At 43.3% G+C, this 288358-nt stretch overlaps 5 protein-coding genes across 5 annotated transcripts in view; 2 read left to right on the forward strand and 3 right to left on the reverse strand.

Annotated features, from left to right (window-relative positions):
* IL18BP (interleukin 18 binding protein) overlaps positions 1–1787 on the reverse strand; it is a 12411-nt gene extending 10624 nt beyond the window's left edge. The window contains exon 1 of the mRNA XM_063445008.1: positions 1647–1787. Within this exon, the coding sequence (XP_063301078.1) occupies positions 1647–1680 (34 nt within the window). The 5' untranslated portion in view covers positions 1681–1787. The remainder of the gene's footprint in view (positions 1–1646) is intronic.
* A 22214-nt stretch (positions 1788–24001) lies between these two features.
* Positions 24002–57442, reverse strand: RNF121 (ring finger protein 121). The gene is made up of 9 exons (XM_063432963.1): positions 57338–57442; positions 48973–49010; positions 41349–41490; positions 39099–39253; positions 37724–37831; positions 35253–35373; positions 32068–32201; positions 28582–28683; positions 24002–27011 (listed from the first exon to the last, which is right to left on the reverse strand). The coding sequence occupies exons 1-9, from the start codon at positions 57437–57439 to the stop codon at positions 26891–26893; spliced, it is 1023 nt and encodes a 340-aa protein (XP_063289033.1). The 5' UTR covers positions 57440–57442; the 3' UTR covers positions 24002–26890.
* A 347-nt stretch (positions 57443–57789) lies between these two features.
* On the forward strand, positions 57790–161515 carry XNDC1N (XRCC1 N-terminal domain containing 1, N-terminal like). The gene is made up of 10 exons (XM_063441605.1): positions 57790–57839; positions 95963–96041; positions 101840–101978; positions 125399–125554; positions 139026–139183; positions 139688–139782; positions 154564–154778; positions 154899–154998; positions 160647–160768; positions 161057–161515. The coding sequence occupies exons 2-10, from the start codon at positions 95997–95999 to the stop codon at positions 161275–161277; spliced, it is 1251 nt and encodes a 416-aa protein (XP_063297675.1). The 5' UTR covers positions 57790–57839; positions 95963–95996; the 3' UTR covers positions 161278–161515.
* Positions 161516–163504: 1989 nt separating this feature from the next.
* Positions 163505–230702, forward strand: LOC134573315 (short transient receptor potential channel 2-like). The gene is made up of 13 exons (XM_063432988.1): positions 163505–163603; positions 195016–195708; positions 203472–203675; positions 204488–204652; positions 205542–205716; positions 206482–206682; positions 210899–211061; positions 212751–212843; positions 216582–216774; positions 223770–223897; positions 226564–226633; positions 227421–227544; positions 229095–230702. Exons 1-13 carry the CDS (start codon positions 163589–163591, stop codon positions 229439–229441), a joined length of 2571 nt encoding a protein of 856 aa, XP_063289058.1. The 5' UTR covers positions 163505–163588; the 3' UTR covers positions 229442–230702.
* Positions 230703–257857: 27155 nt separating this feature from the next.
* LRIF1 (ligand dependent nuclear receptor interacting factor 1) lies at positions 257858–283025 on the reverse strand. Its single transcript, XM_063432976.1, has 5 exons — positions 282872–283025; positions 282155–282820; positions 267911–269306; positions 263642–263893; positions 257858–258686 (listed from the first exon to the last, which is right to left on the reverse strand). The coding sequence occupies exons 2-5, from the start codon at positions 282211–282213 to the stop codon at positions 258237–258239; spliced, it is 2157 nt and encodes a 718-aa protein (XP_063289046.1). The 5' UTR covers positions 282214–282820; positions 282872–283025; the 3' UTR covers positions 257858–258236.
* Between the last annotated feature and the right edge of the window lie 5333 nt (positions 283026–288358).

The following is a 288358-nucleotide window of genomic DNA, read 5'->3' on the forward strand; positions in this document are numbered from 1 at the left end:
CTGTAGCACTCATTTATTAGTAGGGTTTATATACAGACTCCTATAGCAGTTAGTAACATTTAATGAAACGTTCACTAACATATCAAACACTTACAGGGAAGTATGAGGTGCTGGACAAGGTATTTACCCCCAAAATAACATGGTTACAGGATGCTACAGTTTCACTTAACGTGGAATTCATGACTCTGTGCCTTAATTATACTTTGAAATCCACACTGTGATTGTCTCCTAATGTATTGCTTCATCAAATGACAGAATAAAGCAGTTTATATGGCACCCAGCTATGGCATTAAACCGGTAATAATTCACTGTTTAAGAAGTTGAGATACTATCAATTGATAATTGGCTGCTGGAAATCTCAATATAATATTAGGTCACAGTCCTTTATGCAAGTTAGGATATACATCAGATGTGGTGGAATGTAGTTTATGACTGGCTCTTCAGACTCCCACTATGTATAGTACTCAGTCATAGTCATTTACCAAGTACTCAGTCATAGTCCTTTACCTAGTACTTGGTCATAGTCATTTACATACTTATCAGATGTGATAGTATGGTGATTATGACTGGCTGTGCGGACTCCCAGTATGTATAGTACTCAGTCATAGTCCTTATGTAAGTTAGGATACATTTCAGATGGAGGGGTATTACATTGAGATAAAAACCAAAGGAAAAAAAGTTACCTGGGCTCTTGCCACATCCCTATGTATTTTTAAACAAATGAAGGTTTTTAGTTACCTCCAATGGCCATGAGAGGATATGCCCACCTGCCACGTCAAGGCAAACCTCTTAGGTGGGTGCTAACTCTAACCATTTGCCTTGCTTCCTTGAGCTTCTGGCAAAAATATCTCTAATGAGACAGAAAGGGGTATTTTTTATATACATCCCTACATGCTTATTACATTGAGATACATTGTACAGAATATATCCACACACTCCTTACCTGGCTGGGATCCAGGTCCCTATCACAGAGATACCTTGTACAGAATATATCCACACACTCCTTACCTGGCTGGGATCCAGCTCACTAACAGAGATACCTTGTACAGAATATATCCACACACTCCTTACCTGGCTGGGATCCAGCTCACTAACAGAGATACCTTGTACAGAATATATCCACACACTCCTTACCTGGCTGGGATCCAGCTCACTAACAGAGATACCTTGTACAGAATATATCCACACACTCCTTACCTGGCTGGGATCCAGGTCCCTATCACAGAGATACCTTGTACAGAATATATCCACACACTCCTTACCTGGCTGGGATCCAGCTCACTGTCACAGAGATACCTTGTACAGAATATATCCACACACTCCTTACCTGGCTGGGATCCAGGTCCCTATCACAGAGATACCTTGTACAGAATATTTCCACACACTCCTTACCTGGCTGGGATCCAGCTCACTGTCACAGAGATACCTTGTACAGAATATATCCACACACTCCTTACCTGGCTGGGATCCAGCTCACTATCACAGAGATACTTTGTACAGAATATATCCACACACTCCTTACCTGGCTGGGATCCAGGTCCCTATCACAGAGATACCTTGTACAGAATATTTCCACACTCTCCTTACCTGGCTGGGATCCAGCTCACTAACAGAGATACATTGTACAGAATAAATCCAGTTCTTACCTGGCTGGGCTGGGGCCCTGGGGATGAGAGGCATGCTGTTTCCAGTCTGCTTGCTGGAGATGTTGTGACAGAAGACAAGTTTAGTCTTATTTATACTGGCTGTTATAATGCTGCTGGTGACTCAGCAATGATTATAGTGAAATAGCTATCACTTTCATTCTACTAATGGATGGATACTTGGACATGCCCATTCACCCTGAGAATCTGCATATTTACTCTGAGAACCTGCTCATTCACTCTGAGAATCTGCTCCTTTACCCTGAGAATCTGCCCATTCACCCTGAGAATCTGCTCCTTTACCCTGAGAATCTGCCCATTCACCCTGAGAATCTGCCCATTCACCCCAAGAATCTGCTCATTCACTCTGAGAATCTGCTCCTTTACCCTGAGAATCTGCCTATTTACCCTGAGAATCTGCCAATTCACCCTCTGAATCTGTCCAATCGCCCTGAGAATCTGCCCATTCACTCTGAAAATCTGCCCATGTACTTTGAGATTCTGTCCATTCACCCTGAGAATCTGACCATTCACCCTGAGAATCTACCCATTGACTATGAGACCCTGCCCGTTCACTATGCGAATCTGACCATTCACCCTTAGAATCTGCGCACTTACCCTGAGACAGTGCCCATTAGCCAGCTATCAGCAGACAGATACGGTGACGTTGGTGAGTGAACGACGATGCTGAGTGTAGAGGACAATGTGCTTTCTGTTATATCAATGAAAGAGGTTGGATCAGCAAAGTGATGCTATAAAATGCTATTTACTAACGGGAGTAGTTGTTACTTTAGATGCTATAGTCCAGTGAGAGCGGGTGTAAGGTATTTTGTAGGTGAGCTACACCAGTAAAATAAACCCCTTCATTGCTGTAGCAGAGCAATATGTGCAAATTAATCCATCGTGCAAATGAACAAATCAATATCTCTTAGATCCCACCACGTAATTAGAGAGCGCAGATCAATTCTGTCTATTGAAAATACTTAGATTATAAGAAAAATATCAGTCATTTGCCTAACCCTTCCTTTGCCGTATGGGCTGTGGGGTGAAAGGTGATATAAAGATGGTGGGCGTGCCTGTCAGAGCGCTGTGATTGGTGGATTCCAAGCCAAACATTCACTCTGAGGGCCACTAGTGTTGGCTTACATTCAGGGGATAAATTGTTAATGAATGGTTTAACCTCAAAGTTTCTCCTCTAGCGAAGGATCGCTCTGCCACCTCCATACATTGGGGTTGAATAGTTTGTGAACAGATTAACCCCTAATGCTAACCAAGCGCCAGGAAACTCCTGGCACCAGAACAATTTAATTCCCATGAAGTTGTTATGGTGCCCTTTGTGTTCCTTTGACCATGCACCCATAATTCTGTCAGTAAATGAATCATGCGATAATATCGGTCAAATACCATGGCTGTTATCTAATAGTCACACGCCTGCAGGGTTAATGTGATTCACTGCAGAAACTCTAGAATTATAATAAATTATTAACAGTTTAGGGAAAATCTGTTCTTAACTTAGAACGTGACAGCACCTATAGACTGAAATAGTTTGTTACAAATAGAAACGTGATATATCCAACTTCCTTATTACACAGAAAATATCTGACGGAGACACACACGACCATGACCGTTCTCTTCTCTTCCTTAAGGGCATATGTGACGAAGTGCCCTTCGCCACTTTGTCCTGGAGAGGCCTGCTTGCCTGCCTCCTCCCCTGCGACTATGGTCCTGGACTATATTGCACGTTAAAACTATATCTGGGCTTAAAGGAATTTTCATTGTGCTGTCTGTGGCTCTTTAAATGGGCTGTACAGAGACTATGGACACATAAAATATGTTTAAATGCCTTGTTGGGATTCGGTAGTAAAACCGTTCGTATGATTCTGTACGAATCCTTTGTGTACCGAATAGATGGCCGCCATTTCGGGACTTACACTTGTTCGCGGCCATCTTGCGTACGAACAGCTGTGTTTTTGGGGTACATCCAGAACTTGGGTAAAATAATGTACGTTTTAATTATGTTATGTGTTTATCTGAGGGGAGGAGACGTGGGGGTGTTACCATGCATGTGATTGGTCAATTTCATCCTCCCCCTGGGAGTGTCCTGTGTGTACCCTTTCCTAATAAAAAGCAGGCTGGGTGTTCCAGTCCTCAGTTCTTCTTGACCCTTCAAAACGTAGCCTTGTCTCGTTATTGGAGGGAATTGCTGTATCACACTGGGGATTGCTATGCTCTGCATATTCCCCTGAGCTTAATCACTTAGCTCTTTTAAGAGCTTGTTCCGGATACGCTCTCCTGGAGGAGAGGTCTTCCCCACACGGTCCTGGAGGACAGAAGTCGATCCAGGGTGGAAGGAAGACGGCGCGGCTCCAGTTAAGCTACGGCGGTTGTGGAGCCTGCGGTGGTTGTGGTGTCGTCTGCAGTGCTTGGAGTCCTCTGTAAGCGCTAGGAGCATCCATCAACGGAGGGTACTCAGTCGGAGTACACGGAGCTCCGTTACAGCATAATCCGAGCAATGTGTTTACTGTTAATGTATCCCGCTTCTTCTAGCAGCTCAATATACGGGGAGGCACAGAGAACGAGTGAAGTGGGAATTAGAGGGGATTCTAACAGAGTCATTTCCATGAGACAATAACTACATTTCACTTATGGATTCTGATATTTATGTATATTTAAAAGCTTCACAAATTTTTCTTTTTTGATTTACGTGTCCTGCCTCTTTGTCTGATTAAGTATTTCTGCGCACACACGGGTTCGTGCTGGTTCTTTGTAGATTTACAAAGCATTATGGGGCAGCTGGAGTCGACTGGGACCAAAAAGCAGAACACATTAGTCCGTGCCAGGACTGGATAGCCCCCCAATCGGCCCATACTGGCCTGAATCCTGGTATTACTCACCTCACCAGTAAGTGTCCCTGGACACGTCTCATGATGCTCTATATCCACCCACCTCATTCCTTCATAGACTGTGAGTTGGTCTAAACAAACCCTTTCTATCATTGTAAAGCGCTACGGAATATGTTGGCGCTATACACATAATAATTCCAGGTGCAGAAAGTAGCTGTCCTGGACACCTTTTTATAATCTGCGTTTTATAATTCTGGATTGACCGGGATGAACGGGGAATTCCCTTGACTTTGGTGTTTGCCTGGTTTGAGAAATGGCCAGTTCGGAAAGTCTCCTTGAAAGAGCTGCGGAAGAAGTTGGCGCTATATAATACCAATAATAATAATAATAATAATAATAATAACACGGACGTACTGTGGAGGAAAGTGTGTTTACTAACCTTGGCTGCATTGTACAGCCCAATAAAATCTTGAGCAATGTTTACCGGGGGAGGGAAGAATGAGCTGTTACTCTCAGTCCTGTTTTAACCCTTTTCCCTGCAATTTAAATTGCCTTACGGCTGCCTAGGTGTCATGGCGGTAGCTCCCCCGGGGGTAGGGTTATTTTCGTCTCGATATACAGCTGGTTATCTGATCATTTTTCATCCTGTGGCTGTGGTTACAAGTCTGATAATTGCTTTGCAGCTCTGTGTAATTTCTATGTGAATGAGTTCTTTTGTGTGTCACGTATGACCTATGACATGTTTTAAATGGCTCATGCTTATTTACATTACACACACGCAAGTTTTTTTTTTTGTTTCCTTAACTTAATATTTTCCTTTTCTAAAGGATTTAAGACCAGCAAAAATAACATTTTCCGTTTCCCAACTCTAAGCTCTTTCTGTAAATGGAATAAAACACGTAACATGCAGTCATCGTGGAGTGCGGAGGAGTGGACTGATGAATTATCATAGAACTCTTCAGGAGAAGCAGTAATGGCAGTAGTGCAGTAATACGAGTAGTAGCAGTAATAGTCCGGAGAATTAGCAGTAATAGTTGTAATCGTTTTTCATTCAGGCACCTTTGACATGTGCAATTCGTTTGGTTCCGAATGGCAATTTGGACAATTTTCGGGCAATTCGGACAGTCGGATACATTAGAATGTCCAAATAGCTGAATTGCCGAATTGCCGAAGTCCCGAAATTGACGAATTTCCAAATTGTCGAAGGTCCGAAGTTCCGAAGTTACCAAAGTTCCGAAGCACAGTATTGCCTAAGTACTAATATACTTACCCAGTGGAAGAATGAAAAATGTTACACTGTATACAAGTTTAAATAAAAAGTATACAAACATAGCCAGGATTCAGCTGTAAGCATTTGCAACACTTACAACAAACAACCTCCCCCCAGCCCCCACCCCTGAGCGGCGGGTGGGGACCCTAAATTAGAATAAGGGGAGGGACACCTATTGTCCTCCCCCCGGCCCCCACCCCTGAGCGGTGGGTGGGGCCCTAAATTAGAATAAGGGGGGACCTATTGTCCTCCCCCTTTTCCCCCACCCCTGAGCGGTGGGTGGGGGCCCCAACTGTTCTCCTCCCCCCTGGCCTCCATCCCTGATTCCCCTTATTCCTAAATTAGAATAAGGAGGGGGGGACCTATTGTCCTCCCCCTGGCCCCCACCCCTGAGTGGTGGGTGGGGGCCCTAAATAAAAATTTAACCCCCCCAGGTGACTAGGTGTCCCCAAACCCCTAGTCATCCCCTCCCAAAAATAATAACCCCATCCTACCCCCCTCACCCTAGAAATAATGAGAGGGGACCATAAACTAGATACCTGTACCCCCCTTCAGCGACGCCACTGCCTTAAAACCCATATCATTAGAAAGGTTATCGCCTCCCAGAGTAACCTCTACCTCACATACCTGTCTCTTGCTCTCTTCTAAAGGGCAGCTCTATATTCTCTAATCCAGCTCTGTTTCGCTCCCACCTTATTTGATTGATATTTCCTGCCCTAATGTGTTTTATACCCCACCTCCTATAGAATGTTTGAGCAGGGTCCTCTTCAACCTATTGTTTCTGTAAGTTTTCTTGTAATTGTCCTATTTATAGTTAAATCCCCCCTCTAATAATATTGTAAAGCGCCACGGAAGCTGTTGGCGCTATATAAATGGAAATTATAATACTAATAATAATAAATGTTGCATGTTTTTTAATAATGTTCTGGGTGATCACTTAATTATTCCTGCAAAATCTGAATCATGTGTTGTTACTCTTGCTAAAACTGGCGATGTATTGCCCCAACTTTCCCCTCACCATCTCGCCTTCCTGAATAATCATTCATAAGATAAACATTTTATCTGCAGACTTTGCTGGTTTCCATCCATTGATCTCATATGACCAAGTGGTATCTCCGTGAAGCTGGGTTCATGCATGGATTTCTCTCCCGAGAGGTCTGTATCAGGCTTGGCACTGGTCAGGTGTGACCCGGTCATCACTGTTCTAGAAACTGAAATCTGTCAATTTTTCATCATTAAAGAATCCATAGACAGCCCTTTCCTTCCCATCATTATTTGCCGATTTACAGTAAATGAGGCAACAGTCACTCTGTGATTTCATTCTTCCATATACACAGTGGACACACGTTTACATTATAAGCCTAGCGTAGTATGCTATAAACTTTTAAGATTTTTAGAAATGAGTTGAGAGATTCCGGCTGGGAGGGACACACGTACTATTGCATATCTTTCACAATTTGATTAAACATCCAACTGATATTCTAGTAAATGAGAAACATGACATTGTGTGGGCACGCGAGTATCATTCACTTCATCCATTGAGAAATACTACAAACACTGCCAGGCGGGGTATTTCAGATTCTGTCATTCACACTGTGCTATGTGAAGTGCGTTCTCCCATTGAGCAAGAATGTGCAAAAAAAACAACAGAGAACATTTATGCAACCAAGAAAAACAAAGTAATAGGTCACATAAATGTCCCCTTCCTTTAACTCTCGAGTGATGTTTAATAACCTTGTAAACATGCATCAGGTAGGAATGTACTCTAATTTGTTTAGAAAATGCACCGGAGACAGAATGATGTCAAGAACAGAGAATGCTTATGGGAGAAAGGGGTAAGACTAAGTTAAAGGGACATTAAAAGGACCCTTCGGGGACCATAACAACTTCAGTGTCCAATTGGTCTGCTCTGCTATTTCGACCGCAATCTGAGGCTTGAATCAGGAGGCTTTGAACGTCACTGCTTCACTTCTTTTACAATTGGATGTCCTCCCGCTTTCTGAAACTCAATCTCTCTAAAACTGAGCTTCTTATCCCCCCCCCCCTCCTAATGCTGACCCTCCTCATTCACTTTCCCTATAAGTTGATGGTACTTGCATCAGCTCTTCCTTGCAAACTCGCTGTCTTGGTGTTATATTTGATCCTGGCTTCACCTTTGCACCTCATATCCAGAATGTTGCCAAAATCTGTTAATTTCACCTTAAAAACATCGCCCATGTTCTTCCCTTTCTCACGCAAGATGCTACCAAGAAGCTTGTAATCTCTCGCATGGATTACTGAAATTCTCTCCTAATGGGTCTCCCAAGAAGTCATACTGCCCCCCTAGAGTCTGTAATTAATGCTGCTGCCAGGCTGTTCTCTCCTGTCGCTCCTCTCACACCTCACCCCTCTGTCGATCCTTACACTGGCTTCCTGTATCCTACAGGTGTCAATTTAAAATACTAACCATTACCTATAAAGCTCTAACCAACTCTAGTCCCTGTTACATTTATTGACCGAATCGTAGATATGCCCCTCTCTGTCTCTCCGTTCTCGCGGGCGGCTCCCTTCCTTTAAAGCAGCCTGCCTACCGCCATCAGACTCTGCCCTAGTCTTCAATTGTTTAAAAAGTCCCTCAAAACACATCTGTTCAGAAAAGCTTATTGCCTCCCTGAGTAAATTCTATTTCACAAACCTGTCTCTTGCTCTCTGGAACTACCAAGATAGTTCCTTATTCCTTCGACTAAGTAAACATAATTGCCGTGTTTTCCGAGCTGAAGAAAGCAGTGGAGGAAAGGTTACAATGGATTAACCTCATGTGCACTTCCTCTTTCTTGGTTGTCTTTCTTTGCGCTGTTGTCCCTTCCCGCTTGCTTTTCTAGGCTGTATCTTGATATTCTGTGATCCCAATATGGGCACTGTGAGCCATCCAAGAGTAAATGTATGAATAATAATTATCTACATAATCATGTGATCTCCAACAATCTAACGTTGCTGTTGTACGATTCAATTTCAACTACACTCAGCTGCGATTACTATTTGATACAATTTATTATCAGCGCTCATTTGGATCATACCATTAGGAGATACTGCAGGAACTGTTATTATAGCGAGTATTTAGCTGGATTGATGTTTGCACTTACCTCTGGAGTGTTTGGCATTGTGATCGGGTCCATTATTCTGGACATGTTTACACCCTGATTTTATGTATGCTTAATTGCTGTTTGATTAAATTTGTATTAATTTGCTGTGTACATGTTGCACTTTTTTTTTTACTTATTTTATTCAATTTGATATAACAAAGTGTGTGTTTAATAGTGTAAATCTCTTGTCTTCCCAATGCAGCTCAATGAGAAGTCTGGGCAATACCACAATAGCTGGCCAATGGCCCGGAGAGGGGGGAAACTGAAAGAACGGTAAGCTTTTCTCTGAAAGTACTAGCCACATCTCCAAATCAGTTAGTTCATGAAGAAGGAGCTCTGAATTATCATCCATACAAGTACACCAGTCATACGTTCAGTGAGATGGATAGTGTTACAAAACAACGTACCAACAAATTCCACAGGGTACAACGGTTCGTTTGTACCAGGAAGAATCTGCTAAAGTAATACAAAGCGTTGCTGATGGGAACTCACAAGGAGATAAGATCAAGGACTTGAAAATGAAATCTCAATGTATCCTTCCAGGTAAAACGTTTATAAACAATGATCCCTGTATTGAGAAAATATTGGTGTTATGAAGGCTTGCGCTATACTCAGAGCATGCATCACAGTTTCTGCACACCTACCCAGAAGGTCCAACTCCTAAACCTTGCACAGCGGCGTGACCGATGACTTCGACAGACAGCCTCGATGAGTCACTCACGAAGCGATAGTCTTAACGGACCAGCAAAATACACTTCTACTCCTTGTGATAACCCCACCGGGGCTGCCATTGTTAAACTATCCTGTTTGGATCCCTGAGTAACCCTTTAAGGATGGAGGCAATGGTCCAAGTTCTAATAGCAAATCCTAGAATTTAAAATACGTCCATTGAACAATAATTGATCTATTTCATATTAAGTGCATCCACACTTCTTATATATAATTGAACATGGCTTTCATTTCACTTCAAATATTTATATGAAAAATACATCAATATGAAAAAAATCTAAAGAGGTTTGAGAAAACAAGTCCAAGTTCTGAATGACATTTTAACCGTGAATGTCATAATGCAATAAAATACACATTTGTATTCAGCGATGTCTCAGACATATAACAGTACCCCTCTTGTACAGGGTTCATGGTGTTTTATAAAGTTACAGAGTCAAATAAAGAGCTTGCCCATTTCAGTTTTTACACATTGTGTTCAGCAATGTCTCACGAGTACAACAGTACCCCCCCCCCCCCATGTATAGGTTTTATGGGGTTTTGGAAAGTCAAATGGTAAAATATAGGGCTTACATTCTCTAGACTTTCTGCCTGGGTTATCAGGCAGGTTCCCCAATATTTATATAATAAACTAATATAATTATATATAAAATGAGATGAGTGAATACAGTACGAGGTCTTGGTGTTGGTCGTTTGGTAGCTGAGGGGTGCTTGGAAGGATACCCAAAATTGTGATCTAGTGATGTCCCGAACGGTTCGCTGGCGAATAGTTCCTGGCGAACATAGCGTGTTCGCGTTCGCCACGGACGGCGAACATATGCGATGTTCGGTCCGCCCCCTATTCGTCATCATTGAGTAAACTTTGACCCTGTACCTCACAGTCAGCAGACACATTCCAGCCAATCAGCAGCAGACCCTCCCTCCCAGACCCTCCCACCTCCTAGACAGCATACATTTTAGATTAATTCTGAAGCTGCATTCATTTTTTTTGTATTTTTTTTTTTTATTATACATTATCCCCCATAGCCAGTAACCTGTGTTTATTATACATTATTCCCCCATAGCCAGTAACCTGTGTTTATTATACATTAACCCCCCATAGCCAGTAACCTGTGTTTATTATACATTATCCCCCCCATAGCCAGTAACCTGTGCTTATTATACATTATCTCCCCCATAGCCAGTAACCTGTGTTTATTATACATTACCCCCCCCCCACAACCAGTAACCTGTGTTTATTATACATTATCCCCCTCCCACAACCAGTAATCTGTTTATTATACAGTATCCCCCCACAACCAGTAACCTGTGTGTTACAAAACTGTTACAAAAACCTTATTGCACTGTGTACTTTTCAATGCTATGTTCGCCTTTCTGCCTTATGTGCAGTCGTTGGTATGGTTCAGCACGAATCCTTTGTGTAAGCGTATAGGTGGCCGCCATTTCGGGACTTTGCACGTGTTCGCGGCCATCTTACGTGCGAACAGCGGTGTTTACCAGCAATCGTCTGGAACTAAAAACGGAGACGCACCCAGGCGAACACCGCTGAGACCTCCAGGATAGCATAACTTCGTGCTGGACCTACCGAACAGCCCACCGTTCGGTAGGACGATTACTCTCCGCAAGGGGAGTACAGCGACCTCCAGGATAACTATGGATGACCATGGGTTCGTGGAGTTTTCCCGTACGAACGGAGACCGACCGCAAGGCCTAAACGTGTGGAACTATTTTCGGCCAGAAAGTCTGTGCGGTCGGTCAAAACTTTGAAAACCCCTAACTCCTGAACCGTTCATTCGAACAGGTTGGTTTTCGGATATGTTGCTCCCCTGAACAAGACCTGTACAGCGGTGTAGGATTTAAAGGGGTACCCCCTGGTTTCGGGGTACATCCAGAACTTGGTTGAAACTATGTACTGTATAATTGGGTTAACTGTTTATCTGAGGGGAGGAGATGTGTGGGAGGTACCCAATATGTGATTGGTGATTTTATGCCTCCCCCTGGGAGTATCCTGTTGACATGTAACCACAATAAAAAGCAGGCTGGTCAGCCCAGTCCTCAGTTCTTACTTGACCCTCAAATCGCTGCTTTGACTCGTTTTGTGGGTAGAAAAGGTATCCTAGCTATGCTATAGCTAGTGGGATGTTTCCACACTTACAGGACTCGCATGGAATACTATAGAACTCGGCTCTCCCCTCTTCAGCAACTAGGAATCCAGACAACTAAACGGTCCAGCTCTCAGCTAGCCTAAGGGTAACCGTAACATTTGGTGGCAGCGGTGGGATGATTCTGGATATCCTAGGAGAGGCACGGAACGGATGGAGAGCACCTACGCAAAATTGAAACGTACAACCCTGAAGGATTTATTGGAAAGCAGAGGAAGGCACGCCAGCAACCGGCCAAAGAGGGAACTGATCGCAGAATTGACAGAACTGGATCAAAGCTCCACCATGGCGGAAACACCAATCACGGATGATGATGCAAAGGCAAGAATTGTTCGGGGGAGGCTTCCCTTATACGGGCCAAACCCATCTATAGAACTGATACAGCAATTGATGGTGGAGGCAGACGCGGATTTACAAAAGACCCGAGCCTACAACATTGAAATGGCCAACGCACAACGCACTGCTGAAGCCCCACAAGTAATCGTTCCTGTCGAAACTGCTGGGAAGCCTAAAATACCCTTTGCGGCATTCCGATCCTTCCTGGAGAGCGAGACAGGAATTGATGAGTACTTGGCAGACTTCGAAAGGCAATGCGCCCTGCACCAGATCCCCACCAGAGAGTGGCCCACGATCCTGTCTGGGAAGCTATCTGGGCGAGCCCTGGAAGCTTTTCGTACTTTGGGTACTGAGGAAGTGACACAGTATGAACGAGTTAAAGAGACTCTGCTAAAAAGATACGCGGTGACTCCAGACACATATCGCCGGCAGTTTCGGGGCACGAAAAAGAAGCCTAACGATACACATATGGAATGGGCGCACCGAATGCGGAGAGCGGTAAATCACTGGATGAGCGGAAGTAAAGCTGTGACGGGTGAGGAAATTTTACAATTATTCCTCTTAGAACATTTTTACGATGGCATGGAACAAAAAGGGAAGGAGTGGCTGCGAGACAGGCGACCTTCCACTCTAGAAGAAGCGGCCAAATTAGCTGATGAACATTACGATTCACGTCTTCACGAGTCCACAAACTACCGGGCTCCAGCACGGGTCGAGCCCAGAGAGGTTTACCGTGCACCTCCTCGTACGGAGTTCCGGGCCCCAGTACCCGCCGGGCCCCCCAGACACTCAGGGTCATCCAATAACAATTTTGATCGCCCTAGGCCCACTTGCCACCGATGCAAGCAACCAGGACATTTCATGGCCAACTGCCCGCTTGGCACACACCAGACGCCCAGGAATTACAATTACCCCTCTGGGCCCTACCGTCCTGCCCGAGCCCTCTGTGTTAACCAGGAGACCCCTATGGAGGAATATTTGGGGCCGCTTCACGAGGCAGACCCGGTATATGCGGCTTCGGATAACCGACAGCACCATCGGCAGAAGGTATGGCTCGAAGGGCGATCTACCGAGGGGTTGAGAGACACAGGGGCTACCATAACACTGGTACAAAGTCATTTGGTGCCAGAACACAAGAGGTCAGGGCAGACCGTGGCCGTTAGAGTGGCGGGAGGGGATGTGTACAAAGTCCCGACCGCTAAAGTACATCTTGATTGGGGAGCGGGGAAAGGAGCTGTAAACGTGGGTATAATGGACCATTTACCTGCTGAAGTACTACTGGGCAATGATTTGGGCCCCATGACTTCAGCCTATGCACCAGTATATAACAACGAAGCGAACCCAGTGACTACACGGGCACAAGCCCGGACGGACCGAGAACCCTCACCAGTGCGGGAGACCCAGGTAAGACCAACCCCGACTTCTCTTGACCTGTTAGACCCCATACCCTGGGACACCCCAGTCACCTTTGAGACCGAGTCTAGGACTGACCCGACCTTACAAAAATACCGGGAACGAGCAGAGACAGGGGGGAGCGGGGCAGATAACGAAACTTTTCTATGGGAAAAAGGGAAACTATACCGCTTGACAGAAAAAAAAGGACAACGTAGGCGACAGCTGGTAGTACCCCACAAATACCGTCAGGAAATCCTCAAAATAGGACACGACATCCCCTTGGCAGGTCACTTAGCTATAACACGTACGCTACACCGCATTACCCACACATTCTTTTGGCCAGGAGTACACGCTGACGTTAAGAATTACTGTAATACTTGCGATGTATGTCAACGAGTGGGAAGGCGAGGCGATCACCCTAAAGCGCATCTAGTCAATATGCCCATTGTAGAGGAACCCTTTAGCAGGGTTGCTATTGACCTAGTAGGACCACTGGCCACCCCTAGTCCCTCCGGTAAGCGCTACATCCTTACCGTAGTAGACTACGCTACCCGGTACCCCGAGGCAGTCGCCCTGTCCAACATCCAAGCGGATACGGTAGCGAATGCCCTGGTACAAGTATTCTCCCGGGTAGGATTTCCAAAAGAAATTCTATCCGACCGGGGCACCCAATTCACAGCAGAATTGACCCAACAACTCTGGCAGGTGTGCAAAATTAAATCCCTCCTGAGTTCACCCTATCATCCCCAAACGAACGGACTTTGTGAAAGGTTTAACGGAACCCTCAAGCAAATGCTCAAAACGTTCACACAGGAGTACCGAGATTGGGAACGCTTTCTGCCGCATCTCCTATTTGCGTATCGGGAGGTGCCCCAGGAAACGACAGGGTTCTCTCCCTTTGAGTTGCTCTACGGACGAAAGGTACGGGGCCCCCTAAACCTGATCCGAGAACACTGGGAAGGAGAGACGGAAACGGACGGCGTCCCTATTGTGCCATACGTATTGGAACTCAGGGACCGCATGGAGCAGCTAGCCAAATCAGTGCAGGCTAACCTCCAGTCGGCCCAGAAAAGACAGAAAGTATGGTACGATAGGGGGGCCCGAAGGAGAATCTTTACCGTAGGACAAAAGGTGTTAGTACTTAAGCCGGTAAAGACCGACAAGTTACAAGCATCATGGCAGGGCCCATACCAGATCGTAGAAAAAAAGGGGCGACACCACTTATGTTATAGCCAGTTGTCACGACAACAACCTTAGGAGGACGTTCCATGTAAACATGCTCAAGGAATACTTGGAGCGCCCCGAGAACGTGACCGCCGTATGTTGCCCTCCCCAGGAAGACCCCGACAGTCTACCCATTCCCGACTTGCTGGAAAAGAGTCCACCCACAGGGGTAGTGACCCAGGTTCAGATAGGAGACCGACTTAGCCCCACTGAAAGGGAGCAGCTCAATACACTCCTCCAGTCCAAGCACCTCACGTTCTCCCAGAAACCAGGGTACACCACCTTAACTACCCACCAGGTCGATACCCCCGGACAAACACCCTTACGCCAACCCCCGTATCGCATCCCCGAGGCCGTTAGAGCCGGAATGAAGAAGGAGATAGATGAGATGCTCCAACTCAGGGTGATTGAGCCCTCCGATAGTCCCTGGGCCTCCCCGGTTGTCCTGGTACCCAAGAAAGATGGGACAACCCGGTTCTGTGTAGACTATAGGAGACTCAATGAAAAAACAGTAACAGACGCCTACCCTATGCCCAGGGTAGACGAGCTACTTGATCGCATAGCCAGGGGAAATTACCTGACCACTATCGACCTCTGTAAGGGTTACTGGCAGATTCCCCTGGCCCCGGAGGCTATCCCCAAGTCGGCCTTCGTCACCCCCTTCGGCCTATACCAGTTTAAGGTAATGCCGTTTGGGATGAAGAACGCCCCCGCTACATTCCAGCGCTTGGTAGATAGACTCCTGGATGGCTTCCAGGGTTTTGCCTGTGCATACCTGGACGACATAGCGATTCACAGTGAGTCCTGGGAGGACCACTTAGCTCACGTAGGAATGGTTCTGGATCAGATCCGGGCGGCTGGCCTGACTCTGAAACCAGAAAAATGTCACTTTGGGATGGCCGAGGTACAGTACCTGGGTCATCGGGTGGGGTGCGGAAAACAGCGACCAGAGCCGGCCAAGATAGAAGCTGTTGCCAACTGGCCCACCCCCATCACAAAAACCCAGGTTTTAGCCTTTCTGGGCACAGCAGGGTACTATAGACGATTTGTACCCGACTACAGCACACTTGCCAAACCTTTGACTGACTTGACCAAGAAGAACTTACCTCGACAGGTCCTGTGGTCTCCCCACTGTGAAACGGCTTTTCAGGCCCTCAAAAATGCTTTGGTTAATGCTCCTGTTCTGGCGGCCCCAGCCCTTAACAAACGTTTTATCGTCCATACAGACGCTTCCATGTTCGGGCTGGGAGCCGTCCTTAGCCAAGTAGGTGAAGATGGAGGGGAGCACCCAGTGGCCTACATCAGCCGGAAGCTCCTGCCCCGCGAAGTCAGCTATGCAGCGATTGAAAAGGAGTGTTTGGCCTTGGTATGGGCATTAAAGAAATTGACTCCCTATTTATATGGACAAGAGTTCACTCTGGTCACCGACCATAACCCGTTGGTGTGGCTAAACCGGGTCTCTGGAGATAACGGCAGGTTATTACGTTGGAGCTTATCATTACAACCCTTCAATTTCACCATTTCCTACCGACCCGGGAAACAGAATGGCAATGCGGACGGGTTGTCCAGACAAACGGACCTCAGCCCAGCATAACCAGCGGTCTGGACAGCCTTAGTCTGCCCCGAAAAGGGGTCAGACGGTGTCTGCCAGAGTGTTCCACAAAAAGGGAGCACTGTTACAAAACTGTTACAAAAACCTTATTGCACTGTGTACTTTTCAATGCTATGTTCGCCTTTCTGCCTTATGTGCAGTCGTTGGTATGGTTCAGCACGAATCCTTTGTGTAAGCGTATAGGTGGCCGCCATTTCGGGACTTTGCACGTGTTCGCGGCCATCTTACGTGCGAACAGCGGTGTTTACCAGCAATCGTCTGGAACTAAAAACGGAGACGCACCCAGGCGAACACCGCTGAGACCTCCAGGATAGCATAACTTCGTGCTGGACCTACCGAACAGCCCACCGTTCGGTAGGACGATTACTCTCCGCAAGGGGAGTACAGCGACCTCCAGGATAACTATGGATGACCATGGGTTCGTGGAGTTTTCCCGTACGAACGGAGACCGACCGCAAGGCCTAAACGTGTGGAACTATTTTCGGCCAGAAAGTCTGTGCGGTCGGTCAAAACTTTGAAAACCCCTAACTCCTGAACCGTTCATCCGAACAGGTTGGTTTTCGGATATGTTGCTCCCCTGAACAAGACCTGTACAGCGGTGTAGGATTTAAAGGGGTACCCCCTGGTTTCGGGGTACATCCAGAACTTGGTTGAAACTATGTACTGTATAATTGGGTTAACTGTTTATCTGAGGGGAGGAGATGTGTGGGAGGTACCCAATATGTGATTGGTGATTTTATGCCTCCCCCTGGGAGTATCCTGTTGACATGTAACCACAATAAAAAGCAGGCTGGTCAGCCCAGTCCTCAGTTCTTACTTGACCCTCAAATCGCTGCTTTGACTCGTTTTGTGGGTAGAAAAGGTATCCTAGCTATGCTATAGCTAGTGGGATGTTTCCACACTTACAGGACTCGCATGGAATACTATAGAACTCGGCTCTCCCCTCTTCAGCAACTAGGAATCCAGACAACTAAACGGTCCAGCTCTCAGCTAGCCTAAGGGTAACCGTAACACTGTGTTTATTATACATTATCCCCCCATAGCCAGTAACCTGTGTTTATTATACATTATCCTCCCCATAGCCAGTAACCTGTGTTTATTATACATTATCCTCCCCATAGCCAGTAACCTGTGTTTATTATACATTATCTTCCCATAGCCAGTAACCTGTGTTTATTATACATTATCCCTCCATAGCCAGTGACCTGTGTTTATTATACATTATCCCCCCATAGCCAGTAACCTGTGTTTATTATACATTATCCCTCCTATAGCCAGTAACCTGTGTTTATTATACATTATCCTCCCATAGCCAGTAACCTGTGCTTATTATACATTACACCCCCCCATAGCCAGTAACCTGTGTTTATTATACATTATCCCCCCATAGCCAGTAACCTGTGTTTATTATACATTATCCTCCCCATAGCCAGTAACCTGTGTTTATTATACATTATCCCTCCCATAGCCAGTAACCTGTGTTTATTATACATTATCCTCCCATGGCCAGTAACTGTGTTTATTATACATTATCCCCCCCCCCCCCCCCATAGCCAGTAACCTGTGTTTATTATACATTATCCCCCCATAGCCAGTAACCTGTGTTGATTATACATTATCCTCCCATGGCCAGTAACTGTGTTTATTATACATTATCCCCCCCCCCATAGCCAGTAACCTGTGTTTATTATACATTATCCCTCCCATAGCCAGTAACCTGTGTTGATTATACATTATCCCCCCATAGCCAGTAACCTGTGTTTATTATACATTATCCCTCCCGCATTTCCGGACTTTTCGGGACTTTTGTTGCAGCCGCTTGGTAGATAACTCCCTAATTCCCACGGTATTAGGGAGTTATCTACCAAAAGGCTGAAAGACCTAAATTGGTATTTCAGCCAAATTTACTAATACTAAGTAAAAATTACTTAGTATTAGTAAATTGTGCCCCTACTCGCAATACCGCGAGTAGGGGCATGTCTATTAAACAGTGAGCAGCCTGTAGCTGCTCACTGTTAAAAAAAAATAAAACAAAATAAAAAAGGGTCCCCCCTCCCTGAGCGGGTGGGGGCCCTAAAGTAAAAAAAGGGGGGAAAACTTATTGTCCTCCCCACCGGCCCCCACCCCTGAGCGGCGGTGGGGGCCCTAAATAAAAATTGGGGGGGGAGGACCTAATGTCCTCCCCCTGGCCCCCACCCCTGAGCGGTGGGTGGGGGCCCTAAATACAAATGGGGGGGACCTAATGTCCTCCCCCCTGGCCCCCACCCCTGAGCAGCAGGTGTGGGCCCTAAATACAAATGGGGGGACCTATTGTCCTCCCCCTGTCTACCACCCCTGAGCGGTGGGTGGGGGCCCTAAATGAAAATTTAACCCCCCTCCCCCCCAGGTGACTAGGGGTCCCCAAACCCCTAGTCACCCCCTCCCCCCTTATTCTTGTTTAGGGGCCCCATCCACCGCTCAGGGGTGGGGAGGACAATAGGTCCTCCACCCTTTTTTTACTTTAGGGCCCCCACCCGCCGCTCAGGGGTGGGGGCCGGTGGGGAGGACAATATGTCCTACCCCCTTTTTTTTACTTTAGGGCCCCCACCCGCTCAGGGAGGGGGGACCCCTTTTTTTTTTAACAGTGAGCAGCCACAGACGGCTCACTGTTTAATAGACATGCCCCTACTCGCGGTATAGCGAGTAGGGGCATAATTTACTAATACTAAGTAATTTTTACTTAGTATTAGTAAATTTGGCTGAAAGACCAATTTAGGTCTTTCAGCCTTTTAGTAGATAACTCCCTAATTCCCACGGTATTAGGGAGCTATCTACTTATTAATTCCTGTCATTACACTGACTGGCTTAGTAACTTACATTTTATATGAATGTGTGTTACTTGATTGTTGTAAATGTTGCAAATGCTTACAGCTGAATCCTGTCTATGTTTGTATACTTTTTATTTGAAATTGTATACAGTGTAACATTCTTCTTCTTTCACTGGGTAAGTATATTCGTACTTAGGCAATACTGTGCTTCGGAACTTCGGCACTACTACACTTCGGAAATTCGGTAATTTCGGCACTTCGAGACTTCAGCACTTCGGCAATTCAACTATTCGGACACCAGACTCTGCATCAACTATGTAATTTTCCATGGGAGTTTTGCCATGGATCCCCGGAAGTTCGCATATGCGAACGGAAAATTTCATGTTCGCGACATCACTATTGTGATCGAGAGAAGGTGCTGGCTGTTATGTTGTGATGGCCAGGTATGTGTATATGGATAAGGTAAGGTTGCTGTGTTGCTTCCAATCAAGTCAACTTCCTAATTAGCATCATTATTGTTAGTGAGGATCAACCTTTATTTATAATTTTGTTTTGTCTGAGTAGCATTTGACAGATATCCCCCGCCACAGAGAACCACAGGCGTGTGCAGTGGCCACGATTGGATATACTTCGAAGATTGCTGAAGTTTAACCAATTATTGTCAGTACAGGTAACGGGGATTCGTCAGACAGTGAGGGGATGAACAAGGCTTTCCCGTTCCAGTGGAATAAGAAGTGAAGTCCCATGAACGTCCAGCGAGTCAGTGCAATTGCCACTAGTCAACCAGGGAGCAGACTGAGTAGTGGGGAAATAAAGTAGCGACCTCAGGGAAAACTCGGATGGTAAAGTTCAGTGACCCAAGGAGAGACTGGAGATCCAAATGGGAATAGATATTTTTGCCCAGGAAGGACTCCATGTTTCCCTGATACACTGGAACCTGCCTGCAAGACGTGGGGCTTGGGCTGCAATATCGAGTCCAGTTGTATACCCAGAAAAATTAAACTGGAGGATGGGCCTATGGTTTAATCTTAATCTCTGAGATGAAAACAGATCCAAGGTCTTGTGCGTACTTTGAGATATAGTATTCGGTTCCTCTACTGATCATCTAGATAATGTATCACTGTGGCCAGTTACTTCCATACAAGACAACTACCAGTATTGAAAATGTTGCATATTGCACCCTCCCTAAGATCACAATAGGTCTGCCCACTTTGTCTCTAAGACCTTGTGTTTGACTATTATATATATATATAATCCCTGAAATGATTTTTACATTTTTTTTTAACTGATGATCCAGTCATTTAATCACGATCACATGGCCCGGAAGAGCTTGATTTGCTGCAGGGGGACTCAAAAATTGGGATCACCGTGGTAAGTACAAGGCCATGGGGAGTGGTGATCTGCAGGCCATCCCTCAAAATTAACCTCCTATGATACTAGAATGGCATACCTTCCTACTGTGCCTTTTTAGGGAGGACTTGCCCTATTTTAGGGCCAAACCTCTCTATCCCTCTTTTCTATCCCAATCTCCCTCTTTTCTAGGAGCTCCATATTGTTGGTGTGTCTGAGTGTATAACAGAGCTCCCCAGCAATAATACTCCCAGTAATGTGTCTGAGTGTACAACAGAGCTCCACAGCAATAATACTCCCAGTAATGTGTCTGAGGGTATAACAGGGCTCCACAGCAATAATACTCCCAGTAATGTGTCTGAGGGTATAACAGAGCTCCACAGCAATAATGTCTTTTAACTACCAGAAATGTGTTTAGAAATCAGTCTGTGTAAATAAGATACATTGTTCTTCCAAATTACAGTTTAGTTCTATAAATTATTATTAGTAAGTCACCTTAAACTTCCCAGAACAGCCCCACCCCCACCTCTATAATGAAAGCGCCCCTCTCGGTCTATTGGGAATGTTGGGAGGTGCAATTAGGAGATTTCTGCGGATGGAGATTCTCTGAACCAATGCTTGCTGCTATTCTGCAGGTCGCCATCTTTCTTTTCGCACACTTTCTGCCATTTCTTAAAATGTATACAAGGGCTTGATAGGGCGCAGAAGAAAATGCAAGAGCCTGGAACGCAGGGATTAGGCCACATTGCAAGTCCGGGCACTTTTACTGTGAATTTCTCCTCCCCTGAATGTTAACATTGTAAGTCGGCTTGTTTATTCATTCTGTAAATAACGTCTCAGGACATTGCTGGAACAGCTGCCTGGAATGCCCATTATAAGCTTTTAGTTTTTCTTTCATTTCTCGCCCGAATGCCATTTCTTAGAAATCACTGATCGTGTCTGGTTATGTCAGTAGACCTATCCACTTACGCCCTGTCATTAGCAGATAAATGAGAGCTGAGGTGACCTTTCCATTCACATCAACATCAAACTTGGAAATACAAAGCTAAATTCTATTTTGAAACCTGAACGAATGTAAAATGAAGTTTAACCCATTGATCCCCAATGTACTCAGCTTTTGCTCCAGCTCCCACTTGGCGTCCCTCTTTTGGTCAAACCTTGGCTGTGTTCTGGCAGCAGGGTAAGAAATAAGTTAGGATCTGGGGGCATTACAGGGATTCTTTGCAGGTGGGAAGAACAACCTGCGCTGCCATACTTTGTACAGATACTTAGTATAAATGTACTTATTGTATACGAGCAGGGCCACCTTAAATGCTGATTGGACCCTGGTCTCCTCCCTCCCATCTTCCACCTAAACACACACATAAAGAAAACACAAAAACACACAATAGACTTAGCCACACTTATTTTTCACCTAGAGAAAACACACATACAAACACTGACACAAATACAGATACACAGATACACACTGGCACGCATGCACGCACACACACAGATAAACAGACAAACACACCCTGAAATACATGCAAATACATACACAGACACACACACACATAAATACAAACACTGACACAAATACAGATACACACATACACAGGTACAGACATCCAAAGACAGATACACAGATACACACTGGCACACATACACACACACTAACACACATACAGATAAACAGACAAACACACCCTGAAATACATGCAGATACATATACACACACACATAAAGACAAACAGATACACACACTGACACGCATGCAGGAACACAGACACACTTAATGACTAACATTCAGATACACAGAATAACACTCATATAGATGCAAACATTGACACACATAGATACAGAGGGGCACACACTGACACACAAAGATACAAATATAGAAAGATGTTCATACAGAGACACACAGATACACATACAGACTTCCCTAGGGTCCAGTGACTGGCTGTGGCTGTTGGGAGTCAGGGCCTTCTTTAAGATCAGACTGGGGAATTAAGTCCGGAGAAAAGATAGGAAATGGTGTGAGTGATTGTGGGAAATACAAGCCAGGAAATGGTCTGATTATACCGAAAGCACCAATAGGAATGAGGGATAAGGTGGTGCAGCCGACTCAGCGTGGGGGTGAGTGTGGGCACACACAGGGCAAAGGGGTGAGTGTGGGCACACAGAGGGCAAAGGGGTGAGTGTAGGCACACAGAGGGCAAAGGGGTGAGCGTGGGCACACACAGGGCACAGGGGTGAGCGTGGGCACACACAGGGCACAGGGGTGAGTGTGGGCACACACAGGGCACAGGGGTGAGTGTGGGCACACACAGGGCACAGGGGTGAGTGTGGGCACACACAGGGCACAGGGGTGAGTGTGGGCACACACAGGCTAGAAGTAGAATGGAGAAAGTCAATGTTACTCTGGAAAAAGTGGAATTGTGTGAGCTGAGGGTGAATAGTACAGAATCAAAATGGACATGTGAGTTAAACTGGAGAACAGAAATGGCAGGTGAGTGTAAATGGCAGGTGAGTGTAAGTGGGACAAGACTAGTGAGGGAGAGGGAGTCGTGCTACCAGTTTACGGTCCCCCTTCCTTCCTCCCGTGCGGCTGCATTAGCTGGGATAAAGTGACTAGCAGTCACTTCCTCTTAGCGCTGACCTGATCACAGGGGGACGGGTCATGCTGTTAAAGCTCTGCAGTGTTGACTGGGCCCCTGCAGACTTATTGCGATCGGGTGGCCCTAAAAGCATGGGCCACCCGATAGGCCCCCTCAGTGGTAGTTCCACACGGGCCGTACACACCACGGCGGGCTCAAGGGGCAGCTGCTTTGGACCCCCTAGGAATAACTGCCCCTTTTGCAATGCGTTAAAGACACCCTATATACGAGTATTGTGCACACTAACACATTATTTTACATTTTCTCACATAAAATGAAAAAAAAAAATACATAAATACAAACACTGTGCCGACATCTGTAACACCTTTTCCTAAAAGTATGTAAAAACAAAAGAATACATAAAACTGTGTAAATGGACATAATGCTATTTGTAGGTATCCCTGAACAACAATCCTGTAAAGTATACACAAATGGCTGGAAAAGATATGGTTAGGTAGGTTTACAGTTGAATTTTTAGTTGTCCCTGAACAACTATCCTTTTTTCCCTTTTTATGCGTAACACCATCACATTTTTCAGATAAATGTTAGAGATTTGGTAGTGGAATGCCGGGGCAGAGGGGGCTTGGCTGATGATCGAGCAAGCTGGAGGTTGCGGGAGCTCCCAGATATTCACTGGAATGAATCCCACCACATTAGATTTTACAGTTAACATGAGCAGCCAACGTATTGCCTCGGTAATCATTCTGACACGGTTGTGGAATGCGGTTTTCCGGTGTAGTCGGGCGCTGCTTACTGGTGATAGCAATAGCAGCCAAGATCAACAAATATCATAGCTAATAAAATCATAGGGGGACTCCCTACCAAAACTGCAGACACAAGCATCAATCCCCTTATTTAAAAACAGAAACCCCCTCTTTCAGATAAGAGTCTTTATTTCTGAAAATAATACTTTTTGGCGTAATTAGCACTTATTTTTTATGCTACAATGATTTATGCCATAGACCGTGAACTGGGTGTAGTTTAAAATGTGATTTTTTTTATTTTTAAATGTCTTGGAGATGTAGTTAGTAACAGAAACAAAAGTGATTTAACTCCTAAATGTCAGAGAACTGAGCAGTGACAATGCAGGGACAGGCTTTGGTGATTGACCTTTCAATATACATTACATGGCTTACCACTGCTCTGTTACTGGGATTTATCCACTGTTAACCAGTTAATGATACACATTAAACATGACATGACTTAATCGCAGCTTTTACCATCAATCATAGAGGGTCTGGATAAAATGCTGTACGGTACCACAATATCCATATCGACAAAGACAAAAATACTTTATAAAAGCAGCATCGGATGGAAAAATGGGGCTGCGGAGAGGAAGATGGTTATGATAGAGGGAGGTGTAGACGGCACTTTAAGAGATAATTGGTAATAAATAAAAGCTGGTATAAGAGTGACGAGATTTACCTAGAACACAATGTAAGGACTTGTAGGACTGGAGACACCATGAAGTAAGTATTAACACAGGAATGGACACCAGCAGCACATAAAGGATTTATTTACGGACTTTAATTTAGCTAGACCTGCTGCCTTCAGTGGTAAAGGTGGAGAAACACATCAGGGGATTTCTAAACATTTATGGGGAGACTGACAGCATTTCAGGAACCCAAAAATAAAATAAATAATGAAAGACTGCATGCAGCCTGGAGTATTAGTGATCTCGTGGTATCCCACAGGGGAACACGATGAGTACAAACTAAACAGGTTTACAAGGGGGCAAAAACAACTCACTCTTGCTGGACTATTATTCCAAATTATTTGACACATAATGGCAGCCAGACAATTCTTGGAGTCCAACAACAGGTGGTGGGGTTTTAGAAGGTTCACTGTTTTAACATGAACTAGCTGAAATAGCAAAACTATGGAAACACTGCCAAAAAAGACTGAAATAAATCATCTGGGATTATCAAAGGGGTAAATATAAGTTCCCATGAGTTCCCAGCAGATCTGTTCTCTCTGAATGCTTTCTCAAGCGATGGGAGGTGCAGGATTTAATAATCCCATCAGAGATTTGACTTAAAGGAAAACTGTCTTTTATCATAGACAAAATATGACATGCAGTACAGCCTTGCTTTCTTATATTTTTATTGAATACATATACATTGAAGGGACCCTCTGGGTACTATAACAACTTCACTGAAGTGAAATTGTTATGGCGCAAGGAAGTCCCTTGTGTTGGCTTAACTTTAGTGGTTGAACTGTTCATGAGTCCAAAGTCTTCTCACCAGTGCCATTTCACTCCCTCCTCCATGAAAAACCTTGAAAACTAAACCCTTATACTGCCGCTGGCAAAGGGGCGGCTGATGCTCTAAGCCAATTAGTAGCTCCCCAGTCACAAAATGACTTGGGAAATGTACGCAAGTCGGACGCACTACCTCTCGGCTAAGACCACGCACAATACGAAGAGCTGAAATCAAGGCAGAACTTCCAAACTGACATTAAGTATTGACCATCTGCTTGGTTCTTGCTATGGATGACCGCCCCTCAGAACAAGGCTAGAGGAGGAGTTGAACTAAACAAGAGGTCTGTACTTTTATGAATGCATTACAAAATAACACGCACAGGCTGTAATACACGTCATTGTTTATTTAAAAAGTTGACAGTTTTCCTTTAAACTCACAGTTGTCAGGTCTGTGGGCCAGTGCTCGAGCAGGGCAATTCACAGACCAATATGGACTGCCTGTACAGTGATACAGTAACAATGCCCACCATTTCATGAATGAAAAAAAACAAAGTTGACATTTGCTTAATGGTGAACATGCAGGTCTTCTATTATTCCGGGTTGGTGAAATACCAACTTCTCAGTTCATTCAGTGGTTTCTTTACCCTTACCAAACCAGTTTAACACCCACAGGGAGCGGTGTTACAGTTGTTCAAATGCTAACTGTACACAATTCTATAAAAGGGGTGACAAAAACCCCAAACCCTTCCCAAGTGGCCATCCATGTTTACAGACACAATTAGAACCTAGGTATGTCTTGTGTTTTGGTAAAAAGGCATTGACCTCTCAGCTGTGATTCCCATAAAAGTCAAAAAACAAGTTTACAAACACTTTGGTCCCAGACACGGCCAGATGATATTCAGGTGTCCCCGGCAATAAGGCTGCAGGCGCTGTCAGTCTGTGTGTGCAGTTTGCAGACGGGTTCCATATTTCTGGTTTCTGCTGCCACTTGCTCTACCCATAGAACAAAGTGAGCTATTAATTTAATGTGTTCCTTAAGGAGGAGGATGGTGGGGGAAACAAAAAAAATAAATAAAAAAAATTGAATAAGATAGACATTCTCTGCTGACCAGTTCTTAGAGACTTCAGGGAGAGTGAAGGAGCTGATATTCAATCCATTAGCAAATAGCTTAACACTGTCAACATAAACAAACTCCCCACAAATCATCACTCTTCCACAGTTGGGGTCTTTGCAAACTTGGGGTCTAAATGAAAAACCTTCAGTGCAGAACGTACGAAGCATTCCAGCACTCAAAGAGATAAAAAGAAAACACTAAATAAACAATCATCATGGGATCCTGTAGTGCCAATATAGACACATGTTGTTATAAATAAATAATACAACAAGCCCCTCCAGTACAAGGAGATGTGGCTTCTACCTCTCCAGCCCCCGAGACCAAATTCCAATGGTGAAGATCCAGAGAAGAAGATGGAAAAAACAGGAGATGGCCACTGGCCGAGCTGCCTCTTCTTCCGATGTAGAAGCATCTGGACCATTTCAGAATTAGGAAGGGGAAGGAGGAGATTATTCCAGTCCTAGGCAGTAATTGATGCCTTGTACCAGTCCAATGATAACAGGCTGCCAGGCAACAAGGTATCGTAACCAGTCCAAGAGTTGGCCATACATGACGTGAGGTCTCTCCCATCTGTGTGGGACTGGGTTAAAGACGCAAACAGTATGAAAAATAAATCAGGGACTGCAGGGAATTTATCAGGCCCAGGGAGCTTTGCATGTCCTCTCCCTCCCAGCCACTAATTTACTATTCACTACAGTACAGTAATACCTGCAGTTTATTTAAAAATATCTTGCATGCGTCACATCATGACAGAGCTGATCTCATCTACAGCATCAGGAATTCTAGAATACAAAGAGATTATAGGTCACCAGTTCTCAGTTTCCTTATTTAACACTTCCCTTATTCTGTGCCTGATAAAAATGACCTAAGCAGAAAAGTGGGACAAAGTTCTGTAGACATCACTATGGAAACTAACAGAATCTTCCGGTCAATACTATTGGGTTCCTGGCTGATTGCTTTACTTTGAAAAGCGTGCTAAATTGCCCTGTTTGCAAATCGACTGGTATCACTGGAACCTGGATGTATCCATACCGAGATGGGCAGCTTCAGATTATGAAATGAAAATGGCAAAAAAAAAAATTGCCAATTTTTCTCAGAAGTGCTTCTAGTGGCTGTCAGAGTGAGAGCTCCTAAAAGGCACCGCCCATCGCGCCCTAATTAATCATGTTCTTTTTAAACGCAGGGAATTTCATCTATACATAGCGCTAGCCTATTTAAAAATTATTTTTTTCCCCACTTGTCAATCAGTTATTCAGAATAGATTCTATAATGAAGAATTGATTGACAGGAGAGCAGAAGGGACAAACAGCAGACAGTCCTGCTCTCCACACATAGCAAGCACAGCACATGCTATGGTAACTCCACAGCTGGAAACAAAGCCAGTGTGTCGGTGTCATGGAGGACGTTTGTCCTGCTTGGGGAAGATTCCTCAAACAGGACAAATCAGTGAAGATCAGGGCAGGAGCACAGGAGGAGCTCACAAGGTAGGTATTCTAGAAATGTAGCATCTACCTTGGATCACAGCGGAGGAGAGGAGGGTCAGGTAAGAGCCTGACAGGTTCCCTTTAACCTCTGCCATTCCTGCAGAACCTACACTGCAGGGTTACAAAAAAGGGGGGCAACTTTATTGAAAAAACATGGCCTGGGTGCCTATAGCTTCCCTTTGAATAAAAGTGAGATGGGAATCTAGAACTGTACGAGTGGCTTTATATTAATATTTTACACGGTATTCTGTGGCATTTATACAATCACTCAGAGGTGCCGTGTCTGGGGCCTTATCAGCGGCAGATGCTGAATAGCAGAATTATAAAATGCTATTTTGGCTACAATACCAGAGCTCCACCTGCTGTTCACACACTGACGTGCAGCACGTTCAGTAACAGAAGAATGGTTCGATGTGATCAGCGCTTTGCATTAAGTCACAGCATTGACACACTGCACATCTACCCGCTTTTTACAATTTACCAACGATGCCGAATTCCCTACTCAATATGAAACTCTACTTTCTGGGTTATTAACTAAAGCTTGACTTGTTAGGAATTCAAAGATAACTCCACATTTTAGGCTGAAATAGCCAAACTGAAAAAAGCTATTGTGACTTTCACTTCGGTGGCAATTCAAACTTTAGTGAAAAGGATACGGATTACTGAACATCCTCTTCAGGTCGACCTTCTCCTTGCAGTAAGGACACGTCTGTTTCTTTCCCACAATGCACCAGCCCCGGATGCAGAACTCATGGAAGCTTGCAAGGAATCGGGTCAAGGAAAACATATGGAATAATAGTAAAACAAGCAACTATCACATGATTTAGTAACCCGTTCTTGTCATACAATATGCTCACAATCTATGCTCTCAGGGTTTATTCCCTCATTACAAAACACAGCAATGAGGGATTGCCATTTTATTTTTACTAGTTCAACGATTAACTCATTTCAATTTCATCATAACTTGGATGTCTGCATTGACATTATTACCAGTGAAATATGTGGCTTATTGGCACGAGAAGTACTAAAACATAGCTTTCATATTTATATTCATATGTAGTAACATTAAAGCACCACTTCACACATACAAAGCGCTTTAGCTTGCTTAAGTGTTTTATGGGTGTCCTCATTTTTCATTTTACAAAAATTGACCTGGTTAGAAACATAGAATGTGACGGCAGATAAGAACCATTCGGCCCATCTAGTCTGCCCAATTTTCTAAATACTTTCATTAGTCCCTGGCCTTATCTTATAGTTAGGATAGTCTTTTGCCTATCCCACGCATGCTTAAACTCCTTTACTGTGTTAACCTCTACCACTTCAGCTGGAAGGCTATTCCATGCATCCACTACCCTCTCAGTAAAGTAATACTTCCTGATATTATTTGTAAACCTTTGTCCCTCTAATTTAAGACTATGTCCTCTTGTTGTGGTAGTTTTTCTTCTTTTAAATATAGTCTCCTCCTTTACTGTGTTGATTCCCTTTATGAATTTAAATGTTTCTATCATATCCCCCCTGTCTCGTCTTTCCTCCAAGCTATACATGTTAAGATCCTTTAACCTTTCCTGGTAAGATTTATCCTGCAATCCATCAACCAGTTTAGTAGCCCTTCTCTGAACTCTCTCTAAAGTATCAATATCCTTCTGGAGATACGGTCTCCAGTACTGCGTACAATACTCCAAGTGAGGTCTCACCAGTGTTCTGTACAATGGCATGAGCACTTCCCTCTTTCTACTGCTACCTCTCCCTATACAACCAAGCATTCTGCTAGCATGTCCTGCTGCTCTATTACATTGCCTGCCTACCTTTAAGTCATCAGAAATAATCACCGCTAAATCCCTTTCCTCAGATGGGGAGGTTAGGACTCTATCAAATATTCTGTACTCTGCCCTTGGGTTTTTACTTTCAAAGGTGCATTATCTTGCATTTAGCCACATTAAATGTCAGTTGCCACAACTCTGACCATTTTTCTAGTTTACCTAAATCATTTGCCATTTGGCTTAACCCTCCTGAAACATCAACCCCTCCCCCACCCGTCCCGTCCTGGGTTGTGTAGCTCAGTGGAGATAAATTTAAGAGGCAGCAATTGCCCAGAGCACCTGCCTTGCAAAGACTTCTCATTGAGCTGCATTGGGAAGTCTGTAATTGGACAGTCACAGAAAGTCTGGGCGGGGTTAGAAGGGGAGGACTTACAAAGGCAGTAGGGAAGATTTCTGCAGCCTTTTCAATCTGTTTTTAAAAAAAGAATAAATTATTAAATGCATGGATGATTTTCCATGTGGGTATATCTACCAAATAGTGATTTTTTTGTTGTTGTTGCTTTTTTGACAGTTGCCTGTTCCTTTAATGAATGTGAAGGAATTATGTACCCGACACCTGTAGGAAAGGTCACAATGCAACCATTGAGCTGAGAGATGTGAGCAGTGAAGTAATAGAGTTACTGCTATTGGACCAAGCTTTCTGTTGGCATTCAGTGTTGACTAATCATTGCTATTACTGCCTTGGGCGATGGGATGAGGATCAAAAAGTCAAGTTAAAAGTTTAGCCAAGTGCATTACAGGCTGGTTCCTGGCACATTTAAATGGGCCACAGAGCTTAGGGTAATGGTTTAATCATATCCCTGGCCCTGTCTGCATGCTTCCACTGACAGGAAAACAATCCATGTTTGGAAAGAGATCTCTAGAATGAGTAACATTTAAAGGACGGCTATCCCTAATAGAACAGCACTTCTCAAAATGTAGAATACAGAATTATCACATCTGTATCATAAAAGGAACCAGCTATAATGTATGAGAATCTGAGGATAAACCTGGATTTGTTCTTTTATGTATATTGTTCTAGTTGTGAATTAGTGGTGCACGCCAAGAGCCAGGTAAAAAAACAACTGTTCTAGTTCTGGACTCTGACTTTGTTTAATGTCTGAGCCTAGATAAGATCTATCCCTTCCATAGAGATGATACATGTTACATAGATGCTCTAAACACGTTAACTACTATGACCAACTGTAAGGAGGCCTCTGTTAAAGGGACACTATAGTCACCTGAACAACTTTAGCTTAATGAAGCAGTTTTGGTGTATAGATTATGCCCCTGCACAGCCTCACTGCTCAATCCTCTGCCATTTAGGAGTTAAATCCCTTTGTTTATGAACCCTAGTCACACCTCCCTGCATGTGACTTGCACAGCCTTCCATAAACACTTCCTGTAAAGAGAGCCCTATTTAGGCTTCCTTTATTGCAAGTTCTGTTTAACCCCTTAAGGACCAAACTTCTGAAATGAAAGGGAATCATGACATGTCACACATGTCATGTGTCCTTAAGGGGTTAATTAAGATTTTCTTATCCCCTGCTATGTTAATAGCTTGCTGGACCCTGCAAGAGCCTCCTGTATGTGATTAAAGTTCAATTTAGAGATTGAGATACAATTATTTAAGGTAAATTACATCTGTTTGAAAGTGAAACCAATTTTTTTTTCCATGCAGGCTCTGTCAATCATAGCCAGGGGAGGTGTGGCTAGGGTTGCATAAACAGAAACAACATGATTTAAATGACAGTGAATTGAGCAGTGAAATTGCAGGGGAATGATCTATACACTAAAACTGCTTTATTTAGCTAAAGTAATTTAGGTGACTATAGTGTTCCTTTAAGGATCAAACCATGTGACACGTAGGCCCAGGGCCCTCGCACTTTGACTCCGCTTTACAGACACTGCTATAGCGTTCCTCTTTCACATTACCAATATCTATTCGGTCTTAAATTAGAAAGAATGAATTGGCTACGGAGTGTTAGCTGGCACACTCAACCAACAAATTACAAACAAATATGGACAAAATGTATATATGTAATGTGTGAGGGGTACTTGTACTCTAGTTATATCTGTGAAGGGATCCAGGGGGCAATGAAAAGGGACACATGAGTACGGCCATCTAATGCATTATTTTAAAAGATATGTTGTTATGAAGATTTCAGCTTGAACCTCACAGTTTTAGGAATTTAAAGGCCCATTTGCTATCAAGGAGGCAATGGCACAGGGCTGATAAAGTCCTAAAGTTTAATTGCTGCTTCTTGAGAACACCATGGAAAGTTTGGGGGCCAATACCAGCTGTGGCAGCATCCCCCCCAAACTGAGTCACTGTAAGGATACACATGGTCACAGGACAGTCTGTATGTGTTTTCAATGATACCCTCTTCATTGACATCTACGAAGATCTGCTGACCACAGACCGCACACACATTGTCTGAAAGGTGCTTTGTTGGCATCCCCGATGCACTATAGAACTGAGAAGAGAAGACACATGGCCAATTAATAACCTGGCTTTAAAACAATCTATACTGATCTATACATGCGGAAAGAAAGAAATCAAAAGGCGTGTTAAAGGATCACTATGGTGTCAGGAAAACAAAGCGGTTTTCCTGACACTATAGTGCCCTGAGGGTGCCCCCCATTCAAACAGTCCATAGGAAAGCATTTCTCAATGCTTTCCTATGGACGCTCTGCGCGATGGATGCGAAATTCGCATCCAGCGTCGCAGATGCACCTCTAGCGGCTGTCAGGAAGACAGACACTAGAGGTTGGATTAACCCTGCTATGTTTACATCTGAAGGGTTAAAACCTGAGGGACCTGGCACCCAGACAACTTCATTGAGCTGAAGTGGTCTGGGTGACTATAGTGTCCCTTTAAACTTCATCAGTTAGAACTAGACAAAAACAGAGGAATTCACAAATAATTCTCTTTTCTACCCAGTAAATTTTTTTGAAACAAGCCAACCCACCACCTACCTGTGTACTGACACAATCCTGCTCCCTGATACTGACTGAACAAGCCAACTCACCCACTACCTACCTGTGTACTGACACAATCCTGCTCCCTGATACTGACTGAACAAGCCAACTCACCCACTACCTACCTGTGTAGTGACACAATCCTGCTCCCTGATACTGACTGAACAAGCCAACTCACCCACTACCTACCTGTGTAGTGAGGACACAATCCTGCTCCCTGATACTGACTGAACAAGCCAACTCACCCACTACCTACCTGTGTAGTGACACAATCCTGCTCCCTGATACTGACTGAACAAGCCAACTCACCCACTACCTACCTGTGCAGTGAGGACACAATCCTGCTCCCTGATACTGACTGAACAAGCCAACTCACCCACTACCTACCTGTGCAGTGAGGACACAATCCTGCTCCCTGATACTGACTGAACAAGCCAACTCACCCACTACCTACCTGTGTAGTGACACAATCCTGCTCCCTGATACTGACTGAACAAGCCAACTCACCCACTACCTACCTGTGTAGTGAGGACACAATCCTGCTCCCTGATACTGACTGAACAAGCCAACCCACCCACTACCTACCTGTGTAGTGAGGACACAATCCTGCTCCCTGATACTGACTGAACAAGCCAACTCACCCACTACCTACCTGTGTAGTGAGGACACAATCCTGCTCCCTGATACTGACTGAACAAGCCAACCCACCCACTACCTACCTGTGTAGTGAGGACACAATCCTGCTCCCTGATACTGATTGAACAAGCCAACTCACCCACTACCTACCTGTGTAGTGAGGACACAATCCTGCTCCCTGATACTGACTGAACAAGCCAACTCACCCACTACCTACCTGTGTAGTGAGGACACAATCCTGCTCCCTGATACTGACTGAACAAGCCAACTCACCCACTACCTACCTGTGTAGTGAGGACACAATCCTGCTCTCTGATACTGACTGAACAAGCCAACTCACCCACTACCTACCTGTGTAGTGAGGACACAATCCTGCTCCCTGATACTGACTGAACAAGCCAACCCACCCACTACCTACCTGTGTAGTGAGGACACAATCCTGCTCCCTGATACTGACTGAACAAGCCAACTCACCCACTACCTACCTGTGTAGTGAGGACACAATCCTGCTCTCTGATACTGACTGAACAAGCCAACTCACCCACTACCTACCTGTGTAGTGAGGACACAATCCTGCTCCCTGATACTGACTGAACAGGCCAACTCACCCACTACCTACCTGTGTAGTGACACAATCCTGCTCCCTGATACTGACTGAACAAGCCAACTCACCCACTACCTACCTGTGCAGTGACACAATCCTGCTCCCTGATACTGACTGAACAAGCCAACTCACCCACTACCTACCTGTGCAGTGACACAATCCTGCTCCCTGATACTGACTGAACAAGCCAACTCACCCACTACCTACCTGTGCAGTGAGGACACAATCCTGCTCCCTGATACTGACTGAACAAGCCAACTCACCCACTACCTACCTGTGTAGTGACACAATCCTGCTCCCTGATACTGACTGAACAAGCCAACTCACCCACTACCTACCTGTGTAGCGAGGACACAATCCTGCTCCCTGATACTGACTGAACAAGCCAACTCACCCACTACCTACCTGTGTAGTGAGGACACAATCATACTCACATTCCTTGCTACTTGCTGTTGTTACCGACAGCATTTCAGATTGGCTGTACAGAAGCCATTCCTCATTCTGTGGCTTGCACTGTATCTATGTAACAGCTTTCCTAGACAGATCGTTACACTGTGTCACTGAACTCACTATATAGAATCCCTTCCTTGCCTTTACAACATCTGCTGTTATGGTTGTAAAGCTCCGGAAGATCTGTATGGGAAGGAATGTCGCCTTAACTAAAACAGACGCTGCGTGAAGTTAGGGTCTGCAACACTATTCAACCCAGTAGATGCTTCAATAGCCTTTACCGAGTTGATGGAACGTGCAGCTGTCAATTGAGAACTTTGTTTTAAGAGTCACGTGTATATAAAACACTTTGCCATCAACTTACACTAAAAGAGGAAACGGTTTCACGGATTCCAGTAATGAGAAGAGAAGGATGATTTATCTCCCTACCCAATACCCACAGAACCCCTGGATGAACATCTGACTGGCAGCTTTCTTTTGGAGACAATCAATGACGTCAAACATATACGTATATCCCATCACTCTAAGCCAGACACATGACAGGCATTACAGCCAACACAACGTGAGTGTAATGTAAATATAGAAAGAACGCACTGGGATCTGGAGCCTTCAGACTAACAATGCTCATATCTCCTGCCAAAACCAACACACTCCGGCTCCTAACTTCACAAATCGTCTCAGAAAGAGAACCGATACAACCCACCCTCTCTCAGACCTATTCACTAAAGTGTGAATTGCTGGCAAAACAAACTGAATTTACAATATTAGGCTAAAAACTAATTACAGAAACAAAAAGGAAAATAAGAATAAAAAAAATTATCTTTAGTTGGTATTCTTCTTGTTCGTCTGTGCTTACCCCTATGGTCGACGCCATGTAATCTGCGCACATCTCAGCAAAGTCCCTTCCAAGGACACCATAATAAAGACCGTAGAACAGCAGAGAGATCCCAAAATCCATGGCGTCTTCTGGTTTTATTCTGTGATTGGATGAAAGCTAGCGTCAGTGTGAAGCAGACATACATGAGGCGTGTTACACTATATGGACCTTAAAAGTGCGCACCCCAGGCTACACCTGCCCACCCCAGGCTATACCTGCGCACTCCAAAGAGCACACTCCAGACTAAAACAGCTGTACAGTTTATCCATATTATATAGAACCATAAATCACACACGTCTAAAAGGCAGCAGTGGGGACTTGTGGGATATTATGGATATGCGCAGGGTGAGGGGAATTGAAAAACGGTGGGATGGCTCAGAGATATCAGGCACATCATCACTGCAGCTGCTAAATAATCCTTGGGGGACCCTCAGTGTTCTTTCCCCCCCTCCCCCTGTCCCATAGTGTTCTTTCCCCCCCTCCCCCTGTCCCATAGTGTTCTTTCCCCCCTCCCCCTGTCCCATAGTGTTCTTTCCCCCCCTCCCCCTGTCCCATAGTGTGCTTTCCCCCCCTCCCCCTGTCCCATAGTGTGCTTTCCCCCCCTCCCCCTGTCCCATAGTGTGCTTTCCCCCCCTCCCCCTGTCCCATAGTGTGCTTTCCCCCCCTCCCCCATAGTGTGCTTTCCCCCCCTCCCCCTGTCCCATAGTGTTCTTTCCCCCCTCCCCCTGTTCAATAGTGTGCTTTCCCCCCTCCCCCTGTCCCAGAGTGTTCTCCCCCTCCCTCCCCCTATCCCAGAGTGTTCTTTCCCCCCCTCCCCCTGTCCCATAGTGTTCTTTCCCCCCTCCCCCTGTCCCATAGTGTTCTTTCCCCCCCTCCCCCTGTCCCATAGTGTTCTTTCCCCCCCCTCCCCCTGTCCCAGTGTTCTTTCCCCCCCTCCCCCTGTCCCATAGTGTTCTTTCCCCCTCCCCCTGTCCCATAGTGTTCTTTCCCCCCCTCCCCCTGTCCCATAGTGTTCTTTCCCCCCTCCCCCTGTCCCATAGTGTTCTTTCCCCCCCTCCCCCTGTCCCATAGTGTTCTTTCCCCCCCCTCCCCGTGTCCCATAGTGTTCTTTCCCCCCCTCCCCGTGTCCCATAGTGTTCTTTCCCCCCTCCCCGTGTCCCATAGTGTTCTTTCCCCCCTCCCCCTGTCCCATAGTGTTCTTTCCCCCCCTCCCCGTGTCCCATAGTGTTCTTTCCCCCCCTCCCCGTGTCCCATAGTGTTCTTTTCCCCCCCTCCCCCTGTCCCATAGTGTTCTTTCCCCCCTCCCCCTGTCCCATAGTGTTCTTTCCCCCCTCCCCGTGTCCCATAGTGTTCTTTCCCCCCTCCCCGTGTCCCATAGTGTTCTTTCCCCCCTCCCCGTGTCCCATAGTGTTCTTTCCCCCCTCCCCCTGTCCCATAGTGTTCTTTTCCCCCCTCCCCCTGTCCCATAGTGTTCTTTTCCCCCCCTCCCCCTGTCCCATAGTGTTCTTTCCCCCCTCCCCCTGTCCCATAGTGTTCTTTCCCCCCCTCCCCGTCCCATAGTGTTCTTACCCCCCCTCCCCCTGTCCCATAGTGTTCTTTCCCCCCTCCCCCTGTCCCATAGTGTTCTTTCCCCCCTCCCCCTGTCCCATAGTGTTCTTTCCCCCCTCCCCCTGTCCCATAGTGTTCTTTCCCCCCTCCCCCATCCCATAGTATTCTTTCCCCCCCTCCCACTGTCGCATCGTGTTCTCCCCCCTCCCCTGTCCCATGTGTAGTATTCTTGACTTTCCATGTTATCATTACTATCTTTAATTGTGATAAATAATCATCTGAATTGTTAACGCGAGCATGTCTGTTAAACTATAAACAAAGAAAAATTGGCCTCAAGATCAATGTCTGTAAAGGAACAGAGAAAAAGGGGGGTAACCCACAGGGAATTGGTAATAAACAGGAAGATTTCCCCCTTCTTTCCTGTTTATTGTCTGTTAAACTATGCACTACAAAAAATAATTTAATTTTTTTTTTTTTAATTTTGGCAAATTCGATCTGTTTTCGGACGAAACGGGATAGGCCCATTTTTGGCCGAAAATGTAGGTGCATCCCTACACCGCATGCCATTTTTTTTTCTATTGTGCGCTATCCCCTCCCCCCACCAAACAAAACCAGTAAACTATTGAAAAATACGATTTTGATGACTATAGCGGTAACGTTTTGATGTTGTTTACCGAGTGCTTGCATTTACCTTGTTCTCCTTTACACTACTAACTGGGAAATCAAGCAAATCGATTTAAACTGAGGATATCACGTAATTGATACAATCCTCCCCCTCCCCCCAAAAAACGGAACACAAACAAACCAAAATTACACCCTCTCAAAAATGCAGTACTGTCTCTTTAAAGAAATGTGTGAACAGATTATTGAAGAATACTAAGAAGAAATGGAATAAAACTTACCTGAACAATAAATTTAATCCAAACAGCGTGAACATAACCGCCACGTACCCCACGATCCCTGTGGCATAGCTCAATTTATACAGCAAGAGGAACCATTTATACACCAGCCTGCAGAAACACATAGGAACATTAAATACAGTCATTTCACCGCACGGTCTATTTTAAATGAACACTTTATCGGAACCACACAACAGCTTGTTGCAGTGGTTATTCTGCAGGACCCCCGGCTTACTGTATTGCTAACGGGGAAGTTACATTTTCCACATTAGCAAAGTCAATTTCACCCAAAAATAAATGATACCGAAAGCTCACAGTACAAACCATGTGCACCAAAGCCTGGGTAGGCAAAACCCAATTTAGTAGAATGTAGGACCAGGCAACTCAAGATTTATTCTAAAAAAAAATAATAACTTTTTGAAGAAACCCAGAGTGCCTGGACCTACTTTCTACTAATATCTGCTAAATTTGGAGAGTGTTGGCCAACTCATCTGAAACAGGATTTTATGTAACTAGAAAATGGGTTTGATGTATCCAATTTTTCAGGGGCCTTGTGAGAAATGCTATACAGTAAAATACTTTTCCAGCACATGTAACATTATATTGTGATGTAGTCCGGAGCAGTGTGCCGGCGTAGGGCAGGACAGGGTGCCTTCAATATACATTCCCTGCCAGGAGCACAAGGCGTCTGAAAGCAGCACTTTCTATAAGGGGGGGGGGGGGGGGGGGCATGTACAGTCTCCCTCAGACTAAAGGGCAACTCCAGCACAGACCAATTGCCTTAACGGGTATAAAGCTATAACTCACTGGAAGAACCTATGGAAGGTTAAACCGTTCTCTGAGGTCTCTCGCACAGACCTGCATGTCGGTACTGACTGCCTTTCTGATAGTTTATTAGTTAGTGTGTGCTTCTAATACAACTTAAAAGGATGGAGAGTTTCTTATACAACTTAAAAGGATGGAGAGTGATAACATTCCTCATTTCCTTCACGAACTTCTAAAACGTAAAAAGGCCAATACAATCTAAATAGTGAAGGTAAACATTTTTGAGCACAAGTCCCAAACCAGTGCAGCAATTTAGTCTAAGTGGGGTTTACTGTGCCTGCGGTCTCCTGCCCCCTTAAGTCTTGGTTTAAGATACAATGAAATCTTTGTCATGTAGTCAAAATGTCAGCAGTGCCCATTAGCTGGGATCCCAGATGAACTACGATCTCTCGGTTACAGATTTCACACAGGAAGCACACACATTCCACAGACAGCACTATCAAGGCCCGACCAATGAAAGCGGAATTTATAAAATATTGTGAATAAAAGTGTAAAAAGGGACATAAGTGTGATGGAAAATAGAGGGAGGGCCTACCTCTGTACCCCTGCTTACCTGGGAGTGGTCTGCTCCAGAGGTTTGCGGGTGGCTCTATAAGTGATAAAGGCTGTGATGATAGAGAAAAGGGACCAGACAGCAAGAAATCGCCACCAATGCAGCTTCACTGTGAAATATACGGGAACAATCCACATCTGGAACAGGGTCACCATCTGCGGGGATAGAAATATTATAATGGGGTCACCATCTGCAGGAATATAAATAGTATAATGGGGTCACCATCTGCGGGGATAGAAATAGTATAATGGGGTCACCATCTGCAGGAATATAAATAGTATAATGGGGTCACCATCTGCGGGGATAGAAATAGTATAATGGGGTCACCATCTGCAGGAATATAATTAGTATAATGGGGTCACCATCTGCGGGGATAGAAATAGTATAATTGGGTCACCATCTGCAGGAATAGAAATAGTATAATGGGGTCACCATCTGCGGGGATAGAAATAGTATAATGGGGTCACCATCTGCAGGAATATAAATTGTATAATGGGGTCACCATCTGCAGGAATATATATAGTATAATGGGGTCACCATCTGCGGGAAAATAAATAGTATAATGGGGTCACCACCTGTGGGGATATAAATAGTATAATGGGGTCACCATCTGCGGGCATAGAAATAGTACAATGGGGTCACTATCTGCGGGGATATAAATCGTATAATGGGATCACTATCTGCGGGGATAGAAATAGTACAATGGGGTCACCATCAGTGGGGATAGAAATAGTACAATGGGGTCACTATCTGTGAGGATATAAATAGTATAATGGGGTCACTATCTGCAGTGATATAAATAGTAAAATGGGGTCACTATCTGCAAGGATTTAAATCGTATAATGGGGTCACCATCTGCGGGAAAATAAATAGTATAATGGGGTCACCATCTGCGGGTATATAAATAGTATAATGGGGTCACCATCAGCGGGGATAGAAATAGTACAATGGGGTCACTATATGCAGGGATATAAATCGTATAATGGGGTCACCATCTATGGGTATTTAATAGTACAATGGGGTCACTATCTGCGGGGATAGAAATAGTTCAATGGGGTCACTATCTGCGGGGATAGAAATAGTATAATGAGGTCACTATCTGCGGGGATATAAATAGTATAATGGGGTCACCATCTATGGTTATTTAATAGTACAATGGGGTCACTATCTGCGGGGATAGAAATAGTACAATGAGGTCACTATCTGCGGGGATATAAATAGTATAATGGGGTCACTATCTGCGGGGATAGAAATAGTACAATGGGGTCACTATCTGCGGGGATATAAATAGTATAATGGGGTCACTATCTGCAGGGATATAAATAGTATAATGGGGTCACTATCTGCAGTAATATAAATAGTACAATGGGGTCACTATCTGCGGGGATATAAATAGTACAATGGGGTCACTATCTGCGGGGATATAAATAGTACAATGGGGTCACTATCTGCGGGGATATAAATAGTATAATGGGGTCACTATCTGCAGTAATATAAATATTATAATGGGGTCACTATCTGCAGTAATATAAATAGTACAATGGGGTCACTATCTGCGAGGTTATCAATCGTATAATGGGGTCACTATCTGCGGGGATAGAAATAGTTCAATGAGGTCACTATCTGCGGGGATATAAATAGTATAATGGGGTCACTATCTGCGGGGATATAAATAGTATAATGGGGTCACTATCTGCGGGGATAGAAATAGTACAATGGGGTCACTATATGCAGTGATATAAATCGTATAATGGGGTCACTATCTGCAGTAATATAAATAGTACAATGGGGTCACTATCTGCGGGGATATAAATAGTACAATGGGGTCACTATCTGCGAGGATATAAATCGTATAATGGGGTCACTATCTGCAGGGATATAAATATTATAATGGGGTCACTATCTGCGGGGATATAAATCGTACAATGGGGTCACTATCTGCGGGGATATAAATAGTACAATGGGGTCACTATCTGCGAGGATATAAATCGTATAATGGGGTCACTATCTGCAGGGATATAAATATTATAATGGGGTCACTATCTGCGGGGATATAAATCGTACAATGGGGTCACTATCTGCAGGGATATAAATATTATAATGGGGTCACTATCTGCGGGGATATAAATCGTACAATGGGGTCACTATCTGCAGGGATATAATCAAATAATGGGGTCACTATCTGCGGGGATATAAATAGTACAATGGGGTCACTAGCTGTAGAGATATACTCAAATCAGAAACTCTTACATTGTAGGAACGAGAGTGTCTCTGCTTCCACTGTACAAGCAGCAGCTGTGCCACCACCAGCGTGGCAATAAGAATGAGGACCATCTCGGCATGCATGGCCTCGTGACCACGGTGCTTGGCGTGCATCCGCGCATGTTCTATCCTAAAAGACGAAATAGAGGATATAAAATGAGACACACAGAATGAATGGTCTATAAATGATGTGCGGAACAGTGCAGGCCATGCAGTGCTAATTATGTCCCAATTAATCCACTGATTGGAGGGCACTCCTGAAACCTCATTACACACTTTCAGGAAATCATTATCTTTTAGGATAGAAAATAATTTCAGGAATGCTTACTAGACTGACACCAGAGAAACTAACGTAAGTTCCTTGAGTTTGCCAAATCCTGTCTCACAACCTAGAAAGGATGAAATAACAACTCAACATCCTCAGATTGAATGTGGATTTCATCTAGAGGACATTGCTTGACGACAACCTCAATAAATCCAGTAATACAGCATAGTCACTGTAAAGGCAGAATAACAAGTCTCTCTACATGCCATTGTCCGGTATTGGTATTTGGACTAGATAATCGCAATGTCTATGTAGTTCGTTTTCATTGCTGAACCCTATAGTCATATAATCAATACACCCTGCTATAATGGCTATAATGTGAGAAGCACCATAACCAATACAGCCTGCTATAATGTGAGAAGCACCATAACCAATACAGCCCGCTATAATGGCTATAATGTGAGAAGCACCATAACCAATACAGCCTGCTATAATGTGAGAAGCACCATAACCAATACAGCCTGCTATAATGGCTATAATGTGAGAAGCGCCATAACCAATACAGCCTGCTATAATGGTTATAATGTGAGAAGCACCATAACCAATACAGCCTGCTATAATGGCTATAATGTGAGAAGCACCATAACCAATACAGCCTGCTATAATGGCTATAATGTGAGGAGCACCATAACCAATACAGCCTGCTATAATGGCTATAATGTGAGAAGCAGCATAACCGATACAGCCTGCTATAATGTGAGAAGCACCATAACCAATACAGCCTGCTATAATGTTAGAAGCACCATAACCAATACAGCCTGCTATAATGTGAGAAGCACCATAATCAATACAGCCTGCTATAATGGCTATGATGTGAGAAGCACCATAATCAATACAGCCTGCTATAATGTGAGAAGCACCATAACCAATACAGCCTGCTATAATGTTAGAAGCACCATAACCAATACAGCCTGCTATAATGTGAGAAGCACCATAACCAATACAGCCTGCTATAATGGCTATAATGCGAGAAGCACCATAACCAATACAGCCTGCTAAAATGGCTATAATGCGAGAAGCACCATAACCAATACAGCCTGCTATAATGGCTATAATGTGGGAAGCACCATAACCAATACAGCCTGCTAAAATGGCTATAATGTGAGAAGCACCATAACCAATACAGCCTGCTATAATGGTTATAATGTAAGGAGCACCATAACCAATACAGCCTGCTATAATGTGAGAAGCACCATAACAATACAGCCTGCTATAATGGTTATAATGTGAGAAGCACCATAACCAATACAGCCTGCTATAATGGTTATAATGTGAGAAGCACCATAACCAATACAGCCTGCTATAAGGGTTATAATGTGAGAAGCGCCATAACCAATACAGCCTGCTATAATGTGAGAAGCACCATAACCAATACAGCCTGCTATAATGGTTATAATGTGAGAAGCACCATAACCAATACAGCCTGCTATAATGGATATAATGTGAGAAGCACCATAACCAATACAGCCTGCTATAATGGCTATAATGTGAGAAGCGCCATAACCAATACAGCCTGCTATAATGGTTATAATGTGAGAAGCGCCATAACCAATACAGCCTGCTATAATGGCTATAATGTGAGGAGCACCATAACCAATACAGCCTGCTATAATGGCTATAATGGGAGAAGCGCCATAACCAATACAGCCTGCTATAATGGCTATAATGGGAGAAGCGCCATAACCAATACAGCCTGCTATAATGGCTATAATGGGAGAAGCGCCATAACCAATACAGCCTGCTATAATGTGAGAAGCACCATAACCAATACAGCCTGCTATAATGGTTATAATGTGAGAAGCGCCATAACCAATACAGCCTGCTATAATGGCTATAATGTGAGAAGCGCCATAACCAATACAGCCTGCTATAATGGCTATAATGGGAGAAGCGCCATAACCAATACAGCCTGCTATAATGTGAGAAGCACCATAACCAATACAGCCTGCTATAATGGTTATAATGTGATTAGCACCATAACCAATACAGCCTGCTATAATGTGAGAAGCACCATAACCAATACAGCCTGCTATAATGGCTATAATGTGAGAAGCACCATAACCAATACAGCCTGCTATAATGTGAGAAGCACCATAATCAATACAGCCTGCTATAATGGCTATGATGTGAGAAGCACCATAATCAATACAGCCTGCTATAATGTGAGAAGCACCATAACCAATACAGCCTGCTATAATGTTAGAAGCACCATAACCAATACAGCCTGCTATAATGTGAGAAGCACCATAACCAATACAGCCTGCTAAAATGGCTATAATGCGAGAAGCACCATAACCAATACAGCCTGCTATAATGGCTATAATGTGGGAAGCACCATAACCAATACAGCCTGCTAAAATGGCTATAATGTGAGAAGCACCATAACCAATACAGCCTGCTATAATGGTTATAATGTAAGGAGCACCATAACCAATACAGCCTGCTATAATGTGAGAAGCACCATAACCAATACAGCCTGCTATAATGGTTATAATGTGAGAAGCACCATAACCAATACAGCCTGCTATAATGGTTATAATGTGAGAAGCACCATAACCAATACAGCCTGCTATAAGGGTTATAATGTGAGAAGCGCCATAACCAATACAGCCTGCTATAATGTGAGAAGCACCATAACCAATACAGCCTGCTATAATGGTTATAATGTGAGAAGCACCATAACCAATACAGCCTGCTATAATGGATATAATGTGAGAAGCACCATAACCAATACAGCCTGCTATAATGGCTATAATGTGAGAAGCGCCATAACCAATACAGCCTGCTATAATGGTTATAATGTGAGAAGCGCCATAACCAATACAGCCTGCTATAATGGCTATAATGTGAGGAGCACCATAACCAATACAGCCTGCTATAATGGCTATAATGGGAGAAGCGCCATAACCAATACAGCCTGCTATAATGGCTATAATGGGAGAAGCGCCATAACCAATACAGCCTGCTATAATGGCTATAATGGGAGAAGCGCCATAACCAATACAGCCTGCTATAATGTGAGAAGCACCATAACCAATACAGCCTGCTATAATGGTTATAATGTGAGAAGCGCCATAACCAATACAGCCTGCTATAATGGCTATAATGTGAGAAGCGCCATAACCAATACAGCCTGCTATAATGGCTATAATGGGAGAAGCGCCATAACCAATACAGCCTGCTATAATGTGAGAAGCACCATAACCAATACAGCCTGCTATAATGGTTATAATGTGAGAAGCACCATAACCAATACAGCCTGCTATAATGTGAGAAGCACCATAACCAATACAGCCTGCTATAATGGCTATAATGTGAGAAGCACCATAACCAATACAGCCTGCTATAATGTGAGAAGCACCATAACCAATACAGCCTGCTATAATGGTTATAATGTGAGAAGCACCATAACCAATACAGCCTGCTATAATGGCTATAATGTGAGAAGCGCCATAACCAATACAGCCTGCTATAATGGCTATAATGTGAGGAGCACCATAACCAATACAGCCTGCTAAAAGGGTTATAATGTGAGAAGCACCATAACCTATACAGCCTGCTATAATGGTTATAATGTGAGAAGCGCCATAACCAATACAGCCTGCTATAATGGTTATAATGTGAGAAGCGCCATAACCAATACAGCCTGCTATAATGTGAGGAGCACCATAACCAATACAGCCTGCTATAATGTGAGGAGCACCATAACCAATACAGCCTGCTATAATGGCTATAATGTGAGAAGCACCATAACCAATACAGCCTGCTATAATGTGAGAAGCACCATAACCAATACAGCCTGCTATAATGGCTATAATGTGAGAAGCACCATAACCAATACAGCCTGCTATAATGGCTATAATGTGAGGAGCACCATAACCAATACAGCCTGCTAAAAGGGTTATAATGTGAGAAGCACCATAACCTATACAGCCTGCTATAATGGTTATAATGTGAGAAGCGCCATAACCAATACAGCCTGCTATAATGGTTATAATGTGAGAAGCGCCATAACCAATACAGCCTGCTATAATGTGAGGAGCACCATAACCAATACAGCCTGCTATAATGGCTATAATGTGAGGAGCACCATAACCAATACAGCCTGCTATAATGGCTATAATGTGGGAAGCACCATAACCAATACAGCCTGCTAAAATGGTTATAATGTGAGAAGCACCATAACCAATACAGCCTGCTATAATGGTTATAATGTAAGGAGCACCATAACCAATACAGCCTGCTATAATGTGAGAAGCACCATAACCAATACAGCCTGCTATAATGGTTATAATGTGAGAAGCACCATAACCAATACAGCCTGCTATAAGGGTTATAATGTGAGAAGCACCATAACCAATACAGCCTGCTATAATGGATATAATGTGAGAAGCACCATAACCAATACAGCCTGCTATAATGGCTATAATGTGAGAAGCGCCATAACCAATACAGCCTGCTATAATGGCTATAATGGGAGAAGCGCCATAACCAATACAGCCTGCTATAATGGCTATAATGTGAGAAGCGCCATAACCAATACAGCCTGCTATAATGTGAGAAGCACCATAACCAATACAGCCTGCTATAATGTGAGAAGCACCATAACCAATACAGCCTGCTATAATGGTTATAATGTGAGAAGCACCATAACCAATACAGCCTGCTATAAGGGTTATAATGTGAGAAGCACCATAACCAATACAGCCTGCTATAATGGTTATAATGTGAGAAGCACCATAACCAATACAGCCTGCTGTAATGGTTATAATGTGAGAAGCACCATAACCAATACAGCCTGCTATAATGGTTATAATGTGAGAAGCACCATAACCAATACAGTCTGCTATAATGGTTATAATGTGAGAAGCACCATAACCAATACAGCCTGCTGTAATGGTTATAATGTAAGGAACACCATAACCAATACAGCCTGCTATAATGTGAGAAGCACCATAACCAATACAGCCTGCTAAAAGGGTTATAATGTGAGAAGCACCATAACCAATACAGTCTGCTATAATGGTTATAATGTGAGAAGCGCCATAACCAATACAGCCTGCTATAATGGTTATAATGTGAGAAGCGCCATAACCAATACAGCCTGCTATAATGTGAGGAGCACCATAACCAATACAGCCTGCTATAATGGCTATAATGTGAGGAGCACCATAACCAATACAGCCTGCTATGATGGTTATAATGCGAGAAGCACCATAACCAATACAGCCTGCTATAATGGTTATAATGTGAGAAGCACCATAACCAATACAGCCTGCTATAATGGTTATAATGTGAAAAGCACATAACCTATACAGCCTGCTATAATGGTTATAATGTGAGAAGCACCATAACCAATACAGCCTGCTATAATGGTTATAATGTAAGGAGCACCATAACCAATACAGCCTGCTATAATGGATATAATGTGAGAAGTGCCATAACCAAAACAGCCTGCTATAATGTGAGGAGCACCATAACCAATACAGCCTGCTATGATGGTTATAATGCGAGAAGCACCATAACCAATACAGCCTGCTATAATGGTTATAATGTAAGGAGCACCATAACCAATACAGCCTGCTATAAGGGTTATAATGTGAGAAGCACCATAACCAATACAGTCTGCTATAATGGTTATAATGTGAGAAGCACCATAACCAATACAGCCTGCTATAATGTGAGGAGCACCATAACCAATACAGCCTGCTATAATGGTTATAATGTGAGAAGCGCCATAACCAATACAGCCTGCTATGATGGTTATAATGCGAGAAGCACCATAACCAATACAGCCTGCTATAATGGTTATAATGTAAGGAGCACCATAACCAATACAGCCTGCTATAATGTGAGGAGCACCATAACCAATACAGCCTGCTATAATGGCTATAATGTGAGAAGCGCCATAACCAATACAGCCTGCTATAATGGTTATAATGTGAGAAGCACCATCACCAATACAGCCTGCTATAATGGTTATAATGTGAGAAGCGCCATAACCAATACAGCCTGCTATAATGTGAGGAGCACCATAACCAATACAGCCTGCTATAATGTGAGAAGCACCATAACCAATACAGCCTGCTATAATGGCTATAATGTGAGAAGCGCCATAACCAATACAGCCTGCTATAATGGCTATAATGTGAGGAGCACCATAACCAATACAGCCTGCTATGATGGTTATAATGCGAGAAGCACCATAACCAATACAGCCTGCTATAATGGTTATAATGTAAGGAGCACCATAACCAATACAGCCTGCTATAATGGATATAATGTGAGAAGCGCCATAACCAAAACAGCCTGCTATAAGGGTTATAATGTAAGGAGCACCATAACCAATACAGCCTGCTATAATGGCTATAATGTGAGAAGCACCATAACCAATACAGCCTGCTATAATGTGAGAAGCACCATAACCAATACAGCCTGCTATGATGGTTATAATGTGAGAAGCACCATAACCAATACAGCCTGCTATAATGGTTATAATGTAAGGAGCACCATAACCAATACAGCCTGCTATAATGTGAGAAGCACCATAACCAATACAGCCTGCTATAATGTGAGAAGCACCATAACCAATACAGCCTGCTATAATGGTTATAATGTGAGAAGCACCATAACCAATACAGCCTGCTATAATGTGAGAAGCCCCATAACCAATACAGCCTGCTATAATGGCTATAATGTGAGAAGCACCATAACCAATACACCCTGCTATAATGGTTATAATGTGAGGAGCACCATAACCAATACAGCCTGCTATAATGGCTATAATGCGAGAAGCAGCATAACCGATACAGCCTGCTATAATGGCTATAATGCGAGAAGCAGCATAACCGATACAGCCTGCTATAATGTGAGAAGCACCATAACCAATACAGCCTGCTATAATGTGAGAAGCACCATAACCAATACAGCCTGCTATAATGTGAGAAGCACCATAACCAATACAGCCTGCTATAATGGCTATAATGCGAGAAGCAGCATAACCGATACAGCCTGCTATAATGTGAGAAGCACCATAACCTATACAGCCTGCTATAATGGTTATAATGTGAGAAGCACCATGGCTCGCCCTCTTACCTGGGTCCATACCAGGTGCCATGAAAGGCTGCACATTCACACTGGTTATTGTACTTGGAGTAACCTTTTTAAACCTGGTGTGAGAATAAGCAGAGTGAGTGGGCTCTGCCGCTGGCAATAAAAGGTCTATCCAGGCAAACTCTTTATTGAATTAAATAGAAATACCCAGCAAAGTGTAAAGACATCACTCACCGCCATCGTTCTTCAGGCGCAAGGTCTGATATATCCACCTTCAAGAAAGAGAGAGATTATTAGCATTCTGGCTGTGCGCTGTCAGGCTGTGTTCAGAATGTGACATTAAATGATATTAACCCTGTAATCAGTTAGCCCTATGCTTGCAAAAGTTGCAAAGCTGATCACCTAGTGGCAGATTCATTAAAATAAATACATTAACATGTATGAAATAGCTTAATGAATGAAGACAGCATTCCTAGAAGCAAATGCCCTTTGTTAAATGCCCCGCCACGCAAATATTAAATAATGCGACCCTTTACAAAGCACTCGCTTTGTGCCATGTCCTCCGCTCTGCCCGTGACCACCTCCTGTCCGTTGTCCGCACCCGTATGGCCAACTCGCGCTTGCAGGACTTCTCGCGGGCGGCTCCCTTCCTATGGAATAGCCTGCCTACCGCCATCAGACTCTCCCCTAGTCTTGCATCTAGAAGCGCCTTAAAACCCATCTCTTTAGGAAAGCTTATGACCTCCAAGACTAACCCCTACCTCACATACCTGTCTCTTGCCCTCTCCTATAGGGAAGCCCACCTTATTTGACTGCAAATTCCTGTCCTAATGTGTTTTACCCCCCCCCCCTTCTATAGAATGTAAGCTCGATTGAGCAGGGTCCTCTTCAACCTATTGTTCCTGTAAGTTTATTTGTAACTGTCCTATTTATAGTTAAATCCCCTCTCATAATATTGTAAAGCGCTACGGAATCTGTTGGCGCTATATAAATGGCAATAATAATATTTATAGCACACTATTACTTTAATATATACGTTATATCAACTAGCCATCAGCATGGAGATATAAACTACAAATATGGATCCAGACTTCAGGTGAGTATAAGATTTAATTTGTACATTTGCTGTCGAGTTTGCAAGCACAATGTATAGATTAAATGTTAGACTTACCAGAAGCACACCTTGCTATCCACATATTAAGCGACAAGGTCACTTTAAGATGCTGTAGAAAATTCAAACCCAGCGGGATTGAAGGCTGATCACACAGAGTCTCAGTATACTGTGCAATCAGATTAGGGGATGTTGAGAAGGGCTCGAGAGAGAAGAATTGGAAACTCAGTCCTATGGATACATGGACTCAAATAATAAAATGAAAATAAAACAAACATACAAAAGATAAACAACATAATTTGATGCAAAAGGGAACTTTGGAATCCAACAAACGGTCTCATCCGAGCAAGTCATACCTGACCGGCTAATATGAACGCCGAGCGTTAAGAGTCCGACTGCAGTTTACAACTACCCTACCCATAATGCAGCTAAAACCATTTCACTTCCTGTACTAGCACATTATTTAAATACGATTTCTCACATGTAATGATCAATATTAAATAACAAGGTGGGTTTGATGTAGATCACAAGTCAGGAGGACTCGATTGAATCATGATTTTTCATTGGAAAGACTCATTATTGCTGGCTGTTATAATCTATAATACTTGCAACCAGATGAAGATTTCATATTTAGGATAACTCTCCAGATTAATTTAACAGTTACGGTATATCAGAACGGATTTTGTTAAATACAATTAGAAATACATAGATAAGTAATGACAAAATTAGGTGAACTATCAACTAAAATAATCAAATGATTAGCATACACATTGTTGAACTTGGTTAAACAGCAATGTTTCTTTCCTAACTGAAATGGTTAAACAAAATAAAGTTAAAAAGATTGGGTATAAGGAGGGAGACATGTTATCTCTACAGACACAGGTTCAATTAACTTGGATTCATAGAATTTATTTACCAAAATATATAGCCTCATGCTACATAACTAATCCTGGTCTCATGCTGAATAAAAAAAACTATCCTTACACAGACTTTTCTTCCAAAAGCACTTTATTAAAACAAATCTGATTTAAATTAAATTATCCACCCTGTTAAAGAACGCCTTCTGTATTCAGCCTGTCAGAGGGTAAGATGGAGAGAGTTGGCACCAGTCTGTACCAGGACACGTGCTGTGATTTGATAGACTTTACAGATTAAACAGTGAGGTGCCAGGTTTGGGTCCAATCACTGGCCTCACCTCAGCCAAAGGGTCAATGTTTAGCGGAGTTACTGTGATTATGTCATGGCTACAAAGCATAGTACATGGCCATGCGTCATGGTGTAATATTCCTCTAATACATGGATTGGGGCCTTTTCTCTCAGACATTAGTTAGCATGACTTATAACGACATGATTTATAACCCACCAGCACTTTCTGCAGCGCTGTACAACACATAGTTCACAAATACCAGATGATCAACTTAAACCAATAGGAAAAAGAAGTGATCACATCCTGCTCACATCACCTTAAGGAAATGCAGTCAAAGTCACATTACCAAAGTGATCCAGGGACAGGCAGTGCGAGGGCCGGGTGATCCAGGGACAGGCAGTGCGAGGGCCGGGTGATCCAGGGACAGGCAGTGCGAGGGCCGGGTGATCCAGGGACAGGCAGTGCGAGGGCCGGGTGATCCAGGGACAGGCAGTGCGAGGGCCGGGTGATCCAGGGACAGGCAGTGCGAGGGCCGGGTGATCCAGGGACAGGCAGTGCGAGGGCCGGGTGATCCAGGGACAGGCAGTGCGAGGGCCGGGTGATCCAGGGACAGGCAGTGCGAGGGCCGGGTGATCCAGGGACAGGCAGTGCGAGGGCCGGGTGATCCAGGGACAGGCAGTGCGAGGGCCGGGTGATCCAGGGACAGGCAGTGCGAGGGCCGGGTGATCCAGGGACAGGCAGTGCGAGGGCCGGGTGATCCAGGGACAGGCAGTGCGAGGGCCGGGTGATCCAGGGACAGGCAGTGCGAGGGCCGGGTGATCCAGGGACAGGCAGTGCGAGGGCCGGGTGATCCAGGGACAGGCAGTGCGAGGGCCGGGTGATCCAGGGACAGGCAGTGCGAGGGCCGGGTGATGCAGGGACAGGCAGTGCGAGGGCCGGGTGATGCAGGGACAGGCAGTGCGAGGGCCGGGTGATGCAGGGACAGGCAGTGCGAGGGCCGGGTGATGCAGGGACAGGCAGTGCGAGGGCCGGGTGATGCAGGGACAGGCAGTGCGAGGGCCGGGTGATCCAGGGACAGGCAGTGCGAGGGCCGGGTGATCCAGGGACAGGCAGTGCGAGGGCCGGGTGATCCAGGGACAGGCAGTGCGAGGGCCGGGTGATCCAGGGACAGGCAGTGCGAGGGCCGGGTGATCCAGGGACAGGCAGTGCGAGGGCCGGGTGATCCAGGGACAGGCAGTGCGAGGGCCGGGTGATCCAGGGACAGGCAGTGCGAGGGCCGGGTGATCCAGGGACAGGCAGTGCGAGGGCAGGGTGATCAGCCTCACAAGGTGAATGCCAGAGTGTGAGATTTGTGTCCAACAAAGACCCTATCATGAGTCTCCAAAAATATATATGGGGTGAAATAAGAAAAACAGATACTGCACAAGGCGTGCAGCGTGCCGACGTCCCTGACGAGGTTTGCCCTGTTTGGGGATGTGAAGAAGACACCTGGTGGAGTGTATACAAAGCGTAAAACCAACAAAGTGGGACTGAAACAGAGGAAAGGTGAGTAAATCAATATATCTTACAATGAATAGATGTACAACAGAGTGTATTCAATGCATATGGGAGAAAGTTCACTTTTAGACACAATAGCAGCACTTGAACTATAGCCAAGTTGAAGAATGTATGTAATGTGACCTGAATTTACATATCCCACGCTGAACCTCCGCGATTCCTGCTTTAATAAAACCTAATGATTCAAAAGGAGCAATATATGAAAAATGGAAATCAAAGCAAACATGAAACATCCCGATCAGTGTGTGCCATGTTATCCCTTATTGTCTTTCTTTCATCCTCAATATTATAGATTGAAACGCTATAAAACAAACCCTGCACAGTCTCCCATCGTGACTTGTACCCCTGTAGTCACCCCCATTGCCATCCATGGAATGAATGGAATACCCCCATCACAAGAAAGGGAAGAGCCATTAATGGACAGAGGCACAGCCTCAGATCGTGACTTGTACCCCTGTAGTCACCCCCATTGCCACCCATGGGATGAATGGAATACCCCCATCACACTAAAGGGAAGAGACATAAGCTCCCACACTCACCCACAAGAAGAGGAGACATACTTTCCCAGAGGTGATAGTCCCTCCCATCTTCCCCTACACTGCACTGTGACAGTCCATGTGGAGGGGATGGAGTGTGCTGTACGAGGAATATCTCTGGCTATGGCAGTGGGGGATGGGACTGTCAGTAACAATATGGAAGATGGGGCTAGGGGTTCCGTTAATGGTTCCGGTAGGGAAGGCGATAGGTGCTGTCAGAGATCTTGGGGGGAGGGCATGTGATGCTGTCAGATCTTGGGGGGAGGGCATGTGATGCTGTCAGATCTTGGGGGGAGGGCATGTGATGCTGTCAGATCTTGGGGGGAGGGCATGTGATGCTGTCAGATCTTGGGGGGAGGGCATGTGATGCTGTCAGATCTTGGGGGGAGGGCATGTGATGCTGTCAGATCTTGGGGGGAGGGCATGTGATGCTGTCAGATCTTGGGGGAGGGGATGGGTGCTTCAGTGACACACAGTAAGGATGGGGCTGGGTGCTGTAAGTGACACACAGCGGGTGAGAGGTTAGGTGCTGCGAGTAACAAAGTGGGTGAGGGGCTGTCACTGACAGAGTGGGGGAGGGGCTGTCACTGACAGAGTGGGGGAGGGGCTGTCACTGACAGAGTGGGGGAGGGGCTGTCACTGACAGAGTGGGGGAGGGGCTGTCACTGACAGAGTGGGGGAGGGGCTGTCACTGACAGAGTGGGGGAGGGGCTGTCACTGACAGAGTGGGGGAGGGGCTGTCACTGACAGAGTGGGGGAGGGGCTGTCACTGACAGAGTGGGGGAGGGGCTGTCACTGACAGAGTGGGGGAGGGGCTGTCACTGACAGAGTGGGGGGAGGTGCAGTCAGTGACAGAGTGGGGGGGAGGTGCAGTCAGTGACAGAGTGGGGGGGAGGTGCAGTCAGTGACAGAGTGGGGGGGAGGTGCAGTCAGTGACAGAGTGGGGGGGAGGTGCAGTCAGTGACAGAGTGGGGGGAGGTGCAGTCAGTGAGAGTGGGGGGGAGGTGCAGTCAGTGAGAGTGGGGGGGAGGTGCAGTCAGTGAGAGTGGGGGGGAGGTGCAGTCAGTGAGAGTGGGGGGGAGGTGCAGTCAGTGACAGAGTGGGGGGGAGGTGCAGTCAGTGACAGAGTGGGGGGAGGTGCAGTCAGTGACAGAGTGGGGGGAGGTGCAGTCAGTGAAAGAGTGGGGGGGAGGTGCAGTCAGTGAAAGAGTGGGGGGGAGGTGCAGTCAGTGAAAGAGTGGGGGGGAGGTGCAGTCAGTGAAAGAGTGGGGGGGAGGTGCAGTCAGTGAAAGAGTGGGGGGGAGGTGCAGTCAGTGACAGAGTGGGGGAGGTGCAGTCAGTGACAGAGTGGGGGGAGGTGCAGTCAGTGACAGAGTGGGGGGGAGGTGCAGTCAGTGACACAGTGGGGGGGAGGTGCAGTCAGTGACACAGTGGGGGGGAGGTGCAGTCAGTGACACAGTGGGGGGGAGGTGCAGTCAGTGACACAGTGGGGGGGAGGTGCAGTCAGTGACACAGTGGGGGGGAGGTGCAGTCAGTGACACAGTGGAGGGGAGGTGCAGTCAGTGACACAGTGGGGGGGAGGTGCAGTCAGTGACACAGTGGGGGGGAGGTGCAGTCAGTGACACAGTGGGGGGGAGGTGCAGTCAGTGACACAGTGGGGGGGAGGTGCAGTCAGTGACACAGTGGGGGGGAGGTGCAGTCAGTGACACAGTGGGGGGGAGGTGCAGTCAGTGAAACAGTGGGGGGGAGGTGCAGTCAGTGACACAGTGGGGGAGGTGCAGTCAGTGACAGAGTGGGGGGAGGTGCAGTCAGTGACAGAATGGGGGGGAGGTGCAGTCAGTGACAGAATGGGGGGGAGGTGCAGTCAGTGACAGAATGGGGGGGAGGTGCAGTCAGTGACAGAATGGGGGCAGGTGCAGTCAGTGACAGAATGGGGGAGGTGCAGTCAGTGACAGAATGGGGGAGGTGCAGTCAGTGACAGAATGGGGGAGGTGCAGTCAGTGACAGAATGGGGGAGGTGCAGTCAGTGACAGAATGGGGGAGGTGCAGTCAGTGACAGAATGGGGGAGGTGCAGTCAGTGACAGAATGGGGGAGGTGCAGTCAGTGACAGAATGGGGGAGGTGCAGTCAGTGACAGAATGGGGGAGGTGCAGTCAGTGACAGAATGGGGGAGGTGCAGTCAGTGACAGAATGGGGGAGGTGCAGTCAGTGACAGAATGGGGGAGGTGCAGTCAGTGACAGAATGGGGGAGGTGCAGTCAGTGACAGAATGGGGGAGGTGCAGTCAGTGACAGAATGGGGGAGGTGCAGTCAGTGACAGAATGGGGGAGGTGCAGTCAGTGACAGAATGGGGGAGGTGCAGTCAGTGACAGAATGGGGGAGGTGCAGTCAGTGACAGAATGGGGGAGGTGCAGTCAGTGACAGAATGGGGGAGGTGCAGTCAGTGACAGAATGGGGAGGTGCAGTCAGTGACAGAATGGGGGGGGTGCAGTCAGTGACAGAATGGGGGAGGTGCAGTCAGTGACAGAATGGGGGGGTGCAGTCAGTGACAGAATGGGGGGGTGCAGTCAGTGACAGAATGGGGGGGTGCAGTCAGTGACAGAATGTGGGGGGTGCAGTCAGTGACAGAATGGGGGAGGTGCAGGCTGCTGTCAGTAACACACAGAGGGAGAAGTGCAGTCAATGAGAAAGGGGGGGAGAGGCTGGGTGCTGTCTGTGACACACAGTGGAGGAGGTGCAGTCAGTGACAGAGTGAGGGAGGGTGCAGTCAGTGACAGAGTGAGGGAGGGTGCAGTCAGTGACAGAGTGAGGGAGGGTGCAGTCAGTGACAGAGTGAGGGAGGGTGCAGTCAGTGACAGAGTGAGGGAGGGTGCAGTCAGTGACAGAGTGAGGGAGGGTGCAGTCAGTGACAGAGTGAGGGAGGGTGCAGTCAGTGACAGAGTGAGGGAGGGTGCAGTCAGTGACAGAGTGAGGGAGGGTGCAGTCAGTGACAGAGTGAGGGAGGGTGCAGTCAGTGACAGAGTGAGGGAGGGTGCAGTCAGTGACAGAGTGAGGGAGGGTGCAGTCAGTGACAGAGTGATCAGGGGAGTGCCACACAGTGCAACACGTGGAGGGGGAGGGGAGCTAGTGTCAGTGACACACGTGGGGGGGGGGACTGCTGTCAGTGACACCCGGGGGGCTGTCAGTGAGGGGGAGGGAGGGGCTGTCAGTGAGGGGGAGGGAGGGGGAGGGAGGGGCTGTCAGTGAGGGGGAGGGAGGGGCTGTCAGTGAGGGGGGGGGCTGTCAGTGAGGGGGGGGCTGTCAGTGAGGGGGGGGCTGTCAGTGAGGGGGGGGCTGTCAGTGAGGGGGGGCTGTCAGTGAGGGGGGGCTGTCAGTGAGGGGAAGGGAGGGGCTGTCAGTGAGGGGGGGGCTGTCAGTGAGGGGGGGAGGCTGTCAGTGAGGGGGGGGCTGTCAGTGAGGGGGGGGCTGTCAGTGAGGGGGGCTGTCAGTGAGGGGAAGGGAGGGGCTGTCAGTGAGGGGGGAGGGGCTGTCAGTGAGGGGGGAGGGGCTGTCAGTGAGGGGGGGGAGGCTGTCAGTGAGGGGGGAGGGAGGGGCTGTCAGTGAGGGGAAGGGAGGGGCTGTCAGTGAGGGGAAGGGAGGGGCTGTCAGTGAGGGGAAGGGAGGGGCTGTCAGTGAGGGGAAGGGAGGGGCTGTCAGTGAGGGGGGAGGGGCTGTCAGTGAGGGGGAGGGGCTGTCAGTGAGGGGAAGGGAGGGGCTGTCAGTGAGGGGGGAGGGGCTGTCAGTGAGGGGGAGGGGCTGTCAGTGAGGGGGGAGGGGCTGTCAGTGAGGGGGGGAGGCTGTCAGTGAGGGGGGGAGGCTGTCAGTGAGGGGGGGGCTGTCAGTGAGGGGGGGCTGTCAGTGAGGGGAAGGGAGGGGCTGTCAGTGAGGGGGGAGGGGCTGTCAGTGAGGGGGAGGGGCTGTCAGTGAGGGGGAGGGGCTGTCAGTGGGGGGGAGGGGCTGTCAGTGAGGGGGGAGGGGCTGTCAGTGAGGGGGAGGGGCTGTCAGTGAGGGGGGAGGGGCTGTCAGTGAGGGGGAGGGGCTGTCAGTGAGGGGGGAGGGGCTGTCAGTGAGGGGGAGGGTGTCAGTCACACACTGTGGCAGTGTCTGTATGAAGGTCTCTGTGATGCCGGTTAGTTTCCCCCGGATTCCCTGAGTGGGGGAGTTTGCTGTCACTCACACTCGGTGTCTCACTCACTCAGTGTCTCCTTACCTCCTCGGGCTCTCTGGCCCCGGCTGCTCCAACCTCCACCTCCAGCACAGCCGCCGCCATCTTGCGCCACGACAGCGGGTTCCGGGCCAGGTAACCAATCATTAGCCGGCATCCTGGCTCCACCAATCAGGGGGCGTGTTCCGGTATCCTGGCTTCTCCAATCAGCGGGCGCGCTGAGCCGTCCTGGCTCCACCAATCACAGTTAGGACAATGTAGTTTCGGCCATGTTGCTGCTCTCCCCTCAGTCCCAGCCCCGACGGCGGCCATCTTGGTACACCGAGTGTTACATCTCCCGGTATGCGGCTCATATTCAGGATTGGAGGCGATGGTTCAGTTTGTAACAGAGCGATCACCTCAATATAAACCGGAAATCTCGCCATTTCTGTGTAAAATAAACGTTTAATCAAAACTACAATTCCCTGCATGCCTGGCGGCAGCTCCTAGGCCACGCCCACCGTGACATCACGAGAGGGCGGGGTCTGGCTGTAGCGCGGGAACTAAAGTAAGAGACTGTAATAATATATAATAATATAATAATATTGAGTGATAGAGTATGTTTTTATTTCAGACTTGGACCCTTCATACATTTTGTATTAGTTGTGTAAATAACGGGCGTTGGTGCAATGTGATCAGCAATAGATTGCTGCTTGGAATTCTACACTCCCACCCACTACCCCCACCCACTGTCCCCACTACCCCCCTCCCACCCACTGTCCTCCCTCCCACTACCCTCCCAACCACTGTCCCCACTACCCCCCTCCCACCCACTGTCCTCCCTCCCACTACCCTCCCAACCACTGTCCCCACTACCCTCCCACTCAGTGTCCCCCCCACTCAGTGTGTCCCCCCCCACCCAGTGTCCCCCTCTCCCACTACCCTCCCACCCACTGTCCCCACTACCCTCCCTCCCACTGTCCCCACTACCCTCCCTCCCACTCAGTGTGTCCCCCCCACTCAGTGTCCCCCACTACCCTCCCTCCCACTCAGTGTGTCCCCCCCACTCAGTCTCCCACTACCCTCCCACTCACTGTCCCCCCTCCCACTCAGTGTGTTCCCTCCCACCCAGTGTCCCCCTCTCCCACTACCCACCCACTGTCCCCCCTCCCACTACCCTCCCAACCACTGTCCCCACTACCCCCCCTCCCACCCACTGTCCCCCCTCCCACTCAGTGTGTTCCCTCCCACCCAGTGTCCCCCTCTCCCACTACCCTCCCACCCGCTGCCCCCTCCCACTACCCTCCCAACCACTGTCCCCACTACCCCCCCACCCACTGTCCCCCCTCCCACTCAGTGTGTTCCCTCCCACACAGTGTCCCCCGCTCCCACTACCCTCCCACCCACTGTCCCCCCTCCCACTACCCTCCCTCCCACTCAGTGTGTCCCCCCCACCCAGTGTCCCCCTCTCCCACTACCCTCCCACCCACTGTCCCCCCTCCCACTACCCCCCTCCCAACCACTGTCCCCCCTCCCACTACCCCCCTCCCAACCACTGTCCCCCCTCCCACTCAGTGTGTTCCCTCCCACCCAGTGTCCCACTACCCACCCACTGTCCCCCCTCCCACTACCCTCCCTCCCACTCAGTGTGTGTCCCCCACCCACTACCCTCCCTCCCACTCAGTGTCCCCCCCCCACTCAGTGTGTTCCCCCCCACCCAGTGTCCCCACTGTCCCCCCCACCCACTGTCCACCCCTCCCACCCAGTGTCCCCCCCCCCACCCAGTGCCCCCTCCTTCCCACTGTCCATCCCCCTCCCACTCAGTGTCCCCCCCTCCCTCCCACTGTCCACGTCCCCCACTGTCCCTCCCCCACCCAGTGTCCCTCCCTCCCTTGTATAAGATTTATAGCATCCTCCTTATTTTTATAGAGATATTTTGCTAAAAAAAAAAGCTTTTAATTCGCAGATAGTTGAATGTTTCACTGGAGGGGATGTTAAATTCCTTCATAGTTTGGGTGAAAGGTTTAAGATTATTCTCCTCCATAATATCTTTAAATCCCCTCCCCTCATGTGACATCCATGAGTCTATTGTTATATATTCTAACATATCTGAGATGCTCATGAGTGACAGTGTGTCGATTTATTTTATTTCTAAGGCCTTTCTTATTTGTGAATTTCCCTCACTATCTCGTCAGCTCTCTAAGTACCGTATCTGGGATCTGCTGCGTGCCACAGTCCACAATAGTGAGGATACGTTTCCAACGCCAGTTTGAGCTTTTTCCATCTTATACCATGTTTTTACTTTGTATAAGCGTTATGTGAAATAGTCTGCTGGCCTGATAGCATTGAAAACATCTGGGCACCCCAAGCCTCCGTCCTGTCTTGCTCTAGCCAGTACTTTCATTTTTACTCGTTTTTTTCCCTCCTCGCCCCTCAAATATCTGGGTTATGTTAATACCCAGATATTTTAGCCTGTCTTTGTTTCCAGATAGATTTACTTAGTCTAAATCTATATATATCGTTCTACTATTTTGAAACTTAAATTTACAGTGAGAACGTCCTCTCTCACGATCTGTGTACATTGACATTTTCTCAGATTCCTTTATTAGACATTTAGGTTTTTGTTAATAATTGTTGTCTTATTTCAAATTTGTTTTCTTCACAAAACGTGTGTCGTGGATCAAATCAAGTGTTTGATAATTTTGTATATCTGCCCCTGTCCAAATTGTTAAATGAAATGCGTGCACGCTTCCCAAAGTAATTTCACACCGGACACAAGTTTCAGGTTAATGAAAAACTTGAGGAAAGTTTAATCCAGGGGGCCGGTATGCCCCTTATAAAGCCAGAATACATCATATGCATCATTATAGATAACAGAGGAAAACACATCGATAATTGGTTAGGTTTACTAAAGTTAATATTCTGTCCACAACAATGTGTGTTTATATATATATATAACAACATTAAAAGTTACATTTTAAAATATAATTTAACATAGGACAGTGTTCTCTCCCTTTCTATTTATATTTCTCAACTAGGGTTAACCCCTTCACTGCCCTAAGATCTGTTTTACATTAGCTTCCACCTCTTCTAATTTTGTCAAAAATAAATAAATGCTGTTTTATTTGGTGCATATATGTTGACTAATGTGAATAATTTATTGTTGACTTCACACATCAAGATAATATATCGCCCTTCTGGATCTAATTCTTGGAATTGAATAGTTAAGGAAACCTTCCTTGCCAACATGAATGCCACACCCCTTTCTTTATTGCTTTCTAAGTCTGTGCTTATAATTATGGGATATCTTGAAGAGTTTATTGTCTTTTCTTTAGCTTTTATCAAATGGGTTTCTTGAAGGGCACAAATTTGTACCTGATTTTTATTTTTAATCAGATAGTCTAAAATTATTGCATGGTGTATTTATCCCCCGAGCATTTATAGAAATCAACTTAATTTATGATTTCTTATTTTTTTGAGGCTCTCCCTCTCTCTGCAAGTGTTAGCATGAATATATATGAATATATATATATATATATATATATATACACCAAAAAAAAAACCACCTTTCTTTATTTGTATTAACATAGAAATAAGACGGGTTGATTCAGTACAATGGCATCAACCTAAAACAAGTATTGTGTACGGTGGCTAGCTCCCGCCATACCGTATCTCGAGTAACGAATCTCATCACGGTATCTCATTTCTGTGGGAATTGCATGCTGAGGGTAGTCGACCTATGGCGAGAGAGAGAGAGAGAGAATCTTACTGCATAGACACTCAGTGAGAGAGAGAATCTTACCGCATAGACACTCAGTGAGAGAGAGAGAGAGAGAGAGAGAATCTTACCGCATAGACACTCAGTGAGAGAGAGAATCTTACCGCATAGACACTCAGTGAGAGAGAGAGAGAGAGAGAATCTTACTGCATAGACACTCAGTGAGAGAGAGAGAGAGAGAGAGAATCTTACCGCATAGACACTCAGTGAGAGAGAGAGAATCTTACCGCATAGACACTCAGTGAGAGAGAGAGAATCTTACCGCATAGACACTCAGTGAGAGAGAGAGAGAGAATCTTACCGCATAGACACTCAGTGAGAGAGAGAATCTTACCGCATAGACACTCAGTGAGAGAGAGAGAGAATCTTACCGCATAGACACTCAGTGAGAGAGAGAATCTTACCGCATAGACACTCAGTGAGAGAGAGAGAGAGAGAGAGAGAATCTTACTGCATAGACACACAGTGAGAGAGAGAGAATCTTACCGCATAGACACTCAGTGAGAGAGAGAGAGAGAGAGAGAGAATCTTACCGCATAGACACTCAGTGAGAGAGAGAATCTTACCGCATAGACACAGTGAGAGAGAGAATCTTACTGCATAGACACTCAGTGAGAGAGAGAGAATCTTACTGCATAGACACTCCGTGAGAGAGAGAGAGAGAGAGAATCTTACCGCATAGACACTCCGTGAGAGAGAGAGAGAGAGAGAGAATCTTACCGCATAGACACACAGTGAGAGAGAGAGAATCTTACTGCATAGACACTCAGTGAGAGAGAGAGAGAGAGAATCTTACCGCATAGACACTCCGTGAGAGAGAGAGAGAGAGAGAGAATCTTACCGCATAGACACTCAGTGAGAGAGAGAGAATCTTACTGCATAGACACTCAGTGAGAGAGAATCTTACTGCATAGACACTCAGTGAGAGAGAGAGAGAGAGAGAGAATCTTACCGCATAGACACTCAGTGAGAGAGAGAGAGAGAATCTTACCGCATAGACACTCAGTGAGAGAGAGAATCTTACCGCATAGACACTCAGTGAGAGAGAGAGAGAGAATCTTACCGCTAGACACTCAGTGAGAGAGAGAGAGAATCTTACCGCATAGACACTCAGTGAGAGAGAGAGAGAATCTTACCCCATAGACACTCAGAGAGAGAGAGAGAGAGAGAATCTTACCGCATAGACACTCAGAGAGAGAGAGAGAGAGAGAGAGAATCTTACCGCATAGACACACAGTGAGAGAGAGAGAGAGAGAGAGAGAGAGAGAGAGAATCTTACCGCATAGAATGAGAAAAACAAGAGAGAAATCTGTCCTATAGCGCATATACAATTGTTCGGATTATGCAAACTAAACCAGTTAAAATATTAAACTTTATTAAATAGATAATTTAAATAATAAAATCGATAAATCAATATATACAGAAAAAAACTTAAACAGTGAGGTGAGACACACCAAAGTGAAAAAGTGTAAATCCCTAAATGGGTAACATAATGAGGCTATGCTGCCTAGAGGGTGCCTATAGTGGCAGTCCTGTCTACCTGACGAGGTATGTAATTACACTAGCTGCCGATCTAGCAGGGTGAAACTCTGATAGGAGAGCAAAATCAAATAGATTGCTACTGCAGCAAGACAGAGAGCCCAATCCTAATCGGCAACAAAAAGGCAATACTAGATAGCCACGTGTAGGGGTGGCAGCAAACCACTTCAGTACATCCAAATGCCACAAAGAGTTACAGAGTCTCTATAGAGTAAAACGAGCAAACATGTAATAGTGGACAGTGGAGGAACTGAAAAATCAAAGGAAAGTGAGTAATGTCACTCAAGCGATGCTGACTGAAGAGTACCACAGTGACACCGTAATTCAAATAATCGCACTACTTGCCGATAACTGAGAGTACAACTCTGGTAGAAGGCAATACTCGGTAGCTTGCTACTCCTAAACAGCAGAGAGATACCTTTTATCCGGCAACATTGTCGGGCGATACTAAGTAACCACGTGTGTCAGAGGCAGCAAGCGCTACAGTGAGTCCCAGCGCCACAAAGTATTACAGTAACTCTGCGCAGTAAATAGAGCAAGCATGTAATAGTGGGCTTAGGGGGGACTAAAATGTCACAGGGAAATTGATGATGTAGCACAAGCATACAGCTAGAGACAGGTTTCCCCGAAGTGCGTTAGCTTCCGTGCTAGTATAAGCAGTAATATGTCCTGCTTCCCATTCCCTCTCCTATAATGGTTACAATAAACCTCTATCCTGAATCCCGAAATGGTCTGCACCTAGTCACAGATGCCCGTGTATATGTATGTGCCACCCGAGACCAGATATTAGTAGAAAAGGAATGGTGCCTTCATGGGCACCAGGTATAGTAAAGTGGTTAGAGAAGAGGGTCTTTGAACCTTGTATTGGTAATGGGGGGGGGGGGGGGGGAAGATAACCCTGTCATTCATCAAATTCCCATTTGCAATAGAAGCCCTGGTCGGCAGTGACAATACCGTCCTAATCAGGGATACCCGTTCCACTCAGGAATCTTGTCTAGCGACTATAGTCAGTAACAACTACCCGTTGCTGTATGATAGCGCAAGTCATGGTAGTAGTCGGCAAGAAGACAGGAAAATTGACGCCTGAGGGACCGGAATGATAATGATAAATTCGGTAAGTATCTGATCCGAAGCTGGGATCAGATGGGCGTAGAAACAGTCTCTACAGACGAGAATGTCTCGCCCAGGTGTCTAGCCCGAGTCTTACCGCATAGACACTCAGTGAGAGGGAGAGAATCTTACCGCATAGACACTCAGTGAGAGAGACAGAATCTTACCGCATAGACACTCAGTGAGAGAGAGTATTTTTTGAAATTGGTCCGTTTATTTGAAATTACTTTTCTTAAGCTGCACTAATTATGTACACATTATGATTGCCAAAACTGTGAAGAAAAGTGTTGTTGTATTTTGTTTTAACCCCTTAAGTACTCTTACTTCTGAAGCGGTGTTCTAAAGGAGTTCCATAGCTGAAAAGAGACTTGTGTCCATCCAGTTCAGCCTTCCTCACATATGTTTTTGCGGTTGATCCAAAAGAAGGCAAAAAAAACCCAGTCTGAAGCTCTTCCAATTTTGCAACAAACTAGGAAAAAAAAAATCCTTCTTGACCCCAAAATAGCAGTCAGAAGTCTCCTTGGATCAAGCCGCTATTACCCCAGTAATTAGAAATTATATCCCTGTATGTTATGTTTTTGCAAGTATTTATCCAGTTGCAGTTTAAACATCTGTATAGACTCTGATAAAACCACCTCTTCAGGCAGAGAATTCCATATCCTTATTGCTCTTACTGTAAAAAAAAACAACCTTTTCTTTGCCTTAGATGAAATCTCCTTTCTTCCAACCTAAATGTGTGACCTCGTGTCCTATGTATAGCCCTGTTTATGAATAGATTTCCAAATAAAGGTTTGTACTGGCCCCGCATATATATTTGTATAATGTTATCATATCCCCTCTCAGGCGCCGTTTTTCCAAACTAAAGAGATTTCAATTTGTTAACCTTTCTTTATAACTAAAATGCTCCATTCCTTTTATCAATTTTGTAGCTTGTCTCTGCACTTTTTCTAGTGCCATTATATCTTTCTTTAGAACAGGTGCCCAAAATTGCACAGCATATTCAAGGTGTGGTCTTACCAGCTATTTATAAGGAGGCAAAATTATATTTTCATCTCGAGAATGTATGCCCCTATTTATACATGACAAAACCTTACTGGCCTTAGCAACAGCAGATTGACATTGCATATTGCTGCCTAATCTGTTAAGGGTGTAAAGTGCTTGTGCATTCTTAACCCCGAAGTGCATAACTTTGCATTTTTCTACGTTAAATTTCATCTGCCAAGTAGATCACAACCACTGTAACACCCTGATCTATACTTCTACTTACTTCTTCGTAGAATGCAATTAGGTTAGTTTGACATGACCTATGTTTCATAAAACCATGCTGATTATTTCTAATTACAGTTCTTCCCAATGAATTCCTGAATATTATCCCTTAATAGCCGTTCAAATATTTTCCCAGTCGCAATAGTTAAGCTCACAGGTCTATAATTTCCAGGCAAGGATTTTGAACCCTTTTTAAATATAGGAACAACATCTGCCTTCCTCCAATCCTCCGGTACAATACCTGAAACAAAAGAATCTTGAAAAATTTAAATACAGAGGTTCACTTATTTCCCCACTTAAGTACTTAAGTACTCGTGGGTGGATACCGTCAGAGCTTTATTTACATTAATTTTCTTTAATAGCTGTAGCACCTTGTCTCGAGTTATCCAATCACAAGTTATCTGCAAGTTTGTTGCAGCAATCGTTTGCTTATCTCTTGCCATAGGATCCTCATTAATATATACTGAAGAAAAGGTTATTTAAAATTTCTGCCTTTTCCTGATCTTCATTAACAGACCCAACTCTGTTTCCAGTGTACCTACACTTTCAATTTTTGTTTTTTTAGAATTGATGTACTTGGAAAAAAAAAATGTGGGGTTGGTTTTGCATTCTTTGGCTATCAATTTCTCATTTTCTAGTTTAGCCACTTTAATTGCCTTTTTGCAAGCGTTATTGGCTTCCTTATATCTTATATAGGATGCCTCTGATTTGTCCGATTTAAATGCCCTTTTCTTATTTTTAATCTCTTGTTTTACTTCTCCACTAAGCCACATTGGTTTCAATTTGTTTCTTTTATATTTATTACCCAATGGTACATACTGAGAAATGTACCTTTCTAATATTTGTTTGAATAGTTTCCATTTATCCTCAGTGTTTTTATCACTAGGGAGTTTATGCCAGTTGATATGTTGTAGAGCTGCCCTAATCTTATTAAAATTGGCTTTTTTTAAATTATAAGTTTTAGTATACCCCACGTGCTTTTACTTTTTAGAGCTTATTTAGAAAGTTACCATATTGTGATCACTATTTCCCAAATGCTCCCCTACTTGAATGTTGGTTAAAAGATCAACATTGTTTGTGATAACGCGATCCAGACAAGCATCCTTTCTAGTTGGTCCTTGTACCAGTTGTGACATAAAGGTGTCATTTAACACATTCAAAAACCTGATTCCCCTTGCTGAAGTACTAGTCCCCTATCCCAATTTCTGTCCGGGTAATTAGAATCTCCAATAATTAACGTGTTACCTCAATTTGCAGCTTTCCCAATTTGCTCTAACAGCAGTTCTTCCTCATTAATATTTACATTTGGTGGTTTATAACATATCCCAACCAATAACGTATTTCCCTTTGTTTGCCCCAAGCAGATATCTACCCATAAAGCCTCCACATTTTCCTCGTCACACTCCACAAGCTTTGGCTTTAACTTATGGTTGACATACAAACATACCCCACCACCCTTCTTGTTTTTTTTAACCAAACTTCAACGTATGTTAAATGTCTCTGAATAAAGGTGGAAGAGGAAAAACAAAAAGGGGAAAGCTAGTGGTACTGCTATACAAACAGATGTCCACTGGGGGCTGCTGTCCTATATGTAGGATAGAGAGTCTTAAACCCACTAAATATACAGATAAGAGAAATAGTGTAGGGACTGTGCTCTAACTAAACACAAATGGCCTTTCTCTGTGAATAGAAATCTTAACAGTCTGTATCTTAAAACCCCATATAGTGTGCAGAATAGTCTCTGGTAGATCCACCAATATGCACTACAAAATAAACTGGAACAATAGGGAGGGAAGGACAAAGAGTACTGCTGATAGCGTAGTAACGTTAAACATCATGTCATTGGTACAGTTACCAATGACCTCCAGGTATCTCTGCTGTTCCCTGGATTCGGCATTTCGGTGATTGGTGTGTAGTGCAATGTTTGTGTTACTCTGCTTTGCCGGTTCGCTCCAGTCTCAAAAGTCTTTGCTGCATTTCTATTTTTTTTCTTTTCGTTACAAAAACAATAACAATAACAATAGCTTTAACAATAGCTATAGTAGTGTTAAATGATCTCTCCTTTTAAAAGCCAGCACATGCATGATGCAGTGAGGGCCGTGGGGTGGTGCCCTCCACCCTGATGGTCTAATTGTCTTCCTGATCAGGGTTAAATTTAATAAAACAAGTATACAGGGTGAATCATACCCGCATTCTATAGGGTTTCTACAGAAACTTCTTTGATGTGTTGTAAGTAATATGATTAACCTTAACTGAATTATTCAGGATTTTCATTAGTGGCTCTAAATAAAGTTGGAAAACAATTTTTGGTGATTGTCTCTCTAAATAAAGTTGGAAGAGAGCGAAAAAAAGATGTGAAATGGTTTTGGCCGAATTGGAATGAAAAGAGACAAATAGAAATCCAGCAAAGACTTTCGAGACTGCAGTGAACCGGCAAAGCAGAGTAACAAAAACATTGCACTACACACGATCCACCTAAACGCCAAATCCGAGGAACAACAGAGAGACCTGGAAGTTAGTGGTTACTGGAACAATTGTGACAATGTGAGAGTAAATCGTTAACATTTTATGTGAAAGTTTTAATAAAAATATAGTGATTTTTTTTTTAATGCTTTGTTTTTGCTGTGCAGGTGGTTACAGGGTTTCAACAGATGCCACAACAGCGTATTGCAAGATTAACACACGTTAGGCAGTGGCATGAAAATTCACACATTTTTCAACATTTTTATCCCGCTTAGCTAAACGGTTATATCGTCATAGTAAAAGTAAATGAAACAGGTGAAAACAATTAATGTTTAACAGTGCTAGGTTAGCTATGTTAATGTAATTATAATAAAAATAACATGCTTTCGTGTTTCAGAATTATAATATATGTGGAACAGGTTTGTTACAGACTGAGCTATTTTCCTGTTTGGCTGTCCCATGGCGTAGGTGTAAACCTGTTATGTAAAGTTAAGGTAGGCAACGCCAGTGAGATTGCGCAGTGCCAGTCTCTGGTGAACCGCTTACAAATATAGTTGCCTAAAGCAAGAGTAAATAAAATAAATAGCTAGTCACAGGCTAAACATGCTGAGTGTAACTACTAACAGGCAGGTCTAAGCAATGCAAGACAAGACATAGTCAAAGATGCGTGGAGACCAATGTAAGGATCCTGACTGGGATGCATACAACTCAGGTTCGATCCCAGCCAGACCCAAATACACAATATTGTGTAAAACCCAATGATGATCCTGACACAGAGATACAGAGTAAGGACAGTGCCCATCACACAGGGCACAGAGATACAGAGTAAGGACAGTGCCCATCACACAGGGCACAGAGTAAGGACAGTGCCCATCACACAGGGCACAGAGTAAGGACAGTGCCCATCACACAGGGCACAGAGTAAGGACAGTGCCCATCACACAGGGCACATATATACAGAGTAAGGACAGTGCCCATCACACAGGGCACTGAGATACAGAGTTAGGACAGTGCCCGTCACACAGGGGGCACAGAGATACATAGTAAGGGAGATGCCCATCACACAGGACACCAAGATACAGAGTTAGGACAGTACCCATCACACAGGGCACAGAGTAAGGACAGTGCCCATCACACAGAGATACAGAGTAAGGGAAATGCCCATCGCACAGGGCACTATGATACAGTGAAAAAAAAAGACAACTGCCGATCCAACGGCATAGAAATGAAACTGCTTTGTTAATTCGGCAGTCTGATATTAGTTTAGAGAGGCACTGAGGCTAGTGGTGTTGTGCAGAGAGGCACTGAGGCTAGTGGTGTTGTGCAGAGAGGCTTGAAGACTATGGTGAGGCCTAATAGAAAGCAGTTGTTGTTGGGGGATTCCATCATAAGAGGTGTGGAGATGGACAATGGTGGTCTTGTGAGGTGTCTTCCCGGAGCTACTGCTCACAGAGACAGGAGACGTATCTGTAATATTGTTAAGTGAGCAAAGCAGGAAGGGGAATTGGATGTACTTGTCCATTTAGGGACAAATGACTTGGCTTGCAATGAGGTTTCAGAGGTTAAGGAAGTTTTTAGTGTTTTTGCCAATGATATACGGCAGGTTGCTTCCACACTGTCATTCTCTGAAGTTCTGCCTGTGCATAACACTCAGAACGACAGGCGGATGCGTATTAGGGACTTTAACTTGTGGCTTGGTGAATGGTGTCGGGAGCAAGGATTTGGCTTTATTGCTCATGGTAGCTCTGTTTGGAATGGAAATAAACTGTACAAAAAAGATGGTTTGCATCTTTCTCAAAAGGGAACAAATGTTCTCAGTGAGCAGTTCAGAGGTTTTGCTAGGCTGTTTTTAAACTAGGAGGGGGGGGCAAAAGGGTGATAAAACATCAATCCAATTGTCCCCCAAAACAAGGACAGAAGGTGCCTGTAGCAAGTGTGTTAAAAAATGATAAGCTTAGAGTCATGTCTACAAATGCTCGCAGTTTAGGGAATAAGATCCATGAACTTGTGGCAATAATGGCAACTGATAGTGTAGATTTAGTCGCTGTTACTGAGACATGGTATAATGAGAAAAATGACTGGGACATAGCAATACCAGGGTACTCTTTATATAGAAAAGACAGGGAACGCAAGAAAGGGGGAGGGGTGGCCCTGTATGTAAAGGATAGCATAAAATCTAGCCTAATAAAGGTAAGTGAGGCGAACATAGAGTCCGTTTGGGTTACGTTAGAATTTGGTAATCACACAGTAACTCGTGTAGGTGTGATTTATAGGCCCCCAGGACAAATTGAAGAGTTAGATAATCTACTAGTTGAAGAAATAGCTAAAATGACAATGAAGGGGGAAGTTATCATCATGGGTGACTTTAATCTTCCTGATGTGAATTGGAAAACAAAAATAGCTACTTGTGCCAGGAGCACACATATTCTAAACTCCCTACTGGGATTGTCTCTAAAACAAGTCGTTGAGGAGCCAACTCGTAAAGAGGCCATACTAGATTTAGTGTTAACAAATGGAGATTTGGTATCAGATATTACTGTAGGTGAAAGTTTAGGATCCAGTGATCATCAGTCAGTGTGGTTTAATATAAGAACAGTGACTGAGTCACACCACACAAAAACAAAAGTTTTAGACTTTAGAAAAACAGACTTTTCTAAAATTAGAATATGTGTAAAGGAGTCATTATCAGACTGGAGCAATTTATATGGAGTCCAAAAAAAATGGGATTATTTAAAAGCTGCACTACTGAAGGCAACAGAAAATTGCAGTAAAAGCAAAAAATTCAAGAAACCACTGTGGTACTCCGCAGATGTGGCCAAAATAGTAAAAAACAAAAAGTTAGCATTTAGTAATTATAAAAAAACCCAGAGTGAGGAAGACAGAATGACCTATAAGATTAGGCAGAAAGAGGCTAAGCAAGTTATACGAGCTTCCAAATCCCACACAGAAGAGAAAATAGCACAGTCAGTGAAAAAGGGGGACAAAACTTTTTTTAGATACATAAATGAGAAAAGAAAAGTAAAACAAGGATTAGTTAGATTAAAAACAAAAGAATGAAGGTATGTAGAAGAGGATACAGGTCTAGCTGATTGCCTCAATGAATATTTTTGTTCGGTATTTACAGATGAAAATGAAGGAAAGGGACCTCAGTTAAGAAAAAGGATAAATGAGTCATTTATTACACGTGAGTTTACAGAGGAAGAGGTTCTATTTCAACTGTCAAAAGTAAAGACAAATAAGTCAATGGGACCTGATGGAATACACCCAAAGCTATTAAAAGAGCTTAGTGGTGTACTAGCAAAACCATTAACAGATTTATTTAACCAATCATTGATAACAGGAGTAGTCCCAGAAGATTGGAAGTTAGCGAATGTTGTGCCCATTCACAAGAAAGGTAATAGGGAGGAGTCGGGCAACTATAGGCCAGTAAGCCTTACTTCAGTAGTGGGGAAAGTGATGGAAACCATGTTAAAGGATAGGATTGTTGAACATCTAAAAACACATGGATTTCAAGACCAGAGACAACATGGGTTTACTTCAGGGAGATCATGCCAAACTAATCTTATTGATTTTTTTGATTGGGTAACTAAAATTATAGATCAGGGTGGTGCAGTAGACATTGCTTACCTAGATTTCAGTAAGGCTTTTGACACTGTTGCACATAGAAGGCTTATCAATAAACTACAATCTTTGAGTTTGGATTCCAATATTGTTGAATGGGTAAGGCAGTGGCTGAGTGACAGGCAACAGAGGGTTGTAGTCAATGGAGTATATTCGAAGCTTGGGCTTGTCACCAGTGGGGTACCTCAGGGATCTGTACTTGGACCCATTCTCTTTAATATTTTTATTAGTGATATTGCAGAAGGTCTTGATGGTAAGGTGTGTCTTTTTGCGGATGATACTAAGATATGTAACAGGGTTGAAGTTCCAGGAGGGATAAGCCAAATGGAAAATGATTTAGGTAAACTAGAAAAATGGTCAGAGTTGTGGCAACTGACATTTAATGTGGATAAGTGCAAGATAATGCATCTTGGACGTAAAAACCCTCAACATCTGAGGAAAGGGATTTAGGGGTGATTATTTCTGATGACTTAAAGGTAGGCAGACAATGTAATAGAGCAGCAGGAAATGCTAGCAGAATGCTTGGTTGTATAGGGAGAGGTATTAGCAGTAGAAAGAGGGAAGTGCTCATGCCATTGTACAGAACACTGGTGAGACCCCACTTGGAGTACTGTACACAGTACTGGAGACCCTATCTTCAGAAGGATATTGATACCTTAGAGAGAGTTCAAAGAAGGGCTACTAAACTGGTTCATGGATTGCAGGATAAAACTTACCAGGAAAGGTTAAAGGATCTTAACATGTATAGCTTGGAGGAAAGACGAGACAGGGGGGATATGATAGAAACATTTAAATACATAAAGGGAATCAACACAGTAAAGGAGGAGACTATATTTAAAAGAAGAAAAACTACCACAACCAGAGGACATAGTCTTAAATTAGAGGGACAAAGGTTTAAAAATAATATCAGGAAGTATTACTTTACTGAGAGGGTAGTGGATGCATGGAATAGCCTTCCAGCTGAAGTGGTAGAGGTTAACACAGTAAAGGAGTTTAAGCATGCGTGGGATAGGCATAAGGCTATCCTAACTATAAGATAAGGCCAGGGACTAATGAAAGTATTTAGAAAACTGGGCAGACTAGATGGGCCGAATGGTTCTTATCTGCCGTCACATTCTATGTTTCTATTTCTAAGTTATATTGGTCACAGTTCAATAAGGACACATGCTGCGAGGGGAGTATCTGGGCTGTGGGTTGTTGCCAGCGGTGACAATGTCCCATAAGGTGTGTGACATTTTTAATGTTGTTTTACCATCAGCAGTCCTCTTTGTCCTTCCTTCCATATTATAAGATTATATTTTGTCATGTATATTGGTGGATCTACCAGCGACTATTCTACACACTATATGGGGTTTTAAGATACAGACTGTTATTATTATATAATGTCTTACTTACCTTCAGAATTCTTCTGAAAGGCTAAATAAATATTATTATGATCCACTGCTACTATTAAAAGGAACATTATAGCGTTAGGAATACATTTAGCACTCTCCTACCTATGTTGGTGTCCACACACCCTTACTGTAGTTTAACAAGTAGTTTTTACTTATCTTACATCCTCCATGTTGGCAACTCCCTGGCTGAGAGCATCAGTCTAGATAATCTCACCCAATCCAGTGCTTCCTGTAGGGAAGCATTGAAAGGCTAGTGTGCACGCAGTTCAAAATGCTGAGCCCAACAAATGCTCTCAATGAGAGTTTAGCTGCAGAAATCTATCAGGCACTAGAGTCATGTTAAAGTGGCGTTAAATCACTTTATGCAGCCTTAGTCACACATCCCTGCATTTGACTTACACAGCCTTCCTAAACACTTCCTGTGACGGACCCTGCGTCAATCGATGCTCCCAGTGCTTACCAAGGACCATCAGCACCGCACCAGACACCATAAGCACTGCAGGTCCCACGAACTGCCGCAGCTTGGTTGGGGTCTCGCCGTCCTCCACCCACCCTGGACCCAAGACCAGGACCCAGCTTCCAGTGGGTAGGCCTCTCCTAGTCCAGAGTGTTGCAGGAACAAGCTCACTGATTATAGCCCAGGGAAGTATACAGAGTATAGCAATCCCCCAGTATAGATGCAGCCTTTTCCCCCACACGAGACAAGGCTCCATGTTGAGGGTAAAACCGGAACTCAGGAGATCTGAGGGTTTATTGTCTTTTATACAGTTTTCCCCACAAGGTTACCACCCATGTGGACCACAGGACACAAAGTCACAAGACAGTATCTTACATGCAGACACTCCCATACAGTGTACACACAATCCCTCCCTTCTGCTTGTGATACAATTAACCCCTTCTCGACCGTTGACGAACAATTTCCATCATTTACTAAAGTTAACCCCAGATCGTGTCAATCGCGGGGTTAACGCTCACCCGGTCTGCCTCGGTATCCGAGGCAGACAGGGAGCACTGGATCGCGCTGCCCCTGCAGCAGTTATCGCTCTGACAGGTTGTCAGAGCGAGCACATGTGCTGCAGGGACTTACCATTCGCATCCCTGCGCTTTCGGGTTCATTGTGAAGTACAGGGAGACTGATCAATGATGATCCTCTTGTCCCTTTGCAAAAAAAAAAAAATTATAATAATTAAGTTAAATCCCACCCCCCCTTTCCCCTGCTTTAATAAAATTAACCCCTTCAGTGCCAATTGATCACTGACTATGATACCGGAGAAACTGACGGAAGCCAAGCACAGAGAGATGGACACAGGTTTCTTCAGGAAGGAAGAGATTCTTTATTGGATCACCGATCGGGACTCAGAGGGACTAGCGTCACCAAAATACAGCAAAGTCTGAGTCCTGAATACATAGAGTACATTCCTTATATAGCACTGTAGCTCCTCCCACAATTAACTACACCCACACATACCCTTAACCTATTTAATGAATAGAGTCTAAACTCATCCATCCGGTCTAACCACGTGGCTCATCTGATACAAAGGAGAGGGACGCGTAATTCCAGTTCTTACATTCCTGCACCTGGTCAGTACAGTGATGACAGTATCTTAGCTACGTGTAATTAACTAACTGATACTACAAACACATATACATACATATGCCTTGTGGCAATCTTAGCCTGCTAAACTTGTATTTTACTGGAATTACATCACATTCCCCCCTTTGATGCCTCTGATATTTCACAATTACTTGAGGCATCACTTAACCTTGGTTTGCATATACCTCAGGTTACCATGAACCAGACCAGACTTATCTTATGATGTGAATCTTCAACATTCATCTTCTTGCATTGGTTCTCCCTGATCTAGAGCCTTATACTTATATATCGCCATTATCTGTGCAGCAGCCTTCCTCTCTGCTATACTTCCTATCAGGCTTTGCACAGACCTAACTACTAAGGGTATAAGACACGGTAGGAGTAGACACAACAGTAAAATCAGTAGGACTCCACCTACCACTGCCTTAAGCCCTCCAAACCACTCATACCAGCTACCAAACCAACTACTTGGATTGTACCCTTTCCATACCTGAGTAGGCACATGCGCTAGTTTAACCATATGGCTAGTAAGCTCAGCTATTGCTTGCCCTTCGTCATCTATTTGAAGACAGCAATTACTTAGGTTAAACTTCCCACATACACCTCCCTCTACTGCCAAAAGGTAATCCAAGGCTAATCTATTTTGGTAGACTGCTGTCCTCATCCTGATGTTATGCTTCGCTAGAAGATTGAGCGCTTGTGATGTCTCATTTGTGATAATCTCAACCACCGCCTGTAATCTTATAATACGGTTGAGCATATAAATAGGGGTTCTATAACCAAAGGTACCATCCTCAGCCCACGTGGCTGGCCCATAGTAATCTATAATACGCTGGGGAGGCCATTCATCATCTTCCCAGGCGCCTATCTCTATGGGTCCCCTTTTCTTCCTATGATTCACATCATACACTTTAACACCTAAAGTCTCACCTGTTTCAATCGGTAACAAGAAGAAGGATGGTTTGAGCATACCCAACACACATGCCCCTTCCCAGTCCTGTGGCAGCTCCGAATAGGCTTTCTTACCACAGATCCAGTACAAATTTGCTGGGGCTCTCCAAGTAGATGTGATGGATAGATCAAACCACACATCCTTTAAATTGGCATATCTAGCAAACGGGTTAGATGGTTCTGAGACATTTGAAGCCGACCACCAAGTTGTATTCTTTGTATCATCATCATAAGCTTTTTGCCCTAGACAAGTTAATTCTCCTACAGAAGTATTATACATTATTCCTTTCCTTGCTATGCAAACATAACCTATGATGGAGGTCTTTAATCTCCACTCAGATTTACCTCTAACACTCATATGATAATCGGCTTGTGTAGATATTAATTGGTCAACTGCCTCAGAACCGGACATTACCTCCTTTGCTTCCCAAGGCCATTGGTCTCCCATGTTAGTACCTCCACACACATAGCAGTTGGTAACATTAAGACTACCGGCAATACTTTCAGCTAAATCGATGAACAGGTTTTTAGCATTATGGGGGATCTTATTATCTATACTCATCTCTTCGTAAAAGGAATGGTATACTTGATGAGTCTGGGAGGATACCGTATCAGTCTCTATTCCTATAAACAATAATGTCCCAGGATCTAAACCCGTCCCGTATATTTGAAACCCAAATAAATTTCCATACTTATCTAAGAACTTGTCGGGGTTATTAATGAGTATATGGACTGGGTTGCATTCCATAGACTTACAATAAGGGCTAGTCGGCAACTTAGTCACTATCATGTCTTTGTCTACTGTCTGTCCCCAAGTTGCCCACCCCACACAAGACCAATATGGGCAAAAGTTATAATCTCTATTTGGGCATCTAGGACTTACATATTTATTTTTGCTACTGGGACAAATATATTTATCGTTAGACCCATACGTCCTCTCCCATCTAAGATCCCCACATACATTCCACGGCTTTCTACCACTCGATATCGCTTTACACGCATCAAATAGCAGAACACCCGAAGAATGTACGGATTCTAACACCGTTTTATTAATTAGGGTCCCCTGAGGATCTCCATTCCTGAGAGTCAACCAAATTGTACGAGGCTGATACTCCGGACTGAAGCACTTAGGTTCTCCTACTCCTAAATGGCACACACTATAATCTATATTTAAGTATCTACATCTCGATACATCTCCTTTACATTCGTATTGTGAATGCCAAATTAGGGTTTGGGAAATATGGTTACCTGTTCTCGTAGTCTTAATGCATACCTCACAGCTAGGAGTGTCGGTACCTCTACCTTCCTGAATATAAAAACACATATAAATAAACACTATCAAAAGCACATCTTTCGCCGTCATCCTCAGTCTTCGTCCGTGCGATGGCGCCTCAGCTTCCAGGATGTGAGGGGCTGCAGGGAATGGAGTTCTGCTCATCTTCACAGGTGTCCCTTCGAGACTTTCCTGGCTTATACACTATGTGATGGTAAGCGGACAGGCTTTATTATGGCCTTCTCACTCACACCTGTAACAATAAAATTTGTAATCCACAATAATTCCTCGTTACTCCGACTGAGTAGTGCGTTTTAACCGGATCTTGCAGGGATTCTCTGGATCTGCTGTAACTTGCCAAGAATCGACTGCTGCTGGTTTAACCCTGGAGTGATGTATCCACGGAGTCACTTCTGCTACTTTTATTGCTGTAGGGGTAGACAAAAGAACAACATAAGGACCTCTCCACTTGGGCCCTAACGGTACATTATTCCACTCTTTAATCCACACTTGATCTCCTGGATGATAACTATGAACAGGGGGATAAATATTCACAGGTAATCTATCTTGTACCCATTTCTGTACCTCCTCCATAGTCTTACCCAACTCTACAACCTGCTGCCGGGTAATTCCTTCTCCCAACTGACTCAAGTCCCCCCTTAAGTTACCAAGTACGGGAGGTGGTCGCCCATACATGATTTCAAAAGGAGAGAGGCCCATCCTTCTGGTAGGGGTACTGCGGATTCGCAATAAAGCTATGGGTAAGAGAACGTTCCACTTAAGTTGGGTTTCCTGACACATTTTAGCCAACTGGTTCTTTATAGTTCTATTCATTCTCTCTACCTTACCAGAACTCTGGGGTCTATATGCAGTATGAAGCCTCCACTTTATACCAAGCATATGAGTCAGTTGTTGTAGGCACTGGTGAACAAAAGCTGGACCATTGTCCGATCCTATAGAACAGGGTAGTCCATATCGGGGTATTATTTCTCGTAGCAGGAATCTCACAACTTCTCCTGCTTTCTCTGTACGAGTAGGACATGCTTCTACCCAGCCTGAATAGGTGCACACAATTACCAGCAGGTAACGATGTCCACCCGATTTAGGCATCACTGTAAAGTCTATTTGTAGATCGGACATGGGGAGTCCCCCCATAAACTGAACTCCTGGTGGCTTTACTGGTCCTTGTCTTGCATTATTCTTAGCACACGTTACACATCTGCGTACAATGGCCTGAGTCAAGTTGGACAATCTTGGTATGTAGAAATGTTTTCTAAGAGATTCTTCAGTACTGTCTCTCCCAGAATGTGTCCCGTTGTAATAATTTTGGACAATTTCTACCGCTAGCGATGCTGGTATAACTATTCTTCCATCTTCTAGCTGATACCACTTGTTCTCCAGATACTTTCCCGGTTCAGTCTTTAACCACTCCTCTTCTTGAGCTGTATAAACTGGAGTCCATTGGGACAGTGGAGTTGGTATAAGAGCAGCTATATGCCCTACATACTCCTGTCTTCCTGATTCAGCAGCACGCTTAGCTGCACTATCTGCCATCCGATTTCCCTTGGTTACATCACCATCTCCTCTCAGATGCGCTCGACAATGTATGATACCGACTTCTTTCGGCTCCCACACTGCTTCCAATAGTTGTAGGATTTCAGCTGCGTACTTGATTTCTTTGCCTTCTGAATTCAGTAGTCCTCTTTCTTTATACAAAGCTCCGTGGGCATGAGTGGTTAAAAACGCATACTTAGAGTCCGTATAGATATTTACTCTTAAACCTTCAGCCAATTGTAACGCTCGTGTTAGTGCTATTAATTCTGCCTTTTGTGCTGATGTTCCTTTCGCCAGTGGCCGAGCTTCTATCACCTTGTCTATTGTTGTCACTGCATATCCTGCATAGCGGATCCCTTCTTTCACATAACTACTGCCGTCGGTGTAATATTGAACATCGGGGTTCTGGATGGGAAAATCACGAAGATCTGGTCTACTTGAGAATACTTCATCCATTACTTCCAAACAATCATGTTGACTTTCAGTAGGTTGTGGCAAAAGGGTAGCTGGATTTAAGGTGTTTACAGTCTCTAAATGCACTCTTGGGTTTTCACACAACATTGCTTGATACTTGGTCATACGGCTATTACTAAACCAATGATTTCCTTTGTAATCCAACAACGTCTGTACTGCATGTGGGACTCGTACATAAAGTTCTTGACCCAGAGTGAGTTTATCGGCTTCAGCTACTAGCAGGGCGGCTGCAGCTACGGCTCTTAGACAAGGTGGAAGTCCGCTGGCCACTGCATCCAGTTGCTTAGACATGTAGGCAACAGGTCTTTGCCATGATCCCAAGTACTGTGTCAATACTCCCACAGCCATTCTTCTTTGCTCGTGTACATATAAGTAGAATGGTCGTGTGTGATCAGGTAGACCTAATGCTGGGGCACTCATCAAAGCCTTCTTCACATCTTCAAATGCCGTTTGCTGTTCTTGGGTCCATAAGAAGGGGTCGTGCTCTGTACCTTTGATAGCTGCGTACAGAGGTTTTGCTAGTATCGCATAACTGGGAATCCATATCCTACAGAAGCCTGCTGCCCCCAAGAATTCTCGCACTTGTCTTCTATTCTTGGGTATTGGTATTTGGCAGACAGCTTCTTTTCTCTCTGGCCCCATAATTCTTTGACCTTCAGAGATATGGAATCCTAGATACTTGACAGTTGGCAAACACAACTGAGCCTTCTTTCTAGACACCTTGTATCCTGCCTTCCAGAGAATGTGTAGTAGATCGTGCGTTGCTTGCTGACAGATTTCTTTTGTAACTGCTGCTATCAACAAGTCATCTACATATTGTAACAATACACACTCTCCTGGGATGGACTCGAAATCCAATAGATCTTGACTTAGGGCTGAACCAAATAGGGTAGGTGAATTTTTAAACCCTTGGGGCAGTCTTGTCCAAGTCATTTGGCGTTTTGAGCCCGTTACAGCGTTCTCCCATTGGAAAGCGAAAATACATTGACTTTCTGCGGCAATTCGGAGGCAAAAGAAGGCATCTTTGAGATCTAAGACTGTGAAGTAAGTAGCCCCGCCCGGAATTAAAGCAAGCAGGTTATATGGATTGGGTACAACTGGATGTATGCTAACAACCGCATCATTGACTGCTCTTAAGTCCTGCACAGGTCGATACTCATCTGTGCCGGGCTTTTGAACAGGCAGCAATGGGGTGTTCCAGGGGGAAGTACAGAATTTTAGGATACCATACCGTATGAACTTATCCAGATAGGATTGGATGTTCTTCTTAGCCTTCTGCGGAATGTGATATTGTCTTAGGCTCACTGGATAAACCCCATGTTTCAGTTCAATTTTTATTGGTGGAATATTGCGGGCCAGTCCTGGTGGGTTGTTCTCTGCCCAAACTCCTGGTATGTTAAACAATGTCTCATCACTCCTAGGGTTTTGGCTAGTCAACACTGTATAAAGTCGCCACTCTTCTTCCTTTGGTACGGATAAAGTCATAATACCTGAAGGTCCATTAAACTTTAAAGATGTTGTTCCATCTGGTAGGAACGTAATCTGCGCTTGTAATTTGGATAGCATATCACGTCCCAGCAATTGGACTGGACATTCAGGCATATAAAGGAATTGGTGTTTTACTACGTGGCCTCCCAATGTACAGAGTCGACTTTTAAGAACCGGTCTTTCAGCACTTCTTCCAGTTGCTCCTATCACAGTAATAGTCCTTCCAGATGGAGGAGCAACTAGATTAGTCACCACTGAATGTTCAGCACCAGTGTCGATCATGAACGCACTCCTTTTCCCCCCTATTGATACATCGACCATAGGCTCCGCTCGACCAAGGGGGATGGAGCCCGGTCGGTATCAATAGTCCTCCATGACCGTGTCAGCCAATCCTACAAAGTCCCTACCTTCTCTATCGCGAGACCTTTGCGCTGCTGGAATATACCTGTCTTCCCTAACACTTCCTCTGTTCCCATTACTCCCTCTATAACCATTACTCCCTCCGGGACCTCCTCTACCTCTCACTCTGCCTCTAAAGTTTCCGTAGCCTGCCCTGGGTTGGTCTCTCTCGTACTGCTCTCTTTGCGGACATTCGTTCCTCCAATGCCCTTCTTCCTTGCAATACGCACACTGATCCCTACTCAAAGGCTCCCTACTCCATCTATTATTGCTTCTATCTGGGCCCCGTTTATCTACGCCTGCGATCGCTACCGCTAGCATATCAGCCTTTTTACGCATCTTGCGCTCCTCCTCTTTCTTGCTTTCTGTTTCCCTATTCATATAGACCTTATTAGCTACCTCCATTAGTTGGGAGATTGACATACCTGCAAACCCTTCTAACTTTTGTAGCTTGCGCTTAATATCTCCGTAAGCTTGGCTGACAAAGGCGGAGTTAACCATTCGGGAATTGTCTGCGTCTTCCGGATTAAAGGGGGTGTACAAGCGGTTAGCCTCCAATAATCGGTCATAAAAGACACTGGGCGCTTCATCGCTTTTCTGGATCACCTCAACTGTCTTCGACATGTTAATGGCTTTCTTTCCTCCGGCTTTCATGCCAGCAATTATAGCGTCTCTATAGGCTCTGAGTTGAACCATATCAGCACCATTTACGTTCCAATCGGGATCAGTGTTGGGATAATGTGTTGCGGCCCATGCTGCTGGATTAGCTTGGTTCAAAGCACGGGCTCTATCCTCTAATGCTTTAATGGCTGCTTGATTTATTCTTGTCCTTTCCTCATTGTTAAATAAAGTCATTAATAACTGCTGGCAATCAGCCCATGTCGGATTATGTGTCTGTACTATTGAGGTGAACAGATCAGTCATGGCTTGTGGTTTCTCAGTATACGAGGAATTATGGGTCTTCCAGTTTAAAAGGTCGGTAGTGGTGAAAGGGACATATACGAAGACAGGGTCAGCGTGTGCCATTTGACCTGCGGCATCGATATAAGCTGACCCGGGATTTAAGCGAAGAGGCATCTGATAGTGCTTTAATTGTTGGGCACCAGTCAACTGTCGGGTTTGGATGGGGCTACGTAGGGAAGCGTCAGTCATGGGTTCCGGTCGGGGAGATATAGGGTATGGGGATGTGGGAGGTTGGTTTTGGGAAAAGGTAGTGAATAGAACACTTCGGGCCGAGCTAGATGAAGCTTGACCGGAAGTCTGAAGTGGCGCCAAATCAGGATATTCGTTTCTAATGGGGGTGGGTTCTGGTTCCGGAAGGGGAGATTTAGTACGAGGGGGGGTGGATCCTGTACTGGAGGAGGAAGCGGAAGTGGATGAGGGTAATGAGGGAAGGGTTACAGGACTTCCTGTATTTGCGTCACTTCCTCTTACCGGAAAGTAAGGGGGCGGCAAAGGGATCTCGGACTCAGGGGGCGTGTCCAAAATGGGCCTAACACCAGCCCTAGTGGACGAACAAGTCCTAGCTACCATGAGGCGACACTGTTCCTCGTGGCATGTCCGGAGCCATTTTGGCGAGTCATTTACGGCCTGTCTCCAACAATCAATATAAGGAAACTGGCCGTAAAGTTCAGGCCTACCTGATACAGCCACGTGTAAGCGCTGTACCAGAGTTGGATCCAAACTGCCACGTGGCGGCCATGCCGCAACCAAAGTAGGCCACTCCCTAGTGCACAAAGTGACCAAACGTACAGGGGACATCTTAACCCCAAAATCACAAACTTTGAATCCCTTTTTAAAATTCTTAACCATACATCCTAAGGGATCCGGAATCGTTGACTGCGACGCACCCATATTTAACAGTGGAACGTCGTCGACAACGATTACTATACACGCGTACTATTCAACAGTCACACCCGTTTCCTCTGGCAACAGCACCACGTGGTACGGTTACCAAGTGAAACGTACACAATAACAATAAACACTCAGGGAATTCCCGTACACACACAGCTGCTACACCAGTCACTATATAATCAATATTATGCCCTTTGGCGTAACTACACAGTCACCCACGCTATAATTCTCTATATACGAATTACCCGTCTATAACACACCCCAGTAACATCGTCTTTTACAAATAGCGGTTACAGTACGGTTAGCATAGGTCAAAGCACAAGTTAAGGTCACAATACAATTATTAGTGGTTATGGTGTTAAACATGCAATGGACGACAATGATTAGTACTTATTATATAATGTCAGTAAATATACAGGGTTATGGTACCGTGCACTATAATACAGCAACACACTATTAACACTCTCGCTAGACGGCTGAGCTCGCGCTATCTAACAAGATATACACTTTACTAAAACAATCGTTAACACATTTACAATTCCCAACTAAACTATTGGCCAGTACCTTGAATGGACTACCTAAAACTATATACACCCGTTTTGGTTAGCCACACTGCCCAATCACCACATATATAGCGAGCTAGAGAACCGAATTTACACAGGCGCCTCTTAGTCGTACTATCAAAAGTCTAGTGGGTTCCAAATTTACACGCCTTCCCACTTAGCCCAGATAGGATGAGAACTAGCGAACCGAATTTACACAGGCGCCGCTTAGTCTCCCGGTCCCTCCGACCTAGCGAACGTAATATACACCCTAGAACGCTAGTCTAGACAAGACACCGGTGTCCGGCTAGGGCTATTTACACCAGGACCCCGCCTGACTAACCAAATCAAACGGTCTGACTAAAGAGCGTTCGATCGAGCGGTGCGCCTTCGCTCCTTCCCTCCGACAGAGGGGGCAGATACAGATTCAAAAACCCCTTTGGGCCTACCGCACAATCGGTATACCCCTAGCGGGTCCTGCCGTCTAAAACAGCAGTTATCTTACCTCCTCGTTCCTGAACCTGAGTTCACACTCATCGACGGGGACACCCCAGCACTTCTCACGTAGAGGCCGATGATCTCCTGGACAACAGACCAGTGGCGCCGAGACGAAGGGAGGTCCACGCAGAAGTTCAGGGGTGCAGCCGTAGAGAACGTGGGCAAAGATAGACCGTCTCACGCCTCTGCCTCTCAGCTACCGTTGAACGATGAGCTTCCCGGCCAATGCACCAAATGATACCGGAGAAACTGACGGAAGCCAAGCACAGAGAGATGGACACAGGTTTCTTCAGGAAGGAAGAGATTCTTTATTGGATCACCGATCGGGACTCAGAGGGACTAGCGTCACCAAAATACAGCAAAGTCTGAGTCCTGAATACATAGAGTACATTCCTTATATAGCACTGTAGCTCCTCCCACAATTAACTACACCCACACATACCCTTAACCTATTTAATGAATAGAGTCTAAACTCATCCATCCGGTCTAACCACGTGGCTCATCTGATACAAAGGAGAGGGACGCGTAATTCCAGTTCTTACATTCCTGCACCTGGTCAGTACAGTGATGACAGTATCTTAGCTACGTGTAATTAACTAACTGATACTACAAACACATATACATACATATGCCTTGTGGCAATCTTAGCCTGCTAAACTTGTATTTTACTGGAATTACATCACAACTACAGTGATCAATTGGCAGGGATTAAATTTTACTACTTTTTTTTTTTTTTTAACCCTCAGGGGTTAAATTTTATTAATTTAAATATTTAAAAATTATATATTTAGCTGGATGGGAGGGGTGGAAGTTAGTGGGGAATTTGGTGTTAGGCTAACTAGGGGTTAACGTTAAAAAAAAAGTTTTACAAAGTTAAAAAAAAAATGTTTTAGTAATGTTTAAGTAAAAAAAAAAAAAAACACCCCCCTTTACCCAGTCCAAATAAAATTGAATTTAACCCTCAGGGGTTTAATTTATTTAATTATTTTATAATTATATATTTTGCTAGCTGGGGTGGGTGGGATTTATGGGAACGTGGGGAATTTACGGTTAGTGCTGCTGACTGCTAGTTAGGGGATAACGGTAAAAGAAAAGTTTCTAAAAAACATTAAGTGTAAAAAAAAAAGTTAAAGTTTAAAAACATTTAATAAGTTAAAAAAGTTTAAAACTAGTTTTACAAAGTAAAAAATGTTTTACAAAGTAAAATAAAAAAGATGCTCATTACCACTACACTTGGAACATACTAGCGAAAGAATGATCCCACGCTAAGGTTCAAAATATGCCTTTTGAAATACCCTGGGATGTGTTCTTTAAGAAATGGTATGCTTTATGGTGTAGCTGGAATATGTAGCCTGCTCAAGTGCTCCAAAGTGGGACATGGACGCATCAAAACCCTCCATGAAAATTCACACTTAAAAACCTGAACTGGTCACGTTTCTCTTACTGCACTGTAACTTCACAAAATAGTGTCTAGGTCATAAATTGTGCATATTGTGTTCCAGAAGATGTAACTGTGCATAATTTGTGGATTTGTATGACAGTGGTACATATCAAGTATAAGAAATACTCAGCAAAAATGCAACATACATGTAAAAATGCAATTCCCCCCCCCCCCCCTCACCACAAACATTGACAAATTGTTAAAAAAAATGGTGACATGTTAAAGGGACACTCCAGGCACCCAGACCACTTCTGCCCATTGGAGTGGTCTGGGTGCCAACTCCCACTACCCTTAACCCTGCAAGTGTAATTATTGCAGGTTTTTTTTTTTTTTTATAAACTGCAATAATTACCTTGCAGGGTTAACTCCACCTCTAGCGGCTGTCTACTAGACAGCCACTAGAGGCCACTTCCTGCTCTATAGCACAGGAAACCTGTGCTAGAGCGTCGCTGGACGTCCTCACGCTGTGTGAGGACCTCCAGCATTGCTCAAATCCCCATAGGAAAGCATTGAAATTATTTTTCAATGCTTTCCTATGGGGAGCGCTAATGCGCATGCGTGGCATTGCCGCGCATGCGCATTAGGTCTCCTCGGCCGGTGGGCGGGATCAGTCTCGCCCACCGGCCGACGCAATGGAGAGGAGGAGCGTCGCGGAGGAGGAGACAGCGGCGAGGGACATTGCCGCTGCCTCAGGTAAGTGACTGAAGTGGTTTTCACCCCTTCAGTACCTGGGGATTGGTGGGTGGGAGGGAGAGGGACCTTGGGTGGGAGGGAGAGGGACGTATTGTTTTCCTGGCACTGGAGATTCCCTTTAAGGCACAATATACACCATATAAGATACCCTGGGGTGTCTGCTTTATCAAATGAAAGCCCTTTGTGGCGTTATTCGAACAGTCACACTGCTATAATACCCTAAAATGAGACATAGGCCCATCAAATCCATCTACGAAAATTCTAACTATAGAAACTGAAATATCCTTGTCTCTTATACGGTATTGTGGCTTCATAGAATAGTGCCAAAGGCATACAATGGGGGTATCGTTATACTCAGCAGATGTAGCTGAACACAATATGGGGTTCTGTGCAGGAATAGCACACACCAGCTTTACGAAATATACATTACAAAAACCTTGTTATATGTGTATATGCCAAAATAGAGAAAAAACAATTTTACTCCAATATTTAGCAGAGATTGGCGATGAAATGGTTACGTAAAAAGTGTCAAACTAACCTTAGGTAAATAGCCTTTGATGTCTACTTTATATAAATATATACTATTGTGTGGCAATTTTGTTTTCTGTGATGGCTACGAAACCTATAAGACAAACATACCAACTTCTAAAATGGTTTCATATTGAAATTGTATTTTAGTCCTTTTATTTTGTGACCTGTAACTTTCAAAATAAGCTGAAATCTTGTACATATTATGTACTCTATAAATCAAGACACAAATGAATTGTAGATTATGCTAGCTTTAGTGTACCTATAATCTTAATTTTATTAATGACAGGAGGCGAGTATTTGCTTAAGTCTCTCTTTACTAGAACTCCACAGCAGCACAGAAAAACAACCAATCAGAAAAAAGTTAGGTACTATAAAACTCCCCTCCCCATGCATCATTTCCTCTTTCAAGCTGCGATAAAACAGAACGAAAAACAGAAAAAATAATGGGGAAGAAACAAAGTCCTAGATACAATGAATATGACAATGTCCGCCATCCGAGAAGAGCTGTCAAACCAGATAGTGTTGATGGACTGTAAACTGAAACGAGAGAAAAACAGAATCGAAAGGGTTGGTTAGCCAATGAAATGTACTCCGAACCAAACATGTAGGCACCCAGTGTAACAACCAAATTTACCTTAATATGAGATATCCCAACCCTACATATGAAAAACAGACATAAGAAACAAGTGACAGGTAGCAGAGACAACAAGCAGAGTTGCATACGTACCTGATAATCTAAACTATTAACATTGAACAAGGGAGGGATAAGAATGGGTGGGAAATACTCGCCTCCTGTCATTAATAAAATTAAGATTATAGGTACACTAAAGCTAGCATAATCTACAATTTTATAACATGACAGGAGGCTTCGTATTTGCTGTTTCAACGCTCAATTCACCAATCCAACGCTGTTTGTGTCGCTGGTACCTATTCCAGGAGATATCAGAGCAATCCCAATTGGACTTAACAACTGCGATAAACGACAGAAGACGGATCAATGAAGATGCCAGCCGACGAAGTATCTCAAACGCGGAAAAAAACACCCTACGCCGATAGATCCATTGTAAGTGGTGTTGCGACCTGTTTCCTAGCAGTCGGTCCAAGGGCTGGCAATCTGACCTATCAGCCATTTTCCTGTAGTTGTAAAAAGTCGAAGGTCATTTGCGGACTTAGGGTCGCAAGAAGCAAAACTGCCACCACGTCTCAACTCTTGATCTGTAAGGTGGCTCCTCCGATCGTGCCAGGGTCATCCGGCAATGTGGCCTTGCAGGTAGATCTCCAATCTCAAGGAATGCGCCTAAGTCCACCACCAATATCACAATAGAACCGAGTAGGATCTTTCGTTCCCTCCTGACCTACCCGGTGAGATGTTTCATCCGAGAATAAGTTAGTATGCAGGCAAGGGTGTGGTCAAACCAGCCGTATCCTAAGTGATTCCAATATTCCAAATGGACTGTGTAATCCTCGGCTGCGGTAGAGAAAAGACTCCCAAAGGATGTCCATTCAGGGTTCCGAACAGAACTTGTGTGGATGAACGGTGGTCGACTATTCTGGGAATAGAGAATCCCAGAGATATTCAAAGGGATGGAGTAGACCCTAGGACAAGGAATGTGAGTTTGAAATTGAAGTCAAAGTCTCCCTATAGAGGGGTACCTCCCTTCTTTGCTTGCGTTCTCCACTGCGCAGGCAAGGCGTAAAGTCCCTTCGCTCATGACAGGCGACTCCAGAGAGCAGATATAGTGAAAAAAGAAGAAGGGTCCAGCTTCAGCCGTCCGAAACATGTGTCGTCCTGTTAGAGAATGTCGGCAGCTCTGTCTGAGTCTGCTACCATCCTGAGCCGTACTCCAGCGGTAGGACGTGAACCGACTTTGGTGTCTGTGTAGGAGTTGGGGCACACCAGGTACCTCCATAGAGACTCGTAGGTCTCCTTGACGGTAGTTGAAAAAGTGGGTTAGTGCGAATCCAAAACAAGACGGCTCCCGTGAGGAATATATAGAGTATAGATGGAAGGCCCACCATCTGCGAACCCTGTTCACCAGGTATGTGCTCCGAGGAGATGGGGCAGTACTGCCATCTTATCCCAAGATCGTAATGACCGGGGAACTCAAGACAACCGGGGTTTCCGGTCATGCCATGCGAACCATGCATACGGTTTACCTTCAGACCGGGTAGTAGGCCTTCTCTAGTCTTGTTACCCGAGCAAGGCAGTGCCCGTCTGCTCCATGAAGGTGTCCGTATCTGTCATCTTGATATGAGAGAAACTGTCTGCGCAGTTTGTTCGTAATGGTCTGGGTATCCAAAACTGAAAGCACTTCTCAGTCTTATGTGGTACAGAATATACCAAACCCTGTACTCTCGTACTACCTGAGGCTCATCCATTAGCCATACCATCTCCAGGAGTGTGTGTAAATAAGTGGGAGTCTCCCCCTGTATACCTCTGTGGGTATTTCTCGCGTGTGGTACAGAGGTCCGGATCTAGTCGATCCATTACCGGAGATAAAATAGAGGGCTCCAGTCTAAATATGTATATCTTGCATGACCAGGCCGTCCTCCATAACGAAATCAGTAGCACCTACGTCAGATCTAATTGAATGCAGGAGGGACGCCCCTCTATGTAGTCATCGATGTCTTGTGTGATGAGCAAATGGTCGGCACTGTAGAGTGTCGAGTGTATGAGAGAGCCGCGCTCTCTACATATGTGATCGATTAACGTGATAGCGTCCGGCTGATAGCCTGAGCGGGCCGCGCCCATTAATAACCAAACGGTCCAGTCTACCTCCGTGACCGGTTCTCACTATGAGAATGTGTCCTCCAAACATGTCCTCTGTATCCAGCACAATATCTGGCCGAGGTTGAGGGAGGGCTGCGCCCTCTAATAACAAATCAGTGTCCGGTCCTGTATCTGAGAGTGGTTCGCTCTCTGTTCCTGAAAATAAAGTATCCCTGGATCGAGATGACGGAGGGCCGCACCCTCCTGTGGTCCAAACTAGAGTCCCAAGAGACTCAGGGTGACCAATTGTAGGGTACACCAAAATACTAATATCAGCATAAGGCTGATGGCAATCTAGGGAAAAACAACAATGAGAAAGAAAACTACCAACTGACCGCCCGGATCCCGTGCGCGCGCGCGGGGTCCAGGATGACCGTTGGTAGCCGGAGGAAAGCTGGAGACGTTCTCCGCAATCCACAAGCGCCCGGGAGGTCGGAAGAGGTCAAGTCAGGCCTCTCGACGACCCGAGCGAAAGGAAAAAGAAGTCCCGAAAAACGAAAAAATAACGTAGATAAGAGAAAAATACGTAAATTCCATCTCAGATAGAAGGCAAATAGCAGGCCGGAAGGTAAGACAGGTAAGCCCCACTGAACAGAGCCAGGAGCTAACCTAACGCAGGAAAAAACTACCGATACCTCTAAGGATACCGGGAAGCAGATACGGAGGTAGATGTAAAAGACAAGGAAAACACTGCGTTCTCCTGTAGGTGTCTGAGCATCGATCCTTGCCTGTGCGAAGTCCTCCTTGGAGATGTATGACCGGGTCCTGATAAGAAACCCTGTCCTTCAGGCATGAGGTTTAGGGCCTTCACCCTACCCACCATATTCAGATGGCCGTACACAGGTGTCCTCTTGGGTAGTATGGCGAAGGTGCTTGTCTGGACACCTGCCAATATCCCTGTCACTGGTGGGCACTGGCATTTCCTCAGTGACATTCCCCCAGGTCTGCGGCCTAAAAGGGGTTCGGCACCAATAGAGTAGGCCCGTCAGAAGGGCACAGGCCCAGCAGGCCAAACGAATGGACACGGGATAGTTGGCCAAGCAAATTGGCACGGACATAGCAGGCCATACAGATAGGCACCGACATAGCAGGCCATACAGATAAGCACCGACATAGCAGGCCATACAGATCGGCACCGACATAGCAGGCCATACAGATCGGCACCGACATAGCAGGCCATACGGATAGGCACCGACATAGCAGGCCATACGGATAGGCACCGACATAGCAGGCCATACGGATAGGCACCGACATAGCAGGCCATACGGATAGGCACCGACATAGCAGGCCATGCAGATAGGCACCGACATACCAGGCCATGCAGATAGGCACCGACATAGCAGGCCATGCAGATAGGCACCGACATAGCAGGCCATGCAGATAGGCACCGACATAGCAAGCCGTTTAAATGGGCACAGACACAGCAGGCCTTTAAATGGGCACAGACATAGCAGGCCGTTCTTATGGGCACAGACATAGCAGGCCGTTCTTATGGGCACAGACATAGCAGGCCGTTCTTATGGGCACAGACATAGCAGGCCGTTCTTATGGGCACAGACATAGCAGGCCGTTCTTATGGGCACAGACATAGCAGGCCGTTCTTATGGGCACAGACATAGCAGGCCGTTCTTATGGGCACAGACACAGCAGGCCGTTCTAATGGGCACAGACATAGCAGGCCGTTCTAATGGGCACAGACATAGCAGGCCAATCAATGGGGCACAGACATAGCAGGCCAATCCTGGGTTGTGTATTATTATTATGACATTATTATTAATATGTTATTTATATAGCGCAATCCAATTCCGCAGCGCTTTACAATGGGTATTGAATGAGTAATGGGGACCTCTGAGTTGGGTAGAGTTCCCAACAAATCGTAGATCCTCAGAGCATCCTGTGACATAGGGCCCCCAGACTCCAACCCTTTAGACAGCATAATACTGTGTTAATAACATATAACTGGGACTAGCAGTCCCTAAATGCCCAGCAGGCAATAGCGGTATCACAATTGTAATAGGTATAAACTGAAAATGTTCCAGTGAAAACTGCGTCCATAGAAACGTGACGTAGTGAGCAATACGTAACTGGGAATAGGGTATGCGCATGGGCATGCAGACCAGTCAGATTTCTACATCCATAGTATGCATCATCAGCATGCTGCCAGAAGGTTATATTACCCATGGTATAACATCAGGAATAGGGCAAAAATAATAGTCCAATTCTACAAGTCACAGAATCTGATGGAATTGAATCAGTGTCAGCATGGACTGGTCTCCCATACCAGTTTGAGCCATAGCCAGGTCTGCTTAGCTTTGTAGATATGCCATGTACAGAGCATAGCATGCTAGAGGAGTCTCCTCTCTGACTCCAGAGATGGATAGGCACTTATCTACTGACTATAAGCCTATTCACCAAATAACACTTGTTACTCGGCAATAAGCAGGTATCCCCTATTTGTAATAGAAACAAAAACCAACTGGTTAGCAGAAAAACGAATTCTGCTTATCCTTGAGCTCACTGGCAGACTGGCTCTGTATGCATAATGTTACAGAGCCAGAATGCCAGAGAGGAGAACACTGCGGTCCGGCTGGAGGGGGGGATGTGAGTAGGTGCACCCCCCTCTCGCCGGTCGGCTGCACGTGGCTCCAAAGAAGCCGGCCGCGGCGAGGCGGCCACGTGTGTGAGCTGACCCGGCCGCCGGGTACTCGCATCTGACCGCGAGTAACCCCGGGCGCCGGCATGCTCACACTGGAGCTCGGGGAGACAGAAAAGGCAGCCAAACGGCTAGTCTCCTGCCTCCCCGGGCAGAGCGCCCGTAGCCCGCGGGGGCTGATAGGAGGGCGCTAGGGAGTGGGGGGGGGGGAAGGGAAGAGGGGCAAAACCAAAAGGATCCCCAGGAAACCCCCCTAAAGGAAACATCCCCAAAAACAGGGGGAGCAATGAGGAAAAAAACGGGCAGAAGCCCAAAGCCACTAAAAAACAAACTGTAAAATATATAAATAATAAATATAAAAATACAGTATATATACATATATAAACAAGAAACATATGACTAAATCTAAAAACCGTAAATATATAAAAGGAAAATAATTATAAAAATATATAATAAATAACTAAATACAGAAATAAACCTAAAATATATAAAAGGAAAATAATATTATATATATAACTAAATACAGTATATACATATAAAATATATAAAAATAAATACACAATATGATAACTGAATAATATAAATATAAATCATAAATAAGTCAAAATAAATCCCAAAGCCACCCACTAGAAGCAGGAGGCAGTGGTACTCTGACCTGTACTGTCTGCAGAGCAGCAAAGAAAGAGGAAATGATGCATGGGGAGGGGAGTTTTATAGTACCTAACTTTTTTCTGATTGGTTGTTTTTCTGTGCTGCTGTGGAGTTCTAGTAAAGAGAGACTTAAGCAAATACGAAGCCTCCTGTCATGTTATAAAATTTATTTTGAATTATGTTTCAAATAAAAAAAACACCGCAGAAATGTAAAAACAGCCCTGGTCCTTTACAGTAAGAAAATTGAAAAATGGTCTGGTCACTAAGGGGTTAAAGTTACAGAGCAGGAGATAAAAACTCCTAAAGCAAGTTAACATCTGATTGGAAATGACATTTTTTTTTTCATACAGGCTGTGTCAGAGCCAGGGGAGGTGTGACTAAGGCTGCTTAACCCCTTATGACCGGAGGGCGTACTATTACGTCCTTTTAAAAGCGGCTCTAAACGCCGCAGGGCGTAATAGTACGCCCTCCGGTTTTTAGTAACTTACCCGGTCGCCGGCGGTCCCACGCCGGCGATCGCGGTTGGGGGGACTCCCAGGGAGCCCCCCGCGGCAGATCTTCCTCCTCCGGTCCCTCCCGGTCATGTGAGAGTGAGGTCCTTGCGAGGACCTCACAATCACATGGCCGGTATAGCTGGCTCAGGCATTGCCAGCAGGGGGACCAACTGTAATGACAGTTGGTCCCCCTGCTGGCTGGAAATAAAATTTAAATAAGTTAAACAAGTGTAAAAAAAAAAAATATATATACTTAGATCATATATATATATATATATTATATATATGATCTAAGTATATATATATATATATATATATATATATATATATATATATATATATATATATACACACACACACACATATACATACACACACATACACTGTCTAGGTGTATTTTAATATTAATATATCTATAATTATATATATATATTAATATCAAATTACACGTAGACTGATACTGATTAAATATATATATAATTATAGTTATATATATATTTATAAATAATATAAAAAAAATAAATATGTAAATACGTAAAAAAATAATTAAAAATAAAATATTAAATATATAGATGTGTTTTATTTCGTTCTAACTGTATTGTGATATCAATATATATATATTTATATCAAAATACACGTAGAACGAAATAATATATATATCTATATACATAAATATATACGTATATATCACTATATATATACCTATATATAAATAAAAATATATATATATATATATATATACACACACACACACACACACACACACACACACATATATATATATATATATATACACATATATATACATATATATACATATATTAATTCTACACATATATTTATGTAATAATTTTACATAATTAGGTATCCTAATTAATTACAATTAGCGGGACCTGCCTGACCACCCATGCCGAAAGTATAGGGAATTTAATTTGCTAGCACTATATTTAACCCTATAACTTTCCAAGACACCATAAAACCTGTACATGGGGGGTACTGTTTTACTCGGGAGACTTCGCTGAACACAAATATTAGTGTTTCAAAACAGTAAAATGTATTACAACCATGATATCGCCAGTAAAAGTGATGTTTTTTTAATTTTTCACGCACAAACAGCACTTACACGGACGATATTATTGCTGCAATACTTTTTACTGTTTTGAAACACAAATATTTGTGTTCAGCGAAGTCTCCGAGTACAACAGTACCCCTCATGTACAGGTTTTATGGTGTTTTCAAAAATTACAGCGTCAAATATAAGGCTTGTGTTTCATTTTTTTCACATTAAAATTCGCCAGATTGCTTACGTTGCCTTTATGACCCTATGGTAGCCCAAGAATGAAAATTACCCCTATGATGGCATACCATTTGCAATAGTAGACAACCCAAGGTATTGCAAATGGGGTATGTCCAGTCTTTTTTAGTAGCCACTTAGTCACAAACACTGGCCAAAATTGCAGTTTTTTGCATTTTTCACACACAAACAAATACTAACGCTAACTTTGGCCAGTGATTGTGACCAAATGGCTACTAAAAAAGACTGGACATCCCTTATTTGCAATACCTTGGGTCGTCTACTATTGCAAATGGTATGCCATTATAGGTGTAAATTTATTTCCTGGGCTACTATACAGTCTCAAAGGCAACGTAACCAATCTGGCGAATTTCAATTTCAAATGTAACGTGCTATATTTGACCCTGTAACTTCCCAAAACACCATAAAACCTGTACATAGGGGGTACTGTTTTACACGTAAGACTTTGCTGAATACAAATATGTGTATTTTATTGCAGTGAAAGCAAACAGTATTATGACATTGACAGTTAAAATGTCATGTAGAACTAAAAGAAATAAAAAAAAATCTTATTTTCTCCCATTTTTTCATATTAAATTATGTTTCATAGCTAAATATTTGATATTAAATGAAAGCCCTGTTTCCCCTGAATAAAATGATATATAATAAGGGGGGGTGCATTTAATATGAAAGAGGTGAATTACGGTTGGACGGACATATTGCGCAAATGCCAGGTTTTGTTTACGTTTTGTTTCGTTCACAACTTGTACATTTGGCTGCGGTGTTAAGGGGTTAAACAGAAAACGTTATAGAACTCCTAAACGGCAGAATATTATTATTATTATTATTATTGCGCAGTGAGACTACAGGGGCATTGTCAGGATTACAAGTCGATCCAGCGCGCAGTACTGTGTCACATCTAGGACTAAGGATAACGTATAACCGGACCTTAGAATAGCCGGACTTTACGTCTCCAAGAATAGTCAAAATACTTGCCAAGATCAGGGACACAGAATCAGATACAAAGATGAGAAAAAAGCCAAAAGTCAAGGATACCAGAGAAGTCAAAACACAGCCAAAGTCAAATACCAGAAGATCAAGAACACATGATGAATGAAACCACAACAGGGCAATGAGCAAGAGGAGAGCTGGGTTTAAATACCCCTCCTGTGGATCCGATTGGCTGTAACCGACCTTTGACCCCAAAGGCAATTACCAGGTGTGCATGATTGCTGCTCACCACAAACCCACCTGTGGATTTGATTGGCCATGAACATTACCTTTAACCCCAAAAGTAATTACCAGATTTCCATGTGCGTGATTGCTGCTTGGCACAACTTTTCCTGTCAGGACGGTAATGTTGCTCGGCACAACTTTTCCTGTCAGGACAATAAATGCCATTTACCACATTTTTATGTGCGGATGAATACGTGAAAGGCCAAATCTGCTTTATTAAGCCAAAGTTGTTTTGATGCTTATAGTGTCCTTTTAACTCTCCAATGAAAACATTGCTCTTCCTGCAAATCTGTTGTATCTGTTTTTAGATACCCCCATAAAGGTATAATTAAAAGCATGCATGTTTTCATTGGGGTATATCTACTAAATAGCTATTTTTATTGTGGCAGTGCTGACCCATGCAATGCTGAGATTTTTTTTTTAGCTATTTATCCATTGGCAGCTAGAGCTTCCAGCAAGCAGATAGTACCGATTTCTATCATTTGCTATCAAAAGCAAGGAATCGATAAATTGCGAATGTGAAACCTATTGGATGAATTAGGTCCTAATTTGCTTTAGAACTGGTGCTTTGTAAATGTCCGGATCCTATACTTTATATAGACTTCAGATGGGAAAACTACTGGTTTATAAGTAGACACTGCACGGTGCAGATCCGGTCAGGATGACAAACAGAGCTGGCTTTATTAAATATGCCGATCCAATAAATAAATGTCCATAGATCTATGTGTAGAGGGACTTCTATATGATTAGCTCCATCCTTCATATAGTTTAAACTTCAATGTAAACTGGACCTGGTTGGATAAAAATACTGACACTTTTCAATTTATGTTAAATGTTTGTGATTTTAGTCCCTCTTTTCTAGATACATAATATGCAGTTTATTTACTAAAAAAAACCACACAATTTGTAATTAACCGCAAACCAAATTGCACGTGTTGGGCTAAAGTACCAAAGCTGTAACTTTTTGCCTCTATGTTGCAGTTCAGTTTTCTATTCCTGACAATGAAGTGTTTGAATAAATCCAATGTGTCGTGTGTTTGCAGTATTGTATTTTACTCTTTACAATTAATGTGTCGAAAATGAGTTACTGCAATTTGTTTCAATGAATATCTTTGTTTTTTGGAATACAGATAACAAGCTCCTGGTGTATCTACAGATCAGCAAATGGCTCCAATTAAAATCCAGCATGTAGTGTCCTTCAGCTCCCAGGTAAGTTATCACCAGATACCACCACGTCACAATCACACCCTCCATCACCACTTTCACCACCTGCATTCTACTCATCACTGGAGGTAACAGATACCACCACGTCACAATCACACCCTCCATCACCACTTTCACCACCTGCATTCTACTCATCACTGGAGGTAACAGATACCACCACGTCACAATCACACCCTCCATCACCACTTTCACCACCTGCATTCTACTCATCACTAGAGGTAACAGATACCACCACGTCCCAATCACACCCTCCATCACCACTTTCACCACCTGCATTCTACTCATCACTGGAGGTAACAGATACCACCACGTCACAATCACACCCTCCATCACCACTTTCACCACCTGCATTCTACTCATCACTGGAGGTAACAGATACCACCGCGTCACAATCACATCCTCCATCACCACTTCCACCACCTGCATTCTACTCATCACTGGAGGTAACAGATACCACCACGTCACAATCACACCCTCCATCACCACTTTCACCACCTGCATTCTACTCATCACTGGAGGTAACAGATACCACCACGTCACAATCACACCCTCCATCACCACTTGCATTCTACTCATCACTGGAGGTAACAGATACCACCACGTCACAATCACACCCTCCATCACCACTTTTACCACCTGCATTCTACTCATCACTGGAGGTAACAGATACCACCACGTCACAATCACACCCTCCATCACCACTTTCACCACCTGCATTCTACTCATCACTGGAGGTAACCGATACCACCACGTCACAATCACACCCTCCATCACCACTTTCACCACCTGCATTCTACTCATCACTGGAGGTAACCGATACCACCACGTCACAATCACATCCTCCATCACCACTTTCACCACCTGCATTCTACTCATCACTGGAGGTAACAGATACCACCGCGTCACAATCACATCCTCCATCACCACTTTCACCACCTGCATTCTACTCATCACTGGAGGTAACCGATACCACCACGTCACAATCACATCCTCCATCACCACTTTCACCACCTGCATTCTACTCATCACTGGAGGTAACCGATACCACCACATCACAATCACACCCTCAATCACCACTTTCACCACCTGCATTCTACTCATCACTGGAGGTAACAGATACCACCACGTCACAATCACACCCTCCATCACCACTTTCACCACCTGCATTCTACTCATCACTGGAGGTAACAGATACCACCACGTCACAATCACACCCTCCATCACCTGCATTCTACTCATCACTGGAGGTAACCGATACCACCACGTCACAATCACACCCTCCATCACCACTTTCACCACCTGCATTCTACTCATCACTGGAGGTAACAGATACCACCACGTCACAATCACACCCTCCATCACCACTTGCATTCTACTCATCACTGGAGGTAACAGATACCACCACATCACAATCACACCCTCCATCACCACTTGCATTCTACTCATCACTGGAGGTAACAGATACCACCACGTCACAATCACACCCTCCATCACCACTTTCACCACCTGCATTCTACTCATCACTGGAGGTAACAGATACCACCACGTCACAATCACACCCTCCATCACCACTTTCACCACCTGCATTCTACTCATCACTGGAGGTAACAGATACCACCACGTCACAATCACACCCTCCATCACCACTTTCACCACCTGCATTCTACTCATCACTGGAGGTAACAGATACCACCACGTCACAATCACACCCTCCATCACCACTTGCATTCTACTCATCACTGGAGGTAACAGATACCACCACGTCACAATCACACCCTCCATCACCACTTTCACCACCTGCATTCTACTCATCACTGGAGGTAACAGATACCACCACGTCACAATCACACCCTCCATCACCTGCATTCTACTCATCACTGGAGGTAACCGATACCACCACGTCACAATCACACCCTCCATCACCACTTTCACCACCTGCATTCTACTCATCACTGGAGGTAACAGATACCACCACGTCACAATCACACCCTCCATCACCACTTGCATTCTACTCATCACTGGAGGTAACAGATACCACCACGTCACAATCACACCCTCCATCACCACTTGCATTCTACTCATCACTGGAGGTAACAGATACCACCACGTCACAATCACACCCTCCATCACCACTTTCACCACCTGCATTCTACTCATCACTGGAGGTAACAGATACCACCACGTCACAATCACACCCTCCATCACCACTTTCACCACCTGCATTCTACTCATCACTGGAGGTAACAGATACCACCACATCACAATCACACCCTCCATCACCACTTTCACCACCTGCATTCTACTCATTACTGGAGGTAACAGATACCACCACATCACAATCACACCCTCCATCACCACTTAAAGCTCTCTGCTTATTTTTCTGGCTTTTGTTTTATCATTCTTCTCACTTTTCAAACTCTGTAGTTCTTTTCATTTTATGCTTCCTTCCTCTAATTTCCATTTTACTCTATCTTTCTTTCTCTAGTTTTTTTTTACTGTCTCGATGCAATGGTAAACCTTAAGCAAAACCTAAACTAAAAATGTACTGACCAGGTTACTCACTAGTCTTTGCCAAATTAGAAGCAAATTCCCCAAGCTATTTGTTCAGCGCACAATTTGACAAACATTTTGAATTCCCAGTGTGACGGGACATTGTCACTGAGTGCCATACCCACATGTTCCCCCCCTCCATTTGTTCAGGCACATTGGACTTGGACTCTAGACGCAAGGGGGTCCAACTGACTTGTTGCAGGCCCGTCGCGGGTCTGGCCATAGGTTTTTCTATTTCTATGGGGAGAGATATGTGATGGATGGCCTGATTTGTTCTCAAGCTTGCGGCGCCATTTTGGGACTGTTTTAAATGTGCCTGTATATGCAGCTGTGGGTCAACAAAGGGGGGGGGGGGCAGCAGCTCTGTAAAGTATAGTTAAGTGAAATGTATTGCTTGTCTGTGCCCCTCCCCCTCTCCCTCCCCTTTCCTGTCACAGCAGGGCGTTGTCACAGGGACACTGCCAGCCCAGTTTGAACTGGCTGCTTTGTCCCTTTTCCATCCCCCATCAGGTTCTTGGGATTGAAACCCCTGGTGTATTGTGTTGGAGACCTCATGTCTCCATGCCTGTAAAACCATGTGTGACAAAATTAATAGAGTTCAGTTTGTGTTGTACTCCCAGAGCTGTGGTTCGTCCAGTTACTGGGGGAAATGGATACCTGCTTGTTGTAAGGATTCCTGAGCGGCTGTAGGAAGGTAATAGCGGAGGTAACTAGTAGGGTTCCCCGTGGTCTGCTACACCCAGCAATCCAAATGTTGGTAGTTAAACCTGTGAAAACTGAAAACGCATTACAAAATATAGGCCAAAGCAGTTATCTTAGAGGATTTAGGGAATTTTTCCAATTTGACTATTTTGGGCATAACCTTTGCAATTCCTTTTTGTGAAGAAATCCCTCTTTATGTGTAATATTTCTTCCATATTCATTCGGTAGATATAACTACCATCTCCTGGCTCGTTAAACTTCAAAGAATGCTTCAATTGAACCCTCTATCTGTGCGGCCAGCGTTCATACTACCGAACGCCACGTGGCTGAGAAAACGGCGGCCATATTTTTTCAGGCGGACAAAGGCAGCGGGACTTGGTCGTCGAGTGTCTGGAACTAAAATCGGACACTCGACTTCCCGAACACCGGTCTCAACAAGCGAACGCTGGATCACTATTTCCCGAATAGGTAAAAGAGCGCTATTCGGTACTTTTGTGCATTCGAATGAGGGGAACAATCGCTGCTAAGAGCCAGTGGAATTATTCGTTTTTTGCCACTTAACTGAATAGACCGGCAAAACCACCCAAACTCCTGGAACTATTTTGGGCAGCCACCTTGCGGTTAGCCGGTCACAAAGGACTTCCACACTTTTTGAGAACCCCTGAACCGATCTGGGTGAAATTTTAATATGTTGGTCACCCAGATCGGGGGACATATTATTTGTGGGGATACCCCATGTCTAAAGGGGTGTTCTGAATATTGGGGAAAATTGTGATTTTTCTGCCTAGAGATAAACAAGTTATTACTTTATCAGGCTTGAGTATCTCCAGGGCTAGGGGAGGGAATTGTATGTTTGTGCTGGGTGTGTTTTACTGTTTTCCTGTAACTGATTGGTTATACTGTGTCCCTCCCTGTGGGATGTCCCCGATCATGGGGACTTGCATAAAAGCCTGTGTGTGGTCATTAAAAGCCAGTTCTGTTGTACCCTTCTTCTTGACTTCGGCTGATGTTTGGGGATTCGTATGTTTTATTAAGGGAATCATCTTGTAAAGCTATTTGTATTTGTATGGATTTCGTCTATTCCATCTACCGAACTGAGAGCTATACTCACTGATGCTCTGGCGGATCGGGAGGAAACTACCGAATGCGGATTGGATATACTAGGTTTCCTTACACTGTTCAGTTCTCACAGAGCTATTCACTTAATTTTTAGTTTTCTAGAATTCAAAGCAAATCCAAAAGAATTTAAAATTTTACACCCAAAGAGTTGTATTAAAGGGACACTCCACTGCCCACATACAAAATAAATACTGTTTAGTAGATATACCAACAATGAAAACATGCATGCTTTTAAAGGGACACTCCACTGCCCACATACTAATTAAATATTGTTTAGTAGATATACCAAAAATGAAAACAGGCATGCTTTTAATTCTGCATTTTTTCATTGGGGGTATATCTGAAAACAGAGTTATCTTGTCGGCTACCTTTGGAAGCACTTCCCTTCTAACCTCGCCCACACTTTCTCTGGCTGTCCAATCACAGACTTCCCAATGCAGCTCAATGAGAAGTTTTTGCAAGACAGGTGCTCTGGGCAATAGCTGCCTTTTGAGTTCAGGGCAACTAAGCTAAACAGACAAGGAAGTAACATTATCTGTTGTATGCTTAAACAGCCATGGGGTATAACCAGTATAAAAAGGGTCACTTTCTATTGAAATCTTCACTATTTCCAAAATAAAATAAATAGGTCACACTCTTCACACGTAAAGCTTTTTAGCAAAGCAAAGTGCTTTAGGGGTTAAGAGTGTCCCTTTAAGTCAGCTATTTTAATTTTCGCTTTTTTGAATTCCTGACAATTCACTTGAGAATTGCAAAGAAACTTCTAGGCTAAAGCAGGAGAGTTAGGGAATTATTTCTATTTGACTATTTTGGTCACACATTTGCAAGCACTCTGGTAATTTCCTTTAATTCACTGTTTAGTGAATAAGTAAATTCACCTATTTACACAGTGACAAGTTATACCCCCAGCAATGACTAGGTTGCAGATAGACACGGTCCGTTAACCATTGGCTTCCGTGGTGCTTGCTTTTTTAGATCTTTGCTGCAGAATTGTTGTTTAGGACAGAGCCCCCCAGTGTGTTTCACCCATGGAAAATGTGGGTGAATATTATTGTATTTGGGTTATAGTGTGTGGTCGAGATGTAATTGACCGGTGGGTTTTTTCAGCAGTAAATAGCAGCTGCAAACAATGTATGTGAATATCCAGGAATGATTATTGCTTGACATAAAACTGGGCATAAAGGTGCAGGAAATGGCCGAAGTTGTGACTATCGAGCATGCTAGAAAGAAAGCATTTTCCTAACTGCTAGGTAGCAACATATTCATGAAATAAAACCATCAAGATGTTTTTCATAAAAATCAGGCTCACATATCTCCTATTGTTTGAGGCCACTCTGTCTCCTTCCCTGTTTGCTCTCTGCCCTGTGTTGGATCTAATTGTGCACTTTCTCGTTTGATTTTTTTTGCTTAAGGATCCCAAGCACCCAGTGGACAATCTGCTAAATGAGAGCTTGATCCATCCCTGGCTCAGCTGCCCGCGTGACCGGAGTCGACAGCTGAAGGTGGACTTACAGCTGGAGAAGGCCTCTCAGATCACTTACATTGATATAGGTAATGCAGGAAACTTTATTTACGGCACCTAACACAGTATTTAAAGGGACACTATAGTCACCACAACAACTACAGCTTATTGAATTTGTTCTGGTGAGTAGAATCATTACCGTCAGGCTTTTTGCTGTAAACACTGAATTTTCAGAGAAAATGCAGTGTTTACATTACAGCCTAGTGATAACTTCACTGGCCACTCCTCAGATGGCTGTTAGAGATCCTTCCTGGGTCATGGCTGCCTAAAATGCATCCAAACATTCAGTGTCTCCTCCCTCTGCATGCAGACACTGAACTTTCCTCATAGAGATTCAATTCATCTCTATGAGGAGATGCTGATTGGCCAGGGCTGTGTTTGAATTGTGCTGGCTCTGCCCCTGATCTGCCTCTTTATCAGTCTCAGCCAATCCTATGGTGATTGGATCAGGCTACCACTTCTGCTGATGTCAGCAGGCAGTGGGCAGGTCAAAAGGAAACAAGGAAAAATCCAGCAGCTCCAGACTTGAATACAAGTAAGATTTTACTATATTTAGGGAGGCATGAGGGGACCAGGGTGGTTAGATGGTGGTTTTAACCCTATAGGGTCAGGAATACATGTTTATATTCTTGGCCCTATAGTGCTCCTTTAATTCAAGATTTTTCTTGTCTTGATGTCAGAAAATATAGATTTTATTGACAGGAGGCGAGTATTATGCATAAACTTTCTTTACTTAACTCCAACAGCAAAGAAATGTAAATAAAGTTTAGTGAACAACAGAAGAAAAAAAAGTCAAGTAACTGATGTGGAATATTTATTAGTAGCCAATCAGCATCCAGCATAGTCTATGAATTGAATAATCCCCAATCTTCTTCCTCTTTCGAGCTGCGACTCTAGAAGAATAGTCCAACCGAATAAATTCCCAGGAACGGGTAACACAAAAAATAATGTAAATTCCAAACTGGATCAAGCTGAAATACAAATAAGAGGGTGGGTTAATGGGAGGGATAATACTCGCCTCCTGTCTTTAAAAAAAAAACCTATTTTTCTGAGATCAATACCAGGAAAATCTTGAATTTTATAACAAGACAGGCGGCTCATATTTTGTATGTTGAAAGCTTAACTAAAGTTGATAGTATAAAAATATATAATTAAATTACAGAATAATTTTTGACACATGAGAGTTAGGCCTAAAAGAAAACTTTTAAAAGTAGATTCCGAAGACCAATCTGCACCTTTTAATAAATCTGATAAAGAGCCCTCGGCTTGGAAAACCTTAGTAGCCATAGCTCATCTGGAACAGTGAGCTCCAGATCTAGAGATATAGAGATATCAATACCTGCCGTAGACATAGTTTGTCTTACCCATCTGGCTAAAGATGTAGAAGAGACAGGGAGAAAAGGTTTACGAAAATAAATGATTAGTTGAGACACATTAGAGTGTCTTATAGAAGAGGTTTTAAGTTCACAAGTTTGAAGACAATTAACCACACATAAAAGAGGATGATCAGGAAAAGAAGGATAGAAAACAGAATGCAGATTAGTTTTAGTACGTCTAACAATAGAAAATTGAACACCATCCAGTGTATATTGTCTATTATTTAGGTCCAAAGCCTTAACATCGGAAACTCTTTTGAAAGAAATGAGACAAAGTAAAACAGTGAGTGTAACCCCTTAAGGACATGTCATGATTCCCTTTTATTCCAGAAGTTTGGTCCTTAAGGGGTTAAAAGAAAGGAATTTTAACGATAATGAATCATTGTCATCCCAAGATTCTACTAATTAGAGAACCAGATTGACATCCCAAGTAGAATTATATTTAGGGCATGGAGGGGATTTGAATTTAATGCCCTTTATAAGTCTGCATACTAGGGGTGGTTTTTCCCACAGGAAATGAACGATATACATTAATAGTTCGGTATGCTTTACTGGAGTCAAATAAAAAAGACAAAAGATTTAGGATATTTGGTAAATCGCAACAACGGGATCCACAGCCCATTCCAAGCACCAATTAAGCTAAATTTTCCAGACTGATCCGTTACTTGCACGGTAACCTGGTGCCCATGCTTCTCAGAGTATGTTTCGAGTTAAATCTGAAAACTCTCTATGAGGTTCGTATGACCCGAGATGAGAGATACTATTAAAGGTAGTTGGCCTGATATCACCAGGGGATGATCGCGCAGAGAATCCCAACGCATTTGTATGAGTCTTGGGTAATCTATTAGCATGCTGAGAAGTTGAAGTAACCAAGGCCGTGATGGCCAGTGGGGAGTTATCAATACTAGGGTTGATTTCTGAGACTATGCCTTCAGAACTCAGAACCCAAGAAATCATCCCAAACAATGTAAATGCATAATTGACTCCGTTCCTCCAACATTGCGGAAAAAGCATTTCGATCTAGTGCAGGGATAGGCAACCTTCGGCACTACAGATGTTTTGGACTACACCTCCCATGATGCTTTGCCAGCATTATGGCTGTAAGGGCATTGTGGGAGATGTAGTCCACAGTATCTGGAGTGCAGAAGGTTGCCTACCCCTGATCTAGTGCTTCTGGATCTGGACGCCAGCTGAAAAATTCTTTCAATTGGCGGTTGAGGAGTGATGCAAAGAGGTCGTACCGGAACGGACACCATAGGGAGTACAGACATTGGAAAATGATGGGATCAAACATCCAATTGCTGTTATCTAGCAGGAATCAAGAATTCCAATCTGCTATTGTATTGGAAAGGCCGGGAAGATATTCCACTATGTTTCGATTGAAGCAAAAGTGCCAAAAATCTTTGGCAATATCCGCCAGTTGTTTGGATTTTGTGTCTCCTAAACGGTTCACAGATTGGACCGCTAAAATATTGTCCATCTTGAGTATGGCGCAAATTGGATTTTTCTGTTCCAAAACTTCGCAAAGCGAAAAACCCTGCCATGAGTTCCAGGCAATTTATATGCATTTGTGTCTCTGTCAGAGACCATTTGCCTTCCGTGGAGTTTCCTCCGCAATGGGAACCCCCACCAATCCGACTCGCATTGGATTCTATAATTAGATCCAGGAATGTTGTGAAAATGGCTTTCCCGTTTCACGTTTGGACATGATCTAGCCACTAGAACAGTTCTATTCTCGTATCTGGAGTTAACGCGATCTCGTCTGAATATCAAAGACCATTTCATAAGTGTTCTCTCTTTAGCCTTTGGAGTTCACGGTAGTGAAGAGGGGCCAGAAATATCGCTCGAATTGAAGCTGATAATAGGCCCACAATTCTCACTAGCGATCTGATGGAAATGAGTTCTTTGTTTAAAACTGATCTGATCTCTTTCCGAATTGTCTTCAATTTCCTTGATGGAAAATTGAGAGTAGCCAATTTGGAATTTACAAAAAATCCCAGAAATTCAATTTCCTGTAAGGGAGTTAAAATGGACTTTTCATAATTTATTACTAAGCCAAGACTCATTAAAAGGTTCAACGTCCATTGAGCATGCGTTTGAAGAGTATGTAAACTATGTGACATTATTAGAATATCGTCTAGATATATAATCAATCTCACTCCTATGCTCCGAAGAAGGGATATTACTGCTTTAAGTAATTTGCTGAAACACCAAGGTGCAGAATATAAACCAAAAGGCAATGATTTGAATTGCCATTTCTTCCCTTCCCATATTAGCTATTAATAATTCTGACAGGAGTAGTGAATAGGTACTGTGAGGTACGCATCTTTCAAATCTATTTTTATCAACCAGTCGTTGACTATTAACAAATCTTTGAGATAAATAATGCCCTCCATTTTAAAATGATCGCATCTGACAACATTGTTTAGATATTTTACATTTATGACTGGTCTGTGACCAGCATCCTTCTTTTTTACCAGGCATATATTGCTTACGAAACATGGAGTGTTCATGGGAACCTGTACAATGGAATTTTTTGACAATACATTTTGTATTTCTTGGAGTACCAGAGTCTGGTCTTGACTCGAGAATTTTATTGGGAAAGGTACCTTTGTTTGTACAGGATTTAAAATAAAATCTATTTTGTAACCCAGAAGGGTGTTTAAAATCCAGGCATCGGTTGTGATATGATTCCAAACATGGAATTAGTCAGTGAGTCTGCCCCCTAACCTTTCTTGGGAAGAAGGGGAAATTTTCATACTCACCAGATGACGATCTGAAATGAGACATTCCTCTATGTCCTCTGGATCTCCATGGTCTGCCACGAAGGGGGAAGAATGGAGATGTTTGTTGTGTATTAAAATAGGATCTGTTTGCTTGGTATGTGTTCCTTGGAACCTGTCTATTATGATGGAAGCGACTTGAAGAACGGTTTTGTCCTCTTCCAGCCCTTCTGAAAACCATAGGGTTGAAAACTTTCTTCAGTGAGGTGTGAGCCTTATCTAATGAACTGAAAAGGTTGACATGTTTATTTATGTCTTTAATAAAGACTCTCCAAATAGGAGATCTTCTGCAGCTGGCCCTGCTTCTGAAGTGGCTAGGTTTGTTAAATGCGGATCAATCTTTAAGAGAATTGATCTGTGGCGTTCAGTAGTTAGAGCCATATTTGCATTTCCTAAAAAACACACAATGCGTTGTGTCCATCCTCTAAGGATATCAATATGTGGGGCATTCCCAGAAGCAGCAGCTTGCTCTAAAATTTCAAAGATTTTTGCCACTGGACCAGAGATATCCATTAAATTATCCTGGCAGGATTGTAAGGACCTGTCGAGCCCTTTGTTGGGATTCTTCCCTGTTTTTTTTAAGGAATTGAACCAAAGTAGGGTCTAAATCAGGGGTCTTCGTGACTTTTTTAGATAAAGTCGGTCTAGGACACTTGGCCCTCAATTTATTTCTGGTTGCTTGGTCATAGGGTTTCCTTAACCATAATTCAAGGTGTTTGGCCATGTTAGCCATAGGTACCCATTTGGCTAAACAGGTGTCTTATATGGTCAGGATTAAATTAAGGTTTTCCTGACATATCTGTAATAATGTTCTGATCACCTGTCTTATTGGTATGCTCAGGTGCCTCAGAATATGAGGAATAATTAGAATCAGAGTCTGCATCAGATTTCTCTTCTTCAGAAAATGAAGATAAATCGTCAGAGGAGGTTTTGTAGGAGTCAGGCTTGCTCCTGTGCATGGCCTTCCGAGCTCGTTTGTCTTCCTCGCGAGCAGAGGGTCTATTGAGTGATTTACTCTCTTCAAGTTTGCATCATTTTAACTAATCTTGAGCCAGAAGGTAATTCATCAGGACCGTCAAAACAGTGCTTGCACTTCTGGGTGGCCTTCCCAGACCTCCTGAAACCTTGCGCCAAATTCCTCTCAGACGCTACAGATGACCAAAATTGGTCAGTGGGGGTATTAATTGTCTGAGTCTGTGAAATAGGTATGTTGGACTGGCTGATAGCCTGAGCCACAGATTTAGCAATCGCCTCTTGCATAGAGGACATGGCACTAAATATTGCAGATGAGACAGATCTACTGACAGATAAATCAACAATATTCTGTAAAGAATCCTCTGTGAAGATTTCACAATCATCCGCAGCACCAGGTCTTGGTGACTGTGCAGGAGTTTTCCTTAGAACTCATATTTCTAAATTCTGCAATCAAGTAACTTATATAAATGTAATAAAACATATTGTAATTAAGTAACAGTAATGAATGGTAAATAACAGAATAACCTGAACAGGAACAAATAGGATGAGAAGTAATATTTTCCTGAGGAAATAAACAATGTCAGTATAAGAGGTTCAGCTGAGGTGATGTAAGCGGGCAATGGGCGGGAAAACTAGCTGACAACGAAATAGTTGTGAAAACCCATGGGAAATGACGTCAGCGTGAATCTGAGGGAGATTATGCGAATGGAATGGTCGAACGGGTAGAAATTTATAATGGGAGAAATTCAATCCACGTTCGTATTGCGCATAGACTGAAATCGACTACAGTAAGTGAGCTTCATATTGTGTTTGGGAAATAAATACGAAATTTAATAAGTGCAAACAAAACGTGCGTTTGGCGAACGGCAGTAAGAGTATTAAAGGAACACTATAGTCACCTAAGTTACTTTAGCTAAATAAAGCAGTTTTAGTGTATAGATCATTCCCCTGCAATTTCACTGCTCAATCCACTGTCATTTAGGAGGTAAATCACTTTGTTTCTGTTTATGCAGCCCTAGCCACACCTCCCCTGGCTATGAGTGACAGAGCCTGCATGAAAAAAAAAACTGGTTTCACTTTCAAACAGATGTAATTTACCTTAAATAATTGTATCTCAATCTCTAAATTGAACTTTAATCACATACAGGAGGCCATTGCATGGTCTAGCAAGCTATTAACATAGCAGGGGATAAGAAAATCTTAATTAAACAGAACTTGCAATAAAGAAAGCCTAAATAGGGCTCTCTTTACAGGAAGTGTTTATGGAAGGCTGTGCAAGTCACATGCAGGGAGGTGTGACTAGGGTTCATAAACAAAGGGATTTAACTCCTAAATGGCAGAGAATTGAGCAGTGAGGCTGCAGGGGCATGTTCTATACACCAAAACTGCTTCATTAAGCTAAAGTTGTTCAGGTTAATATTGTTATTATTAAGTAGTACCCTGGTGGATACTAAAGGTTACTGTTCGTCCGGAGCCCAATTAGGCATCCCGTATGTGTGAGGTAGTAAGCCGGGATGCTGGATAATAATACAAGTATCGCTAGAGTGCAAGGTTCTGGTCAACCAAGAGATTTTCGTAATAATGTCCGAGGAGTCAGGGTAACCTTGAGGTGGACGGGGTAGTGTCAGACCCGAGACCGATAATAGGTGTCAGTAACCTTTAGTATCCACCAGGGTACTACTTAATAATAACAATATTAATTTTACCTTTGAAAAGGAACTATTAGGGCAAACATTTATTACATACCCTTCCTTCTTCCTTGTCTCCTACCACTTTACTATACCTGGTACCCACGAAGGCACCATTCTACCCTCCCTGTACTAAAACTTTCTGCTTATCATACAGATATATATACAACTAATAGGGGGCTACTTGGTATCTTCTACTGATTATCTAACACCGGCAACCATAGCCAATTATAGTAAGGTAGTCGAGTAAGGATACTTTTTGTCTCGATTTTACAATTTTGTTACCACCTTGGTCTGTCCGACACCGGCAACCATAGGTCACAACAAGTTAGTCTAAGAAACAGGACTAACCTGTGATACTTAAATTTAATTACCCGTACACTTTGCCTTACATCGGCAACAATGGGTAACAACCTCGACCGTTACCTTTAATGACCATAATTTTTATGGGTATGTATGCTTAACCTGGAGGGAGGCACACTGTAATCCGACATTTCTCTAGTCGGTATACGGCTTACCCCCTCCACAAAACCGATACCCGGCCACTCTTTTCTCACTCACACTGCCCATTAGGATTGTATATCCTAGTAAATAAGTTCTATTTTAGTTACCAGTGGTTTGAGTTAAAGATTGGTCGGTGGCACTCTCTATGCCAATACATGGCCTTCCTACTCTCCAATTGAGATTTCTTTGGGGACATACTGACTCTATGTAGGACATCGGTACTGTTTTATCTAAATAACCATACGTACACTACTACTGTTACCACGAGATATTTGATATCCCTTACTGTCATCTGCCACATCTACTGTTGGGTTACTATCACTTGTCACTACACTGATCAAAGTTATCATTGTGGTACCAATTACCAGCATATAGATTAATTGCGGCACTAACAGTACTTGCCAAGCCTTATGACATAGGGCACCAATAGTAGTTACATGTATTATTTAGGTGTTATTTGACACACCAATCTTTCCTTTTCGTGTGTGTCTTTGCACTCTCCTCTTTACCTTTTTCGTTAAATTGGTTCTCACCATATTTACCCCATTTTATTAAAGGGTATTTTAACTGTTCATTACCTATTGCATATGCTGCGATCTATATTTTATAGGACAGATTTCTCTCTTTTTTGTTCCAATTCACTATTAGGGTTACCCCCTGCTCTGTCCTTATCATCGATTGGCCACTCCTATTTCTTTTTATATATATATATACACACACCTCGGAATACAAAGAAATGTGAGGAAATGTATAAATATATAAATCATAAATATGGAAATGTATTAATAAGGGTTAAATAAATCAATTGGAATAATTTTACTGATAAAACACTTGTAATTAACTATAGCAAAATGTAACAATATGAATATATATGTTACTTATCTCCACTGGAGCAGCAAAGAAAGTGGAGGAAGATTGGGGATCATTCAATATATAGACTCTGCTGGATGCTGATTGGCTACTGAATGTTCCACTTCAGTTACTTGACTGTTTTTTTGTTTTTTTTTTAATTCTTTATTTTGGTTGTGCACAGATTGAACAAACAGCCGGTGTGTGCCACAACAGCGACATCCGGTAGAGTAGGTAAACAGTGGTATAACATTTTATGGCGTTAGATATACAGGCACATTTTTATGTTATTTGAAAACAGTAGTTCAGGATCACGTTTGATTTTAACTATGGTAACGTATTACACATGTCATGGAAAAACCGATATAGAAGTAACATATGCTGGGAACATGACTTGTGCTTGAGAGTGTACATAGAGTGTTAAACAATAATAAGGGAAAATTTACTGGACAACGATATACATGACTAGCGCATATGTGTTAATGATTAGGGCAACCGAATATTGGATCGCTAGAGTCAGGCACAGTGTTAAGAGGACATACAGACAGGTCTAACCACAGGCTGAGTGAACCTATTGGGACATACAGAGTTAGTTGCAGTGTGGTTCAGGTTAATACGAGTCGTCTATAGAACATTCTACAGTGTATAACAATATACTTGTCGCTACGACCAAGAGATTACCTCGCTAGTTATATGAGCAGGCTGGAACATTTCTAGGATAACATACAAGGCAAGATATATTTCTTCAAAGACATTGGGACATGTTTGGTTTAACTGTGTTAACAGTAGGAGGAGCAGGCCCTAGTCGCTGAATAACTAGTGTATTACAAAATACAATTTCTGAAATAGGTGGATATTAGTCGCTTATTTTACGTATTGTGTGGCCTATCTGAGCTAATGATAGGGAGAACAGGCTATATTTGCTTAACGGCTATCTCGTTGCAGGACGTCAGGTATGTGACTGTTAGAGATTGGTCTCACCGTTTAGCAACATGTGGTTTGGTATGATTAACGAGTTTACATACTATGTTTAACTAAAATTCATGTTGCAGGCAAAACCGTACATATTAATCTAACATTCCACTGTGGTGTGTAACTCAGCAAATATGTTGAAAACAGTTTTGCCATCCTCCTAATTACGGTGGATTATACATTTTAGTGAGTAGTAAAACCTGGCATCAGCCTGCGTATGGTTAGTGATGAGCATGCCAGACTGCTCAAGCATATTATAAGGTTATTGCATTTAAGTATATATCCAAGGAGGTACATATGTGAATGATGGGTTGCCAGGCATGCAGGCTAGTTGGCATGGGAATGGCCAGTAGCAAGCTGTGTAGGGACACAACCAGAGGGTGTGAGAGGGTGTAGTGACAGTATGTTACTCAATGGGAGAGTCTCATGTTGATTGTTCCGCTTATCCTTAAAAAAAAAAAAAAAAAGGGATGTAAAAGGGATTAGTCCAAGAGAGTCAATAGGGCAATATAGCCGGGTGCACTGAGAGTCTGTGTTGATGCTTAGGCCTCAGTTTGTAGTTTGTCCAGGCCTCAGTCTGTAGATATCTCTGTGTTCAACCGATGCCTGCTCTGCTGAGCCGCTGGCATCGTGTATGAGCCTCTTGGGTGCTGGGTGTACCTTTGCGGCAGGGTAAGTACCCCTTCAGGATGTTTCCTCCGATAGGTTGTGGCTGGGCTCTCTGTCTGTTCCGTCTGCCAGTAAGTGATCTCGTTGTGTCTAGGTCCGGTGCCACGTGGTGGTGTGTGGGTAAGTGAGTTTGGGTGCCCAAGTTGGGGTGAACTGTCTCTGTCATAGTCGCTTGTCTGTGCTTGTGTGGGCGAACACCCGCTTGGAGTACCTGTAGTGGAGCGCCATAATAGCGTCGGCGGGTCAGCGGTCTGATCCACATGGCCACCGCCCGTGCCGCTTGGAGACTGGGCATGCCCCTGCTGCACTGAAGCTTGTAGAAGGCCGCACAGAGCCTGTCGAGGGCCTCTAGGGAGGAAGGCAGCACACCCTTGCTCGTGGCTCCCCTCTGTGGATCATGGCGGGTGGCCATCTTGGATGTGCCTGACTGCTCCTTGCTGCTCCCAGCTGCGAGCGCTTGATTCTGGTCAGCCTGTCCGGTCCGTCCAGCTAGTAGGACCGGGATATCCCCCACCGGTCCAGGGGGGGGGGTTTGAAACCTGCTCCGTCGTCGAGGTGATCCGGTGCCGGAGAGAGCGGCCGCCTCTCCCCAGCTCCGGCCTCTGTAGGCCGCATTTGCCGTCCCGGTTTTCTGGCTCCTACGAGCACGGAAAGGGTCTCGGTGTGCCCAGGGGTGCACTCCCGACTTGGGTGTTGCACCCTGGTGGTTCCTTGGGCTATTCCGCCCTCGATTTTGCCGGTTTTCTGGCCCGGGAAGCAGGAGCTCGAGTCCCCTGCGTCTGCTTAGGTCGACGGCCAGGCTCCGCCCCCCCTACTTGACTGTTTTTTATTCTGTTGTTCACTAAACTTTATATACATTTATTTGCTGCTGGTGTTAAGTAAACAAAGTGTATGCATAATATGAGCCTCATGTCTTGTTATAAAATCTTTTTCTTATAAAATCTTTTTTTATTTTTATTTTTATTTCTGTATTGTTACATTAAATGCTTTTGCAGCTTTTTTTTTTTTTTAAATCAATCTGTAGTTAAAGGGACACTATAGTCACCAAAACCATGTCAACTTAATGAAGCAGTTTTGGTGTATAGGTCATGCCCCTGCGGTCTCACTGAACTATTCTCTGCTATTCAGAGGTTTAATCACTTTGTTTATGCTGGTCTAGTCACACCTTTCTGCATGTGACTTACACAGCCTTCCTAAACACTTCCTGTATAGAGCCATCTAATGTTTACACTTCCTTTATTGCAAATTCTTTTAATTTAAAATTTCTTTGCTCTGTTGATAGCGTGTGTTTGATAAAAGTTCAATTTACAGAGCAGGAGATACAATTTAATGTAAAGTTAACACCTGACTGAAAATTAAACAATTTTTCATGCAGGCTGTGTCAGTCTCAGAAACAAAGTGATTTAACTCCTAAATGGCAGAGAATTGAGCAAGAATTGAGTGGTGAGACTGCATGGGGCATGATCTATACACCAAAACTGCTTCATTAAAGAACACTGTAGGCACCTAGGCCACTTCAGGTCATTGAAGTGGTCTGGGTGCAGTTTTCCCTTTTGCACCTAGTTCTGCGATGTAAAACATTGCAGTTCCAGAGAACTGCAATGTTTACATGGTGGCACTAAGTCTGCCCTCAGTGGCAGCTGGGGAGCTTCCAAAATCGTAACAGACTTTTGGTCCGTTATCTGACGCTGGACGATCTCACGCTCTGCATGAGGACCTCCAGTGTCAGATTTTCGCATGCACATTAGACCCTGCTCGTCTTGGAACAGATAAGGTAAGTAAATAAAGGGTTTTTAACCTTCATTTTCCGGGGAGGAGGGGGCGCAGGGAGTGGGGAGGCAGTGGGATTGGTAGTCCTAAGTGTAACAGCACCCCAGGTATAGAAGGGGTTAACGCCACCAAAGCTGTTTCTTTTCCCGAATGCAAAGTCAGCTACCGAACACTCTTAAGTGCCGAACAGGAATCATACGAATAATCCCCCCAAGTATGAGACGAGGCTCTGTATTGAGGGTCAAGCAGGATCTGTTTAATGTGGGCTACATGTCAGCCTTTCATGCAGGTCTTCCAGCAAGGGACTCTCCCATAAGGACCTTGTGGAAGACTGAGACAGTTTTGTACGGCAACCAATCACATACATTTACAGTAATAAACACTCCCACCTGAACAGTACAACTCCTCCTCTCTATCCTGGAGATAATTGGGTTAAGTGCTAGAGGTCTGCCACACTAAGAATACAGCTTTGTATTCCTGGCACTACAGTATCCCCTTAAGATAAACTTTTTTGATGCCTGTAGTGTCCCTTTTGTTTTTTGGAATTTCTTTTAATTGTTGTTGGTTTTATTTTCTGTAGTTAAGTGTTTTGTTTTCTAGAATTTCTGTATTGTTACATTAAATGTCATTTTCCAGCTTTTTTTTTTTTTAAATCAATCTTTAGTTCATATTGGTGCTGGCTAATGCCAGTGTATGAAGACAGCAGTAGCGAGGAGGCATGCCAGGGTTTTTATAATATTGTATCCCAGCATCTTTATCTATAACCAGGCAAAATTTGGATGGAAGACTGAAACCTTAGATGAAATGTGACATGTAAATGCTACACCCTCTCACACGTGTGCACTGGGGTGAGCAAGAAGGGAATTATTGGCTGCTGGTGATTGGCTGAGAGTGTCAGCTGACCCTCACTGCCGGTCACCATTGTCAACTCTGTTAATGAAGAAAAAGCCTGTGTCTAATCCCCTCTGTCTCCCAGGTGTGAGAAAATCAAGTCGCATGGCTCTTATTAACTAGGCAGGGCTTGTAATTGCTCCACTTAGCCTGGGGGGTGATTTGTGCATGTATGCTTCATGATGTATTGCGTGCGTGTAGCACAGTGTGGCTCAGATGCACTACATTCCCTTCACATCTCACTCACATACATATAATCCCTCACATACATCTAATCACTCACATACATATAATCCCTCGCATACATCTAATCACTCACATACATATAATCCCTCACATACATCTAATCACTCACATACATATAATCCCTCACATACATCTAATCACTCACATACATATAATCACTCACATACATATAATCCCTCACATACATCTAATCCCTCACATACATCTAATCCCTCACATACATATAATCCCTCACATACATCTAATCCCTCACATACATCTAATCCCTCACATACATCTAATCGCTCACATACATCTAATCCCTCACATACATCTAATCCCTCACATACATATAATCGCTCACATACATATAATCACTCACATACATATAATCCCTCACATACATCTAATCACTCACATACATCTAATCCCTCACATACATATAATCCCTCGCATACATCTAATCACTCACATACATATAATCCCTCACATACATATAATCCCTCACATACATATAATCCCTCACATACATATAATCCCTCGCATACATCTAATCACTCACATACATATAATCACTCGCATACATCTAATCCCTCGCATACATCTAATCCCTCACATACATCTAATCACTCACATACATCTAATCACTCACATACATCTAATCCCTCACATACATCTAATCCCTCACATACATCTAATCACTCACATACATCTAATCACTCACATACATCTAATCGCTCACATACATATAATCACTCGCATACATCTAATCCCTCGCATACATCTAATCACTCACATACATCTAATCACTCACATACATCTAATCACTCACATACATCTAATCCCTCACATACATCTAATCACTCACATACATCTAATCCCTAACATACATCTAATCACTCACATACATATAATCCCTCACATACATCTAATCCCTCACATACATCTAATCACTCACATACATCTAATCCCTCACATACATCTAATCACTCACATACATCTAATCGCTCGCATACATCTTATCCCTCACATACATCTAATCGCTCGCATACATCTAATCGCTCACATACATCTAATCCCTCACATACATCTAATCACTCACATACATCTAATCACTCACATACATCTAATCCCTCACTTACATCTAATCACTCACATACATATAATCCCTTACATACATATAATCCCTCACATACATATAATCACTCACATACATATAATCCCTTACATACATATAATCCCTCACATACATCTAATCACTCACATACATATAATCCCTCGCATACATCTAATCACTCACATACATATAATCCCTCGCATACATCTAATCACTCACATACATATAATCGCTCACATACATATAATCACTCACATACATATAATCCCTTACATACATATAATCCCTCACATACATCTAATCACTCACATACATATAATCCCTCGCATACATCTAATCACTCACATACATATAATCGCTCACATACATATAATCACTCACATACATATAATCCCTTACATACATATAATCCCTCACATACATCTAATCACTCACATACATATAATCCCTCACATACATCTAATCACTCACATACATATAATCCCTCACATACATCTAATCACTCACATACATATAATCCCTCACTTACATCTAATCACTCACATACATCTAATCGCTCGCATACATCTTATCCCTCACATACATCTAATCGCTCGCATACATCTAATCGCTCGCATACATCTAATCGCTCGCATACATCTAATCCCTCACATACATCTAATCACTCACATACATCTAATCGCTCACATACATCTAATCGCTCGCATACATCTAATCGCTCGCATACATCTAATCCCTCACATACATCTAATCACTCACATACATCTAATCGCTCGCATACATCTAATCGCTCGCATACATCTAATCCCTCGCATACATCTAATCGCTCGCATACATCTAATCGCTCGCATACATCTAATTGCTCGCATACATCTAATCGCTCGCATACATCTAATCGCTCGCATACATCTAATCGCTCGGATACATCTAATCCCTCACATACATCTAATCACTCACATACATCTAATCGCTCGCATACATCTAATCGCTCGCATACATCTAATCGCTCGCATACATCTAATCACTCACATACTTCTAATCACTCGCATACATCTAATCACTCACATACTTCTAATCACTCGCATACATCAAATCACTCGCATACATCAAATCACTCGCATACATCAAATCACTCACATACATCTAATCACTCACATACATCTAATCACTCACAAACATCTAATCACTCACAAACATCTAATCACTCACATACATCTAATCACTCACATACATCTAATCACTCTCATACATCTAATCCCTCACATACATCTAATTACTGACATACATCTAATCCCTCACATACATCTAATCACTGACATACATCTAATCCCTCACATACATCTAATCACTCACATACATCTAATCACTGACATACATCTAATCCCTCACATACATCTTATCACTGACATACAACTAATAACTAGCATACATCTAATCACTCACATACATCTAATCGCTCGCATACATCTTATCCCTCACATACATCTAATCGCTCGCATACATCTAATCGCTCACATACATCTAATCCCTCACATACATCTAATCCCTCACTTACATCTAATCACTCACATACATATAATCCCTTACATACATATAATCCCTCACATACATATAATCACTCACATACATATAATCCCTTACATACATATAATCCCTCACATACATCTAATCACTGACATACATCTAATACCTCACATACATCTAATCACTGACATACATTTAATCCCTCATATACATCTAATCACTCACATACATCTAATCACTCACATACATCTAATCGCTCGCATACATCTTATCCCTCACATACATCTAATCACTCACATACATCTAATCGCTCGCATACATCTAATCGCTCGCATACATCTAATCGCTCGCATACATCTAATCCCTCACATACATCTAATCCCTCACATACATCTAATCGCTCACATACATCTAATCCCTCACATACATCTAATCACTCACATACATCTAATCGCTCGCATACATCTAATCGCTCGCATACATCCATATAGAAATATACAAAAGAAGGAAACAGTGCTAAATTAGACCAATCCTATAAATAGGTAAAGTAGGAGGCAGCAACCTAAAATAGGGTTCCCTCTAAGCCCTATGAACAAAGGTAATATACAAGACAAAACAGAAAAAGGTTGCGCCAAAGCTGACTAAAGTGCAGCTAGAGAATGAACAAAGTCCAAAGTGTAGGTGGTGCCAAAACAAAGTCTTTAGTAGGGCCTGGTGGGGAACAGACGGCCTATGTGGAGGGGTATTCTCTCTAAGGGTCACGTGAAGATGGCTTTTCAGGATCCGTATGTAAAGAAAGAAACAAATAATGGTGCAAATACATCTGATGCGAGGGTTGATATGCAGGAAGAAGAGATCTATGATAATCCTACTCATGTGTAGTAGAGCTGAACTAGCTCTAGTGTGGATGGCATACAGCGGTACAATCCCCGCTTATAGGATACGTAGCGAAGTATTGGTCTTTTACTCCGTATGTAGAAGAGAAAGACAGATGATAGGGCAGTACGTCTGGTAAAGATGGTGTATATAACAACAGAGTCTAATACAGTCTTACTCACGTTTAGTAGAGCTTAAGCCAGCTCTAGTGTGAATAGCGTACAGCAGTATAATCCCCGCTTGTAGGATACGTGTAAAGGGTTAAGTCTTTGCCGATATGTAGATCATAAGGGAGAAGAGAGACAACTAATAGTGCTCGCTGTATAAAATCTTATATAAGGAGTATAAATACTAAAATGTACTCACATAGAATTGAGCAGGCGGACTGCTCAATGATTTGGGCGTGAGTGGTATAATCCCCACCTCAGATGTCTTTGAAGTAATACTCAGCAGAAGAGATAAAATCAGGATACCAAGCAAAATTTAAAATAATAAATAAAAGAGTAAAATGGCACAATCAGAGTGATTTAAAAGTAGCCAAAACACCTTTATTTGCAATACAGAGTAAAATTATAAAATATCCACAACGCGTTTCACCTATAATGGCTTTATCAAGTGGAGACAAAAAAAACATGCTTGGTAGGGTTTATATAGGGGGACTGATTATAGACAGGCGCCTAAATTACGTCATCAGGTAAGGTGCATTTTCAAAATATAAAATAAACTATATATATGTATTCATTGGTGGTCTGGGCAGCTTCCCCTGAAGTTTGGAGTAAAAACGAGGGTTATAAATAGGGTAAAAGTTGTATTTCATTTGGTCATGTGATCGGCTTACTTTTCAAATAATAATAATAATGTATTCAAGCCTTTATTTATTTGTCTTATGCTATTACCCTTACTTAATCATCCAGCCTCTTTAAATACCATGTAGAAGTGCACTTAAAAGAAAATACTCACTAGTGCACTTAATAATTTATTTTAAGCTATTATGCCAAATAACTAATTATCCTTTTTAAATAATATGTAAATAGTGCACTTAAAATAACCTGTCACTCCTGCATTTTCTGTACATATGTATTTTAAGTTATTCCCCTTTTATATAAGGGTTATCTAATCTGTATGTACTTCATGTATTTATTAATGCAGTGTATATATAAGGGTTATCTAACCTGTATGTACTTCATGTATTTATTAATGCAGTGTATATATAAGGGTTATCTAATCTGTATGTACTTCATGTATTTATTAATGCAGTGTATATATAAGGGTTATCTAATCTGTATGTACTTCATGTATTTATTAATGCAGTGTATATATAAGGGTTATCTAACCTGTATGTACTTCATGTATTTATTAATGCAGTGTATATATATATAAGGGTTATCTAACCTGTATGTACTTCATGTATTTATTAATGTAGTGTATATATATATAAGGGTTATCTAATCTGTATGTACTTCATGTATTTATTAATGCAGTGTATATATAAGGGTTATCTAATCTGTATGTACTTCATGTATTTATTAATGCAGTGTATATATAAGGGTTATCTAATCTGTATGTACTTCATGTATTTATTAATGCAGTGTATATATAAGGGTTATCTAATCTGTATGTACTTCATGTATTTATTAATGCAGTGTATATATAAGGGTTATCTAATCTGTATGTACTTCGTGTATTTATTAATGCAGTGTATATATAAGGGTTATCTAATCTGTATGTACTTCGTGTATTTATTAATGCAGTGTATATATAAGGGTTATCTAATCTGTATGTACTTCATGTATTTATTAATGCAGTGTATATATAAGGGTTATCTAATCTGTATGTACTTCATGTATATATTAATGCAGTGTATATATAAGGGTTATCTAATCTGTATGTACTTCATGTATTTATTAATGCAGTATATATATAAGGGTTATCTAATCTGTATGTACTTCGTGTATTTATTAATGCAGTGTATATATAAGGGTTATCTAATCTGTATGTACTTCGTGTATTTATTAATGCAGTGTATATATAAGGGTTATCTAATCTGTATGTACTTCATGTATTTATTAATGCAGTGTATATATAAGGGTTATCTAATCTGTATGTACTTCATGTATATATTAATGCAGTGTATATATAAGGGTTATCTAATCTGTATGTACTTCATGTATTTATTAATGCAGTGTATATATAAGGGTTATCTAATCTGTATGTACTTCGTGTATTTATTAATGCAGTGTATATATATAAGGGTTATCTAATCTGTATGTACTTCGTGTATTTATTAATGCAGTGTATATATATAAGGGTTATCTAATCTGTATGTACTTCGTGTATTTATTAATGCAGTGTATATATATAAGGGTTATCTAATCTGTATGTACTTCGTGTATTTATTAATGCAGTGTATATATAAGGGTTATCTAATCTGTATGTACTTCATGTATTTATTAATGCAGTGTATATATAAGGGTTATCTAATCTGTATGTACTTCGTGTATTTATTAATGCAGTGTATATATAAGGGTTATCTAATCTGTATGTACTTCGTGTATTTATTAATGCAGTGTATATATAAGGGTTATCTAATCTGTATGTACTTCATGTATTTATTAATGCAGTGTATATATAAGGGTTATCTAATCTGTATGTACTTCATGTATTTATTAATGCAGTGTATATATAAGGGTTATCTAATCTGTATGTACTTAATGTATTTATTAATGCAGTGTATATATAAGGGTTATCTAATCTGTATGTACTTCGTGTATTTATTAATGCAGTGTATATATAAGGGTTATCTAATCTGTATGTACTTCATGTATTTATTAATGCAGTGTATATATAAGGGTTATCTAATCTGTATGTACTTCATGTATTTATTAATGCAGTGTATATATAAGGGTTATCTAATCTGTATGTACTTCATGTATTTATTAATGCAGTGTATATATAAGGGTTATCTAATCTGTATGTACTTCATGTATTTATTAATGCAGTGTATATATAAGGGTTATCTAATCTGTATGTACTTCATGTATTTATTAATGCAGTGTATATATATAAGGGTTATCTAATCTGTATGTACTTCATGTATTTATTAATGCAGTGTATATATAAGGGTTATCTAATCTGTATGTACTTCATGTATTTATTAATGCAGTGTATATATAAGGGTTATCTAATCTGTATGTACTTCATGTATTTATTAATGCAGTGTATATATAAGGGTTATCTAATCTGTATGTACTTCGTGTATTTATTAATGCAGTGTATATATAAGGGTTATCTAATCTGTATGTACTTCGTGTATTTATTAATGCAGTGTATATATAAGGGTTATCTAATCTGTATGTACTTCGTGTATTTATTAATGCAGTGTATATATAAGGGTTATCTAATCTGTATGTACTTCGTGTATTTATTAATGCAGTGTATATATAAGGGTTATCTAATCTGTATGTACTTAATGTATTTATTAATGCAGTGTATATATAAGGGTTATCTAATCTGTATGTACTTAATGTATTTATTAATGCAGTGTATATATAAGGGTTATCTAATCTGTATGTACTTCGTGTATTTATTATTGCAGTGTATATATAAGGGTTATCTAATCTGTATGTACTTCATGTATTTATTAATGCAGTGTATATATAAGGGTTATCTAATCTGTATGTACTTCATGTATTTATTAATGCAGTGTATATATAAGGGTTATCTAATCTGTATGTACTTCATGTATTTATTAATGCAGTGTATATATAAGTATGCACACTTGCTCAAAGTTCCTTCATTTCCCCTCTCCTCCCTTCCTCCATCTCATTATTTATTTATTTTTCTAATTCCTGTTCTATTTTGTACATTGAGGAATCACAAGTACAGTCTTTGAACTGTTTTGAATAATCTTTGGGCATAGTCCACACCCACACACTTATTCCCCCTCCTTCCCCTACAGCAGGGGTAGGCAACCTACGGCACTAGTGCCATCCACGGCACTTTGCACGGCACTTAAGGCTGCTACAGCCAAACAGGCTCTGGCCTATCAGGAGTCCCAGTGAAACTTCAGATATCTGCTAATACGAAAAGGTGGTGAAGGACAATCCTCAATTTATGCATTGCAGATCACTTCCTCCCAACACTTGTGAATGGGAATCCACAATGAAGTAGAGCAGCCTGCAGCTGCTGTTGCAGCTCCTGCCCTTGACCTGTACCTGGCCAGCTTGGTACCCACTGGAACCCAGGGAAGCCACCCACACTGCAGAATAATCCTCCCCTCATACAAATAATACGGACAGCCCACAAACAAACATATATACAATCCGCACAAACGGAACCCGCTAACAATCCACATACATGCACACAACCCCACATGCAGCCTTGCACATGCAATACCCCAAACAGCCCCACACATACACACACTACCAAACAAACAAGGTGAAATATCCATCCACACACACACACACACAATTCCACAAGCAACCCCCATACATAGCCCACATTCATATGTATCATACACAATACCACAAACTACTCCTGAACATATACAATATAATAGCTCATATACGCACAAATACAACAATACAAAGCAATTACAGTATGTGACAGACCCCTCTGTCTTGGAACTATGCTCTATTCCGTTGCCTTCGTCTATCCTTCGGTTAACCGCAGCTTAATTGGTGAACGTTGGGAGGTCGCTGTTCGTGTAACTCCCACGTGGCGGCAGCCATTTTAAAGTCCCGAATGGCCAGCGGTGTTCGGCGCCCAAACTATGGAACTTAAAACGGACACTATTTTGCACGAACACCGCTGAAGCCGCCGACCTCTCTTCTATGCCATCCAGCACACGAATGTCGGTCCGTTCGGTACTTTCCGGCACAAATAGACGCACCCCAGATAGCCATCCCATGGAGCCCGTTCGTATACCGAAAGACAATGTGAAAGACTTTGGCTCCATGGCGATTGAACTGTATGCATAGGATCTGAGCGGCATTCGGTAATAATGTGCGCTCAGATCCCAGCTATCTGAATGTGGGAATTCTGTTTGTGTAATGTAAAGTATTTGATTTTATTGTATTTTTATGTTCAGGTACAAAATGGAGTTTAGCGTCTATCCATGGAGATAATTGGATTACTTCCCAATTATCTCCAAGATAGAGAGGAGGGTTTATCTACATCAAAGGGGAGTGTTGTGTATGCTTGTGCTTGTGTATGCTTGTGCCACTGTGATTGGCTACTGTATCCACATTGTCCCAGTCTTCCATCAGGTCCCCTAGGGGAGTGTCCACCAGGAGGGAGACCTGCATAAATACCATGCAGGTAGCCCTCAATAAACCAGATCTCTGCTTAACCCTCAATACAGAGCTTGGTGTCGTACTTGGGGGTATTGGATTCGTATGATTTACTCGTTCGGCTGTTTGGTTCGTGAAAGATTTCGTATGGTTCCTGTTCGGCTAATTGGAACTGCTGTTAGCTGCTTCTTCATTCGGAAAGGGAACATCCTCAGCAGTATTAACCCCTCTTATACCGGGATGTACCGTAACACAGTATAAATAACACAAGCAGAATACGGCAGCATACACACCTCAATCTAAAAAAAATAGGACCGGCACGCTACGGGACATCTCAATCCTATATCGGCACAGTGCCGCTAAAAGGTTGCCTACCCCTGCCCTACAGCATCATTAGCTGTATACACCCCCTGGCCATCAGCATTATAACCACGACCCCGGCCGATAAACACGCCCATCCTATCTATCCCAGTTCACTCCCTCCCACCAGTATGCTACTAGTAGCAGCCCCTCCTGCACACTACATTTCCCAATACCCCTAGCGGCACGTCATGTGATCAGTCCGTTTTCCAAAATGGAAGCCGATCATGTGACCAACTAAAATACAACTTTTACCCTATTTATAACCCTCGTTTTTACTCCAAACTTCAGGGTAAGCTGCCCACACCACCAATGTATACATATATATAGTTTATTTTATATTTTGAAATGACGTCATTTAGGCACTAAACCTCATTTACTGTCTATAATCAGTCCCCCTATATAAACCCTACCCTACCAAGCATGTTTTTTTGTCTCCACTTGATAAAGCCATTATAGGTGAAACGCGTTGTGGATATTTTATAATTTTACTCTGTATTGCAAATAAAGGTGTTTTGGCTACTTTTAAATCACTCTTTTATTTATTATTTTTAATTTTGCTTGGTATCCTGATTTTATCTCTCCTGCTGAGTATTACTCCAAAGACATCTGAGGTGGGGATTATACCACTCACGCCTAAATCATTGAGCAGTCCGCCTGCTCAATTCTATGTGAGTACATTTTAGTATTTATACTCCTTATATAAGATTTTATACAGCGAGCACTATTAGTTGTCTCTCTTCTCCCTTATGATCTACATATCGGCAAAAGACTTAACCCTCTACACATATCCTACAAGCGGGGATTATACCGCTGTACGCTATTCACACTAGAACTGGCTTAAGCTCTACTAAACGTGAGTAAGACTGTATTAGACTCTGTTGTTATATACACCATCTTTACCAGACGTACTGCCCTATCATCTGTCTTTCTCTTCTACATACGGAGTAAAAGACCAATACTTCTCTACGTATCCTATAAGCGGGGATTGTACCGCTGTATGCCATCCACACTAGAGCTAGTTCAGCTCTACTACGCATGAGTAGGATTACCATAGATCTCTTCTTCCTGCATATCAACCCTCTTATCAGACGTATTTGCACCATTATTTGTTTCTTTCTTTACATACGGATCCTGAAACGCCATCTTCACGTGACCCTTAGAGAGAATACCCCTCCACATAGGCCGTCGGTTCCCCACCAGGCCCTACTAAAGACTTTGTTTTGGCACCACCTACACTTTGGACTTTGTTCATTCTCTAGCTGCACTTTAGTCAGCTTTGGCGCAACCTTCTTCTATTTTGTCTTGTATACTCACATACATCCAATCACTGACATACATCTAATCACTCACATACATCTAATCACTCACATACATCTAATCCCTCGCATACATCTAATCACTCACATACATCTAATCCCTCGCATACATCTAATTTCATTCACATATGGGATTTTACCAAGGTTTGTTGAATGTTTTTTCCTTTTGCAGCATGTTTGTTTATATTGTTTGCAATGTTATATGGGCTTTATTTACTTTAGAGCAGATTTTTAAGTATTGTTTTTATTCCTTTTTGCAGGGAACAGTGGTTCTGCCTTCCTACAAATAGATGTAGGCCGCTCTATTTGGCCCTCAGATAAACCCTTTGTAACTCTGCTCCCAACAACTACGCTCATGAACCCTATGGATTCCAGACTCGGGAAGAACTGCAACTCCGTGAGAATGTTCAAAGAAGGTAAATTGGGATCGTTGTGTGAAGTGAAACTATTACTGTGTACTCAACTTGTCAAAAAGTAATTATGGACTGACCGTATCCACAATTTAGACATTATTTTATTTTTACTTATTAAGCATCAGTGTTTTCTGTGAGGTTACCCAGTGTCACAAACGAACAGTTTGTGACAAATTAGCACAGTCAGGTAGAAACCGGTAGTAAGAAGGGATCTGTTTAATCAAGCTAACAATTTAGAGGACATGTGATATAACACAAAAAGGTAAAGACTAATATACTGCGAAGAGGAGATAAATTACCCGACGCACAGTTTGTATCCAAGTATATTTATATACATTGTGCAACATGAGTGGGAGTTCCTAAGTAAGATGCGCGGTAGACGATGACGGGACGTAATGATGTCATGCCATTGCGTCGCAAACATGCGCAGACACAGCAAAGGGACGCTGCCCGGCATATTTAAACGCCAGATTTTGAAGAAAGAACAAACTCCTGAAGAAAGACGAAATGCGTTGAGCAGATCAATACCCCCGGAAGGACTTCAATGCAGCAGCATTTAAAGAACTGATTTCCTCATTCCTAATCACTAGTGGTATGTGGAGGAGATATCTACTGCGGATTGACCAAGCCTAATTGAGGCTTAAAGCGCTTTTGCACATATTGATTTACTTCAATTGTGCCATTGCCTTTGTGAGTGTTCCTTTTACTTTTTGTAACATTTTGTGTTTATTAAAGCTTGCACAATTATTTTTTTTGTTTCTCATGTGAGTTTTACACTTTCCTCTGCATTATGGTAACCATAACTACCTCACATTTTGTGACCGTGGCGCCCTGTACTGTATTTTACCTTCATGTTGTACAGTTTGCTTGCACTTAGATGCTGAGATATGCACGAGCCTTCTGTGAGTACATGTTTTGTGAGGTGAGGGGGCAGACTACTTTATAGAATTAATTTGTATGATGGGTGGAGACCAGTGTTTAGGACAGGCCATTAGCAGTTAGACTGGTTTTGGCTGCCAAAACCTGAGCTGTACCTAGTTCTTATAGATCTATATTTTGATTATGAAAGCAGTGTAGATGACTGAAACACGGGTTGATTTTTATGCAGTATCTCCTACTGGGTTACATGGCGTGCTATTAATATGCCAGGTAACATCCCCTGGCACCGTCCTTTTTAATGCTATAAAGTATGCCATGTTAATGTAAGCCCTGTATACCTTCTCTATAGACCTTCTGTTTTGCAGTTTGGCTCAGGGCTTGATAAACCACTCATGCAAGGAGCCATGGTTTTTTCACCTTGGTTAAAAAAACAGTTTGCAGTTTCCCTAATGTGTGGACATATATATATATATATATATATATATATAAAACAGTTTACCTTCCTACATAAAGATACTGATTCCTAATGTGTGGGCTACATGTATCTGCTGGCTTCTAATGTGTGCACCTAAATATCTGCTGGTTCTTTGTGTATGGACCTGCATGTATCAGCTGGTTCTTTGTGTATGGACCTATATGTATCAGCTGGTTCTTTGTGTATGGCCCTACATGTATCAGCTGGTTCTTAGTGTATGGACCTACATGTATCAGCTGGTTCTTAGTGTATGGACCTACATGCATCAGCTGGTTCTTTGTGTATGGACCTGCATGTATCAGCTGGTTCTTTGTGTATGGCCCTACATGTATCAGCTGGTTCTTTGTGTATGGACCTGCATGTATCAGCTGGTTCTTTGTGTATGGACCTGCATGTATCTGCTTGGTTCTTAGTGTATGGCCCTACATGTATCAGCTGGTTCTTTGTGTATGGTCCTACATGTATCAGCTGGTTCTTTGTGTATGGACCTACATGTATCTGCTTGGTTCTTTGTGTATGGACCTACATGTATCAGCTGGTTCTTTGTGTATGGCCCTACATGTATCAGCTGGTTCTTTGTGTATGGCCCTACATGTATCTGCTTGGTTCTTAGTGTATGGACCTACATGTATCAGCTGGTTCTTAGTGTATGGCCCTACATGTATCAGCTGGTTCTTAGTGTATGGACCTACATGTATCAGCTGGTTCTTTGTGTATGGACCTGCATGTATCAGCTGGTTCTTTGTGTATGGACCTGCATGTATCTGCTTGGTTCTTAGTGTATGGCCCTACATGTATCCGCTGGTTCTTTGTGTATGGACCTACATGTATCTGCTAGTTATTTGTGTATGGCCCTACATGTATCAGCTGGTTCTTTGTGTATGGACCTACATGTATCAGCTGGTTCTTTGTGTATGGACCTGCATGTATCTGCTGGTTCTTTGTGTATGGCCCTACATGTATCAGCTGGTTCTTTGTGTATGGACCAACATGTATCTGCTTGGTTCTTAGTGTATGGGCCTACATGTATCAGCTGGTTCTTAGTGTATGGACCTACATGTATCAGCTGGTTCTTTGTGTATGGACCTGCATCTATCAGCTGGTTCTTTGCGTATGGACCTACATGTATCTGCTTGGTACTTAGTGTATGGACCTACATGTATCTGGTGGTTCTTTGTGTATGGACCTGCATGTATCTGCTGGTTCTTTGTGTATGGACCTACATGGATCTGCTGGTCCTTTTGTATGGACCTACATGGATCTGCTGGTTCTTTGTGTATAGACCTACATGTATTAGCTGGTTCTTTGTGTATGGACCTACATGTATCTGCTGGTTCTTTGTGTATGGACCTACATGTATCTGCTGGTTCTTTGTGTATGGACCTACATGTATCTGCTTGGTTCTTAGTGTATGGACCTACATGTATCTGCTTGGTTCTTAGTGTATGGGCCTACATGTATCAGCTGGTTCTTTGTGTATGGGCCTACGTGTATCTGCTGGTTCTTTGTGTATGGACCTGCATGTATCTGCTTGGTTCTTAGTGTATGGACCTACATGTATCTGCTGGTTCTTTGTGTATGGACCTACATGGATCTGCTGGTTCTTTGTGTCTGGACCTACATGTATCTGCTGGTTCTTTGTGTGTGGACCTACATGTATCTGCTTGGTTCTTAGTGTATGGCCCTACATGTATCAGCTGGTTCTTAGTGTATGGCCCTACATGTATCAGCTGGTTCTTAGTGTATGGACCTACATGTATCAGCTGGTTATTTGTGTATGGACCTGCATGTATCAGCTGGTTCTTTGTGTATGGACCTGCATGTATCTGCTTGGTTCTTAGTGTATGGCCCTACATGTATCCGCTGGTTCTTTGTGTATGGACCTACATGTATCTGCTAGTTCTTTGTGTATGGCCCTACATGTATCAGCTGGTTCTTTGTGTATGGACCTACATGTATCAGCTGGTTCTTTGTGTATGGACCTGCATGTATCTGCTGGTTCTTTGTGTATGGCCCTACATGTATCAGCTGGTTCTTTGTGTATGGACCAACATGTATCTGCTTGGTTCTTAGTGTATGGGCCTACATGTATCAGCTGGTTCTTAGTGTATGGACCTACATGTATCAGCTGGTTCTTTGTGTATGGACCTGCATCTATCAGCTGGTTCTTTGCGTATGGACCTACATGTATCTGCTTGGTACTTAGTGTATGGACCTACATGTATCTGCTGGTTCTTTGTGTATGGACCTACATGTATCTGCTGGTTCTTTGTGTATGGACCTACATGGATCTGCTGGTCCTTTTGTATGGACCTACATGGATCTGCTGGTTCTTTGTGTATGGACCTACATGTATTAGCTGGTTCTTTGTGTATGGACCTACATGTATCTGCTGGTTCTTTGTGTATGGACCTACATGTATCTGCTGGTTCTTTGTGTATGGACCTACATGTATCTGCTTGGTTCTTAGTGTATGGACCTACATGTATCTGCTTGGTTCTTAGTGTATGGGCCTACATGTATCAGCTGGTTCTTTGTGTATGGACCTGCATGTATCTGCTTGGTTCTTAGTGTATGGACCTACATGTATCTGCTGGTTCTTTGTGTATGGACCTACATGGATCTGCTGGTTCTTTGTGTATGGACCTACATGTATCTGCTGGTTCTTTGTGTGTGGACCTACATGTATCTGCTTGGTTCTTAGTGTATGGACCTACATGGATCTGCTGGTTCTTTGTGTATGTGTAACGAAAATATACCCCAACACGCAGGATTCAACTCAACAGAAGACAACACAGAGGGAAGATACGTCTACCGGACCTTAGAATGGCCGGACTCGACGTATATGAGAGGAGTACAGAGTCAGGAACGATCCGAGGTCAAGGGCACAAAGAGACAGCGTAAACTAGGACTAGCCGGGGTCTGGTACACAGTACACAGTAAACAGCAAGCCGGCAAACAGAACAGATAAGGATAAAGAGAAAACGTAGTCAAAAACAAAGCCAAGGTCAGGTACAAAGGAACACAACTGAACACAACAAGCGCTAAAGGGAACTGAAACAGAAACCACGATAGGGCAAGGAACTAAGGGAAAAAGGTGAGTATATATGCCTAAACATATATTTTGATTGGTCCCTGTCACATCCACGCCCCCAAAAGGTAAGTGTATGCGTAGTGTGGCATGACAGGGACCAATGGGAGGCCTTTGCCAATGTAGGCTCCCACTGTCCCTTTAAGAGCGCGCCCGAGACCCACGGCGCGCTCTTAGAGTCTGGCGGAACACGTGACCGCTTCTCGCGGTCACTGCCCACCTTCCTGTTGCAGCCGTCAGATGAGCCGCGCGCGGCTTGAACAGAGGACCCCGGTCGGCCCCTGAGGACACGCCCTCCGGGCGGGGAGGGCCAGGCCTGGCAGGAAAACGAGAATGGAAGGAACGCACAAGGCAAGGAGCGTGAACAGCATCAGCGGAAATCCAACTGTGCTCCTCAGGCCCATAGCCCTTCCAATGCACCAGGTATTGAAGTCGACCTCTAAGGAAACGAGAGTCAAGATCGACAGAAACTTCAAACTCCTCATAACCCTCCACAGAGACAGGAGGGGGAGGAGGAGTATGCCGGGTATAGCGGTTACGTACGTAAGGCTTCAACAATGAAGTGTAAAAGACATTAGGAATACGCAGATTCTTAGGAAGACCCAAGGCATACGAAACAGGATTAACCTTATGCAAAACACGATAAGGACTAATAAAGCGGAGAGCCAATTTCATAGAAGGCACCCGGAGGCGAATATTTTGCGTGGAAAGCAAAACCCTGTCCCCCACGACATAGGAAGGAGCTGCCCTGTGATGCTTGTCAGCCTGCACCTTCTGGCGAGCAGCGGAATCCACCAAAGAACGCTGAACCTGCTCCCAAGTATTACGCAAACCAGCCAAATGCTCGTCCAGAACTGGCATGCCCTGTGAGGAGAAAGCAGCCGGAAGAACAACGGGATGCTGGCCATAGACAACGTAAAAAGGACTTTTGCCGGAAGAATCATGAGTAGCGTTGTTCCGAGCAAACTCAGCCCAAGGAAGAAGGTCAGCCCAATTGTTCTGATGGTGGGATACGAAACAACGAAGGTACTGCTCCAGAGATTGATTGGCACGTTCAGCAGCTCCATTAGACTGGGGGTGGTAAGCGGAAGAAAATGAGAGAGTAATACCCATTTCCGAACAAAAAGCTTTCCAGAACCTGGAAATAAATTGGCTACCCCTATCGGATACAATAGATAAGGGAATGCCATGCAACCGAAACACCTCTCTAGCGAAGATAAGTGCCAGTTCCCTAGACGTGGGCAGCTTGCGAAGGGACACAAAGTGAGCCATCTTGGAAAACCGATCTACTATCATTAGGATAACGGTGTTACCATTCGAGGGGGGTAATTCAACAATAAAATCCATGGACAGGTTAGACCAAGGTCTCTCGGGAACGGGTAACGGATGCAACAGCCCACAAGGAACTCTACGAGAAGATTTCATACAGGCACAAGTAGTACAAGCACCTATATAGTCGTGACATCCTTGCGCAAGGAATCCCACCAAAAATACAGAGAAACAGCTGACACCGTTTTGGAAATACCAGGATGTCCAGCAGTCTTAGTGTCATGATACAACGACAGAATATCCCGTCTCTCGGGAACATCAACAAATAGTTTATCAGTAGGCCTCTCGCTTGGGGCCATGCTTTGTTTCGCTTGTATGGTCTGCAAGAGGGACGAGGAAATAGACAAAATAGTAGTAGCTAATATCCTGTCTGGGGGAATGACAGGAGTAACATCAATCTCCTGTTTGTCAGCAGTTTCGAACTGTCTGGACAGAGCGTCTGCTTTAGTGTTACGATCACCTGGCCTATAGGTGATAATATAATTGAAATGGGACAAAAACAGTGACCACCTAGCCTGCCTAGAAGACAATCTTTTAGCCTCACTAAGATAGGATAGGTTCTTGTGATCCGTAAATATGAGGATGGGATCCTTAGTTCCTTCTAACAAATGTCTCCATAATTTTTCAGTTTCAGAGAGTTTGGCAACACTTAAATGCATGGGTTCCTCCTCAGATACTTTAACACTCTCAGGTTTATCAACTCTGGGGTTAAAGGGTGTAACAAAACGTCTATTCCTGTTTTTAGTATAGAGCCTGTCACGAATCCTATTATCTATATCAATGAGGTAGTCAATAAGGTCCTCTAATGCAATAGGAAGCTCCTTAGCTGCTACCTCATCCAATATAGTGTCAGATAAACCTTCCATGAATGCAGTAGTTAACCCATTGTTGGTCCAATCTACCTGTGAAGTAAGGGTACGAAACTGAATGGCATAGTCAGCCACAGACCTAGAACCCTGTTTAATTCTCATTAATGCTCTTGCGGCATTTTTTGATCTTTTCGTTGTGTCAAAAGTTCTACGAAAAGCCGTAAGGAAACTAGTGAAATCATGCACCATAGGGCCATTAGCCTCCCAAATAGGATTTGCCCACTCAAGAGCTTTATCGGTAAGTTGGTGCATAAGTCGATAAGTTGGTGCACCTTAGACCTTTCTGTGGGAAAGGAGCGTGGATATATCTCAAAGTGGAATTCTATTTGATTAATGAAACCTTAGATTAATGTCTTAGAGTCCCCTCCATACCTAGGAGGAGGTGTTAAATGGGCCGAAGTATTAGGCAAAGTAGATACTTCAGGAAGAAGAGGTGTAGGAGGGTTAGGTGTGGTTGCTGGAATAGTTCTAGATAAGAGCGTTTGGAGAGCCTGGGCTATATGATCCATACGGTGATCCTGCTCTACAAATCTAGCCTCATGAGACGCCATCTGCTGAGCTAAATCTGCGGGGTCCACCATATACATTGGAAGTGTGATCGGAGAGGAGATCCAGACAGAAAAAAAGGGGGGTGTATGTTACCCTATAACATACCAGCTGGAAAGTTTAGAGCCTGTTTCTAAAAAGGCTCGTTACCATGTGAGTGTGCCACTGTATAGACAACTCTAATTTGTGGTTTAAACAACCCTGCACTATATATTGTCTATTTTGTTTTTCCACATATGTCCAATTAAGTTGAACCACCATACCAATACCAATAGGGTGAGTCGACCTTATTTTAAATTAGCGCTGCACTACAATTGCACAGAGTGGAGACGATTCTTTCACTTTCTATCCTCTCTGTGTGTCCTGTTCTGTTTTCTAAATAGTGGGTGATTTTTGGAGCATCCACAAAGTGTTCAAGCTGCTATTATCTAAAACAATTACTAAAAAATAAGCGCCTGTAATTCACACATTTGTTTTTCTTTGATTCTATTGTACACTCTCCAACACGTGTGAAGGCTGCTGGCACTATGTCTATTTTTGAAAATAGGAAAAATTATTGTGTAAATATAGATGCGGTATTTGTTCACCCATCCACAGACTCAGATATGGTTATTGAAAGAGGGTTTGATACCCAGGATTGTAAAAGATCTTTAATTAAAGTTATGAGTCAAGAAATTCGAATTAAATGGGAAGTAGCCACCCTAGATAAATACTTGAGAGAGAATATCTCACCTAGGGGTTTAAGGTATACCAAATATCCCACATTTGATCTTGATGAACAAGAGTTTATGGATGAGTGGACTGATATGCTGGATTCATTTGCTTTGAAATCTATGTCTTTGATTGTAAAAAGAAGAAATGTGACTCTAATCAAACTAGATAAACAAATTAATGAGATGCAGGAGTTGCTAGTTAAACATACAAAAAGTGAAGAATATCAGAGGATTACTGATGAAATTCAAGGTATTCTAAATAGGATCGAAAGAGAGACTATAGAAATCAAAAAGAAAAAATATAAAAGAGACAGATATGATTTTGACCATAAACAAGTCAGATCCTATCAAAGATCTAAACAGGAAGATACGAGAGAGATACACCCCTACCGGTCATGGGATAAATATAATAGCAATTCGTATAAGCGACCGTATAGAGGAAACAAGAATATACCATTTGAAAGAGAAAGAACCCATTATCACAATACACCTAGAAAAAGGAAACCATCAATAAGAAACAAAAAAGAATATGTACCTACTCCCCGCTATGAATCGAAACGTACAGAGAATTCATTAAGAGAAAGGGTGGAATATCCATCCACTTCACATCAGGACTCCAGACGTTTTGAAAGGCCCAAACAGAAAGAAAGAAATCATAGATCAAAATCCCCTATTCTCCATCAAGATAAAAACCCTCAAAATCAAGTCACCTCCCACAACAGGTTTAGTGTCTTAAATAGGGAACCAGAAACTTTTTTTCAAAACGAGAGGCCCAAAGACAAACACAAGACCTTCGCTCCTACTTGGAGGAGGTCTCCACACCTCGATTCTCCACACAAAAGAAGGAGGAGTATAGAGGAAGGGGAGTTAGAGGAGGAAAGAGAACTAAGAAAAGCGAAAAGGGACTGGACACACCACCATCATTAATTTTTAACTTGTCCAGCCAAGTGTTAACTAAGGCCCAAAGTTCAGTTCTGAATAAGGGACTAAAATTTGTTCCGACTAAAGAATTAGACAGATTTGAGATGTATGTGGATTTGAACAAATTTAAGAGACAGCTTTGTCTGAAAAAGTGTTTTGTGAGGAATGATAGACACCTCAATGAAGAGACCACCCAATCTGAGTTTGTACATACAACACTCAGAGAAAAGTCTGTCTTTTTTCCACATAATTTCATTTCTGATGAAATGATAAGCTTTGAAAAGGCAGTTATGCAAGAAATTAATAATATTAAGACTAAAACCATCAATAGGAATCTAAATAAAAAAGAGTGGCTAGCTCTGAAGGAATTACAAAAAGATCAAAACATAGTGATCAAACCTGCGGACAAGGGGGGGGGGGATAGTTGTGATGGACGTAGACAAATATCTCCAGGAGGGTCTGAGATTGGTGGGGGATCCAACTACCTATCTCAGACTTCCCGGTAATCCATCACAGGAGATTGAAACCAAATTCAGGAGTTTCTTTGAGGCTGGTAGAGACAAAGGGATCCTTAATAATCAAGAATATAGTTACTTAAATATCCAACACCCAAGGGTCCCAGTGCTCTACCATCTCCCAAAGATCCACAAGCATCCTGTTGCTCCACCGGGTCGTCCGATAGTCTCTGGAATCAATTCGATTTCCAGTAGACTATCGGAATATATAGACCACTGTCTCCAACCCCTTGTCCAACAAACTCCGAGTCATCTCAAGGACACCATAAGTATACTTCAGACCCTACGAGAGATGACCTGGAAGGAGAGTTACATATTAGTTACGGCTGACGTAAGCTCTCTTTATACGGTTATTCCCCACAATAGAGGAGAGGAGGCGGTAAGATTCCATTTAGAACAGTCAGAATTATATCAACAAGACCAAATAGACTTTATCATCCAGGGCATTCACCTCATATTATGTAATAATTTTTTCTGGTTCTCCAACGATTTTTATTTACAAATATGTGGCACGGCGATGGGAACGAGGTTTGCACCCAGTTATTCGAATCTTTTTATGGCTCTATGGGAGCACATTTTTATTTTGGATAACGCAGACTGGAGTGCAAACCTCGTTTCCTATCGCCGCTATATAGACGACATTTTCTTTGTCTGGGATGGTCCAGAAGAGACTCTCCAACTGTTTCTGGCATATTTGAATTTTAATAATTGGGGGATTAATTTGGTAGCAGAGCACAGTAGACAGAGTGTGAATTTTTTAGATTTGACAATCTATATTGAAGAAAGCACTATAAAAACCAAAACCCACTTCAAGTTGGTAGATGTAAACAACTATATAGATCTACAAAGTTGCCATTTTTCGCCGTGGCTTCTAAACATTCCAAAGTCACAGTTCCTTCGGATACGAAGGAACTGTACTGATACAGCAATATACAATGCCCAAGCGAAGAAATTGAAAAGTCGCTTTATAGAAAAGGGATATAACAATGAGATCCTGCAAAGCACAATAGAAGAAATAAAATCTCAGGATAGACCAAAACTTCTGGAGTATAAGAGCAAGAATGACAATACAAATCAAGATATCCCCTTCCTGTGTAACTTTAATTCAAAAAGTAAACAGGTGAAACGAATTATTAAAAAATTCTGGCCAATACTGAGGACCGATCCCATATTATATAATCTATTACCAGAGCAGCCGAAAGTTGTCTACAGGGGAGCCCCGAGTTTAGCATCAAAGCTAGTTAAAAATCACATAAAAAATGACAATAAGTCCAAAACCTTTTTATATAAAGACGTTTTTTTTGGATGTGGGTTATGTATACCATGTAGGCGGACAGGGAGTAGTAAGAGACATGTGACCACCTTTTTACATCCTCAGGGTAAAAAGAAATATACGATCAAAAATATGATTACGTGTCACACTAAGCAAGTCATATATGTACTTAAGTGCACATGTAATTTATATTATGTAGGGAGAACGAAACGACCGCTATATATAAGGATAAACGAACATGTTCGTAATATTAAGAAAGGATTTATACAACACAGTGTTTCGTCTCACTTTAAAGAACATCATGGGTGTGATCCCCAGTATTTTACTTTTTTTGCCATTCAAAAAATCTATCCCAATTGGAGGGGTGACGATATAATTAAGAAATTGGGTCAGGCGGAGATGCGGTGGATCTTTGATTTGGACACTCTGGTTCCACACGGTCTCAATGTGGACTTTGAGTTGTACCATTTCTTGTGATCCACTGTGCCTCTGCCTGATCAAATTAGGGTTATAGGTGCCCTATTGTATCCCTGTCAGACCTATACCCTTTAAAAAGGTTTATTACATCCTTGTCAGATCTTTGCCTAACTAGAAGCTATTAGTCCTCTTTTTGATCCAATATCAGGGGTTTTCAATATTGTATATAGTTGTATATAAGGGATTTGTGTATTTCATAAGGTTAGGTACTATGCATATATTAGTGGATTTTGGAGTCATATTTCTTTATTATTTTACATTTATCAGATTCATCTTTTTACCCAATTGATGCTGTATAAATTTTTCTCCCCCCTCCTCTTTCCAAATTTGAGCGAAATTCGCTATAGTGTTGCTAAGTGTGATGGGACTGTCATTTCTGCCGAACCGGAAGTGACAGAACAATGCGGCCGCAATGCATTTCGGGATATGTAGTCCCGTCTATCTTTTTTTTTTTTTTTTTTTTGTAAATCTGTTTATTGAGAGATTCAAAAAGGCAATAAATTCAAACGGTTAGGACGCGCAGGTCCAGCATTGCTGAGCATACTATATATGAGAGCGGTTTAACATTATTAACTGCTGGTTAACAGAGGATCAGCGGCGTTCAATACAGTAGTATACATACAGTGATAAGGAGAGGAAAAATAAAAAGGGAGAAAGAAAAACAAACGTGGGCAGCCCCACGTAATAAACTCTTTATACATTGAATCCCGGTGCGTTATGCGGTATTCAGGGATGGACGGTGTCCGGGAGGACCTACCCTTGTGTGCACTACTCAGTGTAGAATTCTACCCTACAGTGCGCTCGACTTTAGTATCCATTTGGAGAGTAAGGTATCCAAGATTTGCGAGCTAGCAGTGTTAATGCCAGAGCGAAACCCTGGTTATGGTAAGGATAGCTGCGGGTACTGAGGTGAAGACCCCAGATCTCAAGTTAACCTGGGAGTCGGGTCCTATGTCTAACAGTAGCTTCGTATTTGTCACCTCGACAAGCCCCATCATCCCAGCGTCTATCTTTTGATGACGTAATGGAGTCAGATCATTGAGTTAAGCTGTGAAAGGGAGGAGTTAAGCACCAAGGTGCATTCCGATAGGATTGAAGTTGAAGAGGAAGTCCCAGACTGATGATGTAAATACCGGAACCAGGAAGCAACACCATGCCGATTGAAAAAGCCTACAGGATAGGTGAAACGCGTTTCGGAGGATCTAAACGGACATTTTATATATATATTTTTTATATGTATTTTATTTGTACTTTTATGCATTTGAATTACATTCAATTTTAATTTTATTAAAAGCACTTTTTTGTGCATTTCGTCCAAAAAGCGGATCCTGTGTTTGGTGTTGCCCAGGCTCAAGAGGGGGTTGTCACCCTTTATTTGACACAAACTTCTGAAACTCAGAGCCAGTTTGGAAGGCTCTGAGCCAGGTGAGCAAATTTCATAATATTTAAAAGTGTGCTTTATACCTGCAGATCTCACTTAGAGATCCTTTTCTCCTTTTCTCCACCATATACATTGGAAGTGTGATCGGAGAGGAGATCCAGACAGAAAAAAAGGGGGGTGTATGTTACCCTATAACATACCAGCTGGAAAGTTTAGAGCCTGTTTCTAAAAAGGCTCGTTACCATGTGAGTGTGCCACTGTATAGACAACTCTAATTTGTGGTTTAAACAACCCTGCACTATATATTGTCTATTTTGTTTTTCCACATATGTCCAATTAAGTTGAACCACCATACCAATACCAATAGGGTGAGTCGACCTTATTTTAAATTAGCGCTGCACTACAATTGCACAGAGTGGAGACGATTCTTTCACTTTCTATCCTCTCTGTGTGTCCTGTTCTGTTTTCTAAATAGTGGGTGATTTTTGGAGCATCCACAAAGTGTTCAAGCTGCTATTATCTAAAACAATTACTAAAAAATAAGCGCCTGTAATTCACACATTTGTTTTTCTTTGACCACTACAGTATGGACCTACATGTATCTGCTGGTTCTTTGTGTATGGACCTACATGTATCTGCTGGTTCTTAGTGTATGGGCCTACATGTATCTGCTGGTTCTTTGTGTATGGGCCTACATGTATCTGCTTGGTTCTTAGTTTATGTACCTACATGTAACTGCTTGGTTCTTTGTGTATGGACCTACATGTATCTGCTGGTTCTTTGTGTATGGACCTACATGTATCTGCTCGTTCTTAGTGTATGGACCTACATGTATCTGCTGGCTCCTAATGTATGGGCCTACATGTATATACTGGTTCTTAGTGTATGGGCCTAAATGTATCTGCTGGCTGTAAAATCCTGATCTAGTGCACTTCTTCTCTTACTGTCCTCTGTTCCAAGTGCTGTGATGTGTGGATGAGAGACCTGTTTTGTTGTTGGGTGCAGGTGACTTCATAGCTGAAGCGGCAAAAGAAAAGTGGGACAGACTTCGGATTATCTGTAGCCAGCCCTTCAACAAGCAAGCCATGTTTGGACTGTCATTCGTACGCCTACAATCCCCACTTAGCGAAGACGATCAGAACAGTCATAAAACAGCATCTCAGGCAAAGTATCTCTAACCTCTTTTTTGGTTTCTCTGCTGGTTGTTGTCACTTAGTGCCTTCACCCATGGGGCGTTATTTAAAGAAGACTGAACTAAGAAAAAGAAATATCAACATCAATATTAGTCATAGTGTTAAGTATATTCTACAAATTGAGAACAATATTCATCCAAAACACGTGACCTAATAAAATACAGAAAATCTGTACATTTAGCACTTGCTCTGACTCCATCTAGAGCTGCTCTTCACCCGTCACACCTACTAAATACACATTCACCATGTCTAGATCAACACGTAGTCTGTGCAGGGGAGGAGATTGCTCCTGTCATCCAGTCATGGTTTCCCATGCTGTAGGGCTGTTATAGAATAGTATGAGAAAGCACACACAGTATTGGTAAAACACTCTCAAAGTCTCAGAAAGATATCAGTCACTTATGGTTCCCAAAATACAGAGACATATTTTTATTGTTGAAGTAATGTCTTGTAACTCTTGCTTTGTTTCCACAGATTGAAGTGTCACAGGACAGCAGCTTGTCTAACTCTCGTCTTCCCTACTCACCTTCCAGGGAGTCCCTGGCGAATGGCAGAGAGGACAATAAACTGTGAGAGCCTGTATTATTACCTTATAATAAAACAGTGCACTGTAATGTTATACGTGATATAAATGTGCACCATGTCACCCAGAATGTCTCTGTAACGGATCACCTGGCACCCCGACTGGGTACCTCCGTTAATGGATGCTCCTAGCGCTTCCAGAGGACTCCAAGCACTCCACCAGACACCATAAGCACCGCAGGCTGCAGCTATCTCCCTTCAGAACAAAGCAGGAACAAGCTCTTACAAGAGCTCAGTGATTATAGCAAGGGAATATGCCTAGCATAGCAATCCCTTATAGCAGATTCCCCCAATAAGAGACAGGACTCAAGTTGAGGGTAAAAATAGAACTCTCTGGCTGCTAGCTTGCAGCCCTTTTTATTAGGTGCTCCCATGAAGGGGAGGGACACACACAGTAACGTACATTAACCAATCACACAATAGTTACATCCCACACATAGCCCTCCCCTCTACCTGTAAACTAATTATCTGTACACACAGGAAAATACAATTATCATAGGTAGGGAAAATACAGTTTTTACACAACATTCATAACTCCCAAAATATACATCACATTCGCATAAAAATACATATTCACAATCAATCCATTCAGGGGAACAACATACTCAAAAATCATACGAATTGGACCAGGGGTTCAAAAGTTAGTACAAATGTGCATTTGACCTTCTGGAAGCATGGTTTTACAGGGCCCTCTATCCTGGAGACAATGGGGGGGAGTAATCCAATTATCCAGGACTAGAGGCAGACTCCATTAACCACATGGTTGCAAAACGACATAAAACACTTTAAAATACATAAAGTCACATTTTACACATAACACACAGACATTTCACATATCCCCAGATAGCTCAGGTCTGAGTGCACATTATTAGGTGAATGGCACTCAGACCAACCGAATACAGTTTAATCGCCATGGAGCCAAAGTCTTTAATCACACGAATAGGCTCCATGGCATAGCTATCTGGGTTACCACAGCTCACACAGGGCAAGTACCAAATGACCCCACTGTATTTAAAGGGCCAGAATGAGTGACATACACTCTGGTATGGCCGAATACTGTTTTTAAAGGGCCCAATCTCCCAGGGCCATAGTCCAAAGGCAGCAGGCGGGCAGCCAGGCTTCTCCAATGCAATGTGGCGAGATTGCTCTCGTCACATCTCTCCCCTTTTCCAAACAGACTAACAGGGTATCTGACCTCCTGCCGGTCAGTGCCCTTGTTAGTCCAGCAGCCCACCCACAAAACAGAAACAGCAATACAGCCCACCCACAATAACTGGTTACTACACCTGGGTAGAGGAGAAATTTGTCCATGTCCAGGTGCCTCACCATGGCTGTGTGGGGGACTGGTAGGCTGCCTTGGTGGGTTGCTGAGTGGGCAGAGACCAGCGGTACTCTGCCCTGATGCCAGCACTACCACGGGAGTAGTCTGGTTGAAGCCTGGTTGCTGGAGACCGACTGTCTCCCCTTTAGCTGCACTGCTCTGCTGCTGGAGACCGACTGTCTCCCCTTTAGTTACACAGCTCTGCTGCTGGAGACCGACTGTCTCCCCTTTGGCTAAACAGCCCTGTCGTGGGGGGGCAGGACCGACCATCCCTACCCCCTGTGTGGTAAGTGCAGAGACCACGGTCCCATCTGCACCGGTGGGGGGCTTACAGTCTCCCCCTGGTACATTAAGCTGCCGCTGGGGAGAGGGGGTAACAGGCTCCTCTCCCAATAGAACACTCTGCCGCTGGGGAAAGGAGACTGGGCTCTCCCCCTGGGGAAAGGAGACTGGGCTCTCTATTCCCTGCACATTACGGATCCGCTGCTGGGGAGAGGTAGTAGCAAGCTCCTCTCCCATACATACTTTCCGCCTTTGTGGAGGGAGACCGACTGTCTCTCCTCCCAATACAGTGTCCTGCTGCTGGGGGGGGGGAGGTCGATGCTCTCCACTTTCTGTAACTCCAGCTCTAGTTGGGGATCTGGGCCGGTTGCCCAGCATCCCTGTAGGGCCGGTGGAGAGATCTCGGTCCCATCTCCACCTGCCTGCAGGGGGTCCTCCCAGGACCAGTCTATGAGGTCCTCTACCTCGGGTACCTCTGGTTGCTGTTGGGGAGGGAGACCGGTTGTCTCTTCCTCCAATAACCCATTCTGCCGCTGGGGAGTGAGACCGACTGTCTCCCCTCCCTGTAAAACATACTGCCGCTGGGGATCTGGGCCGGGTGCCCAGCATCCCTGTAGGGCCGGTAGAGAGACCTCGGTCCCATCTCCACCGGCCACCTCGGTTTCTTCCTCGTCCCACTCTACCTGTGGCTGGAGTTTCTCCCAACGTGCCCACTGGCCTTCCCTCAAAGCCCTGTGTTGTAGGTTCCGGGTCACCATGTCCCACACGAACCACACGTATTTCTCCTCTGGATTGGGTCCGTAAAACTTCAGGTGCAACCCTACCATCGTGCCAAACTCTAGTACGGAGTAGCTATACGCTATGCTTGCTGTAGCCACTGCTGGTTCCATTATGTTGCTGAAGATAGGGACGCTGCACAACTCCACACGTTACCGGTGTCTCTGAGCTGCTTCTCCTCGCACTAGGACGCCATCCCACCGCTTGCCACCAATGTAACGGATCACCTGGCACCCCGACTGGGTACCTCCGTTAATGGATGCTCCTAGCGCTTCCAGAGGACTCCAAGCACTCCACCAGACACCATAAGCACCGCAGGCTGCAGCTATCTCCCTTCAGAACGAAGCAGGAACAAGCTCTTACAAGAGCTCAGTGATTATAGCAAGGGAATATGCCTAGCATAGCAATCCCTTATAGCAGATTCCCCCAATAAGAGACAGGACTCAAGTTGAGGGTAAAAATAGAACTCTCTGGCTGCTAGCTTGCAGCCCTTTTTATTAGGTGCTCCCATGAAGGGGAGGGACACACACAGTAACGTACATTAACCAATCACACAATAGTTACATCCCACACATAGCCCTCCCCTCTACCTGTAAACTAATTATCTGTACACACAGGAAAATACAATTATCATAGGTAGGGAAAATACAGTTTTTACACAACATTCATAACTCCCAAAATATACATCACATTCGCATAAAAATACATATTCACAATCAATCCATTCAGGGGAACAACATACTCAAAAATCATACGAATTGGACCAGGGGTTCAAAAGTTAGTACAAATGTGCATTTGACCTTCTGGAAGCATGGTTTTACAGGGCCCTCTATCCTGGAGACAATGGGGGGGAGTAATCCAATTATCCAGGACTAGAGGCAGACTCCATTAACCACATGGTTGCAAAACGACATAAAACACTTTAAAATACATAAAGTCACATTTTACACATAACACACAGACATTTCACATATCCCCTGATAGCTCAGGTCTGGGTGCACATTATTAGGTGAATGGCACTCAGACCAACCGAATACAGTTTAATCGCCATGGAGCCAAAGTCTTTAATCACACGAATAGGCTCCATGGCATAGCTATCTGGGTTACCACAGCTCACACAGGGCAAGTACCAAATGACCCCACTGTATTTAAAGGGCCAGAATGAGTGACATACACTCTGGTATGGCCGAATACTGTTTTTAAAGGGCCCAATCTCCCAGGGCCATAGTCCAAAGGCAGCAGGCGGGCAGCCAGGCTTCTCCAATGCAATGTGGCGAGATTGCTCTCGTCACAGTCTCAATTCTGAGAATGTCCCATGTCTCTACCTTTCTATAAGGGCATTGCGATACCTCAGACAGACAGAGAGATACATAGTGGTTCACTCAGGTATAGTCAGAGAGAGTGATACACAGAAAGAGACATACAGACTGTCTCGATTCTCAGACTGTCCTGTGCCTCTACCCTTCTACAAGGGCATTGCGATACCTGAGACATGCAGACAGAGAGAGACAGATACATAGTGGTTCACTCAGGTATAGTCAGAGAGAGTGATACACAGAAAGAGACATACAGACTGTCTCGATTCCCAGACTGTCCTGTGCCTCTACCCTTCTACAAGGGCATTGCGATACCTGAGACATGCAGACAGAGAGAGACAGATACATAGTGGTTCACGCAGGTATAGTCAGAGAGAGTGATACACAGAAAGAGACATACAGACTGTCTCGATTCCCAGACTGTCCTGTGTCTCTACCTTTCTATAAGGGCATTGCGATACCCAAGACAGACAGACAGACAGACAGAGAGATACATATTGATTCACTCAGGTATAAACGTTAATATCTCGTCTAGCTACCATGTGGTAAACATTAACTATAGCGTTTAAAAGGGATTTTGCTCATGTTTTCTCCCTCTTCGCTGTGTTCTCTCTGCAGTCTTCCCGCCTCCTTGTCTGAGATCATCAACCTTTAATATATATTTAAATTCCTCTTGATGATCTCTCCCATAGGAAAGCACTGGGAGGCCTTTGCTGGTGCATGGCACAAGTCTCTATGGAGGTATTTCAGGAGTGACAAGCACTAAAGGCATTTATACCCGGTAATGTTGCTGTTCCTACAGAACTGCAATGTTTTCATTTGCTGGTTTAAAATTACAGTAACATGGCACCCAGAGCACTAATTTGATATGAAATGGTCTGGGTGTCTATAGTGTCCCTTTAACGAGCAGTAATTAATACAAATAGGGGCATACAACCCCATAGCGGTCACACATAGAAATCATAGTAAATAATTGTAGATTATGCTAACGTAGTGTACCTATAATCTTAATTTTAATAATGACAGGAGGCAAGTATTTTGCATAACTTTCTTTACTTTATGCCTCCAGCAGCACAAGTCAATCAGAAAAAAACTTTAAACCAATCAGTAACAGGCATCACATCCATATATAAAGCCCTGACAAACACATGACTTCCTCTTTCTTTGATGCGAAAACAGTCTATTATAATGGCAAGGAATTCAAATAACAGTCCTGAGTAACGTGTAGAACATATCTTGGAACGAGACTTGAAACCTTCCAGCTTTATCTTGATCTTGATCTTTATGGGGATTACTCTGAAAAGAACAGAAATACGTGAAAGGTGGTGGAACCCAACTGATGTCCACATTAAATCCAGTACTATATGCATCTATATTTATATTAAGTTAATATACTGAAACATTAAACAGCCATAGTATACTTAATAATCAACACGGATCTAACACATGTCAACCAAATAAGCACCCCATAAATATACTGAAATACCAAAACCTTATAATTACACTGTGAAAATGACAACTAGAAAATTAGAATTTCCCAGAGTATAGGGAGGGAACAGGGAGGGAAAATACTCGCCTCCTGTCATTATTAAAATTAAGATTATAGGTACACTACGTTAGCATAATGTAACGGATCGCCTGGCACCCCGACTGGGTACCTCCGTTAAAGGATGCTCCTAGCGCTTCCTGAGGACTCCAAGCACTCTGGCAGACACCACAATCACCGAATCTGAGAAGCATATAAATCCTCTCAAGCCTCTGAATGCTGTAGACAGTTGAATAGGAACCATACGAATAGGTTTTCACTCCTAGCAGTCAAACTGGAACAGAATACAATAAATCCTTCCCCCAATAATGAGACGACACTTCACTTTGAGGGTAAAACAGGAACTCTGGACTGGCTCATCCAGCCTGGCTTTTATTTCCATCTCACACATACAGGCCACACCCAGGGGGAGGCATATAATGACCAATAGTATCACGGGTGCAACCCACACATCCCCTCCCCTTAGTGTGACACATAATCCCATTATTCATACAGTTTAAAATATACTTTTTACACAATATTTATAACTTCAAAACCATACATCACATTCACACAAAATTACATATCCACAATCAATCCATTCATGGGGAAAAATGGCATGGATCAGACCAGGGGTTCAAAAGTTTGTAAAGTATCTTTTAAAACCCCTAGTTTTACAGCTCAGACCGGTTTTTACAGAGCCTTCTCTGTGCTGGAGAAGTAATCCAATTATCTCCAGCACAGAGACAGACTCCATTGAGCACATGGGAGCACAAAGACAGTAAAACACTTTCAAATACATAAAGTTACTTTTTATACATAACACACAGACATTTCACATATCCCCAGATAGCTGGGATCTGAGCGCACAAAACTACCGAATAGCGCGCAGATCCTATTCACACAGTACAATTGCCATGCAGCTAAAGTCTTTCCCATAGTCTTTCATTATATGAATAGGCTCCATGGTATAGCTATCTGGGTTAACACATTCACATAAAGTCTGGTCCATAGTCCAAAGGCAAGAGACGGGCAAGCAGCCCCCTCCAAGGACACGTGGCGAGGTCGGTTTCGCCACACATAATCTACAATTTTATCACATGACAGGAGGCTTCATATTTTGCATTTTTAAAGCTGTGGTATGAGCGAGAAGGATGCGTGTGTGGTTTGAGGAAATTAAATATACGGAAGTTTTCTCGCCGTGTCCAATTCACCGCCTGTAAAATATAGAGGCCCCCCCGTGAAGGCCTGAGAAGCAGCCGCGCCTCGTACCGAATGAGTACTCAAACACGTCTCCACCCTCGCTAGCGATAACAACCAATGAACTCATCTAGGCGGTGTTCATGGTAACTGGCTTGTATGGTTGGTATAAGACCAGCAGATGTCTTGAATGTGACAATCTAAGTGTTGTCGTGATCTCCGTATAACAAAATACCGCTATAACTGTACAAAGACTGGGGAACCGCCGGGAACAGGGTAAGATACTGACGCGAATAAGATTTAGTTCTACGAGACACCGTAGAAATCATTCCTTCTGGTGATACCGAAAAGACCGTCTATGTTGAACTCCAGTACATCTGATACCCGACGAAAAGACCTAAAGTAACGTGACTACGGCTGACGGAGGGATAGGGTCGTGTTATCTGACTATTTCCAAAAAATTCAACATCGAGGAGATAGGGGTAATAAAAGGATCGCAGTCCCTTTCCATACACCAGCGAACTCCAGGTGTTCCATGCGGATAAGTTATTTCGGGGAATACCTGTTGTCCATGAGTCCCATAATAGGTCTCTAGTTGGTTGTGATAGTCCCTTGACATACCAGTCTCCCTTGGAAGACACCAATCCACCAATTCCAGATGCTCCTGCATTATCAATGGATGATGTTTTCCTTTTGGATCTGTCCGAAGGCAAGAAACTGAAGAAGTCGTACTTCAACGCTCACGCACCTACCTGACAGGCAGGGGGAGACACCCTAGGTGACTTATACACACGAGGAACACAGCCGAGACCACACACCCACATAGGGTAAAAGTGTCGACCTTCACGACTGCTTAACTAAATATAACTATAAAATGTGTACTGTCTAATAATGCTACCTATGTTTTTGATTGTTGACATTTCAGCGGATGAGAGCTGTTGTGGCATTGTCTGCTACCATGTTTAATATGTGCACAAAAAAAATAAAGAATTTAAAACTGAAGAAGTCGAGGATGATCCCAATTAAGGACAATCATTCTGGGTGTCACGCTTGATTCCTTTACCTCGGTAATGAGTACTATCGAAGTCTTTGCTATTCTGATCCCAATTTCATAGGTGTGCCCGGATCTCAGGCAGTGAGCTTTCAGCCGATGTCTGGCCTGGTAGTGAAGTGTTCCTGGGCAATAGTCAAAGGATTATGGTGCCTTTCCGCCGTACCCGTCAAATTTTCTTACGAATTGTCGCTATCGATGATGTGGGAAGGTGGAATCCGCCCAAGGTGGAATCTATTCCAAAGTAGAGGAACAGTCACTCGAAACTGGGATCGAACCGGCTCCTCTCTGTTCACAATGTATCCCAACAATTCCCGAAACTGTAACATAAATCTAGTTTTGTGAACGTAGTCAGGAATAGTACTTGCAAAAGGTCCGTAAGTCGTCTAGGTATGCGACAGCGGATACCCTTTGCTCTTCATTGCGCCGTGGCGGGCTTCAGAAACTTCATGAGGCACCATGTGAACCAGTAGGTAAGTGTCCTTCAAATCCAACATTGCGAACTCCTTTCCAGGAGTAGGTCCCTTAAGAGATGGATACCTTCCTTCTTGAGTTGTTGGTACACCCCAAAACCATTGGGTTGGCATAGGTTGATGACTGGGCGATAGTCTCCTGTCTTCTTCCTTACTACCAAACCAGGTCCCCTCGCTCTTTCGTCCCTAACTTCAATGGTTTAAAATCCATCTTTAATTGGGCTGCTATGCGCCGTTCTGTGCCCCTGTCTGCCTTGCGTTCCCCAACCTACATATTGCCCTTAGCACCCATTCCCTCACATCGTGAGCTTCTAGAGGTGAGTCTTGGGTGGGGTCAGTTCCGCAAAGTATCAAATTTTTACTCGGGGCTGATCATGTCCAGTATTTCATCCTAACTAGTTTTGAGTCCTTCTCCTACATCTTTACGTGGACCCCGGCCTGATCGGGACATAAATATCACCACAGTGATACCGAGCTCCCTGGTGAGGACTATCTTGTTCGGTCATAAAGGGCGTGGGCATTCCACCCTGAGCTTGTCTCGGACTTCTTTTCCCCGAAGCCGGAAGTGGGAAAGTGTGCCCGGTGCTCCGGTAAACCCCATTCGGATGACCCTGGGTATCGGATGGAGCGTGAGTCAAACGAGAGTGTCCAGTGTGCCAAAGAAAAACCTTTCTTGCTAGGCCGGTCTTGTCACTTTACCTCTTCAGATGGAGACTCTTCTGCTCTCCATTCTCTCATGATCTCCAGAGAAGGGGAGGGATGAGGTCTTCGTCCCCTGATGATGGAGCCTGAGATGGTTAATGGACAGGACGTTCTGAGATACGGTTCCGCTAAGTCGGGGTGTTCTCTTTCCCCTTTGGGGAAGCCGTGTTGGAGCCCTTTCAATAGTGTTTCGATGATAAGGTGTCTGACCTAACGTTGTCGGTATCTCTCGCTTCCATTGGTGTTGGTGCCGTTGCACCCGCTCCGTCGCATGGGTTGTTAGCCAGCATATTGGAGAAGACTTCTTCCCCCGGAGCTGCCCTGGCGGCCTTAATCCTCGCCTGAAAATCGGTCGGGGATATTGAGGGAAGTCCGACCTGTTGGTTTACACCCTTTCGGTCTGTGGGGGACCGGGTCGTACAACAGTACACTTATTGCCACTCAGTGGGTCTCCGTGTATGACTGGGGTCACCCAGAATTTCGATCAATCAGTACCACTTTCGCAAGCTCCGGGGAGTGGTCTGGGAATGAGGACACCCTCAGTAAGACCGGGATGAGCAGTCTGCAATGTCGGGACGTAGCCAGAGTATGGGAGATGTAAAAACCTCAATATGTATAATCCAAGGGTTCATCCTTATATGGTCTATAATTGTGGAGTTTGGCAGCACTGTGAGTTCTCCTTCCCGGTTAAGGGAAGGGCGTACGGATCCTCCAGTTGAAGCATAGAGGTGTCGGAATACATGCATCTAGTGCGCCCTGGTCTGTGCATACTATGACAGAGCGTACTCTGAAGGTAGAAGCCCTAGAACGGGCGCATGGGTTCACCCCGTCCGGCAGGGGGGTCACCCCTTCGTACCTGTGCCACTAGCTCAGGAGTAAGACTCGTCTGGGGGTCACCCAGCGTAGGGGGGTCACCCCTGTATGTGTGTCTCTTATGGCATGTTAGGACACTCTTTCGGTCTGTGGGATATCGAACAGGTGTCAGGTACGGTAGTACATTTATTGCCACTAGAGGGCCTCCACGTACAACTGGGGTTCACCCAGAATTGTTTCAATACGTACCACTCACAGATTTCCTGGGAGTGGTCTGAGGAGGGGATCACCCTCAATAAGACCGGGATGAGCGGTCAGTAATGTCGGGACATAGCCCGTATATGGGGAGGTATGGTAGCCTCCAAATTATCCAAGGGGTCACCCTTATTGGATATAGTACTGTGGAGATTTGGCAGCACCGTGAGCTCTCCTTGCTGGTTCTGTCGACATACATGTATCCAGTGTGTTCTGGTCTGTGTATACAGTAACGGATCGTACTCCGTGGTTATGATCCCGTCCTAGGGCGTGGGGGTTAACCCCAGTATATATATGTCACTAGTACCGGAATAGGATTCGCTTGGGGTTCGCCCAGCGCAGGGGTCCACCCCAGTATATGTATGTCAGTAGGACAGGAACCAGATTCGCTTGGGGGTCACCCAGCGTAGGGGGTTCACCCCAGTATATGTATGTCAGTAGGACAGGAACCAGATTCGCTTGGGGGTCACCCAGCATAGGGGGTTCACCCCAGTATATGTATGTCAGTAGGACAGGAACCAGATTCGCTTGGGGGTCACCCAGCATAGGGGGTTCACCCCAGTAAATGTATGTCACTAGGACAGGGACCAGATTCGCTTGGGGTACATCCATTGTAAGGGGGGTCACCCCTGTACCACAATGTCCTTGGACAGGTGTCTGCCACGCTTGGGGTTCACCCAGCGTAAGGGGGGTCACCCCTGTTAATCACTCCGTTATGCGCCTCCACTACTATGTCCTGGGAGGTGTATCCCTGTGGGGAAGGAGTGTATCCAGTGGTTGTGAGGTCCAGTTGGAGTAGGGAGCTGGGTAAATTAGCGTCTCTCCCTGCCCCCAGACAGAGTACTGCACCCACTATATGCACACAGCAGGGATCAGTCCTACATAATGGGACACTCCATGCATAATCCTCCATCAAAAGTACCTATAAAGCTTTATTCCACCTGCCAGTGTTATGTAATAGTATTGATTTCAGCAGTGAACATTCCATACATAATCTCCCAGAAAAGGACTTGGAGAACTTTATTTCACAGGAAACTGATTTTATACAGTACAGATCAGGCTGCCAGTTCGTGGGAATCACGAACTGGCTAAAACAAAACGGCCGACATGAATCTCGCGAGAGCTGCGAGATTCAAGATGGCCGCTGTTCGCGCGCAAATGCGCCGCGCGGCCCGAGATCGCCAAAGCGATCGCGGACCGCCGGAGCAGTACTGAGTCCCCCCGGTACCCCCAACCCCCAGAGACCTGCCCTGAAGTCCTGGCACCAGCGCAAACCAAACGCGATCGCGGCAAAACGCTGCGATCCGCGCGAGACTAAAGCAGAGAATGTGATAGAACAAAGTGCCAGCAGAGACAAGTCTAATATAAAACGTAAAAGCAACAGCAAATATCAGGGTAGAAAAGACAAAGCTAATCCCCACAATGTAAAAGGAACTGAGCAAATATCAGGTTAGAAAGACAAAGCTAATACCAAATGTAAAGGCAACTTAGCAAATATCAGGTTAGAAAGACAAAGCTAATACCCACAATGTAAAAGGAACTGAGCAAATATCAGGTTAGAAAGACAAAGCTAATACCCACAATGTAAAAGGAACTGAGCAAATATCAGGTTAGAAAGACAAAGCTAATACCCACAATGTAAAAGGAACTGAGCAAATATCAGGTTAGAAAGACAAAGCTAATACCCACAATGTAAAAGGAACTGAGCAAATATCAGGTTAGAAAGACAAAGCTAATACCCACAATGTAAAGGCAACTTAGCAAATATCAGGTTAGAAAGACAAAGCTAATACCAAATGTAGAAGGAACTTAGCAATTATCAGGTTAGAAAGACAAAGCTAATACCAAAATGTAAAAGCAACTTAGCAAATTATCAGGGGAGAGAAGGGAGAGGGTAGCAGGGGACAAATACCACACCATAAACATTCAAATATAATTATAAATGTAATATAAATGAAAACTGTTTGGAGCAAAATACTCTGACCTGTGCCTTGGCTGGTAAGCAGCAAAGAAAGAGGAAGTCATGTATCTGTCAGGGCTTTATATATGGATGTGATGCCTGTTACTGATTGGTTTAAAGTTTTTTTCTGATTGACTTGTGCTGCTGGAGGCATAAAGTAAAGAAAGTTATGCAAAATACGAAGCCTCCTGTCATGTGATAAAATTGGCAATTGCACTCCAAATGCTTATAAAAATATAACATTTATTGAATATCACATGAAAATAAAAATTAATTTATATACACCTATATGCTAAGGAATTATATACACATAGTCAGACAAAACAAATGTCAAGTACCATAGCAGATAAGACTAGTGAGGACTCGAGGCATAACATACCCAACAACCAACATTTCGACCTGTTGGACTTTCTCAAGGTATATTATCACTAGTCTTATGTGCTATGATACATGACGTTTGTTTTGTCTGATTATGTGTATTTAATTCCTGTATTTATTTTTGGCATTAGGTTCTATTTTACAGCTTATATATTTTTTTACATTATATTGGATGGTGTAACGACATTATATATTATTATATTTGGGTACATATACCTGAACATATAAGTGTATAGCTGTTAATTGACATTTCTTTATGTGATAGTCAGTAAAATTTATATTTTTATAAGCGTCTGGAGTGCGGTTGGCAATTAATTTCTGTGGCGGACCACCTGGCATCCCGACTGGGTGCCTCCGCTAATCACTGCACCACAAGCACCGCACCAGACACCATCAGCACTGTAGTCCCCACTTCCAGCATTAGAGCTTGGTTGGGGTCTTGCTGTCCTCCACCCACCCTGGACCTAAGACCAGGATCCAACTTCCAGAGGGTAGACCTCTCCTCCAAGAGAGTGTAGCAATATGCTCTTAAAAAAGCAAGTGATTATAACCCAGGGGAGTATAGTGATATAGTAATCCCCAGAGTAGATACAGCTGTTCCCCCTCACACATGAGATGAGGCTCTATGTTGAGGGTGAGCAGAAATTCATTTATTGGCAGCCACAACTGGCTTTATTTGCAGGTCCCCATGCAAGGGGCACTCCCCCCTGGACCTGAGAGTAGACCACAGTAGAAACATACACACGATTACATTGGCTCTCATATACATATATATTATCAAAATACATGTAGAATGAAATAATATATATATCTATATACATAAGTATATACGTATATATCACTATATATATACCTAAATATAAATAAAAATAATTTTAAAAAATGATATACTGTGACGAAGTGCCCTTCGCCACTTTGTCCTGGAGAGGCCTGCTTGCCTGTCTCCTCCCCTGCGACTATGGCCCTTGGGAGATTGAACCCTCTTAAACCAGCATTTGGGCTTATGGACTTTTATTGGACTGTGTATGGCCCTTTAAGAACCATCTGTGGGCACATTGTGACTTTGGTGAACAATGCCCCTTTCAGACTATGGCCCCTGGAAGATATTGCCTGTTAAAGACTATTTTAGCAGATTGGATTTTAAAAGACTCTTGCTGCCCCTTTAAATTGTATTGGAGCAGTTATGCAGCTTTAAATTAGCACTTCGGATGCAGCCAAAGTAGTCGAAGTGGCCGCCATTTGACAAACGAACACGTGGCAGCGGCCATCTTTGTTCATTCAAACGAGGTCAGCGGTATGTGTAGCCAAATCCATGGAACTGAAATCGGCTACACATTTCAACGAACACCGCTGACCCTTACCTTCTCCTACACTCCGTTTTCAGCTGCAGAGACTAAGTTCTGTTCGGCAGTTTTAACTCACTGCTATACTAAGCTAAATGCACGAACGGCCCCGTTCGTGCATTCGAATGGGACTTAGTCATTTTTCTGTGTAAAATAGACCGACCGCACAGCCCAAATCTATGGAACTGTGTTGGGCAGGAAAATGTGCTTGCGGTCAGTCATAAAGGACTCTACTGGATGGATTTGTCTGATTTTTGAGAGTGTTTATGTTTAAAGTTTGCTTATTCTGAATATGTAATTTTTAAAGTTATAGTACATGTATAAAAACTGTATTTTTCCTGCTTGTGATAATTATGTTAACCCATTGTGTACCATAATTAGATCACAGGCAGAGGGGAGGATTTTGTGTATAATTGCTGGGAGTGTTTTCTGTAATCTACGTGTGTTATTGGTTGTTCTGTAAAACCCTGTGGGTGGTCCTATGTAGGGAAAACCTGCATAAAAGAAGGCCCTTTGGTGCCAAGTAAAACAGATCTTCTTGACCCTCAACACGTAGCCTTGTCTCGTTATTGGAGGGAGCTGCTATAATCACACTGGGGATTGCTGTGCTCTGCATACTTCCTTGAGCTTTAATCACTTAGCTCTTTTAAGAGCTTATTCCTGATACGCTCTCCTGGAGGATAGGTCTTCCCCACAAGTTCCTGGAGGACAGAAGCTGATCCAGGGTGGAAGGAAGACGGCGAGACTCCAGTTAAGCTACGGCGGTTGTGGAGTCTGCGGTGCTTGTGGTCCTTGGCGCAAGCTAGGAAGCGTCCATCAATGGAGGGTACTCGGTCGGAGTACGGGGAGCTCCGTTACATATACATATATATATATATATATATATATATATATATATATATATACACACACACGTGTATATATATAATGATTCTAAGTATATATTTATGCAATAATTTTACATAATTAGGTCATTTTATTAATTACAGTTTGCAGGACCTGCCTGACAACCCAGGCCGAAAGTCCAGGGAATTTAATTTGCTAGCACTATTTTTAACCCTGTAACTCTCCAAGACACCATAAAGCCTGTACATGGGGGGTACTGTTTTACTCTGAAGACTTCGCTGAACACAAATATTAGTGTTTCAAAACAGTAAAATGTATTACAACGACGATATCGTCAGTGAAAGTGCCATTTTTTTGCATTTTTCACACACAAATGGCACTTACACTGACGATATAATTGTTGTGATACGTTTTACTGTCTATGTAAGGTAACCTGAATATGTTTTTTTTATTTTAATTTTGCCTCAAGTGAAAGTGAATCTATCTTTTCCACTTCACTGGAAGTTTCCAATTGGTCTCTTTCCAGGAGCCAGGAGGAAGGGAAGCTTAAGGATTGGTTACACCAGGCCCTGTCTAGCACTTCACCACGAATTGACAGGGCCTCCCCCATGAGCCGCACTGAGAGGATGGTTTTATCTGCAACCAACTCACGCAAACGACGCTTTCTTAATGTAACTGGCCCAGGATCATTGCCCCATGATCCAGAGGCAGCAGATACCAGTCACGGCCCAGGTAGGAAAGGTAGATGTGTGAAAGTGTCATTCATTTTGTGCTATGTAAATAATGGGCAATGTGTGATGGAAGCTGGATGGGCTGCATTGGGTCAGACAGCTGTTAACTAAAGTATATCTCCCCCAGCAGCTACTTGTCCAGCTACCTCTAGGACTCCACCAAGTCCCACAAAGAAAGAAGGTACCAAGGTTCGTAGAAGGAGGCTGAGAATGCAGGTGTCCTCTCCAAGGTATGCGTATCATGGTCTATCTATTGATATGAGCAACCTGTATTTATTCCCAGGATATTTAGACATAACTGGTCTCAGAGGACATTTACTGCATTGAGGCCAATTAATCACAACATTGGAATCACAGGCGTTTTCTCTTTTTTAAATTAATGAAAAGAAACTATAAATAAGAAACATGCCAGTATTCCGATTCACCATTAATTGTAAATAATATTAAAACAGCAATGGTAGGTAAATAATATATCTGATTTGAGATCATGTCACAGAGAGAATTCCCAGAAAGAGCAGGCGTCCAGGTAACCTTTCAGACATGAGGTGGAAACGTGAATGTGACTTTTACAACAATTCGATCCTTACGAATGGAACATATGGGGGAGAAGGTTGGAACTTCTGAGCATCGATAAAATTAACTTCTCAGCAGATATTGAACTCGTGTGGGCTTTCCTGCTGCCCCTCCCCCCAAATACCCCTACTCTATTTACCTCCAAAGATAATATTGGTGTGAGAGCAGTTAAACATGACTCCACATGTAACTTCACGTGTAATGTGTGTCTCTATGTAACTTCACATGTAATGTGTGTCTCTATGTAACTTCACGTGTAATGTGTGTCTCTATGTAACTTCACGTGTAATGTGTGTCTCGATATGTAACTTCACGTGTAATGTGTGTCTCTATGTAACTTCACATGTAATGTGTGTCTCTATGTAACTTCACGTGTAATATGTGTCTCTATGTAACTTCACGTGTAATGTGTGTCTCTATGTAACTTCACGTGTAATGTGTGTCTCTATGTAACTTCACGTGTAATGTGTGTCTCGATATGTAACTTCACGTGTAATGTGTGTCTCTATGTAACTTCACGTGTAATGTGTGTCTCTATGTAACTTCACGTGTAATGTGTGTCTCTATGTAACTTCACGTGTAATGTGTGTCTCGATATGTAACTTCACGTGTAATATGTGTCTCTATGTAACTTCACGTGTAATGTGTGTCTCTATGTAACTTCACGTGTAATGTGTGTCTCGATATGTAACTTCACGTGTAATGTGTGTCTCTATGTAACTTCACATGTAATGTGTGTCTCTATGTAACTTCACATGTAATGTGTGTCTCTATGTAACTTCACGTGTAATATGTGTCTCTATGTAACTTCACGTGTAATGTGTGTCTCGATATGTAACTTCACGTGTAATGTGTGTCTCTATGTAACTTCACATGTAATGTGTGTCTCTATGTAACTTCACGTGTAATGTGTGTCTCTATGTAACTTCACGTGTAATGTGTGTCTCTATGTAACTTCACATGTAATGTGTGTCTCTATGTAACTCCACGTGTAATGTGTGTCTCTATGTAACTTCACATGTAATGTGTGTCTCTATGTAACTTCACATGTCATGTGTGTCTCTATGTAACTTCACATGTAATGTGTGTCTCTATGTAACTTCACGTGTAATGTGTGTCTCTATGTAACTTCACATGTAATGTGTGTCTCTATGTAACTTCACGTGTAATGTGTGTCTCAATATGTAACTTCACGTGTAATGTGTGTCTCTATGTAACTTCACATGTAATGTGTGTCTCTATGAAACTTCACATGTAATGTGTGTCTCGATATGTAACTTCACGTGTAATGTGTGTCTCTATGTAACTTCACATGTAATGTGTGTCTCTATGTAACTTCACGTGTAATGTGTGTCTCAATATGTAACTTCATGTGTAATGTGTGTCTCAATATGTAACTTCACATGTAATGTGTGTCTCTATGTAACTTCACGTGTAATGTGTGTCTGTATGTTACATTACGTGCAATGTGTGTCTGTGTGTTACATTATGTGCAATGTGTGTCTGTATGTTACATCACGTGTAATGTGTGTCTGTGTGTTACATTACGTGCAATGTGTGTCTGTATGTTACATTACGTGTAATGTGTGTCTGTATGTTACATTACGTGCAATGTGTGTCTGTGTGTTACATTACGTGCAATGTGTGTCTGTATGTTACATTACCTGTGATGTGTGTCTGTGTGTTACATTACGTGCAATGTGTGTCTGTATGTTACATTACGTGCAATGTGTGTCTGTGTGTTACATTACGTGCAATGTGTGTCTGTATGTTACATTACATGCAATGTGTGTCTGTATGTTACATTACGTGCAATGTGTGTCTGTATGTTACATTACGTGCAATGTGTGTCTGTATGTTACATTACGTGCAATGTGTGTCTGTGTGTTACATTACGTGCAATGTGTCTCTATATGTTACATTACGTGTAATGTGTGTCTGTATGTTACATTACGTGCAATGTGTCTCTATATGTTACATTACGTGTAATGTGTGTCTGTATGTTACATTACGTGTAATGTGTGTCTGTATGTTACATTACGTGCAATGTGTGTCTGTATGTTAGATTACGTGTAATATGTGTCTGTATGTTACATTACGTGCAATGTGTGTCTGTATGTTACATTACGTGTAATGTGTGTCTGTATGTTACATTACGTGCAATGTGTGTCTGTATGTTAGATTACGTGTAATATGTGTCTGTATGTTACATTACGTGCAATGTGTGTCTGTGTGTTACATTACGTGCAATGTGTCTCTCTATGTTACATTACGTGTAATGTGTGTCTGTATGTTACATTACGTGTAATGTGTGTCTGTGTGTTACATTACGTGCAGTGTGTGTCTGTGTGTTACATTACGTGCAGTGTGTGTCTGTGTGTTACATTACGTGTAATGTGTGTCTGTATGTTACATTACGTGTAATGTGTGTCTGTATGTTACATTACGTGCAATGTGTGTCTGTGTGTTACATTACGTGTAATGTGTGTCTGTATGTTACATTACGTGCAATGTGTGTCTGTATGTTACATTACATGTAATGTGTGTCTGTATGTTACATTACGTGCAATGTGTGTCTGTATGTTACATTACGTGTAATGTGTGTCTGTATGTTACATTACGTGCAATGTGTGTCTGTATGTTACATTACGTGCAATGTGTGTCTGTGTGTTACATTACGTGTAATGTGTGTCTGTGTGTTACATTACGTGCAATGTGTGTCTGTATGTTACATTACGTGTAATGTGTGTCTGTATGTTACATTACGTGCAGTGTGTGTCTGTGTGTTACATTACGTGCAGTGTGTGTCTGTGTGTTACATTACGTGTAATGTGTGTCTGTGTGTTACATTACGTGCAATGTGTGTCTGTGTGTTACATTACGTGTAATGTGTGTCTGTGTGTTACATTACGTGCAATGTGTGTCTGTATGTTACATTACGTGCAATGTGTGTCTGTGTGTTACATTACGTGTAGTGTGTGTCTGTATGTTACATTACGTGCAGTGTGTGTCTGTGTGTTACATTACGTGCAATGTGTGTCTGTGTGTTACATTACGTGTAGTGTGTGTCTGTGTGTTACATTACGTGCAATGTGTGTCTGTATGTTACATTACGTGCAATGTGTGTCTGTGTGTTACATTACGTGTAATGTGTGTCTGTATGTTACATTACGTGCAGTGTGTGTCTGTGTGTTACATTACGTGCAATGCGTGTCTGTGTGTTACATTACGTGCAATGCGTGTCTGTGTGTTACATTACGTGCAATGTGTGTCTGTATGTTACATTACGTGCAATGTGTGTCTGTGTGTTACATTACGTGCAATGTGTGTCTCTATGTTACATTACGTGCAATGTGTGTCTGTGTGTTACATTACGTGCAGTGTGTGTCTGTGTGTTACATTACGTGTAATGTTTGTCTGTATGTTACATTACGTCTAATGTGTGTCTGTGTGTTACATTACGTGCAGTGTGTGTCTGTGTGTTACATTACGTGCAATGTGTGTCTGTGTGTTACATTACGTGCAGTGTGTGTCTGTGTGTTACATTACGTGCAATGTGTGTCTGTGTGTTACATTACGTGTAATGTTTGTCTGTATGTTACATTACGTGTAATGTGTGTCTGTGTGTTACATTACGTGCAATGTGTGTCTGTGTGTTACATTACGTGTAATGTGTGTCTGTATGTTACATTACGTGCAGTGTGTGTCTGTGTGTTACATTACGTGCAATGCGTGTCTGTGTGTTACATTACGTGCAATGCGTGTCTGTGTGTTACATTACGTGCAATGTGTGTCTGTGTGTTACATTACGTGCAATGTGTGTCTGTGTGTTACATTACGTGCAATGTGTGTCTCTATGTTACATTACGTGCAATGTGTGTCTGTGTGTTACATTACGTGCAGTGTGTGTCTGTGTGTTACATTACGTGTAATGTTTGTCTGTATGTTACATTACGTGTAATGTGTGTCTGTGTGTTACATTACGTGCAGTGTGTGTCTGTGTGTTACATTACGTGCAATGTGTGTCTGTGTGTTACATTACGTGCAGTGTGTGTCTGTGTGTTACATTACGTGCAATGTGTGTCTGTGTGTTACATTACGTGTAATGTTTGTCTGTATGTTACATTACGTGTAATGTGTGTCTGTGTGTTACATTACGTGCAATGTGTGTCTGTGTGTTACATTACGTGCAATGTGTGTCTGTGTGTTACATTACGTGCAATGTGTGTCTGTGTGTTACATTACGTGCAATGTGTGTCTGTGTGTTACATTACGTGCAGTGTGTGTCTGTGTGTTACATTACGTGCAATGTGTGTCTCTATGTTACATTACGTGCAATGTGTGTCTGTGTGTTACATTACGTGCAGTGTGTGTCTGTGTGTTACATTACGTGTAATGTGTGTCTCTATGTTACATTACGTGCACTGTATGTTTAGTAATTATTTGAAAGATTTATACCAAACGCTATAATTTCATTTCAAAGATGGCGTTCCTGAGGCCGCACTTTTTAAAAACCACATTAATTTATCCTCATTGCACAGACAGCATAAACACATTTTCATAAGTAAAGTGTGTGCATCCATGCAGCAAATAGAGCAACAAGTAAAATAAATATGTTTAAGTGCTTCCAGAGTAATGGTAATGGATAACAGCTGATTCAGAGAGCGGCCTTAGCCATTCATTCATATTTCTACACTACCAACACCGAATGACAATAGTGTGCTTGTCTTGTGCTGTGTTGGGTATCAGCATGTGTAGTAACTATCATTTGCTCTCCTGACTGCTGCCATTTATTCATTTCTTCAGCATACTGTAGTGGTCATGGTGCACGTCATGGCGTCCCCTCCCACTGCGAGTAGTAAAACCATTATAACATGACTTCTTACCTGAAGTCCACCGGGTGCTGATTCCTGTCTACACTACTTCTAGCAGAGAGCCAGGAGCTTATCTGCAGTGCAGGGCTGAGCGTGATCAGCTGACTACTCTCCATTGGACCTTAGATAAGAAGCCAAACTGTTCTAACATGGTTTGACTACTTACATGAAGGGAGCCAGGCCGCTCCTGGCACCATAACAACTACACTGGCTATGGAGCTTGAAGTGTCCCTTTCCAAATAGTAATCCATAATTATGGCTGTTTATTCGATGTTCAAGCTTGTCCTAGGGCAGGGATGTTGAATGCCTTTTATTTCTCTCTGCAGTATAACTAGTACATTCTTCTCTGTATTTTTTGTGATTTACTGTCAGTGAGGTAAGTGATTCATTCAGTTCATTCACATAGTTACTGATATCCTGTTCTGCAATAGGAACAAGGGACGAACGCAGGTACAAGAGCGCCGATTGACAAAGTGTGAGAGGGACCTTTCACCGGTGACATGCAGCCCCCCCGAGACAGTAGAGGAGTGCAGTTGCTGTCCCATCTGCGGAGGTGAGAAGGTCTCTAGACTCTGCGTGCAGCTTGGTTTGGATACTATAAAATGACCACTTACCATTTTAGGAAAACCTACCTTCCATTATCCGTGAATTAAAATGGACTATCAATGCCTTAAAATCCTTTAATAGCATGTGCAATGCTAATCCTCATTAAATGACACCCATTATAAGTAGGACTGCTGCATGGGGTTGGCAAATATATACAACTGAATGCACAGAGCTCCAAACATGGCAGCAGTTCTGGCCTTTGTTTAATGCTTTGTCCTTCTCTTCCCTTTCTCAGGGTTTTTTCGTGTAGACTATCTCCCAACTCATGCCTCCATGTGTGGAGAGGTTCCTCAGCCAAGCACCATTTACCTGTCCTCGTCTGAAGATGACTCCTGGACTGACCACGTGGACTTGATTTTACCTGAACAGACTGTGTCATGGGTTTCCTGTCCCTTGTGCGGCTTACGCTTTGGAAGCGTAGAGATTGAGCGCCATGCCAGTACGTGTGGGGAATGAGAGGCTATGCTTTGAATTGGGACTAGGCGATGTGAACTTTTATGGAAGACTATACTCTGTGCGGAAATGGCTGAAATGTGAGCTTCTTAGCAGCCGCACTTCTTTTTTTATAGACTGTTGATACAGACTACTAAAATGAATCAGAAACTCTTAATTGTTAAGAAGTAGCACTTCCTCTTTTTATTATCCATGACTTTTTATAAACTGCACAGTCAGAACCATAAATAACAAATGAAAAACATTTTAAAAACGAAGAGTTGTTTTAGTTTTTTTTTTACAGTGAATTACGTCTGAATGAGAATCCAAATAGCTCTTTTGAATTCTTCCAGAGATGTAGGACCAATCAGTGTTCTTCCTTTTAGAGATTGAGATGATTGCGTGTAAATATTATAGATGTCAATAGCATTATATATAAAACTCTATATGAAACCTGTAATGAATTATGGCCCAGTTTTCAGCTCGTATCTCTCCTTCAAAACCTTCCAGCAACAGCCATTGTCTTCCAAAAGCCAGGGGTTTCTAATCAGGGTGAATAAAAATCAATTAATTAAAAAAAAAAAATTAAAAATTGATTTTGTAATTTGAAATATTATTTTCGATCAGTTAGAAGCTGTCTCCAAAGAGCACAGGTCTAAAGGCCCAGCTGAGAATCAACTTGTTTTATTATTTGTCCTAGAGCCATCCTAACCTATCTGCATGATTCATTTAACAGGGAAATTGTAATGTAAAATTTGTGAATGTAAAGTTGGCTGCTGACTAGAATATAGCGATGGTAGATCTTTAATCAAGGAGAAAATTGGAAAATAGTGGATAGTAAAAATTGGAAATGCAGTGTCCAAGGAGCTCCACCACTTGCTATTGTGGCTGTTATTGCATTAGATTTAAATTGTTACAATTGTTCTGTACAAACCCAGGTGGGATTGCTCAGGCATTGGCTGGTGTAAGGGTGTCTAATGTGGCCATTCCTAAATCAATAAGTGACTCCTCCGGAATTCCTGGTGGGGAATTGACACTTACGCCAGAACCAGAGGGCAAACCAGGCAGCCTTTTATCACATTAATGTGTGACTACGTGTTTCAGCTTCACCTCCCTATTTACCAGATCTCACAATAACCTTAGTCATCCAGTCTTAACCCTTATGTGTCAGTCACCGGAAATAGTCTATGCACCATCAAATAGCGCCTTAAAAATATACTGTACCTTGTGTTAAACTATATTGGAATCTTTCCGGCAGTTTGTTTTCTCACTAACCTTTCTGTTTCCTGGGGCATGTTGGGGACATGACATGAAAGCAATGTCTTATTCCCAGCACAGTGAAGTCTTCTTTTGTCAATAACTCATACTGAGGGGTGAAATTTCTGATGCAATTCCAAATTGGCTGCCTCCATCGGCTCTTCAAATTGTAATTATAGCTACATCTAATATAGCTTGGTTAAATGTTGTGTGGAGTGATAGAGCCAGGTAAGAGTCGAGCTATTTGACCGTTTACACTGGGATGGCGCCGTGTTAACCCTGGCACCACAACCACTACAGTGCACTGCAGAGACTATGAGGATTGGACTAACCCTTTAAAGTTCTGTGCGTATATTTTATCTATTTATTAGATGATTGTATTTCAATAGGTCACTGCGGTCATTTTCCAATTACGAATAAACACGGCGAATGCAATGTGTAAATACATAACATGCTATACCAGCATGTTATAGTTTCAGATAAATGGGTAGATCTCACAGCGATGGCTGCCATGTAATGTCCATTTCTCTGATGTTTCAGATTTCACTTAGTTCTGATGTTATAGGAAGGGGGCCTCAGACTCTCTTTTTTTTTTATCTAGTAACTTGTCCAAGGTGTGTTTTTAGTGCAGACAGATGGACATCTAATTAGGTTTAGCGCTGAAAGTGTAAAGCAAATCCGAACGATGAGAGCAATGCGTAGAAGGAATATCATTATTTCCTGTAAAACATAAGTGTTACAGAAAAAAAGCAGCAGGAGGTAAACAGATTTAATTTGCCTGACAGTCAATTCCTTGGAGGATGGAACTGAAAACAGATTCATTTCTTTCCATAATGATCTGCACTAACTGCTGGCTCCCCTGAGAAGGCCATGCTGCGGGGACAAGCAGGGAAGGTGACAGACGCTAATAGAATATTTCACTAGGCATAGCCAGCTCTGTGCTGCTCAAACTTTACATTTGCAGAGTGGATTGCTCAGTGGGCACATTGGGTGCATCGCTGTGTATTGCCCATGAGATGAAACAAGAGAAGCCGGAGGAGAATCTATACATCTCTAGTCCTGAGAGGTGATCGGAACCATGGAACATTTAACGGTACGTGTTATTGAGCCATCGCCCTTCTAAAGAAACCACTGCATTATAAAGCCGGCAAACCACTGCCATTAAGTGTCTTATTTCGGGTTATCATTATGTAAAATCTACTCAGTCCAGTGCTTTTTATTTCCCCTCTAGGACTGCAGAATTCTTCACTGTTTGATTAATAAGGGAGAATTCGTATTTTATGAATATTTTTCCCACTGTAGAAAAAAAAAACAAGGAATAGTGTGTATTGCATTTTATCGGCACTAATTGGTGGTTTTATGTGAAGTTTTAATCCAGATGGATGTTTTTGATACGTTGAGTTGGAGTGAATTGAAAAACAAACTGCAAATTACGCTACATTAAAACTGCTCCACTATAATAGCTGGAAACTTGCAATTTGATATTCGGGTTATTCCAATTTGGTGTTGAGTGGATAATTCCTGCTGTATTCCAGGGGAAGAAGAAATTAGAAACATAGAATGTGACGGCAGATAAGAACCATTGGGCCCATCTAGTCTGCCCAGTTTTCTAAATACTTTCATTAGTCCCTGGCCTTATCTTATAGTTAGGATAGCCTTATGCCTATCCCACACATGCTTAAACTCCTTTACTGTGTTATCCTCTACCACTTCAGCTGGAAGGCTATTCCATGCATCCACTACCCTCTCAGTAAAGTAATACTTCCTGATATTATTTTTAAACCTTTGCCCCTCTAATTTAAGACTATGTCCTCTTGTTGTGGTAGTTTTTCTTCTTTTAAATATAGTATCCTCCTTTACTGTGTTGATTCCCTTTATGTATTTAAATGTTTCTATCATATCCCCCCTGTCTCGTCTTTCCTCCAAGCTATACATGTTAAGTTCCTTTAACCTTTCCTGGTAAGTTTTATCCTGCAATCCATGAACCAGTTTAGTAGCCCTTCTCTGAACTCTCTCTAAGGTATCAATATCCTTCTGGAGATACGGTCTCCAGTACTGCGTACAATACTCCAAGTGAGGGCTCACCAGTGTTCTGTACAATGGCATGAGCACTCTACCGACCCAGTAAGGAAGGAAAGAGGGTGATGGTTTATTTTCTCTCTCCTTCCTGCAGACCCTTATGTTATTAGAAGCTGTTTGTCGAACTGTCAGAACAAAAGATTATGTCTCATATCCTGGGATTTTAACCTCAAATGTGTACCAGCAGGTTCTGGGAATCCAAAATAGTCTGTGTAATGGATCCCCTATACTCCGACTGAGTATATCCGTTGAAGAGTCTCTCAGGTCAAGTGAAGTAGTGATTAGAACTCTGAGCTTCTCAAACTTCAGCCGAAACTTGACGATGGTACAAATTATGGCCAAGTTGCCTGCTTATATACACAGCCCCCAGCAGGGGGTCTCCATTCAATATAAGACAAGCCCCTCCCAGAGATCTCTGTGCCTGGGAGATAATTGCACTAAAGACCGGTAAGCTAATTATCTCACAGGAACAAAGTCATTCAAAATCTCGGACCAAGTTGTCCCAGAATCGCACGGTCATCTCATGCCGAAATTAGTTCCACAACATTCCACACAAGCACCGCTGGGGTGACCAGGGAACAATGAACTCCTCATGCCGAAATTAGTTCCATAGCAGTCGCCGCTAAGCACCCCTGAGGACAATACGTGAGTTTCTATATGCGAACGGCCGCCAGGGAGCAGGCGTTCAGTTCAGTTTCAGAGAAGGGAAAGTGCCGATCCAGGGGCACCGGGGGAAAGTTGCTAATGGTGCGGCTGGGGAGGTTAACTTCCGAACGGAGTCTCCAATCTGGACCATAGTAGGTGGGCAGGAGGCCAGCTTCCACACTCCTCCATGGTAAATAGTGTTTGTCACAGTCTGAACGGTGGACACTTTTTTACATTTATTGTTTTCATTTATTTATTTGAGGTTCTTGTGCACTTGTATAATGGGGGAAAATAACCCAATACTTTTCTGTACTAGGGGATTAAAGTGTTTTATATTCTGTACCATACAGGGTAATCCTTTAATATTGTGAGTATGAGTTAATGCCCAGGCACACCCCCACTCAAAGAGTGAGTTTAGGTCCAGTCTCTGACCTACTTCTAATCCTGAGTGTGAGTATGGACCCAGGGTGAAATGCACGTTTTTCCAAAATGTGATTATGGGGAATAAAAACAAGAAACATTGTCCCTCCTGCATTAGAGTGGAAAGTATTGTGAAGTCTTGTATGATGGGGGTTATCCATAAGTATATGGTTCTAAATAAAAGGAAATTCGTAACCAGGACACAGCAATGTATTGTGAGTAAAATTTGTATTAGACTCCATTAAAATACACTCTCGCAAACCCCAGGATAAAATAATAATTAAAAAAATGTCTACACGCATACGATAGTCAGATATCTAAAGAGCTATAGTATGAATCACTATCAATAAGTTACGGGAGGCGTATGTAACCTGCTGGGACACAGTATGTGGAATACAAATGTAACCATTATGATGCAACCTACGCTTATAACACTGCAATCCACCAACAAACACTCTGAAACATCCAACAGGAAATAACAAACTGTGTCAATGCTAACATGTAAGATCTGTGTGGTAGATATCGACTCCAAAATGCAATAAATCAGCCCTAGGCTGCAGGTAAAACAAATCAAATAGGTAAGTATTGTAGGGGCAACCTACCCCTTATATGAAGCAGCCCTGGTATATGAGCAGTGCTCTGCCTTTAATTATGAAATATCCCGGAGGCCTGCTGCAGTATACAGCTCAAAGCATAAGCATGGATATTACCCATCAAGACATGAATGTAAAACATCCTCAGAGGAGGAACCTTACTCCAGAGAACGATGTCATCCCTTCACCCCGCCCCCGAGGGAGTGTTACAGACCTTAGTGATAGATAATGTCCACCCATGAACTCTCTCATGTAGACTTTCTTTTTAAAGAGAAACTGTCACTTCTCTGGAATTTATTCCATTGCATAAAACATTGAAAATCTTATTCATTAGAAAGTCCGTTTTTTATTTTGATATCAAACATTTTACAAATGGCAAGATAATCCAGACAAACAGTACAGGGTTATTTACTGAACCATGAATGTTGTCAGGATGGACAGAATCCGGTGAAAATGACTGAATTCTGACTGCAATGACAATTCTCATATTTACTAAAGCCAAAAACGGTGGGAATTCGGTCAGGCCGAGCGAATTAGCAAGCATTACCCAGATGCAATCAGTGTCCGGATTAAAATCAGTGCTTTCTCATCCGAACCTTATATAATGGAATGGAATCATAAGATGCATATTCACAAATTATCATGAACTTCGATTTATGCAAGCGAATGGTAATTTTAAGTAACGCCGACAGCAGGCAATTAGTTAAAAACCTTTGGGTGCGTTAGAGTTAATTATCTGATGACTTGCCAGACCTTGCTAGCCAGCCACCACATAATAAAATACTTTTCAAAAACCCCAAATGGGGGCCAATAAGACCTCCATGTTCCTTTTTGTGAGGTTTAAAACACCCCTATGCTTTGCCATTTAGCAGCTGGGGGCATATCAACTAACTGCCTAAAATTAGTGACTGAGGCCATTGCTGCCCATCTCATGATGATGGCTGGGTCTGTTAAATAACAGGGATCTGGTGGGGGACTTTAAAATAAATAATGGGGGGGAGGGGTGAACAGAACACTGTCCACCTCATTGCCCACACATGTGGCCATCAGTTTGGGACTATTTAATAGAAGGTAATAGGGGCATCCTAATGTCTACCCCATTCTTACTCGTAGCCATCTGGGTAGTGCACCCCATCTACCAGAGGGCTATTATAATGTAACAGAGGGAAACAAGAGTCCCCCTTGTCCCCCATGTAGTGGCAATGGTTGGGTGCCCTAATAATGATATTCAGGGTGAGGACGTAGTGTCCTCTCACTGGTTTGTCACCCATTGGCGGTGGACGAAGGCCCTAATTATAATCCCCACTAGTTCTTCATAGATTTCAACCCACACTCCTACCAGACTGTTGGAGATGTGGTAGGGAGTTAGGTTCATTCTCCCACATCTGGTGGGACTGTGAGGAGCTGAAACCTATGAAACTAATCCTAGCGGAATTGGTAGATTTTATGTTCGCGGTTCGGACTGCGATCATGCCTCAAATGTTTTTGTTTCATTTAGATTTACCAAAAAGCAACATAAAACTAAAAATTCTTATGATTCATATCTGTATGGCAATAAAAATAGTTATGGACAGAAATTGGAGAAATATGGGTGCGTTAAATTGGCAGGATATATCTACACAGATTGATTACCAACGTAGCATGGAAACTGGGATAGCCCTAAACAAGATATCTAAAATATAACGAAGTCTGGGTCCCTTGGGTTAGATTTATTAACCATAAAACTCAAACCCCCACCCCCCCCTATATAGATAGCTACCCGCAGGCAGTAGAGAAAATGGGATGTATGGATAAGATGTAATGCATGTGTAACGGACCGTTTCACTTACAAGAGGATAAAACCCAGTTTAGGCGATAATCCCCTTTCCAGATGCACAGGCAGCTACTGCAAACACCATTCTCCCGACTGGAACCACACGAACACTGGAACAGCTGAACAAGAAAAGCAGACATCGGCTTACACTCTTGGCAGTCAGCATACATTCCCATTCCCCCAAAGACCGAGACGACACATCGCTTTGAGGGTTAAGCAAGAACTCAAGACTGGGACACCCAGTCTGGCTTTTATTACCAACAAGTACATACAGGACACTCCCAGGGGGAGGATGAAATTAACCAATCACATGGATGTACCTCCCACACATTTCCTCCCCTTAGATTAACACTTAACACAATTATACTGTACACCTTTTTCCCCAATTCCTGGATGTACCCCAAATACATATGCTACACCTCCAAAACAGGTATCCCCTGATAGCCCTTATTCAGGGGGACAACATATGCAAGAATCAGCCCATTCGGATAAATGGTTCAGGAGTTATGGGACTTTAAAGTATTGACCGACCGCATGGGTAAAGTATCCGAAAACAGTTCCATGCATTTTGGCCCTGCGGTCGGTCACAAACAGGTGAATGAAACATACGAATTGTCTGTGTTATAGAGACTAAGGGGGATTCGTATGAATCCCCTAGTTCATACGTTTCTTTCTACCGAACGGCGGGCCGTTCGGTAGTTTCCCCACGAAATCCTGGAAGTCTGGAGGTCTCAGCGGTGTTTGCCTAGTCGAGTGTCCGATTTCAGTTCCAGACACTCGACGGCAAAACACCGCTGTTCGGTAGTTAAAGATGGCCGCCGCCACGTGTTGGTTTCCTGAATGGCGGCCACCCAGAGGACAAAGACCACACTGCACTGATTGCCAATTACCCGTTTGCAACATTGTTGCAAACGGTAATTGGAGGCACACTTAGTCCTGGGTGGTCTGGTTGTTCGGTAGTTTCCTCAATACAAGGAATGGAGGGATTCTACCGAACAATCAGATGAAGACTGCATATATATATAACCCAGGTTAACTGCATACATAAATACATATACAATATACAGGCAGTACAATAGGATAGGCTTCACAGTCTTAAAGGGACAGTAGTCCCAAAATGTCCATTGCTGATTTTAAAGGGCCAGTAGCAGCAATATAAATTAGTACATGCCCAAATATAGTCTTTAGAGTGCAATATGTCCAGGGGCCATAGTCAGCGGGCAGGAGGCTAGCAGCCAGGCTTCTCCAGCCCACAGTGGCGAAGTTGGTTTCGCCACAATTCTCCCCTTTACCAATTAGACTAACAGGGTATCTGACCTCCTGCCGGTCAGTGCCCTGGTTAGTCCAGCAACCCACCCACAGAACAGAAGTAGTAGAGCAGCCCACCCATAATAAACAGTTACCACACCTGGGTGAGGGAGAATTTTGTCCAAGTTCAGGTGCCTCCCCACGGCTGGGTGAGAGACTGATAGGCTGCCTTGGTGGGTTGCTGAGGGGGCAGAGACCAGCGGTACTCTGTCCTGTTGCCAGCACTACCACGGGAGTAGTCTGGTGGGAGCCTGGCTGCTGGAGACCGACTGTCTCCCCTTTAGATATATCGCTCTGTGGCTGGGGGACAGGACCGACCGTCCCTATCCCTTGTGCTGTAAGTGCAGAGACTACGGTCCCATCTGCACAGATGTGGGGCTTAACATCTCCCCTTGGTGGGTTAGGCTGCCGCTGGAGAGAGGGTGTAACAAGCTCCTCTCTCTGGACGGTAAACTGCCGCTGGGGAGGGGGGTTAGCAGGCTCCTCTCCCTGCCACTCTCTCTGCTGGTGGAAAGGGGGACCAGCTGTCTCCCCTTTCATTCTCTTGTCCGGCTGCTGGGGTGCGAGACTGACTGTCTCTGCTCCCTGCAGGACACACTGCCGCTGGGGAGGATGGACGACACCATCAGCTCCCTGGGGCACACACTGCCGCTGGGGAGGGAGGACGCTGCTCTCCTCTCCCTTCGCTTCACACTGCCGTCTTGGCATCTCACTTTGCTGCTGGGGGGCAGGAACAACAACCTCTGCCCCCTGTAACTCAGCCTGCCGCTGGGGAGGAAGGACTGCACCTTCGGCTCCCTTGGACACACACGGCTGCTGGGGAGGATGGACGACACCATCAGCTCCCTGGGGCACACATTGCCGCTGGGGAGGGAGGACGCTGCTCTCCTCTCCCTTCCCTTCACACTGCCTTCTTGGCATATCACTTTGCTGCTGGGGGGCAGGAACAACAACCTCTGCCCCCTGTAACTCAGCCTGCCGCTGGGGAGGAAGGACTGCACCTTCGGCTCCTTTGGACACACACGGCTGCTGGGGAGGATGGACGACACCATCAGCTCCCTGGGGCACACATTGCCGCTGGGGAGGGAGGACGCTGCTCTCCTCTCCCTTCACTTCACACTGCCTTCTTGGCATCTCACTTTGCTGCTGGGGGGCAGGAACAACAACCTCTGCCCCCTGTAACTCAGCCTGCCGCTGGGGAGGAAGGACTGCACCTTCGGCTCCCTTGGACACACACGGCTGCTGGGGAGGATGGACGACACCATCAGCTCCCTGGGCCACACATTGCCGCTGGGGAGGGAGGTCTGCAAACCCCCTGGCCCGCTCTGATTCCCACGGCAAGTACTCTCGCACTGCTTGCTTCACACGCTGCACTCTATATTCTGAGGGGTTGGGTCCGCATAAAGCCAGTATCTTGGTGACCTCTCTGTCATACGCCTCTTGAGTGTAGCTGGGTGCCATGCTTGCTCTGCTGCAGTTGGTTCCTTGTAGATAGGGGCGCTGTATGGGTACTGGCGTTGCCCTCACTTTGTAATCCAGGAATGGTGTTGTCTGTAGCTGTCCCTCTGGTTGTAGGAACGATCCCACCGCTTGCCACCAATTGTAACGGACCGTTTCACTTACAAGAGGATAAAACCCAGTTTAGGCGATAATCCCCTTTCCAGATGCACAGGCAGCTACTGCAAACACCATTCTCCCGACTGGAACCACACGAACACTGGAACAGCTGAACAAGAAAAGCAGACATCGGCTTACACTCTTGGCAGTCAGCATACAATCCCATTCCCCCAAAGACCGAGACGACACATCGCTTTGAGGGTTAAGCAAGAACTCAAGACTGGGACACCCAGTCTGGCTTTTATTACCAACAAGTACATACAGGACACTCCCAGGGGGAGGATGAAATTAACCAATCACATGGATGTACCTCCCACACATTTCCTCCCCTTAGATTAACACTTACAATTATACTGTACACCTTTTTCCCCAATTCCTGGATGTACCCCAAATACATATGCTACACCTCCAAAACAGGTATCCCCTGATAGCCCTTATTCAGGGGGACAACATATGCAAGAATCAGCCCATTCGGATAAATGGTTCAGGAGTTATGGGACTTTAAAGTATTGACCGACCGCATGGGTAAAGTATCCGAAAACAGTTCCATGCATTTTGGCCCTGCGGTCGGTCACAAACAGGTGAATGAAACATACGAATTACTGGTGTTATAGGGACTAAGGGGAGTTCGTATGAATCCCCTAGTTCGTACGTTTCTTTCTACCGAACGGCGGGCCGTTCGGTAGTTTCCCCACGAAATCCTGGAAGTCTGGAGGTCTCAGCGGTGTTTGCCTAGTCGAGTGTCCGATTTCAGTTCCAGACACTCGACGGCAAAACACCGCTGTTCGGTAGTTAAAGATGGCCGCCGCCACGTGTTGGTTTCCTGAATGGCGGCCACCCAGAGGACAAAGACCACACTGCACTGATTGCCAATTACCCGTTTGCAACATTGTTGCAAACGGTAATTGGAGGCACACTTAGTCCTGGGTGGTCTGGTTGTTCGGTAGTTTCCTCAATACAAGGAATGGAGGGATTCTACCGAACAATCAGATGAAGGCTGCATATATATATAACCCAGGTTAACTGCATACATAAATACATATACAATATACAGGCAGTACAATAGGATAGGCTTCACAGTCTTAAAGGGACAGTAGTCCCAAAATGTCCATTGCTGATTTTAAAGGGCCAGTAGCAGCAATATAAATTAGTACATGCCCAAATATAGTCTTTAGAGTGCAATATGTCCAGGGGCCATAGTCAGCGGGCAGGAGGCTAGCAGCCAGGCTTCTCCAGCCCACAGTGGCGAAGTTGGTTTCGCCACAGCATGGTATGTTTGTATGGCTGTAGATACAGCAGAATACTGGTAGATGTTTATTAGAAGCACGGCCCTACTGTTATTTATAATTATTATCTATTGTATTACTATTGTAAAGTAACTTTTTGTACTGTGTTTAAAATTTATAGTTGAAAGCTGTATCTGTACTTGAATGAATTTTTTTAAAAATGAAAATAAAGATTTATATATATTAAAAAAATAATCCCCACTAGTTCTCCCCCATAGCCAGTGGTTGTTGCCCTAATTATAATATTCAGGGGGGAGGACTTAGTGTCCAGTCCACACCCACTGATGGCTCTAAATAATTAAACATGCCATTATCCCAGCCCCCAATAGTGGCATGTCCACCCACTCCCACCCAGTTGGATAAGGGTCCCCAATCCCACAGCCACCCTCATTAAAGTGATATAACCCTACCTATCCATCCTCTCCCTAATAAAAGTGTGTGAGGGGGCAATAAAACTAATACCTGTTAAAAAAATGTATACATACCAACTGAAGTCTTCTTGAGGGGTGGGGGAGGGAGGGACGGCATGCCGTCACTGAATACAATGCCCACATGTATCCACTCGATGTCCTGCTTATTGTTTTCAGGTCATCCTGTTGGGGATCTCCCTATCTGTGTGGTCCCCTTGTTCGCAAATCATGTTTAGGCTTGATTGGAAGGTTGTGCTTGTCCCATTCTAAATAAATATAATAAAATTAGGCTTAATTATAAATCTGTGAATAAGTATTAATGTTTCTTGTGGATATGATACTGGAACACAAGGGTTTGTTTTCTTGAGAGCTAATGATAATTAGCATATCAAAGAAATTAACTCATTAATTAAGTGTTACAGGCCATATGGTTGAAGTCAGTTAGTTTACATTGGAACTAGACATACAGGCATCTCAAGTGTAGAATTTCACACCTTGCAGAGCCTTTGATTAATCAAAAGATCAATCCATATGGTAAACCATCTGACCCCTTTCACATTCCTATGCAATTTAGAAACATAGAATTTGACGGCAGATAAGAACCATTCAACCCATCTAGTCTGCCCAATTTCCTTAATACTTTCTTTAGTCTCTGGCCTTATCTTATAGTTAGGATAGCCTTATGCCTATCCCACGCATGCCTAAACTCTTTTACTGTGTTAACCTCTACCACTTCAGCTGGAAGGCTATTCCATGCATCCACTACCCTCTCTGTAAAGTAATACTTCCTGATATTATTTGTAAACCTTTGTCCCTCTAATTTAAGATTATGTCCTCTTGTTGTGGTAGTTTTTCTTCTTTTTAAATAGAAAGACATTTACATTACCCCTTCTGTCATCTGACCTCTACCAAGTAGCCAATTCATATATGCACTACATAAATTACATTAAATGGCAATATTCTATAATGCAACAATGATTGTGTACCCTTGCCGTCATACCTCCCCCAGATCCCAGCTATTCGGTGATGTAAATTTCATGGGGTTCCGAAATATTAAAATGTGTTTTTAAAACTGTATGTTTTTTTTGTACCTGGGAGATATTTGAGTTTGTACAGTTCCTAACTCAATTATCTCCCAGGCTCAGGGGAGGAGTTTGTGTATAACTTGGTTGTACCATTACAAATTAAATTGCGTTGTACTTCCAGAACTGTGTGTCGTCCAGTTACTGGGGGGAAAATGGATGTCTGCTTATTTTAAGGGTTCCAGAGTGGCTGAGGGAAGGAATTAGCGGAGGTAGCCGGTCGGGTTACCCGTGGTCAGCTACAGACGGGTGTAGCTTTTGATTTATTTATTTTTTTAAATAAAAGTTTACTCCCCCCTATATACCTCCCAACAAAGACAATCCCAAAATTGGGACTCTGGTGGGAGGGAAGTAAAGGGGACCAGTGTTGCGATTGCATCACTGGCTCCACCCAAATGGGCAGACCTGCACGAAAAGGGCCGGACCCGTCCACCCACATTATTAATCTAATGTAAAATGATAACAAGGCAGCCAATACTAAATGACTTAAGTGAAGTATTTAATTCCAATCAGCCTCATCCAGGGGTTGGCTGAGCCTGATAAGAATTTTAAACTTCAATAAAGTTATATAAAAAGTTACCATTTTCATGGATTCGTATACATTAACACTTTCAAATTGCAATTGATCTAGTGAAGCCCTTAAAGCATCATTGATAGATTTACTGATTTATTTTACAAATCCCTAAAACTCAATAAAACCAGCTATAAGAGAGGGTTTTGTTTGGAGATTTGCAATCAATTCTACAAGATTGGACAATGCCCAGGGCTGTCTTTAATATTGATTGGACCACTTACACTGACAGACATATTGATACACACAGACACGTACACTGGCAGACATATTGACACACACAGACACATACACTGACAGACATATTGACGCGCATACAGACACATACACTGACAGACAGATTGACAAACACACAGACACATACACTGACAGACATATTAATACACACAGACACGTACACTGACAGACATATTGACACACACAGTCATGTACACTTACAGACATATTGAAACACAGACAGACACATACACTGACAGACAGATTGACAAACACACAGACACATACACTGACAGACATATTGACACACAAAGATACATACACTTATAGACGTAATGACATGCACACACACACACACACACACACAGGTACATATACTGAAAACATATTGAAACACAGGTACATACACTGACAGACATATTAAGACACACACAGACACATACACTGACAGACATACTGACACAGACACATCCACTGAAAGACATACTGAGACAGACACATATACTTATAGACGTAATGACATGCACACTCACACACACAGACACATACACTGACAGACATACTGACACACACACATACATACACTGAAAGACATACCTGACACACACAGAAACATACACTGACAGACATACTGACACACACAGACAGACATACTGACACACACAGATGTATACATAGATAGACATACTGACACGGACAGACACATATACTGATAGACATAAGGATATGCAAACAGGCACATATACTGACAGACATACTGACACACACACAAACACGTACACTGACAGACATACTGACACACACATACACATACAATGACAGACTTACTGACACAGACACGTACACTGACAGACATACTGACACACACATGCACATACAATGACAGACATACTGACACACAGGCACATACACTGACAGACATACTGACACACACAGGCACATACACTGATAGTCATACTGACACACACACACATACTGACACACAGACAGACATACTGTCTCACAGACAGACATACTGACACACATGTACAATTTACATTTTTAAACCCACATGTATTCATGACCCTATACTGTTAAAATCACCATCTAGCCCCCATGCCCAATAAGTATAGCAAAATCGTACCTTTATTCCAGACTACTACTGCTGCTGGCTCTGCCCCTGATTTGCCTACTTGGCTGACATCATCAGATGTTTTGACCACAGCCAATCACAATGCTTTCCGATAGGATTGGCTGAGACTGTCAAGGAGGCAGATCAGGGGCAGAGCTAGCACAGGCCGAACACAGCCCTGGCCAATCAGCATTTCCTCATAGATATAATCAATGTATCTCTATGAGGAAAGTTCAGTGTCTCAATGCAGAGGGTGGAGACACTGAATGTCAGTCATACTGTGCCACAGTGCACCAGGAAGCACCTCTAGCAGCCATCTGAGGAGTGGCCAATGGAGGTAGCCCTAGGCTGTAATGTAAACACTGCATTTTCTCTGAAAAGACTGTGTTTACAGCAAAAAGCTTGAAGGGAATGATTTTACTCACCAGAACAAATACAATAAGCTGTATATTGTACAATAAGCTGTAGTTGTTCTGATAACATAGTATCCCTTTATGTATTGTTAAGTAGTGATGTACCGAACTGTCCGCCGGCGAACAGTTCCCGGCGAACTTAGCGTGTTCGCGTTCGCCGCGGCGGGCGGACACATGCGCAGTTCGATCCGCCCCCTATTCGTCATCATTGGGCAAACTTTGACCCTGTGCCTCTCGGTCAGCAGACACATTCCAGCCAATCAGCAGCACTCCCTCCCTTACACACCCTCCAACCTCCCTCCCAGCATCCATTTTCGATTCATTCTGAAGCTGCATGCTTAGCGAGAGGAGGGAAAGTTTAGCTGCTGCTGATTAGATAGGGAAATTGATAGCTAGGCTAGGGTATTCAGTGTCCACTACAATCCTGAAGGACTCATATGAGCTCCGCTGTAAGGACAGCACCTATGTGTAATGTAATTGCAGGTGCCTGCCTGCCAGCTTCTGTGTGAGGTTCACATTGGATACTGTGCCCACTTGCCCAGTGCCACCACTCATATCTGTTTTTACAATAGCTTAAGCTTTAGATTTAAAATAAATATTTTTTTTTCACTGTAATAGAAGAGCAGTTGCCTGCCTGCCAGCTTCTGTGTCAGGCTGGATGCCTTGCCTATTTGCACAGTCAGTGCCACCACTCATATCTGTTTTTACAATAGCTTAAGCTTTAGATAAAAAAATATATATATTTTTTCACTGTAATAGAAGAGCAGTTGCCTGCCTGCCAGCTTCTGTGTCAGGTTGGATGCCTTGCCCATTTGCACAGTCAGTGCCACCACTCATATCTGTTTTTACAATAGCTTAAGCTTTAGATTAAAAAATATATTTTTTTTTTCACTGTAATAGAAGAGCAGTTAGTTGTCTGCAAGCGTCTGGGTGTCAGGCCTCCTTCAGCGTGCGCTCTGCAGACCTGTGCCAGCGTACTTTGACAGTTGCCACTCATATCTGGTGTCTCTATAGCGTGCTTTTACAAAGAAAAAAGGTTTCCAGTGTAAGCTAATAGCAGCCAGTCAGTGTCCTTCAAGCAGCTCTGTCAGGCCTACAGTGTGTGCTCTGCAGAACTGTTCAAGTGCACATTGCCAATCATATCTGGTGTCTCTATAGCGTGCTTTTAAAACCAAAATTTGGTTTCCACTGTAATAGAAGAGCAGTTGCCTGCCTGCCAGCTTCTGTGTGAGGTTCACAGTGGATACTGTGCCCTCTTGCCCAGTGCCACCACTCATATCTGTTTTTACAATAGCTTAAGCTTTAGATTTAAAATAAATATTTTTTTTTCACTGTAATAGAAGAGCAGTTGCCTGCCTGCCAGCTTCTGTGTCAGGCTGGATGCCTTGCCCATTTGCACAGTCAGTGCCACCACTCATATCTGTTTTTACAATAGCTTAAGCTTTAGATTTAAAATAAAAAAATTTTTTTCACTGTAATAGAAGATCAGTTGCCTGCCTGCCAGCTTCTGTGTCAGGCTGGATGCCTTGCCCATTTGCACAGTCAGTGCCACCACTCATATCTGTTTTTACAATAGCTTAAGCTTTAGATTTAAAATAAATAATTTTTTTTCACTGTAATAGAAGAGCAGTTCGTTGTCTGCAAGCGTCTGGGTGTCAGGCCTCCTTCAGCGTGTGCTCTGCAGACCTGTGCCAGCGTACTTTGACAGTTGCCAATCATATCTGGTGTCTCTTTAGCGTGCTTTTACAAAGAAAAAAGGTTTCCAGTGTAAGCTAATAGCAGCCAGTCAGTGTCCTTCGAGCGGCTCTGTCAGGCCTACAGTGTGTGCTCTGCAGAACTGTTCAAGTGCAGATTGCCAATCATATCTGGTGTCTCTTTAGCGTGCTTTTACAAAGAAAAAAGGTTTCCAGTGTAAGCTAATAGCAGCCAGTCAGTGTCCTTCAAGCGGCTCTGTCAGGCCTACAGTGTGTGCTCTGCAGAACTGTTCAAGTGCAGATTGCCAATCATATCTGGTGTCTCTTTAGCGTGCTTTTACAAAGAAAAAAGGTTTCCAGTGTAAGCTAATAGCAGCCAGTCAGTGTCCTTCAAGCGGCTCTGTCAGGCCTACAGTGTGTGCTCTGCAGAACTGTTCAAGTGCACATTGCCAATCATATCTGGTGTCTCTATAGCGTGCTTTTAAAACCAAAATTTGGTTTCCACTGTAATAGAAGAGCAGTTGCCTGCCTGCCAGCTTCTGTGTGAGGTTCACAGTGGATACTGTGCCCTCTTGCCCAGTGCCACCACTCATATCTGTTTTTACAATAGCTTAAGCTTTAGATTTAAAATAAATATTTTTTTTTCACTGTAATAGAAGAGCAGTTAGTTGTCTGCAAGCGTCTGGGTGTCAGGCCTCCTTCAGCGTGTGCTCTGCAGACCTGTGCCAGCGTACTTTGACAGTTGCCACTCATATCTGGTGTCTCTATAGCGTGCTTTTACAAAGAAAAAAGGTTTCCAGTGTAAGCTAATAGCAGCCAGTCAGTGTCCTTCAAGCAGCTCTGTCAGGCCTACAGTGTGTGCTCTCCAGAACTGTTCAAGTGCACATTGCCAATCATATCTGGTGTCTCTATAGCATGCTTTTAAAACCAAAATTAGTTTTTCACTGTTTTAGATTGAATAGCAGTTACTTGTCTTCAAGCGGGTGTGTCAGGCCTACAGTGTGTGCTCTGCAGAACTGTTACAGTTCACATTGCCAATCATATCTGGTCTCACAGTAGCTTGCACGCATAGTACCACTAATCCCCAAAAAATGACAGGCAGAGGCAGGCCACCCCGCAGGGGCCGTCGTGGTCGTGGTGCTGTGATTCCCTTTTGCCCTAGAATAATGCCCAGTTTTCAGAAGCCACATACCCTGAACTTGAAAAGTTCTGAGGACATAGTTGACTGGCTAACACAGGACACCCAATCTTGTACAGCCTCCGCTCGGAACCTTGACGCACCATCCTCCTCCAGCTTAGCTTCAGGCACCTCTCAAGATACCACTCACCCGCCTGCCGCCACCACCAAAACTAGCACCGCAGCCGCTTTACTTGGTATGTCAGAGGAGTTATTCACACACCCGTTTGAAGAAATGAGTGATGCGCAACCATTATAACAGGGATATGTTTCAGGCAGGCAGCATTAAACACATGGAGGTACGGTGTGATGATGATGATGTTGTACCCGCCGCTGCTTCCTTTTCTGAGTTGTCAGATACAAGCGAAGCGGTTGATGATGACGATGCGTCCATGGATGTCACGTGGGTGCCCGCTCGGCAAGAAGAAGAACAGGGCGAAAGTTCAGATGGGGAGACAGAGAGGAGGAAGAGACGAGTTGGAAGCAGGGGGGGGTCGTCGCAAGGAACTAGTGGCACAGTCAGACAGCATGCATCGGCACCCGGGGTTAGCCCGACAGCACGCCAATCAACGCATGCTGTGTCCACCACCAGAATGCCGTCATTGCAGAGCTCAGCAGTGTGGCATTTTTTTTGTGTGTCTGCCTCTGACAACAGCGATGCCATTTGCAACCTGTGCCAAAGGAAACTGAGTCGTGGGAGGTCCAACACCCACCTAGGTACAACTGCTTTGCGTAGGCACATGATATCACATCACAAACGCCTATGGGATCAACACATGAGTACAAGCAGCACGCCTACTCTAAGCCGCCATCCTCCTCCTGGTCCAGCATCTTCAGCCACGTCAACCACTGCTGTCCTCCTTGCCCCCTCTCAACCATCCGCCACTCCTTCTCCCGCCTTGAGCAGTTCCCGCTCATCTGCCCACAGTCATGTGTCTGTCAAGGACATGTTTGAGCGTAAGAAGCCAATGTCACCAAGTCACCCCCTTGCCCAGCGTCTGACAGCTGGCTTGTCCAAACTATTAGCCCGCCAGCTTTTACAATACAATCTGGTTGAGTCTGAGGCGTTCAAATAATTTGTAGCTATTGGGACACCGCAGTGGAAGGTACCCGGACGGAATTTCTTTTCACAAAAGGCAATCCCCAACCTGTACTCGATTGTGCAAAAGGAAGTCATGGCATGTCTGGCACACAGTGTTGGGGCAAGGGTCCATCTGACCACTGATACCTGGTCTGCAAAGCATGGTCAGGGCAGGTATATCACCTACACTGCGCATTGGGTAAACCTGCTGACGGCTGACAAGCAAGGAATGCGTGGCATTGCAGAGGAGTTGGTGACACCGCCACGAATTGCAGGCAGTCCTGCTGCCACCTCCTCTACTCCTCCTACTCCATCCTCTTCCATAACCTCCTCGGCTGAGTCCTCTTGTGCTGCTGCGTCTTGCTCCACATCAACCCCCCCCTCCAGCTCCCCAGGTACTATTCCACATCCCGGATACGGCAGTGTCACGCCGTCTTGGGTTTGACTTGCTTGAAAGCAGAGAGTCACACCGGACAAGCACTCCTGTCCGCCCTGAATGCACAGGTGGAAAAGTGGCTGACTCCGCAGCAACTGGATATCGGCAAAGTGGTGTGTGACAACGAAAAAAATTTGATAGCGGCATTGAAGTTGGGCAAGTTGACACATGTGCCGTGCATGGCACATGTGTGTAATCTGATCGTACAACGCTTTGTGCATAAGTACACAGGCTTACAGGACATCCTGAAGCAGGCCAGGAAGGTGTGTGGCCATTACACGGCCATGGCTCACTTTGCCGATATCCATCGGCGAAACAACATGCCAGTGAGGCGCTTGATTTGCGACAGCCCTACACGTTGGAATTCAACACTCCTAATGTTCGACCGCCTGCTCCAACAAGAAAAAGCTGTTAATGAATATTTGTATGACCGGGGTGCTAGGACAGCCTCTGGGGAGCTGGGAATTTTTTTGCCACGTTACTGGACGCACATGCACAATGCCTGTAGGCTTATGCGTCCTTTTGAGGAGGTGACAAACCTAGTCAGTCGCAACGAAGGCACCATCAGCGACATCATACCATTTGTTTTCTTCCTGGAGCGTGCCCTGCGAAGAGTGCTGGATCAGGCTGTAGATGAGCGTGAAGAGGAAGAGTTGTGGTCACCATCACCACCAGAAACAGCCTTATCAGCATCGCTTGCTGGACCTGCGGCAACGCTGGAAGAGAATTGTGAGGAAGAGGAGTCAGAGGAGGAATGTAGCTTTGAGGAGGAGGAGGAGGAGCAAGACCAAACACAACAGGCATCCCAGGGTGCTCGTTGTCACCTATCTGGTACCCGTGGTGTTGTACGTGGCTGGGGGGAAGAACATACCTTCAATGACATCAGTGAGGAGGAGGAACGGGAAATGAGTAGCTCGGCATCCAACCTTGTGCAAATGGGGTCTTTCATGCTGTCCTGCCTGTTGAGGGACCCTCGTATAAAAAGGCTGAAGGAGAACGACCTGTACTGGGTGTCCACGCTACTAGACCCCCGGTATAAGCAGAAAGTGGCGGAAATGTTACCGAATTACAACAAGTCGGAAAGGATGCAGCATTTGCAAAATAAATTAAAAAGTATGCTTTACACAGCGTATAAGGGTGATGCCACAGCACAATGGGAATCTAACAGGGGGAGAGGTGGAAGTCATCCTCCTCCTCCCACGACCACGCCGGCAAGGACAGGACGCTTTAAAGACGTGTTGTTGATGGAGGACATGCGGACCTTTTTAAGTCCTAAGCATCGCCACAGCCCTTCGGGATCCACCCTCAGAGAGCGACTCGACCGACAGGTAGCAGACTACCTCGCCTTAACTGCAGATATCGACACTCTGAGGAGCGATGAACCCCTTGACTACTGGGTGTGCAGGCTTGACCTGTGGCCTGAACTATCCCAATTTGCGATAGAACTTCTGGCCTGCCCCGCTTCAAGTGTCCTGTCAGAAAGGACCTTCAGTGCAGCAGGAGGTATTGTCACTGAGAAGAGAAGTCGCCTAGGTCAAAAAAGTCTAGATTACCTCACCTTTATTAAGATGAATGAGGGATGGATCCCGAAGGGACTGACAGTGGGCGATACATTCGATTAAAAAAGGCCTGATGAGATGAGCTGCCTTGGGCTAAAAATGGTCCACACGCTGCTGTATTTTAGCTCTGAATGAGAAGACGCTTAGCTTAGTCAGGTTGCTACTTTGTTACTTAGAAGCTAGACTTAGGCTGGGATAGAACTTTTGATTTCCACTTTTATTTCGCAAAGTTTTCCAGCCTAGTTAGGCATCCACTTTTCTACCAATACCTAGACTTAGGCTGAGCTCGTATTTTGTTTTGTTTTTACAATACAAGGGGTTGGGAATTAGTGGGCATCTGAGTCCTGGCTGGATGGGAGACATTCCCTGCATCTGAGAGACAGAGGCAGCTCCTGTGTCTCTGGGGAAAGCTCACAAACTAGCAACTTCATACTATTGTAACTTTGTATCTTTCCCTAATAGCACTACTCTGGGACCTTAGCGTTCTATCAATAAGCACTAACAGATTGTCCCAGCTACTTTGTCTACATTATTTGGGGCTGACTGCTACTCAGTTAAAGGACCACTCTAGGCACCCAGACCACTTCAGCTTAATGAAGTGGTCTGGGTGCCAGGTCCTTCTAGGGTTAACTAATTTTTTTATAAACATAGCAGTTTCAGAGAAACTGCTATGTTTATCAATTAGTTAAGCCTTCCTCTATTTCCTCTAGTGGCTGTCTCATTGACAGCCGCTAGAGGCGCTTGCGTGATTCTCACTGTGAAAATCACAGTGAGAGCACGCAAGCGTCCATAGGAAAGCATTATGAATGCTTTCCTATGCGACCGGCTGAATGCGCGCGCAGCTCTTGCCGCGCGTGCGCATTCAGCCGACGGGGAGGAACGGAGGCGGAGAGGAGGAGGAGAGCTCCCCGCCCAGCGCTGGAAAAAGGTACGTTTTTACCCCTTTCCCCTTTCCAAAGCTGGGCGGGAGTGGGTCCCTGAGGGTGGGGGCACCCTCAGGGCACTCTAGTGCCAGGAAAACGAGTATGTTTTCCTGGCACTAGAGTGGTCCTTTAAATCGACCTACTTGGGTATCTTTACATACAGGGGGAAGTTTTCCAATTCTATTATGACTTCATTGTTTTTCCCCCACACTGTATGCCTTTGATCCCGATTTATCTCACCAGTGCAGTCAGCATCCCCACGGTTTACCATATACTCCAGGGAAGGACACCCTGGGGTCTGGGGTATCCCCCCCAGAATATACAGTTGGGCTACATTTTATGCAGACACTCTGACACTATAGGGTTGATCTGTGTTCTGGTGCTTTATACATTTAGGTAGATACTCTTTTACCGTATGCTAGTATGAGCAAATAGCCTCTAGGGGTTGTGGTACAGTACTCTCTACAGTGATCTGTCCAGTACCCCCCCATCGTCAGTACAGCCATATGGACCAACCCCCACTCCTATACCCCATGATTTTTTTTTAGTCTCTGTACGTTTTTATATTAAAGATTTATTATTTTCCTTACTCTGTACATCTATTACTCTGCACACCAAGGGAGTGAATACCCTATTGTGGGCACACCCTCAGTTGAGTGTGTTCTGGTAGATGGATTTTGCTTTCCTCTCCGAACACCTCAATTCTTGGGATTTATTCTATTTTCTAATACTTATTGCGTTGGGGTAAGCCCTTTAGTTGTTGCCCATTTAGTCCTTGCCTTGGCTCCAGAGCTGGACCTTTCTAGCTCTATAGCCATCTTCCTTTTCCTAATATAGCTCTGAATGACGTTTGACTTGCGTGACTTATCCGCCACCAACTAGGGTTCAAGCCGCCATGTTTTAGGGCACTTTCTGCCTGTGAAACAAACATCAATTTTTCTGGCCGCTACTACAGCAGCGCCTGCAACAATACCAAATTTTTCAGGCATGTGTACATGCCTAATTTTTAGACCCACTGGTGCAGCACTGTGGCTTCAAAAACCAAACCAAAAAAAATCCTCCAAGATGGCACCAATATACCAGTGGTCTAAGCATCTTCCCACCTTGGCCTAAAAAGGGGAGGTGATTCCACAATTAAAAATCGCTGCCATTTACACGTCCACTGATAGGAGACGCGGAAGGTATTAAACTGATATGAACAATACTAAACTCACCACTCCTATCTGGTGGCACATTAGCTTGCCCGCGCAGTGCCCCAAATTTCAAGTAAGAGGACCGACCAAGCATCTTCTTCCATCTCCCTGTTACATAAATCAATGCCATATCCATAGAAATTGTACATAATATCCAGGAGAGTTTTACAGGGCCAAATCTTGTCGCCTGTTGAAAGAGGTGACCTTGCTCGGGTCCCAGGTGTGCGGTTCCTAAAATGGCTGCCATATACACGTCCACTGATAGGAGACGCGGAAGGTATTAAACTGATATGAACATTTACTAAACTCACCACTCCGAGTGCTGTTATTTATTTAATTTTTTTGTGGTGAGGCTTTACAGGACAGAGTGCTTCTCCACGGGACATGTTAACTCGCGGGCAGCTGGCTCATCAAGGAACCAGAGCAGCTTTAACGAGCAGCTTGAACGGTGTCCCAATAGCTTGCATTTAAAAACCTGTTAAATGTTATAATAACATCAGATTGCTTTGCAGCAGAGCTTGGTTGCTTCATCTAAGTGTTGCTTCTAAGTGTGTGTGTGGTTGGAGATATTCTGGAGAGTTTTACAGAAGCTTCAACTGTCTAAGAGCTGTGCTAAGAGTTCTTTTTTACTGTTACAGGTAAGATTCATCTGTAGGAAAAGGTTACTGACTGCACAAGGTTTGATTTCCTGTTGGTAATTATAAGGCATTTGATTGGATTAGGTAGCTACTTGCTATTGATTGCTATTTAAATTAGCTATTGTTTGCTAATAAGCAGAGGCCTACCCAGGTGTTAAACATTCCTAGTGGGAGGTGATTTTAGGAGTATATAAGGGTAGTTGTCATTAGCTTGGCTAATAGAGCTTGGTTGCTTCATCTAAGTGTTGCTTCTAAGTGTGTGTGTGGTTGGAGATATTCTGGAGAGTGTTGCTTCTAAGTGTGTGTGTGGTTGGAGATATTCTGGAGAGTGTTGCTTCTAAGTGTGTGTGTGGTTGGAGATATTCTGGAGAGTGTTGCTTCTAAGTGTGTGTGTGGTTGGAGATATTCTGGAGAGTGTTGCTTCTAAGTGTGTGTGTGGTTGGAGATATTCTGGAGATAAACTGGAGGTAATCCGAGGTATTCAGGAGGATAAATAAAAAGTTAAGGTTTGTTTGATTTAAATTATTCACCTCATTGGAATGGCAGACTTAGTTCAGTGTAATAGTTGCTTTGCATTTGTTTCACGTTCCACTTTTTGGAGGTTTGGTTGTTGTCTAATCTGTAGACAGTTCTCTATTTTGCGGCAGGAGATTGTATTTTTGAAGTCTGAGATTTGTAAATTATCTGGTAAACAAACTCAGGCTGGAACTGCTGCAAAGCCACTGCCGCAGAGACATACTAGGAATGGCAGATGGATTACTGTAGGATCTGGTAGACTTGGAGTTGTGGATAAAAGGCATATTGCACAGTCTGTTGCTCTACATAATTCATTTTCTGCACTTTCAGAGTGTAGTGGTGTCGTGGAGAGAGGCACTGAGGCTAGTGGTGTTGTGCAGAGAGGCACTGAGGCTAGTGGTGTTGTGCAGAGAGGCACTGAGGCTAGTGGTGTTGTGCAGAGAGGCACTGAGGCTAGTGGTGTTGTGCAGAGAGGCACTGAGGCTAGTGGTGTTGTGCAGAGAGGCACTGAGGCTAGTGGTGTTGTGCAGAGAGGCACTGAGGCTAGTGGTGTTGTGCAGAGAGGCACTGAGGCTAGTGGTGTTGTGCAGAGAGGCACTGAGGCTAGTGGTGTTGTGCAGAGAGGCACTGAGGCTAGTGGTGTCGTGCAGAGAGGCACTGAGGCTAGTGGTGTTGTGCAGAGAGGCACTGAGGCTAGTGGTGTTGTGCAGAGAGGCACTGAGGCTAGTGGTGTTGTGCAGAGAGGCACTGAGGCTAGTGGTGTTGTGCAGAGAGGCACTGAGGCTAGTGGTGTTGTGCAGAGAGGCACTGAGGCTAGTGGTGTTGTGCAGAGAGGCACTGAGGCTAGTGGTGTTGTGCAGAGAGGCACTGAGGCTAGTGGTGTTGTGCAGAGAGGCACTGAGGCTAGTGGTGTTGTGAAGAGAGGCACTGAGGCTAGTGGTGTTGTGAAGAGAGGCACTGAGGCTAGTGGTGTTGTGAAGAGAGGCATTGAGGCTAGTGGTGTTGTGCAGAGAGGCACTGAGGCTAGTGGTGTTGTGCAGAGAGGCTTGGTGAGGCCTAATAGAAAGCAGTTGTTGGTGGGGGATTCCATCATAAGAGGTGTGGAGATGGACAATGGTGGTCTTGTGAGGTGTCTTCCCGGAGCTACTGCTCACAGAGACAGGAGACGTATCGGTAATATTGTTAAGCAAGCAAAGCAGGAAGGGGAATTGGATGTACTTGTCCATTTAGGGACAAATGACTTGGCTTGCAATGAGGTTTCAGAGGTTAAGGAAGTTTTTAGTGTTTTTGCCAATGATATACGGCAGGTTGCTTCCACATTGTCATTCTCTGAAGTTCTGCCTGTGCATAACACTCAGAATGACAGGCGGATGCGTATTAGGGACTTTAACTTGTGGCTTGGTGAATGGTGTCGGGAGCAAGGATTTGGCTTTATTGCTCATGGTAGCTCTGTTTGGAATGGAAATAAACTGTACAAAAAAGATGGTTTGCATCTTTCTCAAAAGGGAACAAATGTTCTCAGTGAGCAGTTCAGAGGTTTTGCTAGGATGTATTTAAACTAGGAGGGGGGGGCAAAAGGGTGATAAAACATCAATCCAATTGTCCCCCAAAACAAGGACAGAAGGTGCCTGTAGCAAGTGTGTTAAAAAATGATAAGCTTAGAGTCATGTCTACAAATGCTCGCAGTTTAGGGAATAAGATCCATGAACTTGTGGCAATAATGGCAACTGATAGTGTAGATTTAGTCGCTGTTACTGAGACATGGTATAATGAGAAAAATGACTGGGACATAGCAATACCAGGGTACTCTTTATATAGAAAAGACAGGGAAGGCAAGAAAGGGGGAGGGGTGGCCCTGTATGTAAAGAATAGCATAAAATCTAGCCTAATAAAGGTTAGTGAGGCGAACATAGAGTCAGTTTGGGTTACGTTAGAATTTGGTAATCACACAGTAACTCGTGTAGGTGTGATTTATAGGCCCCCAGGACAAATTGAAGAGTTAGATAATCTACTAGTTGAAGAAATAGCTAAAATGACAATGAAGGGGGAAGTTATCATCATGGGTGACTTTAATCTTCCTGATATAAATTGGAAAACAAAAATAGCTACTTGTGCCAGGAGCACACATATTCTAAACTCCCTACTGGGATTGTCTCTAAAACAAGTCGTTGAGGAGCCAACTCGTAAAGAGGCCATACTAGATTTAGTGTTAACAAATGGAGATTTGGTATCAGATATTACTGTAGGTGAAAGTTTAGGATCCAGTGATCATCAGTCAGTGTGGTTTAATATAAGAACAGTGACTGAGTCACACCACACAAAAACAAAAGTTTTAGACTTTAGAAAAACAGACTTTTCCAAAATTAGAATATGTGTAAAGGAGTCAATATCAGACTGGAGCAATTTAAATGGAGTCCAAAAGAAATGGGATTATTTAAAAGTTGCACTACTGAAGGCAACAGAAAATTGCATTAGGCTTGTCAGTAAAAGCAAAAAATTCAAGAAACCACTGTGGTACTCCACAGATGTAGCCAAAATAGTAAAAAACAAAAAGTTAGCATTTAGTAATTATAAAAAAACCCAGAGTGAGGAAGACAGAATGACCTATAAGATTAGGCAGAAAGAGGCTAAGCAAGTTATAAGAGCTTCCAAATCACACACAGAAGAGAAAATAGCACAGTCAGTAAAAAAGGGGGACAAAACCTTTTTTAGATACATAAATGAGAAAAGAAAAGTAAAACAAGGATTAGTTAGATTAAAAACAAAAGAAGGAAGGTATGTAGATGAGGATAAAGGTCTAGCTGACTGCCTCAATGAATATTTTTGTTCGGTATTTACAGATGAAAATGAAGGAAAGGGACCTCAGTTAAGAAAAAGGATAAATGAGTCATTTATTACACGTGAGTTTACAGAGGAAGAGGTTCTATTTCAACTGTCAAAAGTAAAGACAAATAAGTCAATGGGACCTGATGGAATACACCCAAAGCTATTAAAAGAGCTTAGTGGTGTACTAGCAAAACCATTAACAGATTTATTTAACCAATCATTGATAACAGGAGTAGTCCCAGAAGATTGGAAGTTAGCGAATGTTGTGCCCATTCACAAGAAAGGTAATAGGGAGGAGTCGGGCAACTATAGGCCAGTAAGCCTAACTTCAGTAGTGGGGAAAGTGATGGAAACCATGTTAAAGGATAGGATTGTTGAACATCTAAAAACACATGGATTTCAAGATCAGAGACAACATGGGTTTACTTCAGGGAGATCATGCCAAACTAATCTTATTGATTTTTTTGATTGGGTAACTAAAATTATAGATCAGGGTGGTGCAGTAGACATTGCTTACCTCGATTTCAGTAAGGCTTTTGACACTGTTGCACATAGAAGGCTTATCAACAAACTACAATCTTTGAGTTTGGATTCCAATATTGTTGAATGGGTAAGGCAGTGGCTGAGTGACAGGCAACAGAGGGTTGTAGTCAATGGAGTATATTCGAAGCTTGGGCTTGTCACCAGTGGGGTACCTCAGGGATCTGTACTTGGACCCATTCTCTTTAATATTTTTATTAGTGATATTGCAGAAGGTCTTGATGGTAAGGTGTGTCTTTTTGCGGATGACACTAAGATATGTAACAGGGTTGATGTTCCAGGAGGGATAAGCCAAATGGAAAATGATTTAGGTAGACTAGAAAAATGGTCAGAGTTGTGGCAACTGACATTTAATGTGGATAAGTGCAAGATAATGCATCTTGGACGTAAAAACCCAAGGGCAGAGTACAGAATATTTGATAGAGTCCTAACCTCAACATCTGAGGAAAGGGATTTAGGGGTGATTATTTCTGAGGACTTAAAGGTAGGCAGACAATGTAATAGAGCAGCAGGAAATGCTAGCAGAATGCTTGGTTGTATAGGGAGAGGTATTAGCAGTAGAAAGAGGGAAGTGCTCATGCCATTGTACAGAACACTGGTGAGACCTCACTTGGAGTACTGTACACAGTACTGGAGACCCTATCTTCAGAAGGATATTGATACCTTAGAGAGAGTTCAAAGAAGGGCTACTAAACTGGTTCATGGATTGCAGGATAAAACTTACCAGGAAAGGTTAAAGGATCTTAACATGTATAGCATGGAGGAAAGACGAGACAGGGGGGATATGATAGAAACATTTAAATACATAAAGGGAATCAACACAGTAAAGGAGGAGACTATATTTAAAAGAAGAAAAACTACCACAACAAGAGGACATAGTCTTAAATTAGAGGGACAAAGGTTTAAAAATAATATCAGGAAGTATTACTTTACTGAGAGGGTAGTGGATGCATGGAATAGCCTTCCAGCTGAAGTGGTAGAGGTTAACACAGTAAAGGAGTTTAAGCATGCGTGGGATAGGCATAAGGCTATCCTAACTATAAGATAAGGCCAGGGACTAATGAAAGTATTTAGAAAACTGGGCAGACTAGATGGGCCGAATGGTTCTTATCTGCCGTCACATTCTATGTTTCTATGTTTCTATGTTTCTATGTTTCTATGATATCCTTCCAGAAGAGATGTATTTGACAAAATGTTGTAATACCTTTAGTAAAAAATTAGTGAAAAAATAAATCACAAGCAGGGTACAAATGGCTAATTAAAGCTAAGGATTTCAGGATTAACCATGTTTTAGAGAAGGAGATCCCACCAAAAAAAAACAAAAAAAAAACCTTGTTCGATTCTAGAAACCTGGTGTGTATGGTAATCTGACCCAAGTCAATGAGGCAAAACTGCAGATGGAGGAAACATGCAAACTCACAAGTTACATTAGCACCACCACTCAAAAAACACTGAATAAACAGACGCAGAACTGTAGCCGTCTCTATATTTTAAAGTAAATTAAGTCATACAATTCACCACCCTCATTTTCTAAAAGGGGAAAAATTACTATGGGTCACTTTACCACCAGTGAAGTTCAGCCCACCCCCGACTCCAACCAAGTGACTGAAATCCTCCAAGATGGCACCAATATACCAGTGGTCTAAGCATCTTCCCACCTTGGCCTAAAAAGGGGAGGTGATTCCACAATTAAAAGTCGCTGCCATATACACGTCCACTGATAGGAGACGCAGAAGGTATTAAACTGATATGAACAATACTAAACTCACCACTCCTATCTGGTGGCACATTAGCTTGCCCGCGCAGTGCCCCAAATTTAAAGTAAGAGGACCGACCAAGCATCTTCTTCCATCTCCCTGTTACATAAATCAATGCCATATCCATAGAAATTGTAGAGAATATCCAGGATAGTTTTACAGGGCCAAATCATGTCGCCTGTTGAAAGGCCTGTTGTGACCTTGCTCGGGTCCCAGGTGTGCGGTTCCTAAAATGGCTGCCATATACATGTCCACTGATAGGAGACGCGGAAGGTATTAAACTGATATGAACATTTACTAAACTCACCACTCCGAGTGCTGTTATTTATTTAATTTTTTTGTGGTGAGGCTTTACAGGACAGAGTGCTTTTCCACGGGACATGTTAACTCACGGGCAGCTGGCTCATCAAGGAACCAGAGCAGCTTGAACGAGGTGACCTTGCTCGGGTCCCAGGTGTGCGGTTCCTAAAATGGCTGCCATATACACGTCCACTGATAGGAGACGCGGAAGGTATTAAACTGATATGAACAATACTCCACTCCTATCAGTAGGTCCGTCCCATTGTGATTTATGCCCCCCACCCACCGCGCAGGGATGGGGGCCGGGGGGAGGAAAGTAGGCCCCCCCATTGTGATTTATGGCCCCCACCCACCGCGCAGGGGTGGGGGCCGAGGGGGGGAGGACAGTAGGTCCCCCCATTGTGATTTATGGCCCCCACCCACCGCGCAGGGGTTGGGGAGGACAGTAGCTCCCCCCAGTGTGTATCATGGGCTTTGAGGACAGGTGTCAATCCATACCTGCCAAGTGACCCTATGTAGGGGGAACAGTCTCTATTCTGCTCTGTGTCAGTGTGTATCATGGTCTCTGTGGACGGGGAACAGTCTCTATTCTGCTCTGTGTCAGTGTGTATCATGGTCTCTGTGGACAGGGAACAGTCTCTATTCTGCTCTGTGTCATTGTGTATCAGGGGTTTTGAGGACAGGTGTCAATCCATATCTGCCAAGTGACCCTATGTAGGAGGAACAGTCCCTATTCTGCTCTGTGTCAGTGTGTATCATGGTCTCTGTGGACGGGGAACAGTCTCTATTCTGCTCTGTGTCAGTGTGTATCATGGTCTCTGTGGACAGGGAACAGTCTCTATTCTGCTCTGTGTCAGTGTGTATCAGGGGTTTTGAGGACAGGTGTCAATCCATATCTGCCAAGTGACCCTATGTAGGAGGAACAGTCCCTATTCTGCTCTGTGTCAGTGTGTATCAGGGGTTTTGAGGACAGGTGTCAATCCATATCTGCCAAGTGACCCTATGTAGGGGGAACAGTCTCTATTCTGCTCTGTGTCAGTGTGTATCATGGTCTCTGTGGACGGGGAACAGTGTCTATTCTGCTCTGTGTCAGTGTGTATCATGGTCTCTGTGGACAGGGAACAGTCTCTATTCTGCTCTGTGTCAGTGTGTATCAGGGGCTTTGAGGACATGTGTCAATCCATATCTGCCAAGTGACCCTATGTAGGAGGAACAGTCCCTATTCTGCTCTGTGTCAGTGTGTATCAGGGGTTTTGAGGACAGGTGTCAATCCATATCTGTCAAGTGACCCTATGTAGGGGAAACAGTCTCTATTCTGCTCTGTGTCAGTGTGTATCATGGTCTCTGTGGACGGGGAACAGTCTCTATTCTGCTCTGTGTCAGTGTGTATCATGGTCTCTGTGGACAGGGAACAGTCTCTATTCTGCTCTGTGTCAGTGTGTATCAGGGGTTTTGAGGACATGTGTCAATCCATATCTGCCAAGTGACCCTATGTAGGAGGAACAGTCCCTATTCTGCTCTGTGTCAGTGTGTATCAGGGGTTTTGAGGACAGGTGTCAATCCATATCTGCCAAGTGACCCTATGTAGGGGGAACAGTCTCTATTCTGCTCTGTGTCAGTGTGTATCAGGGGCTTTGAGGACATGTGTCAATCCATATCTGCCAAGTGACCCTATGTAGGAAGAACAGTCCCTATTCTGCTCTGTGTCAGTGTGTATCAGGGGTTTTGAGGACAGGTGTCAATCCATATCTGCCAAGTGACCCTATGTAGGGGGAACAGTCCCTATTATGCTCTGTGTCAGTGTGTATCAGGGATCATTAGGATAGGTGTCAATCCATATCTGCCAAGTGACCCTATGTAGGGGGAACAGTCCCTATTCTGCTCTGTGTGAGGAGGAGGAACGGGAAATGAGTAGCTCGGCATCCAACCTTGTGCAAATGGGGTCTTTCATGCTGTCGTGCCTGTTGAGGGACCCTCGTATAAAAAGGTGAAGGAGAACAACCTGTGCTGGGTGTCCACGCTACTAGACCCCCGGTCCCTATTCTGCTCTGTGTCAGTGTGTATCAGGGGTTTTGAGGACAGGTGTCAATCCATATCTGCCAAGTGACCCTATGTAGGAGGAACAGTCCCTATTCTGCTCTGTGTCAGTGTGTATCAGGGGTTTTGAGGACAGGTGTCAATCCATATCTGCCAAGTGACCCTATGTAGGGGGAACAGTCTCTATTCTGCTCTGTGTCAGTGTGTATCATGGTCTCTGTGGACGGGGAACAGTCTCTATTCTGCTCTGTGTCAGTGTGTATCATGGTCTCTGTGGACAGGGAACAGTCTCTATTCTGCTCTGTGTCAGTGTGTATCAGGGGCTTTGAGGACATGTGTCAATCCATATCTGCCAAGTGAACCTATGTTGGAAGAACAGTCCCTATTCTGCTCTGTGTCAGTGTGTATCAGGGGTTTTGAGGACAGGTGTCAATCCATATCTGCCAAGTGACCCTATGTAGGGGGAACAGTCTCTATTCTGCTCTGTGTCAGTGTGTATCATGGTCTCTGTGGACGGGGAACAGTCTCTATTCTGCTCTGTGTCAGTGTGTATCATGGTCTCTGTGGACAGGGAACAGTCTCTATTCTGCTCTGTGTCATTGTGTATCAGGGGTTTTGAGGACAGGTGTCAATCCATATCTGCCAAGTGACCCTATGTAGGAGGAACAGTCCCTATTCTGCTCTGTGTCAGTGTGTATCAGGGGTTTTGAGGACAGGTGTCAATCCATATCTGCCAAGTGACCCTATGTAGGAGGAACAGTCCCTATTCTGCTCTGTGTCAGTGTGTATCAGGGGTTTTGAGGACAGGTGTCAATCCATATCTGCCAAGTGACCCTATGTAGGGGGAACAGTCCCTATTCTGCTCTGTGTCAGTGTGTATCAGGGATTTGACTATCTTTATTCAGATTCAAAAATTCCAGGAAAAATTTAACAAACATTTACAAGAACATGTTATGCACATCATAGAAACAACGTGAACCTCTTTAAAGCCACAAACTTAAGACAAAAAATACGTACACACAATGTGTAAGGGTTTGAAAGAATATTCTGAATCCTTACATATTTAATTTATCGTTTGTTTGATTTTTGTGAACCATATATAAACTACAAGCAGCGTGAAAACTATAAAAACTCAAGTGGCCATGCTGATCAAATTAAAAAGTATGCTTTACACAGCGTATAAGGGTGATGTCACAGCACAACGGGAATCTAACAGGGGAAGAGGTGAAAGTCATCCTCCCCCTCCCACGACCCCGCCATATCTGCCAAGTGATCCTATGTAGGGGTAACAGTCTCTATTCTGCTCTGTGTCAGTGTGTATCATGGTCTCTGAGGACGGGGAACAGTCTCTATTCTGCTCTGTGTCAGTGTGTATCAGGGGCTTTGAGGACAGGTGTCAATGTTAGGTGATTTCTGCCCTTTATGGATTAAAAGCAGACTCTGCATCAACTGTGTAATTTTCCATGGGAGTTTTGCCATGGAGCTCCCTCCGGCATGCCACAGTCCAGGTGTTAGTCCCCTTGAAACAACTTTTCCATCACTTTTGTGGCCAGAAAGAGTCCCTGTTGGTTTTAAAATTCGCCTGCCCATTGAAGTCAATGGCGGTTCGCCGGTTCGCGAACATTTGCGGAAGTTCGCGACAACACTATTGTTAAGTTATACCTTTTATCAAAATCTTAAGTCTGTTTTGAATGTCCTGACTTTCCTGGGCTCACTGTCAACACAGTAAATACAATCTGACAATGCTTTGATTTAACTCCTAAATGACAGATATTTTAACATTGAAACAGCCCCCACCCCCACCCCAGTGCTGCAAGAGTTAAACCTTGTAACACCTACCCGATTTCAGTGCCGAGTCAGTGCTCTGCCTCCTCCAATGTCACCCGAGATGGGGGGCAGAAGGGGGGCGCTAATGCACCCAATCCACATAGAAAATTATTGAAGCAGTGTTTTCCTATGGGGGGATTTTACTGACGCTGGATGTCCTCGTGCAGTCCTCAAATTGCCTAGAAAGCAGGAAGTCGCTCTAGTGGCTGTCTGATTAACATCCATTAGAAGCAGTCTTATTCCCGCAATGTACTTATTGCAGTTTCTCGAAAACTGCAATGATTTACATTACAGGATTAAGGGGGGCAGGGACACTGCGTATGAGCTGAAGTGGTCAGGATGCCTATAGTGTCCTTTTAAGCTAAAGTTGTTTTGATGCCTATAGTGTCCTTTTAAATTTTGATTTAACATGATATTTTATCTCTCATGTTCCCCAGCAAGCCAACTGGAGAGAGATTGTCAATAAAAAACTCAAGTTTCCAGTATCACTCGTCAATGCAATCCACGATGGAAATCTCATCCAGGTTCAACAACTTCTCCAGGTCAGCGATGGGATCCTGCGTCAGCTGGACGACAGCGAGGACCGATTGTGGCGGGAGGCTCTCAACTTGGCCATCCGCACAGGGAATGAGGAGATCATGAAGACTTTGTTGCATTGTGTTAAGTTTGACTTCCGCCAGATCCATGAAGCTCTCTTGGTGGCAGTGGACACCAACCAGCCACATGTAGTTAAAATGTTACTAGACCGGTTAGATCAGGAAAAAGGGATCAAGATGGACATCAAGTCGTTTTCACTCGCTTTTTTTGACAACTCTATAGACAATTCTCGTTTTGCCCCTGGAGTGACCCCACTTACGTTGGCCTGTGAGAAGGACCTCTATGAGATTGTGGAGATGTTGATGAAGAAGGGGCACGTAATCACCACTCCTCACAAGATCTCCTGTGCCTGCTTGGAGTGCAGCAATGGGCGCAAGTATGATCTTCTTAAATTCTCACTGTCCCGCATCAATACTTACAAAGGCATTGCCAGCAGAGCTTACCTGTCCATTGCCAGCGAAGATGCCATGCTTCAGGCTTTCAAACTTAGCCGTGAACTGAAGCGTCTGTCCAGGAAGGAGCCAGAGTTTAAGGTGGGTTTAGGCTGCAACTTTTTTTTTTTTTAACACTGGTTGTATGATAACCTGTCATATGGAATTACCCTAACATGCAGAGTCTTGGATAACAATAACAGATAGAGTCTTCACAGTGGCCAGGCTAAATGTACAATAGAGAGGTAAATACAAACCTAGGTCATGACAACAGAGAGGCAGCATGAACAAAAACTAGACAGAGTCAGGTAAACGGTATATCATTGGAAGAGGTAAACTAGTCAGAAAAAGGGTTGCAGAGAGACTCAGGGTTATAGAGAACTCCGTATGTGAGCTGCGTTCTCATTGCTGGGATTAAGAGGTTCCTGATCGGTGCAAGGACAGGGTAAGTGGCTTTACATAATGCATATAAGGCAGGGTCTAAATACACATATAAAGTCTGATTAATAATAATGTTAGCGTCAGATAGCGCGCTGTCCCCATACAAACAGTAATATGTACACCCAGCACAACATCAATATAAATTAAGCTCTCTCTCACCAATGTAGGTGGGCAATACAAGGTCTCAGGTCACAGAAAGACCCTGTTCTGGATTAAATAAAGGCTCTGTAATTAAATAAATTGTGTTGGGTTGTCCTTTCCTGACATATAGTACGGGAATTGTTGGCATCATGACAAGTCAATGGCAGCACCAAGTCCCAATGTCTCTAATTTGGGCCTCAATCACACTGTCCCTCTTTTCCGTCCTAATTTTCCTGTTTTCTAGGAGCTCCATATTGTTGTATCCAAGTGTATAACAGAGCTCCACAGCAATAATACCCAGTAATGTGCATGAGTGTATAACAGAGCTCCACAGCAATAATACTCCCAGTAATGTGTCTGAGTGTATAACAGAGCTCCACAGCAATAATACTCCCAGTAATGTGTGTGAGTGTATAACAGCCCCACAGCAATAATACTCCCAGTAATGTGTCTGAGTGTATAACAGAGCTCCACAGTAATAATACTCCCAGTAATGTGTCTGTGCATAACAGAGCCCCACAGCAATAATACTCCCAGTAATGTGTCTGAGTGTATAACAGAGCCCCACAGCAATAATACTCCCAGTAATGTGTCTGTGCATAACAGAGCCCCACAGCAATAATACTCCCAGTAATGTGTCTGAGTGTATAACAGAGCTCCACAGCAATAATACTCCCAGTAATGTGTCTGAGTGTATAGCGGAGCTCCACAGCAATAATACTCCCAGTAATGTGTCTGAGTGTATAACAGAGCTCCACAATAATAATACTCCCAGTAATGTGTCTGAGTGTATAACAGAGCTCCACAGCAATAAAACTCCCAGTAATGTGACTGAGTGTATAACAGAGCTCCACAGCAATAATACTCCCAGTAATGTGTCTGAGTGTATAACAGAGCTCCACAGCAATAATACTCCCAGTAATGTGTCTGAGTGTATAACAGAGCTCCACAGCAATAATACTCCCAGTAATGTGTCTGAGTGAATAACAGAGCTCCACAGCAATAATACTCCCAGTAATGTGTCTGAGTGTATAACAGAGCTCCACAGCAATAATACTCCCAGTAATGTGTCTGAGTGTATAACAGAGCTCCACAGCAATAATACTCCCAGTAATGTGTCTGAGTGTATAACAGAGCTCCACAGTAATAATACTACCAGTAATGTGTCTGAGTGAATAACAGAGCTCCACAGCAATAATACTCCAAGTAATGTGTCTGAGTGTATAACAGAGCTCCACAGCAATAATACTCCCAGTAATGTGTCTGAGTGTATAACAGAGCTCCACAGCAATAAAACTCCCAGTAATGTGCCTGAGTGTATAACAGAGCTCCACAGCAATAATACTCCCAGTAATGTGTCTGAGTGTATAACAGAGCTCCACAGCAATAATACTCCCAGTAATGTGTCTGAGTGAATAACAGAGCTCCACAGCAATAATACTCCCAGTAATGTGTCTGAGTGTATAACAGAGCTCCACAGCAATAATACTCCCAGTAATGTGTCTGAGTGTATAACAGAGCTCCACAGCAATAATACTCCCAGTAATGTGTCTGAGTGTATAACAGAGCTCCACAGTAATAATACTACCAGTAATGTGTCTGAGTGAATAACAGAGCTCCACAGCAATAATACTCCAAGTAATGTGTCTGAGTGTATAACAGAGCTCCACAGCAATAATACTCCCAGTAATGTGTCTGAGTGTATAACAGAGCTCCACAATAATAATACTCCCAGTAATGTGTCTGAGTGTATAACAGAGCTCCACAGCAATAAAACTCCCAGTAATGTGCCTGAGTGTATAACAGAGCTCCACAGCAATAATACTCCCAGTAATGTGTCTGAGTGTATAACAGAGCTCCACAGCAATAAAACTCCCAGTAATGTGACTGAGTGTATAACAGAGCTCCACAGCAATAATACTCCCAGTAATGTGTCTGAGTGTATAACAGAGCTCCACAGCAATAATACTCCCAGTAATGTGTCTGAATGTATAACAGAGCTCCACAGCAATAATACTCCCAGTAATGTGTCTGAGTGTATAACAGAGCTCCACAGCAATAATACTCCCAGTAATGTGTCTGAGTGTATAACAGAGCTCCACAGCAATAAAACTCCCAGTAATGTGACTGAGTGTATAACAGAGCTCCACAGCAATAATACTCCCAGTAATGTGTCTGAGTGTATAACAGAGCTCCACAGCAATAATACTCCCAGTAATGTGTCTGAATGTATAACAGAGCTCCACAGCAATAATACTCCCAGTAATGTGTCTGAGTGTATAACAGAGCTCCACAGCAATAATACTCCCAGTAATGTGTCTGAGTGTATAACAGAGCTCCACAGCAATAATACTCCCAGTAATGTGTCTGAGTGTATAACAGAGCTCCACAGCAATAATACTCCCAGTAATGTGTCCTGAAATCACCCAAAATACCCCATCATAAAAGTGGGAAATTGCTAGGAGTTTTTTGGGGTCTGGAGCCTCGGACAAGTGCAGTTGGTGGAGAGACAGGTGAATATCATTGTTTTTTTTATTTTAAATCAGGCGGGCACTTCACAAAGCAGCCACTTATTATAAAAAGAAAGATCAGTACTAGTATTATGTTCCACCACATTACTGACTGTGACTGTCAGGATGGGGGTGGTGCCCCCAGGTGATTGTCAGGAGGAACAGAACTTTGTCACACTTCATATTTGGGGAGCATGGTGTGATCACATTGAATACCTGCCTGTGCAGCGTGTGCTTGTTCTGGCTATTTTCATTGAGATCCCAAGACTTTCAGCAATATGTGTTCATAGGTAACTGTCCTGACATATCCCCACCTCTCTGTCTGGGTCACATCTCAGGTGTGTCTGGAACCTGCAACGCCTTTATTAGTGTAGACAGAGTCCATTCATAGTGAGTGTGGACACATCGTAAGATAACTGTATAATAATCTGTTTAACAATTTTACTCATGAAGGATATTTGCCCCACTCAGACACACAGACGCATACACACGCACACAGAAACACGCATGCACGCACTCAGACACACAGACGCATACACACGCACTCAGACACACGCATGCACGCACTCAGACACACGCAGAAAAATGCACATGTTTGGCACATTCTATGTGCTCTCCGATGATACCATAAGATCTCGGTGCCGGCATTGAGGTCAAATAATAAATATCAGAAATATCATATCGTAAAACACCTCATTTATTATTTGACACAATTATGGCAATTATACATTTTAAGCTGCTCATTAAAACATAACATTGCCCCTCCCCTTCATTGGAGGGTTTCTTCACTAAACAACAAATTATAGTAAATTGAAAACCTGATTGCAAACTTTAGGTAAACAAAATGATGATTTGGGAATAAATCTCCGATCTACGTATAATCACATTTGGCTGTTTAGCTCACGGTTTACAATTTATTTTTCAGGTTTGCAAATAAGTCCCACAGATTTTGGTACAATTACAAATAATCATTTATTGCCCTAAAATGTATTTACTGTTTGAGTTTGGCCGATTGATTCGGGTAGAAGAATATAAAATGTGAAGTTAACCATTAAAGCAAGAAAACAAAAGTGGACACCGCTTTACTCCCAAGATTCAATAGCATTAAAGCGGATCTGTCATGTTTCGGGCGTCTTGGCATACTTTTCACAGATCCCTGAAGGTGATTGCAATGGAGCTTCCTGTACCCCGGTTGGGTACCTCCACTGACGGATGCTCCTAGTGCTCCCCGAGGACTCCAAGCACTCCACCAGACACCATTAGCACTGCAGTCCCTACGTCCAGCATTAAAGCTTGGCTGGGAACTCCCCGTCCTCCACCCACCCTGGACCCAAGACCAGGATCCAGCTTCCAGTGGGTGAACCTCTCTTCCTCCAGAGAGTCAAGCAGGAATTGCTCTTACGAGAGCTAGTGATTATAATCCCAGGGGAGTATAGTAATATAGCAATCCCCAGGGTAGATACAATCCCTTCCCCTCCCCCAACACACATGAGATGAGACTCTATGTTGAGGGTAAGCAGGAACATAATTTTAATGGAGGCACACTGGCCTTTTATGCAAGTTTCCCAACAAGGGCGACACCCAAGGGTGGACCTTGTTGGGCACAGGGTAACCCAATTATCTCCAAGCACAGAAACACTTACAATTTTATGAAACCCCAAAAAGTACCTTAAAACCAAATAAAACCCCATAAACATTACATCCCCTGATAGCCCCGACCTGGGTGAACAACATATCCAAAAATCACGCAGATCGGTTCAGGAACTTTATGGAAGTCATAGTTTTGCCCAAGCGCAGGCATGGTCCCATGCCCAAAACAGTTCCATAGAATCAGGGCTAACAGTCGGTGTCTCTGTCTGGAGTACAAAAGTACATAACTGACATGAAGAGAGCCTGTTTAAAGTATTTTAGCCAGGTTTATCACAGGGGCCAAGGTCATATGGTAGGAGGCTGGCAAACAGGCCCCTCCAAAAACCAGTGGCGAGGTCACTTTCGCCACAGTGACATGTCCAGTTACGGTCAAGTGGTTGTGGTGTGCAGTCTTAGGTAGGTATACTTAACTGAAGCGCTCCCTCCCACCACCATCTTCTTCCTCAAGGTCTCCTTTGGCCCCTGGAAGTTCTTTCTCCATGAGCCGTATCACTGCTCTCTTTGGGAAAGTGCAACAATGAGGTCTGTGGAGGAAACCACTGGACCTTCATAAATGGACAAATGTTGACTGCGGAGCTCCGCCTTTTGTTTTAGGCTTGTCCATAAGACAAAGTAGTCCTTACATTGTCTGATTGAATCTTTGGAGTCAGTATTAGTATTTCGTAAAGAGGATATCTATAAGAAATATCACAATGTTCTTCAGATTTCCCTACAGGTAGAAATCCAACGGTGTTAAATCGGAGGGTGGGGGGTGGGGATCTTCAATACTTCCTTGTCGGCCTATCTACCTCCGAACAAATGTTTAATCCAAGATTGTCCGCATAACTCGATGGTAATCTTCCATTGTGTCTGTACATTTATGCCCTTCGCCCGGCAACTAAAAACAGCAGAATAACTACATGCGCTTGCACACACTCAATGTAGTCATTGCGCCAAATAAAAACAGTCCAAACAGGTTATCCTTAATAGGTTCTCTGATATTTGGGACCCACTGTGTATTTATATACAGATATAAAATAACAAATTTGAGTACTACAGAGTATTAAGTAATATTAGTAGTATCCCGTGACTCGCAAAGCTTCATAAACGTTTCGTCTATAAATAAAAATTGTTAGGTGCTGTGTTCATGAGAAACAGATCTGCTGGTAATTGTGGAAATACAAATTCTCAAAATACCAGAATGTAAACACAATGAACAGACATGCGTAGCACATTACACGACATTATCCAGAATATACTCAAAAAGACTCAATCCTTAACATTTACTGATATCTTGTAAAGTGGATAAAAAACAGTTTAATGAAAAGCATAATGATTAAATCGGTGATTACCCAACGATGGCGAAGAACTCTGCGATGAGACGAGCCGTTGCAGGATTAGATATTTCAGTAATGCTGTCTGTGGCGGAACCAACCTCGCCACTGAGAACTGGAGAAGCCTGGTTGCTAGCCTCCTGCCCAATGATTATGGTCCCTGGGAGATATTGCCCTTTAAGGGACTGAATTGGGGCTTATGGACTGCTACCATAATGTACTGACCCTTTAAGAACTACTTTTGGGCATGTGGATTGTAGAATACTGTCCCTAGCCCTTTAAATACTTTGGGGAAAGATTGGTACTTTTGTATATGGCACTTCGGACACAGTCGAAGCAGTCGAAGTTGTCGAAGTTGTCGAAGTTGTCGAAGCTGTCGAAGTTGTCGAAGTGGCCGGCATCGGACAAAGGACCACGTAGCGGCGGCCATTTTAACTTCGAACACCGCCGACCCTTACCATCCCCTCCACTTCGACACTTCAACTAAAGTCGAAGTACAGGCACACTTCGAATGGGACTTAGCCGTTTTTATGCCAGTAATTGACCGACCGCACAGCCCAAATCTATGGAACTGTTTTGGGCAGGAAAATGTGCTTGCGGTCGGTCATAAAGGGACCTCCAGCTAACTATTGATCTACTGGATGGATTGGGATGATTTTTGAGAGTATTACTAACTGAAGTATGCTGAGTAAGAAAATGTATGTTTTATGTTTGTGACATGTATATTTTAGAAGTTATAGATATTGTGTAAAAGTTATGTTTAAACTGTATGAATAATGGGATTATGTGTCACACTAAGGGGAGGGGATGTGTGGGTTGCACCCGTGATACTATTGGTTATTTTATGGCTCCCCCTGGGTGTGGCCTGTATGTGTGAGTTGGAAATAAAAGCCAGGCTGGATGTGCCAGTCCAGAGTTCCTGTTTTACCCTCAAAGTGAAGTGTTGTCTCATTATTGGGGGAGGATTTATTGCATGCTGTTCCAGTTTGACTGCTAGGAGTGCAAACCTATTCGTATGGTTCCTATTCAACTGTCTACAGCATTCAGAGGCTTGAGAGGATTCATATGCTTCTCCAATACGGTGATTGTGGTGTCTGCCAGAGTGCTTGGAGTCCTCAGGAAACGCTTGGAGCATCCATTAACGGAGGTACCCAGTCGGGGTGCCAGGTGATCCGTTACACTGTCATTAAAGGGACACTGAAGCCACCCACATCATCCCAATGAGATAGTCTGAGTCCTGCAGTCACGTCCTTTTAACACTGCAATGTAAAACATTGCCATTTTGTAGAAACCGCAATTCTTACATTACGGGGTTAAACACACCTGTTGTGATTATCTTCCTCACAACCACTAGAGGCGCTACCACTGCACAGACACATTTACGCATTCAGTTCATTTGCTTTCCCATGAGAAGCATTTGAGAGAGCATTTGACACTTGCCGTGCATTATTATTTTATTATTTATATAGCGCCAGCAAATTCCATAGCGCTGCACAATGGGGTGCATGCCACTGATTTTCCAAAATTCCTCTATGAGGCACTTTGGAGTGGTCATCAGTTAAAGAGCCAAATAATGTAGCGGGAGAAGGCCCAGGCAACAGCGCCCAGAGAGAGTCCAAACACTGAAAAAAAGGTTTTTACCAGAAACAGGAGGAGGCGGGAAACTAAAAGTAATGTAGCGTTAGGACACACACGCGTTAGCAATACAGGCTTGTATTTAAAAGCTTTAGGGTCCTTTAACATTGTCCCTATAGCTGACATGTTATCCATGTAAATATACTTTAATCATTCTGTCCCTGTGGGTTTGCAGCCAGAATACCTGAGTCTGGAGGATCTGAGTCAGGAGTTTGCCGTAGAGCTTCTGGGAATGTGCCGGAACCAGAGTGAAGTCACTGCTGTGCTCAATGACTGTGGGGATGACAGTGATGAAGAGGAGATGGACATCCAGACCTTCGAAGAGGGAATACCAAACCTGGCCCGACTCCGGCTCGCTGTGCATCACAACCAAAAACGGGTAAAGGCTCACCTCCGTAACTCTGTGCTAAACCTGAGAGTATACACACACCTCTAACTATGTACTAACCCTGAGAGTATACACACACCTCCGTAACTCGGAGGTCGGCTATTGAGAGGGTGCTATAGGGAGGTTGACTATAGAGGGGGTGTTATAGAGAGGGTGCTATAGGGAGGTTGGCTATAGAAGGGGTGTTATAGAGAGGGTGCTATAGAGGTGGTGTTATAGAGAGGGTGATATAGGGAGGTTGGCTATAGAGGGGGTGTTATAGAGAGGGTACTATAAGGAGGATGGCTACAGAGGGGGTGTTATAGAGAGGGAGCTATAGGGAGGTTGGCTATAGAGGGGGTGTTATAGAGAGGGTGCTATAGGGAGGTTGGCTATAGAGGGGGTGTTATATAGAGGGTGCTATAGGGAGGCTGGCTATAGAGGGGGTGTTATAGAGAGGGCGCTATAGGGAGGTTGGCTATAGAGGGGGTGTTATAGAGAGGGTGCTATAGGGAGGTTGGCTATAGAAGGGGTGTTATAGAGAGGGTGCTATAGGGAGGTTGGCTATAGAGGGGGTGTTATAGAGAGGGTGCTATAGGGAGGTTGGCTATAGAGGGGGTGTTATAGGGAGGTTGGCTATAGAGGGGGTGTTATAGAGAGGGTGCTATAGGGAGGGTGGTTATAGAGATGGTTTTTAAGGGAGGTTGGCTATAGAGTGGTCAGCTATTGAGAGGGTGTTATAGTGAGGTCGGCTATAGAGTAGGTGTTATAGAGAGGTCAGGGTTTCACGGCTCTGAGTGTGATTGTTCTGTTTCTCGTTGCAGTTCGTTGCTCACCCCATTTGCCAGCAGGTCCTGTCTTCCATTTGGAGTGGGAAGCTGTCCGGGTGGAGAGGGAGTAACACGATTTGGAAAATATTCATTGCTTGCACCATCTTCTTCACTATGCCCATCCTGTGCCTCACCTACTGGCTGTCTCCCAAATCCAAGGTGGGACAATTAATCAAACGGCGAGACCAGAAGAATTTACACAAAGTATGCAGTTTACATAGAAAATTAGGTCATCGTTATAGACTGCGGGAACGGTTGCTATAGCAATTTTTGCTAACTGGTTAAAGGAACACTAAAATGGGGGGAAAAAAGGTATTTCAAACAAGTTAGTAGATTTACCCCCAATGGAAACATCCATGCATTTATTCATTGGGGATAAATCTAAAAACGGAAAGTAAAAGCTGCAGGTCTCTTGTTTACAGCCCTTGCAAGCCCTCACTTCTTTGCAAGGCAGGTGCTCTGGGCAATTGCTGCCTCTTCATCTCCACTGAAATGACCAAACCAGGAAGTAACATGACCGATTATATGATTGACAGCTGGGGGTGTAACCAGGTTAATTTTTAAAAGTATTCATTTCTATAAAATAATGCACTTTCTGTAAAATGAATAACGAGGACACATTCGTCACACATGAAGCTTTTCAGCAAGCTAAACTGCTTACAGTATTTGGAGTGTCCCTTTAAGTGCTGGACTGCTCAAAATGGTCTTAAACCGAACACTGTGCATGTGCTGCTGGCCGTTATGCTCATCATGGGGAACCTGACTTTATTGATTTGCTCATTGACCCCTTAAAGGGATACTATAGTCAACAAAATAACTAGTTTAATGAAGTGGTTGTGCAGTGTAGATCAATGTCACCGCTCAGGTTAGTATCTTTATTAAAACATTGTCTTTGGTTGGAGTGACCCTTTAATACATAAACACACATAAATTCCTATAAAATATTTTACTATAAATATTTCAATAGTTAGAATTTCTTCCAGTTACAGCAATATTTAAACCCAGGCAGAATCCCATGTATTAACCCTTTCTCCTAACTCTGATCCAGGTTGGTAAAACCCTGAAGATCCCGGTGATTAAGTTCCTCCTCCATTCTGCGTCGTACTTGTGGTTTCTTATCTTTCTCTTGGTGGAATCCTTGATAATGGAAAGGAGACATGATATTTATGAAGGCCGGAGCCAGGCCATCTGGCAGAATTCCCTGCACATGATCTGGGTCGCAGGTGGGTGTAAACTCTGCCACTTTGGCTCACTAGCACCAGGCCACGCACCAGGCCACGCACCAGGCCACGCTTGCATTAACAGGCCACAGAGAGATCCATGGCACATTCATTATGGTCCAACAGGTCTTCAGTTAGACAGTAACCATATGATCTGATTAATATCTGAAACTTCTTATTTTGGTCAATTGTTGATAATGACGCAATCCTACTGAAACTTCTTATTTTGGTCAATTGTTGATAATGACGCAATCCTACTTAAACTTTGGTTAATTTAGCCAGGTGAAGAGCCGTGAGTGGTATAAACTGGGTGATATCCATAACACTGTCAGATTGCGTTACCACCGGAGGTCTCGGCTTTTGCCCGTTACCATATGAAGCAGGACGGTCTAATAAAGATATTAGCTAAGCTAGAGAAGAGGGGCCGGGGCTGTATGTGACATGAAATCCAACCGTTCTTATCAAACTGCTTGAAAATGGTTTGACACAAGCTGGGGACGACCACCATAGACTGTCCCCTAATCTCACCACTGGGATATCTAAATACTATCTGTGAAAAAGGTAGTCTCATACACATGTTCATCTCAGAGAGACAGCCTGAGACATCTAATAATCCCAGAGAGACAGTCTCAGATGTATATTATTCTAAGAGAGACAGTCTAAGACATCTATTAATCCCAGAGAGACAGCCTGAGACAATCCTTTGAGTATAGATAACATTTGTTGATAAATGTCTATTTTCTTTAACCTGCTACTGATGTTGTACAGGTTTCCTGTGGCACGAATGTAAAGAAGTCTGGATTGAGGGTCTGAGGAGCTACTTCTTAGACTGGTGGAACTTCCTGGACATTGTGACCATCAGTATGTATCTGGCCTCGTTCTCTCTGAGAATCCTGGTGACCGTGAAGGGATATCTGTCCTGTGTGGATGAACCGGACTCTGATGTCTGCTTCTACTTCACCAAGGCAGGTGAGACAACCACCCTAATATATGGAATTGTGAAATTGTGGCCTATTTAAATATCTGCATTTTTGCACGCTTACTTTTGTACAGTTTGGGGATTATTTTTTTTTGCATTTTCCATGTTAACCTGTGTAACGAACGCTGGTATTTCGTATACCCGTTCGTGTGGTTCCTCTTGAACTGCTAGGTATTCAGGGATTATAGCTCGCAGTTCGAGGCACTGTTCCGTTTTTTTCCAAGAATCAATGTGCCACTTGTGAGTGAATTCAGCGGCTCAGCAATCTCTTCCCCAAACATCAGTCGAGACTAGATGAAGGGTACAACTCTGACAATGCTTTATTGGTGCACACAGCTTTTATGCATAGCCCCATGCAAGGGGTCTTCATCCCAACCAAACAGGAATCCTATCTTAGGATCCTCTATACCTGGGTACCAAAGCATGGGAAAGAGTGGTCGCCGTCACTTTGTCTCCCAGGTATAGACAGCCCGCCTCCCAGGCGAGGGGGCCTCATACCCATTCCGACAGGGGTTCTTCATCCCAGAAGTCTCCGTACCTGGGAGCCAAAGCATGGGAAAGACTCTGGTCCCTTTGTCTCCCGCTAAACTAACCAGTCCCCACCAACCTGCCTGGATAGCCCGTCGGCGTTGCCGTTATGCCTACCAGGCCTGTACTGCATGGTAAAGTCATATGGCTGCAGAGCCAGGCTCCATCGCAGCAAATGGGAGTAATCCCCAGCAACCCGGTTCAGCCAGATGACGGGGTTGTGGTCGGTCAGGGCTGTAGCTTCTTTAATGCGCATACAAGAGCCAGGCATTCCTTCTCCACAGTGGCATAGCTGACCTCCCTGGGTAATAGTGCAGCAGTAGATGGCTACACACACGCAAAGTCCTGAAATCCCTGTCGGCCATCATCTGAAAAGTAGCCAGGCATTCTTCATCCCAAAGGGCATAACCTTAAACTGGTATAGCCCAAATGGGGTGACGAAGGCCGACTTGGGCATGGCCGCTGGCTCCAGGGGGATCTGCCAATAACCTTTACACAGATCTATGGTAGTCAGGTGAAGACCCAAGGTGAAGACCCAAGCTGATCTAGCAACTCGTCTACCCAGGGCATGGGGTAGGCATCGGTAACTGTACTGTCATTAAGTTTCCAGTAATCGATACAGAAGACCGTCTTGCTTGGGTACCAGCACCACCAGTGGAGCCCATGGACTCTGGGATGGCACTATGACACCTAGCTCTAACATCTCCTGAATCTCGTTCTGCATATTAGCTGACTGCTTCAGGGATACGGTAGGGCTGTTGCCGTAGGGGAGTTTCTCCCTGGGTATCAACCCGGTGGACCACAGCGGTGGTGTACCCAGGTAATGAGGAGAACATATCTCCGTATCCCTGGAGCAGCTGGGTGGCCTCAGTCTTTTCTAGAGGGCTTAGTTGTTCCCCTAGATGGACCTGTTCCACCGTACCTGGGGACGGTGCAAGCAAATCCAGAAGGGGAAGGCCCTCATTAACTTTGGACGACGGAGCACATACTGCAGCCACGTCCTCTACCCTCTCGAAGTAGGGTTTGAACATGTTCACATGGAACACTCTCCGTATCCTTTCATCTGAACATTTCCCTGCAATGTAGGTAATGTCGCTTATGCGTTCCACCACCCGGAAGGGTCCCTGCCAGGCGGCCTGAAGCTTATCTTTCTTAGTCGGCTACAGAGCTAATACCTTCTGTCCTATTTCTAGAACCCTTTCTCGGGCACCCTTATCATACCATCTTTTCTGGCGCCGCTGGGCCGCCCCAAGACTGTCCCTAACGGAGTCAGTGAGAGCCTGCAAGGGATCCATAAACTGTAGAACGTACAGCATGACAGGTATTCCTGTCTCTCCTGTGTTACTTTCCCAGTGCTCCAGTTTGAGGTCCAGGGGTCCCCGTACTTTTCTCCCGTAGAGGAGTTCGAAGGGGGAGAACCCTGTGGACGCCTGGTAGGCAAACGCGGTAGGAGGTGGGGGAGGAACCTTTCCCACTGTCGACAGAACTCTGTGAATGCCTTAAGCATCTGATATAGCATGCCATTAAAGCGCTCACAGAGTCCGTTCGTCTGTGGGTGGTAGGGAGAGTTAAACAGGGGTTTTACTCCGCAACTTTGCCATAACTGTTGGGTCACCATTGGCGTGAACTGGGTCCCCTAGTCAGATTATATCTCCCTAGGGAAGCCTACCCTAATAAAAAATTTCACTAGGGCTTCCAGCACAGTCTCTGCCTCTATATTAGAAAGGGCTACAGCCGCCGTATATCTAGTAGCATGATCTACCACCGTGAGGATGTAGCTCTTTCCAGAGGTGCTGGGCATATGAAGGGGGCCTATCAAGTTCACCGCTACCCGGTGGAATGGCTCCTCTATTATGGGTAAAGGGTGGAGTTTTGCCTTCCGGTGGTCACCCCTCTTCCCTGTCTTTTGGCAAGTGTCACACGTCATGCAGTAATTTTGTAGATCCTGTGTGATCCCTGGCCAGAAGAAGATCTGGGTTAGCCGGTCTTTACTTTTTTCCGGACACCCAGATTTCCAGCTAGGGAAATGTCTTGGCTGAGCTTGAGTAGCTCAGTCCTATATTTACAGGGCACTACCAACTGCCTTTTGGTTTGTTAGCGTGCAGTTTGTGTATCGTGTTAGCGTGCAGTATGTGTACCGTGTTAGCGTGCAGTATGTGTACCGTGTTAGCGTGCAGTATGTGTACCGTGTTAGCGTGCAGTATGTGTACCGTGTTAGCGTGCAGTATGTGTACCATGTTAGCGTGCAGTATGTGTACCGTGTTAGCGTGCAGTATGTGTACCGTGTTAGCGTGCAGTATGTGTACCGTGTTAGCGTGCAGCATGTGTACCGTGTTAGCGTGCAGCATGTGTACCGTGTTAGCGTGCAGCATGTGTACCGTGTTAGCGTGCAGTATGTGTACCGTGTTAGCATGCAGTATGTGTACCGTGTTAGCGTGCAGTATGTGTACCGTGTTAGCGTGCAGTATGTGTACCTTGTTAGCGTGCAGTATGTGTACCGTGTTAGCGTGCAGTATGTGTACCGTGTTAGCGTGCAGTATGTGTACCGTGTTAGCGTGCAGTATGTGTACCGTGTTAGCGTGCAGAATGTGTACCGTGTTAGCGTGCAGTATGTGTACCGTGTTAGCGTGCAGTATGTGCACCGTGTTAGCGTGCAGTATGTGTACCGTGTTAGCGTGCAGTATGTGTACCGTGTTAGCGTGTAGTATGTGTACCGTGTTAGCGTGCAGTATGTGTACCGTGTTAGTGTGCAGTATGTGTACCATGTTAGCGTGCAGTATGTGTACCGTGTTAGCGTGCAGTATGTGTACCTTGTTAGCGTGCAGTATGTGTACCGTGTTAGCGTGCAGTATGTGTACCGTGTTAGCGTGCAGTATGTGTACCGTGTTAGCGTGCAGTATGTGTACCGTGTTAGCGTGCAGTATGTGTACCGTGTTAGCGTGCAGTATGTGTACCGTGTTAGCGTGCAGTATGTGTACCGTGTTAGCGTGCAGTATGTGTAATGCCTGGGAATTGATTCAAATTTGAGTAAAGTAGTAATTACAGACAAAGGAGAAAAAAAGGGGCCATTTTATTGATCCTCCTCACAGTTAAAGACTCTAGGGGGAAGAAATGAGTCTCAATCCAGTATTTCTACTTAACTCCACAGAGGCTGCGCCTTTCCTGGATTTAAGGTATATTTTATTCCAATACTGTGTCCTTCACTTAGCGTGGATATTAGCTAGCCTCCAGTAAGGTTTTATCATTCATTATTTGGGATTTGTTTGGCTTTATATTTAAATGCTCTATCTGCGCTGTGGAAAATGTTGGAGCTTCACACATAGTTGTAATTGTGATCTGTACAAAACATAAGCAGAATATTCCGGTCTGGGTCCATGAATTGTACTGCCAGATGCGTTAGGGACTCGTGTTCAAATAATGTGCAACCGTTCATGAACTTAATATCATAAAGAACAAAGAAAAGAGTTACCTGCACATCGCCATATCCCTGGGCACATCGAAATAACTGGAGGCTTTCAACACTGACTATTCAACTTCAGGTAAAAATCTCTACTATGACAGAGAGGGGTGTATTTCTAAACCCCTTAATATGGAACCCATGGGGTGGGTGGTAGCATTGTAACATGGCTGTGTAATATCAATGATCATTAACAGACCGTGTTGTACGGACTCTTACAGAAAGGCCTGAGTGGAACACAGAAGACCCTCAGTTCATAGCGGAGGTTTTATTTGCAGTAACCAGCATGCTCAGCTTCACCCGCTTGGCATATATTCTGCCCGCTCACGAGACGCTGGGGACTCTGCAGATTTCCATCGGGAAAATGATTGATGATATGATACGGTGAGAATTAATGCAGAAACAAACTCATAGATTATCAGATAGGGGCTCGCTTCTGGAAGATTACTGGTCCAAGTTAAAAGTTACTGGCCACGAGTGTAAAGTCACTGGCCACTAGTGTAAAGTACTGGCCATGAGTGTAAAGTACTGGTCAAAAGGGTAACGCTACTGGTCAGGTTAGTAAAATTACTTATCAGGAAGGTCAGGTTATTGATTGAGAGGTGAGAGTTATGGGTAAGGTGGTAAAAATTCCTGTTTGAGTCGGTACCGTTACTGATCGGGTTACTGGTTAGCCAGGCTAGGTGAGTACCGTTACTGATCAGGTTACTGGTTAGCCAAGGTAGGTGGGTAACGTTACTGATCAGGTTACTGGTTAGGCAGGTTAGGTGGGTAACGTTACTGATCAGGTTACTGGTTAGCCAGGCTAGTTGGGTAACGTTACTGATCAGGTTACTGGTTAGCCAGGCTAGGTGGGTACCGTTACTGATCAGGTTACTGGTTAGCTAAGGTAGGTGGGTAACGTTACTGATAAGGTTACTGGTTAGGCAGGTTAGGTGGGTAACGTTACTGATCAGGTTACTGGTTAGCCAGGCTAGTTGGGTAACGTTACTGATCAGGTTACTGGTTAGGCAGGTTAGGTGGGTACCGTTACTGATCAGGTTACTGGTTAGCCAACGTAGGTGGGTAACGTTACTGATAAGGTTACTGGTTAGCCAGGCTAGTTGGGTAACGTTACTGATCAGGTTACTGGTTAGCCAAGGTAGGTGGGTAACGTTACTGATAAGGTTACTGGTTAGGCAGGTTAGGTGGGTAACGTTACTGATCAGGTTACTGGTTAGCCAGGCTAGTTGGGTAACGTTACTGATCAGGTTACTGGTTAGGCAGGTTAGGTGGGTACCGTTACTGATCAGGTTACTGGTTAGCCAACGTAGGTGGGTAACGTTACTGATAAGGTTACTGGTTAGGCAGGTTAGGTGGGTACCGTTACTGATCAGGTTACTGGTTAGCCAAGGTAGGTGGGTAACGTTACTGATAAGGTTACTGGTTAGCCAGGCTAGTTGGGTAACGTTACTGATCAGGTTACTGGTTAGGCAGGTTAGGTGGGTAACGTTACTGATCAGGTTACTGGTTAGCCAGGCTAGGTGGGTAACGTTACTGATCAGGTTACTGGTTAGCCAGGTTAGGTGGGTGCCGTTACTGATCAGGTTACTGGTTATTCAGGTTAGGTGGGTACCGTTACTGATAAGGTTACTGGTTAGCCAGGCTAGGTGGGTAACGTTACTGATAAGGTTACTGGTTAGGGAGGTTAGGCGGGTGGTTTAGTGGTGAAAGTTACTGATCAGGTTACTGGTTATTCAGGTTAGGTGGGTACCGTTACTAATAAGGTTACTGGTTAGCCAGGCTAGGTGGGTAACGTTACTGATAAGGTTACTGGTTAGGGAGGTTAGGCGGGTGGTTTAGTGGTGAAAGTTACTGATCAGGTTACTTGTTAGGGAGGTTAGCTGGGTTGTTAAGTGGGTAAAGGTTCTAATCACCAGAGAATGTTTTTCATGAACAAGGAATGGGCTGGACAGTTGATGTCTCCCCGAGGGCTTTATTGAGGATTAATATATTTAGGATTCAGCGACAGGATTTCTTGTTGTCATGGTATGATACTTTAATTCTAACGATCGCTCTCTATTTGTCTCGCAGCTTCATGTTTATCCTGATGATAATTCTCACTGCTTTCCTGTGTGGACTCAATAACATCTACGTCAACTACAGTGAGAGCGACAAGCTGGGGAAGTATGTTAATAAATAGCTTGCTATAAATCGTGAGCCGATATACAATGTTCTTTCAGTTGTAAGTCTTTGCTATTGGGGCCGTAGGATGTCCTTAAAGGGGCATTCAAATCACTACAACCGCCAATGCATGCTATAGCGGTTATGGTGCCAGGACTACCCTAATACCATCCCATTTTTAAAAGGTTTGATACTTACTTGGACCACAAGGTCTCACCTTTTATCACAGATTGCGCTAATGAGGAATTTCCCTTAATTATCAATATCATTTCCATCTGTGAATTAGCTTAGATTCAATGAAACCATTTGTGGTGAACTGCTTCATAAACTGTTTGGATGTTGACTTTGGTTTGGAGTCCGGCCTAAGGTGCATTGTTAGAACAGCTACACTACATCATAACCATCTACAATATTTGTGTTCCTCCCCAAATCTTCATATCTATTTTTTTGTGCTGGAGAGAAGATACCTTGCATTGACCCAGACAATTTAAAGCAAAGATGGATGTGTGGTAATAGGATACCATAACTTTCCAGACTGCATCATCAAACAATTCACCCAGCAGACGGCAGACATGTAGACAATGAGACAAGAAACTCCAAACCCAGTCTGTTATGGTCTGTTTTCTTCAAGTCATGAAGGTCTGATTCTTTCAGACCTTCAGCTACAGCAGCAGGGAATGGGGGCAAGATGTCCGGTTTCAGAGGACAGAGCTGACATTGTTAATGCTTTTAGAGACAGCAGCTGGTTCATGGAGAGGAAGAAGAGAACAGAAGATTTTGGCAGCAGTGTGACAGATGTTGGAGGCCCTGGTAGAAGCACATGTAGATATCATAGAGTGGATGCTCAGGTGATTGGCCAGATTACTCAGGTCCTGCAAGTCCTAGCCCTCGGTCAATAGTGAGGGAACTAAAGGACCAGCCAATATGTGCACTGTGCTGAAATATGGGCAGCTTTCCAGATCAATAGAAAACCCATAAATGTTCCCCTTGCTTGGACGAGGAGCCACTGGAGGGCTCTGTACAGTGCAGCATTATATAGAGAGTGGAGGTAAGACAAAAGTTGTCAGGAACGCAAAACAATGCTGTGGTAGGCAAGGCAACAAGTGCAAAACTGCACACATTAGTGCGTTTCATCGAGAATATAACAGGTTCATTCATTCTACTCACACTGTGTTTCAGATTAACCTTAAAATAAATTAAGATAATAATAGCAATTTTCAGAAAAGGACCCTCAGAACACCCCAGGCATGCTAACAATAAACATTACAGCAAATAAACTATTAGAATAAATTGTATCCATACGTAAGAGAACCTAGCAATTATAACAAGCTCATCGTATAATACATTTAAAAAAAAAAAAACATACAAATATTAATCCATCTGTATCCTACTGACTGCTTGTGGTAAGATCAGTTGATGAAATGAACCAATATAGAATCTAAGGTGTTTTTTTCTTCTTTTTCTTTTTTTTTAAAACACAATCCCTAAATGCCGGACTGTTAGGTCTTCTTTCAGGAGAGGGTTGAGGAGCTCTAGCTTAATGAAGCAGTTTCTGTGTATTGATCATGCCCCTGCAGTCTCACTGCTCAATTCTCTGTCATTTAGATGTTAAATAACTTTATTTATACAACCCTTATCACACCTTCATGCATGTGACTTACACAGCCTTCTGAAACATTTCCTGTAAAGTGAGATCTAATATTTACACTTCATTTATTGCACAGTTTGCTTAATTTAGAATCTCCTGCTCTGTCAATAGCTTGCTAGCCCTTGCAGGATCATCCTGATTAAATTCAATTTACAGAGCAGGAGATAAAATTAAGAAGTTAAAATCTGATTGAAAATTAAACCATCAGTCACAGCCAGGGGAGGTGTGGCTAGGGCTGCAAAAAACAGAAACTAAAGTTATTTAACTCCTAAATGGCAGATAATTGAGCAGTGACACTGTAGGGGCATGATATATACACCAAAACTGGTTAATTAAGCTAAAGTTGTTTTAGTGACTATAGTGTCCCTTTAAATTAGTGTTTTTGTTTTATTTTCCATTAAGAATGACAAAGTTATTGGGCATCGGAGTTTTACCACTCTGTTTAACCTATTACATTCTATTAAATCCTATAAAACAAATGAAAAACACAGACAAAATAATCCACTGGATCGGACCTTGAGACACAGAGATACAGACTCGGATGTTTTAAAAAACTAAAAATACAGCAAAAACTTTATAAAAACAACATTTATGGCGGAAAAATAATAACGAGAATAATGTTATTATTATTTTTATTTTATTATTTATATATCGCTTGCAGATTCCGTAGTGCTGTACAATGGGATAGAAGCCCCTGATATTGGATTATGAGAATAAAGAATATTATAAATGGATGTAGGAGAGAGTCCGACACGCCGTCATTCATAGATTAATCTCTACCTCTTGTATTTGTCTGTGTATATTGTACGTTTCTCCACTAATTGTACAGCGCTGCGGAATCTGTTGGCGCTTTGTAAATAGCAGTAATAAATAAATTAAGTTCAGAGATTGCGGAGCCAGGGTAACCAGAAAGCTGAGCAGCAGCATGTGGGTGGGGAGGGGACAAACAGGGAAATATTATTTCAGAAAGAGAGGTCGTTCAGGCAGCACTGGGTCGCAGTAGGGTCACTAGCATCTGAGTTGTGCTCCAGTGCTAACGTGGGATGTAAATAGGGAGGGGAAGTCACACAAGCCTTTCAGTGACATGTCACTATCACTGCCATTCTCTGGCCCGTCTCCTAAATTTCTTTAAATGCTGGAGATTTATTGGGTACTCACATCCTGGTCACACCCATAAATTACACAGTTACATAGTTACATAGCTGAAAAGAGACCTGCGTCCATCAAGTTCAGCCTTCCTCACATCTGATTTTGCTGTTGATCCAAAAGGCAAAAAACCCAGTCTGAAGCGCTTCCAATTTTGCAACAAATTAGGAAAAAATTCCTTCTTGACCCCCCCAAAAAAACATCACCAGCACCAGGGAGACACAGAGAAGATGTGGTGTCCTTCGTCGGAGCTGGTGAGTACTGACGGCGGCGTGGTGGACCAGTGACACATAGAGAAAGCAAACAATGTTTCTATTTCTCTTCTTAATTTCCAATGTTTGCTTGGTTTTGCCTTGACTGAACTGGTTTATGATGTAATTTGTTAAATCTTTAATATCAATTTAAAATAAAATAGAATGTATAATGGAAAAAGGTTAACAACTGTTCTAGGTGATCTTCTTACATAGTTACATAGTTACATAGTTACATAGTCACATAGCTGAAAAGAGACTTGCGTCCATCAAGTTCAGCCTTCCTCACATTTGTTTTTTTGCTGTTGATCCAAAAGAAGACAAAAAACCCAGTTTGAAGCACTTCCAATTTTGCAACAAGCTAGGAAAAAAAATTCCTTCTTGACCCCAGAATGGCAGTCAGATTTATCCTTGGATCAAGCAGTTATTACCCTACATTGAAAGATGATATCCTTGAATATTCTGTTTTTGCAAGTATGCATCAAGTAGCTGTTTGAACATCTGTATGGACTCTGATAAAACCACTTCTTCAGGCAGAGAATTCCATATCCTTATTGTTCTTACGGTAAAAAAAAACTTTCCTTTGCCTTAGATGAAATCTTCTTTCTTCCAGTTTAAACGCATGGCCTCGTGTCCTATGTAAATTCCAGAGAAGTCACAGTTTATCTTTAATAATTACTTGTTTCATGTTTTTAGCTTTAACGAGACCTTCCAGTTCCTGTTCTGGACCATGTTTCAGATGGTAGAAAGGACCACGGTGGACATGAATCACTTTGTGGTGGCTGAGTTTGTTGGCCGGGCTCTCTATGGTCTCTTTACCATAGTCATGGTCATCGTCCTTCTGAACATGCTCATTGCTATGATCACTAATTCCTTCCAGAAGATTGAGGTCAGTAACTTCTGCTGGTCTGCACTAAGCCCTTAAAGTGTACCCCATGAACTGGACCTATTTAACGCACATGGCTGGATAACAAGTTGCTTTTAAGGTAGCCATGTTGCAAGGACACGATTAGATAATGTGAAAACTCGAGTTTTATTACTTTGCGGTTGTGAGATTTAAGATGACCGTTAAGAACTAAAATCTGTATTTGTTACTTTGTATAATACTCATTGACTCATTGGAAGAGAGAAAATACTAAAAAGGTGTTATATGTCTACATGACTTCGTCTGGCCCTCTCCTGCATTGTGATTGGCTGAATGCTCTCCGAAAAGGTTAACCCAGTGACATTCCAATTGGCGTTACGCCACTTTTTCAATCAGTCAGGCTATGGGACTCCCCATGCTATGTACATCTATCCAATCACAAAGCAACTAGAGGCGTCAGGGGCAAATAAATACCTCTGCCTTTTGGTACTTGTGCCGCTTGTGAGAACTCCGAAATAATCTGCACTATATTTGTTTTCATGTTTGATTTTTTAACACGTGTTTGAATCAAGCTATTGGTAGAGATTCATGGAATCTGTGAATAAGTAATTGTCTTGTTAGATTTTACTCACTGGTATAATGTGCACCCCACACCGTTTTTATTTTGGCTTGGCATATTTTGGTGGATATATCTTATATTTAAAAACGATTTTGTTGGTAAACACAATGTGCATTACTTATTTTACTCATTCAAATGATCACAGCACCCACTTTCCCTACTCAGTGGGATAATCACAAATGATCACAGCACCCACTTGCCCTACTCAGTGGGATAATCACAAATGATCACTGCACCCACTTGCCCTATTCAGTGGGATAATCACTAGGCATGTGCATGGGGAAAATTTTCGGTTCGGTTCGGCATTCCGAAATTCGGGACTTCGGCAATTTGGCACTTTAACACTTCGGAACTTCGGCAACTTCGGAACTTCAGCACTTCGGGACTTCAACATTTCGGAACTTTGGAATTTCGGGACTTCGCCACTTCGGGACTTCTCTTGCAGCCGCTTAGTAGATAACTCCCTAATTCCCAGTATTAGTAAATTTTGCCCCTACTCGCAATACCGTGAGTAGGGGCATGTCTAGTAAACAGTGAGCAGCCCTTTGTTATGAAGCCTATAAAAAGCTCTGGTGCAACCAATTACCTTCAGAAGTCACACAATTAGTGAAATGATGTCCACCTGTGTGCAATCTAGGTGTCACATGATCTGTCATTACATATACACACCTTTTTGGAAAGGCTCCAGAGGCTGCAACACCTAAGCAAGAGGCGCCACTAACCAAACACTGCCATGAAGACCAAGGAACTATCCAAACAATTAAAGGACAATGTTGTTGAGAAGTACAAGTCAGGGTTAGGTTAAACAAAAATATCAAAATCTTTGATGATCCCCAGGAGCACCATCAAATCTATCATAACCAAATGAAAAGAACATGGCACAACAGCAAACCTGCCAAGAGACGGCCGCCCACTAAAACTCACCGACCGGGCAAGGAGAGCATTAATCAGAGAGGCAGCACAGAGACCTAAGGTAACCCTGGAGGAGCTGCAGAGTTCCACAGCAGAGACTGGAGTATCTGTACGTAGGACGACAATAATCCGTACGCTCCATAGAGTTGGGATTTATGGCAGAGTGGCCAGAAGAAAGTCATTACTTTCAGCATAAAACAAAATGGCATGTTTTGAGGTTGCGAAAAGGCATGTGGGAGACTCCCAAAATGTATGGAGGAAGGTGATCTGGTCTGATGAAGCTAAAATTTAACTTTTCAGCCATCAAAGAAAACGCTATGTCTGGCGCAAACCCAACACATCACATCACCCAAAGAACACCATCCCCACAGTGAAACATGGTGGTGGCAGCATCATGCTTTGGGGATGTTTTTCAGCAGCCGGGGCTGGAAAACTGGTCAGAGTTGAGCTAAAGATGGATGGTGCTAAATACAGGGATATTCTTGAGCAAAACCTGTACCACTCTGTGCGTGATTTGAGGCTAGGACAGAGGTTCACCTTCTCAAAACACTGCTAAAGCAACACTTTAGTGGTTTAAGGGGAAACATGTAATTGTGTTGGAATGGCCTAGTCAAAGCCCAGACCTCAATCCAATAGAAAATCTGTGGTCAGACTTAAAGATTGTCAGGGTTCTCACCTGTTAGACAGACAGCCAGACGTGGTCGCTCCTGGAGTTCCCAACAGGGGACTTGAACCGGGGAACTTATCAGTCCTAGTCCTGCTTTCTGCCTCTGAGCCACAGCAGCTTTACACAGAGACTACTGATTCCGGTCCTGTTCATCCTGGCATGGCTACTACACCGGGGGCTGCACCTTGACTTGGTTGTGTCTCACCTGACTCTGATCGGTCATCAGCAGGGTATTTAAACCCAGCCTCGCCCTGTGCTCAGGGTCAAGTCTTTGATCTTGTGTTCCTGTTTGTACCAGTGCTCCTGTTTATCTACTTCGTATTATTGACCCCGGCTTCTGACTCGTTTATTCTGACCTCTGGCATCCCTTGACTTCGGCTACTCCTCGTTGTTCCTGACCTCTGGCATCCTTTGACCTCGGCTATCCCTCGACTATCCTGCTGCTTCAGTCCTTGCCTGTCCTGCGTATTTGGTACTGCATCCTGCACAGCCCCCGTGCACAGACCCACAGGCCAGGTGAATTCTTACCTGACCACCTCGGCCTGTGGCTATCTGCAAGTGTGAGCAACATATCTGCGCTACAGACTCCCAACTCAGGTAAGACCCTGACAAAAGACTTGACCAATATGGAGTCCGCAGAGATGTGCTCACCCTCACTCCAGCAAGTGTCCAGCCTGGCCCAGACTGTTTCGGAGCTGCAGCAAGAAATTTTATTTCTTAAAGGCGCAGTACATCCAGCCCCGGAACCAGCTTATCCGGAACCGTTTGTCATCATGCCCGACAGATTTGATGGTAGCTGCACGTCCTTTCAGTCATTCAAGATGGATTGCGAGGTGTTGTTTTCTTTAAAGCCTCGAACTTATGCCACAGAATTCATCAGGGTCAGAGCGGCTATCAACCTGTTGTCTGGACGCATCAAAGTTTGGGCTCACCAAATGTTGCAGACGAAGAGTCCTGTCCTTGTCAGCTGGGAATCCTTTATTACTGCTATGGACTCACAATGCAAGACCACTATGCCCAAGCCAGCTCCACCTACTAAAAAATCGCGGAGTCTACGTAACCAAGGAACCGAGTACCATCACTACACCCCAGTGATGCCTCCTTATGATCCAGTTCCCAGGAAAACTCCAGAGGTATCCTGTGTTCCACTTTACCCTGAGGAACCTATGCAATTGGGACTTGTCCACTGCAAAGTGACACCTAGGGAGAGGGACCGAAGGAAGAGCCATGGTCTGTGTTATTACTGTGGTGAAAAAGGGCATTTCATCACGCTTTGTCCTGTTCGCCCTCCTAGACCTCCAGCTCTCCGGCTGGGCACTAATTTCCTTCGTCCAGCGTACACCGCATACCAGCCTAAAAAGCTACAAGGGAGCCGTTGTTCTTGCCCATGCTTGGCTTCCATGGAAAAAACTACACCCCCTGCTCCAGCGCCGCCTGCATCTACTGCCGAAGTTACTTCCTGTGGTACCACCGCTACTTCCGGCCCTCCTGAAAAGGATTTACCTGTGGATTGTGCCATTGCTTCTAATGGCACTACGGTCCGTAAAGAAGACCTTGAAATGTTCGACAAAGCATTGTTAGCTACGAACACTGTTCCTGCCGAAGTTGTGGAAGTGCTTGCCACCTGTACCCGGAACCTAAAAAACCTGGACAGTTCTTCAGCCGTACCAGAAGCTGGTACTGGGAAATCCCAAGCTATTAAGGGATCCCACACTGAGGACTTTGACTATGGGGATTCACTGGATTCTGATAGTGACCCTGGAGAGGTGTATTATTTCGATGGAGTACCTACTTACGCCCAGAGGTCGTTTTTAAAGGGGGGGGGGGTACTGTCAGGGTGCTCACCTGTTAGACAGACAGCCAGACGTGGTCGCTCCTGGAGTTCCCGACAGGGGACTTGAACCGGGGAACTTATCAGTCCTAGTCCTGCTTTCTGCCTCTGAGCCACAGCAGCTTTACACAGAGACTACTGATTCCGGTCCTGTTCATCCTGGCATGGCTACTACACCGGGGGCTGCACCTTGACTTGGTTGTGTCTCACCTGACTCTGATCGGTCATTAGCAGGGTATTTAAACCCAGCCTCGCCCTGTGCTCAGGGTCAAGTCTTTGATCTTGTGTTCCTGTTTGTACCAGTGCTCCTGTTTATCTACTTCGTATTATTGACATAGGCGTGCGCACGGGGTGTGCCGGGTGTGCCTGGGCACACCCTAATCCCCGCGGCACGCCTATGGAGTGATACCGGCAGGGGAGATCTCAGGATCCCCCCTGTCGGTCCATGCAGAGCCGGCGCTATCCGAGCGCCGGCTCTGCTCTCAGCCTCCCTCCCCACCGACCCACATGCAGGGAGGGAGGCAGGAGAGGACCGGCGGAGCTATTGCCAGCAGCTCCGCCGGGTTCCTCTTGCGAGATCTGAGCGTTGCCGCGGCAACGCTCAGATCTCGCGTGAGTGAACTCTAGCCCTGCTGCGGGGCTAGAGTTCACTCTCCACTGGACCACCAGGGAAGGATGGCAGCAGCAGGATCCCCCCTCCCAGGCATAAGGTAACAAGGGAGGGGGGATAACTGATCTGCCCCCACCTCCACTGGACCACCAGGGAATGTAGCAAGGAAGGATCCCCCCTCCCTACATAAAGTAAGAAGGGAGGGGGGATATTAAGTAATGTACCCCCACAATCACCCACACACACACATACACAGCACCAACACACATACAGCACCCACACAAATACACAGCACCCATAGACATACACAGTACCTACACATATACACAGCACCTAAACACATACAGAGCACCCACAGACATACACAGCACCCACAGACATACACAGCACCCACAGACATACACAGCACCCACAGACATATACAGCACCGACACACATACACAGCACCGACACACATACACAGCACCCACACACATACACAGCACCCACACACATACACAGCACCCACAGACATACAGCACCCACAGACATACAGCACCCACAGACATACACAGCACCCACAGACATACACAGCACCCACAGACATACACAGCACCCACAGACATACACAGCACCCACAGACATACACAGCACCCACAGACATACACAGCACCCACAGACACATACAGCACTCACAGACACATACAGCACTCACAGACACATACTGCACCCACAGACACACTGCACCCACAGACACACTGCACCCACAGACATTCACAGCACCCACAGACATTCACAGCACCCACAGACATTCACAGCACCCACACACATACAGCACACACACACACAGCACCCTCACAAACACACAGCACCCTCACACACATTACACAAACCGCACCCTCACACTCACACAGCACACTAACAGTACCCTCACAAACACAAACAGGACCCTAACAAACACACACACAGCACACTACCAGTACCCTCACACGCAAACAGCACCCTCACACACAGTACATTTACAGCACCCTCACAAGTGCACACACACAAACAGCACCCTGACACACAGTACATTCACAGCACCCTCACAAGCACGCACACACAAACACCCTCACCCACATAGTACACTACCAGCACCCTCACATACACATCACACTAACAGCACACTCACACAGCTCACACACAGCAGTGTGTGTGTGTGTGTGTGTATGTGTATGTGTATGTGTATGTGTGTGTGTGTGTGTGTATATATATATATATATATATATATATATATATATATGCGGCGTGTGCTTGTGCTTTAGGGTGCACACCCTAATGCAATAGGCTGCGCACGCCTATGATTATTGACCCCGGCTTCTGACTCGTTTATTCTGACCTCTGGCATCCCTTGACTTCGGCTACTCCTCGTTGTTCCTGACCTCTGGCATCCTTTGACCTCGGCTATCCCTCGACTATCCTGCTGCTTCAGTCCTTGCCTGTCCTGCGTATTTGGTACTGCATCCTGCACAGCCCCCGAGCACAGACCCACAGGCCAGGTGAATTCTTACCTGACCACCTCGGCCTGTGGCTGCAAGGGTGCAAGGGTGAGCAACATATCTGCGCTACAGACTCCCAACTCAGGTAAGACCCTGACAAAGATTGCTGCTCACAAGTGCAAACCATCCAACTTGAAGTAGCTGGAGCATTTTTGCAAGGAGCAATGGGCAAAAATCACAGTGGTAAGATGTGGCAAGCTCATAGAGACTTATCCAAAGCAACTTGGAGCTGTGAATGCTGCAAAAGGTGACTCTACAAAGTATTGACTTTAGGGGGGTGAATAGTTATGCACATTGGCTTTTTCTGTTATTTTGTCCTATTTGTTGTTTGCTTCACAATAATAAATAAAAAAAAAACTAAAAAAAACATCCTCAAAGTTGTGGGCATGTTCTGTAAATTAAATGATGCAAATCCTCAAACAATCCATGTTAATTTCAGGTTTTGGGGCAACAAAACACAAAAAATGCCAAGGGGGGTGAATACTTTTGCAAGGCACTGTAATGTGTTTCCAATATTCAGGGGACTGTATGCATCCCCTCTTTGCGTACCTGCTAAACATTTGGGGGTTTGTGCATTAAACTTGGTTTTATAGTTTCTAGAGACCCATCTAGCCTAATTTAGCTTAAAAAAAGCGGAGATGGATTTAATTGTTCTACTCACCGATATTAGCTCATTCAGCGCATGTTATTTAGTACATAAACCCCTGTGTGATCAGGATTTGCGGTGAGCACTGTGTGTTAAACATGGAATGGAATTATAGGAATATCTGTCCATATTGGGAAACATTGTAACTAGTACTGGATATAGACTGTATAACAGAATTCGGCTTTCTGCTCATTGCTGTACGTGTTTCCCTTTGCAGGACGACGCAGACGTTGAATGGAAATTCGCCCGTTCTAAGCTATACCTGTCTTATTTCAGAGAGGGGCTGACACTGCCTGTGCCCTTTAATATCATCCCCACACCCAAATCTCTGTTCTACGTCATCAGGTAAATAGTTTTAAAATGGTGGTCAAGGGTTGATTGTCTATTAATCCAGTTTCAAAAAGTGCCTGCACTACACTCCTCCCTTTGACGACCCCAATTTTCAGGCTTCCTAATAATGCTGAGAGATGATGCTGACCTGAATTCCCGCCTTTAGATAATTAGGAGATTGGAAATTCATGTTTTTGTATTGTTTATTTTATCTGACATTTGAGTAATGCTATAAACAGAACATATAATAAATTACTCAACAGAACTAATGTGAGACCAGAATTTATTATAGTGTTCTGGGTAGCAAATACAGACTATGTAGAAATAATATCAGAGCTTTGATTGGGTTTCATTGATCAAATAACTTGTCACCCACCAAATGGGATATTGAAAGCTACTCTTATCTCGTCTCTGATTAACAGACTAAATAACAGACTGATTAACAGACTAAATAACATGGCTCCCCGTCTGTCTTTCGCCAGAACTAGGACACAGGGCCGGATTAACATAGGGGCTGATGGAGCTGCAGCTCCAGGCCCAGGCCCAGGCCCAGGCCCATGAAATAGGCCCATGAAATAGATTATTTTTTTTTTTTACACACACTATTTTTAGGGTTGCCGGGTATTTCTCAGAAGTATTTCTTATGGTTGACAGGTATTTCTCAGGTATTTGAGGCTGCCTAGCCGGTGCCGGTATTGCAGTAATACCGGCAATACAAATGTCTGTCTCAGTATAAACAGAGATTATTCTGCAATACCAGCGCCGGCCAGTAGGGGTCGCTGTTTGTGTGGAGAGAGGCAGGGATAAGAAGTTACAGCATCAACCTCCCTGCATCTCTCTACTCACTGATCGGCGGGGGAACAGCACAGAGAGTCCAGACAGCAGTTCCAAGCCTGCGAGACATGAGGATGGTGAGAGACTTGGGGATGCTGAGACATTGGGACACTGGGAGACATAGGGACCCTGAGACACTAGAGACACAGTGGTCCCATGTCTCCCAGTGGCCCATAGTCTCTCAGTGTCCCTATGTCTCCCAGCCAGTGTCTCTAGTGTCCTCATGTCTCCCAGCCAGTGTCTCAGTGTCTCCTTGTCTCCCAGTGTTCCTGGTGTCTCTCAGTGTCCCTAGTGTCTGTGTCCCTAGTCTCCCAGAGTGCCCTAGTCTCTCAGTGTCCCCATGTATCTCAGTGTCCCCATGTCTGACCCAGTGTCTGTGTCCCCAAGACTCACAGTGTCCCAATGTCTCTCAATGTCCCCTAGTGTCCTAGTGACATTGGGACACATGGAGACACAGACTCTAAGGGACACTGAGAGACATGGGGATACAAACACTAGGGGACACTGGGAGATATGGGGACAATGAGACACTAGGGGACACTGAGAGCCATGGAGAAAGGGAGATATGGGGCACTCCCAGTGTCCCTAGTACCTCAGTATCCCCATGTCTCTTAGTGTCTCAGTGTCCTTAGTGTATGTGTCCTCAGTGTCCCCTAGTCTCTCAGAATCCCCTAGTCTCCCAGTGTCCACATGTCTCACAGTGCCCCCATGTGTCTGTGTCCCTTAGTATAAAATACAAAATCTCAGGCACACACTGATAGATTTAAGCAGGTTTATTGGACACCACAATGTTTTGACCTGTACCCAGGTCTTTATCAAGTCTCCAGTGTCCCCTATGTATCACAGTGTCTCAGTGCCCCACGTCTCCCAGTGTACCCTCATGTCTCAAAGTCACCCAGTGTCCCCATGTCTCCCAATGTCCCCAAGAGTCTCACTGTCTCTAGGTCTCCCAGAGTTCTGTAGTATCTCAGTGTCCCCATGTCTCCCAGTGTCCCAATGTCTCTCAATGTCCCCTAGTGTCCTAGTGACATGGGAACACTGGAAGACATGGGGACACAGACACTAAGAGACTGGGAGACACAGACATGCCCCCTTTTTGTGTATGTTTGCCCCTTTCGGCAGTTCTTGTTATGTGATTTATGTCAGTGACCCACCCTTTTACCCCATCCATAGACTTCCTACTTTACTGGACACTGCTGTTAGGGGGTATGGGTTTACTTGAAATATGAAAGCGTGAGTTAGCATAGGGTATGTGGTTTCTAATAGCTGCATCTTATGAGTTTCACTCCAGCACCATCTCAATCAGACACATGACGTTTAGGAGGTAGGACAGTTTAAGTGTTTTTGGTCAATAAGATTTTGTAATTAGGCCCATCATAATTGTCAGCACCAGGCCCACTTGGCTCTTAATCTGGCCCTGCTAGGACAGACAGCTGGCCACATTTAAATGAAAAAAAATGGAGCTGGGTCGTGCCTTATTCATGGTTTCACCACAAGCTCTCTATCTCTGTATATTGTGTATTGAGATGTTTGCTGATTCCGTGGGAATAAGCGTAGAAATCCAACGAGATATAGCTGGCATGGAAGGCTGAGACAGCAAAAGATGTGAAAGTGGGATGATGAGTGTTTTCAATGATGATGTTTGTTCAATGAATGTTCATGGCTGTTTTTATTCCGGGAATAAAGGGTTTAGAAGATATCACTTCGTGTGTTTTTGGATTTGAAATTCCACAAATCCTCTGAATTGGGTCACAAAATTAAAGCAGAGTTCCTATAAATCTGTAATCTGATAATCTCCCGAATACTGTGGATTAAATTGTATCACAAATCTGATTGTCCACCCACAGAGCCATATTCAAATTCCTGTGCTGTTACAAACCCAAGAAAAAACAAGAATATCCTCCAATCTCAACAATTGTAAGTGAAAGAAACACTATATGGTTACATTAGATTGCTTTACGGACTGAGACTATGTGCATGATCTGCATTGAATTGGGGTAGAAAGTTATAGTTGGGACCTGACACATTGATTATTCAGTGATTATCTCAGCTGTCAGAGTGAGCTTCAGTGAACCTGGTCATTACTAATCTCTGCCGTCTCTGAGTTAGTATTGATAATGGATTATTAATCTCTGCCGTCTCTGAGTTAGTATTGATAATGGATTACTAATCTCTGCCGGCTCTGAGTTAGTATTGATAATAGATTATTAATCTCTGCCGTCTCTGAGTTAGTATTGATAATGGATTATTAATCTCTGAATGCTCTGAGTTAGTATTGATAATAGATTATTAATCTCTGCCGTCTCTGAGTTAGTATTGATAATGGATTATTAATCTCTGCCGTCTCTGAGTTAGTATTGATAATGGATTATTAATCTTTGCCGTCTATGAGTTAGTATTGATAATGGATTATTAATCTTTGCCGTCTCTGAGTTAGTATTGATAATGGATTATTAACCTCTGCCGTCTCTGAGTTAGTATTGATAATGGATTATTAATCTCTGCCGGCTCTGAGTTAGTATTGATAATAGATTATTAATCTTTGAATGCTCTGAATTAGTACTGATAATATATTACCATCAATTGTTACAAGTTCATATAACTGCATACATATGTAGTATTGAAAGAAATTGCTTAATTGACAGAATTTATGTTACTGTTAGTTACTGACTATTTTGGTGTGTGAAACCATTTATTTGATCAGTCTAACAGTGGTGGTGATTTGTATGGAGAGAGCCGTGCCGCTTATCGCTTGCAGGTGATCAAAGCTCTGGTGCAGAGATACATTGATACAGCCAGGAGGGAGTTTGAAGAGAGCCGACGGAAAGGTAACCAAACAGAATCTTTAAAAAAGGTCATGTGTTCTCAATATCCTGAAACAATGCTAGCTTGCGGAGAAGGGGGAAAGGGAAGGTCCCTCGCAGGAATGTAGATAGTGCCAGGATTATTTACTAAACTGAGAATGGTCGGGAATTCAAAGTGCATTTTCAAATTTACGACTAAACTAGCTGATGTGAAAACATTCTCCAAGTCAACAATGCTTACGGTTTGCTTTTTTTTGGCCATAATTTTAAATTCAGTTTGAATTCCCATCAGTTGTCACTTAAGTAAATAACCCTGTTTGATATGAAATTAGTCATAAATTACAGTACTGCTCCTACAAGTGAGCGAGACTAATGTTACCTCCACCGGCTGGGTTTGCTCCTGCTGTACAAATATTGGGGTGGATCAGTAGGGAAGCTAGACTGATGAGCTAGATGAGTAAGTATTGAGGGACAAGTTCCTAACATCATAAAAACCGTGACAGAACCTTTCATGTCTTATTCACAAGATATCTAACACTGTGACACCATCATTAAAGGGACTCTCCAGTGCCAGGAAAACAAACGGTTTTCCTGGCACTGCAGGTCCCCTCTCCCTCCCACCCCCTATCCCAAGATGCTGAAGGGGTTAAAACCCTTTCAGTGACTTACCTGTATCCAGCGTCGATGTCCCTCGGCGCTGGGTCAGAGTCTGCCCTGCTCCTCCCCCGCCGGATAACTTTATCCGACGGGGGAGACCTATTGAGCATGTGCGGCCGCCGGCGGGGGGACCAAATGCTTTTAATGCTTTCCTATGGGGATTTCAGCGACACTGGAGGTCCTCACATAGCGTGAGGACGTCCAGCGAGAAACTGCTATGTTTACAAATGGGTTAATCCAGCCTCTAGTGGCTGTCTCATTGACAGCCGCTAGAGGCGCTTCCGCGCTTCTCACTGTGATTTTCACAGTGAGAAGACGCCAGCGTCCATAGGAAAGCATTGAGAATGCTTTCCTATGAGACTGGCTGAATGTGCACATGGCTCATGCTCGCGCATGCGCATTCAGCCGATGACGGGAAAGGAGGAGTAGAGTCACCAGCACTGAGGGAGCCCAGCGCTTGAAAAAATGTAAGGGATTAACCCCTTTCTCACCCTAGAGCCAGGCGAGAGGGGGCCCCTGAGGGTGAGGGGGACCCAAGGACCCTATAGAGTCAGGAAAACGAGTGTTTTCCTGGCACTATAGTGGTCCTTTAATGGTGGTTGGAGTTGGCACCCAGATCACTCCAATGGGCAGAAGTGGTCTGGGTGACTGGAGTGTCCTTTTAATTAGATGAGATGTCACCTTGTCTTATTAGAGTTTAGTAAAAGAGGTACAGGGGAGAAGGGTTGGATTGTCCCCTGGGATCAAGTATCACTGTTTCCTAAAGTTCGTCACTACACTTACACTCATCTGTATTTTATATAGACTTGACTAGATAAATCCATATCTAGCTCACAAAATTGCTTTTTTTTTTTATACATTTAACATGACCAACCCTATAAAGATGTTGCTGCTTCTTGTACATTTTACTTCTGCAGATCTGGGGAACCGAATCACAGAACTCAACAAGAATGTCATTCGCCTCCAGTCAGAAGTGAAACACCTGCGGCGTTCAATTGGTGATAATGGGGTGCCCAATAACCCGAAGGAAAAGGAGAATGTACTAAGTCGCTACATAATGAAAGTGAAGAACAGTTTCCAGAGTTACGATCAGGAGTCCATCAGCTCAGGAAAAGACTCTTCAGATGTGACCATTCATCAGGATAATGAAACAGGGACTGTACCAGACGAGGATTGCCCGCCATACCCTGAAGAGGTCTCCTTAAGTAACGATATAGACAGACATGAAGTTGCTAAGCAGGTAGATGAGGAGAACGCTATGTGAGCTCAAAAATCTTTTACTGTGTACCCATAAAATACTACAGACTAACAGACAGACAAATATCTAAATACTTGATATCAACGTTTCAAGGAGGAATAACAGTCCCAGCTTTCATACCAAGAGGGCTTGGAGGCGTGGCATGATGCCGTACTTCCAAGTCTTCCTTTTTTTTTTTTTTTAACAAGGGGTTTTGGGTGGCAGGAAAGGAGGTAGGACTTTTATAAGATAAAACTGTTATAGTGCCTACAATGTCCCTCCCTTAATCTGATGGTGTTGATGCACATTATGGAAGAAGAATGAAATGAAAGCGTGATAGGTGAAGATGCAAAGTAAAAAGCTAATCAGTAATTTACTAAACCATGAATTGTTGACAATTAATCAGAGTAGTATCTGAACAAGAAACACAGCTGCCTTGTAGGGAAATCACATTCCCATGTCTTCTATTTATAATTACCTGCCAGTTAGCCATTAACAATGCTGAAATGGTCACAAACAATAGTAGTGTTTCTATACTTTCACATACCTGTTTTTACTAGTTATGGATAGGGGAAGAGGACCCTTTACCTTTTTATTGTTAACCTTGCAATATCGATCTCTTGAGCAAGACATAGCGAGGTTAAATAATTACTCCAGGCACCATAACAATTTCTCCAGTTGCTTTGTAGAAGGAGCAGAGCTGAACGGCTCTGAACAGAAGCCTCTGGGGTTGTTGGTTAATGCCTTAACCCCTTAAAGTAAGCTGGCACCAGGGACCTCCTGACTCTGTAACAACTTCGTTCTGACAAAATGGTTTAGGCCTGGTTTTAAGGTTCCAAAATCCGTTTGTAAAATGTCAATGTTCTCAGTTTTTTAGGCCAAAAGTCTGAAAAACCTTATCATCATTTACTAATGCTGAATTTTAATGTAGACCATGGGCAATTACTAAAGTTCAGTTAATTTGCCCCAAAAAAGATGCAATTTCCCAATGACTTCTTGACTCTGCCCACATTAGTGAATAGTTGTGTGTACGGTTTTACTGCTCAGGCAATAGGTAAATTATAGCATTTGGTAAATTAAGCTTGTAGTATATTCTGCAGGCATTTGGACTCCATTCTGATGTGAAAATGATGTCAGGTCACCGATCACAGATGCCACATTGAAATACAACAGCAGAATGGATTCTAAAATCATCCCTGTCATGTTTTCTCCGCCAATTTTTAATTTTGTTTTGTGCCCTGTATATTATTAATTATGCTACCCATCGCCATTTGTATTTATTTATATTTATTATCTTCTCCTCCTGGTGCCGGACCTCAGTATCTGGGTGCCGCCATTTTGTTCTCTCTGCCATGATGCCCGCAGTTTGCCTTCCGCAGGATTGATCTTACTGATGGATTGTGGGTAAATCTGATTGGTGACTGAAACAGAACTTTGCTTTAAGCTCCGCCCATTGTCAGTTTTTGTCAATGTTACTACTACACATGAGAACGCAGAACCTACTTTTATTTATGGATTTTATGATATATAGAGCATTTTGGAAAAATTCAAAGAGAGTCAGACACAGAAAGCTATGTAGAAACAGATTAGATAAACTTGATTTTTGGTGACATATCTGCTTTAAAGGGACACTCCAAGAACCATAACCATGCTGGCTCTAATGGTTTCAGTGCAAGGAGTGTCCTGGTACCCTCTAATAGTAAGCTGTCAATTTGTTTTAGAATTGTTTGAGAACTTACCTGGGTTCCAGGGGCGCCCACTCTACATCTGGTCTTCTCCTACAGGAGAAGCTGGATGTCTTCACTGAGCAGAGCAGGTCCAATACAGCAGAAGCTGGTTATCTTCACTGAGCAGAGCAGGTTCGGTACAGCAGAAACTGGATGTCTTCACTGAGCAGAGCAGGTCCGGTACAGGAGAAGCTGGAGGTCTTCACTGAGCAAAGAAGGTCCGGTACAGGAGAAGCTGGAGGTCTTCACTGAGCAAAGAAGGTCCGGTACAGGAGAAGCTGGAGGTCTTCACTGAGTGTAGCAGGTCCAGTACAGGAGAAGCTGGAGGTCTTCACTGAGCAGAGCAGGTCAGATACAGGAGAAGCTGGATGTCTTCACTGAGCAGAGAGCAGGTCCGGTACAGGAGAAGCTGGAGGTCTTCACTGAGCAGAGCAGGTCCGGTACAGGAGAAGCTGGATGTCTTTGCCGAGCAGAGCAGGTCTGATACAGAAGAAGCCGGAGGTCTTCACAGGGCAGAGCAGGTCCGATACAGGGAAGTTTCATGTCTTCACTGAGCAGAGCAGGTCCGATTCAGGAGAAGCTGGATGTCTTCATTCAGCAGAGCAGGTCCAATACAGGACTGTGCTCAGCTGACAGCAGTTTTTATTTTAATTTAAATATGAAGCACAATGTTTAAGATAATTAAAAAGAACACTATAAATTATTACATACTTATTTTTATTGACCTGCAACAAGCCATTTGTATTGCTCAAGAAGTTAATCTTTTTTTATAGTGTGTATTGTGTTCCAATGTAATAATCCCTTCATGTAAACCAATTTAGTGCACCCACTTTTAGTGAAGAAATGGACTGTGCAATATGGGGTTGGTAACATGTTATTCTGAAATAGGGAGAAGATAGACACATACATGTAAACTAATTAATAAAAATATTAAAGACCATAAGAATAAAAATGCAAATTATATATATTTTTAAAAAGTGTCCCTTCAACCACTTTGCTATTAAGCACTGTTTGATTGAAAAATTATTAGCATACTGTGTATTTGAAGCCAGCTATGCATAGCTAGCATATTAACATATCATAACACAGCAATTTGCACATAGATTGATTTTCAGAGAAACATAAAAAGTATACTTGTTCCTCCCTATATAAAAAAATTAATTAGGAAATGAAAGGTTTTAGACAGTATACAGTGTCCTTTATCTTGCAATATTTCACATATGGTCTGAGATGTTAGTATTTTTTTTTCTTACATAGAGTAGATGTGAACTGGTGATATAACCAGCATATAGGTATTTGTAAGGATGTAAGGATCCTAAAGACATCACTAGGAGTACAGCTTACTAAAAATGGCAACAGAATGTAAAAGGAATGTTGGCATGTGAGAATAATACCAACTTATAATAAATACTGTTATATTTATAAAATAAATGTATTTAAATCTGCTATGTCAATCTTGATCAATTTCTGGAATGCTAATGTAAAGCTATTGTAGCACCCCGTCACTCCTCCACCTACCTGATTGTAGGTATAATATGACTCACTGAATCCTACTTTACTGTTTAGAAGCAGGAGATGAGCTGACATATTCAGCAAATGTGCATGCATTAAATGAGTGCCTAGTGACTTTTGGAAGAGAAATGCATTCCTCTACAGTCTGGGGACCATAACTAGAGTATAAATTATGGTGAGTACTGCTATTTGTACTTCTCAAGGCTTAGGCTAAAAATAAATCATGTAGACTATAAGCTCTAGTGATTAACACTCTCCTTTCTTTGTGTTACAGTATATCTACAAAATTGGGTTTGCCTGAATCGATTTGTTTTAAAAATAAAAATTTGTGTGGCTGGAATCTGGATTTGTAAATATGGCGTTTTGGTTAAGAGGAATTTTGCTAATGCAATTCTTTCTGGAAAAATAATTCAGATGAACCGAAAGGACATGAAAATGAGCCAACAAGTATACTGCAACATATATACATTATATTAAAGTGTTTCTCAAACCCCCCCTTTTTTTTTTTTAGACAGAGGTTAAAATACTGATACATTGCAATGTTGTCATAAAAACAAACAAACAAGAAAACACACATACATCTTTTTACACTTCCTGTCAAGTTTTACATTTCAGATATAACACCAAAATAAAACAATAACTGTAACGGATCAACGGGAACCCCGACTGGGTACCTCCGTTGATGGATGCTCCTAGCGCTTACCAAGGACTCCAAGCACTCCAGCAGACACCATAACCCCCGTAGACTCCTTCAGGTAGCAAAACAGGAACAAGCTCTTAAAAGAGCTTAGGAGTGATTATAGCAAGGGAATATGCAGAGCATAGCAATCCCTTGTAGCAAATTCACCCAATAATAGACAGGACTCCAAATTGAGGGTGAAGTAGAACTCAGGTTTAAATGCATACTCTCTTTTTATGCAGTTCTCCCATGCAAGGGAGACACCCACAGACAATTATACATTAGCCAATCAAACAATGGTTACAGCCCACATATTCCCTCCCTTCTGCTTGAGAGATAACATAATTAACTGTACAGTTTAAACACACATTTTTACCCAATTTCTATAACTCCACAATTATATAACACATTTATATAAAATTTACATTTTCAGCACACAAAGGGGACAAACATATCCAAAAATCATTCGAATCCGTTTAGCCGTTCGGGAGTTAGCTGGAAGTCATATTTGACCGACCGCAAGCATGCCTTTTATGCCCAAAAGGGTTCCATAGATTTAGGCTGTGCGGTTGGTCTATCTTAACATTCATTTAAAGTACAGATTGCACGAACGGATCTGTTCGTGCATACTTTCATTGTAATGGTCTCGTTCGACAGTTCATTCCCTTAAAATAGCGCTCCATTCGTATGGTTTAAGCAGAACGCACGGAAGGTAGAAGTCTTAGCGGTGTTCGTGAAATAAGTAGCCGAAAACAGTTCCAGGAGTTCGACGACCAAACACCGCTGAGCGCGTTCTGCTAAACAAAATGGCCGCCGCCACGTGTTCATCATACGAACGCTGACCACCCAGCGGTTCGCCAATTAAGCTGCGGTTAACCACAGCTTCTGGGTGGTTAACAAGCCGCACACTCCACATGCAGGGTGGTCGGTCGTTCGACAGTTTGTTCGGTAAAACAAGCAACATTAACATAATCCATTCAACAAGCTCTATTCAATTAAGCAGTGCAGGGAAAACACATGAACAACAGTCTCTCTCCAGTCCTGAACCAGAGTTTAACACAGGGGCCATAGTCACAAGGCAGGAGGCGGGCAAGCAGCCCCCTCCAAGAACTCATAGTAAACTCCCTTAAATTAGTGAGTTTGCCACAATTACCCTCAAATAACCTCATGTTGAGAAGCTCAAACAATACTTACTTGATTTGCTACTTAATTCCAGGTTTCTTTTGCTCTACACAAAGGTTTTAACCAGAAAAGATCACAAAGTTAGAAACATTAAAGGGACACTATAGTCACCTGAACAATTTTAGCTTAATGAAGCAGTTTTGGTGTATAGAACATGCCCCTGCAGCCTCACTGCTCAATCCTCTGCCATTTAGGAGTTAAATCCCTTTGTTTATGAACCCTAGTCACACCTCCCTGCATGTGACTTGCACAGCCTTCCATAAACACTTCCTGTAAAGAGAGCCCTATTTAGGCTTTCTTTATTGCAAGTTCTGTTTAATTAAGATTTTCTTATCCCCTGCTATGTTTATAGCTTGCTAGACCCTGCAAGAGCCTCCTGTATGTGATTAAAGTTCAATTTAGAGATTGAGATACAATTATTTAAGGTAAATTACATCTGTTTGAAAGTGAACCCAGTTGTTTTTTTTTCATGCAGGGTCTGTCAATCATAGCCAGGGGAGGTGTGGCTAGGGCTGCATAAACAGAAACAAAGTGATTTAACTCCTAAATGACAGTGAATTGAGCAGTGAAATTGCAGGGGAATGATCTATACACTAAAACTGCTTTATTTAGCTAAAGTCATTTAGGTGACTATAGAAAGAAAATAAAAGAGACTCCAAACCTTTTTCATTTAGGATACAATAATGTCCTATTGGCATTATTCTATCAGTCTACCCACGAAAAATGCTCAGGGAGCGTTTTAAAATAAAATGTACTTACCTTAATCCAGCCCCAGGTGAAGCTCCACCATCTGACATTACAAGAACTGCACCAAGGACCAATCATAGGCTTTTCATTGAGAATCTTTTGATTGGACTATTTTACCGGCTCAAGGCGTATGCTCTGAGCAAGCAAAGGGAGGGCGAGAGAGAAGGTGGGGATTAAAAAAAATTGCAGATGGGATTGGGAGGGTTTCCTTCAGTGTGGGTGGGAGGGAAAACAAGAAGCAGTATCATTTTTTTCTCCTGTGTGCAGTGCGCTCTACAACGGACGTATTTTTTGCACAGAACTGACATTAGGTAGGCCGGGTACAGAGTTTTGGGCTGCCAATGTGACGTGTGCTTGTGGTGCAACTTACCTACAGCACACAAGTGAAAATTACACCGGATGTTCAGTCTTTCAAGCTGAAATACTGCACATCCAGACTCCTACCAACATGACCACTTCAAAAAGAAATAGTAATGGTGGTTGGAGTAACCCTTTAATATTATATTTGAGATGTTTGGCAGTACATTGATTTGGTTTACAGATCAAGTGAAAATAAGTCACCAATAGCGGAAAAGAGAAGTCAAAATTCTACATCTGTATATTACATAACCATTATATATAGAATATTTATAGACATTTTTTTTAACTGCTTCTTCTTTTTTCCCCTCCGTTACTTTTACTTGCCCATCTTGAAGTCATTGTTTTCTGTTTGACTTTATCAGTCTCTCACATCTTTGTGGAGGAATTTTGGCTCATTCTTCTTTACAACTGTGATGGTTACCCCTATAGAGTGAGGGTATCTATTGTCTGGACATCCTTCTTCCCATAGGTGGAGAGCGCTGCAGAGTTCCAACCCGATATCCTGAGGAGTTAGTATAGATGAAGAGAGCTCGTACAAGAGCTAGCAGTGATATAGCTGGTCTGGCTTACTGAGCAGCTTGCATTTAGTTTATACAGATTTTCAGGCCAGAGGCACACCCCCTGGACCTAATGGAACACAGGGACAAAAGGGACACAAACCAATAGGATCAATAATTATCACAGTAACACTCCCACATACAGTCAGAAAGCCCTTCCCTCTACCTGTGATATAATTGAAGATTATATTAGCTTTAGTGTACTAATAATCTTAATTTTAGTAATGACAGGAGGCGAATATTTGCATATCTTTCTTTACTGAAAACTCCAGCAGCATAGAAACAGTAACAACCAATCAGAGAAAAGATATGCTGCCCATAAAAGGGCCTGTCTATGACATCATTTCCTCTTTCTTTGAGGCGAAAAAAGGTAACAGTCAATACATAAAATATCAATACAGATTAACAATTCAACAATATATAACCATAAAGAACTTAGGTAAATCCATGATATGACTCAGTGGAAAATGATTCTTCATCCCATGAAATGGATATTCACGCTGAAAGAAAAAGAAAAAAGGTGAAAGGTTTCTGGCGTGGAAACGTGTCCGCATATCACAACCATTGTATAATTGAACAATAATTTATATTAAGAGTAGAAATTTAAACCTAGGGCATCCAAGTATTATACTTAACTAGGTTATCAAAACGGAACGTGAGCAACATGACCACAAAAACAAATGAAAAACTGATGATATAAATGATCCATACATAACCAGAACAATGCAAAAAACATATGCTAACATATACAGTAATAACCTGCATGCTTACCTGAGCACTAGGACTTAAACCTGAAGAAAACAAAGTATCTGGGGGGGAAGAAAAAACCCTAGGGCGGGAAATATTCGCCTCCTGTCATTACTAAAATTAAGATTATTAGTACACTAAAGCTAATATAATCTTCAATTTTACCACATGACAGGAGGCTTCATATTTGCATTTTTAAAGCTTAGGCCTAACCAGTGTGAAGGAAGCATGCGAAACCTGGCGGAAATAGAATGTCCGAAAAGTACTTTCCCTAGACCAGTCCGCGCAACGCATAATGTCGGTTAGGGAGGCGCCTGCCAAGAACGCTTGGGATGCCGCCGCCCCCCTAACTGAGTGTGCCCCAAAGCTAGATTCGATTCCCACCAGTTGTAGTAACCAGCGAACCCATCTGGCCAGGGTGGTCGTAGACACTGGTCCGTGAGGCTTTACGTAGGAAATCAACAGTTGACCCGTCGGCAAAAGCCGGAGAGAGGCTGTACATTCTACGTATCTCCTGAGTGTCTTGACAACACACAGTTTGGGGTCCGATTCAAAGTATGGATAGGATACAGAGGGCGTATCTGATTTAGTCCGTCTCGTAATGGAAAAAGTGACTCCCTCTGGAGTGAGAGAGAAACCGTCCACGTCAAAGGCCCTAATGTCAGACACCCGTCGGAAAGAGACCAGGCACAACAAAAGGGCCAATTTTGCTGAGAGTTGTTTCAGAGATAGAAACGGGTTGTCCGGCCAACCTCTCAGAAAGTCCAGTACTCTACTCACCTGCCAAAGGTTGGAATATTTGGGCGCTGGGGGTCTCGTCATTCTAGCGCCTCGCAGTAGGCGACACACCAGCGGGTCTTGACCCACCGGTCTGCCTTGTACTGGGATGTGTGCCGCTGAGATGGCCGATCTGATCACGTTAAGGGATCTGAATGATCTACCAGTCGAGAAGAGATGGGCAAGGTAGTTAAGTATCAGCGGGATAGGGGCAGTAAAGGGATCGGAATCCCTTTCCACGCACCAATCACTCCAGGCTGACCAAGCGGAAATGTAACATCTCCTGGTGCCCGGGGCCCACGAATCCCAAAGGAGGTCTTTAGTAGACTGCGATAGGCCGTGGACTGACCAGGATCCCCTGAAATCGCCCAAGCCACCAGTTCCAACTGGTCTTCCAGGACGAGGGGGTGAGGTTCCCCTCGAGGTCCCGACAGAAGGAGTGGGGAGGTCGGGAGTCGTACGGGAGTGTCGTGGGACATCTCCAGGAGGTCCGGAAACCACGGCTGACTCTGCCAGAGGGGCGTTATGAGTAGAGCCGAAGTCCTGTGGGTGCGTAAGTACCGTAGCACTCGTGGGATCATCGAGAATGGAGGGAAAGCGTAGGCTCCGTGTGAGGGCCAGTCCTGCAGGAAAGCGTCCGCCGCTTCGCTCATCGGATCCGGCAGCCAGCTGTAGTATCTCCGCAGTTGGTGGTTGGTCCTCGATGCGAACAGATCTATTGAAAGCGGACCCATCCGTTGTCGCAGTGACTGAAATATCTCTCTGTTGAGCGTCCAGTCGCTGGTGTCTCTCCAGTGCCGGGAGAACCAGTCCGCCGTCAGGTTGGCGACCCCTGGGAGGTATTCCGCCTGTAACGTGATGTTCCTCTGCATGCAGAAGCTGTAGATGTCCTTCGTAGCTTCGGTCAGATCTTTGGACCTCGCTCCGCCCAGGCGGTTGATGTATTGCACCGCCGAGATGTTGTCCATGCGGAGCAGGATACAGCAGTTCGATTTGTCCTTGGCCAGGCTGCGTAAGGCGAAGGAGCCCGCGATCAACTCCAGGCAGTTGATATGCAGACCGGTCTCCTCCCCTTGCCAAGGTCCCCCTGTGGAGGCCTCTGAGCAGTTGGCGCCCCATCCCCATAAACTGGCGTCCGATTCCACAACGAAGTCCGGGGAGGGGCCGAAGATCGCCTTGCCGTTCCAGGCTTGTATGTGTAGCAACCACCATCGTAGTTCTGATCTCACCTCCCGAGTGAGTGGGATCCAGTGGTCGTAGGAATGACCGGTGCGTAAGTATCCCGCTTTCAGCCGTTGCATGGCCCTGTAGTGTAGGGGGCCCGGGAATATCGCTTGAATGGATGAGGACAGGAGTCCCACGATCCGGGCGAGCATCCTGAGCGGCATTGAGTCCATCTTCAAGACTCGCCTGATTTCCTTCCTTATTGAGGCAATCTTTTTCGAGGGGAGGCGTAATACGCATTCCCTCGAATCGATGTCGAACCCCAGGAACTGTACTGACTGGGATGGAGTGAGAGACGATTTTTGCATGTTCACCACGAATCCCAGGGACTCTAGTAAGTGAACTACAAAGTTCGTCTGCGATCGTAGCCTGGACGCGGACTCGCAAAAAATCAGTAGATCGTCCAAGTATACGAGACAGCGTATGCCCCTTGTACGGATGTGAGCCATCACCGGTCTCAACAGCTTCGTGAAACACCACGGAGCCGAGCTGAGGCCGAATGGCAGGCAAGTAAATTGGCATACCCGTCCCCTCCATCTGAAGCGGAGAAACTGACGGAAATCTTTGTCTACGGGGACCGTGAGATACGCGTCTTTGAGGTCCAGGCGCGTAAACCAATCGTTCTTGGTGAGAAGGTCTTGCAGAAGATGGATGCCTTCCATCTTGAAGTGTCTGTAGGCCACGAAGGCGTTTAGTTGTCGGAGGTTGATAACCGGCCGATACTCGCCTGTTTTCTTCTTCACCAAGAAGATATTGCTTATAAAGCCTCCCCTGTCTGGCGCGTACTGAACCGCGCCCTTCTCGAAGAGCGAGTGGATCTCCTCGTCCACCAGTCGGTTTTGTTCTGCCGACATGTGTATCGGGAGGGGAAGAGCGGTTTGGACAGGTTGTGCGGTGAAGTCTATCACGAAACCGCGTACCGTCTGGAGGACCCAGGCGTCTCTGGTGACCCGTGTCCAGTTCTGGAAAAAAGAAGACAGGTTGCCTGCAATAAACTTTGGGGCAAATGTACGTATGGAGGGACTCACCATTATTGAAGCGGCCGCGTCCGCGGCTCCTGAAACCTCTGGACCTTCCTGCGCCTCGAAATGTAGAGGGCTTTTGTGAGGAGGACGGGAAGAAGGTTGGCGTCTGTGGGAACGCCCTGGAACCTGAGGTCCAAAATCGGCTGGCGGCACGGTTCCGCTGTCGGCCAGCCCTTCCAAAAACACCTCTAGCTGGAGGAGTGTGGAACACTTGTCTGAGTGAGGTCTGGGCCTTGTTCAAAGTCGTGAATAAGTTCACATGTCGTTTCAGCTCAGAAATGAAGGCATCGCCAAATAACAGACCTTTGGCCTTAGGCCCGAATTCCTTGGCTCCCAGTTCCAGGAGCTTGCTGTCTATTCTGATCAGAGCCGATCTGCGTCTCTCGACACAAAGCGCTGCGTTGGCGTTGCCCAGCAGACAGATTGCGCGTTGGGCCCATTCGCGCATGATATGGGGGTCCAGCAGCGATCCTTGGCTGAGGGCCATGTCAGCGTGATGCAACATCTTGGCTATGGGACCCAGCAGGTCCAGCACTTTGTCCTGTGCTGCCTTGATGCCCTTTTCAACTCCTTTGCGCGGGTCTCTGCCCGAGCGTGACATAAAGGCTACCATAGTATCATCAAATTCTGGTGTTAGCGCCACCTTGTCGGGGATCAGGGGCCTGGGGCATTCGGCCCGGAGGCGCGTCCGCACCTCCTTCTCCAATGGCTTGCGCAGCCAGTAATGAATAAACTTCGCCAGATGTTCTGGCAGTGTCCACTCTGAGGAGCGAGGGTGTCGGATGGTGCGTGGGTCAAACAGCGGCAAGCCCTGCTCGTCCATCAGGACGCCATCCCCGGACGGGCCGGCGGAGTGGCTGTCATCGGCCTCTCTGTCCAAGAAGGTCTCCTTGACATAAGTCGAAGAAGTGGGTGGCAGGTCCTGCCAGTCCTCGTCGTCCGAGGGTGAACCCTCTCGTTGCCATTCATCCACCACATTTAGGTCACGGGGGTCGTAGGCGTCGTCCTCGTCCGAGGACAGGGGTGCGCAGGGTGCGGGTTGTTGGACCGCGCCCTTGACCCGTTTGGCGGGCACCTTGTTCTTCGCCTTGGCGGAGGGGGGGCTCAAAGGTTTCTTGAGTCGCCTGGTCTTGGACGTCTCAGAGCCCGACGCTTCCATGCGTCCCGGAGGGGTAGTATCACCATGGCTGAGGGGGAGGGCTCGCAAGAGAGCCTTTTCCACGGAAGCCGCCACGGCGGCATTGATCATGGCTTGAAAGTCTGAGCTTTGCGTATCTTCCATGACCAAAAGTAGCGTCAACCTGTGGGGCGAGAACAAGGTTCAGTGGGGAGAACCGTGGAAGTTTGCAAACATAGACAATATAGTCGTGTATAGAAGGCTTTTATGCACGTATGTTATCCAAAGGGCTAAACGTCAGACTTAGGTACGCCCTAGTGCATATTCTCGGGGTTCACCCCGGGTGGCGTGCCGTGGTAACCAGAGGACACCCACATCAACCAAAAAAAGGGGGGGGGGCTGTATCGCCCTGCATGCGTGACTGGGGGGTCACCCCAGGTGGTGTGCCATGAAAAAATACCCAGAGGACACCCACATAAATTTCACCCTTGGGTGCAGTAATATAACAGGACCCTATGAGGGGTACCCAATGATATACCCTGGAGGGAAGGTAGTGCCAGTAAAATTCCCCTGAGGGGTGATAACATATATATGTGTATATGTATGTATGTCCCTTTAATAGTAGTCACATTGAGGGGACGGTAGCCTTATGAGCCTTCAAATTTTTGCATGCAAACCCTTGCCTTACAGTGAGGCAGATGTACATATATGAGAAACAAACAAAAGTGTTGTGGAGAAAAATTATTTGCACCCTCAGTGAGAAGGAGTGCATTAACATATGAAAAAACGTAAACGGAACTATCCCTGCATGTGGTGCAGGAGTTGGGAGTGAAAAGAGACCGGGGAGACACCCTGCTGGTGGTCCCCGGTGTCGATACGGCGGTCGGTGAGTACCGAACCGCAGAGAGAGGCCGCCGCGGATCTCGCGATAACCGCGAGATCCAAGATGGCCGCCGGCCGCGTGGGGAAGGGGTTCCCGCTCGCGGCCGCGATCTGTAAGGAGAAAAAAACGCGTCGAACAAGCTCAAATAAGCCCTGGCTACCCTCCACCCGTCACCCCACAATAACCCTGCGCTAGATAGAGGCAGGTCCGTGCGGCGAGCGTGGCACAGACAGCCGCGCCGCCCGCGGATCGCCGGAAAATAAAAGTGAGAAAAACGAATAAAACGATCACAGAGCAGAGAGAGGGGAGCAGGTACAGGCAGTCAGGGCAAGTATAAATATATGCATACAAAATATACAGTATACAAATAACAAACAGGTATACAGTAAGAATCTTTGCACAAGGCAAAATACTCTGACCTGTTAATGGCTGGAGCAGCAAAGAAAGAGGAAATGATGTCATAGACAGGCCCTTTTATGGGCAGCATATCTTTTCTCTGATTGGTTGTTACTGTTTCTATGCTGCTGGAGTTTTCAGTAAAGAAAGATATGCAAATATGAAGCCTCCTGTCATGTGGTAAAATTAAGCTAGCTAATGGAAGAACTTAATTATCCAAAAGATACAAAAAATACAGAAATGAGGGAGAAGCATTCCTAAACAGAAAGCAAATCCCATCAAGACCACTACCCCCAATAGAGCACTATATATAAACCTTGTAAAAGGACTGTATCTCAGACAAGGTACAAAAAATAATAAAGTTTTAATGTTAATAAAATATTACAAAATAATAAACACCAAGTGTCTAAAATACACCAGACTGTTTAACCAACCAATGTGGAAGAATACTGAGGAATATACTCCAGCTTAATTGAACACACACTGAGTTGTGATATAAATTGGTACTTTGCAAGTAAATCACTCAAAGTAGCAGAGTGGCTAAAAAAAATAGCAACATAGGCGGCAAAAGTATCAACTTATCATATGTAGAAGAATAGCTAAAATATATCCAGATAAATAGAATCATAGACATACAAGAACCCCTAGATCTCCTATATAACCAATTTCTATATGATAAATCAAAGTCCGATTACCTAATAAACTCACTCAGACTGAAATGGCCCTATAAGTATCACAAAAGATGAGTAAATCGAAAGGACAGAGACGAGTAGGTAATTTAAATTAAAGTAGGAAGTAATATGAGGGTTCTTATTGCTCCATATAGAATATATGGACCAAAGAGCAGAGATTCAGCCGGCAAAAAAGAGAATCTCTGCCTAAATGTAGCGTGTTAAGTAATAACAGGCTACATGGAAACAGTCTGCAAACGTGAAAAAACACGCACAGCTCAACGCGCGTTTCGGCGATAATAATCGCCTTTCTCAAGGGCACAACAAGGATGATCCACTTACCCCCCTTCTCCTTATGTAGCCCTGCCGCCAAAATCCACTTTCAATTAGTGGGCTGGGTCACTGTTTCAACCGCCAAAGGTCCCAAAGATCGGCACTCAGCCAGATCACAGAAGAGGTCGTGCATGCGTGTAAGGATATCACCGCGCATGCACGCAACACCCTTCAGCCCGACAGTATGGCTACATCCTCAGTTTGTTCTACCAGGCGCCCCCTAGGGGTAGATTGTTGTACTTTTGTATAGTCTAGGGTTAAGCCCTGTTTGTACCCCTGTAACCCTCTCTGTATTTTTTGCCTGATTATTCTCAGGCTGAAAGTACTGTGTTTATTATCCACAGGCAAAAAATATAAATTTTTACCCAAAGTTCAGAAACACCCAAAAACTCAAACATATGCCCACAAACATACTTATACATCCCTGGATAGCTCTGATCTGGGCGAACAACATATCCAAAAATCACCCAGATCAGAGCAGGGGTTCATAAGTTTTATGGAAGTCTCTCTTGACCGACCGCAAGCATGGCTTTCATGCCCAAACTAGTGCCACAGTTTTAAGCTGTGCAGCTGGTCTATTTTCAATACTAAGTTCCGTTTGAATCCACGAACAGAGCCGTTCGTGCAAATAACCAAGTTTTAAGTGTCGTTCTTATTGTCGAACGCCGTTCGACTCCTGTTGAAGTTCTGGAGAAGGTAAAGTTCAGAGGTGTTCGTGCAGTCGCATGTCCGATTTGAGTTCCATGAACTCGATGACCAAACACTGCTGAAAGCTTTCGACTGAATTAAAATGGCCGCCACCACGTGTTCGTATGTCGAATGGCGGCCACTTCGACTACTTCGGCTGTATCCGAAGTGCCACTTCAAAAGTGTAGAACTGTTCCAATATAATTTAAAGGGGCAGAACCAGTGCCTTAAATAAAATCCAAGCAACAACAAGGGGAAAACGAAGTCCAGGGACGTGTCCTTTGTTGCAATAAAATATCAGAAAGGAGAACCACACCATAATCACTGTAGGGAAGGGAAAAACCACCATAACTACTGCAATTACAGAGGGGTTTTGTTACATGGCTCCCTCCTTGTGGGACACTGGCAGACCCGGCTTAACCCCTTTTTGGGGCAACTTGGGGCTGTCCAGACTTTGTCATTCGGGGTTGAGGTCAGTCTACCGAGATAATCCACGTTGCCATTCTACTTGCCAGGTCGGTACTGGATGGTAAAGTTGTAGGGTTGGAGTGCCAAACTCCATCTCAGTAGCCGGCCATTGTCTCCTGCAACGCGGTTTAGCCACACAAGCGGATTATGGTCTGTAACCAGTGTGACCTCCTGTCCGTACAAATAGGGAGTCAATTTCTTTAAGGCCCACACCAGGGCTAAGCACTCCTTCTCCACTGCCGCATAGCTGATCTCTCGAGGAAGATGTTTTCGACTAATGTAGACGACAGGATGCTCTCCTCCATCTTCTCCCACCTGGCTTAAAACTGCCCCAATCCGAACATTGAAACATCTGTATGAACAATAAATTGTTTGTTAGGGACTGGGGCAGCCAGGATAGGAGCATGAACTAATGCAATCTTAAGGGCTTGGAACTCAGTTTCACAGTTGGGGGACCACAGGACCTGTCTGGGTAAGTTTTTCTTGGTCAGGTCAGCAATGGCGCTATAGTCTCGAACTATGTGTCTGTAATACCCCGTGGTGCCCAGAAAGGCCAAGACTTGGGTCTTGGTGTGAGGGGTGGGCCAGTTAGCGACAGCCTCAATTTTAGAAGGCTCAGGTCGCTGTTTCCCACACCCCACCCGGTGTCCCAGGTATTGGAATTCAGCCATCCCAAAATGGCATTTGTCTGGTTTCAGAGTCAGGCCGAATCTGATCCAGTACTGTTCCTACGTGAGCTAAGTGTTCCTCCCAGGACTCACTATAGATTGTTATGTCATCCAGGTACGCACAAGCACAATCCTGGAAGCCATCAAGGAGTCTATCCACCAAGCGCTGGAACGTGGCTGGGGCATTTTTCATCCCGAATGGCATGACTTTAACGACAAGCCAAACGGAGTGAAAAATGCAGACTTGGGGATAGCCTCCTCGGCCAGGGGAATTTGCCAATAACCCTTACAGAGGTCAATGGTGGTTAGGTTGTGTCCCCTGGCTATGCGATCCAAGAGCTCATCTACTCGGGCATAGGGTATGCATCAGTCACCGTTCTGTCATTTAACTTGCGGTAGTCCACACAGAATCGGGTGATACTATCTTTCTTGGGCACTAATACTACAGAGTATGCCCAGGGGCTGTCTGAGGGTTCAATTACCCCTAACCGCAGTATCTCATGAATTTCTTTCCGCATCCCCTCTCTGCCTGCTTCAGGGATGTGATGGGAGTGGGGCTTGTCCAGGGGTTTCGACTCTGTGGGTTGTGAGGGTAGTGAACCCAGGCTCCTGGGAGAAAGTAAGGCTCTTTGCCTGTAATAGGCCGTTTAACTGTTCCTTCTCAGTGGGAGTGAGTTTGTCCCCTAACTGGACCTGGTTAACGAGATCAGTGGGTGACCCCTTCTCTTAAAGGTCAGGTAGGGGCAAGTTGTCAGGGTCATTGGTAGCAGGGCTACATACAGCGGCTACATCCTCTGGTCTCTCTACGTACTCTTTTAACATGTTAATATGAAAAGCTCGCTTTAGCCTCTCATCCTTGCAACTGGTGATTTCATACGTTGTGTCGCACAGCTTCTCTATCACCTTATAGGGTCCTTGCCAGGAAGCCTGCAGTTTATCCTGCTTAACGGGCTTTCCTATATAGAAAGTATATAGTCGGGCACCCCTATCATACCACACCTTCTGTCGACCTTGGGCTGCCTGGAGATTGTCTTTGACCGTCCAAGCCTGCTGCTCCATGCAGTCCTGAAGCTTCATTACGTATGATAGGATGTGGGTCTCTTCACTCTCTGTTCCCCCCTCCCAGTGCTCCCTGATGAGATCCAGGGGCCCTCGCACCTTTCTCCCATATAAGAGCTCGAAGGGGAAAACCCAGTGGATTCCTGCGGTACCTCCCGATAGGCAAAGAGGAGGTGCGGTAGGAATCGCTCCCACTCTGTATTCGCTGGTGAAAGTCTTGAGCATTTGCTTCAAGGTTCCATTAAAGCGCTCACAGAGACCGTTAGTCTGGGGGCGGTAGGGTGAACTAAGTAGCGATTTAATACTGCAGACTTTCCACAGCTGTTGGGTCAGTTCTGCAGTAAATTGTGTGCCTCTGTTCGAGAGGATTTCCTTGGGAAACCCGACTTGGCAGAAAATCTGTACTAGAGCGTTAGCCACAGTGTCTGCCTGTATATTTGACAGAGCCACTGCCTCTGGATAGCGAGTCGTGTAGTCCACAAAGGTAAGGATATACTTCTTACCCAATGGACTAGGTTTGGCGAGGGGTCCTACTAGGTCAATGGCTATCTTGCTGAAGGGTTCTTCAATAATTGGCAGGGGTACCAAGTGAGCCTTGGGGTGATCCCCACTCACTGGCACACATCACAAGTTCGGCAGTAATCTTGAACATCAGCGTGTACCCCAGGCCAGAAGAAGGTCTGGGTTACCCGGTGTAAGGTACGAGTGACTCCTAGGTGCCCGGCCAAGGGAATGTCGTGCCCAACCCTAGGAATTTCCCTTTTATATTTGTGGGGCACTACTAACTGGTGATTATGGTAGGGGTTCTGTCCTGCCTGTTCCGTGACTCAGTACAGCTTATTAGAGTCCCACATAAAAACTTTGTTTTCCAATCCCCCAGCCCCTTTCCCTGTATTTTCGTAGAGAGGAATCCTCTCTAGTCGCTTTCCCAAACTCCTCCGAAGTGTCCCAAGCTATCACAGTCACAGTCACAGTTGGGGGGTGTCTTACCTGGGTCTCCCAAGCTGGTGAACTGGTCCTTCCGGTTCTCGTTTGTGCCCTGGTCGTCACGGGGTGAGCCGCTGCAGTAGAGGTGGGAATGTAGGCAGAACTGAGGGGGCCCAAATCGTTGCCCAGAAGAACTTCTGCTGGCAAATTGTCCATTATCCTGACTTTTACTAGACCAGATCCGGCTCCCCAGTCTAGGTGAACACAGGCAGTAGGCAGGTGAAATATATCTCCCCCAGCCAATCGAACAACTACGGTTTGGCCCGTACGTTTATGGGCTGGAAGCAAGTGCCTCTGTACCAGCATAATAGTAGCCCCAGTGTCTCGTAATCCTTGGGCGGCCTTCCCGTCGACCTTGACCTCTTGTCGGTGCTGCTGTATATTATCCCCGGAATCGGCATAGATGGGATTGACCTTGTACAATACCCCCATATATTCCCGGGGTACGAGATGCCGCAGGGGCTGGCACAGGTGGTGAGTTGTTCCAGGAAGATCTGGGAGGACCAAAAGGGCAATTGGCCACCAGGTGTCCTGGTGCGTGGCATCGGTGACACTTCACCTTAGAAGACTCCGAACTGTTTCTGTGGGGACCAGCATAGCGTGGGGCTGGGTGGAACAGGGGCCTTAAATTCCGGTCGTGGAGGGGGTCTGGATACAAGGGGAGCCCGAGAATCCACTTGAAGGTTAGGTTGGGATAACGCAGGATCTAGTTGCCTGGCATCCGCATATTCATCAGCCAGGCAGGCCGCCTCTGTGAGGGTATGGGGACGTCGGTCTCAAACCCAGTGGTTTAATTCCTGCGGTAAGTTATTAAAGAAATGATCCAGGAGAAACAGCTGCACCACCTCCTCGGCAGATATGGCTTGGCATTCCTCGATCCAATGAATAGCGGTGCAGTGCAGCCTGTTAGCCATTCCATGTGGGTATCACAGCCTCGTTTCTTGGTGTCCCGGAATTTTCGCCGGTATGCCTCAGGGGTTATGGCATACCGTTTAAGTAGGGTGTCTTTGACAAGGTGATATTGTTTTACCTCGTCCTCTGGGATGGCCCGGAAGGCTTCTGCTGCTTTCCCGGATAGCATGGTGACCCATTCCTCTGTGGGTACCTGGTGAAGCGCCCACTGCCTTTTAAAGTCCGCCAAATAGCCGTTGATCTCCCTCTCTGCTTCCAGGAATGGTTTAAATGCAGCAAAAGGTACCTTTCGCTTCTCCGGGTTGGCAGGAACAAGGGTGACTGTGGGTGGCTCTGCAAGACGTTGAGCGGCTACCATCCTCAGCTCGTGCTCTCTCCTCTCCTGGGCTTCTGCCCTCACCTCTGCAAAGACCCACTTGATCCGATCCTCAGACTTTTTACCCAAAGTTCAGAAACACCCCAAAACTCAAACATATCCCCACAAATTATACATCCCTGGATAGCTCTGATCTGGGCAAACAACATATCCAAAAATCACCCAGATCAGAGCAGGGGTTCAAAAGTTTATGGAAGTCTCTCTTGACCGACCGCAAGCATGGCTTTCATGCCCAAAATAGTGCCACAGATTTAGGCTGTGCGCCTGGTCTATTTTCAATACTAAGTTCTGTTTGAATCCACGAACGGGGCTGTTCGTGCAAATAACCAAGTTTTAAGTGTCGTTCGTATTGTCGAAGTTCTCCTCCTGTCGAAGTTCTGGAGAAGGTAAAGTTCAGTGGTGTTCGTGCTGTCGCATGTCCGATTTGAGTTCCATGAACTCGATGACCAAACACCGCTGAAAGCGTTTCGACTGAATTAAAATGGCCGCCGCCACGTGTTCGTATGTCGAATGGTGGCCACTTCGACTACTTCGGCTGTATCCGAAGTGCCACTTCAAAAGTGTAGAACCGTTCCCATATAATTTAAAGGGGCAGAACCAGTGCCTTAAATAAAATCCAAGCAATGACAAGGGGAAAATGAAGTCCAGGGACGTGTCTTTTGTTTTGTTGCCATAAAATATCAGAAAGGAGAACCACACCTTAATCACTATAGGGAAGGGAAAAACCACCATAGCTACTGCAATCACAGAGGGGTTTTCGGCCCAACCTTAGCAGATGGCTTTACATTTGACTCTAGAATCCTTAGATATATACAGGAGTTCATGATTGACTCAATGACTGCAAGATTTCTAGGTCCTGTGGCTGCAAAACAAGTCCAGATCATCACCTCTCCAGCACCCTGCTTGACAGTTGGTATGAGGTGTTTGTGCTGATGTGCTGTGGGTGGTTTTAGACAGACGAGGCACTGTGCATTATGGTAAAACATCTCTACTTTGGTGTCATCTGGTCAAAGGACATATCTCCAGACGTCTTATGGTTTCTTCAGATACTACTTTGCAAACCTAAGCCATGCTGCAATGTTCTTTTTAGAGTAGACACATTCTCCTGGCAACAGGGCTTTCATACTGCATGGGCAAGCTGGGCAGATGACCGGCAAGGGAGATTCTTCATCTCCCGTCGGCCCATGGAGAGCTGGGCCCGCATACTTGCTGTGTGCCTTTCTCGGGCCGGTGGGGAAATCAAAGATTATGTCCTGACATGTAAAACCATTGAATTTAAATAGAGTTTATATTCTTTTTTTCATGACAGTATATATCTATATAATTTAGATGTGTGCGGTAGGGGGAGGCACTTTTTAAAACTGGACCAGCAGTTAGATTTAATTGGCTTTCTTAGTTATTAAAACCTTGTCCAATCTCTCGCTCTCGTCCCAGTTGGAAACAAAAGTCTACAATGACGAGCTTATAGGAGAATCAGTCTAGGTTTAGAAAGCTTTACCCACTGGTGGCAATATAAAGTATGATACAGTTCAAAACTTGTCTAATGTACCATGCATGATTATATTGTAACACCTGAGCCTGCAGGATGGAAAATAGTTACTATGGAACTGAACTGTAACATGCTAAGCTAGGCAGGAAACCATCAGAATTAATCTCCCCAAACATCCAGCTTCATTAATACAGAATATAAGCAAAACATTTAATTTAACCTCTTTTTTTAGGGAAATAAATTTCATATGTACTTATTTTTGTAAGTGAAACATTATAATGCTACAGGTTGTAATACAGACAATAAGGAAACAGGAGGCTTAGAAACTAGCTGCAATACAGACAGGACACAATTATGTGGGATCAGGGGGAGAATATGAAACCTCCAGTCAGATGCTTATGTTTTCCTACCTGATGTTCAGATAGGCATGGAACACTGAGAGAGAAATCCACTCCCTTCATAATAGACTTATAGAAGAGGAAGTGGGTAAGACTGCACACTGCCAACTCAGAATGGTCAATTCAGGAAGAGTGAAGGGCTGCAGGGGAACTGCGAGTGATTGGAGACATACGGAATTCAATATCACAAAAAAACCCCAACCTCTGCTACCATTAATTTTAAAATTCAGAAAGACATATATAAACGCACTGTGAATTAGCTAGCCTTTACAAATAGACAGTCACCAGAACAACTGTAGCTTAAAGTATTTGTTCTGGGGAGTAAAGTCAGTCCTTGCAGGCTTTTTTGTTGCACACAGCATGTTCAGAGAAAAGGCAATGTTTACATTACATAGACACAGAGGAAAATGAGATACGGCTGCACATAATCTAGAACAGGAACAGAAAAAGATACATAGTGTGATACAGCAAAACACAAAGTAATGCGCTGATACAATAATACACTCACAAGATCAAAGTGAATAATGCGCCAGAACAGGTGCCTGCCCCGAGAAATTTGGGCGGCTGAACGTCTCCACTCTCCACTGGAACTCCAAGCGGACCAAAAAATGGAATGAGACTTCGATAGAGGTAGGTAAAATAAATATGCAAATTTATTGTAGAAAAAAGGCTATAAATATTAGCCGCATTCAGTAGAAATAACAGCAAAGGGAAAGTCCTACGCGTTTCGTTCCTATGCAAAGGAACTTCCTCAGGGACCAAAATACAAATAAATAAAATCAATCAATACAAAAATACATACAATGTTATCCCCCCCCATGAGTCTCTATAAATAGGGCTAAGCCTATAGTTCATTGGTGGATCCGGTGGGAGTTACCCTTAATTGCTGATCCTGTTCAGTTGCAGAGCATTCATCAAACCTGTTCAGGTGTGGAGAAGGTGTTCCGACGTTCACTCTTGGCGCCAAACGATGAAACCGGAAACCGGAAGTGACATTCCGTTTGTACTTCCGCGTTCCATTGCCCTATGCGTTCCAACTCAAAGATGAAAAGTGATTAGACATATTGCCACCTAGAGGTCGCCCAGGGTATAGCAGTCCTAATGTTAATAGGAAGTGAAGCATATTGTGACAAACGGTCTCCTAGCAACAGAGAGTGGTTACAGTCCAAATAGTTAGATTTGTAGAGCACAAAACTCCTAAATCCAATTAATGTTTTCCTAATACCCTGTTGTTACAGTTAAATACAAAGAGATCACAGTTTAACCCTTTATCAAAAAATTATCATATTCCATATATGTTATCAGTGTTATAAAATCTTTCAAGTGGCATTTAATTTTAAATTGGATCAATTCATTAGGTGGATCATCTTACAACTTAAATAGTCATATTACATGTGAGTTCCAGAATCGTAATAATAATTAGTGGTGTCATACTAATAGACAACCAGCAAGTACACATAAATTATTTGAAAAATTATCTATAGCACCACCTTAATGTAAACCATGTTATTAAATTCATTTTGAGTGTGAGTCAATATTATATGAATTTATTTATTTTCTAGTTATGTATATTCGTGTATTACGTATATTGTAAAAAAAAATGGATCATATCATCCATAATATAAAGTGCTACAAATAGTGTATCTTAATGATCTAGTGATATCCATTTATTAAATATCTTTAGTGAACCTGTTCCTTAAATTTTAATGATGTGAGTTTATCTCACAGGATACACATTTCCTAACCTTTATATAAAAAGGAAAGGAAATGAAAAAAGACAAGAAAAAGAAGAAAGAAAAGAGAAGGGAAATCCTTCCCATGAGGGCACTGCCGCGGGGTAACCAAAGAAAGAAAATTGCATTAATCGAGGAAGCTTATGAGATCTATATCATGATTTAGTCCCTTAGGATGAAGGGTCTGGAGTTTATGTATCCAAAAGGTTTCACGTTGTGATAATTTCTTAAGTCTATCTCCTCCCCTCCAGTAGGGTAATACTCTCTCAATTCCCACACACTTAAAATTGGAAAAAGAAAATTGGGGACAGGCATTACAGTGAATAGGTACAGAGTGGGTCTCAAGTTTCTTTTTTATGTTATTAAGATGTTCCATGAACCTTATTTTGAGAATCCTTTTAGTACGGCCCACATACTGCTTGCCACACGGACACTGCAGTAAATAAACGACATAGTCCGTGTGGCAACCAATATCCATCTTGATGTTAAACTTTTCTCCTGTACTATAACTGCAAAAAGAATTTGTTCTGGATACAAGGCTGGTGGTACAGGCCTTACACGTGTTGCATCCTCTAAAGGATCCTGATGTTTTAGAGGTATTTTGCTTAGTTGATTTAAGGGCATAGCTGGGAGCTAGCATATTTTTAAAATTTTTGGTTTTTTTGTAAATGACTCTGGGTAATTGTGATAGGGTGGTCTCCAACACCGGGTCCTGCAACAGAATTGGCCAATGTTTTTGTAAACATTTTTTAATTCTATTGTGGTCGGTATTAAATTGTGTTAGGAAGGCTAAAGAGAATTCTTTTACCTGAGACGTATCAGTCCGAGGTTTATCCCCCAATAATTGGTTTCTATTGACCTGTTTAGCTAACCGAATTTCTCTCTCTAGAGTGTTCTTTTTGTAACCTTTCTCTATTAATTTATTTTTGACATGTGTAGATTGAACGTTAAAATCCTGGCTATCGGAGCAGTTGCGCCTTAAGCGTGTAAATTGGCTTTTCGCAATGCCCCTGAGCCAGGGTTTGTGATGGCAGCTGAGCTGGTGAACGAACCCATTCCCGTCAGTGGGTTTGAAAAAACACTTGGTTCTAATCTCTCCTCTGTCAAGGAACAAGGTGAGATCCAAAAAATTGATCTCATCTTTATTCCAGACAGGGGACAGCACCAAGTTATAAGAGTTCGAATTAAGAAAATTAACAAATTCCTGAAATAAAGAAGAAGAACCTCGCCAAATGATAATAACGTCATCTATATACCGCCACCAGAGCACCAGGTTCTCCCTCCAGTTATGGCCAGACCACACATATAGATCCTCCCACCGTCTCATATAGGTGTTGGCATAACTGGGGGCGAACCTGGTGCCCCATATAGGTGTTGGCAGGTGCCCCAGGTTCGCCCCCAGTTATGCCAACACCTATATGAGACGGTGGGAGGATCTATATGTGTGGTCTGGCCATAACTGGAGGGAGAACCTGGTGCTCTGGTGGCGGTATATAGATGACGTTATTATCATTTGGCGAGGTTCTTCTTCTTTATTTCAGGAATTTGTTAATTTTCTTAATTCGAACTCTTATAACTTGGTGCTGTCCCCTGTCTGGAATAAAGATGAGATCAATTTTTTGGATCTCACCTTGTTCCTTGACAGAGGAGAGATTAGAACCAAGTGTTTTTTCAAACCCACTGACGGGAATGGGTTCGTTCACCAGCTCAGCTGCCATCACAAACCCTGGCTCAGGGGCATTGCGAAAAGCCAATTTACACGCTTAAGGCGCAACTGCTCCGATAGCCAGGATTTTAACGTTCAATCTACACATGTCAAAAATAAATTAATAGAGAAAGGTTACAAAAAGAACACTCTAGAGAGAGAAATTCGGTTAGCTAAACAGGTCAATAGAAACCAATTATTGGGGGATAAACCTCGGACTGATACGTCTCAGGTAAAATAATTCTCTTTAGCCTTCCTAACACAATTTAATACCGACCACAATAGAATTAAAAAATGTTTACAAAAACATTGGCCAATTCTGTTGCAGGACCCGGTGTTGGAGACCACCCTATCACAATTACCCAGAGTCATTTACAAAAAAACCAAAAATTTTAAAAATATGCTAGCTCCCAGCTATGCCCTTAAATCAACTAAGCAAAATACCTCTAAAACATCAGGATCCTTTAGAGGATGCAACACGTGTAAGGCCTGTACCACCAGCCTTGTATCCAGAACAAATTCTTTTTGCAGTTATAGTACAGGAGAAAAGTTTAACATCAAGATGGATATTGGTTGCCACACGGACTATGTCGTTTATTTACTGCAGTGTCCGTGTGGCAAGCAGTATGTGGGCCGTACTAAAAGGATTCTCAAAATAAGGTTCATGGAACATCTTAATAACATAAAAAAGAAACTTGAGACCCACTCTGTACCTATTCACTGTAATGCCTGTCCCCAATTTTCTTTTTCCAATTTTAAGTGTGTGGGAATTGAGAGAGTATTACCCTACTGGAGGGGAGGAGATAGACTTAAGAAACTATCACAACGTGAAACCTTCTGGATACATAAACTCCAGACCCTTCATCCTAAGGGACTAAATCATGATATAGATCTCATAAGCTTCCTCGATTAATGCAATTTTCTTTCTTTGGTTACCCCGCGGCAGTGCCCTCATGGGAAGGATTTCCCTTCTCTTTTCTTTCTTCTTTTTCTTGTCTTTTTTCATTTCCTCTCCTTTTTATATAAAGGTTAGGAAATTTGTATCCTGTGAGATAAACTCACATCATTAAAATTTAAGGAACAGGTTCACTAAAGATATTTAATAAATGGATATCACTAGATCATTAAGATACACTATTTGTAGCACTTTATATTATGGATGATATGATCCATTTTTTTATAATATACGTAATACACAAATATACATAACTAGAAAATAAATTCATATAATATTGATTCACACTCAAAATGAATTTAATAACATGGTTTACATTAAGGTGGTGCTATAGATACTTTTTCAAATAATTTATGTGTACTTGCTGGTTGTCTATTAGTATGACACCACTCATTATTATTACGATTCTGGAACTCACATGTAATATGACTATTTAAGTTGTAAGATGATCCACCTAATGAATTGATCCAATTTAAAATTAAATGCCACTTGAAAGATTTTATAACACTGATAACATATATGGAATATGATAATTTTTTGATAAAGGGTTAAACTGTGATCTCTTTGTATTTAACTGTAACAACAGGGTATTAGGAAAACATTAATTGGATTTAGGAGTTTTGTGCTCTACAAATCTAACTATTTGGACTGTAACCACTCTCTGTTGCTAGGAGATCGTTTGTCACAATATGCTTCACTTTCTATTAACATTAGGACTGCTATACCCTGGGCGACCTCTAGGTGGCAATATGTCTAATCACTTTTCATCTCTGAGTTGGAACGCATAGGGCAATGGAACACAGAAGTACAAACGGAATGTCACTTCCGGTTTCCGGTGTCATCGTTTGGCGCCAAGAGTGAACGTCAGAACACCTTCTCCACACCTGAGCAGGTTTGATGAATGCTCTGCAACTGAACAGGATCAGCAATTAAGGGTAACTCCCACCGGATCCACCAATGAACTATAGGCTTAGCCCTATTTATAGAGACTCATGGGGGGGGGGGATAACATTGTATGCATTTTTGTATTGATTGATTTTATATAAATTTGCATATTTATTTTACCTACCTCTATCGAAGTCTCATTCCATTTTTTGGTCTGCTTGGAGTTCCAGTGGAGAGTGGAGACGTTCAGCCGCCCAAATTTATCGGGGCAGGCACCTGTTCTGGCGCATTATTCACTTTGATCTTGTGAGTGTATTATTGTATCAGCGCATTACTTTGTGTTTTGCTGTATCACACTATGTATCTTTTTCTGTTCCTGTTCTAGATTATGTACAGCCGTATCTCATTTTCCTCTGTGTCTATGTATATGTTGTAAAAGGTCGGGAACTGGGCCACGACCTTGAGAGGCTGTTTTGACTTTATCAGATAAGTATATCTAGATACCATTGTTACTTATTTTGAGGTATCACATATATATATATATACTGTTTGTACTTTTGAATGTTTACATTACAGCCCAGGATCACCAGATCACTCCAGTGGCCACTCCTCAATTTGACGATCTCAGCCAATCCAATGCTTTCATATGGGATATTGTGATTGTCTGATATCATCACTTCTGTGATTCTGACTATAGGGTCAGGAACACGTTTGTTAAGTGTTCCTTTAAACCAGTGACTTCCTCTTAGCAGTGAATATCCGAAGGCTGCTACTGATCCAGACCCACTCACTGCCTGGACCTTTCTCTGAAACACCATGAAGGGCTGATGCTCTGGATGTTGAATGGCACCAGGTAAGTTCTCTGAAATGGTGTCATTATCTGCGTGTGAATATCGACATCACTAGCTCACCATTCAGGGATTCCTTTTACCCATTCCCATTGCAGGTGGTGCTGCAGGTATTATGTGTAATTATGGCTTCTTTCTTATTAGGCAGAGTAGGCAACTGTCCTGTAGGGGGTGCCTATTTACAGCACTGGCAATGTGGTTTTTGGTTTTTGTAACATTTTCTCTAAATACAGTTGTTTCCTAGTGTTCAGACTTATATTACCTTGCTGACTATAGAAATGGGAAATTAATGCAGGATTTATTTTTCATCAGGTTCACACAATGGCTTTTTTTTTTTTATTGCTTTTTCATGTAATTTATCACGCGTTTACCAAAATAACACAAAGGATTACACACCTGGGGGAAAAAAAATAAGTAAAAACAGGCATGATTACAATGATTGCTGCTACATTCAGAGCAGTCACCTTTTTTTTTTTAATATTTTTTTATTTTTATTGTTGATGAAAGTGTACTTTAAATCTTAAACCTAAAAAATAAAAAGGTGGGAGAAAATAAGGGTCACGTGCAAACATTTATATTATATCACACATAAACCCAAAGGCTGCCGCCCACTATATCAAAATAAAAGGAAACCTTACAGAGCAGGAAAACAAAATGTCTCATAATACATTTAACACATTTAAAAGGAAATCAACAAACATGTTATATGGTGAATTATAGCTGTTTGGGACAAATACCTGTTTTTTATGAGAATGAAATTCCACACCACTTCCTGAATCTACAATAATCCAGGTGAATATTCCTCACCTCTATTCATGAATTACACTTTAAAACCAAATTAACTTGAAGTTGATAATTTAAAAGCTGTCTGAAAGGCAGTACACAGCGTGGTCCTGAACGCTCTATGTACAGTATATCACATACATTGACTAATATGGAATGATCTTTCACACAATTTCCATTTAGAATTATTGGTTCAAATCTACACTTTCAGAAAAGACATATGAAAACATATCGCTGTTTGATACCTCTGGTTGTGAAGCACGTGCCTAATATGAAAAAAAGAAAAAGAAGCTATTTTCTCTGAAATTCTGCTAGAAGTAAATTCCTTTTACTTTGTTGGGGTTTAAGCAGTTGGGCTACAAAGTAATTATCTATAAGATGCACATACGAGAGCCTCAGCACTGGTGAAGTTAAACATGCAGTAACCATTCACACGAAGCATTACAATACATGTTTAGCAGAATAGTAATACAATGGCACATATTAAAATGGACTGTGAGGATGAAAATGAATTAACATATCCCATTACCGAGTAACACACATTCACGTTATCAAGGGATCTTACTGGTGGGCCTTGATTACACAAATTGTTGTATTACTAGTTTAATTGCTGCACTAAACGTTCTCATCATCAATAATATTATGGTTTACTTTGGTCGAATAATACATATTTACACACATACAACTATACAGATTCTTCCCTTAACAAAACAAATACAAAAAGGCTATTTGCTTCAGCCTATATCTTTCTACAAATACTATATGAAAATAATAAAATTCTATACCAAAGCTACCCAGCCATTAACACTTTGAAAGTGTTTAGAAATTCTCCTTTCTGCATTGTGCACTTTAATAAGGACTGCCGTGAGTCACTCTGATTTCCATACACCCTCTTTAATATAATATCAGTGGAAGTGGAAATGAAGCAGAGCTCAGGTGTTTCTCTGTCGCCGTATGGCTTCTAATGCCTCTTCGCGTTCTTTCAGAAGTTCCTTCAGCCTCCAGATTTTCTCATCTCTTATAGTGTCATCCAGATCTGCAGCAGAAATACACAGTCTGCCGCTGGTTGAAGACGCCGCTTTAGATGGAGTTGAGTAAGCCTGGCGATTGATTGTAGGTGTGGAACTTGTCATTCCTGAAATACTGCTACTCAGTGGGGAGAAAGGGAGCATGGGTTCTAATGGGTAAAATGGAGACATGGAAGATGTACTTTCTTCAGCAGTAGAATTTTCTTGCAACACTTGTGTTTTTCCAAGAAAAAATAAATCACTTCCAGCGTCAGAGTCCTCCACTAAATCAAGGCTATCCAAGGCAATTCTTTTGGCATTTATCGGAGTGTCTGGTGATGATTTTCTTTTGTTGTGAAGCATTTCAGCCTGATCCTGTAAACAAAAATTAAACAAATAAGTTACACAAATATTGCATGCCCAAAGCTTACTATGCACCCTTTGTAAATCTGCTCTCTGGGTGTGTGCATTTTGAAGGAAGGCTAAAGGTGGATGACACTAGCTAAAGTAATGAAAGACCAATATTTAGAAATCAACTTAATTATTCATGTAAGAAAATAAAGGACAATTGTCATTTTTGTAAATGATGAAAAGTATGTATTATACCTGTTGTGTGTTTTGTAATGGAAACATATAAAGAAATATTTATTTTCATTGCATCTCCTGCCTTACCCATGAGCTGCTACCTTAAAGTCCACTATGGTTGGAAACAGCTCCCAATGAGCATGTTGAATTGCTGAAGCCATAGTATAGGCTGCACATAGGGTCAGTATTTGTTAACACGAACATTCAGGTGACAGAGAGCTAGTGCTCTAGTTGTGTAAGAGGACACAAAGATGGCTGTTCCAATGCAGCAGAGGTAAGCAAAGAGTTGCATTGAAAATGGAGGTATTTACAGGTCAACTATGCACTACAAAACAATAGAAGTTATATAATAGGTCCTTTTTAAATATTCAGCTAGTAGGTCCAGCTGCAGCATATTTGAAGCTTATTAACATTAATATAGTACCATCGATTTAGAAAATGTAGCACTAAAACAACATTACAAATGACAAATTGATTTTTACGTAGCCTAATCAGTCTGATAGAAGTGAGGGAAAGCTAATCCCTGCACAGGGAAATAATAGATAAACTGTGCAATGTGTTAAGGTGGTGTAGGAACAGTCAGCTGATAAATACCAAACACGGGAGACTAATGGGACTTTGCTTGGCATTTCAGAGCAGTCTCACATGCTCCTAGCGATTGCTCTCCATACCCGTTTGCTTTTAATAATAACAAATCCAATCATTAAGGACACAACACCAGGGCTCTGCAATGCCCAGGCACCAGGCCACCATAGTGACTATGAAATTTGTCCTGGCACCTGGGAATTGTGGGCCAGTTTCCTCCAAGGCTGCCGGCTGCGTGCATTGTTTGCAGACAGTGAGAGTGCTGTGATCTTCTTGCTCTGCTTCCTCGCATGCCCCTTACCAAAAGGCCCATCACCCATGCCCCATCACCCAAAGGAAAGCCCATCCTCTCCAGTTCTCCCAAAGGTAGGGAGGCTGGGTTGAACAAAACTGAATTAAAGCAAGTGATAATTTGTGAGTGTGTGTGCCTCTCTCAGTGTGTGTATGTCTGTCAGCAGTGGTGCCCTAGGCATGACAAAACTTGGTCTAGAAACAAGAAAGTTAATGTAAACAAAAAGCCGGGGCCTGACGGTATTCACCCATGAGTACTTAAAGAACCACTATAGTGCCAACTCGTTTTCCTGGTACTATAGGGTTATTAGGTTCCCCCCACCCTGATTGAGCTGAAGTGGTCTGGGTGCCTATCGTGGTCCTTTAAGGGGCTAAGTGTGAAAATAAGTGAACCTCTGTATTTAATTTTTCAAGATTCTTTTCATTTAGAAATTGTACCGGAGGATTGGAGGAAGGCAGATGGTTCCTATATTCAAAAAGGGTGAAAATCTTTGGAAATTATAGATCTGTGAGCTTAACTTCGGTGGATGGGAAAGTATTTAAAGTGTTATTAAGGGATAATATTTAGGAATTCATTGGGAGAAGCAATGTTATTAGTAATAATCAGGATGGTTTTATGAAACATAGGTCATGTCAAACTAAGCTAATTGCATTCTACAAAAAAGTAGAAGTATAGATCAGGGTGTTGTAGTGGATGTGATCTGCTTGGATTTTGCCAAGGCATTTGATATGGTTCCTCACAATAGGTTAATGTTCAAACTCAAAGAAATTGGTCTAGATGAATATTCTTGTTCTTGTGTAGAACATTGGCTTAAAGATAGAGTACAACGAGTTGTCATTAATGGAAAATTTTCAAGAGGGACAAAACTGGTAAGTGGTGTCCTTCAGGGCTTTGTTTTAGAACCACTTTTATTTAACATATTTATAAATGATCTTGAAATAGACATTAAAAGTCATGTTTCAGTGTATGCAGATGACACAGAGCTCTGTAAAGTAGTACAATGCAGAGATTTAGATAGATTGGGGGACTGGGCAATAAAATGGCAGATGAAATTTAATGTAGAAAAATGCAAATGTATGCACTTCAGAGGAAAGAATGCACAATCTACTTACACCCCAAATGGTAGTGAATTAGGGATAACACATGAGAAGGATTTGGGAATTGTTATAGACAACAAACTAGGCAACAATATGCAATGTCAATGAGAAGTGGCTAAGATGAGTAAAGTAATGTAATGTATAAATAGGGGCATTAAATCACGTGATGAAAATATAATTTTGCCTCTTTATAAATTACTGGTAACAAAAAAAATTGATAAAAGAAATTTAGCATTTTAGTTATAAAGAGAGGTTAACAAACTAAATCTATTTAGTTGAAAAATAACGCCTCAAAAGGGAAATGAAAGCATTATACAAATATATTCGGGGCCAATACAAACCATTTTTTGGAAATCTATTCATAAACAGGGCTATACAAGGTCATGCATTTAGACTGGAAGAAATTAGATTTTTGTCTAAGGTAAAGGAAAGGTTATTTTTTTTTTTTAAACAAGAACAATAAAGATTTTGAATTCTCTGCCTGAAGAGGTGGTTTTATCAGAGTCTATAAAAAGGTTTAAACAGCAATTGGATAAATACTTGTAAAAACAATATACAGGGATATAATTTTTCATTAGTGGGGTAATAGCTGCTTGATCCAAGGATATATCGGACTGACATTCTGGGGCACAATTGGAAGCGCTTCAGCCTGTTTTTTTTTGCCTTCTTTTGGATCAACAGCAAAAACAAATGTGAGGAAGGCTGAACTTGATGGATGCATGTCTCTTTTCAGCCATGTAACTATGTAATATGTGTGGGGTAAGGTAATCGTGAATGTCTAGGAAAGTTGATCTATTAAGTAAACTAGAAAGTTAAGTAGAGACGTTTAAACCATTACAAATGATTAATGTATGAAGAACTTTTGTTACAAGGTGAAGAAGGGAGAGAAAAAAAAAGCACAATCTCATTTTAAATCTCTAAGCTTAGGCTGAAATTTAGGACTCTAAAAAAATGAGACCGCGCAGAATGGGTAGAGGCAGGGCTCATGAGAGTGCACATGAAAAGGTCATGTATATTGTAGGCCTCTTGTAAAAAGAGCATGTGTTCAAAGAGACATTCTGAGGTTATGCTGATTTTTAAGTGTGCTGTAAACTCGAATGAGGAAGATTGAGATAAACCATGGGCCAGAGACCAGAGAAAAATCACAGCAGTTAGATGCTGGAATAGAGAAAATTACAAGTTAGAGATTGAGGTGACTCGTTTGGATTGAAGTGGGGAAGAGGAAGTAAATGTGACAGTGAGTATAATGGCGAACTGACACAACAGTTCAAAATTTGTAAAAAATAAATAAATGAAATAACATGGATCTGACATGCCGTGGCAAGTCTGAAAGAGAATGTACTCAACTAGAATTTCTGCTGATCAATTGAATATAAAGATATCCACTATAAATGTAACAGTCTTTTAAATATAAAACCTACCTCACAAAAATGACAAATTATTATTGGCCAGATACTATAAAATATGCATCTGCCCCTCGTTTAAAATGGAAAACACAATAGCGTCCACTGGAGTGACTGCTCATAAATTAAGAGTTATGTTCTGTGAAGTCGTACTAGATGATTACACAGTTACAGGCATCAATTTCTAGATCTATTAAAATGCCAGTTAAAGAATCACTGACAAGAATCTAATTACAGCCTCAAATTACAGTATATCGGCAAAACCCTGTTTCAGCCAAAATGTTTATTGAATTTTGGCCAGAATTGATTCCAAACCCGATAAATGGGTTGGTTGCTCAAACAAAATAATCTGATAAATGTGCTTAGAACCGTATTAGTCATTAAAAAAAAAAAAAAAATGACCCCCATATTAGTACAATGGAGTTTTTAAACTTGAGGTTTTGTATGTCCACTAAACAATGAGCAGCCACTCACTGTCATAATACTAGTGACTGCGCTATTGCTGCCCAGTCACAAACAACATACAGCGGGGGGTCCTGTCAGTATAGGATGGGAGCTTCACATTAAAGAACAGGCTCTGGGTGAGGAGTCCAATTGAAATAAAGGGGGAACCTATTGTACCCCCGTGTTCCCACCCTGTGAACATTGGGTGGTGGCTCTATTTGAAATAAAGGAAGAACCTATTATCACCCCACCCAAAGATGATAGGTGGGGGCTCTAATAAGAATATACATGGGGATGTACCTAATTTCCCCCCACCCAGAGGTGGCGGTTGTAGGCAATAATTAAATATATGATGGGGGTGGACATGCCATCGGTAAAGTTCCCACACAAGTCTAGACATAAGTGAGACTCATCTATCAGAGCACTCTCACTGGCATTGTACAGTATGCCGATGGAAATCCCTATAAGGCTGTTCACCCCCATGCAAGCTCAGTCCACGCGGAGCAATTGGCTCATGTGGATTTTTTACATTTTTTTTGTCATGTGTTTTCTTGTACAATCCCTCCATTTCTTATTTAATTAAAAGTCCCCCACCCCCGAATGCCTTTGGGTATTATTACAATTAAAATACACCCCACCCACTGTTAATTTCTATTAAAGAGCCATTGATGGACAGCTTTTTGCAGTCAAAATTTTTGAGGCCATTTAGCAAGGATTTTGTCCACGGTAAATGGAATTGAAGCAACTAACCAGACAGTTTATATGTTAAACATGGTTATGAGACTCAATATTGGAAACAATGTTTATCGGCTTCCAATAAGCCTTCACCGCTGGGATTTAAATCAATCTGAACATATAAAAGGCTTATTAGGAGCAGATAAAATGCATCAAATGTGTTTCTGCTGATTTGCACAAAATGCCAACCTCTGAATTTGTGCTCGTCGTGCCATTGTTATCGGTCATGAAATTATTGCTTTTAGTGTAATTGTTTTTCCAACTTTGCTTTGAAAGGACTGAGCCTTGAGATGACTTTTTGGGCCGCAGTAGAGGTAGCCTTTTTAAGAAGACCTTTTCCTTTTTGATTAAACCAAATTTCAGCCTCAAACTCTGATCGGTGACTCTGTTCAATTGAAGTGAGTGGTTATTCGTCACAGGTGGGAAGACATTGGTCTGCATCTGAAACAAAGATTGGCCAAACAGATTACAAATAGAGAACAGGCAGATTGTGTACACACACACTTTGCAGAGTATGCAATGAATACATAGATAAGTTCAAAACGTTTTCTGTATCTCCCCAATAAACAGGTCTAACACAATCTGCAGTGCTTCTGAGAAAGTGTGAGTCATATCATCAAGTTAGATTTTTATGTAGAGATAAAATCATATCAATGAAATTTTAATCCTAATACCAAATTTACATGTAGAACTTGCCCACCCCCCAAAAATGAACAGTGTTGATAGAAGTGAGATACAGTGCACTTAACAGTACAATATTATTTATAAACTACTTTATATAAAACAAGCAAAGCAAAAGTGTATGTGGTGCAAAGCACATGACACAGAGCAAAAGATAGCATGTTTGTTGCAAACTGTGCTACACTAATCAAAACATGTAAACCCTTTCCTAAATCAGTAATATCGGGAAACTGATCCAAGTACTGCAGATAACAAATGTGTTCCCTCTTTTATATTTCTTTAACCTCTTTGTAATAAATTATTTTGGAGACTTCAGCCCCTAATGTCAGTGATGCACATTATGGACTGCAACTCACAGAGCTCTTACTAGGACATGAGATAGAGGGGTAGACTTCTTCCATGTAATCAGCACTGGAGCACTGGATGAATCTACAGAGGTATAGCGATGTTTGGAGTGCTCTCTGATAAAGTATCTCTCTTTAATTGTATCTTGGTTCTATAATCTAGTCTTTACATTTGCATTGGGACTTCACATATAAAAAGTCTGTAAATTATATATTTGCTTCTTTGTTGTGGGATTTTGGATATGGTAACAGATGCTTACTTTCTGATATATCTTTTTCCTTCAGAGTAAAACGCAAAAGCATTTTCTCATAATGCCATAATTGTTTTATTTGCAAGTTATGAAGATTTCTAGGTTACTTTCCACTTAACAGACTGGATTACAGGTCTGATGGATAGTTATGTGGCTGAAAAAGGGCAGCTTCTTATATGCAGAAACTGCACACTTCCTTTAAATCATCAAGAACAACCTCTACCCACTAGCTTATAGGCAAGTTAATTGTACAAACTGCATGGAGTGACAGAGCAATCCATGACCACGCTTCAATAAAGCTTCAGCTAAATTCCCGGAGCATTAAAGCGGCACAGTGATGCCGAATCCAGTTTTTTTTTTTTTTTTTTTAAACCCGCCTCCACTACGTCCAATTGACCCCCTAGTTACCCCCAAATGCCCCTAAGCCCCCCACATTACATATTTTTTATTCTTTATCTTCTGCCCCGATCTTTATTCAGGGCGCCGCCATCTTTGTGTGGGTAGATGAAGTCCCTGTGGGACACGTCATCTGCCCACACTAGATAGACTGTGAGATTCCCGCACATGGCCAGTGAAACACCTGGACATGCGAACGGGAATTTCACCTATTCATTCATTCATCAGAATTCATTCATACTGCGAGTAGGGTCATGTCCACTAAACAGTGAGCAGCCTGTGGCTGCTCACTGTAAAAAAAAAATGGTAATAAGGGGGGGTGGGGCGGGGAACCTACTGTCCTCCCCCCACCCCTGGGCAGCGGGTGGGGGCCATAATGGTAATGAGGGAGGGGGGACCTACTGTCCTCCCCCCCGGCCCCCATCGCTGGGCGGCGGGTGGGGGCACTAAGTCAATCCCCCCACCGCATCAAGGTGACTAGGGGTCCCCAAGCCCCTAGTCACCCACCCCCCACCCAAATAAAAATGCCCCTACCTACCCCCCTCACCCTAAAAAATAGTGAAGGGGGAATAAAATTGCTAACCTGTAAAGTAAAATTAAACTTACCATTCGACGTCTTCTTTTTTCTAAAATCTTAATTTTTCAGCCCCCAAAAAGGCCAAATAAAAAGCCATCATACCCGTCGACCTAAAAATAAAATAAAAAACCCGAGCGCAAAAAAAATAAACCATCTTCACCCATGGAGGGCTCCACGCAGACTGAGCTCCGCAGGGCGGGGGAAGGCTTATAGAGCCTTGCCCCGCCCTGCAATTAGGCTAAGAACACTCTGATTGGTGGGTTTAAGCCAATCAGAGTGCTCTGTGTCATTTTACAAGCGTGGGAAAGTTCTTTGGAATTTTCCCACGCTTGTAAAATGACAGAGCACTGTGATTGGATGGCTTGAAATCCATCCAATCACAGTGCTCTGTGTCATTTTACACAGCGTGAGAAAATTCCAAAGAACTTTCCCACGCTGTGTAAAATGACACAGAGCACTGTCACAGAGCACTGTGATTGGATGGATTTTACACAGCGTGGGAAAATTCCAAAGAACTTTCCCATGCTGTGTAAAATGACACAGAGCACGGTGATTGGATGGATTTCAAGCCACCAGAGTGCTCTGTGTCATTTTACACAGCATGGGAAAGTTCTTTTGAATTTTCCCACGCTGTGTAAAATGACACAGAGCACTCTGATTGGCTTAAACCAACCAATCAGAGTGTTCTAAGCCTAATTGCAGGGCGGGGCAAAGCTTTATAACCCGCCCTGCGGAGCTCAGTACGCGTCGTGCCCTCGAAGGGCGAACAAGGATAAAAAAAAAATTGCGCTCTTTTTTTTTTTTAAAGTGCGACGGGTATGATGGATTTTTATTTGGCCTTTTTGGGGGCTGAAGAAAGAAGATTTTAGAAAAAAGAAGACGTCAAATGGTAAGTAAAATTTTTTTTTACAGGTTAGTTATTTTATTCCCCCCTCACTATTTTTAGGGTGAGGGGGGTAGGTAGGGGATAGTTTGTTTTGGGTGGGGGGGTGACTAGGGGCCCCAAGTCACCTTGATTGGGGGGGGTGTTTCATTTAGGGCCCCCACCCACCGCTCAGGGGTGGGGGCCAGGGGGGGGAGGACAGTAGGTCCCCCCTTATTGTTTTATTAGTGCCCCCACCCACCGCTCAGGGGTGGGGGCCATGGGGGAGGACAGTAGGTCCCCCCCCTTATTGTTTTATTAGGGCGTGGGGGCCAGGGGGGAGGACAGTAGGTCCCCCCTTTATTGTTTTATTAGGGCCCCTACTCACCGCGCAGGGGTGGGGGCCAGGGGGGGAGGACAGTAGGTCCCCCCATCTTTATTTAGAGCCCCCACCCACCGCGAGGGGTGGGGGCAGGACACCAGCCGCGCGGGGGGGGGGGAGGGGGTACTAGGTTTTTTGTGTTTTACAGTGAGCAGCTATAGGCTGCTCACTGCTTACTACACATGCCCCTACTCGCGATATAGCGAGTAGGGGCATATTATTTACTAATACCAAGTAATTTTTACTTGGTATTAGTAAATGTGGCTGAAAGACCAATTTAGGTCTTTCAGCCTTTTAGTAGATAGCTCCCTGATACCGTGGGAATTAGGGAGTTATCTACTAAGCGGCTGCAAGATGCAGCCGCGGCAATGAATAGGATCGGAGTTTCATTCATTAGAATGAAATTCCGATACGAACAAAGTACCGAATTGCATCCTAACACGAATGGAGAAACTCTTCTCATTCGGTTAGGATGCAATTCGGCAGTTTTGCCGGCGTTCTGTCTAAGTGACAGGACGTTCGGCAATACTGACAGGAAGCATTGTGGGAACAGGGAGGAAAGGTAAGGATCATGGGAAAATTGCTCTGACCAGCGGAAATGAAGCACAGTTTGCTCCTCCGCTGGTCAGAGCTGGTCAAGCGGAGGAATCCTCCATAAGGCAAAGAGTCCCTACTTTGTCTTATGATTTTAAAGAAAACTAAAGAAGACAGGAAGAAAAGAATAACAGATCCTGAGAGAGGGGGAGAAGAGGAAGAGATTGAGGAAAGGTAAGTTCGGCATGACAGTGCCGCTTTAAACTCTTATCCGATCCCTTCTTCTTGAGTTAGCATATACTTACTATTTGAGTAAAACCCGCCATTTACCACAAGTATTCCTCCAGCTTTTCTTTTTTTTTTCTGTTTAGTTAGTTGAAAAGTGGAAACATATTTAATTCACAAACTTTATACTACTAAGAAGCATTTACCTTCTGACTTTGAATATTTACTGCTGGTTGCGATGCTATTTTTGAGGTTGTTTTTACATTGACAGTATCCTCTACTTTTGGTGGACAAGCCTTGCTATCCTTTGAGATGGTAAAGGATGTTTGGGCCAGCAAGGTATCCTCCAAACGAGAGACACCCAGCAAAGTCCTTGGCTTTAGTTCCTGTTTAATGGTATGCTGGAGATCAGTCATCTGTGTTTTCACATCCAGCGGCATTGAGGTATCGGAACAGGGGGACACTGTTGAACTACTGTCTTGTTTGGACACTTTATTTTTTGAAAGGACAACTTCAACGACTTTATTAGATATATCTTTCATAGAATCTGAAGATTTGTCAGGTGAGTTGGCTTGAGGGAGTTGTGCATTGAAAACATCAGATCCCCGTTTAGCCAGGAGATAAATTTTATTATTGTACATAACCAGAGCATTGTCTTTAATGTGGATGACATTGGAGTTCGAGGCCACAGGATTGTTGTGTGTTGGTAATATATTGGCAATACTGGTCTCTTCACTATGTTTTCCAGATAAAATCTTTAATATTTTAGAGGCAGTGTCATTGGAAGACTTGACTGGAACGAGACAAGAAGCAGAATTGTTATTTTCTTGCACAATCCACTTCATTGGTGCCTTGGGAGACCCCGTACCCCCAGATTGCTGATTGCCACCAACATTTTGCATGTTTGTTGAAGCAATGGCCACAGGAGAGATACCAGACTGCCCTTGTTTGGGGTAAATGGGAGACAACGGTTTGGTAACTAGTGTTCTTACAGTATTCACTGGAGAAACATAAATAACTGAAGGATTCTTTGAAGCATCATTGCAGCTGGCAGCCGCAAGTATCTTCTGCTGGATTGCAGAGGGCAACAGCGATGCTGGAACAGATTTAACTTCGGCATTAGCAGGTATCTGGAGATGATGTCCTGAAGGCAACTTTGGTGAATATTGCATAGCAGATGGTGGAGATTTGGGATTCATCATCACAAAGGTCTGATTTCCAAGCTGAGGCCCAGGCACAGTGCTCACATGGGATTTCTCAAGGATTATAGTAGTATTCTGAAGGTTAGTGGCTTTATTGTCCACTTGGACAGTTTCCAGAGGCACCTGAAGATTTCCTGTAGTTGTGATAATGTAATTTCCAAAGCCAGGCTGCTGTACCACGGGTAATCTTACAGGTGAAGGTAGAGTGATATTCTGCACCGGGGTGGCCACTGTAAATCCAGCTGGCAGGTTACCTTTCACAGGGGACCCATTTTGTATGACAGCAGGCTGAACTAATGGGAAGAAGTTACCCGATGAATTAGATACTGGTATTAATTTCAGCACATTCTTTCTTTCTGATCCTGTAGTTTGAACAACTTGGTAAACACACCCTGTAAGACTTAAAAAAAAAATATATATATATAAATTATTAATATATAGTATAATAATCCTAAAGTTTATTACTAGCAAACTAGCTGCAGTAGCATAAGAGACTGATGGCATGCATGTAAATCGTTTGGATCAGAATTAAATATTGCGTCACATTGTACAATAGGTTTTTAGTTGTATGGTGTGACATTGTGCTATTTGAGATTGGACCACATGGTCTATTGAAGACTAAAAAGTACTAATCTGAAGGGCTTGCTGCCATAGTTTTCATTAAATACCATTTAAATGCCTGTGTATTGTGAGGGTCTGGCTGCATAGCATGCGATTTGGAATACCGTATATACTCGAGTATAAGCCGACCCGAATATAAGCCGAGGCCCCTAATTTTATCCAAAAAAACTGGGAAAACTTATTGACTCGAGTATAAGACTAGGGTGGGAAATGCAGCAGCTACTGGTAAATTTCTAAATAAAATTAGATCCTAAAAAAAATATATTAATTGAATATTTATTTACAGTGTGTGTATAATGAATGCAGTGTGTGCGTATGTGTGTGTGTATGAGTGCAGCGTGTGTGTATGAGTGCAGCGTGTGTATGAGTGCAGTGTGTGTGTGTGCATGAATGCAGTGTGTGTGTGTATGAATGCAGTGTGTGAATGCAGTGTGTGCAGGGCCGGTGCAAGGATATTTCCTGACTTCCCCTCCTCCTCCCTCAGTGGTCCTTACCTCCCCACCCCCGTGTTCCTTCACCCCCCCCAGTGGTCCTGACTCACCCCTCCCCTAGTGGTCCTTACCCTCCCCTCCCCTAGTGGTCCTTACCCTCCCCTAGTGGTCCTTACTTCCCCCTCCCCTCCCATAGTGGTCCTTATCCCACCCCCTCCCTCTCATAGTGGTCCTTATCCCCCTTCTCCCTCCCATAGTGTTCCTTATCCCCCCCATCCCTCCCATAGTGGTCCATATACCCCCCCCCCCCTCCCTCCCATAGTGGTCCTTATACCCCCCTCCCTCCCATAGTGGTCCTTATCCCACCCCCTCCCACAGTGGTCCTTATACCCCCCTCCCTCCCATAGTGGTCCTTATACCCCCCTCCCTCCAATAGTGGTCCTTATCCCCCCCCCCCTCCCTCCCATAGTGGTCCTTATCCCCCTTTTTTTGTTATTAATTTTTTTTTTTTATTATTATTATTTTTTATTTTATTTATATTTTTTTTTTTTCGTCCCCCCTCCCTGCTCGATATATGGCAGGGAGGGGGGCTCCTTCCCTGGTGGTCCAGTGGCAGTTCAGTGGGGGGGGAGAGGGGGGCTGGCAGAGCTGTAACTTACCTGTTCTGCAGCTCCTGTCAGCTCTCTCCTCCTCTGCGCCGTCCGTGCAGCTCCTTCTATCAGCTCACACTGTAAGTCTCGCGAGAGCCGCGGCTCTCGCGAGACTTACACTGGGAGCTGACCGAGGTGCTGAACGGACGGCGCAGAGGAGGAGAGAGCTGACAGGAGCTGCAGAACAGGTAAGTTACAGCTCTGCCAGCCCCCTTCTCCCCCGGTCTGTATTATGGCAATGCAAATTGCCATAATACAGACCTTGACTCGAGTATAAGCCGAGTTGGGGTTTTTCAGCCCAAAAAATGGGCTGAAAAACTCGGCTTATACTCGAGTATATACGGTATTTATTTCCATTATACAAGCTGCCAGTAGCACAACAATCAGTGACAGGCATATCCAGGGAAGCGATAGTATGCACGCAGCCTAATAACACAACATTTAACATATTACCATCCAATATTTTATCTTTCAAATCCAAAACATGTCATATTGATCTATCTTCCATTGTTGAGCCAAATTGTAATGCTTCCGAATTTGGCCCATTTGGAGGGTGGTCCAAATTCCGTAAATTCTAAGTGCCACGTTGACTGAACATCTCAAGCAATGGAAGAGCATGTTCACTTTAATCATGGTTTGGAGTTCAAGCCCAAAAAATGAGATGATTGTTGGTTAGGGGACAGCAATTAAATGTTGATTTTATTCATAGATCAAATGAGACGTGATCAAGACAGCATAAAAAAATATATATAAATCTATATTTATCTATAATACACAATCTAGCACACTCACAGCAATTTCAAGTCTCACAGAATGTAATAAAAACATCTCACCTAGGATAAAATAATGGGGGTTTAGTTACAGTATATGGTCATACATTGCATAAGCCTGCCACAATGTCAATGTACCCCATTCTTGGCAGGTCCTACTCTAACAACCTATTGTACGCTCTTAGATTAATCCACTTACTTGGCAAATGCTTCCTCCAGGGACTCTCTGCAGGTCAAGGTTAAAAAGGGCCCTTGAATTAAATGTTACATTCTTCTAATACTCTGTCTGACAGGTCTATTGGAGATTGGTTTGATTTCTCTTGTGGGATTACTTTGGTTTAATTGGGTGGGAATTGTTTGCACATGTTTTGCACCATGGATATTTATAGCGTTTTTTCCCCTTGTAACAGTTATACTGATGAATGTCTGTAGAGACTGAAACTTTGATGTAACATAACTGTACGGTGAATAAAAGTAAAAGGTGGTTGAAAGTCCAGTGAGTGCTTTATATATATATATATATATATATATATATATATATATGGAACATGGGGGGTGGTTGCACTCACCTGAACATGCTTAAATGGGGTGCTGCTGGGGGCCATATTATACAATAAACAATACACAAGATCCAGCGCACTCTCCTATCTACTAAACAGCAACTTCAACGTTGACAGATTCTATTAGTTTTTAAAAGGTTTTATTTAAAAACACCCTATCTAGGCAAAAAATAATGGGGATTTAGTTACATTATATGATCATACATTGCATAAGCCTGCCACAACTTAATCCCCATTATTTTTTGCCTAGATAGGGTGTTTTTAAATAAAACCTTTTAAAAACTAATAGAATCTGTCAACGTTGAAGTTGCTGTTTAGTAGATAGGAGAGTGCGCTGGATCTTGTGTATTGTATATATATATATATATATATATATATGAAATAGAGAAATGTCGGCACTCCTGGATTTAAGAACAATAGTATTTATTGTCACGCATGTCAACGTTTCAGTTCTTAGCTTGGAACTTTCATCAGGACACAAAGAATGATCATACAAATGTTTTGTTGAAGTCTTGGTGCAGGAAAGAAGGTTTTGGGTTTTTCGAGCACTGGGCAGATTTTGTGCATGGGTACAACCTGTATAGTAGTGATGGATTGCACCTAAACAGAAGAGGGTCTGCTGTGCTGGGGATAGGATGGCTAGAAGGTTGAAGGAAATTTTAAACTAGTAGGGGGGGGGGGGGGGGGGGGGGGGGGAAGGGAAATGGAGATAGGTTAAAAAGAAGATGGGCTTTAGCTCGGTATAAGGGGGGAGGAGGGGGAAAGCTCAGAACAGAGGCGGTATGGAATATTGATAAAAATTCACAAGAAGTACAAATGACTCATAATATTAAATGTATGCTTACTAATGCAAGAAGCCTATATAACAAAATTGGGGAACTAGAGGCAATAGCATACACTAAACAATTTAATATAATAGGCATAACAGAAACATGATGGGATGAGACACATGACTGGGCAGTTAACTTAAATGGGTACACGTTATTTAGGAAGGATAGCAAAACAAGAAGGGTGGTGGGGTATGTTTGTATGTCAACCATGAGTTAAAGTCAAATCTTAGGCATGTGGAGTGTGACGAGGAAAATGTGGAAGCTTTATGGGTAGATATCTGCTTGGAGCAAACGAAGGGAAATCAATTATTGGTTGGGATATGTTATAAACTACCGTACCTAATGTAAATATTAATTAGGAAGAACAGCAGCTGTTAGAGCAAATTGGGAAAGCTGCAAATCTGGGTAACACGTTTATTAATTAATTATTGGAGATTTTAATTACCCGGACATAAATTGGGATAGAGTGACTAGTACTTCAGCAAGGGGAATCAGGTTTTTGAATGTGTTTATGTCACAACTGGTACAAGCACCAACTAGAAAGGACGCTTGTCTGGATCTCGTTATAACAAAAAAATTTGATCTTTTGACCAACATTCAAGTAGGGGAGCATTTGGGAAATAGTGATCACAATATGGTAATTTTTTTAAATAAACTCAAAAAAGCTAAAGCATGTGGGGTATACTAAAATGCATAATTTTTAAAAAGCCAATTTCAATAAGGGCAGCTTTACAACATATCAACTGGCATAAACTCCTTAGTGATAAAAACACTGAGGATAAATGGAAACTATTCAAACAAATATTAGAAAGGTACATTTCTCAATATGTACCATTGGGTAATAAATATAAAAGAAATAAATTGAAACAATGTGGCTTAGTAGAGAAGTAAAACGAGAATAAAAATAATAAAAGGGCATTTAAAAAAACGGACAAATCAGAGGCATCCTATATAAGATATAGGGAAGCCAATAATACCTGCAAAAAGGCAATTAGTGTGGCTAAACTAGAAAACTAGAAACTGATAGCCAAAGAAAGCAAAAACAACCTCACATTTTTTTTCAAGTACATCAATTCTAAAAAAAAACTAAAATTGAAAGTGTAGGTACACTGGAAACAGATGAGTGATAGTTAATGAATACCAGGAAAAGGCAGACATTTTAAATAACCTTTTCTTCAGTATATATTAATGAGGATCGTATGGCAAGAGATATGCAAATGATTGCTGCAAAAACCTTGCAGATAACATGTGATTGGATGACTCGAGACAAGGTCCTGCAGCAGTTAAAGAAAATTAATGTACGTAAAGCTCCGGGGCCTGACGGTATTCACTTACTCGTTTTCCTGGCACTATAGTGCCCTGAGGGTGCCCCCACCCTCAGGGTCCCCCTCCCGCCCGGCTCTGGAAAGGGGTAAATCTTACCTTTTTCTAGCGCTGGGCGGGGAGATCTCTGCCTCCGATCCTCCTCCGTTCCGCCCCGTCGGCTGAATGCGCACGCGCGGCAAGAGCTGCGCGCGCATTCAGCCGGTCGCATAGGAAAGCATTTATAATTACCTCTGTTTCTGAGAGATAATTTAGTGGGAAAATTATAACGTAATTATCTCTCAGTTACAGAAAAATATACACAAAATATACAATACCCCCAATATTACCAGAAACCCCACAAAAGTTACATCCCCGGATAGCTCTGGTCTGAGTGGCCATCTTTGCCAAGTATCACTCAGACTGGACTGCCACCAGTAAAGTTTTGACCGGCCGGCCACGAGGTGATGGCCCAAAAGAAATTGGTGCCCCGGCCCGTCTCTGTTCTGGGTTCCTGTGTGAACACCGTACAAGGGATTCTCCTTATTTCAGGGAGCAAATGCTCCCCCCATTTGGTAGTTCTCATCTCCTGAACATCATTTGCATAGCTGGTCGGGAAGTAGACGGGCAGCAGTATAATCTTTTTCGGGGTTTGTGAGTGCCTAGCCGGAAGGGGTCAAGGCATTCGACGACCAAGTACTGCTTCCCACGTTCGGGAGACAAAATGACCACCATTCTTTTGTCGCCCACGTGTATTCGGTTACACAAAATGGCGGCCACCCAGGGGAAGCATTCATTAAATGCGGTTTCGCACTTAAGTTGTTGGTGTGAATGTTTTAATGGGGGCAGGGGTGGTCCTCATTCGGGAGTCGAATACTGGGTGCTCGGATACAATAACTCTCGAACGTATAAAAAGAAAATTCAACTAAATGAACGGTACGTTCCGCCACAGTATTAAAAAGGCTTCTGTTGTTGTTCAGGAAGTAGAACCTGCTAAGAGTAAGGTCAGAGGCTTCCATATACATCTCATAATTCTGGAGTTGCTACAGAGGGAATGGAAGAACTTGGAAAGACGTGCATTCATAGCCAGGCACTTTAAACAAATCTTCAAGTTGCAAAGCGAAGATAGATGGGAAGTGGCTCAGCTGTAAAAACAAAAAAACAAAAAAAAACACTATTCCAATAAGAGAGTTTTCTGGCCTCAAAAAAACCTATGGACAAGCGTGCAGAAACTTTGTGTAGACTGGCATATCAGGCTGCAGGTTACCAGTGCAAAGCGGCTATTTCCGGTGCAGCAATAGTGAAAGCTCAAAATCTGTGGCTATCCTTACAAGATATGGTTTTGGATAAAACGGATTAAGACCTGTCAAATTTGTTCAATCTTATGCAGTTGCCCAACAAATTTCTGACAGAAAAAAGAAAATGCTAAAGGGGACAGCCAGCATCATGGGCTTATCATCTGTGGCCAGAAGGGCATTATGGTTGAGAACATGGACAGCAGACAGACATCAGAAGCGGCATTGTGTGAACTGCCCTTTGAAAAGAACAAGTTGTTTGGCTCTTCACTGAAGGAGATTATAAAACAGATAGCAGACAGCAAAAAGGCTCTTCAAGATTATAGGATGTCTGGGGGCAGTAGCAATAGAAGGTTTCAAACCTGACGTCTGAAACCATTCAGAGATAACAAGAGAGAGAATACTAACAAACTTCAAAAGAAAAGGAGATTTTGACCCAGAGGAGTGGGTGGTTGTCAGAGATTCTTTGTTCAGAAATGGAAAGACACCACTTTAAACAGGTGGATATTAAATACAATAGCAGAGGGTTACAGAATAAAGTTCTCAGAGAATCCAACTTCAGAATTCCTGGTATCCTCTTACCGTTCAAAAAGAAAGTCAGAAGCTCTTCTAAAAGAATCACTTACCCGTTTAAAAAAAAGGTAGCTATAGAAAAAAGGTGCCAAAAAGTTACAGAGCATGTACTCACTCCTTTTTCTTGTCCAGAAACCAGACAAAAAACTTTCAACCTATTCTGGATCTCAAAAGAGTCAATTCCCGTATACCATACCAAAGGTTCCGTATGGAGAATATTTTATCGGTAACCCACATTCTGCAACGTGGAGTACATGGCAAAAATAGACCTAAAATATGTTGTCTCCATGTACCTATGGCTGTGATTTCAAGGAAATATCTCAGATTCACAGTAAAATCAAGGAAAAGGAAACGGCTACGCTTTCAATTCAAGGCATTACCATTCGGTCTATCATCAGCACCATGATTTAGTGGAATCAGGACCCCTGTCCATTTCATTACCAATAGAGAAACAAAAACGATTTAAGAAATAAATTTCTATGCTCCAAAGAAAAGATCACAGTTCCATAAGAAAGGCAATGAGCACTTTAGGCCTTATTACCTCTACCTTTCCAGCGGTAAAGGGGCAAGATCACAAATCGGACACCTTGTGTCAGAAATGCCTCTGCCATGTGTTCCTCGAGGGGCCTGTTCATTTTCGTCATAAAAACCTTGCGGTTCCTGGTCCGTCCTCCAGCGGCATTTAGCTGCGAATCTATGGAACTGTTTTGGGCATGAAAACCTGGGTTCGCCTGGGCAAAAATATGACTTCCATAAAGTTTCTGAACCCCTGCTCTGATCTGGGTGATTTCTGGATATGTTGTTCACCCTATCAGGGGATGTAAGATTTATGGGGATATGTTATGTTTTGGGGTGTTTTCTAGACTTTGTATAAATGTGTGTTATTTCTGCCTGTGGATAATTAGGTTTATGCATTAACTACCTTAATTATGTCACAGGCAGAGGATAGGGATTGTTTAATGTATGTGGGAGTGTCAGTCAGTGTTACACTGTTTTTATTGGTCTGTACAGTTTGTAATGCAGTGCTCCATCAGGTCCAGGAGGTGTGCCTCTGGCCTGAGGAATTTTATATAAAGCCAACCTACCAATAAAGCTTCAGACTTGTTCTACCCTTCATGAAGTCGGATTTGGTGCTCCAGCGCAGTGCTTATGGTACTCGTCAGTACTAGGAAGCAGCGATTGACTGAGGTACTCTGTCGGAGTGCCAGGCGGTCCGTCACAGGGGCTATCAGGGCATGTGACTTTTGTTGTTTTTTTGTGTGTGTTTTACGGGTACTTTTGGGGTGTTTGTAAATTGTTTACCTGGAGATAATTGAGTTTGTACAGTTCCTGACTCCATTATCTCTCAGGCACAGGGGAGGGGTTTGTGACTTTTATACATTCTGTAACTGTGCGGCCATTAAACAGAATACTTCCCAGCATTAAGCATTGGCTCATGTGTGGGGAGAATTGCTATACTGCTCTTTGGATTATTATAATTTCTTGGAGGAGAGGTCTACTCACTGGAAGCTGAGGTCATGTCAAACTAACTTGATTGTGTTCTACAAAGAAGTAAGTAGAAGTATAGATCAGGGTGTTGCAGTGGATGTGATCTATTTGGATTTTGCCAAGGCATTTGATACAGTTCCACACAAAAGATTAGTGTTCAAACTCAAGGAAATCGTTCTAGATGAAAATGCTTGTTCTTGGGCAGAACATTGGCTTAAAAACAGAGTACAAAGAGTTGTCATTAACGGTAAATTTTCAAGCTGGACAGAGGTCGCAAGTGGTGTCTGTCAGGGGTCTGTTCTGGGACCCCTTCTATTTAACATGTTTATAAATGATCTTGAAGACAGCATTGAAAGTCATGTTTCAGTGTTTGCAGATGACACAAATCTCTGTAAAATAATACAATGTGAGCAAGATATTACTTTGCTGCAGAGGGATTTAGATAGAGTTATGCACTTCGGCGTAAAGAATACACAAGCAACATATACCCTTAATGGAAGCAAATTAGGGATAACAACACACGAAAAGGACTTGGGAATTGTTCTAGACAACAAATTATGCAACAATGTGCAATGTATCAGCAGTGACCAAGGCCAGTAAGGTATTGTCATGCATGAAAAAGGGCATTCATTCTCGGGACGAGAATATCATTTTGCCGCTTTATAAATCACTGGTAAGACCACATATTGAATATGCTGTGCAATTTTGGGCACCTGTTCTAAAGAAGGATATTATGGCACTAGAAAAAGTGCAGAGACGGGCTACAAAATTAATAAAAGGAATGGAACATATCAGCTATGAAGAAAGGTTAACAAATTTAAACCTATTTAGTTTAGAAAAATGTCGCCCGAGAGGGGATATAACATTATACAAATATATTCGGGGCCATTGTGTGGTAATCTATTCACAAACCGGACTTTACATAGGACACGAGGTAATGCGTTTAGACTGGAAGAAAGAAGATTTCGACTAAGGCAAAGGTTTTTATTACTGTAAGAACAATCAGGATGTGGAATTCTCTGCCTGAAGAAGTGGTTTTATCAGAGTCCATATAGATGTTCAAACAGCTACTAGATGCATACTTACAAAAACAGAATATTCAAGGCTATAATCCCTGGGACACACACTGCCGCTGGGGAGGAAGGACGGTACCTTCCGCTCCCTGGGATACACACTGCCGCTGGAGAGGAAGGATGGCACCTTCTGCTCCCTGGGACACACACTGCCGCTGGGGAGGAAGGACGACACCTTTAGCTCCCTGGGGTACACACTGCCACTGGGGAGGAAGGACGACACCTTTAGCTCCCTGGGGTACACACTGCCACTGGGGAGGAAGGACGACACCTTCAGCTCCCTGGGACACACACTGCCGCTGGGGAGGAAGGACGGCACCTTCTGCTCCCTGGGACTTACTCTGCCGCTGGGAGGAAGGACGGCACCTTCTGCTCCCTGGGATACACACTGCCGCTGGGGAGGAAGGACGACACCTTCAGCTCCCTGGGATACAATCTGCCGCTGGGGAGGAAGGACAGCACCTTCAGCTCCCTGGGACTTACTCTGCCGCTGGGGAGGAAGGACTGCACCTTCTGCTCCCTGGGACTCACACTGCCGCTGGGGAGGAAGGCCGGCACCTTCAGCTCCCTGGGCTACACACTGCCGCTGGGGAGGAAGGACGGCACCTTCAGCTCCCTGGGCTACACACTGCTGCTGGGGAGGAAGGATTGCACCTTCGGCTCCCTGGGACTTACTCTGCTGCTGGGGAGGAAGGACTGTACCTTCAGCTCCCTGGGATACACACTGCCGCTGGGGATCCTCACAGGACCAGTCTAGGAGATCTGCTACCTCGGGTACCGCTGGTTGCTGTTGGGAAGGAGGACCGGTTGTCTCTTCCCGGGCCTCATTGATGAGTCGCAGGTAATCCCCCTCCAGGTTCCATTCTTTGGCGACCAAATACTGTAGGTCTGCCTCGAGGTCAATAGCGATCGGGAGCCCCAGCATGTCTTCTCGGTTGTAACACAAGTCCCAAAAACGAGAGTCAGTCGCTTTCCCAAAGTCCTCATCGTCAATATTATCCCAAAGTCGGCCAAGGTCAGTGTAATCTCCGCCTTCTGGGAACTCATACTCTGCCATCTCGGGACACACTGAGCTGCGTACCATTGTATCGCCTGGTATGCGTCGTCTAGCGCCAGTTCTGCATATACTAAAACCTCGAGTCTAGTCACCCACGCTTCTTCGGTCTGTTTTCTCAGGAGGGGCATCCGCTCTGCCATTCGAGCCAGGATTCGCTGCCTTCTGCTGCGGCGCCGATACCCTCGCGAATACTGTACTTCCTCTAGGGCTTCATCCCACAACCTGGCTCGGACAGCCTCTCTGTACATCAACATGTCCTCCTCTGAGACTGCTCCAGACCCCAGGATGTAATCGTTCAATCTATCTTGAAACTTCTCATCCATTTTCAGAGTTCCTTTGCAGATAGGGTCGCTGTACGGGTACTAGCGTTGCCCTCAATTTGTAATCCAGGAATGGTGTTGTCTGTAGCTGTCCCTCTGGTTGTAGGAACGATCCCGCCGCTTGCCACCAATTGTAACGGACCGTTTTGCTCAAAAGGGGATAAAAATCGTTTAGGCGATAATCCCCTTTTTCCTAGACCAGCAGCTACTGCAAGCACCAATCTCCCGAACTGCAAACTGTACGAATTCTAGAAACTCCCGAACTGGAAACACACGAACCCTGGAATCAGCCGAACAGGAAAAGCATACACACGAACCCTGGAATCAGCCGAACAGGAAAAGCAGTCAGCATACAATCCAATTCCCCCAAAAACGAGACGACACATCGGTTTGAGGGTCAAGCAGAATCTGAGGTACTGGCACACCCAGCCTGGTTTTTATTGCAGTTGTTACAAATACAGGTCCGCCCACAGGGAGGTATAAAACAACCACTCACACATCAGTTACATCCCACATATTCCCTCCCCTTATCCTGAGAGGAAACTCAATTATACATAGTTAAAACATACTTTCTACCCAACTTTCATAACTCTAAAACCATACATCACATTCACATAAAAATACATATCCACAATCGATCCATTCAGGGGAACAACATATGGCATGAATGGCAAAAATGGCATGAATCAGACCAAGGGGTTCAAAAGTTAGTAAAGTATCTTTTAAAACCCCTGCCAGCTCAGACCGGTTTTACAGAGCCCTCTCTCCTGGAGAAGTAATCCAATCACCTCCCAGGACACAGACAAGACTCCATTATGCACATGGGAACACAAAGACAGTAAAACACTTTAAAATACATAAGGTCACCTTTTACACATAACACACAGACATTTCACATATCCCCAGATAGCTGGGATCTGAACGCACAAAACTACCGAATAGCACTCAGATCCTATTCACACAGTTCAATTGCCATGGAGCTAAAGTCTTTCCCATAGTCTTTCATTATATGAATAGGCTCCATGGCATAGCTATCTGGGGTATCACCGCTCACACAGGGCAAGCACCGAATGGCCCCACTGTGTTTAAAGGGCCAGAATGAGTGACATGCACTCTGTTAGGGCCGAATACGTTTTTTTAAAGGGCCCAATCTCCCAGGGCCATAGTCCAAAGGCAGCAGGCGGGCAACCAGGCTTCTCCAGTTCACAGTGGCGAGGCTGTTTTCGCCACACATAGCAAAACAACCATGGTTTAGGGATGGGGAGAACTGGGCAGTACAGATAAAGTAAATCTCCAGGTTCACCAAGGATGCTCATTTCTTACTGTTTGTCCATTGGTCACAAGAACCACACACACAACTTAATGTACTTGGAAGCCCTTATTCCCTCTCTGCCCTTGGTACCTTTGTTGTTTTTCCTCTCCATCAATACAACCTACTCTGCCCACTAGGTCACCATTGTGAGAATACTAGTACCCCATTTACACAATTTTGTCATCAATAAAGAATTTGTTCAAGCCCAGGCGCAATCTTCCCTTCTGCCAAGTATCCCTTCTTCAATTTAGTCTCTGATAGTTGCATTTACATATAAATATAACATCCAAGCTCCACTCACCTAGGGTTGGTTCCAGTGATATGAAATTATATCGTTGGCTTATCTCCAGTTTTCTTAAACATCGTTCTCACGCCTTCCTGGTTTTCAACTTCTGGCCATCTCAGTTTACAACCAGAGTATTCAGTCCACAACCACATCCTCTACCACTCTAAACTATTTATTTTTCCTTTCATTTTTTTGTAGCAACCATTTGCATAGATCAGTATCAAATATGTTATAGTTAGACTAATTCAAGTATACTACATCCACTCCAACACCTCACTGGCTCTGAAATCAGGACAATACAATAGCTGCAGACAAGAATATATCTTTTATGGGCACACTGCATACCTTGCGTTACATGCTCTATATCTAGTAGCCCTTTCAAAGAAACATTTTCAAATTACAACTTAAAAAAAATTAAAGGTTTAACTTTTTCTCAAGATTTCTTTTCAGAAGAACAATATCGATATTTGCTCGTGGAAATAGTTAAAGTGTTCCTGAGATATTTTGCATGCATGCATGCTATTGAAAGTGTATGTGCTGTCCCTCAAACCTCCCAGCAGGAGGCAGAACATACATTTCCATTTTTAAGTCTCTTTTGAGAATATTCTAACACATTCCAATGAGTTTAAATTCTGTTTTGTACCCAGAGTAGAGAACCCAGGTGGGTCCACGATACTCACCATTGATTGGATGACACGGTCTGTGCTGGGTTCAATACCAGGTGCTGGAAATTAGACATGGATGGAGTATATTAAACACTATGGATGTCAGACAGTGTGCCCTGGTCTATGTACTCAGCTCAGGCAGTGCTCTCTATTTACTGTATGATATACAGGGGGGTCGGTGTCACTATACACTATATGATCTATTTATACACACAGCTTTAATACAACTGGTCACGGCTAGGGGTCAGCATAGACACAGCTCAGTCAGTGCTCTCTAGGTGTAATAACACAGGTCACCGCTAGGGGTCAGTCTGTACTCAGCTCAGTCACTGCTCACTAGCTGTAATAACACAGTTCACCGCTAGGGGTCAGCCTGTACTCACTATATACCCAGCTGTCGTTACATTGGTCACGGCTAGGGGTCACTATATAACTAGCTGTAATAACAGCTCACCGCTAGGGGTCAGTATGGACACAGCTCAGTCAGTGCTCACTATATACCTAGCTGTAATAACACAGCTCACCGCTAGGGGTCAGTATGGACACTGCTTACTATTTACCCAGCTGTAATAACACAGCTCACCGCTAGGGGTCAGTATGGACAAAGCTCACTATATACCCAGCTGTAATAACACAGCTCACCGCTAGGGGTCAGTATGGACACAGCTCAGTCAGTGCTCACTATATACCTAGCTGTAATAACACAGCTCACCACTAGGGGTCACTATATACCTAGCTGTAATAACACAGCTCACCACTAGGGGTCACTATATACCCAGCTGTAGTTACATTAGTCACCGCTAGGAGTCAGCAGCGCACACCCTCTCAGCGCTGTATTCCCTGCATGACGTTGCAGGGGTGGAGCTTATAGCCTGGCCACGCCCCCTCACTGATACCTGGCCGCCACTGGAGCCGAGCAGCGCCCTCCGATGGCCGCCCGGATACCTGACTGGCACAGCTTGGCTCCCCCAGTGCACTCGGCGCCCGGCCCTTCCTCAGACCCCCCGAATGCCCGGCGGAGAGCAGCGGCAGCCTGCAGCCGTTAATATACCGCGTCACAAAATGGCGCCCCCAGAGCGAGCGCAGAGCCTGACTGACTAACTGAGCGCGCGCGACCTCTCACCGGAAGTGTCCTCTGCACGCGCACCGCACCGATTGGCCGCTCGCCGGAACTCTGAGTGCGTCATCCACCAATGAGGAGAGCGGGCGGGGCTCATCGTGTTTCCGGACACGTAATCGCTTCCGGGGGCGGGGCATTATTGGACTTCCGGTTTCATATTTTGCTATTTAAAAAAGAATGTTTGGGAATATGGAGAATATTTCTGGGTCCATCAGCCTCTTTTATACTGAGTAATGGATTCCATGCTAGTGTGGGACTGGGAGAGCTACATCCCTTAAAGTCACTGGAGAGACATTCTAATCCTATACTAATAATATATACCTACTAAATTATATAATAAATACTATATACCCACTAAATTATATAATATATACTATATACCCACCAAATCATATAATATATACTATATACCCACCAAATTATATACTATATACCCACCAAATTATATAATATATACTATATACCCACCAAATTATATAATATATACTATATACCTACCAAATTATATACTATATACTATATACCCACCAAATTATATACTATATACCCTCTATATACCCACCAAATTATATAATATATACTATATACCCACCAAATTATATAATATATACTATATACCCACCAAATTATATACTATATACCCACCAAATTATATAATAAATACTATATACCCACCAAATTATATAATATATGCTATATACCCACCAAATTATATAATAAATACTATATACCCACCAAATTATATAATAAATACTATATACCCACCAAATTATATAATATATGCTATATACCCACCAAATCATATAATATATACTATATACCTACCAAATTATATAATATATACTATATACCTACCAAATTATATAATAAATACTATATACCCACCAAATTATATAATATATGCTATATACCCACCAAATTATATAATATATACAATATACCCACCAAATCATATAATATATACTATATACCCACCAAATTATATAATATATACTATATACCCACCAAATTATATAATATATACTATATACCCACCAAATCATATAATATATACTATATACCCACCAAATTATATAATATATACTATATACCTACCAAATTATATACTATATACCCTCTATATACCTACCAAATTATATAATATATACTATATACCCACCAAATTATATAATATATACTATATACCCACCAAATTATATACTATATACCCTCTATATACCTACCAAATTATATAATATATACTATATACCCACCAAATTATATAATATATACTATATACCTACCAAATTATATAATATATACTATATACCCACCAAATTATATAATATATACTATATACCCACCAAATCATATAATATATACTATATACCCTCTATATACCCACCAAATTATATAATATATACTATATACCCACCAAATTATATAATATATACTATATACCCACCAAATTATATAATAAATACTATATACCCACCAAATTATATAATAAATACTATATACCCACCAAATCATATAATATATACTATATACCCACCAAATTATATAATATATACTATATACCCACCAAATTATATAATATATACTATATACCCACCAAATCATATAATATATACTATATACCCACCAAATTATATAATATATACTATATACCCACCAAATTATATAATATATACTATATACCCACCAAATTATATAATATATACTATATGCCCACCAAATTATATAATATATACTATATACCCACCAAATTATATAATATATACTATATACCCACCAAATTATATAATATATACTATATACCCACCAAATCATATAATATATACTATATACCCACCAAATCATATAATATATACTATATACCCACCAAATTATATAATATATACTATATACCCACCAAATTATATAATATATACTATATACCCACCAAATTATATAATATATACTATATGCCCACCAAATTATATAATATATACTATATACCCACCAAATTATATAATATATACTATATACCCACCAAATTATATAAAATATACTATATACCCACCAAATCATATAATATATACTATATACCCACCAAATTATATAATATATACTATATACCCACCAAATCATATAATATATACTATATACCCACCAAATTATATAATATATACTATATACCCACCAAATTATATAATATATACTATATACCCACCAAATTATATAATATATACTATATACCCACCAAATTATATAATATATAATATATACCTACCAAATTATATAATATATACTATATACCCACCAAATTATATAATATATACTATATACCCTCTATATACCCACCAAATTATATAATATATACTATATGCCCACCAAATTATATAATATATACTATATACCCACCAAATTATATAACATATACTATATACCCACCAAATTATATAATATATACTATATACCCACCAAATTATATAATATATACTATATACCCACCAAATTATATAATATATACTATATACCCACCAAATTATATAATATATACTATATACCTACTAAATTATATAATATATACTATATACCTACTAAATTATATAATAAATACTATATACCCACCAAATTATATAATAAATACTATATACCCACCAAATTATATAATATATACTATATACCCACCAAATTATATAATATATACTATATACCCACCAAATTATATAATATATACTATATACCCACCAAATTATATAATATATACTATATACCTACCAAATTATATAATATATACTATATACCCACCAAATCATATAATAAATACTATATACCCACCAAATTATATAATAAATACTATATACCCACCAAATTATATAATAAATACTATATACCCACCAAATTATATAATAAATACTATATACCCACCAAATTATATAATAAATACCCACCAAATTATATAATATATACTATATACCCACCAAATTATATAATAAATACTATATACCCACCAAATTATATAATATATACTATATACCTACTAAATTATATAATAAATACTATATACCCACCAAATTATATAATAAATACCCACCAAATTATATAATATATACTATATCCACCAAATTATATAATATATACTATATACCCACCAAATTATATAATATATACTATATACCCACCAAATTATATAATATATACTATATACCTACCAAATTATATAATAAATACTATATACCCACCAAATTATATAATAAATACTATATACCCACCAAATTATATAATATATACTATATACCCACTAAATTATATAATAAATACTATATACCCACCAAATTATATAATATATACTATATACCCACCAAATTATATAATATATACTATATACCTACCAAATTATATAATAAATACTAAATACCCACCAAATTATATAATATATACTATATACCCACCAAATTATATAATATATACTATATCCACCAAATTATATAATAAATACTAAATACCCACCAAATTATATAATATATACTATATACCCACTAAATTATATAATAAATACTATATACCCACCAAATTATATAATATATACTATATACCCACCAAATTATATAATAAATACTATATACCCACCAAATTATATAATATATACTATATACCCTCTGTATACCCACCAAATTATATAATATATACTATATACCCACCAAATCATATAATATATACTATATACCCACCAATTTATATAATAAAAACTATATACCCACCAAATTATATAATATATACTATATACCCTCTGTATACCTACCAAATTATATAATATATACTATATACCCACCAAATCATATAATATATACTATATACCTACCAAATTATATAATATATACTATATACCCCCCAAATTATATAATATATACTATATACCCACCAAATCATATAATATATACTATATACCTACCAAATTATATAATATATACTATATACCCACCAAATCATATAATATATACTATATACCCACCAAATTATATAATAAATACTATATACCCACCAAATTATATAATATATACTATATACCCACCAAATCATATAATATATACTATATACCCACCAAATTATATAATATATACTATATACCCACCAAATTATATAATATATACTATACCCACCAAATTATATAATATATACTATATACCCACCAAATTATATACTATATACCCTCTATATACCTACCAAATTATATAATATATACTATATACCCACCAAATTATATAATATATACTATATACCTACCAAATTATATAATATATACTATATACCCACCAAATCATATAATATATACCTACCAAATTATATAATATATACTATATACCCACTAAATTATATAATATATACTATATACCTACCAAATTATATAATATATACTATATACCCACCAAATCATATAATATATACTATATACCTACCAAATTATATAATATATACTATATACCTACCAAATTATATAATATATACTATATACCCACCAAATCATATAATATATACTATATACCTACCAAATTATATAATATATACTATATACCCACTATATTATATAATATATACTATATACCTACCAAATTATATAATATATACTATATACCCACCAAATCATATAACATATACTATATACCCACCAAATTATATAATAAATACTATATACCCACCAAATTATATAATATATACTATATACCCACCAAATCATATAATATATACTATATACCCACCAAATTATATAATATATACTATATACCCACCAAATTATATAATATATACTATATACCCACCAAATTATATAATATATACTATATACCCACCAAATTATATACTATATACCCTCTATATACCTACCAAATTATATAATATATACTATATACCCACCAAATTATATAATATATACTATATACCCACCAAATTATATAATATATACTATATACCCACCAAATTATATAATATATACCCTATATACCTACCAAATTATATAATATATACTATATACCCACCAAATTATATAATATATACTATATACCCACCAAATTATATAATATATACTATATACCCAACAAATCATATAATATATACTATATACCCACCAAATTATA

The sequence above is a fragment of the Pelobates fuscus genome, chromosome 1 (assembly GCF_036172605.1).
Source record: "Pelobates fuscus isolate aPelFus1 chromosome 1, aPelFus1.pri, whole genome shotgun sequence".
Taxonomy (NCBI): Eukaryota; Metazoa; Chordata; class Amphibia; order Anura; family Pelobatidae; genus Pelobates; species Pelobates fuscus.

Excerpts from the sequence above, each read along its gene's own strand:
- RNF121 (XM_063432963.1), bottom strand. The coding sequence starts at position 57,439 with ATGATTGGTTACCTGGCCCGGAACCCGCTGTCGTGGCGCAAGATGGCG. Across the intron at positions 41,491-48,972 it reads GCGCCTGAAGAACGATGGCG|GATAGAACATGCGCGGATGC; the intron begins GTGAGTGATGTC and ends TTCGTCTTTTAG. Across the intron at positions 37,832-39,098 it reads CTGGAGCAGACCACTCCCAG|GCTGGTGTATAAATGGTTCC; the intron begins GTAAGCAGGGGT and ends GTGTTTCTGCAG.
- XNDC1N (XM_063441605.1), top strand. The coding sequence starts at position 95,997 with ATGGCTCCAATTAAAATCCAGCATGTAGTGTCCTTCAGCTCCCAG. Across the intron at positions 139,783-154,563 it reads GGCAGAGAGGACAATAAACT|GAGCCAGGAGGAAGGGAAGC; the intron begins GTGAGAGCCTGT and ends GTCTCTTTCCAG. Across the intron at positions 154,779-154,898 it reads TCACGGCCCAGGTAGGAAAG|CTACTTGTCCAGCTACCTCT; the intron begins GTAGATGTGTGA and ends CTCCCCCAGCAG.
- LOC134573315 (XM_063432988.1), top strand. Across the intron at positions 195,709-203,471 it reads GGAAGGAGCCAGAGTTTAAG|CCAGAATACCTGAGTCTGGA; the intron begins GTGGGTTTAGGC and ends GTGGGTTTGCAG. Across the intron at positions 206,683-210,898 it reads CTTCTACTTCACCAAGGCAG|AAAGGCCTGAGTGGAACACA; the intron begins GTGAGACAACCA and ends GGACTCTTACAG.
- LRIF1 (XM_063432976.1), bottom strand. The coding sequence starts at position 282,213 with ATGTCTAATTTCCAGCACCTGGTATTGAACCCAGCACAGACCGTGTCA. Across the intron at positions 269,307-282,154 it reads ACCGTGTCATCCAATCAATG|TCTTACAGGGTGTGTTTACC; the intron begins GTGAGTATCGTG and ends TTTTTTTTTAAG. Across the intron at positions 263,894-267,910 it reads TAAATATTCAAAGTCAGAAG|ATGCAGACCAATGTCTTCCC; the intron begins GTAAATGCTTCT and ends TCTTTGTTTCAG.